Source organism: Triturus cristatus, chromosome 8, assembly GCF_964204655.1.
Source record: "Triturus cristatus chromosome 8, aTriCri1.1, whole genome shotgun sequence".
Taxonomy (NCBI): domain Eukaryota; kingdom Metazoa; phylum Chordata; class Amphibia; order Caudata; family Salamandridae; genus Triturus; species Triturus cristatus.
Genome location: NC_140591.1, coordinates 25,248,723 through 25,485,084, shown reverse-complemented (window position 1 = coordinate 25,485,084; position 236,362 = coordinate 25,248,723). Strand labels below are relative to the sequence as shown.

The window sequence follows — 236,362 nt, the reverse complement described above, 5'->3', positions numbered from 1 at the left end:
TTTGGGTGAGGCACTGTAAGCTAGCTAGGAATTCGGCCGACTGTCTCTGATGGTGTAGATGGACTCAGTCCCTACATTCTGAAGTTCTGTTGTCCTAATACACAGTCCTACCTTTTTTAGTGGGAACCGTATAACACAAGAAGGCATCGTCTGTATTTATTCTATGCTTCTCAGCTTAACTCCCAAACCTGCACTTTGCCCGACTCTCCTCAGAGGCCTCCAGGTTGAAGAAGAGAGCCTCCACCTGGCCCAAGTCTGATCATTCCTTCACGCGCTGTGTGCCTCACGAGGCTTCACTGTATCACGTCTTCACAAACATAAAAGGAGAAAAAAGATCTAAAACTACATTTGTGTCGCAGCATCAGCCAGGTCTGTCTCCTCCCTGTTCTAAGACTATATACTTCACTTCCCCTACATATTAAGACGTACACCACCTGCCGGTATTTATTTGTAGTAGTTTCTTGTTCACTTGTTACACTGCAGCTACAAAATGAACATTTCACCAGCAATGATAACCCCCAGGGTTTCTTAGGGTTCCAGACAATCCTCCCACACAATATAGTCTATGGATGGAATACAATTTCCTTCTGCGAGGACTAAAGCTTTATTGCTGAATGCTCTTAGTAAAGAGGGCAGCAAATCTTCAAGTATCTGCCACAAGCACTGGGTGATCAAGGCAAAGCAACTCCTGATATGTACAAAGAGGCCAAACTATGTTTACAAATGAGGTTCTTCAAATCATTACCTCAGCAATGTGCTGCCACACATGTTCTACCCAGCCCTGGAAACCTACAGAGACGATTGCTTAGTTTGTCGCTAGATTGTGCAAACCCGCTGCAAAGTGTCTATGTGGTCCCTTGACTGAGGAGCTCATGAAGGGCCAACTCCTTGTCCAGTGCTCCCACAAAATAAAATACAGGCTCGAATAAGGGCAGGCAGCCCCCCCTCTTTAAAGGAAGCAACCTTGAAAAGGAGTAGAGAAGTCAGAAATTCCATGAGAGAATTGCAAAGACTGGATATAGGGGAAACTACAGATTGGACAGAAGGTCTTGAAAACAACAATGAGCTCAATGTGGTTTCAAAGGGAAACTATGGCTCACATCCATACAGAAGCAATGGCGGAAGAGCGTGGGCAGCCAGTGGGGATTTTCAGCATGTGAGACCAAGAGCTTGTCCTAGATGTGGCCGCAACCAACAGACAGGAGTTCCAAAGAACTGGTATGCAGCAGGGAAGGAGTGTTACAGCTGTGGAAGGCAGGGATATGTTGTGAAGGTGTGTAAGGCTGGTGGCAGGGGAACGATTTCCATAGTGGAGGAGACCACAGAAGGGATGGCTCAAAAAGGGCTCAGTATAGAGAGCACGGAAGTGCACAGTGTAGATGTCACTGGAAACAATGACAGTCATAGAAGTGAAAACTCTGAAACCTGTGTGCCCAGGAAGAGCAGAAGGAAAGCAGTCTTTACAACCAATGACAAAGAGGTCCCATTGATGGTGGACTCGGGATCACTGTACACCATAATACAGAGAAATGTGTCTCTTAATGACTGGCCAGGAGGAACCCTGGAGCCAAAGGACGCGAATCCGAAGAGGAGTTGGTGAGATAACTTTGATGCAGTAGGTTTTATGTTGGCAGAAATTCAATTCTCAGAAAGGGAAGTAAGTAGTAAGGTTTACACAGTGAAATCAGGCCCACCCCTATGAGGCTGGACACACCCATCCAATCTGAATATTGTGCTTATTCCTAGAGCCTCGAGACAAGTGATGGTGATGAGTGAAGAGACTCCTGAGGGTGTTAATCATAATATTCCAGATTTGTAAAGCCCTACTTATCACCCCTAAGGGTATCCAGGCGCTGGAGGCTGTCAGGGAGATGAAGTGAGCTGTGCCCAGAGTCACACAATGCCGAGCTGCCGCCGGCGATGGAACCGCGAGCCCCACGCTCTGCAGGCAGCCACTCTGGCCACTGTGCCACACCTCTCCCTGAGAGCATGTTTGAAGACAGACCTGGAGAAGCCAGAGCATATGCACATAAAATAGTGTTAGGAACAGGGGCTGTGCCTGTGAGACATACTGTTCCGGAGTCCCAATGGCCACCTGGAATGAGGGAAAGGCTATGTTGAGGCAAATAATCACAGATGGAGTAATCGGGCCAGTGGAAGCCACAGAACGGGTCTCTTCCAGAGTTAGCAGAGTTTTACAAAGTGAAACAGAATACTTTGTGTCCTTGATTTCAGGTGAAAGAGTTCGGCCCAAATCCGACTCAGTGAGTGCCCCAGTAAATGCTGCAGTGCCAAACAACAGGGAGAAACTTAGGTCGTTCATGGGTCTGGTAGAATATTATTCTAAGTTAATGGAAGGTTTTGCACACAAAACAGACAACTTGAGAGTGTTATTAAAGAAAGGGAGAATGTTGAATGAGCTTAGGAGCAGCCGAAAGCATTTTTGGAGATTAAAGTTGGACATAGCTAATGCTAGGAGATAAAAGCGTCTCAACAGTAGATGTAAGTGCTGTGGTCATTGTAACAGTTCTCTCCCAGTTACAGGTAGAGTGGGAAAGCCTGTAGCTTCTGCTTTCCAGTTTCCGTCAAGTGCTGAGATTAATTACTCTGTAATAGAAGAGAGGTCCTGGCTGCGTCGTGGCCATCACTCATCTTCATACTTGTGTATGGGGCATTCCACTTCTACTGTGGACTGATATCAGGCCGCTGTGGAGGGTATCGTGACCTGGCGGAACTAGTCATTGCTCAGAGAGTTTTATTAGGTTAGCAGCCACATTCCAATAGTGTAGTTGTGTGGTAGAGTATGTTCGTGTTTCGAAGAATGAGCACGTGGACTGTGTCCAGGCAGCCTGATGTTTCTGTGGAGGAATGCAGCTTGGTGATGGAGGAGGCTGTGGCATGTGCTGGGGATGCCACGGAAGACTTTGAAAGCTCCACATCTAAGGATAGTTACATTCAGGCAGTGGACACAGATAGCACTCTGCAGGTGGTGAGTGTCTCGATGAAGAAAAGAACAAGCCGGGAGAGTACACTCCCTGAACGGGCTCCGCTGTATGATAAGATTGTGGTGAGTTGTCCATGTGTAAAGTTTCTGTGATGTATAGTGGTGACCGGCGTGTTCCTCCGTGTGGTATAGGGAACACCTCATAACCTTGGTCCATGAAGAACTCCTAGGCAGAACCATGACAATGAAACACAAGAAGGAGAGGTTTTGGTGGTTTGGGTTAGATCAGCAAGTTAAGAGATGGGTCATGAACTGTGAAGTGTATCAGGAGATAGAGAAGCAATTGTAGGTAGGGTTGGATGTTGTGAGTGACAACCAGAAATTATGTGACACGAAAATAGTGCGGGATAAACTGACCAGGAGAGGTATGCTGCAATAATAGTGAATTATATCTCTAAATGAGTTGAAGTTGTATTCATGAGGATTGTTTCCACTCAGTCTACGGTTAGTGCATTGAGAGAGATTTTTCAAAGAGAAGGCAGCCCTTCCTGCTTGAAAATGGACGATGGCACGCCATCGACATCCGTAGAGATGAAACAGTTTTTGATGGTTTTGGTATCACATATGTTCAAACATCTTTATACAGTTCACACGGTAATGTTCTTGTGGAAAGGATAGACAGGTTGGTGAAAGGAACCATGAAACTGGCTGTAAGTTCAAGATTGAACGTATAGGTAGCTGTAAGAGAAATGTTGTGGGCTCATTGCACCACAGTAATCAGATAACTGGAAAGTTACCCTTTGAGATGATGAGGGGGAAAATCCCTAGGAATCAGTTGATTCCAACATGGATGCGTGCAATTAAGTTGGAATGAGAGGACAGAAGTTCGTGTTACACAGTTTTAGGACATAGAATTTCAGTAGATTATTTGGTTATTGTTAAACCAGGCAAATTAGCCAAGGGTTATCCAAGTTCAAAGGACCATTCAAAGTGGCAACTATATGTGGTAAATGGGTGAAATCAGCCAATGGTCAGACATGGAATTTGAGATGGGTAGCTTTATTTTAATAAGGTGGAATGGAGGAAGATGAATGGTGTGGTGGACGGTCATTTATGGATGATTCAAACTTAAATGATTGCGTTGAGCAAAGGAGGAGAGTGAATTATGGAAATGGAGAGAGTGGGGTGATGTCTAGAAGAAGAGCTGCAGGTGATGGTGCCTCTGTTTTTTTTAAGTAATGGCACAGAGTCTTCATGAAGGAGACAATAACATGTCAGATCATGCAGACTACCAAGGTGGTTGGATAATTTTGTATGTAACTAACCTTTCTAGCTCACCACTGGCATTGTTACCTGCCTGTGGGTTATTCTCTAGTTTCTGCTGAACATCTATCTCTTTGCTATGATTTCTTTTGTGTACAACTATTTTTAGATTGTGTCCATTATTTGCCCTACTAAATTATACAAAACAGTGATGGATGGAATGCTTAAATTAGTCTCAGCCACTGGTAGTTACTCGGGGCCACATCCCAATCCAATGGTATTTTGCACACCTGCCACCTCAGTTTGGACCGGGCCATATGCAAATCAGTCTTGACCTTGCTGCAATGGGAATGTACTTCCAGCCCAGGTAGGCCCTGAACCAGAACACAAGCAACCCAGGACTAGGTTTGTAGTTAGGGCTCAACAGCCAGGTATAGCTTAGTTCCAGTGACACAGTGTGCAAGTTACCCATGTCTGCGCATACCCTTCCCACTTTGGGCAACACAGTAAAGTATTAAAGAAAAGTGATGAATAGAATTTTTGAATTAATTTCAGGCACTGGTAGTTACTCATGGCTGCACGCCAGTCCGTTGTTATTTTGCTCAGCATGCCACCTCAGTTTGGATCGAGCCATATGCAAATCAGTCTTTTTTTTTTTTTAATAAACTTTTTTATTAACATTAAACCGCAGCAGTTACAGCAGTCACGACCACAGTGCAGTCTGGAATTATACATGGTACATGTAAGGGCACCGGGCAAAATCAACATCTCCTCAAGGGCAAATTCGCACAGTGACTAGCCCACCTTAAAGCGCCATACAGACCACCCACCAACCCGCCCAACTCCCCGAGGGTCAAATCCACATAGTACATGATTAGGTATTACCCACGGCTCCGGGTTGTCCCTCCATTTCCAAGTTATCAAGCAGAGCCTGTCTCTCTCGCCGGAGTTCTATCGTGGGAGATACACAGATGCCCCCCCGATACTTATTCCACCGTCCCCATTTATGGTCCCATTTTTGGGGGCACCCTCTACCTTTATAGACCGTTTTCTCCGCCACCATCGTGAAATCCATATCTTTGGCCCAAGCGCTCAAGGACGGCAAAGCAGCCACCCCCCATTTCTGGGCAATGTTTATCTTAGCTAGGGCCCAACCCAGCGCCGCCCACTCCTGCTCCGCTTGGGTCAGGTCCGTGTCCTCCCACAAGTTCAGGAGACATAGCTGAAGGGAGGGGACCATCGACTTCCCGGTGGCCCGTGCCATCCAATAGTGTTGTATGGAGGGGCAGGCCCATAGAATATGTGTAAACGTGCCCACCTGAGAGCAGTTACGGATGCATAGCTCGTTAGGACGTCGACCTAGTTTGCACAAGAGGACCGCATCAAAATATACACGGTGCAGAACCTTGAGTTGGACCAGGCGGAGCCGCATCGACATCGCCACCTCCCGAGGGGAGGCTAGTGCATCTCGCCACGCCTCGTCAGACATCTCGCCCGCATCTACCTCCCACCTAGCCCGTAGTTTCTGCATCGGGTCGGCACGGTTATTAATTAACTTTTTATATGTTAGGGAGGTCGCCCTCCGGTCCATGGGGTCGAGCAACAATCTATCTTCCAGGGGCGAGGAAGCAGGAAGGGGAGTCCCGGCGGGCAGGACACCGTCAATTGCATGGCTTATTTGTAAGTAGCGGAACTGCTCTGAGGGAGCAAGTTGGTATTTGAGCTGTAGCTCAGTAAATGTCGCCTTCCTGCCCTTGGCCCACATGTCCCCCACTGTGGAGATGCCGATAAGGTCCCACTTATCGAAACCCGCATAGGTGCTCAGCCGTCTCAGACAGTCCGGTTCCCACAGTGGAGTGGCCTTAGTCAACCGCCCGTGCCACCCCATTCGCTTCTGGAGAAGATGCCAAATCTCCACCGTTCTGGCCGTGGGTCCAGTCAGATCTAAGTTCTTCGGATTCGAGTATAGTGCCCTGTTATAGCCACCCCTACCCATGAGCCAGCGATCGGTTCGGAAGCTAGGGTCCTCCTGCGCCCCGAACACCCACTGATTGATCGCGATCAATTGAGTGGCCTGGTAGTAGTGGCGGAGGTCCGGCAGGCCAATCCCACCATCGTACCAGCCCATTGTTAGCTTCTGCATTGCTATACGCGGCGTTCCGGTGTCCCACAGCAATCCCCGCAGCACTGCATCGATTTTTAGGAAATAGGCCTCCGGGATCGGGATGGGAGTATTCTGGAGGGCATAGAGGAAACGGGGGAGCGCTAACATTTTGAAGAGGGCTGCCCGGCCGAGGAGTGTAAGGGGCAACGTTTTCCAATGGACCACATCAGATTTGAACCGCTGTAAAGGGCCCTCTAAGTTACGCTCATAGAATACTGTGGCGTCTAAGGTTATGAAAACTCCTAGATATTGGAAGCCCTGTATCGCCACCGGTATGGTATACCCCCTGGGGCTAAGCGGTGGATCACCCCGGAGTGGGTACATCTGGGATTTGGACCAGTTGATCTGGTATCCCGAGTGGGCCCCAAATATATGAAAGATATGTAGTACCCTACGAAGCGAGCGCGCGGGGGAGGCCAAATATAGTAAGACATCGTCCGCGCACAGCGAAATGCGGTCTACATGATCAGCTGTCCATTTGAGGCCCAGGATTTCGGGGTCATTTCGGATCCAGACCGCGAGGGGCTCCAAACAGGAGCGGTGACAGGGGGCAGCCCTGCCGTGTCCCACGACCCAGGGGGAAGGCGGCCGAGCGGTGGTTATTGACCGATACACAGGCCGTAGGCCCGGGTTATAGTAGTCGGATCCATCGCATCAACCGAGGGCCCACCCCCACCCGGGCCAAAACAGCGAATAGGTATTCCCACGCCACTGTGTCAAACGCCATCTTGGCATCCAGTGCTAGTAGCGTCACATCTTCTTGAATTGTCGCCGCTCGACCCAGGGCGCCATGGACCCGGCGTAGATTGCGGGCGGTGTTGCGGCCCGGCATGAAGCCTGACTGGTCAGGATGGATCAAGGCCACGAGATAAGGAAGCAACCGGTTGGCCAGTACCTTAGCCAGAATTTTGGCCTCCACTGCGATCAAGGAAATGGGTCTGTATGATGTACATTTGTCCGCTGGTTTGCGGATTACCACTATCGTGGCCATACGGATTTCAGCCGGAAGAGTGCCAGCATCATAGCACTCCTTATATAGATTTAGCAGATGGGGAGCCACCGTCAGCGACATGCTTTTCATGAGTTCTATCGGGAGTCCATTGGGACCCATAGCCTTCCCGGAGCGCGTATCTCGGATGGCGACCAGGACTTCTTCTAGCGAGATGTCCGACTCTAGCGTCTCCCGGTCTTGCTGGGAGAGACACTGTAGCTCAATGGTGGCCAGGAGGTCTGGCGCCCAACCGGCCTGCGAGTCCTGCGGCGGGGTATAGATTTGTTTGTAGTACATAGCAAAGGTCTCGGCTATGTTCTGGGGGTCGGTGATCACCGTCGCGCCCGGCCCTTTGATCGCACCCACCCAACGCGTCGCCATGTCCTTCCGCTCCAACCATGCCAGCAATTTACCCGTGCGTTCTCCCATCTCATAAATTCTGTGTTGGGTGGCGAGGGATCGGCAACTGGCCTCTTCATAGAGCAGTTGTTTATAATCTCGTCTTTTCACTTCGAGTAAATGTGGGGCGGCATGGGCCGGGGTGTGTGTGTTTCCTTGTTCGAGCTGAAGTATCTCCGCCTCGAGCTCACTAACCCGGCGTCGCCGCTCATTTTTGTGTCCCACCATCAGCGACAGTGACCTCCCTTTGATAACTGCCCCATAGGCCCCCCACAGTGTCACCGCCGAAGCTACCGACCCCTCGTTTTCTTTAAAATAGCACTCCGAGTCGTGGCGCAGGGAGTCCCTAATGTGCGGGATTTTCAGCAACCATGGCTGAATCCGGATGGGGCCCGGTTGACGATCCAGGCTGGTCCCAAAAGAGGCTACGACCGGAGAATGATCGGTAATCCCCCGCGCCAGACCCGAGGAGTCAACAAAATTATGAATATCGTGTGCGAGCGTAAACAGGTAGTCCAACCGTGAGTGACTTCCGTGCACTCCGGAGTGAAAAGTGTAAAGCGTGTCTCGGGGGTGTGACCACCTCCAAACGTCCACCAAACCAAATGCATCCGCGAACTTGCTCAGTTGCGAGCCCCTCTGGTCCCCCGCCCTGGGTGGGGTACGGTCCACCGTATCGTCCATCGTCAGGTTAAAGTCGCCGCCCATTATCACCGCGCCCTCCGACAGGGTCAGCAGGATCTGACCAACGTCCGCCAAGGTCTGGCGCTGCAGACCCGGTGGTGCATAAACCGAGATCAGGTTGAGGACCCTCCCTTCCCAGCTTCCCGAACAGATTACAAATCTTCCCTGAGGCTCAGTGTAAGTGGTTCCTATCACAAATGGGCAGCCCTTTCTCAGGAGAATTCCCACCCCTCTAGAACCCGAGGTGAAGCCCGAGTGGGCAACCATACGATACCCTTTTCGGTCTAGGGCACGACAGGCGTTGCCTATAAGGTGTGTCTCTTGGAGCAACCCTACGTCAATACGATGGCGATGTATGTAGTGCTGCACTATGCTTCGCTTAATTTTATCGCCCAGTCCATTAACGTTCCAGGTCATGAGACTAAGTCTCTGAGCCATTGCTGGTTGACCTTAGTATCTTCAGTCCTGAGCGGCCGAAGTGAGCCCCGTATATGATTGCCATAGCGGTCACCCTCGGTGACCACCCTCGCGCAAATCAGTCTTGACTCCGCTCTAATAGATACAGCCCTGCCCAAAAAGTTAGTCTAGGTCGTCCCAGAAGCAGAGCACAAGTAATCCAGGGCCAAGCTCACCCTAGTTAGGCTCATGAGCAAGGTATAGCTTGCTTCCAGTGACCCAGTGTGCCCGGGACCCATGTCTGGGCATACCCTTCCAACTTGGGGCGACACACTAAAGTATACAAAAAAGTGATGGAGAGAATGCTTGAATGAATCGCATCCACTGGTAATCACTCAGGGCCGTATTCCTGCTCCAATGGAACATTCCAGCCTGAGCTGTCACTGGGATCACGCTGTTCCTGGATGATGAGCCCTAATAAGGGCAAAACCGGTCCTGGGCTGCTTGTGTTCCGGTTCAAGGAGGACTTGGCCTGTCAGTTTGGGATGGACTGTTCCCATTGGAGCAGGGTCAAGACTGATGAGGGTCTGTGGAGGCCTTTGGAAGTGTAAGTAAGAGATCCCCTAAACTATTAGTGATTGGTGGGAAAGGTTGAGTGTGGGATTGAAGTTGAATGTTAGTTATGATATCTTGTAGGATTTGAAATTTACGTTGTAATGAAGATGGGAAACCAAATCGGGTATGATCTTACATGAAATATCTATGGGAATTGTGAACTAAAATGTGTCTGACCCAAATTAAACGTTTTGTTCTCCAGGTTTTCTGGTAGATAGGTTTATTAATTAAATTGTTTAAATGTATTATAAAAAAATTGGTCGAGGTGAGAAATACGTGAAGATCTTTGGGGGTATATGAAAATATATAAATTCTAGTAATATACAAGAGTGCTTAAAAATGGGTGTGGAGAGGTTTTGTGTTTTGCAAGTAAATGTCAAATATTCATGAAAGGAGATGGAAGGTTTTTTTCCAAATCACCCCATAGTGGACACAAATTTGGGGAGTCTGAAACCCAATAAGCAGATTGCTTTAATAAAAAGGCCATGTGATAGGTAGAAAAATCAGGGAAGTTTCCACCACCTTCAGCCTTAGGGTGTTTTAGTTTTAATACGGACATACAAGGTTTCTAATTGCTCCAAAGAAATGCATAAAGAAGTGAGTTGATTTTGTAAAAACAATATGAGTAGTAGTTGTTAATGGGATATTAGAAATCTTGTGGAGAATAATAGATTCGAACATCATCTTGATATTATCAAGGCGTCCACACCAGGAAAGGTGTAACAGGTGCCCGTGACTAATTAATGAGGTTATCTTATGTATCCAGTCTTCTCTATTCAATGTGATGAAAGCTTACAGGACTGAGTGAACTGTAGGCCAGAATATTTAATTTGTTGTGAATTCCATATAAAATTAGAGATTAGAAATTCATGTTTGAAAGTAAATGCATTTAGGTGTAGTATCTTACACGTATCATTATTTAATTTATAACCAGATACTAGAGCGTAGGAAGCAACTTTGTTTAAAAAGGTTGGGAGAGACTATTGAGGTTGTGAAATAACAAGCAAAATATAATTAGCATATACTGGTAATTTAGTTTGTTGGTTATTATAAGTAAAACCATGAACACCATGGTTTTGTCTGAGCTGAGATAAAAAGGGTCCTAATGCTAAAATAAAAGAAGAGGTGAAAGGAGACAACCTTGTCGAGCTCCTCAAACTAGAGTAAAATGTGGCGAGGTGAGTCTGCTTGTAAAGATTGTGACAGGTAAAGAATGCCTACAAGGGATTTTATTTCAATAAAGATTGATGATTAGTTGCTCTAAAATTCCTTTGAGAGTGAGTCTAATTAGAACACACACCCAATTTGTCATCTGACAGCACCAATCAATGAGCATGAAAAGCACAAAAAACACGGGAATATCTTTTTGTTGAAAATACTAAATTATTTATATAGATAAATCGAGTTAAGGTTAAACAGAAGTCAACACAACCTCAGTTGGTGTGTGTGACTACCTTCGGGACGGCTACGAATGAGATTAAAAAAATAGTATTATTAATAATAGAACTGGTCGAGAAACCATTATTTTCCTTCAAAACGGGTACAAATTTAAAAGATCGGCTGGTCCATGCTTATAAAACATCTGAGAAGAATGTAGTGGACAATATGAGACAGCTCGTACCAGTGACTGGACACTATAAATGCAACAGTTGGTACTACAAACCTAAAATCTTTCGAACTTAATGGTGACAAGATCACGCTTAAGTCTTTTTCAAATTGTAACACCAATAATGTTGTCTATTGTATTCAATGCCCTTGTGGCTTGAAGTACATAGGCAAAACGACACAAACGATTAAGAAACGGATCCTGCAGCATCAATCTAGAATTCGATGCAAGGTTGAGAATGCACCACTCGTGGAACATTATGTTAGATTAAAACACACAGAGAAAGATATGTTGTGGTGGGTACTGGAAGTAGTAAAACCCACTATTAGACAATCGAATGTAGATCAGGTCCTCACGTTGAAAGAGAACCGATGGATATGTCGGGCTGACAGCATTAAACAGAGTTTGAATTCCGCCACTGAATGGCACACTCTAGCTTGTCTCTGCTGAAATTGCATCCTAGGCTCATGCAATGTGAGTAGGATCCCCATGAGAGATTGCCAATACTGACACATTTGACTGGAGTTGCTTGTGATTATACTAGAGTATCCAGATAATCCATCTACCGTTATATATCAGATGTAACTATTTATTGAACGTTGATTGTTACAGACAACCATATATTGAATGTCACTCATTAATATTGCCTTTCAGCGTTACATGTGTTTATTGTAATCTCTATCCTGTCAACGATTGGGATAATGTAAATATCGCATCAAGACTATATGGTGGAGCGATGTTGATATCACACTGTAATGCCTTAGCTGACATCAATCTACTTGTTGTTGATATAACACTGCGAGTCTTTTATATCATTAATTTAAGCATGTGGCATTTGTGACTGTTTGGTCCTATATGTTGATAAATATACACATCCAGTGTTATTTTTGCTTTTGACACATTTTGGGTGAAAATAACAACAATCTAAGCAGACATAGACTGACATATAATCATTGATTATATGTATAGAGTGCAATATAGGGCAGGTCAAAATGGCCGCCATTTTAGTCATCGTCTCTTCCTTGAGCCCGTGCACTTTTATGTTCCAGGTCATGAATGCGCCTATTTCCGGTGCTTGTAGCTAAAATAGACGTTCACGTAATAAGCACAGGTTCATCCCATTGTTTCAAGGACTGACGCTAGCTTTTCCTACAATGTTGCGCTCGAAGTAAGTAGTCAGACTAGCTGCACACTATTGCCGTATAATGCTAATGTTAACTTTCACTGCGTCTCGCCGACTTTACAATGTATGGAGGCTTTAATTTTAACATGGACGAGTCCATTTGATACAAATACTGCGGTACAATGTTATCTTGGTTAAACATTATTGAATTCAGCTGAATATTCAGTTTTATCTCAAACATACACGAGTCCTTTTGGTATGAGTATACCGGTATTACGTAACAAACCTTGATAGAATGCTCGATGTTTATGTGAGCTTATCATTCGATCTTATTAAAAAAAACGAAAAGGTGTACAATTCAATAACGTTTAGATTTAATGATCTATGTCCTTTCTATTATTACAAATTGTAGGTTCTTTTAATAGCCAACCCCTGATTTCTATGCACCGCCTATCAACTATAAGTTGCTAGATATACCTAGCTATACTGCTGAGTAAATCGCATTAGTTGCATGTCCTGAGTATATCAGGTATTTATATGCAGTTTGCCCCTAGAGGCTGACATTGATTTACATTTTTGATTTACGGTTTTGATCTGTTGCGAGTAACCACTACCATTCTGGGAGTTTACTTGTAAGATGTGACTAATATTCAAATCAATTGAATTAAAATAATATAAGTGAGTAAAATGTGACTTAATAAGGTCATATTTACTTTAAGGCACATTGCATACACCTTGATATGCCAGACTCTATAAATTATAACACAGGAGAATTGTGTTATTCATTTGAGTTGGTAGACATACAAATAAACACGATTTACTTAAGATGTTGTTTTATATTCTGTAGATACTATTGACAATTTGCCACTGGATGAATGTCTATCTTTTCCCAATACTGACGTGAGTGATTTGGACCGACTTTCAAATTATTGCCATCAATTTGACTTGACCTTGATCTATTGATCAGGTTTGTCTTGTCACAACTTATTGCTACAAGACTATCTATATTTGAAGTTAATATCTTTCAGTCTAACTACTTTTTATATGTTTTGATTCTACCGCGACAGCCCCACAATTTATATAAACGGCGCTAACTATATCTCCACGATCAAAATTAATTGTGTCGAACTTGATTATAAAAGTAAGCATAGCTACTTTATAGAGTAACATCTTTTTTAAGTTAAGGGGGTGATAGGCTTGAAGCATGCTATTTTCACCTGGAAAGTGTACAAACTATTAACACTGCACAAAAAGCTGGTACAATTAGGTTGTCACTACTGTTATATTTCTGCAGTATAAGTTTTCAGTGCAATGATGTTTACATTTTTGTGACTTATTGTATTATATTTGTATAGAGGTCTTTCATTATTTGCAATATCCATTGTCCTGAAGATGGTCTGATGGACTGACGCCTTTAAAGACCGAAACGTCGACTTTTCCATCTATTTCCGAAATATCCATTGCATTCAAGTGACCACAATTCTCATTAAGAGATATGTCATTGCTGATCTCATTGTCCTTTGTGTCTTCTGACATGTGAGGCCAGTGAAAGTGAGGAACAATTCTGTCCCACGTCTTGTTCTGGCCTAGGTGTCCTGCTAGTGGAATATCATGAGCTAGTGTCAATAGGAAACCCCTAAACTTCAGAGGTATAACCAACCTCCTGGATGCACCAGAATGGGGTCTCTACTCTCTGAGTAAAGGAGTCCATCATCCCAATAAACTTTATGGGTGCCACTAGCATTCCCAGCAGCCTCATCAGCAGCTTGCTGTCTGAGGGTTTCAAGAGAGGGGCAGGTTTTCTGCTCCTGGCTCAGATCAGACCTGGAAGGGCCCCCTGTCCCCAAGAACTCAACCTGGTCAGGTTCAAGCTCCTCTGGGACAGTTCCTTCTTCAGGCTCAAGATCATCTCCCTGAGGAGACTGATCAGCATTCTGAGTCAGGTGGGAAGGCTACGTCTTAACCTTACTGCTCCCCATCTTGTGAGGCACCTGGTCCATTATTCCAGAATCCAGGGTCTGTCCAGCTTTTGACATTTTTGCCTGTGACCTAGTCACAGCAGAAACATGAGCAGGGATCCCTAACATTTCTGCATGTTTCCTGAGCTCCACTTCAGCCCAAGCTGAAGTTTCCAGATCATTGTCAAGCAGCACTGTACGGGTAGGTATGCACTTACCACAACCTTCTTAAGGCCAGTTACCCCTCCCCAGGAGAAATTAACAACTGCCAGACAATGGTCTGTTCTGACATTGCTAGCATTGGTCACTTGGTACACTTCACCAAGTATAATCTGCCCAGGATCCACAAGATCTTTTGTCACCATTGTGACACTTGCTCCTGTGTCCCTGAATGCCCAAGCTTCAACTCCATTAATTAAAGGCTGCTGTCTGTATTTGCCCAGGTTACTTGGGCTCACAAAGGGGGACATATCCATGCCCCCATCACTGACAAGCACAGCCTGAGTTGGTAATCTGACTAGGCCAGAGTCCATCTCAGAAGCCAGGGTCAACCCTACTACACCCTTATTCTGTGTATTCCCACCACCAATTGTAACTGCACTAGGGGGAGCAGGTGCCTTAGGGGCCTTGGCGGGTGCTGGAGTATTCTCTTTGGCCTTGGTGCAGTCACTAGTCCAGTGAGTTTTCTGTTTACAGATTTTGCACCAAGGTTTCTTTTGGCCTTTCCCTATGTTAGCCTGTGAATCCCCACCTGAAGAAGATTTGTGGGGCCCTTGTGAAGACTTCTGGTCTTTACCCTTGTCCCCACCCTTATCAGAGTTTTTGGAATCTTGCTTCTTAGGGTCACCACCTTGGTTCTGTACTTTCTGCCTCACCCTGGTTCTGACCCATTTGTCTGCCTTCTTTCCCAATTAGGTCAGATCCGAGTCTACCAGGTACTGGTGCAACAGCTGATTTTGACAGTTATTAAGAATCTGCTCCCTCATTATCAGATTGTTACATCCTATGAAGTCACACACTTTACTGCCCAATAACCAACCTTCCAGAGCCTTAGCAGCACAGTCAACAAAGTCAACCCAGTCCTGATTTTGTGCTTTTTGGGTGTTTCTGAACTTTAACCTGTATTGTTCAGTGGTTAGGCCAAACCCATCTATTAGAGCACTTTTCAAGACTTTGTAGTCATCAGCATCCTCTTCTCTTACAGTGAGGAGCTTGTCTCTACCTTTGTCTGCAAAGGAAAGCCATAGGATTGCTGCCCACTGACCTTGAGGGACCTTCTGTACTTTACAGGCCCTCTCCAAGGCAGTTATCCATTTGTGGATGTCATCCCCACTCTGGTAGGGAGGGACAATCTTTCTTAGGTTTCTATGGTCATAAGACCTCTCCCTATCTCTAGGGAAATTGCTGCCACCAAGGGACTCTAGTCCCTCCTTTTTACTAGCTCTGTAGAGCTCCAGGGTTTACCTATCTAAGGCCATCTGCTGCTTTCTGAGGTTGAACTTGTCTTGCTCATACTTCAGCAGTCTCTCTCTCCTCTCCTGGGAGGTTTCCCTCCCTCTGTGAGAAGAGACAGAGGTCCCTATAGAGGAGTTAGACTGGACAGATCCCCTTGACAGAGATCTATCCCTTCTAGCCCTGTTGTCAGGTCTACCTGGAGGAATAAAGGAAGGAGCATTATTGTCATCCTCCTCATCTTCATCCAGGAGATCTGGGTTCACCAGAGTCTGGTCATGGTCGCCAGTCTGGTCAGCATCAGAGGTAGGGTCAGGGGAGTTTCCACCCCAGGCCCACCCTCAGGTGCTGCCCCACCCACACTCTCTACCCCATCAGGCCCACTAGGCCCTGAGATATCATCCATCTTAAGTATCTTTATGAGATACTGTGTGGATGGACTTTTACCTGTCTTCAGCTTCCTAATGGTACATGAGGCCCTAAGCTGAGCAAAGGAGAGATCCTCATATTGTTAGGGACCCACTGGTTCCTGGCTGGTTAGACATTGCTAATGTGGTGTGGTGTATTGCACTACCTACACTAGAGTGGCCTACTAAACTCTCTTGAGTTGTAGAAAGGGTGTGCTATCCCTTAACACACAACGTTAAGTTCAGTAGAACTTACTGTAGCTAAACTTGATATTATATGTACCTCAGGTACCTTTAGTGGTTTTCAGTTGATCAATTCAATGGAGATTATCTGGTAAAACAATAGCAAGCTGGAATCCCACACGCTGCACACCAATGTGAGAAGGTGGCCTGATATATGCTGTCCACTAGTTCTAGTGGGCACCTTGTATCAGTCCAAAAAAACCCTTATGGTGAATGGTTAAAGACAACCTTATATGAAAGCTATCCTAGTGGTAGCTATGGAGAGCAGCCTTCAGGCTAAGTCTTGAAGGAATGTAAAGCAGCTTGTTTTACCAGTCTATAATCTCTTGAATGATCAAATGAAAGGACAACCACACCAGGTATATAGTTAAAATATATGTATTTAGGTTAACACACACCCCTCTAGTCTCTTTATGAGACTGGAGTTCGAAGTACTTTGTTTAGAAGTGAGCAAGCATCAGTAAAAGCACACATACACGTTTGGGACCTAGGGGCGTACCAAACCATATACCAAAAAAGTGATATAAGAACCACGACTGGAACAGGCACTAGGTCTATTGCCTCTAGAATCGCTGGGACCCCAAGGAACCACCCAAGGTAGTGACACAGGGGACCCACGGGAGCTGTATGCACTGTGAAAACACAACCGCGGGTTCTTATTATCTTCTATGGGCAATGTCGTGGTTGGAAATTTAAAGATTAGGGACACTTCTAATCGAGTCTGGACCAACCCCTTTTGGACTTAAGAAGTTCTAGGGCTAGCACCCACGAGAGCACCGGGAAGCCGGGTGCATAAGTGTCTTTTGGTGTCGGGTCGCGTCGTCGATTTCAATGAAGCCTGCAAAGAACTGCTGCTGCCGGGAAGAGGAGAAGTGTCCGAAGAGATCCAAGCCTGGATCTAGGATGTAAGGAACCTGAAAGCAGAGGGCACAGAGTCTGGGTCACTAGCCAGTGACCAAGGGCAGGATGGACCAATGTCCACAGATGTCGGGTGCTTCAGGTGAGTTGATGGGTGTCTTGACTCTTCAGCCACGAGGTCCAGGAGGCGTTGACGAAGTCCACGAGCCGGATTCGAGCTGTCCCATGAAGTCTGTCGAGTGCTGCGGTGTCGGCGACCAGAATGGACCCAACAAGCCTTGGCAACGGCAAGTCACTGGAATTCAGAGAAAGGACTGCGGTGCAGACCAGCAAGGTCTGAGGGACTCACCCAGCGTCGGTAAGTCGGGGCACATCTGGAGAAACCAGGTAAGCCCAATCAGAAAAGGAGTCGCCTTCGTGGGGACCTGCTAGCCAATGGGCTAGTGATCGCGAAGGAGCCTCGAGTGGTCGCACTTAATGTTGGCCCACGGGTCACTCATGGAGTGGAGGCCAACAATCTTCGGTGCAAGAGGTGCTCAAGGCTGGGGCTACTCGGAGCCCAAAGCACAACTTCGTGGAGGACCAGGAAGATAGTGTTGCTGCAAACGTTCACGGTGTCCGGGGTCACGCTTCCACGTCACCCACGATAGCCACGGGCCTCAGCTTTGCTGTGGACTCAGGATAGCCTCAGCGAAGTCTGGAAATCCACCTCTGGGGATGCAGAGACTTCGGCGTCCGGTGGGAGCTCAAGAATTGCAGACCGGTCAGTTGCTTCTTTGGTGCCTGCCAAGCAGGGGAGTCACTCCTTGACCCCAAGGGAGATTTCTTCAGTCTTCTAGTCAGGATAGAACGTCGAAGGTTCAGGATGTACGTTGCAGAGTTTTGTCCAGGGTAATCTAAAGTCCTAGGGACTGGATTCCTATACTTATAGTAAGTTTAGGGGATGGACTAACTCTAAGGCCCCACCTATGGGTGGGCCAGGAAAGAGTGGTGGTTACACCCATTTCCTTTGTCCAGTTTCGCACCAGAGCAGGGGCAGGTAGCCCCTGCAACTGGTTTGAACTGGACTATGCACCAAGTGTGCCCCCAGTGCAGGACTTCAAAGCACCAGAGAGTGCTCCCGCCCAGCCCCAATACACATCAGCCTGTCTGGGGAGGTGGGGACACCTCCCCTCGACAGGAAACCTATTGTCCAGGCCTCCCCTGCCGGAGTTTCTGTCAGCCGCAGGAGGCCAGACCCGTGTCTGTGGCAGAGGCATCCATTTTGTGATGCCAGGGCTCAGGAAAGTCCTACCAGGTTTAGCCAGTGTGAACATGTCTCTCCCTTTAGAAGGGTGGAATGCTACCCCCGCCAGCAGAACTGGCGGGGGTGGTAGTATTCCAAAGCGTTTGACACCAAACATGACATGTTTTGATGCAGCCATCCCAAAGTTAGCATTTACCGCGAGGTTATAATGCACTTAAGAGTATATGGTATGGCTGTATCACAGAACAGCCATAAGGAAGTATTTCCGAAAGCTGCAGAGGGGCTCAGCTCATGCTTGGGCACCCTCTCCCACAAAACCAAGCACTCTGCCTTCAGGATTGTCAAGGCCTGCCATAGGAGTAGCTTATAGGTTTATATGTGTCTGTATAGGGTAGTGATATAGGTAGCCTATACCACTGTAAGGGGTGCAAGCACACCCTTACCCAGGCTGCAGTAGCAGACCTGTGGTGCCATTTTGGAGTGCTTCACAGGGGTGGCATAATACATGCTTCAGCCCCTGGTAGGCCTCTGAGGTACCTATGCCCTAGGTACATAGTATACCATATACTAGGGGCTTATAAGGCACTCCAGAATCCAATTAGATATGTACCTAATGTACATGGAAACTATTTTAGAGAGGAAGCAGCTAGGCTGTGGTCCTGATTAGCAGGGCCACAGCCAGACTAAGGTCGGAAAACAGTGAAACACCAGCAAAAAGTGGGGGCACCCATGTGAAGCAGATCCTACTCTCCTACACCAAACTTCCCAGTTTTCAGTAAAGCCATTATGGTGCTGTGGAGTTCTTAATGACAAACTCCCAGCACCATATACTCTTAATGGCATTACTGCACTTATGATGTCTAAGAATTGGTCTAGACACTGTGCTCATGCACCCGTACCCTCACCACTGATATAGTGCACCCAGATAGAGAGGTGGCTGACCTACACCAGAGCAGTGGGTTGTAGGCATGGCACACAGGGATGTGTGCCATGTCGACTCTTCACTTTTCTCTGCACCAAAGCACACAGCCTGCAATGACAGTGTGTGTGTAAAGGTACAGGGCCTCTAACGGAGGCACAATAAGTGCTGCAGCCCTTAGAGGCCTTCCCTGGCCACAGTGCCCTTGGTACTCATGGTACCTTTTACATGGGGCTGGCATGTGGCCAGAGAGGTGCCAATTGGGGGTACAAGGTACAGTTTTGGGAAAGAACACAGGCCCTGGGAACCTGATTGGTATGGACCCAGGGCATACCAAGTCAAAGTGCATCAGATATCTGGCAAAAAGTGAGGGGGGAGCGTTACTGCAACAGAAACCCAGCTTTCTAAAAGTATGTAGTACTGTCTGTGTAGTATTAGATTCGAACGGTGTGAGATCAATCTGAGTATCAAAAGATTTTTGAATAGTGGATTGATAATTTATCATTTCAGGATCAGATGGAGAGTGTTCTGGCATATATAACATTTTGTAAAAATTAGCAACGTCACTCAAAATCTCTTAATCTTTATGTTGTGGAGTCTGATGATGATCTATGATTGATTCAATCTGCAGTTTGTTACTTTTGATTTTGAGATAGTTTGCTAAACGAATTCCAGATTTATTTTTGCCACCATAAACTTTTGTGCTGGATTTGAGGAGATATGTTGATGCATTCTCAGTAGGTAATTTACTAAATTGGAGTTTTGCATAAATAGGATCTTGTAAACATTTGTTTGATCTATAAGTATAATATGTATGTTCTAATTTCTTAATTGTTTCTAAAACCTCATTAGTTTGAGCATGGGATCATTTTCTCTTTCTAGGAATATAATTGATTGTGAAGTCCCTGCTGAAGCTTTAATATCCATAAGAGTAAGATGGAAACATTCATGAAAAAATGAGGTAAAAGGCAGTGGCGGCTCCTCCGCTAAGGCAGAGGGGCTTCACCCCACTGCTCTTTGAGCAGTGCAAAAAGAAAATGATAATAACAAGACGTTATTATCACTTTATTTTTCTATGCGGGACTCTGAGCCAGGTCGGGGCGGGCTGAGTTTGCCAGAGCAGAGTGAGGAGTGGTTTGCACTCCCTGAGTGCGCATGACTGTTTGGCTTGCCCTTTTGGGCCGGCCAAACAGTAATGCGCACTTAGCATGTTCTCCACCTGGCTGTGTTGCACAGCCCAGTGGAGAACATGCCCAGGCTCCCAAGCACTGCCTGAGCGGCCAATCAGTCCGCTCAGACCAATCACAATGCTGCTCATGCAGTGTCGTGATTGGCTGGGAGGGTCCGTGAGCCTGGGGGCATCGGGTGCTGAGAGAATAGGATGGAGGAGAGGTGAGTGGCGTCAGCTGTGAGGAAGGTACGTTTATTTTACTTATTTTTTAATCCACCCCCCCGCCCCACCACCCCCATACAGAGGCAGCCTGCACTGGTAAAGGGTAAAGTGAAGGATGCATCTAATAAAAAGCAAATTATTAAATTTCCATTGTATTGGCGAATTGGATTTAGGAAGAATATCTATTTGTATAGACACGGGCGTGATCAGAAATTAAGATGCAACTTATGTAGAGATAAATCGTGTGAGATAAAGATATGATCAATTCTCGTTTGAATGTGAGACAGAACACGAGAGAAAAATGTGTATTCTCGCAACTTCGGACTACATAGTCTCCTTGTGTCAATTACATTTCTCTGTTTAAGGGCATGAAGAAATATTTTTCGTGATTTGTTTGGAGTAAGTGAGATGTGGAATTGCTATCAATAAATGGATCAACAATTTGATTACAATCACCAGCAAAAACAAAGTTATCATCCGAGCAGTGTATGCGTTTTTGAGCAACATTCAACCAAAACTGACAGTCCATAAACATTAAGCAGTTCAGAAACTGACAGTCCATAAACATAAAAGAGAGAAAATGGAACTTTATCAATCAATAATTTTCTGAGTAACCATCGTCCGTCACTGTCAGTTTTTAAGATATCAATGAAGTGAAAAGAGATTTGTGACATAATCAATCAATCAATCACTGCATTTGTAAAGCGCGCTACATACCCAAGGGGTTCTCAAGGTGCTGGGGGGGGGTGCTACTGGTCGAAGAGCCAGGTCTTGAGGAGTCTTCTGAAGGCCAGCAGGTCCTGGGTCTGTCGTAGGATGGTGGGGAGAGTGTTCCAGGTCTTTGCGGCGAGGTAGGAGAAGGATCTGCCGCCGGCGGTGGTTTTCCGGATGCGAGGGACTGTGGCTAGGGCGAGGTTGGCTGAGCGGAGGTTTCGGTTGGGGGTGTGGAAGCTGAGTCGATTGTTGAGGTAGGTGGGTCCGGTGTTGTGCAGTGCTTTGTGTGCGTGGATGAGGAGCTTGAAGGTGATCCTTTTTTTGACGGGGAGCAAGTGCAGGCCTCTCAGGTGGAGTGTGATGTGGCTGCGGTGGGGGACGTCGAGGATGAGTCGGGCCGAGGCGTTCTGGATGCGTTGGAGTCATCTCAGGAGCTTGTTTGTAGTTCCTGAGTAGAGGGCGTTCCCGTAGTAGAGTCTGTTGGTGATGAGGGCCTGGGTGACGGTTTTTCTCGTGTTGAGGGGGATCCATTTGAAGATCCTGTGGAGCATACAGAGGGTGTTGAAGCAGGACGCAGAGACGGCGTTGACTTGCCTGGTCATGGAGAGAGTGGAGTCGAGGATGACCCCCAGGTTGCGTGCGTGGTCCGTGGGTTCCGGGGCTGTGCCTAGCGATGTGGGCCACCAAGAGTCGTCCCAGGCTGATAGGGTGGGTCCGAGAATGAGGACCTCTGTCTTGTCTGAGTTATACTACAATTTATTGTACATTTCCCAGAGAAAACAAAACTTCCACAACCCAGCCTTTCTTCAATTTCAAAGTCTCATTGCCTGTAAGATGTGATTCTTGTTTGGGCACAATACCTGCACTGAGTGTTCATAAATGAGGTGATAAATGTGCCAAAACTTGTTGTCATTTAATTGGAGAATTTAGACCTCTGACATTCCAACACACACTTTTCAAGGACATAAAAAGAAGACAAGATAAAAAAGTATATGAGACATATAACATAGGAAACTTGACATGAACCGTGCAACAACAGATAGATTTGGTAATATGAACTAAAAATTGTGAAAAGATATATAAATAGGGCAAAGGAACAGTATAGTGAGAACATGGGATATAAGGAGGAGAAGAAAAAGAAAAAAGGAAGAGGGTAAGTTTTCTAAAAGCATAAAAGAATAAATAATATAGTAAGGAGAAAGAAAAAGAAAAACATACCTAAAGATATTTCGACAATGGATGGGGGGAGGTGAGACCACATGGAAAAGATGACACATCTAAACTCCGTATTAATGCCACAGGGAGTACTGCAAAACATGAAATGAGGAACGAGCACAGGCATAAACAAGAAGACAACATCTGCAAGAGAAAAAATAAGTTAGCTGAGAAAATTAATACGTGACAATGTAAAAAATCTAAAGCACAGTAATATTATATCAAAGTGATATCTCAACGTGCGTATTTAAATCAGCAAACTAAGCAGTTATTAAAGAGAACAGATACTTTAGAGTGAATAAGTCAGGATTTAGGATATTTTGAAGTATCCATGCTCTCATCCCTACAAGTCACAAGAAAAGTCTTCAAGTGAGTGGAATCCTCATAAATTGTTGTTTTATTCTTGTAAATCAGTTTGGCTAAGCAAGTATGAAATAATCTAAAATGAGCCCAAGAGAACAAAGCGCAGGTCTCATACCAAAAAAGTATTTGAGTCTGTCTGCAGTACTTTTGGCATAGTCTTGGGAAAAGTAAATTCTATTACCTAACCATGAAATTTGCTTCATCATTTTGGCTGTGGAGAGGACTTTGAGCAGATCTGTATATTCCAGGAAATAAAGGATAACTACCTGCAGGTTTTTTGGCGGTGGAAGCGATAATAGGCTGATGGCCTAATCTATATGCTTGTTAAATATTAAGTGAGAAAATCTCTGGCATATTCAATAACTTGGGAAGGAAGGATGTGAAGAATACGATAGGGTCAGAGCCCTCACTACCTTCAGGCAGACCATAAATATGCAGATTATATCTTTTGTTCCTATTTTCAAGGTCTTCAACTTGTTTATGCAGAACATAGACTTGTGCTTGAAGGGTATTTACCTTGAGAGTGGTGTATGTGAAGGTTGTGATATTTTGTTCAGCCATCGCTGAAATTTTGTAGTTTCGTGTTCATCTCCTCCATGTAAGGATCTCTTCCAACAGCAGATCCAGTGACACTGAGGGAAGAGACTTTGTGGGAGATAGTGGATCTTGTTTAAGTCTTTTAGTGGATATTTTCCCAGTAGCAGTTAATGAAGGAGAGGCAACAGAGGAGCAGCTTGATGAAGGCGTGGTGCCTCTAGGCAAAGGGGTCCACATATCTTCCTTATTGAGCTCTATCAGGTGGCAGAAGTGTTCTTAATGAGTCTACGAGAGGAGCATTTAGGTGATGTTTTAACGTTTTTCAGTCTGCCCATGAATAAAAGTAGGATAGATTGTAGCTATGGTGATCAGTTTCTGCAAGGACCAGCATGTAGAAAATAACCCCTATGCTGTATGAAAGAGAGGCAGTCTAATAATCACAACTAGTAATGTATAAAATTCTGACAGGGAAGCAATGAAAGTATCCTGGAATGTGCTTCCCTTCAAATATAAAGGGCAAAAGAAGAGCAATGAATTATGATGGAAGAACTGAGGCAATATTATGGAATAACCTCCATGTAAGGATAAATGTCCAATCTGCAATCTTAAATATTTGTTAAAAGGTTTTCATGAAGCCAAGCATTTGAAAATGAAATATTAAGTCAATATGTTGATGTACATCTGTTCAAAAACAACAAACCTGGTTTTCAGTGTAGGCAGAAAGAAAGCAGTGTAGAAGCCTCCTCATACACATGCACTATGCCGCCATTGTAAAACCTTATAAAATAGCGTCCGCTCTTAGAGGAAAAAATATGTCACTGTTGAAAAACACAGTATAAAACACAGTATACGTTTTTCCGATGATGGAATGCGAATATAATTGAGCTGAGTTGAAAAACGAGCTCTGTACTCCATTGCAGGCGAGCCATTAACTGAAAAAACTGCCATGAAACCACAATTCCATAATATTTTGAACAATTCTGACTTCACCATTGAATTGGATTTTTAACAACTATTTCAAATAGTTGTTTCATTATAATTTTAGCTAGTCCCATTCCTGAAATACTGGATCGGTATTTGATATTGCATCCCAGTGTTTTAACATGGAATAGCAATTGGAAACAATAGGGGTCTCTACTGGAGAAGAGCATCACAAAGTCCTGTGCAAAATATAAAGGTCCACACACCTTGGCCCAAAACCTTTGGAGTGGACAACACACAAAGAGTTGAACCCTACAGATGTGTGTACAGCTACCCCCCCACGGAGCACTGGAAAGCACTTTTAGTGGAATTAAAACATGCTCTAGGGGTGCGACCTGGAATCACTCAAGCCCACGTTACCCACACTTACCGTCCTTCTCTGCCAACCAAACCACGAGGACCTCAACAAACCAAACACAGCCTCTTAAAGGCCATGAAGGCCAGAAGAAAAGGAACCAAAGGTACTCAAACACAGCTAATAACAGTTCTTCGCGCTGAGCACAGAAAGAAAGTTTGGGAGACACGAGCTAAGAAAATTGAGGCAGAATGGGTGGAAATATTTACCCTCCTTAAAGAACGGGGTCACACCCAGCTCTGGAAGCACATTAATCAACTTAATAACACCGGACAGACAAAGGGGAACGGAGTGGCATCTACTGAGTGGGTCAAAACGCACAAAACAACTATACTTAACTCATCAGAACACGTCCCATACTTGTCTACAACAACCCTCTCCAGTATCAAGCAATGCTGACAAAACATCTAATATCACAGAGGCTGAGGTAACCATTCTGAGAAATAAAAATGAGGACAGCTGGAGCTCCTGGTCCTAATGGGGTCCCGCATCAGTGTTTAAAGCCTCTCATGCATTTTGGGCAGAACAGCTCACACTACTCTTTAAGTACGCTTTCGCCACATCCACCGTCTCATCGTCATGGAAAGGTTCTATACTTTCCCCCATCTACAAAAAAGGGGACAGTACGAAACAAGAAAACTATCGGCTTATTGCCCTATTAGACATCGAAGCGAAAGCAAGAATATTGCTGAAAGACCTAGAAGCATGGGCAAAACAAAATACCATCCTTTCTTTTTTTTCAATCCGGTTTTAGGCCTGAAAGTTTAATCACAGATAACATCATAGCACTGGGTCACCTGTTACATCGAGCAACCCAGCCATCACAATTACCCCTTTTTTGCTGTTTCGTGGAGCACAGTGCAGCTTTTAACCGGGTTGATCGAGGAAAATTGTGGGAAAAACTGGACTCCTGGGGAATAATTGCATTACACCAGGGTACTTGGGTCCGCATCAAGACCAGTCAAACGACCGTAATAGCTAAGGTACCAACCAATTGCGGCCTGAAACAAGAATGCGTCCTTGCCCCTTTACTTTTTAATCTCTATACAGCCGACCTGGGAAAAGCCGTGGAAGGGGCAAGTTTACTAACACCAAGGCTGGGGAAAGTACGGCTCCAAATTCTTCAGTACGCTGATGACATTGTAATAATGGATCATACGCGGACTGGCCTACAGAAAGCCCTAAACGCCTTATACAGGTATAATCAAAAAAACAACCTATTGGCGAACCAGGAGAAGACCAGGATACTAATTTGTGGGAAGTACCACCGAAAGAAAACAGCACAATGGCGCCTAGGTGAACTGCAACTCAAAACATGCACATGCTATAACTACTTGGGCATCAGGCTATCGGAAGGGGCAAAACCAACAGTCCAACTGAAACACCTAAGAAGTAAGGGGGCTGGCATTATTTACAGTCTGAGACGTCTAAACCAGCGTCTACACAGTCCGACAGCAGAACCTATTCTGAAAGTTCTAAGAGCTAAACTTATTCCATCTTTTAACTATGGTCACCTGGCTTTTCCCGGTGCCTACAATAAGCTCCTCATGAACCTCCAAATTTCCGCCTACAAGAAGGTTCTGGCTCTCCCACTGTGGAAATATGGATTTTTCTGGTCAGTTATGTCCCCTATCTTGGACCCCAACGGTTCTATGTGCATGATACAAGTACATGTATGTTCCCTCCAGTTCCAGTTATGAAGACGCAAATACATGTGCATCCACCGTCAACATGTCCTCTTTCAGATCCGCCATGAATGGGCTGGATATTCGATTCCTAAGTACGAAAGGCCACCGACTTTATATGGCTCAGTTACTCCATTTTGCAGTTCAGGCGAGTAGGCCCTGATTCTGCCATCAAGCCTTTCCCTGCTTTCTGCCTCTGACAGCTCCAGTCTGAGCTCACATCTGTATCCATGAACTTTGTCCTACTCCCTGTGCGGCTAACGGTGCCTGCCTCGGCCGGTCTGCCTGCCTGCCAAAAACTGTATTTCACCTTCAAGTTATCTGTTTCGCTCCTCAGCCGATGCATTCCTGGCTAGTAGTTTAAGTAAACATTTCCTTAAGCTACCGAGCAAAGGGCCTGGCTTCTCTGTCCTCATGCAAGTAATTCATAGCCCCGTTACCATGGAAGGTTTCTGCCCCTTGCATCTCATGTAGACACTTAGACGCTTGTGCACGCACACACAGTCAGTATAGAATAGATTTTGTCCAAAAGTCCTTCCTTTGTGGACAACATAGTTCTTTAAACATAGGATGTTAGATATGATTTGGGATTAGGTTGACTTGACCCCCCAGACTTCTTGTCTCCACATGTAGAGCTAAATGTCAAGTCCCCTTCACCCCCTAGTTGCACGTCAATCACACGTCATGCTGCTGCGCGCGCATCTCTGCCAAGTATTTCTGCTGACATTGCGAAATTATTTCATAGGTCCACCCATATGTGACATCACAACCAATGACGTTTCCTTGTTACTCCCAATTACGCCTCTTTCAGCTACGCATGTGAAATGTTATCTTTGCTATCAATTGTTACGCCTCTTGCATTTGTTTCATTGTAATGTCTGTTCTATAAAAATGATTACTTGACAATAAAGTATTGTACTCCACTTCCTGAACCCCCGTGGTGATGGAACTTGGAGGCCACGATTCGAATCGTCCATTGGAATAAAGCCCATTCTGAAACCTCTTATACCACGGATTCTGCCTCTTATTTTACTGAGCTAGTTTACTAAGATTCCGTATCAAATTCAGTTCCGGTAATGAAATTATTTAACACAGGAATGGCGCCCGAACAGGGACACTTTCTCATCTCACGCGCCGGTGGTGCGTTGCAGGCCCGGTCTCCTGCCACAGCCGGACGGACAACAACGCGTACCAGCAGGATTTCCTGTATCTCCCTCCGGTCAAGCGGGGGCGACTGAGGCTGCGATCAACACCCAGACGAGGCGGTGAGAAGTGCGAAGTATCCCAACCAGAGCCTAGCTGAGAGAGCAAGATCCGAGGTATACAGAGGCCCACCAAGTTCCGAAGTTTCCGATGATCCGAAGTGCCGAAGTTTTCGAGTCGAATCCAGTTCAAGTTCAGTTCCGTTCCGAGGCCTTCCGTTCCGAGCTACCCGGTGAGTACCATTGCTGGGGAGGCGTTCTGACGTGCACATAGGTTGTGCCGGTCAAGACGGATTTGGGTACACAAATCCGGTCTGCACTGTTTCAGCAGTGTATATGTACTGTTTAGCAGTATATCGAGTATGTCTAGTATATGAAGTCAGAATTATCTAGTTAGTATCGAGTATTATGCTTAGTGAACGGCCATCATTGTTGTTCATTAAATGTTAAATGTTAAATGTTTTAAAGACGTTCTGCATATTGTGGTATGAATGACTGTTCATTATTGTGCTTTTGTATTAAGTGTGTTTAAGAATAAGTATCAGATCAGTTGTCAGTATGCCGCTCTTTTCGAAATTAAGACAGATCACAACTAGAAAAGGGGTACTCGAAGAAGCTGTTCCTATTCCTCCTAGGGACACTCCAGGGCACTTTATGTATCACAAACATGGCTTAGACGCCATATTATTTCTTGATTTATGGGTGGACTACACCAAGGAATTACCAGAAAGTCACAGGTGGCCCGCAGCTGGGACCTGGGATGCAGAGTGCATCGTGAAAGTAGAGGAAGAGTTATGGAAAAAGAAAGCTAGACAGTCACAGAAAGACGCCGTTGAATTATGGCGTAAAGAATCGTATAGACGTACAGAAAAAGCACGTAGGCAGGAAGAGAAAAGTAAGGAAAATTCAAATAAAGTTCGAGAAAATCTGTTAATTGAAGAAGGTACACGAGTAAAATTAGAACAAGGAGATAGACAAAGAAATGCCCTTATGAATGGTATGTATCCCCTTCTGGCCGAAGGATTACCTAAGGCTACTCCGGAGATACCAAAAGACTTGCCACCCCCATTGTTTCCGATAAAAGCGCATCCAAAGGGGCATCCCAGAACCGCAGAAGATGTTTTTCTTTCCTCATATTTAGATGACGCAGCTCCCGAGTATGCTAACCCTGTACCACATAGACCGTCTGCTGGGGGGGTTCAACGTCAAGACCATGTGTCTGTACCTTTGCAACAACAAATTCCGACACAAGTTCCGGCAAGCACATCTGTTTCTACATCTGTTCCCACGGCCGTTTCTACAGCTGTGTCCACACCTATAGTTGCTGTATCACGATCAACGAATCCTTTCGCGCCCAGTACCCCAGATGGGGCTACCGGAGGTGCTACCAGCGTGTATTCTACGCCACCCAGAATAAATAAACTTACTTTTCAAGAATCAGCACATCCACGTACGCCCAAACTTATAAATACCCGCACACTTAAGGAACTTCTAGTAGATTGTAGATATGACCCTGTGCCCGGCAAAGAGGACGAAATGGTCCTGGCATCATTACGTATCAGACGAGCTGCGATGTTCTTAGGGAAGCTACCAGGAATGACTATGCATCTAGATAATATATATCATTTTGTCCAAACAGGGCGAGATTCTGAATGTATTAACAGAGCTATGGAATACCAGAAAGTGGAAATACAGGGGGAACTGTTACGTTTCCTCATAAATTGTGTGATCAGAAATCAAGACCGACCGGGGGTAAACCCGGAAGTAATGCAAATTCTTACGAGATGGAGCCAGAATATATCAGACGGGAAACATGATAAGCAAACATGTATAGTAGCTATGTGCCGAAAGATCAGAAAAGAAATAGAACGAATACATGAAGAGAGATTGGCAGTAGACGAGTTTGAACAAAACGAAGAGGGAGAATTAGAATTTCCCGCAAGACAGTCAGAAACTATAGCCTATGTAGGTAGAGGAAGATCTTGTAATAATACTAGATGTTTTACTGATCCGACACGTCCGATATGTCCAGATAATAATAGGACTTATCCAACACCTATAATAAATATAAGGTCTCCCGAACATTCGTTCCAAGCCGCTGACAACCTACTCCGAGAACGAAGGGGTTATCACCTACTCGATTCTATGGATGAACAAGAATTAGCCAGATCAGCCGTTCACTGGATTGACAGTCCCGGAAAATATGGTGATGAAACAGTAGCACACACGTTTTTGAACCTCAGCCCAGATGAACAGCGTTTAGCTGGGATTTATATGATTCAACAACTTCTTATCTTATACAAAAACCAACATTCCGATCCTGGTCCTTTACCTGAAATATTGACTGAATTACTCACGAATAGATGGAGAGGTTCAGGTACTAAGTTAATTAGAGAAATACTAGAATCCAGAAAGCAGTACATTCTTTTCGTATGCCCAGAACATGTCTCACTGCCCATCAAGGAAAGAACGCCGTATTACATAGATAGACAGAATCCCTTGCGAGAAGTGCACCCAATAAAAGGCGAAGACAATGAGTTTAAACGCGTATTTGTATATACGCCCATATCTAAAATAGAATTGTTAGAAATGAAGAAAGTAGTACCCAGTCATGACAAAGACCCAGCGGGTTTTCACCGAGAAATTAAAGACATGTTACTCATGGGAGAATATACCTATCCTGACATTATGACAATATTAAAGGTATTAATGCCTGCTGGCATTTATGAAAAACTTAAGGAAAAAGAGTGGGAAGTGGGAGACCAAAAGATAGACTGGACAGCATTAGAAGCAGAAGAAAAGGCCCGAACTGCAGGAGCAGGGCTCGGGGATAAAGTTAAAGCACTACCAGGTTTACTAGTACAGGTACTGCCACGTTTATTAACTACGAAAAAGGAAGACTGGGGTGCAATATCAGCCTGTAAGCAGAAACAAGATGAAGACACTAGTGATTTCTATGCCCGATTCGAGAAATGTTTTGGTATAAATAGTGGCATAAAAGCAAGTAGTGAGTCATATCCACATCTGTTTGTGACGAAATTAGTTGAAAATTCCTTGCCCCAAGTGAAGAATAGAGTATTGAAATTCGAAAGTACCTGGCAAGGTAACACCCCGTCACAAATGTTACAAATGTTACAGTATCATCACAATAGAATTAGAGAAGAACAAGAACATGAACAAAGACGTATGAAAGACACAAAAATGAAAATGTTAGTCTCCCAGACAGTTCCAACAGACGGTCACAAAAAGGGTGTGACACATTCTGGAGATTCCGCAGTTCCTGTAAAAGGGACATGCAATTATTGTAAACAGCCAGGTCATTATGTACACGATTGTCCAGTCCTGAAACGTAATATCGCCGTAGGTATTGCAAAGGAAAGGCCACGGCCACCCAGACAGGATCAGAATGAACAAGGAGCCCCGCAGCATGCACAGTCCATGCCAGCTCCGCAACAGTCCATGCCAGCTCCGCAACAGTCTATACAGTTTGTGCCAGCTGCACCAGCGCTGCCTGTTGCTGCCACACAAACCACGACACGACAAATGTATCAGGCCGCACAGTATGAATATCCTGAGTATCAACGATACGCATGAACTAGCCTAGAGAGGGAAGTTGACTTACCCCTTATCGAGGTCCCTGTAGATCAAGAAGGACCTTATGTGCACAGTGAATTATTGGGTCAAGATAGAAAATTTTTACTTGATACAGGGGCAAGTCGAACAACAATAAAACGTAGTGAAGTTCCGGAGGCACCCCTCTCAGGCTCACAGAATATTTCCCTTGGTTTTTCAGGAAAACCTATTGTTAATGAAGTATCACAGCCTCTTCCACTTACGATCGGACCCTTGACACGAACTACAGATTTATTGCTTACTAAATCATGTCCAGAAAACTTGTTAGGTATAAAAACATTGAAAGCTCTAGGAGCTATAATATGTTGTTCTCCGGAAGGAGTAAGATTGTTTTTGCGTGATTTCAAAGGTCACTATGTATCCCGAGACATGGATCACCGACTGCAGACTTTACCCACACATTTATGGGCACAAGGCCCTACTGATGTTGGTTGCATGAACATTACACCATATCGAGTCACACTAAAGGCAGGAGTGGTACTACCACGAATACGACAATACAAGCTACCACCAGATGCTGTAGTGGCTTTGCTGCAAATCATTGACGAGCTTATTGCCCAAGGAGTGGTTGTGGAAACCGACTCCAATGTATGTAATTCCCCGATAATTCCGATTCTTAAACGAACCGATCCAAAGGCCCCGCCAGTATATCGATTGGTTATTGATCTGCGCGAATTAAACAAATGCATTGTGCCACAATTCCCTGTGGTCCCCGATATCTCGTCATTACTGACAGCCATTGATTCGAACGCAACATTCTTTACTGTAATTGATCTCAAGAATGCTTTTTTCAGCGTCCCAATAGATCCGGAGAGCCAATACTTGTTCGGATTTAGTTCAAATGGACGAAGTTTTAAATTCACACGCGCACCTCAAGGATTTACAGAAAGCCCCAGCATCTATAGCCAAGCACTGAAACGAGAACTTGACAGTATACACATGCCAGTAAACACTGCACTGCTTCAATATGTCGATGATCTGCTGATCACCGCCCGAAGCGAACCGGAATGTGAAAAAGCATCTCTGATGGTTTTACAATTTCTAGCCGAAAAGGGGCACAAGGTGTCCCCTTCTAAGCTGCAATTCTGTGTCCAGCGAGTTGTTTATCTTGGTCACTCGCTGTCCAAGGAGGGAAGGCAGCTTACACCCGACCGCATTCAGTTAATTGCTAACATGCCAATACCCAAGACACAAAAGGAGGTGCGGGCTTTTATAGGCCTCACTTCATATTGTAGGCAGTGGATCCCTCAATATGCATTTTTAGCAAAACCGCACATTCAGTTGACAACACAGGAGGCGGCCACATCGACTGTCCTCCCTTGGACTCAGGAACACACACTAGCTTTTGAAAGCTTAAAGAAAGCTCTATGTCAAGCACCTGTTTTAGCAACACCATGTTACAGAAAACATTTTACACTCTTTGTTACAGAACGAGAAGGTACTGCCTTGTCCGTACTCACTCAGGAACAAGCAGGATCACGCAAACCATGTGCCTATTTCTCTAGTACATTAGATCCCGTAGCCCAGGCTTTGCCTGCGTGCCTGAAATCAGTGGCAGCAACAGCTTTAGCAAAAAGACAAAGCGATGCCATAGTGTTAGGACATTCATTGACAGTACAAGTACCGCATGCAGTAGAGGTTCTTGTGAACCGAACGCAAACACAACACTTGACCATAGCAAGACTTACAGGGTACGAACTAACATTGTTTCAGCCACACATAGAAATCAGACGCTGTAATACATTGAATCCTGCCACACTTTTACCTGTAATCGGAACAGACCCACTAGCTCATGATTGTATTGAAGTTATTACAATAACGATGAAACCCAGACAAGATTTGACAGATGTTCCATTGTTAGATCCAGACCTGACGTTGTATGTAGATGGTTCATGTATGAGAACAAGTACAGGAGATTTAGTGGCCGCATATGCAGTCACAACAGATACTGAAGTCATTGAAACAAACTGTATAAATACCTTGTCAGCTCAAGCAGCAGAGCTTATTGCTCTGACACAAGCCTGTATCCAAGCCACAAATAAGAAAGTCAACATATACACTGACTCACGTTATGCATTCGGAGTTGTACATGACTTCGGCGTGCTGTGGCGAGAGAGAGGTTATTTAACTTCTCACGGTACCCACATTCAGCACGGATCCCTCATTCATGCTCTGTTAGATGCAATACATTTACCCACTGCAATATCGATTATGAAATGCAAAGCTCATACGAAAGTTACTGATATCATTTCTCAAGGCAATGATTTAGCTGACAGAACAGCTAAACAGACTGCGCAAACTCGCACATCCGACATGACAAAGACAATAGTCCAGACACCAACACATTGTATGACGATTAAGGATCCCGCTCTTGATGTAATTGACATACAGACACATGCTACACCAGACGAAATAAAGAAATGGACGGAATTAGGAGGGATCCAAACGGACCAGGGATGGATGACGAAGGAGAAATCTGTATGGTTTCTTCCTGACTCTATGGTCCAAGCTATCATAAATACAATACACAGTCCAGCGCATCTAGGAGAAAAAGCCATGCTAGACAGCATTCAATATATTTGGTTCAACAAACATTTACGAGCAGCAGCGAAGCAAAAAGTCCGTACCTGTATGATATGTTGTCAGTTTAACCCAGGTAAAAGCATCCCCGTAGAGCAGGGTGGATTTCAGCCTCCTGATCACCCTTTTGAAGTCCTCCAGATGGATTATATCCAGATGGAACGATGTCGAGGATTCAAATATGTTCTCGTAGTTGTCTGCGCTCTTTCCCGTTGGACCGAAGCTTACCCAGTATCAGATTACACTGCCCCGACCACTGCCAAGCAGCTAGTTCGAGAATTCTTCCCACGGTACGGTTTACCACGTGTTGTCTATTCAGATAACGGCCAGCCGTTCTCATCCGAACTGATGAAACATGTTTCACTTCTGCTAGGATATCAGTGGAAGTTTCATTGTGTCCGACACCCCGAGGCAGCAGGTCTCGTGGAACGACATAATCAAACTTTGAAAATCAGATTGTCCAAAATATGTAGAGAGAAAGGTGTTGACTGGGTAGTAGCTTTACCAGTTGCACTCTTTTACATGAGAATGGTAGCACACTCTCGAACAGGGCTATCCCCTTATGAGGTGATCTTTGGAAGACCACCGAATATGTGGGGGACGCCTATACCCCGTAAAATAACTGATGTTGACTGTAATATGCTGACAGATTACTTGGCTTCCTTGATGTCTGCACTACAATCTTGTCGTTCACAGGTAGCTGCAGCCTTTCCTGACAACACTGAGGTGAAACCCCATGACGTAATTCCGGGGGATCTCGTTTTAGTGAGGAACTTTGATCGGAAGACTCAGCTGGATCCTAGGTGGAAGTCGCCGCAATTGGTCCTGCTCACCACAAGGACAGCCGTAAAGATCGAGGGCAGAAAAGGCTGGGTACATTCAAGTCATATCAAGAAATTTCATGGACTACCATCGGATGTAAATGCCACACCTCGTGTGTCTTCACCCATTGACTCAAAGCTTCCTTTGGTTGAACTTAGTAGCCCGGAACAATATAAATTAAAACTCCGGTCTAATAAGTCAGACAATTTGATTGTTTAAGTCCTCTCCAAGGTGAAGCGGTTGAATTTGTCTCTGACATGTATCCCTTAGACCTGAATAGAGGAAAAACCCGAAAAATGTTGAAACGACATGCGTACTGTAAATCACTGCGTAGTCATTGTATAGTGACGTTATTAATTTTGTTTTTCTTGAGTCTTATAATAATAACTGCAAGTATATTGTTGCACATATATTATCCTATTTCTAAACATGTCTATAATGTTACTGCTGAACATTCTTTTAGTGACCTACCCCCGCATGAATTGTCCTATAGATTTGCGCTGCGCAATAACACTTTCATTAGTATGTTACATCATTCCCATCAGACTAGTAATGCTACCAATTGTTGGATATGTGGTCGACTCCCTCCCTATCAGAATTATAAGGGAGTTCTGCCCCTCTTTCCATATCCGTTTACACACAATGGCTCCTGTGGAGCATGGTTTAGTTTAATCAATTCCATAGACTCAGACACGGCAGTTTACCAAGATCAGTGGGTATGGGGAAATCTGAACCTAGTTTTACTCAAGGTCTGCTACCCTGACAAGGAGGGTCGCCCCAAAAGAACAGGAACTGATCTAGAAAATGAAGTATATGGATTAGGTAATTTTACACTTAATCTCATGATCCTGAATGTCGAATCCGAAGTTGCACCAATTTTGCCTGCCATGTCAGTGTTCCCAGCTAAGGGTGAATTGTGTGTAAGAAAGAATGGTTCCATACATATGGGCCATAGTAGATGCACTACTGTAATAGAATTCAGTGATCAAGGCAAGTCTTCGTTTAGAGCTTCTCGCCATTCCTACTTTGTATGTGGTCAGACTGCATATATGCGTCTGCCTCTAGATTGGGATGGTACCTGTTACATTGCATTTCTTTTGCCACCTGTTTTCCTAGCTCCTCCTGATTATCACAGAAATATTCATTTAGTACACAATAGAGAACGGAGAGATCTCCCAATTGTCGATTACACTGAGACGGCATGGGAAAAGTATGTAGATTTTAATAAAGGGCTCTTTCCCTATATAGGTACAGTTACCAATAGTAAGCTAATACGTAGATTAACTAGGACTCTTGAAGCTGTAGTGAATGAAACTATTTCCGCCCTAGGCAATTTGACAGAGGAGCAGTCTGCGATGAGGATTGTTGTTCTTCAAAATCGTCTTGTCCTTGACGTCATCCTGGCCGATAGGGGCGGAGCTTGTAGGGTCATCGGATCAAGCTGCTGCGTATTCATACCAGAAAATTCGCCATCTGTATATAAAGCTATAACCCGCCTTCATAAGATTGTGAGCCAGATACACCAGAATCCAGGCACTTGGACTTGGTCCGGGTGGTTTTGGAGCGTGTTATCAGCCTGGGGATGGAGAGTTCTATCCTTCCTAGGTATTGGCCTTCTTATACTATTCAGTTGCTGCTTATGCCTGCAATGTGGACCAGCGATTTGTGGTCTGTGTGCCACTTCGTGTATTCCACATCAAGATTTTCATTCATCACGGAAGAAGAAAGAAGAACAAATGATGCTATATGAACAGATCGATGGATTAATGAAGATTGATATCTCTTGACGGGCAAGTAGGGGACAAGGAGGGAATGTGGAAATATGGATTTTTCTGGTCAGTTATGTCCCCTATCTTGGACCCCAACGGTTCTATGTGCATGATACAAGTACATGTATGTTCCCTCCAGTTCCAGTTATGAAGACGCAAATACATGTGCATCCACCGTCAACATGTCCTCTTTCAGATCCGCCATGAATGGGCTGGATATTCGATTCCTAAGTACGAAAGGCCACCGACTTTATATGGCTCAGTTACTCCATTTTGCAGTTCAGGCGAGTAGGCCCTGATTCTGCCATCAAGCCTTTCCCTGCTTTCTGCCTCTGACAGCTCCAGTCTGAGCTCACATCTGTATCCATGAACTTTGTCCTACTCCCTGTGCGGCTAACGGTGCCTGCCTCGGCCGGTCTGCCTGCCTGCCAAAAACTGTATTTCACCTTCAAGTTATCTGTTTCGCTCCTCAGCCGATGCATTCCTGGCTAGTAGTTTAAGTAAACATTTCCTTAAGCTACCGAGCAAAGGGCCTGGCTTCTCTGTCCTCATGCAAGTAATTCATAGCCCCGTTACCATGGAAGGTTTCTGCCCCTTGCATCTCATGTAGACACTTAGACGCTTGTGCACGCACACACAGTCAGTATAGAATAGATTTTGTCCAAAAGTCCTTCCTTTGTGGACAACATAGTTCTTTAAACATAGGATGTTAGATATGATTTGGGATTAGGTTGACTTGACCCCCCAGACTTCTTGTCTCCACATGTAGAGCTAAATGTCAAGTCCCCTTCACCCCCTAGTTGCACGTCAATCACACGTCATGCTGCTGCGCGCGCATCTCTGCCAAGTATTTCTGCTGACATTGCGAAATTATTTCATAGGTCCACCCATATGTGACATCACAACCAATGACGTTTCCTTGTTACTCCCAATTACGCCTCTTTCAGCTACGCATGTGAAATGTTATCTTTGCTATCAATTGTTACGCCTCTTGCATTTGTTTCATTGTAATGTCTGTTCTATAAAAATGATTACTTGACAATAAAGTATTGTACTCCACTTCCTGAACCCCCGTGGTGATGGAACTTGGAGGCCACGATTCGAATCGTCCATTGGAATAAAGCCCATTCTGAAACCTCTTATACCACGGATTCTGCCTCTTATTTTACTGAGCTAGTTTACTAAGATTCCGTATCAAATTCAGTTCCGGTAATGAAATTATTTAACACAGGAATGGCGCCCGAACAGGGACACTTTCTCATCTCACGCGCCGGTGGTGCGTTGCAGGCCCGGTCTCCTGCCACAGCCGGACGGACAACAACGCGTACCAGCAGGATTTCCTGTATCTCCCTCCGGTCAAGCGGGGGCGACTGAGGCTGCGATCAACACCCAGACGAGGCGGTGAGAAGTGCGAAGTATCCCAACCAGAGCCTAGCTGAGAGAGCAAGATCCGAGGTATACAGAGGCCCACCAAGTTCCGAAGTTTCCGATGATCCGAAGTGCCGAAGTTTTCGAGTCGAATCCAGTTCAAGTTCAGTTCCGTTCCGAGGCCTTCCGTTCCGAGCTACCCGGTGAGTACCATTGCTGGGGAGGCGTTCTGACGTGCACATAGGTTGTGCCGGTCAAGACGGATTTGGGTACACAAATCCGGTCTGCACTGTTTCAGCAGTGTATATGTACTGTTTAGCAGTATATCGAGTATGTCTAGTATATGAAGTCAGAATTATCTAGTTAGTATCGAGTATTATGCTTAGTGAACGGCCATCATTGTTGTTCATTAAATGTTAAATGTTAAATGTTTTAAAGACGTTCTGCATATTGTGGTATGAATGACTGTTCATTATTGTGCTTTTGTATTAAGTGTGTTTAAGAATAAGTATCAGATCAGTTGTCAGTATGCCGCTCTTTTCGAAATTAAGACAGATCACAACTAGAAAAGGGGTACTCGAAGAAGCTGTTCCTATTCCTCCTAGGGACACTCCAGGGCACTTTATGTATCACAAACATGGCTTAGACGCCATATTATTTCTTGATTTATGGGTGGACTACACCAAGGAATTACCAGAAAGTCACAGGTGGCCCGCAGCTGGGACCTGGGATGCAGAGTGCATCGTGAAAGTAGAGGAAGAGTTATGGAAAAAGAAAGCTAGACAGTCACAGAAAGACGCCGTTGAATTATGGCGTAAAGAATCGTATAGACGTACAGAAAAAGCACGTAGGCAGGAAGAGAAAAGTAAGGAAAATTCAAATAAAGTTCGAGAAAATCTGTTAATTGAAGAAGGTACACGAGTAAAATTAGAACAAGGAGATAGACAAAGAAATGCCCTTATGAATGGTATGTATCCCCTTCTGGCCGAAGGATTACCTAAGGCTACTCCGGAGATACCAAAAGACTTGCCACCCCCATTGTTTCCGATAAAAGCGCATCCAAAGGGGCATCCCAGAACCGCAGAAGATGTTTTTCTTTCCTCATATTTAGATGACGCAGCTCCCGAGTATGCTAACCCTGTACCACATAGACCGTCTGCTGGGGGGGTTCAACGTCAAGACCATGTGTCTGTACCTTTGCAACAACAAATTCCGACACAAGTTCCGGCAAGCACATCTGTTTCTACATCTGTTCCCACGGCCGTTTCTACAGCTGTGTCCACACCTATAGTTGCTGTATCACGATCAACGAATCCTTTCGCGCCCAGTACCCCAGATGGGGCTACCGGAGGTGCTACCAGCGTGTATTCTACGCCACCCAGAATAAATAAACTTACTTTTCAAGAATCAGCACATCCACGTACGCCCAAACTTATAAATACCCGCACACTTAAGGAACTTCTAGTAGATTGTAGATATGACCCTGTGCCCGGCAAAGAGGACGAAATGGTCCTGGCATCATTACGTATCAGACGAGCTGCGATGTTCTTAGGGAAGCTACCAGGAATGACTATGCATCTAGATAATATATATCATTTTGTCCAAACAGGGCGAGATTCTGAATGTATTAACAGAGCTATGGAATACCAGAAAGTGGAAATACAGGGGGAACTGTTACGTTTCCTCATAAATTGTGTGATCAGAAATCAAGACCGACCGGGGGTAAACCCGGAAGTAATGCAAATTCTTACGAGATGGAGCCAGAATATATCAGACGGGAAACATGATAAGCAAACATGTATAGTAGCTATGTGCCGAAAGATCAGAAAAGAAATAGAACGAATACATGAAGAGAGATTGGCAGTAGACGAGTTTGAACAAAACGAAGAGGGAGAATTAGAATTTCCCGCAAGACAGTCAGAAACTATAGCCTATGTAGGTAGAGGAAGATCTTGTAATAATACTAGATGTTTTACTGATCCGACACGTCCGATATGTCCAGATAATAATAGGACTTATCCAACACCTATAATAAATATAAGGTCTCCCGAACATTCGTTCCAAGCCGCTGACAACCTACTCCGAGAACGAAGGGGTTATCACCTACTCGATTCTATGGATGAACAAGAATTAGCCAGATCAGCCGTTCACTGGATTGACAGTCCCGGAAAATATGGTGATGAAACAGTAGCACACACGTTTTTGAACCTCAGCCCAGATGAACAGCGTTTAGCTGGGATTTATATGATTCAACAACTTCTTATCTTATACAAAAACCAACATTCCGATCCTGGTCCTTTACCTGAAATATTGACTGAATTACTCACGAATAGATGGAGAGGTTCAGGTACTAAGTTAATTAGAGAAATACTAGAATCCAGAAAGCAGTACATTCTTTTCGTATGCCCAGAACATGTCTCACTGCCCATCAAGGAAAGAACGCCGTATTACATAGATAGACAGAATCCCTTGCGAGAAGTGCACCCAATAAAAGGCGAAGACAATGAGTTTAAACGCGTATTTGTATATACGCCCATATCTAAAATAGAATTGTTAGAAATGAAGAAAGTAGTACCCAGTCATGACAAAGACCCAGCGGGTTTTCACCGAGAAATTAAAGACATGTTACTCATGGGAGAATATACCTATCCTGACATTATGACAATATTAAAGGTATTAATGCCTGCTGGCATTTATGAAAAACTTAAGGAAAAAGAGTGGGAAGTGGGAGACCAAAAGATAGACTGGACAGCATTAGAAGCAGAAGAAAAGGCCCGAACTGCAGGAGCAGGGCTCGGGGATAAAGTTAAAGCACTACCAGGTTTACTAGTACAGGTACTGCCACGTTTATTAACTACGAAAAAGGAAGACTGGGGTGCAATATCAGCCTGTAAGCAGAAACAAGATGAAGACACTAGTGATTTCTATGCCCGATTCGAGAAATGTTTTGGTATAAATAGTGGCATAAAAGCAAGTAGTGAGTCATATCCACATCTGTTTGTGACGAAATTAGTTGAAAATTCCTTGCCCCAAGTGAAGAATAGAGTATTGAAATTCGAAAGTACCTGGCAAGGTAACACCCCGTCACAAATGTTACAAATGTTACAGTATCATCACAATAGAATTAGAGAAGAACAAGAACATGAACAAAGACGTATGAAAGACACAAAAATGAAAATGTTAGTCTCCCAGACAGTTCCAACAGACGGTCACAAAAAGGGTGTGACACATTCTGGAGATTCCGCAGTTCCTGTAAAAGGGACATGCAATTATTGTAAACAGCCAGGTCATTATGTACACGATTGTCCAGTCCTGAAACGTAATATCGCCGTAGGTATTGCAAAGGAAAGGCCACGGCCACCCAGACAGGATCAGAATGAACAAGGAGCCCCGCAGCATGCACAGTCCATGCCAGCTCCGCAACAGTCCATGCCAGCTCCGCAACAGTCTATACAGTTTGTGCCAGCTGCACCAGCGCTGCCTGTTGCTGCCACACAAACCACGACACGACAAATGTATCAGGCCGCACAGTATGAATATCCTGAGTATCAACGATACGCATGAACTAGCCTAGAGAGGGAAGTTGACTTACCCCTTATCGAGGTCCCTGTAGATCAAGAAGGACCTTATGTGCACAGTGAATTATTGGGTCAAGATAGAAAATTTTTACTTGATACAGGGGCAAGTCGAACAACAATAAAACGTAGTGAAGTTCCGGAGGCACCCCTCTCAGGCTCACAGAATATTTCCCTTGGTTTTTCAGGAAAACCTATTGTTAATGAAGTATCACAGCCTCTTCCACTTACGATCGGACCCTTGACACGAACTACAGATTTATTGCTTACTAAATCATGTCCAGAAAACTTGTTAGGTATAAAAACATTGAAAGCTCTAGGAGCTATAATATGTTGTTCTCCGGAAGGAGTAAGATTGTTTTTGCGTGATTTCAAAGGTCACTATGTATCCCGAGACATGGATCACCGACTGCAGACTTTACCCACACATTTATGGGCACAAGGCCCTACTGATGTTGGTTGCATGAACATTACACCATATCGAGTCACACTAAAGGCAGGAGTGGTACTACCACGAATACGACAATACAAGCTACCACCAGATGCTGTAGTGGCTTTGCTGCAAATCATTGACGAGCTTATTGCCCAAGGAGTGGTTGTGGAAACCGACTCCAATGTATGTAATTCCCCGATAATTCCGATTCTTAAACGAACCGATCCAAAGGCCCCGCCAGTATATCGATTGGTTATTGATCTGCGCGAATTAAACAAATGCATTGTGCCACAATTCCCTGTGGTCCCCGATATCTCGTCATTACTGACAGCCATTGATTCGAACGCAACATTCTTTACTGTAATTGATCTCAAGAATGCTTTTTTCAGCGTCCCAATAGATCCGGAGAGCCAATACTTGTTCGGATTTAGTTCAAATGGACGAAGTTTTAAATTCACACGCGCACCTCAAGGATTTACAGAAAGCCCCAGCATCTATAGCCAAGCACTGAAACGAGAACTTGACAGTATACACATGCCAGTAAACACTGCACTGCTTCAATATGTCGATGATCTGCTGATCACCGCCCGAAGCGAACCGGAATGTGAAAAAGCATCTCTGATGGTTTTACAATTTCTAGCCGAAAAGGGGCACAAGGTGTCCCCTTCTAAGCTGCAATTCTGTGTCCAGCGAGTTGTTTATCTTGGTCACTCGCTGTCCAAGGAGGGAAGGCAGCTTACACCCGACCGCATTCAGTTAATTGCTAACATGCCAATACCCAAGACACAAAAGGAGGTGCGGGCTTTTATAGGCCTCACTTCATATTGTAGGCAGTGGATCCCTCAATATGCATTTTTAGCAAAACCGCACATTCAGTTGACAACACAGGAGGCGGCCACATCGACTGTCCTCCCTTGGACTCAGGAACACACACTAGCTTTTGAAAGCTTAAAGAAAGCTCTATGTCAAGCACCTGTTTTAGCAACACCATGTTACAGAAAACATTTTACACTCTTTGTTACAGAACGAGAAGGTACTGCCTTGTCCGTACTCACTCAGGAACAAGCAGGATCACGCAAACCATGTGCCTATTTCTCTAGTACATTAGATCCCGTAGCCCAGGCTTTGCCTGCGTGCCTGAAATCAGTGGCAGCAACAGCTTTAGCAAAAAGACAAAGCGATGCCATAGTGTTAGGACATTCATTGACAGTACAAGTACCGCATGCAGTAGAGGTTCTTGTGAACCGAACGCAAACACAACACTTGACCATAGCAAGACTTACAGGGTACGAACTAACATTGTTTCAGCCACACATAGAAATCAGACGCTGTAATACATTGAATCCTGCCACACTTTTACCTGTAATCGGAACAGACCCACTAGCTCATGATTGTATTGAAGTTATTACAATAACGATGAAACCCAGACAAGATTTGACAGATGTTCCATTGTTAGATCCAGACCTGACGTTGTATGTAGATGGTTCATGTATGAGAACAAGTACAGGAGATTTAGTGGCCGCATATGCAGTCACAACAGATACTGAAGTCATTGAAACAAACTGTATAAATACCTTGTCAGCTCAAGCAGCAGAGCTTATTGCTCTGACACAAGCCTGTATCCAAGCCACAAATAAGAAAGTCAACATATACACTGACTCACGTTATGCATTCGGAGTTGTACATGACTTCGGCGTGCTGTGGCGAGAGAGAGGTTATTTAACTTCTCACGGTACCCACATTCAGCACGGATCCCTCATTCATGCTCTGTTAGATGCAATACATTTACCCACTGCAATATCGATTATGAAATGCAAAGCTCATACGAAAGTTACTGATATCATTTCTCAAGGCAATGATTTAGCTGACAGAACAGCTAAACAGACTGCGCAAACTCGCACATCCGACATGACAAAGACAATAGTCCAGACACCAACACATTGTATGACGATTAAGGATCCCGCTCTTGATGTAATTGACATACAGACACATGCTACACCAGACGAAATAAAGAAATGGACGGAATTAGGAGGGATCCAAACGGACCAGGGATGGATGACGAAGGAGAAATCTGTATGGTTTCTTCCTGACTCTATGGTCCAAGCTATCATAAATACAATACACAGTCCAGCGCATCTAGGAGAAAAAGCCATGCTAGACAGCATTCAATATATTTGGTTCAACAAACATTTACGAGCAGCAGCGAAGCAAAAAGTCCGTACCTGTATGATATGTTGTCAGTTTAACCCAGGTAAAAGCATCCCCGTAGAGCAGGGTGGATTTCAGCCTCCTGATCACCCTTTTGAAGTCCTCCAGATGGATTATATCCAGATGGAACGATGTCGAGGATTCAAATATGTTCTCGTAGTTGTCTGCGCTCTTTCCCGTTGGACCGAAGCTTACCCAGTATCAGATTACACTGCCCCGACCACTGCCAAGCAGCTAGTTCGAGAATTCTTCCCACGGTACGGTTTACCACGTGTTGTCTATTCAGATAACGGCCAGCCGTTCTCATCCGAACTGATGAAACATGTTTCACTTCTGCTAGGATATCAGTGGAAGTTTCATTGTGTCCGACACCCCGAGGCAGCAGGTCTCGTGGAACGACATAATCAAACTTTGAAAATCAGATTGTCCAAAATATGTAGAGAGAAAGGTGTTGACTGGGTAGTAGCTTTACCAGTTGCACTCTTTTACATGAGAATGGTAGCACACTCTCGAACAGGGCTATCCCCTTATGAGGTGATCTTTGGAAGACCACCGAATATGTGGGGGACGCCTATACCCCGTAAAATAACTGATGTTGACTGTAATATGCTGACAGATTACTTGGCTTCCTTGATGTCTGCACTACAATCTTGTCGTTCACAGGTAGCTGCAGCCTTTCCTGACAACACTGAGGTGAAACCCCATGACGTAATTCCGGGGGATCTCGTTTTAGTGAGGAACTTTGATCGGAAGACTCAGCTGGATCCTAGGTGGAAGTCGCCGCAATTGGTCCTGCTCACCACAAGGACAGCCGTAAAGATCGAGGGCAGAAAAGGCTGGGTACATTCAAGTCATATCAAGAAATTTCATGGACTACCATCGGATGTAAATGCCACACCTCGTGTGTCTTCACCCATTGACTCAAAGCTTCCTTTGGTTGAACTTAGTAGCCCGGAACAATATAAATTAAAACTCCGGTCTAATAAGTCAGACAATTTGATTGTTTAAGTCCTCTCCAAGGTGAAGCGGTTGAATTTGTCTCTGACATGTATCCCTTAGACCTGAATAGAGGAAAAACCCGAAAAATGTTGAAACGACATGCGTACTGTAAATCACTGCGTAGTCATTGTATAGTGACGTTATTAATTTTGTTTTTCTTGAGTCTTATAATAATAACTGCAAGTATATTGTTGCACATATATTATCCTATTTCTAAACATGTCTATAATGTTACTGCTGAACATTCTTTTAGTGACCTACCCCCGCATGAATTGTCCTATAGATTTGCGCTGCGCAATAACACTTTCATTAGTATGTTACATCATTCCCATCAGACTAGTAATGCTACCAATTGTTGGATATGTGGTCGACTCCCTCCCTATCAGAATTATAAGGGAGTTCTGCCCCTCTTTCCATATCCGTTTACACACAATGGCTCCTGTGGAGCATGGTTTAGTTTAATCAATTCCATAGACTCAGACACGGCAGTTTACCAAGATCAGTGGGTATGGGGAAATCTGAACCTAGTTTTACTCAAGGTCTGCTACCCTGACAAGGAGGGTCGCCCCAAAAGAACAGGAACTGATCTAGAAAATGAAGTATATGGATTAGGTAATTTTACACTTAATCTCATGATCCTGAATGTCGAATCCGAAGTTGCACCAATTTTGCCTGCCATGTCAGTGTTCCCAGCTAAGGGTGAATTGTGTGTAAGAAAGAATGGTTCCATACATATGGGCCATAGTAGATGCACTACTGTAATAGAATTCAGTGATCAAGGCAAGTCTTCGTTTAGAGCTTCTCGCCATTCCTACTTTGTATGTGGTCAGACTGCATATATGCGTCTGCCTCTAGATTGGGATGGTACCTGTTACATTGCATTTCTTTTGCCACCTGTTTTCCTAGCTCCTCCTGATTATCACAGAAATATTCATTTAGTACACAATAGAGAACGGAGAGATCTCCCAATTGTCGATTACACTGAGACGGCATGGGAAAAGTATGTAGATTTTAATAAAGGGCTCTTTCCCTATATAGGTACAGTTACCAATAGTAAGCTAATACGTAGATTAACTAGGACTCTTGAAGCTGTAGTGAATGAAACTATTTCCGCCCTAGGCAATTTGACAGAGGAGCAGTCTGCGATGAGGATTGTTGTTCTTCAAAATCGTCTTGTCCTTGACGTCATCCTGGCCGATAGGGGCGGAGCTTGTAGGGTCATCGGATCAAGCTGCTGCGTATTCATACCAGAAAATTCGCCATCTGTATATAAAGCTATAACCCGCCTTCATAAGATTGTGAGCCAGATACACCAGAATCCAGGCACTTGGACTTGGTCCGGGTGGTTTTGGAGCGTGTTATCAGCCTGGGGATGGAGAGTTCTATCCTTCCTAGGTATTGGCCTTCTTATACTATTCAGTTGCTGCTTATGCCTGCAATGTGGACCAGCGATTTGTGGTCTGTGTGCCACTTCGTGTATTCCACATCAAGATTTTCATTCATCACGGAAGAAGAAAGAAGAACAAATGATGCTATATGAACAGATCGATGGATTAATGAAGATTGATATCTCTTGACGGGCAAGTAGGGGACAAGGAGGGAATGTGGAAATATGGATTTTTCTGGTCAGTTATGTCCCCTATCTTGGACCCCAACGGTTCTATGTGCATGATACAAGTACATGTATGTTCCCTCCAGTTCCAGTTATGAAGACGCAAATACATGTGCATCCACCGTCAACATGTCCTCTTTCAGATCCGCCATGAATGGGCTGGATATTCGATTCCTAAGTACGAAAGGCCACCGACTTTATATGGCTCAGTTACTCCATTTTGCAGTTCAGGCGAGTAGGCCCTGATTCTGCCATCAAGCCTTTCCCTGCTTTCTGCCTCTGACAGCTCCAGTCTGAGCTCACATCTGTATCCATGAACTTTGTCCTACTCCCTGTGCGGCTAACGGTGCCTGCCTCGGCCGGTCTGCCTGCCTGCCAAAAACTGTATTTCACCTTCAAGTTATCTGTTTCGCTCCTCAGCCGATGCATTCCTGGCTAGTAGTTTAAGTAAACATTTCCTTAAGCTACCGAGCAAAGGGCCTGGCTTCTCTGTCCTCATGCAAGTAATTCATAGCCCCGTTACCATGGAAGGTTTCTGCCCCTTGCATCTCATGTAGACACTTAGACGCTTGTGCACGCACACACAGTCAGTATAGAATAGATTTTGTCCAAAAGTCCTTCCTTTGTGGATAACATAGTTCTTTAAACATAGGATGTTAGATATGATTTGGGATTAGGTTGACTTGACCCCCCAGACTTCTTGTCTCCACATGTAGAGCTAAATGTCAAGTCTCCTTCACCCCCTAGTTGCACGTCAATCACACGTCATGCTGCTGCGCGCGCATCTCTGCCAAGTATTTCTGCTGACATTGCGAAATTATTTCATAGGTCCACCCATATGTGACATCACAACCAATGACGTTTCCTTGTTACTCCCAATTACGCCTCTTTCAGCTACGCATGTGAAATGTTATCTTTGCTATCAATTGTTACGCCTCTTGCATTTGTTTCATTGTAATGTCTGTTCTATAAAAATGATTACTTGACAATAAAGTATTGTACTCCACTTCCTGAACCCCCGTGGTGATGGAACTTGGAGGCCACGATTCGAATCGTCCATTGGAATAAAGCCCATTCTGAAACCTCTTATACCACGGATTCTGCCTCTTATTTTACTGAGCTATTTTACTAAGATTCCGTATCAAATTCAGTTCCGGTAATTAAATTATTTACCACACCACGACAAGCGAGGAGAACCAGAGTAAGGCTGGAGCTGGGACTCACTTGTACGGACATCACTGCCTCAGGGGACATATTAAATACTATTTTAGCACGTTGCGTGCTCCTCCGTCTTCACTGAAAGCGCAAATTAAAACAATCTTTGAAGAGGAAGGCTCTCCCTGGCAGGTCCAGTTGGCAGCAGCTATACGTTTACTCAAAATAGAAGTCCAAAATCTGCACAATCAGGATATCCCGGTTACAGCCTGGAAAAAGATGGTTAACGAACAGGTCAAGAGAATATCCTTTGAAAGGGATTTGGAAAACCTACACCATCAACCAAACCTTTTCACACTGGATACCTCTTACATCCCGGGAAAACCACAGCCCTACTTTGAGCAGGCTCTGTCAGCCCCGGCTTGTAAAAGAATCACTTATATGATACTTCTAGCACTGCCCCTTGTGGACTTTAATCCTTCTGGGCCCGGCAAGACAATTTAGTCACCTGTCGTCTCTGCAGTTACTATCGAGAATCGTGGCTCCATTTGTTGTGTTTCTGCCCGAAGTTAGCCAGTGAGCGGCACCGCCTGGTACTCTCAATTTGCAGGACCTACGGCCTTGGTCGATGCAGAAAAACTTCAGACTTGTGCTTCTCTGCAATCACAGTACAAACCATGGCCCGACTGGGGCAATTCATTGATGCACTTCAGGCCACACTGACTTAAAGACACAAGAAGTTCTCAGTCGGCCACCAAGCAAGAGTGCCTATGGTTAAACATCTTCCAAAAGTTCGACGCACCAGCACTTTAGTTTCAGTTTGGATAATAGTTTTTAAGGTTTTATCTTATGCTTAGCTTTTAAGCAAACCCTGTGAGTTTTAACCTTTTTACTTTTCTCACTTATACTAAACTGTAATGATAGCATATTGTAACGATTTTAATTAATAGAACAATAAAGTACGATATATACATGGAATAGTCACCCTGTGTCAGTGAAAATAGCTTTGAGAGCTATTTTACCGTTAGGTCATGTATACATTAAACTCTTACATGTCCTACTTTTAAATACAATGCACCCTGCTTTTCTAAGCAATAACGCTTACTTAGATGTGAACATTTTATAAGGAAGGTTCAGGTCTGTCAAAAGGGGTTATTTTGACCGGTTGAATTTGCAGTTAAAATCTGCAGAGCCAGGCTACTGGTGGCAGGCCTGCCATCATGTATATATTGACACTGTAGTGGATGGCACAGTGGGTGCCGCAGTCCACTTGTGACATTTAAGCTACAGGCCTGTCGTGTAGTTCCTATAAAAAGTATACAGGATCTCCACGTTTAGACAACATACACTGTAGGATTGGTGTCAGGCAAACTCTGTTGGCCTTTTATACCAAATAGCTCACAGTGCCACTAGAATCTCCTCTTACCAAGGAGAGAATAGTTCTTGGCAACCATCGAATATGACAACCCTGATCCCTCAGGACCATGGAAACAATATACTACTTTTCGCTCAGTCACTCGTGCTTATTTAGTCTGTCTCAGTGAGACACACAGAATAAACAGGCTGGCCATTTTCAATAAGAGTTTATTGAACAGTTGTTATTCTGCTGTAAAATAGATGAGCTGCAACAACCATTAGTCAGGATAAGATATAAATGATTAGCAGTACTATAAAGGTAAATGGATGGTATAGCTCCGCCATCTTACAATAATCATGAATACATACGAGTATATAAAACACATGATAAAAAATGCGTACTCCTACGATGCTTCCCTAACTAGATGTACCTAAGTGTACCTAGCATGTATGTAGAGGTTAAGCCAAGAATCCCTCTAGGATTTAGTCAACCCCATTACCTGAAGTGAGAGACTGTGGGACCCCGTCCTGGTCTCGAGTTGGACACCTCGCAAGGGATATTTTTAGACCACTGTGAGCTGGAGTGTCTGCATGCAGGAACCTCAACGTCTCTGGTCAGTGTGTTGGTCGGTAAGTCTCGGTCTCCTCTGTCTTATCTTTACAAGATGTGATGTATATATACCCATAGGTTTCCCCAGGGGTCCTACCTTGCTGTGTTACTGTGTTGGCATGAACTTTGTACATAGATTTTATACAGGAGATGGTAGTCCAGCTGTGCTTCCAAGAATCCTCATGCATAATGTATGCATAATGTATGAGATTTCGAACTAGGGATAACCCACGTTCTGAATGCAATGTAGTATCTAGGTAAAAGGTCAGTCCCTGTAAACCGTGACAAGTTTAATGTAGGGAAGAATATAGGTGAAGGGTAATGAAGTTGCTGAGGCCCATATTATGGAGCCTATATGGAATATAACACCCACTCCTCTTCCGAATGGACGACATAGTTTAATTTCTAAACGTACTTTTAGGCTGACTAGATATTGGTACGCAAAGCGCTAAAAGCATTAGTTTTTTGTTTTGCTAAAAAAACACAATTTTTTAAAAGTTAAAAGGTTTTTAAAAAATATTTTCTCAAAAGAAAAAATGGAAATTGACACTCAAGCCATAGCTCTAATATCTCCGCCCTGCAACACCTCGCATATTATGTCAATTGAGCACAGATGATCTTCCGTACTATCCACAGTCGGTGCTGGGGCAGCCTGTGCGCCATCCAAGGCCTGGGAGTCAGAGGAGGAGCCGGCGTCCATACCAACAGGAGCAGATACTACCTGTGGTGGCTCTAGGAATGCCACCATCAACATGGGAATTCGCTGGGGACACTGTAGAACATGGGCCGTTATCAGGTCCAGTAAAGCATCAACGTCCGGTTGCGCACATGATGGGAGTGTCAGGCAGAGATCCAACACGCATTCTTCTCTGCAAAACAAGCATCGGAGGACAGGTAAGATGCAGTCCATCCAGACTGGTCTAAATGACAAGAACCAAGAAGCACTTGGTTCCCTTAGGCGAGGTGTGCCTAGAAGTTGTACCATGCGATCACGGTATTTTGTCTCCAGGAGTACTGTTTCCATCTCCTTGGTGACTGGGACGTCCATTGCGTAGCGGAAAAATGACAATTAGGATACCTGCTATTGGAAGCAGGATCAGCGGCAGCCCTCCAAATATGCTTCCAAATACGAGTGCATAAAGTTTGGTATAACTCTGAGGACCGTCTGAAAGGTGGTTAATAGTCCAGAAACTAAGGTCTTAAATAGGTGGACAATGCCTGTCATATTAGACATGTTAAAGATAGGACTCACCATTTCTACGAAGTGGAAGGGGAAATTTGTATGTATAAGTGCCTATATCTCTGCCAAAGACCTTGCGACTTGATCAAAAGTCTCTCGAGCGGAGGTTAAGGGCATGGATTTCTGTATAAGCATGGCTTCATTCAGCTCAAAGCATCAAACCGTATTAATGAAACATTTAGTGAAGGCCATAACGGTGCCTCCCTGACTGTATGTGTTGGTGGAAACAATACTTGCATTCAGCATGTAACCCTGGAACTTATAGTTACCAGATATGCGATGCCCGGAAGCATCCCACAGCAATCTTGATCGTTCAGCATCAAGTAACTCTCATTAGAAAGTAGCCTGGACACTGGAGTGATCACGGCAGCTGGGGCACCCTTTAAATGACAAGATAAATTTGCTATCGAACCGTCACAGGCCCCATGAAGCATTATGTCCTGGCATATAAGTAAACCACTTGAAGTATTCTTGCAGTTTGTACCGCTCAGAAACACTTCTTTTCCCCCACTCCGGCATAGAAATCTGTACGGTAATTCCCAAGATTCCTTGATGAATTCCCTACCCATTTCTTCATATCTGCCTGCCTGCATTTGTTCAAGGCAATATTGGAATTGAAAAGTTGTGACCGGAAGAGTTATGTGGCCATGGATTAGCAATTCCGTGGACGGTGACTCTACCACTGTAAATGCTATCCAGTTTTTCAATATGCAGCATTGTATATTCCGCTCCCCTTTGTGCCGTTTCTATCTGTTTTTCTGTCAGATTGTACGAAGAAAACAGAGACGTACTGTTTATGAAACGCCAAGACACATAGCCAGCGCGCAAAGATTGCAGGGTCCAGGTTAATGACATAATAGAACGCAATTGTGATTGCTCTTGCCCTTGCCCTGAGCCACACGCTATTTAATATATATTTGAAACCTCTGGCAGAGATCGTCCATCCATTTGGCATAAAAATTGTCTCCTATGCAGATGATACCCAGGTCGTGGTGGCTCTCAACCACCCCAAAGGGTCATCTAGCACACTAGGCTGCTGCCTAGAGGAGGTTGCCAAGTGGATGGAACGCTCGTGCCTTAAACTTAATGGGGAAATGGGGATAAGACGGAGCTTATGCTCCTGGGCAACTCTTCTGTCTTCGATCTGGCCTTTCTCTGGCCAGACTGCCTAGGCCCGGCTCCGGCCTCTAAAGATCAAATCAAGAGCCTGGGCATCTGGATCGATCATTCCCTTACGTTCAGTTGCCAGGCAGCAAAACTCTCTGCAACCTGCTTCGGGCTACTAAGGATGCTGCATATGGTTCTTCCCCTTCTCCCTTTCCACGCTAGAAGGATCATGGTACAAGCCCTGATCCTCTCTCGCCTGGATTATGGAAATGCTTTATATCTGGGAGCCCCGCAGTATACCATTAATAAGCTCCAAGTTATTCAGAATTGTGCTGCCCGTAGACTTCTTCAGATTCTCCGTTGGCATTCTGCCAAACAGGCATTAAAGAGCTTGCACAGGCTGCCTATCAGAGAAAGGATCCAGTTTAGAGCTATGTGTTTGGTCCACAAAGCTTTCTGGAAGAATGGTCCTCCCATTCTGCAATCACTGATTACCCCTTATCATCCGAAGAGAGAACTTCGGTCATCTGGTTCTTTTCTTGCCCTTCAACCCAGAATAAGGTGGGCCAGATGTGGTGGCCGATCCTTTTAATATAATGGTGCCATTGATTGGAATGCTCTTCCGCTTCAACTACGGAAAGAATCTAACCGTCTATCTTTCCGCACGCTATTAAAAACTTGGCTGTTTTACTTTCCTTCTTTGTCTACTGTTCTTTGCCTGTCTGTCCACAGCGCTGGGAGGCCTACGGGTAGCCATCGCGCTCTATAAATGTCATTCCATTCCATTCCTTGTTGTAATATGGACATATCCTGTTCTAGGAAATCAATAGCAGAAGATACATTGTTGCCTAGAGAATATATTCTGGAGGTTAGTGTTGTTAACCCATTGTTGACCACTGCTAGAGCTTTCTCCAGGTTTATACGATCTATTTCTCATAATCTTTCCGTGGCCTCTTGCTGTGATATTTTCCAAATCTCATTGTAGACAGCATAATAGAAAGGTTTGTGACGTGGCTTCCTAGGGCCTAATAAAAAATCCTGTAGGTTCACATCCTCTGAAAGTAAAGATAAGTGTTGTTTCATGTGTGTCAGTGTTGAGGTCTTTAGCCAATCGAGGCAAAAGTTCCCAAAACTGTAAGATGTCACTACCCCTGGGAGTTGTCTCTGTACATAACGTGGATCTGGCCTATTAATACTAAATTATTTATTTTTACCGAAGAATCTTTCCTGACAGCTATTCCAATCGGGGTCTGATCTATTGTATTGCATGATGTCATCTAGTGTAACCTCTTCTTATGGAGTTATATTACTCTCAGTGTGTGATGGTGTGGACATCCGAGGTGTAGTCAAATCTTTATTCTTGGCTAATCCAAGACAAGTTGTTTGTTGCACCGTTTCATTCAAAACATTATTTGCTGAGGAATAAGGCATGCTCTAAATAGTGCCTCTGTTCCCTGGACCTGCCACTCTCTAGTCCCCAGACCGATTTTAAGTCTATGGTGTCTTTACCTAAGTCTAAACCCTGTTTAGACAATTGGGCAATAAAGGTAGCAGAATAAATCCGTTTGGTGTTAACATATTTTTCCGTGTTGGTGCAACCTTATAATAATATGAAGCTGGGTCTGATTTGTTAAACCCTGAAAAATACAGAAATTTCTGTGCAAATGTTTTTGAATTGCTTTTCAGTGGCTTTAGGCAATGTTCCCATTGGTGGTATGTGAAAACATTTCTGGGATTAGCAGATTTATGCTTCTTTCTCGTGGACCTACTTTTTACTTTCTTGGGGGTTATTTCTAGTAATGATGTTTTTACCTGGGGAGCATGGACTGGGTGTGATGTTTTCGTTTTTTTTTTTTTAAAAGGTGTTTTAAAGCTGTCCGTTTTTGAAATAGCAGGAATTACTAAATAATCTACTTTCCTTGGAAAATATTTGGAGTAGCTCCCCCTTTCCCCCAGATATCCCTGCTCCTTAGTGTATAGCTATTTAATCCATAAACAATCCCTTCTTGTTTTTTCCCTATTTCCTGCTCCGCAAATATCTTAATTTTAGGTTTTTCAGCCCCCTCTGTATTGGTTTTCTCTAACTTCGAGACCCGCTCCCTTCTCCTTACAGGGGTCATTAGGGGGTTTTGAATTTCATCTCTGCTTGCTGAAAAATGTGTCCAAACAGGTCCAAACACCCAAGACCTGACCTAGAAGCGAGTTACTGCCCGGAAAGCCGATCCTCGCTGCATCGCGTCGGCCCCAGCTGCGCTGCAGCCTCCCCCCACACTCCTCTTCCAGAACTCAGCTCCGTTGTATACCGCGACGAAAAGAACTTCGCCAGGAAAAGAGAGCCTGCCTCGGCAGTCGCAGCACTCTCCTCTCAATCGCTCCTCAATCGCCCCCCCGACTTCACCAAGACTTCGAGAGACCCTCCAAAGTAGGTTGAGCACAAATACGCGTTGCGGTGTCCGCAACCGGCACTAACTGACGACCGCCATGTCCCCCCTCGACAGTAGAGTTCAATTCTTGAGTGTGTTAATTCATTTGCTGACTATGTGTACACATCAAATGCTTAACACTGTCCTCTTATACTGCCTTACTGCTCGACCACTCTTCCACAAATAGAGAGTAAGGTTCTATCTAACTTTAACCTCTGCCTACCTCTGGGGTCACCTAGACTCTATACAAACTATACCTCATTTTGGTGTAGTATATATATATAGAGCCAGTTTCATACACCTGCTGAGTGTCTCGAAGACACTGTTTGTAGCTTGGACATTTGATGAGCCAATCGTCTAGGGGGATAGTATGTATTCGTTCACTTCGGAGATGAGCTGCCACTACTGCAAGGCATTTGGTCAGAACCCTTTGTGAGTAAGTGCCCTCTTTCTGCATGGTTGCCCCCACTTTTTGCTGAACTGCTGATCTGCTTTGACTGAGTGTGCCCTGGGCTCCTGCTAACGAAGTACCCTGCACCTATGTTCTTTCCCTAAAACTGCATTGAAACCCAAACCCAATTGGCATCTGTGGTCACAGGTCCGCCCCTGGTAAATGGTACCACAGGTACCCAGGGCCCTTTGACCAGGGAAGACCTCTAAGGGCTGCAGCACTTATTGTGCCACCCTTAGAGGCCCTGTACCTTTACACTCACACACTGCCTCTGCAGGCTGCGTGTCTTGGTGCAGGTTAAAGTGAAGAGTCGACATGGCACACATCCCTGTGTGCCATGCCTACAACTCACTGCCCTGGCATAGATCAGTTACCCCTCTAGCTGGGTGAACTTTACAAGTGGTGAGGGTACAGGTGCAATGAGCCCTGTACCCCTACAGTGTCTAAGTCCATTCTTAGACATTGTAAGTACAGTGCTGCCATTAAGAGTATATGGTGCTGGGAGTTTGTCATTACGAACTCCACAGCAGCATATTGGCTACACTGAAAACTGAGAAGTTTGGTATCAAACTTCTCGGCACATTAATGCCAGTGTGGGATTTAATGTAAAATGCACACAGAGGGTATTTCAGAAGATGCCCCCTGAAAACTAACCCACCACTAGTGTCCAGGCTGAGTGGCTGCTTTCAGCTGCCACCACCAGACCGGTTTCTGGACCCCTAGGTCGAGAGCCTGCTGCTCTCGGGGTCTGAAACAATGCACATCCTGGAATGAGGTACCAAGCTTCCTCCCCCAGGATGGGCAGGGTACACCAAGGGGAGGCTTAAAAGGCTTGCCGCCTTTGTGAGCTTCCCCAGGCTTTCAGCAACTGGTCCCCACTGGTTCTGACCTGGGAGAACCCGCGGGAAACACAAGTAAGGAATAGAGGTGTGCCCAACTCTGCCAACTCCACCCTTCAGGGAGGGGAGGGGAAGCACAACTCTCAGTCCACGCCATCTTGGGAATGGGTGGACCCAGCAAACCAGAGTGAGGCATATGCCCCTCTCCCACTGGAGGGCGGCATAATAGGGATGTACCCACCCCAAGGAAGGGACCCATTGGTCCCAACCGTTACTTACTTGTAACGCCCCTAAATCTAGCATTTAGGGGGCACCTGAACCTTGCTTCCACAAGAAACCAGAAGAAGGACTGAACAGCCATGCCAAAGCTCGTAAGCAGCCACCAACTGGAGGCCCCCTAACACTATTGGATAACATTGCACCTCAGCACTCTGCACCCAGCCGCCCTGGTGTAACAAGAGTGCATCCTTGACCTTGGGGGATCCCTGAGTCTACACTCAGAATACCAATACAAAGTATATGCACAGCATTTCAAAAGCATTGCATTACTAGCCGCTCTGCTGTAATCAAATCAAAGTGCATATACAATTACAATTCAAACTGTTTACAAACTGCATTACTACTGTAAAGTATTTATTGCTTACCTGTGCCAGGATTGCTTGGTTCTAGAAAGGATTATTCTACTTACCAGTATGCATCTGTTCTTGGCATGTAGAGCTGCAGATCTACACACTTGTGCATAGATCACCATCTGGTGTTGGGCCCGGATGTTTACAGTTTGTTTTTCCTCCTGGAAAGTCTTTGGAAGTCACGAGGTCGGCGACTCCTCCTTTGGATCGTATTGCGCATGGGCTTCGGCTCCATCCTCAGATTGTTTTTCGCCAGCAGGGAAAGATGGAGCGTAGTAATAACAGTGAAGATGCCCATGTGTGTGTTATCTACATAAGATAAACTGGAACAGATAACGGTAGCCAGGGAGGCGGGTGGGCGTGTGTAGATCTGCAGCTCTACATGCCAAGAACAGATGCATACTGGTAAGTAGCATATTCCGTTCGAGGCATATGAGCTGCAGATTACACACTTGTGCATAGATTATATAGCAGTACCCACCGTTAGCGGCGACCACCCGTACCTGTTGCAGTGGTTTGAAATAATGTTTTGAGTACAGCCTGGCCCACACTAGCTTGTTGCTTAGTTTGCACATCTACACAATAGTGTTTGGTGAAAGTGTGCGGTGCTGACCATGTAGCTGCTTTGCAGATATAATCTAATGGGATGTTTCCTAGAAAAGCCTTTGAAGCCCCTATTTTACGTGTAGAATGGGCTTTAGGGGGAACGGATAGCGTTAGTTTTGCTTTATGGTAGCAAATCTGAATACATTTGACAATCCACCTAGCTATCCCTGATTTGGAGATGGGGTTGCCCTTGTGTGGTGGAGAGAAAGAGACAAACAGTTGTTTGGTCTTACGGAAAGGTTGTGTTCTCTCGATGTAGTAGAGTAAGGCTCGTTTGTCATCTAGTGTGTGAAGAGCTCTTTCTGCAACAGTTTGTGGTTGCGAGAAGAATACTGGTAGTTCTACAGATTGGTTTAGGTGAAAAGGAGAAATGACTTGGGAGAGGAATTTTGGGTTGGTACGGAGAACAACCTTATTATGGTGCATTTGTAGACTATCAAGCACTTCTTGAATAGTAAGTGCTTGTTTCTCACTGACCCTTCTGAGGGAAGTGATGGCTACAAGAAAAGCGTTTTTCCATGTTAAGAATTGAAGTTCGCATTTGTGTAGTGGTTCAAAAGGGGGTCCCATTAGTCTGGTGAGAACAATATTTAGGTTCCACACAGGTGAGGGTGGCACTCGGGGGGGAATTATTCTTTTAAGGCCTTCCATGAAGGCTTTAATGGCAGGTACTCTAAAGAGTGAGAGATGTTGCCTGTTTTGTAGGTAAGCTGCTATGGCTGCGAGGTGTAGTCGATTCGACGTATAGGCTGGATTGCACCTTTGTAGGTGGAGTAAGTAGCCTATGATGTGTTGAATGGACACATCTAGGGGATCGATGGTGTTGTTATGACAATAGACAACAAAACGTTTCCTCTTGGTGGCATAGCACGCTCTAGTGGTAGGGCGCCTAGCTTCTTTGATGATGTTCATACAGCCAGGGGGAAGATTTAGGTACCCGAATTCTAGGATTTCAGGAGCCAGATCGCAAGGTTGAGCTGAGCTGGGTCCGGGTGTCTGATCTCTCCATGGTTCAGAGTTAAGAGAGGTGTAATTTTTGATGCGGTACTACCGATAGTTCCAGCAGTGTGGTGTACCACGGTTGTCTGGCCCAAGTTGGCGCTACTAATATTAGTATGAGGGAGTGCTGTTGTAGTTTGCGCACCACTAGTGGAATGAGTGGGAGAGGCGGAAAAGCGTACGCAAATCTGCCTGACTAGTTCATCCATATCGCATTGCCTTTGGACAATGGGTGTGGGTATCTGGCGGCGAAGCTTGGGCATTTTGTGTTTTCGTGGTTGGCGACGAGGTCTATCTGTGGATTGCCCCACATTTGAAAGTATGGGTGAAGAACTTGCGGCTGAAGTTCCCACTCGTGGAGTTGTTGTGTTTGTCTGCTGAGTAGATCTGCCATAGTGTTTTGTACTCCTGGGACATGTTGGGCTAGGAGAAAGATCTTCTGGGGTATGGCCCATCTCCATATGCTCTGTGCTAATTGAGAGAGCTGTGGAGAGAGTGTGCCGCCTTGTTTTTTATTATAATACATGGCTGTCATGTTGTCTGTGCGGATTAGGACTGCCTTGCCTGAAATCTGTGTTTGAAAGGATTTTAGGGTTAGGAAGATTGGCAGTAACTCCAGATGGTTGATATGGAGTAGCTTTTGTTGAGGTGTCCATTTGCCTTGCATGGTGAGATGTAATCGGTGAGCTCCCCAGCCGGAGAGCGATGCATCTGTTGTTAGAACTATCTGGGGAACCAGGTCAAGGAACGGTCGACCTTTGGAAAGGTTTGTGGTGGTCCACCACTGCAGAGAGCGATGGGTACGACCGTCTACCAACACCAGATCTGTTAATTGACCCTGGGCCTAGTTCCATTGGTGCACTAAAGCACTCTTGGAGAGGACGCATCTGGAGTCTTGCGTGAGGTACTATGAAGATGCAAGAGGCCATCATCCCTATTAGTTGCATGAACACCTGAGCTGGAAGGGAGTGTTGTGCTATGAATTTTGCGCGTAGGGCCTGAATGCTTGCAATCCTGGCAGGATTGGGGTAGGCGAGCGCTTTTGAGGTGTCTATAGTGGCACCTAGATATTGTTTTATGTGGGATGGTTGTAGATGGGATTTTTCGTGGTTTACCGTGAAACCCAGATGGTGAAGTAGCTGGATAGTGGTGTGTGTGTGTGTTATACACACCGATTGTATGAACTGACTTTTATCAACCAGTCGTCTAGGTATGGGAAGACATGAATGTGTTGTCTTCGCAGATGTGCTGCCACCACTGCTAGGCACTTGGTGAATACTCGCGGTGCGGTTGTGACTCCGAACGGGAGCACTTTGAATTGGTAGTGTTGGCCGTCCACTACAAATCTGAGGTACTTCCTGTGAGCGTTGGGCACTGGAATGTGGAAATAAGCGTCTTTTAGGTCCAAAGTGGTGAGGAAGTCGTTTTGGGAGAGTAGCAGAAGTACCCGCTGAAGCGTCACCATATCAGTGGTCTGAGTGTATGTATTTGTTTCGGGGTCGAAGGTCTAGGATGGGCCGTAGAGTCTCGTCCCTTTTTGGTATGAGAAAATATAGGGAGCAGACCCCCATATTTTGTTGGCTAGCAGGAACGTGTTCTATTGCCTTTTTGTCGAGGAGGGAGATTACCTCCTGCTTGAGTAGCAGCAGATGTTCTGGTGACATTGGGCATTGCCTGGGTGGAATGTTTGGGGGGGTAGATATTAATTCTAGGCAGTAGCCTGACCGAATTATTTGTGTTACCCATTTGTCTGAGGTGATGGTGGTCCAGACCGGAAGGAAATGTTGGAGTCTGCCCCCGACCACAGTGTGATGGTCTGGGGGAAGTGGAGGGAAGTCATTGGGTAGGCGCGGTGGCAGAGCGGGCAGTGTTTGTTTTGCCTCTGCCATTCTTGCCCCTGTAGCCGCCTCTTTGGTAACCCCTTGTAAAGGTGGACTGAGTAGGAGATTTGTATGAAGTGGAAGCGGTGTCTGAGGAGTAGCCTCTGGATGTGCTCCGAAAGGAAGAGCGGCGAAAGGAGCGTCTGGGAGGGTGAGATTGTAAGGCTCCCATGGATTTTGCCGTGTCAGTGTCCTTTTTCATTTTCTCTGGGGCGTCATCCACTTTGGGGGCAAGCAAATGTTCCTGGTCAAAGGGATGGTTGAGGATGGAGGCTTGTACCTCTGGTTTAAAACCTGATATCCTTAGCCGGGCAAGGCGACGGAGGAGGACACTAGTATTGATAGCCCTAGAGGCTGTGTCTGCTGCATCTAAGGCACAGCGTATGGAGGTATTGGTAATTGTTTTGCCCTCCTGAAATAGCTCATTGGCCCTTGCTTTGTATTTATCAGGGAGATGGTGCATTATGGCTTCTAGCTCATCGTAATGGGCCCGGTCATACCTCGCTAGTAGTGCTTGTGTATTGGCGCTACGCCATATATAGTCTGCTTGAGATGCAGCACGCTTGCCTGATGCGTCCAAGAGTTTAGACTCTTTGTCAGGTGGTGGCGCGTCACCGGACGCCTGGGAGTTGGCCCTTTTCTGTGCTGTGGATACTACCAAGGAATCTAGTGGTGCTGGCCCTCTGATGTAGGAGGGGTCTGTTGGGGCGGCTTTATATTTCTTCTCAATGGGCAGGTTAATGACCCTGGCCCTGACTGGGTCCTTAAAGACCTCTGGCGCATGTTTTATAACACCCTTAAGCATAGGCAATCTGGAGGTGGTCCTATGTGTGGTGTCAAATGTATCTAGGAGGAAATCCTCCTCCACTGGGTCGGTATGTAAATCTACCCCGTGGTAGTGTGCCGCCCTTTGCAGTAAATGGTTGAACCCCAAGGAGTCTTCTGGTGGAGAAGGGTAAAGATCGTCTTGTGGGACGTTAGGGATATCAGGGATATTATAATCATCCCATGGGTCTGGGGATCCTGTGGGAGTGGGGTCCCCTGTAGGTATATCTTGGGGCACATCCCCTATATCATCGTATGGATTCCCTTGATCATCATCATCATCTGGGGAGGGGGTCGGGGAATGATGAGGAGAAGGTGGAGGAGGGGAAGGTGGAGGAGGTGGTGGAGGTGGGGAAGGTAGTCTGAAAGGGGAGGTAGCAGAGTCCTTCCTTTTTGGAGGTGGAGCAGGTTTGTCTAACTGTCTCTTTTTGATAGAGCACATCAAATGTCCAGTTTTGGGATCCTTAGTTAATGTTTTTGTAAGGGATCCGGTGCGAATAGTTCCGGAGAGGTTGGTTGGTCCGTTGGCGCCGAAGGCGTCGGGGCCGTTGGTTTCTTAGGCTTGTCGGTGCTGGTTCGTTGTTTGGAACCATGCCTGGAAAGCTCCGATTGTTTAGTAGGTGCCGAGATGGGTTTCGGCTTCTAAGTGTCGGTGCCGGTGGTCTTGTGGGCTTTTGTCGGTACCGAAGATGGGGTCGGTGCCGAGAAGCTGGGTCTCGAGGTCGAGATGGAGGCCGGTTTCTTTTTCGGTGCCGAAGAGTGTTTATCGGCTGACGGTGGGCTGGCTCGAGCCCGAGCCGCCTGAAGACTTAATTGGCTTCTTTACCGGTCCCGAAGGTGCGGTGTGGGAAGCAGTGTCTTTGGTCTTGCTTAGGCCCGAAGGCGTGACCAGAAGCCTTTTCCGGTGCTGGTGAGGGTGTGGGGGGTAGAGTAGTACTCACGACCCTCTGTGCCGGAGTGATGTCCGCCACATCTGAATCGTTGGCTTCGGATGCGCTGACAAGTCCCTCGTCTGTGTGTTGTTCTTGAGCGTCGACGCCTTCCCCAAAGATGTCGCCCGGGATCGCCGAAGAGTGTACCATGGTTCTTCTGGCTCTTCGGTCCTGAATCGTTTTCTTGGACCGGAAGGATTTACACGCCGGAGAGTCTCGAGCCTCGTGTTCAGGGGAGAGGCAGAGGTTGGAGTCCTTTCCATTAGCCAGGACCGGAGCTTGGGTAGGCCCGAAGGCCGCCGTCGACGACTGGAACCGAAGGTCTTGCCGATGAGGCGCGTCAAGTGGGGAGATCGCGATCGAAACAATACCGCAAATTGGGGTGAGGATTGCGCGTCGATCGTCGAACTGGAAGCTGTTCGGAACCGGAGCACGAACATTACATACGAGCCCGATGGCGGAAAAAAAACAATCTGAGGATGGAGCCGAAGCCCATGCGCAATACGATCCAAAGGAGGAGTCAGCGACCTCGTGACTTCCAAAGACTTTCCAAGAGGAAAAACAAACTGCAAACATCCGGGCCCAACACCAGCTGGCTATCTATACACAAGTGTGTAATCTGCAGCTCATATGCCTCGAACATAAAATAACTAAAAGAATATTTGCATACAAAACCAATTGGTCTGAAGTTCCGTCTTTGAGTTGTGATATCATTTGCTGATTGAGTGTGTACAACAAATGCTTAACACGGTCCTCTGATACTGCCATACTACTTGACCACACTACCACAAATAGCACCTTACTCGATCTACTTTTACCTCTGCCTACCGTTGGAATTCTACTGGACTCTCTGCACACTATACCTCACTTTGGTAAAATATATACAGAGCCAGCTTCCTACTCCCTTGGAGCTGTAGTGGACCCCAAAGGGTCGCATCTTGAACTGATAGTGTTGCCCATTGACTTAAAAAAATAGATAATAGTGGAGTGCTGCATGTATGGCAATATGGAAGTATGCACGCTTGAGGTCCAATGCCTCCATGAAATCTCCTTACTGTAGCAGTATTACCTCTTGCATTGTGACCACGTGGAAGTGATCTGAGGAGATGTATCTGTAGAGTGGCCCGAGATCTAGGATAGGCCTGAAGGTTTTGTCCTTTTTGGGAATGAGAAAATAAAGGGAGTATACTCCAGGTCCCTAATGTTGTAAGGGTGCACTTCTTTTGCCCCTTTTTGAACGAGAAAAAACCCTCACTCTCTAAAAGTGCAAGACATTCTTCAGGCATAATTTGTGGTTTTGGTGGAATACTGGGTGGAGTTTGAGTTCTAATGAAGACATTTTTGATAATGGATAGCACCTACTGGTCAGTGGTGATGTTCTGCCAGTGTGGATAGAAATGTTTTGACCTTCACCCAACTGGCGTTACATGTGATTGGGGAGGTGTAGGTGGTCACTTTTGGAGGGGTGGGAGTTTTGGTAGTGGTTGCTACCTGAATATCTATAATTTGTTTTATAGAAAGATCCCATGGTAAATTTACTCCGATAATTTACTCTGATACCCTGTTTATAAACAGTACAGGAGTCAGTGAAGGAACCCCCTCTCGCTGCACCCCTGTACTGACCCCTACAAAAGGAACCACAGTGTTGATATGTTTGTAAGGCCCCCATTGCTTTAGCGGTTCCAGTGGGTTTTTTGGGCAACTTTTCTAGCAGTTCACCCACCTCTGTGTGCCAAATAGATTCTGTACATAAAATGGTAAACTGAGCAGGTGTTGTTGTACATGTGGTTTGAAGCCTGAGACTCTAAGCCATGCATGACGTCCGATGAAGATACTGGTGTTAACCTCTCGGGCGCTTGTGTCTGCCGAGTTGAGGGCACACTGTATAGGGGCTTCTTCCACCAATTGTGTACCACATTGATGGTATTGATCAGGGAGATGTTCGAGCAGTTCCTGCATTTCATCCCATGAGGCAAGATTCTATCTGGAGAGTAGTCCCACAGAATTTGTAATACGCATGTGGTTGGCTGCTTGTGCTGTAACGCGTTTACCTGCGGTATCATATGTCCTACTCTCTTGGCTGCTTAAATTTCTGTGTGGAATACAAAATACCTTTAAGCATAGGAAGCGATTGAGCTGTTTTTTTGATCTATTCAGTGTTTCAACCAGGAAATCATCCTTTTGTGGGATAGTGTGTAGGGTTACCTTGTGGTATGCACCAGCCCTCATGGTAAGATCATGGCACGATGTTGCATCATCTGGCGGTGACTGTTTGGACGGAAAGATGTTAGAATCTGTACCAACGGAGAGGAATGCCAAGCACGCCTCACAGGAAGGCTCTTCATGTTCCGGTGAGACACATACATTGCACACTTTGTGTTGGTCTTGCAGGGAGTCATTTGTGTGGCAACTAGGGCAAATGCTGAAGGGCGTGTTATCCATCCCTTGTGGATTTTGTCCTGTAGAATGGAAGTGTTGGAAGCCCGGGTCTGGGCAAGTGCCGTGAAATGACCAATAACACCAGCTGATGTCGCTCGGGTGGGAAATGTGTTGGATTACAGAGAAAAAACGAGCACCATCAAGGCCTCGGTGAGGAATTAAGCACCATTCCTGGAGCTCCGATATCTACTTCCAATCTCGATGATGGGAAAGGAATATGCTACTTACCAGTATGCATCTGTTCTTGGCATGTAGAGCTGCAGATCTATACACTGTGCATAGATCGCAATCTGGTGTTGGGCCCGGATGTTTGCAGTTTGTTATTCTTCTTGGACAGTCTTTGGAAGTCACGAGTTCGGTGACTCCTCCTTCGGTCCGTACTGCACATGGGCTTCGGCTCCATCCTCAGATTGTTTTTCGCCAGCAGGGAAAAGATGGAGCGTAGTGTTAATAGTAAGAAACCCATGTGTGTTGTATCTAAATAAGATAGACTGGAACGGATACAGGTAGCCGGGGAGGCGGGTGGGCGTGTATAGATCTGCAGCTCTACATGCCAAGAACAGATGCATACTGGTAAGTAGCATATTCCGTTCGAGGCATATGAGCTGCAGATTATACACTGTGCATAGATTATATAGCAGTACCCAACCCTAGCGGCGACCACCGCTATCCGTTGCAGTGGTTTGAAACAGTGTCTTTAGTACAGCCTGGCCCACACTAGCTTGTTGTTTGGAGTGCACGTCTACACAGTAATGTTTTGTGAAGGTGTGCGGTGTTGACCATGTGGCTGCTTTGCAGATGTCATCTAAGGGTATGTTCCCTAGAAAAGCCATAGACGCCCCTATCTTTCTGGTAGAGTGGGCTTTAGGTGGAACAGATAATGTTCTTTTCGCTTTGTGATAGCAAATTTGTATGCACTTTACAATCCACCTAGCTATCCCTGATTTTGAGATGGGGTTGCCTTTATGCGGTGGAGAGAAGGAGACAAACAACTGTTTAGTCTTCCTGAAAGGTTGCGTTCTTTGTATGTAGTACAGTAAAGCCCTTTTAACATCAAGTGTATGTAGAGCCCTTTACGCAACAGATTGATGTTGCGAGAAAAAAACCGGTGATTCCACCGATTGATTAAGATGGAAGGGGGAAATGACCTTGGGCAGAAATTTTGGATTTGTGCGAAGTATCACCTTGCTGTGATGTATCTGTAAAAAGGGTTCTTGTATAGTGAACGCTTTTATCTCACTAACCCTTCTAAGGGAAGTGATAGCTACGAGGAAAGCTGTTTTCCAAGTAAGGAACTGTAGCTCACATTTATGCATTGGTTCGAAAGGCGGACCCATTAGCCTTGTAAGAACTACGTTTAGATTCCACACAGGTGAGGGTGGTGCCCTGGGTGGAATTACTCTTTTAAGGCCTTCCATGAAGGCTTTAATAGCAGGTACTCTAAAAAGTGATAAATGCTGTCTGTTTTGCAGGTAAGCAGCAATTGCTGCTAGGTGTAGACGGATGGATGAGTACGCCAGGTTACACCTTTGAAGATGGAGCAGATAGTATATGATGTGCTGTATGGAGACATCTAAAGGGTTGATTGTATTGTTACGGCAGTAAACAACAAATCTCTTCCACTTTGCGGCATAGCATGCTCAAGTGGTAGGACGTCTGGCTTCCTAGATAATGATCATGCAATCAGGGGGAAGATTAAGGTATCCAAATTCTAAGATTTCAGGAGCTAGATCGCAAGGTTGAGCTGAGCTGGGTCCGGGTGCCTGATTTCTCCATGGTTCTGGGTTAAGAGGCATGGGGACAGGTGCAGTTTTTGATGTGGTACCACCGAGAGCTGTAGTAGTGTGGTGTACCACGGCTGCCTGGCCCTTGTTGGGGCTACCAGAATGAGTGTGAAGGAGTGCTGTTGTAGCTTCCTTACCACTAATGGAATTAGCGGGAGAGGTGGAAAGGCGTATGCAAATTTGCCTGACCAGTTCATCCATATCGCATTGCCTTTGGACAATGGGTGTGGGTATCTGGCGGCGAAGCTTGGGCATTTTTTGTTTTCGTGGGTGGCGAAGAGGTCTATCTGAGGATGCCCCCACTTGTGAAAGAATGGGTGAAGAACTTGTGGATGCAGTTCCCATTCGTGCATTTGCTGCGTTTGGGACGTGTTGCGCCAGGAGAAAGATTTTTTGTGGGATTGCCCATCTCCATATGCTCTGTGCTAAGCGAGAGAGCTGGGGAGAGTGTCCCCCCCCCTCCCCCCGTTTTTTAATATAATACATGCAGTCATATTGTCTGTGCGAATGAGGACTGCCTTGGCTGAGATTTGATTCTGAAACGATTTCAGGGCTAGAAAGATCGCCAATAACTCCAGATGATTGATGTGGAGTAACCTCTGTTGTGGCCTCCATACACCTTGCACTGTGAGGTGTAGTCGGTGCGCTCCCCAGCCGGAGAGCGATGCGTCTGTTAGAATCACCTGAGGAACCGGGTCCAGGAACGGTCGCCCTTTGGAAAGGTTTGTGGTGTTCCACCACTGCAGAGAGCGATGGGTGCGACCGTCCACTAACACCAGATCCGTCAGCTGTCCCTGGGCCTGGTTCCACTGGCGTGCTAGGCACTCTTGGAGTGGACGCATGTGAAGTCTTGCATGAGGCACTATGAAGATGCAAGATGCCATCATCCCTATTAGTTTTATGAACACTCTTGCTGGGAGAGAGTGCTAAAGAAGGAATCGTTGGCGCAAGGATTGTATGCTTGCGATTCTGGCTGAGTTGGGATAGGCTATAACTCTTGAGGTGTCTATAGTGGCACCGAGGTATTGTTTTGTGTGAGACGGTATCAAGTGGGACTTTTGGTGGTTCACCGTGAAGCCTAGCTGGTGGAGTAGTTGAATGGTAGTGTTTGTATGCTGCACACACTGGTGGTAGGACGCGGCTTTTATGAGCCAGTCGTCCAGATAGGGGAAGACGTGAATGTTCTGTCTTCTGAGGTGTGCCGCCACTACTGCCAGGCATTTGGTAAACACCCGTGGTGCGGTTGTGACCCCGAAGGGGAGAACCTTGAACTGATAATGTTGGCCGTCCCCCACAAATCGGAGGTACTTTCTGTGAGCAGGGTGTATTGGAAAATTAAAGTATGCGTCTTTCAAGTCCAGTGTAGTGAGAAAGTCCCCCTGACAGAGGAGTGGGAGGACTTGTTGGAGAGTTACCATGTGAAAATGGTCTGAATGGATATATGCATTTAGAGACCGGAGGTCTAGAATGGGCCGTAGGGTCTCGTCTTTCTTTGGTATTAGAAAGTACAGAGAGTAGACCCCTAAATTTTGCTGATTAACGGGGACCTGCTCTATAGCTTGTTTTTGCAGGAGGGAGAGTACCTCTTGTTTCTGAAGTGTGGTATGTTCTTGTGACATCGCACGGTGTCTGGGTGGAATATTTGGGGGGGTAGAGGTTAGTTCGAGACAGTACCCTGACCGAATAATTTGGGTCACCCATTTGTCTGATGTTATGGTCTCCCAGGTTTGAAGGAAGTGTTGTAGTCTGCCCCCGACCGGAGTGGAATGGTCTGGGGGGAGCGGGGGAAAAGTCATTGTGCGGGCGGTGTGGCAGAACGGGCGGTGTTGGTTTTGCCCCTGCCTTTATTATTGTTTCCTAGATATCCACCTCTTTGATAGCCCTTTGTGAAGGTATTTTGAGGAGGGGACTTATAGGATGTGGAGGAGTTATCGGAAGAGTAGCCTCTGCCAGAGCCTCGAAAGGAGGAACGGCGAAAAAGGAGAGTCTAGGGGTGTGTGACTGTAGTGCTCCCATAGACTTCGCCGTATCCGTCTTCATTTTTTCCAAGGCTTCGTCTACTTTTGGGCCAAATAAGTGTTGTTGGTCAAAAGGGTGGTTTAGTATAGATGCTTGGACCTCCAGCTTAGAGCCTGAGATTCTGAGCCAGGCGTGGCGGCGAAGCAGAACACTGGTGTTTATAGCCCTGGAAGCTGTGTCTGCTGCGTCAAGGGCACATTTAAAAGAGGTGTTGGTAATAATCTTTCCCTCTTGTATTAATTCATTAGCCTTATTTTTATATTTCTCCGGGAGGTGTTGCATAAGAGCCTCCAGCTCATCATAGTGTGCTCTGTCGTACCGCGCCAGCAACGCTTGCGTGTTGGCGATGCGCCACATATTGGCAGCTTGCGAGGCAGTGCGTTTGCCTGACGCGTCTAGGAGCTTGGACTCCTTATCGGGTGGTGGAGCCTCACCCGATGACTGAGAATTGGACCGCTTCCTAGCTGTGGATACCACTAATGAGTCTAGGGGTGCAGGCCCTTTAATATAGGCAGGATCTGTGGGGGCTTTCTTGTATTTCTTTTCTATTCTGGGGTTTAAGACCCTAGCTCTGACGGGGTCTTTGAAAACCTCTGTGGCATGCTTGGTCACCCCTTTAAGCATGGGTAATATTGCGGTGGATTTATCTGCTATGTCAAACGTGTCAAGTAGGAAGTCTTCCTCAACTGGATCACTGTGTAACTCCACCCCATGATAATGTGCCGCCCGTTGTAAGAGGTGGTGGAACCCCAGGGAGTCCTCCGGTGGAGATGGCCTGGATGGATAAAGATCATCCTGAGGCACATCTGGGACATCTGGATTGTGATAATCCTCCCATGGGTCAGGTGTTCCCGGAGGAGTGGGGTCCTGCGGGGCATCTGTTGGATCATAAAAAGGATCCCCTTGGTCATCAGGGTCTGGAGACGGGGTTGGAGAGCGATGAGGCAAGGGTGGCAAAGGTGGGGGCGGAGATGGAGGGAGTGGAGGAGGTGGAGGCGGTGGGGAGGGTACTCTGAATGGGGATGTGGCAGAGTCCTTCCGTTTTGGCGGTGGAGGAGGAGCTGGCTTATCTAAATGTCTTTTCTTGGAAGACAAAGTTAAATGTCCAGTCTTTGGATCCTTCGTTAAAGTCTTTTGAAGAGGATCTGGCGTGAAAAGCTCCTCCGGCACCGATTCCTCTATCGGTGCCGATGTTTTTGGAACCGACGGCTTAGTTGGTTTATCCGTGCCATGCTTTCTCGGGGCCTCCGTTTTTTTGTTCGGCGCCGAGGCAGGTTTCGACACCGAAGCGTCGGTGCCGAGGGACTTATGTTTGGTCGGAACCGAGAGGCCAGGTTTCGACACCGATGGCTTCGGAACGGAGCTGGTTTTCTTCGGTACCGAAGGGTGTTTTTCGGCACCGCTAGGAGGCTGGCTCGAGCCCAAGCCGCCAGGAGACTTGTGATGCTTTTTCACCGGGCCCGAAGGTGGGGTGATGGAAGCGGTATGCTTGGTTTTCCCTAGGCCCGGAGGCGAAGGGGTAACCGGAGTCTCTTTCGGTATGGGCACGGGAGCGGGAGGGGGTAGAGTACTCACGACCCTCTGCGCCGGTGTGATCTCCTCCACGTCGGAGTCATCGGCTTCGGAAGCGCTGACGTCGTCCTCCTGTTCGGTGTGCTGCTGACCCGAAGCCTCTGTGTCTTCTCCGAAGATGTCAGGTGGAGCCGAGGTCGATGAGTGCGCCATGGTGCGTCGAGCTCGTCGATCCCGAATAGTCTTGTTCGATCGAAAAGACTTGCAGGCGGGGCAGTCTCGGGCCTCGTGTTCAGGAGAGAGGCAGAGGTTGCACACCTGATGGAGATCGACGTGGGGAAATTTAGACCCACATTTTGGGCACTTCTTGAAGGGAGTCCTTTCCATCGGCCGAGACCGGAGTCGAGGTAGGCCCAAAGGCCGCTGCCTGGAATCGAGCAAGTGCCGAAGAGAGAGATGAAGAAGCCGATTTTCGTCTGAAGAATCTCGATGGTCGAGGATTTTTCGTCGAAGGTCGAACTGGAAAGGTTCGAAGCCGGAGCACGAAGTATAACATCCGAGCCCGATGGCGGAAAAAAACAATCTGAGGATGGTGCCGAAGCCCATGCGCAGTGCGGACCAAAGGAGGAGTCACCGAACTCGTGACTTCCAAAGACTGTCCAAGAAGAAAAACAAACTGCAAACATCCGGGCCCAACACCAGATGGCGATCTATGCACAGTGTATAATCTGCAGCTCATATGCCTCGAAGAAACTATTTAACAAAAGAGCCAAGCAACATGCGCAATGCAGACCGGAGGAGGAGTGACTCAAAGAATTCCTCGAAGAAAAACAACTTGTAATTGTCCGAGCCCAACACTAGATGGCAGGATAATGTTAAGGATGTGTATCTACAACCAACAAATGCTATGAGTAAACAAGCATTGGCATAGCCAATAGGTCTCGCCTTTGGGACCTTATGAGTGTTTAGCCATGCAACAGTTGCATAACTAAATACTTCTAAGGTCCCAAAAGTGAAACCTATTGGCTCCGCAAAGCGGTCATGCGGCCGTGAAAGTAATCGCTGTAAAGCGTGGCGCGCGCGCCCGCGCACATGCACTGTAGCTCTAGGCTGGCCTGGTAGCACTTTTTGGAGCCCTCTCAATAAGTCTCGCCAGACCAGCGCATGCGCTGGGTCAGGCTAGACCTAAAAAGTATGAGTCTTCTAACAACAGAGTCACGATCACAGCTCTAGATGTGCAATGGAAGATATGCAAAGAAAATAACTAACACAGGTGTGCAGGAGGGGCTCTTATATATGGCTGTGCTCTGTCATTTTCAAAGAAGCATGGAGTACGGCCAGAACTGCAGCATCTCATCTAGCGGCACACAGGAGAACTGCTACAAACTTTTCAGTATCTAGTCTAGCACCTGGAGGATATCCTAAGGTGAGGACTGCATGTGTGGTTAGACGTATCATACTTAGCCCTCCTTTGGATATTAGAAGATGCAATAACCCAGCAAGGAAATTCAAACTTAGGTACTCAGATTATAAGAAATACAAGTAGATTGGTTTACAATACATTTTTTCTTATAAGAATAGTTAACAGAAAAATGACATAACTCCACAAAACTTGATACTTTTTGCACCATGTAAAATTGATATACACCCAGCTGGCATAATTAGGTTTTTACAAAGCCCATCACATAGGAAACATTAGCGTCAGAGGACCTTGAGCCACCGCCACTATTCTATGGTCACAATGGATCAATCTCAGGACAGTATTTCAGAACGAAGAGTAATTCATGCTCTTCTCATTCTAAAGCAGGGAGTAGGAAGGCCAGGGTCTGGGAGAAAAATGGCAGGACTAAAGGGAGAGAAGCAGCCTAGGGTTGTGGGAACGGCGGCTGCTAAGCTGACACGGGGAAAGAGGGCCCCATGAAGAAAACCAGCTTGGCAGCGATGTCCGACAATATCAATTTCTGGTTTCTTAAATTAAAACACTATCCAGTCCTGACATAGCAGGACAGTCCATGGCCGCTAAAGCCCAGGGAGCAATTTATCAGCATTTGACTCACATTGGTGGTACCACTTTCATCCTTACTACATTGATTATGAAAACACCGGCTACCACCACAATTCATAGAGATCCTTTCTCAGGCAGCAGTGTCCACTATTACTCTTGCAAAACAGGTTTCGACCAGTCTGTAAAAAAATAACCCTCGTGAATAGGTCGAGGCATCTTCGCTCTAGAAGTAATCGGAGGCCTTGGCTCGCTTTTGGGTAGGCGTGGACCCATCAGCAAAGGACTTGGGGGTTAGTATGGGGAAGGCTGATGCTGGCTTCAAATGCTTCTGGGGGGGTGTGGAGAAGGCAGAATTTTTCTTCCGAGTGGGTGTCGAAAATGTTGAACCTTTCTTCTGGATGGGTGAGAAGGCAACTCCCTGCTTCTGGAAAGGTGTGGAGAAAGATGGAGTTTTCTTCTTGGCGGGTGTAGAGAAAGTTGTGGGTTTCTTTTGAGTGGATGTGGAGAAAGCCGTTCCTTGCTTCTGCGTGGGCGTGCACAAGAACGAGTTACGCTTTTTTACTTTCTTCTTACTCGAACTCCCCGGTGTACTGCCGAGAGGTGGCGTCTTTAACACTCCATGCAGAGGCTTCTGCTCGGGATTGAAGGCGATTCGTGGAGCAACACCTGGGCTCACAAGAATACTCTTGTCTGTTTTCTTGAATTCTGTGAGGAAACAAATGAGAGCATTGAGATCGCAGGGTAGTAGCCCTCAAATACTAATCATTAAAACGGAAATCAGACCACAATAACGATCCTACTCCTCGAGACTGGCAAACACCCCCCCCCGTGCAGTATAGCAGACGTGTTAACCCTTTTACTGTCACAATGTTTGCACAACCCGGTGCCAGAGGATTAAAAAAAAAAATCTAAATCTGCATTAGTTTGTTAAAACATATGTACCTCTTTAGTCTTGTTGTGCGCATATGTATTAGAGTAACCCCTGCATCAATATCTCATTGCAAGCTAATAATATAATGAATAACGTGGAAATTATCATTATTTATCTCTACAAATTTGCTCAATATATTCTTACATTTGTCAAACAGACTAAAGTAAATCGAGGAATGCTAACCAAGGATATATTGACCAGAGTCTGGTTATACCAAATATATGTGAACTCCCCTGGGGGATATAGCGTGCACAATCAGTTATGTAATATTTGCGCATACAACTACGTTGTGGCACAATCCCTGTATGGTGTGCCTCTAATAAATATAGGGAAGGTCTAGCAACAATATATTTACTAGTTCTGTACAACCTAAGGGATCTGGTGGTGCAAACTTGGCCTCCCTCACAGATGGCTGCCTGGGAGAAGACACTGAACATGAAGTTTGTTGGATTTTCAACAAATGTTTCCTCAAATGTTCCCATCAGGCCCCCTCGAGCAGAAACATATTCCTGGCAAGGCTTGACCCACACCTATTTTCCTTTGGGTCCCAGACATGTGTGGGTTGTCAATGGGTTCGGAGTGGCCACAGGCGATAAACTGAGTGCAGTGCTTTTGAGAGATTTAGAAAGAAACGGAAAGGGAAATGCTGATTTGGGTCCTCATCCTCACATGAAAGTTTGATGGACTGCCTCTTGACATCCACAGCCCCACAAAGGGGTCCAGACCTCCCCAGCGCAGATACGAAGCTTTCCATCTGCTGTTTCTTGTATGGTGTTAGCCAGTTATTTATTATTTGCATATAGTGCAGCCATACCAAAAAGTGCTGCATTTTTAGTTTTAAAAAAACAGCGTGGCAGTGAACAGCACTAATGGGCATCAGTAACGCCTTTAGTCACCCATGTCGTGGCTAGGTGTCAAAGTGTTTAGGGATGAGATTCAAAGCAACCCTCATTGTCCTTCCCACCATTTCTCCTAAAGTCTCACACCGTGGATATAATTACACTTTTAGGGAGACCCAGGAGTCGAGAGAATTCCGGCATTCATGTAGGACTATTTTAAGTGTTTAAAAACATTCTAATGGGCATTTAATTCAAACAGTCAATGAACACTGAATGTAATGGATCCACAGAGAAAAATAAATTACCTCCAGCCCCCAGAATCCAAACTCTTCCCTCCCCACCTCCCATGGCCACCCCCATCACTGCAAATTGCTATTTGGTTCCCCGTAGTCTGTTACTCTTCTTCAAGCAATATCGGTTTCGGGCTGGAGTATCTGAGAATAGAGTGATTAGGAATTCTTAGGACATGAAAGCTCTTTATATTCTTTGCAGAAGGAGTCAATTTTCGTGGTGGCCCCTTTGTTCGTGAAGTCCGTTTCCTCGCCTTTGGACAAAGTATTTCCTTCCCCAAGAGCCAACACTGCTTCTCAGTCAACTTGAGCTCTGTAGGAAGCAGAAGCTGCCTCCAAAGCGAGGGGATTTTTTTCTTTGGGGCCAACAGAAGGTATTAGGCGTAATACTTCCTAAAATGTGTAACTCGCATGGGCATCAGCTCCATTGTTAATTGTTTTCCGTGCGGCGACTGAACATGGAGCGTAGAAAAGGAAAGAAGAGATGATCATGCAAAAGAACTTCTGCAACAATCAGAGTTTTCCAGAGAGGAGGGTGAGTGCATGTGAATCTACAGCATTACTTGCGACTTACAAGTAAATATTCCTTTTGTGGCATGTGTAGCAGAAGATACACATGCTCTGCAGGGATACGGTCTAGAGCTCGCTGCATCCCCACCAAGCAGACATACCCTCGCCAGATCAGTGCCTCACTCAAGAGAAAGGTTGAGCCTCGATTCCTCTCCCTAAGAATATCCTTACAGGCGTCTGAGCGGCGAAGAACATTTATCCCCAGCATTACCTCACCACTACCGACAGGAGGCACCAAGCATCTTCAACTGCGACTCCACCCCCAGGAAACGACAACATTAGAGTATACACGGCACCAACCAGCACGTTGGCATCTATTCCTTGTACCTTTTCCACACCTAAATCAGGCGTGCGGAGAGAGAACGAAAAAATATCAATGACAGTGGCACTTCTGGCACTAAACATACCTGCATACCTTGGGACAATATTATTCACAGCGCTAACTCCGTAGAGGAGAGAGGACGGTGAGCAATGCGCCGAGAGGTCCGCATGGGCTGAAGAGACTGACACCAACAATCCTGTCTTTAAAGGGATAAGTGGAACAAGACACCTGTGCATCCGCTCAAATGCAGATGCCATTAAGAAAGTAAGCAAAGATTCAAATGGCACTGAGGAACAATGATGGAGTGGAACAAAACAAGTGAAGCAAGCATTTTAGATTATGCGCCACCACTAGAAGTGATCTAAACAGGGAAGATACAGGAAGGCAGACAGGGCAGCCAAAAAGCCTTTAACTGTAGCTACAAGGCAAGGGACAATGTGAATTGGAAAGGTGAAATTTAAAAGGGTCCAGGTCTTTCGACTCAACATTGAACACATGTGTTCCAGTGACCCATTATAGATGGATTATGTAGTGGATCTCCGGACCTCCAAAATGACATCTGCATCTTCATCAGATAGGCAGAAGGATTCAGCGGACGATACCCACCCTTCAAGCATGCAGCAGCGCTTGTTGATCGGGGTGGAGGACCCGGCCATCGCGCTGCAAAAAGCAAGTTCCCTCTGTACAGGAGAGAGACACGTGGACAAATGTGGAGTGCAAACAGCCAGGAGTACTAGATCCTACAATCTGGCGCAATCAGGATCAGCTCAGCTCGATCCTCCTGCCCCTTCCACTAGACTTGTCAGGAGTGGAGCAGGTGGAAACACGCATAGCTGGCCGAGACAGGCTGATCCTGAAGACATTTGCCATGGAATAATTGAAAGGGAAATGTATGGCAGAAAAATGAGGAGTGTTCTTACAGGCCAGTGCAAAATATTTATGGAAATCCCAATCTGGAGAAGATGGCCTCTGTCAATCTACAGTCTAGTTCTAACACATGGTCCTCCAGCAGAAGGCACCTGAGAGCATTCGATCTCGCGCTGCAAAGCGAACCACTCCCAGGATAGTTCCCTGACCATGCATCTACTGCCAGTGAAGAATTTCTTCCAAACATAAGGTCCGCAACCACACACAGCCCTGTCTGTTGATGAAATGGATGGTGAGGGAGTTGTCCAACAGAATAAGAATGTTGTTCCCTGAGATGGAAGGAAGGGCCTTCTTTGCAAGATAGACCACCCGCAACACAAGAACAGTTATGTGTAGGTGCTACTCCACTGTTGACCAAAGGTCTTACAGTGCCATGTTGCCCAGGGGGCACCTTAGCCCAGCAAGGAGGAGTCTATGACTTTGGTAGCCAGAGCCTCCAGAGGGCTGAAGGGACAACCCACAGCAAGCTCGGAAGAGTTCATCCATCATGCCGACCCGGATAAACAGATTGGAATATCTGCACCTGCTAAATGAGACTCTCCTGATGATTGCGTAACTGTCGCCTCAGGCACAACTAAAGGGCCCTCATTCGCCATTTAGATGTGGATCCAACAGGATGCATGAGGCAAAGAGGCCAAGTGGAGGAGTGTGGCTCAATGGTTAGAGCGGCAGACCCTGAAGCAGAGTTCTGGCCAGGAACCAGGGTTCGATTCCCGCCTCGGCGGGGCTCGGGCTCAATTTCCTCGGACCTGTCTATTCATGGGCCCCACGCTGCAACTCTGGGCAATAGCTTGCTTAGCCTCCACACCGGCCCCAACAGCGCTAAGGTTGCCTGGCTTTACCCTGGGGTGCCCAGGAGTGGACACTTCACAGGGAAAGCCAGGAGGGGTTCCACAGCGGTATGAGTATCAGCGCCAGGAAACCGCAAAGGCGACACCGCAAGGTGGCCGTCTGGTGACAGTGTGCTCTATAAGTACCTTGACATTTACATTTAAGTAGATGTAAGACCTACAGAACGGGGACCCATGTCGGAGTTAGAAACCTTAGACTCCTGTAACAAATGACAACCCTTTAGGAGGAGGAGGAAAAAGCCTTACTGCAGGATCTGTCCAGCCACTACGTAGGTTAACTGAAGTATTAGAGCGAGGTGAAACTTTGTGGGCCATGAGGGTAAAGCCTAAGTTGTGGAGGAGTCATTGTTGGCTGAAGATGTTCCTTGACCAGCGCAGGGACCCCTACTGTTGGAAGCCAGTTGCCCAAGTATGGAAACATAGGATCACTTGACCATCGCAGTGAAGCCACCATAAAGATCAGCAACGTTTATAACAAGCATTGAAAATGCAATAGGTCTCGCCTTTGATTAAGTTAAAGCCATTTGCTTTGCTAATGGTATTGTATAGCAAAGCAAATGGCTTTACCTTAATGAAAGGCGAGACCTATTGCATTTTTAATGCTTGTTATTTATTTATTTATTTAATGCCATTTTATCTAGAGCCAACTTTACCCAAAGGTGTCAGAGCGCTTTACAAAAGAACCAATTAAATTACATAGGGGCTTCAGAGGACATGTGTTACATAAAAGTTAGAAACAGAAAAACTCTAAAGTCACATAAGAATGGTAGTAAGTACACACGTCTACTACAGATACTAGTGGTTAGAGTTACATATGTACGCATTGCAAGTTCACTCAAGATTACATTATAAAAAGCGATTAGGGTTGTACAATTATATATTACATATTTACAGAGCATGACATTGTTGCTGTCGTTCAACAAGAGTTTATTTGGTTTGTTTTTTGCAGTTTATATAGCGCGAACTCGACCGGAAGGTATTGGAGCGCTTTACATGAGCTTTGGTTACCTTACACAAGGACACATTCATTTTCTGTGATTTGTTTTTGGTAGGAACAGGGAGATTAAATGATTTGCCCAGAATCACAGGATGAAGAGTCGACCCAGAGGCTCGAACCTTGGTTTCACCAGCTCCAAGGTCGGCAGCTCTGGTCGTCAGACCACATCCTCACCGTGTTACACTCACAGGCGGTGGACTTGGGCCTGTAAGGATCCCCGAGGCGGTGGTGGAGATGGCCGTAGGGGTAGAATGGCTGCCTTCCAGGAGTTCTGTGCGCAGCTCGTGCCCCAGCCTTTCTTGGACCAAATCAGTACATTCTAGAAGTTGTAGTGCAGCGCAAGGGCGCACTCGCCCTTTTGTGCTCTCTGCCCTCCAGGTGGATAGTGTGAAGTCACCTTGACACTATGTCACAGCCCCATGCTTTAATGTACTCGACCAGTGCGTTCTGGGAGATGTAGTCCTATGTAGAGGTTCGGTGTCCCTCTTCGGGATGAAGGGTGAAGCAGGGGGCGCTCCTTCTGACCTGCCCCCCCACCCCCAGCCACCCACAGAGAGGACTTGTAATATGCTGCAGCCTGTCCCCTGACCCAGTCATGATGTTACAGCAGCGCCCTTGTTTGTATAGCGCACATTTCCCCCTGGCGCCGCCTCAAAGCGATTCCTGCTCTCCACAGACCTTCTACGGGTCCCGGGGCGGACATGGGTAGCAGCGAAAGTCTGCCCCATCACGGAGCTGTGCCGTGTGACCTGGGGGGGGGGGTGAAGCTCAAGGGGCAGCCTAGGACCCTGGGGGCCCGGGTCATGCAGGGACTGGCTCCCTCCCTCCCCACTTTAATGAAGGGAAAACTCCTGTGTCAGTCTGGGAAATAAGGCTCTGCTGTTTCACAGCATGAATGGCTGCCAGGCCACAAAGCACCTTAATTCGGACAAGAGGTCACAAGCACCCTCGGTCGCGAAAGGAAATAAAACTTGGAATTCTGAAGGGATTGGTGGCCCAATTTACAGTAATGTATCTTCTGAGTGCGTTCGTTATGCCATATTGAAAAAAATACTTGCTTTTTATTTATGGTTGTGCTATGGTATTTTAAGCGCGTTTTTACAGCGCCTGCTACCATGTGTATGGTCACGCAGAGTTTTTGTAATCTGTGTTGGTTTGTAAATGAATTATAATCACGAACTGTAAACATGAAATTCTATATATGGAGTGTGTGTATTTATAAATCTCCAACATAAACAAGCAAATGTACATTTGTGCGAGCGCGTGTGTATGTTTGTATAATCATCTGCCAGCTGATGACGGGGGCCATGGAGGCAGGAGGGCACGTGAAGAGATCGACACGGACACACCTCACACCATCCTCCCCCACAGTCTATAGTGTAAAGGCCTTCACCAGTATCACCAACCCCACAAAAAGCACACAGAGCAGAGCACATGCCAAGCGGTGCAAGCGTCCCAGACACACTGAGCAGGCATAGTACAGGCAGCAGCAGGGGCGCAAGCATTCCAGACACACAGACGAGAGGTGCAAACGTCCCACATGTACACAGAACTGGCATGGTACAGGCAGAAGCAGTCACAGACACTCCCACGCCATTTCCCTCCGCAACTTCAAACACCAGCGAAACAAGCGGTCGCCATTAAACCCACAATGTTAAAACAAAAGCGGGCTTGTAGTTCTCCAAATTTATATAGCGAGACCTCGACCCGAAGGTATTGGAGCGCTTTACATGAGCTCCGGTTACGTTACACAAGGACAAATTCATTATTTTTTATTTTTTTTGGTAGGTACAGGGAGATTAAGTGATTTGCCCAGAATCACAGGATGAAGAGTCGACCCCGAGGCTCGAACCTTGGTTTCACCAGCTCCAAGGTCGGCAGCTCTGGTCGTCAGACCACATCCTCTCTGTGTTCCACTCACAGGCGGTGGACTTGGGCCTGTAAGGATCCCCGAGGCGGTGGTGGTGATGGCCGTAGGGGTAGAATGGCTGCCTTCCAGGAGTTCTGTGCGCAGCTCGTGCCCCAGCCTTTCATGGAACAAACCAGTGCATTCTGAAAGTTGTAGTGCAGCGCAGGGGCGCACTCGCCCTTTTGTGCTCTGCCCTCCAGTTGGATAGTGTGAAGTCCCCTTGACACTATGTCGCCGCTCCATACTTTAATGTACTCAACCAGTGCGTTCTGGGAAATGTAGTCCTATGTAGAGGTTCGGTGTCCCTCCTCGGGATGGAGGGTGCAGCAGGTTGCGCTCCTTCTGTGCTGCCCCCCCAGCCCCCCCGAGAGGACGTGTAATATGCTGCAGCCTGTCCCCTGACCCCATCATGATGTCACAGCAGCGCCCTTGTTTGTATAGCGCACATTCCCCCTTGCGCCGCCTAGAAGCGCTACCAGCTCTCCACAGACCTTCTACGGGTCCCGGGGCGAACAAGGGTGGCATGGGGGGGGGGGGGTTGAGGGGGGGGGGGAAGCTCAAGGTGCAGCCTCTGACCCTGGGGGCACGGGTCATGCAGGGACTGGCCCCCTCCCTCCCTCCCCACTTTAATGAAGGGAAAACTGCAGTGTCAGCCTGGGAAATAAGGCTCTGCTGTTTCGAAGCATGAATTTGGACAAGAGGTACCAAGCACCCTCGGTCGGGAAGGAACACAGGCCCTGGGCACCTGATTGGCTGGAGTCCAGGGCACACTCAGTCAAAGTACATTCCGCAATTCAGCAAAAAGTGGGGGCATACCATGCAAGAAAGATGGCACTTTCTCACACAACCCCCCCCCCCCCCCCCCCCCCCCCCCCCAAACGAAAGGTGATGAGACTAACCTTGCCCTATGGAGTCTTCATTGTCTAAGTGGAAGAACCTGGAAAGTCCATCTGCATTGGCATGGGCAGTCCCTGGTCTGTGTTCCACTTCAAAGTCCATTCCCTGTAGGGAGATGGACCACCTTAGTAGTTTTGGATTTTCCCCTTTCATCTGCATTAGCCATCTGAGAGGTCTGTGGCCAGTTTGAACCAGGAAGTGAGTACCAAACAAGTATGGCCTCAGCTTCTTCAGGGACCAAACCACAGCAAAGGCCTCCCTCTCAATGGCACTCCAACGCTGCTCTCTGGGGAGTAGCCTCCTGCTTGTAAAAGCAACAGGTTGGTCTTGGCCTTCATCATTGGTCTGGGATAGGACCGCTCCTATCCCTAGCTCAGAGGCATCAGTCTGCACTATGAACTGCTTGGCATAATCTGGAGCTTTTAGAATTGGGGCTGAGCACATTGCTTCTTTCAGGGTGTCAAAAGCGTTTTGGCAATTAACTGTCCAGTTAATCTTCTTGGAGGTGAGTTCTGTGAGGGGGGTCACAATGGACCCATATCACTTCACAAACCTCCTGTAGTACCCAGTCAAGCAAAGGAATGCCCTGACTTGGGTCTGGGTTGTTGGAGCTACCCAGTCCAGGATGGCCTGGATCTTGGGTTGTAAGGGTTGTACCTGGCCTCCACCTACAAGGTGGCCCAAGTACACCACAGTGCCCTGCCCTATCTGGCATTTGGATGCCTTGATAGTGAGACCTGCATCTTGCAGAGCCTCTAAAACCCTCCCAAGGTGGATCAGGTGATCGTGCCAGGTGGAGCTAAAGACAGCAATATCATCAAGATAAGCTGCACTAAAGGATTCCCGCCCAGCCAGGACATGGTTTGCCAACCTCTGGAAGGTGGCAGGGGCATTCTTTAGCCCAAAGGGCATTACAGTAAACTGATAATGCCCATCAGGGGTGGAGAATGCCGTCTTTTCTTTTGCTCCTGGGGCCATGCCAATCTGCCAGTACCCTGCAGTTAAGTCAAAGGTACTGAGGAATTGGGCTGCCCCTAATGTATCTATCAGCTCATCTGCTCTTGGAATAGGGTGAGCATCTGTCTTGGTGACAGAGTTGAGCCCTCTATAATCCACACAGAACCTCATCTCTCTCTTATCACCTTGTTGATGAGGTTTGGGGACCAGAACCACTGAGCTAGCCCAGGGGCTCTCAGAGGGTTCAATGACCCTAAACTCCAGCATCTTGCTGACCTCCGCTTTGATGCTTTCCTTGACTTGGTCTGACTGTCGATAGATTTTGTTCTTGACAGGGGCACTGTCACCAGTGTCCACATAATGGGTACACCAGTTTGTCAGACCAGGGGTCAGGGAAAAGAGGCTAGCATACTGTTGCAAGACTTGCTTGCAGTCAGTCTGCTGTTGGGCAGAGAGGGTGTCTGAAAAGATCACACCATCTACTGACCCATCTTGTGGGCTGTAGGAGAGGAGGTCAGGGAGAGGTTCACTCACTGATTCCTGTTCCTCATCCGTCACCATCAGCATGGTGATGTCAGCCCTGTCATTGTAGAGCGTAAGGCGGTTCACATGGATAACCCTTTTGGGTGTCCTGCTAGTGACCAGGTCAACTAAATAGGTGACCTCACTCTTTCTTTCTAGGATAGGGTAAGGGCCACTCCATTTATCTTGGAGGGCCCTTGGTGCCACTGGCTCCAAAACCCACACCTGTTGCCCAGGTTGAAATTCAACCAGTGCAGCTTTTTGGTCATACCAGTGCTTCTGGAGCTCCTGGCTGGCCTCAAGGTTCTTGGATGCTTTCTCCATGTACTCAGCCATTCTGGACCTTAGGCCAAGCACATAGTCCACTATGTCTTGTTTGGGCTCTTGAAGAGGCCTCTCCCAGCCCTCTTTTACAAGACAAAGTGGTCCCCTCACAGGATGACCAAACAGAATTTCATAGGGTGAGAAACCTACTTCCTTCTGTGGTACTTCCCTGTAAGCAAAAAGCAGTCATGGTAACAGGACATCCCATTTCCTTTTGAGTTTTTCAGGGAGACCCATGATCATACCTTTCAATGTCTTGTTGAATCTCTCAACAAGGCCACTGGTTTGAGGGTGGTAGGGTGTAGTAAACTTGTACTGCACTCCACACTCCTTCCACATGTATGTCAGGTAAGCAGACATGAAGTTGGAACCTCTGTCTGAAACCACCTCCTTAGGAAACCCTACCCTGGTGAAGACACCAGGAGGGCCTTGGCTACTGCAGAAGCTGTAGTAGTTCTAAGTGGAATTGCTTCGGGGTACCTAGTAGCATGATCCACTACTACTAGAATAAATTGGTTCCCTGAGGCTGTGGGAGGTTCAAGCGGACCCACAATGTCCACTCCTACTCTTTCAAAGGGTACCCCCACCACTGGTAGTGGGATGAGGGGGGCCTTTGGATGGCCACCCGTCTTGCCACTGGCTTGACAGGTAACACAGGAGCTGACAAACTCCTTCACCTTTTGGTGCATCTGGGGGCCAGTAAAAGTGACTCACTAGCCTTTCCCAAGTTTTGGATTGCCCCAGATGTCCAGCTAGGGGGATGTCATGAGCCAAAGTTAGGAGGGACTCCCTGTATTTCTATGGCACTGTCACCCTCCTGGTGGCTCCAGAAGTGGGGTTTCTTGCCTCAGCATACAGTAATCCCTCTTCCCAATAAGCTCTGTGGGTACCACTGACATCTCCCCTGGCTTCTGAAACAGCTTGCTGCCTCAGGCTTTCAAGCGTGGGACAGTCTCGCCTACCCTGGCACAGCTCTTCCCTAGAGGGTCCCCCTGGGCCCAAGAGTTTAACCTGGTAAGGGTCAAGCTCCATGGGCTCAGTTCCCTCAGGGTATCCAAATCCTCTCCCTGTGGAGAGGGGTCCTGAATGGTTTGCTGTGTAGAAGCTGGTTCCCCAGTCTTCTTACCTTTTCTCTTGGTTGGTTGGGCCATTATTTCAGGCTCCAGACCTACTTTTTCACCCTTCCTCTTGCTCTGTGGTCTGGTTTGCACACGCACCAATTCAGGGATGCCCAGCATGGCCCAGGCTGAGGTTTCCAGATCATTTCCAAGCAGACATGCAGCTGGCAACTTTGGAGAGACCACTACCTGTTTCAGGCCAGCAACCTCCTCCCCCCCCCACCCCCCCACCCCGCCTAATGTCACCATGGCCATGGGATGACTAGTGGTGACACTGTCAGCGTTGGTGACTGGGTAAGACTTCCCAATCAAATATTGCTCAAGGGAAACCAGTGTGTCTTTCACCATAGTGACACTGGCACCTGTATCCCTCGTTCCATTCTCCCAGGGGTACTGTAAATATTTCTTTAAGTTGGGTGGCCACACAGCTACAGTGGCAAACTCCACTTCTCCCAGTGAGACTAGGCTTGCTTCAGTGTGTTCCCAGATTTGCTCAGGGTACACTTCTGATCCCATCTGTATACTTGCTGCTCCAGGAGTAGCTGTACTGGGTGCCTTAGGGGCTTTGTTGTGGGGGCAAGATTTATCTACAATTAGGTGTCCTGACCTCTTACAGTTATTACACCAGGCCTTTAAGGGATCAAAGTTCTTCCCCCTATAGGGTTGAAGCACATAGGGAGTAGTTTGGGTCCCACCCACCTGAACAGGTTTTTGGGGCCCTTTGGAAGACTCAGACTTTTTATCGTGGGGATTCTCACCACCTTTCCCCTGGGGAGGCTTTGTGACCACCTTCTTCTGGTCACCCCCAGTGGCTGTCCTTGTCACCCTAGTCTTGACCCAGTGGTCTGCCTTCTTTCCCAATTCTTGGGGAGAAATTAGACCTAGGTCTACCAAATGCTGATGCAACTTTTCATTTGTGCAGTTACTTAATATATGTTCCTTCATGAATAAATTGTACAATCCAGTAAAATCCTGCACACCATGTCCAGCTAACCAACCATCCAGTGTCTTTACTGAGAAGTCTACAAAGTCAATCCAGGACTGGGTCTGGGTTTTGTGAGCCCCCCTGAATCTAATTCTATACTCCTCAGTAGTGAATCCAAATCCCTCAATCAGAGCTTTCTTCATGAGGTGATAGGATCCTGCTTCTGGCCCAGAGAGGGTCAGAAGCCGGTCTCTGCAGTTACCAGAGAACAGTTCCCACAGGAGTGCCCCCCAGAGAGGTTTCTTTACTCTTCTTATTTCACAAGCTCTCTCAAAGGCTGTGAACCATTTGGTGATGTCATCACATTCCTCAAATTTAGGGACAATCCCTTTGGGGATTTTAAGGTCAGAAGTTTCCTCCCTATCCTTTTTTTTATTATTGCTGCCACCATTGATGGGTGCTAAACCCATCTCTCTTTCTTTTTCTAGAGCCAGGAGCCTGGACTCAAGCTCTAATCTTTTGGCCAGCCTTACAAGGCTGTCCTCTTCACTGGTGGGTCCCCCAGTGATCTCTCTGGTACCAGAGTCACCTGTGTGATCTCTAGGTCCCCAGATGCTAATTCTTGGATTGAAGGGTATGGGTGCCTCTCCTCCCTAGGGGATAGTATGGTTGGTGGTGGGGGGGGGGGGGTTATTGTCAACCTCCTCTGCTTCCCCTTCCTCATCTGACTGGCCATCACCATGTTCAGATGGGTAGTCCTTAGCATACTCAGCCAAGAGCTCCTGGAGCCCGCCCTAGTTTGATTGGGTGCAGGCCCATTGGTATATTTTTAAGTTTGCATAGGGACCTCACTTCCTTGAAAGACAAGTGTAAGTAAGGTGTGAGGTCGAGCTCCTCCACCAGGTCCATGTTATTATTTTCACTAATAGCTGGGTTTGTTTGAGTCATTCTAACCTGACAGTTCTAATCCTCTACCCTGACTATAGTGACTTATTTTTCTAAAATTATAATGGGACTTAAGCAAGGCCCTAGCAAGACTTTTAGTATTTTTGGAAAAGACCAATACAGAATTCTAAAGGCAATTTTAAGAGTTCTGTCGTGTGATCAGATGGTAACCAAGTAGTCCAACAAATGCAAGTTTGTATCCCACCACTAATCCACCAATGTGAGAAAGTGGCTCTGTATATACTGTTCCCAAATAGTTACAGGGTGTATCGAGTCCACAGTCCCCAGAGGTTTGGCAGAGGCTAAAGTTAGATATAACCTTACTCTCTAAAGTGGTAGCTTGGTCTAGCAGTAAGGCAGTATCAGAGGACAGTGTAAAGCATTTGTTGCACACACTCAGCCAGCAAATGGTCTCACACACTCAATAACTGAACTCTAGGCCAATGGTTTATATAAAAAAAATATATGCTTGTTTTATTTTAGAACCAACAATAAGTATTAAAATATACTTTCTCAGAATGAGATGCTTTATATAAATACTTTTTGCAATATGCAATTGACTTTTGTAGAAAGTTACAAGTGGTTGCAATAGGCAACACAATTTTAAACAATAATGCATTGAGTTCAATGGAAGTTTCAAGCTATTTGCAACAATTACTTTTAGGATTACTTTTGGAATTCCAGGACTGCATCCTAGATTTAACCCTGGGTCAGTATTTGGAATCAAGTGATTAAAGTTGACTTAATTACTGTGATGATTTTTAGACAATATTTTGCTATTTTAAAAGATGACACTTAGAAAATATTTCATAGAAAACAGTCAATGATTCCCTATGGCAGAAAATTCAAATTGCAGGTATGGTATGTTCTCGTTACTTCTGTAATCCAGTACTGGGTACCTAGACTCAGTACTGAGACCTTTATCCAAAACAGGTAAGTAATTACGTTTTCAGAAATTATACGATTTTTAAAGAATATTTAAAGTTTGCAGAAATTGACACTTACAAGAAATTTCACAGAAAAACAGTCAATGATTTCCTATGGGAGAAAATTGGGTTACTGGTAAGTACAGTTGTAAGTATTTTTCAGAGTCAGTGCTGGGCACCAAGATCCAGCACTGGGAGCTCACCTAAGAGCAGGTGAGTATTTTCGTTTTCGTTACTCGGCTGATTTTTGGTGAATATTTTAAGTTTTGAAAAGTTCACACTTAGAAGAAATTTCAGGAAAAGCCAGTCAATGTTACCCTATGGAGAAAATTGAGTTATCGGTTTAAAGGTAAGTACTCGACTGGCAGAGTTGAGGTTCTGGGCATAGACTCGGGGGTTTCCCAGGGTCAGGTAGGTACAGTTGTTCCACCCTCAGCGGCACAAGGGCGGCCGGGTGCAGAGAGAGTGAGGCCCAATATTATCCTATGAGAGGTAGGGGGGCCTTGGTTGGTGGCTGCTGACTACCAGGCCACGCGGCTGTGGGAGCTGGGCTCCTGGTCACTTACTCAGGGCAAGTGGGGAAGTAGATAGGTGTAGAGGTTGCACTGCCAGGGCCACTCGGGCGGCTGGGTGCAGGGTGCTTTTGAGCCTTCGGGCGCTCAATTGATTTCAATGGGAAATCTCCGGTTTAGAAAAAGACTGCAAGCTCGGGGACGAAGATTCTTCAGGTGCCACCACCACTTCGAGAGGTAAGTTGGGTAGTTGGAGGATAGGTAGGTACCCCGGGATTGGGCACAGGGGGGCGCGGGGTGCCTTTTGGTGTCGGGAAATCTTACCCTCTGTTGATCGCGGTTGGGGGGGCACCTGGTTCTGAGGCTGCAGGCTTCTTCAGGAGTGTCGAGGGAGGTCCTTGGGTGCCGGACTCGGGGTCACAGTCGCCGTGGGGTCGTCCTCGTGGTCTTTGTTCACTCCGGCACAGGCCAGGCTTGGCGGGTGCAGAGTGTGTAGGGTTCGCGGTTCCGGGCTGCTGCCAGGGATTAGAAGTAGATTTTGAGTAGAGCCTCTACTCATGGGAGTCCCGGGGGTTTAGAGTCAAAAGGTAGTCAGGTCCTCCGGGGTTTGTGAGGTTGCTGGCCACAAGAGATGCCGGGTTGGAGCAGGGGCAGGTTCGAGGGTCGACAGGCCTGGGGCCAAAGCAGTTGGTGTCTTACTCTTCTTAGCAGCTGCAGGGCAGGTCTTCTTTCTTCTAGTTATTCTTCGGATTTCAGAATCTTGGGAAGGAAGGTTCAGGGTGCCCCTAAATACTAGATTTAGGGACATTACAGGTAGGTGAAGGGCAGGGACCAATGGGTCCCTGTCCTGGGGTGGGTACACCCCCCTATCCTGCCTCTCTCCTGTGGGAGGGGGGCAGTAGCCTAGTCCTGATTGGGCAGGGCTTCCCATCTTCAAGATGGCGAGAGCCCGGAGTTGTGCTTCACCTCGCCTCCCCCACCTGAGCGGTGGGGTTGGCAGGCTGGCACATCCTCTGTCCTTATTTAGGGTTTCCGGCCAAGCTTCCTGCCAGAGTGGGAGGTTGCAGTGGCCTGGGGAAGCTCACAGAGGCGGCATGCCTTTGAAGCTTCCCCCTGCCCATCCTGGGGGAGGAGATTTAGCACCTTGCCCAGGATGTGCATTGTTGCAGACCCAGGAGAGCAGGGGCTCTCCTACCCAGGGGTCTAGCAACATGTCTGCTGTGTGGCAGCCTAGGCAGCCTCAGAACAGACGTGGATTGTAGGTTAGGTTTTAGGGGGCATCTCTAAGATGCCCTCTGGGGTGCTTGGTACATTAAATCCCACACTGGCATCAGTGTGGGTTTAATGTGCTGAGAAGTTTGATACCAAACTTCTTAGTCTTCAGTGTCGCCATTATGGTGCTGTGGAGTTTGTGTTTGACGAGCTCCCAGCACCATATACTCTTAAATGGCAGCACTGCACTTACAGTGCTCAGGAATGGACCTGGGTACTGTAGGGGCACAGGGCTCCTGCTCCTGTGCCCACACCATTGGCATAGGGCCCCCAGCTAGAGGGGTGGCTGATGTATGCCATGGCAGTGTAGGTGGTGGGCATGGCACACAGGGATGTGTGCCATGTCGACTTTGTTTGGTCTTGTACCCAGACACTCAGCCTGCAAGGGCAGTGTGTGTGTGTAAGGGTACATGGCCTCTAAGGGTGGCACAATGAGTGCTGCAGCCCTTAGAGGCCTTCCCTGGTCACAAGGCCCTGGGAACTTAGGGTACCATTTACCAGGGTATGACATGTGGCCAGGGTTTGCCAATTTGGGGTTTGTGTTTTAGGGAAGGAACATAGGCCCTGGGCACCTGATTGGCAGGAAGCCAGGGCACACTAAGTCAAAGTACATTCAGCAATTCAGCAAAAAGTGAGGGCATACCATGGAAGAAAGATGGCATTTTCTCACACATTCATTTTTATTTTTGGCAGGCACAGTGAGATTAAATGATTTGCCCCCACGTACCTTTCAGATCCGCCGGCATGGTCCCCCGCGCCGCTGCATGCTCTGCAGTTTCTGCGATTGTCTCTGCAAGACCTCGGCTTGTGTCCCCTGCCTCCCCCACCACCCTGTCTCCATCGCACATGGAGCGGAGTCTCAACCATGGGTGGGGGCAGACACAGGCACACACAACTTAAAACAAGGATGAGCCAAGTGTGAATGCTGAAGTCAGCGTATATTCATGATAAGTATAGGTGGTGTGAACGGAGGGGAACAAGCAGTCGTACTCAGGTATTGAAGGATGTGGGAGGAAAGAAAGTTGATTATCGGCTGCTTAGGAATGGTGTCTATGCCGTTGCTGACAGGCGGGTGAAGAAGATGGAAGGATTGGAATTTGACCCACTTGTGGGACACCCCCGCGCCGCACGGCCACCAGCTGCTGCGTGTGCCCCTCAGCCTTGTCCCTGCCGCGCTGCCTGCCTCGCCGCCGGCTGACTCCTTTGCCGTTTGTTTTGCCTTTGTTTCTCTCGCCATTTGTGCTTGTCATCTGTATTCCCTGCCCGTGTTTGAGTTTCTTTTTCCCTTGTTTTGTTCGCCATTTGTGCTTAATAAAGTATATTTGCCTGTTTATCTGTCCAGCTTGTGTCCTTCCTGTTAGCCCGCCTACATCGCCGCCTTCCCTCCCCGCTCCCCGCCACCACCGCAAGCCCCGCCCCTTTTTTCATTCTGTTCCCGCCCCGCTCCCGCCTCCCAGCTGCTCCGCCCACCCGCGCACTTGGCCTTTATATGGCGACCGTGCGACACAGGTAAGTGTGACCCACTTGTGGGACACCCCCGCGCCGCACGGCACCCAGCTGCTGCGTGTGCCCCTCAGCCTTGTCCCTGCCGCGCTGCCTGCCTCGCCGCCGGCTGACTCCTTTGCCGTTTGTTTTGCCTTTGTTTCTCTCGCCATTTGTGCTTGTCATCTGTATTCCCTGCCCGTGTTTGAGTTTCTTTTTCCCTTGTTTTGTTCGCCATTTGTGCTTAATAAAGTATATTTGCCTGTTTATCTGTCCAGCTTGTGTCCTTCCTGTTAGCCCGCCTACATCGCCGCCTTCCCTCCCCGCTTCCCGCCACCACCGCAAGCCCCGCCCCTTTTTTCATTCTGTTCCCGCACCGCTCCCGCCTCCCAGCTGCTCCGCCCACCCGCGCACTTCGCCTTTATATGGCGACCGTGCGAACGCGCAGCGGTCACGCGCAGCGGGCGCGCCGATTGTGCGCCGAAGGCGCGCCAAAGGTAAGCCCGTCTGCGCCTGTCCGTGACCGGATCGCGACCAGCGCCAGGACCCCTGGCCCCCGATGCCGCCGACCGACCCGCCTGACGTACTCCGCCGCCACCCTCATCGCACTCAACTCTGGCCGACTCCCAGAATGCCATCAAGCCACACCACGACGCACCCACGGACCTTTCAGCTGCCACGCCTGCAAATTCACCTGCATCCGGACCTGCCGCACACCAGCCCCCGCCAAGTCGAACAGCAGCAGCACCCACCTCAAGTGCATCCTGCTCAACACCCGCTCCGTCCACAGACACGCCATCGAACTCTGGAACCTCCTAGACGCCACAGCCCCTGACGTTGCCTTCCTCACAGAGACCTGGATGAACGCCTCTTCAGCTCCCGACATCGCCATCGCTATCCCAGAGGGCTACAAGATCGTCCGGAGGGACCGCAACGCCAACCAGATGGGAGGAGGCATCGCCATCATCCACAAGAACACCATCCGTCTCACGACCAGCACCGAGAACACCCTGACCACTGCCGAACACCTGCATTTCCAGATCCACACCAACCCGAACACCACCCTCAGAGGCACCCTGATCTACCGACCCCCTGGACCACGCACGCAATTCAGCGAGGACATCGCCGACTTCATCAGCCCGCATGCCCTCCCCTCCGCTGACTACATCCTCCTGGGGGACCTCAACTTCCACCTGGAGAACAACAACGACCGCAACACCAGCACCCTGCTGGACAACCTCGCCAACCTGGGACTCAAGCAACTGGTGTCCACCCCCACCCACCTCGCCGGACACACACTCGACGCAGTCTTCTCTTCCAGCACAGACATCGACTTCAGCCACGCCACAGAGCTCCAATGGACGGACCACAGCTGCATCCACTTCACCTTCAAGAGAACGACGACCCACCACCACCAGCAACAGGCCGCCCGCAGAAGCTGGAACAAGATCACAGCAGACCAGCTCGCCACCTCCCTGAGCCAGCACCCTCCTGCCAGCTCAGCGAACCCCAGCCAGGCCGCCGTCAACCTCACGAAGTGGATCAGCATCTGCGCGGACGAGCTCGCCCCGCTGAGGACCCCGCCCAGCAGACCCGGAAGCAAGAAAGCCCCATGGTTCACCGACGAACTCAAGAGCTCCAAGAAGAACTGCCGAGCCCTCGAGAAAGTCTGGAGAAGGGAACCTACACCGGACAACAGGACCTCCTTCAAGCTTGCCACCCGGAAGCACCACCAGCTTATCCGCGCAGCCAAGAAAACAGCATTCAAGGAACGGTTGGACAACAACGCACACAACTGCAAGGAACTCTTCAACATCGTGAAAGAGCTCTCCAACCCCAGCGCAGGAAACAACGACATCACCCCATCACAAGACCTCTGCAACTCCCTCGCTTCATACTTCCACAACAAGATCACGGACATACACAACAGCTTCAACAACCAACCAACGCACACCATGACCGAACAATCACCCCCCACCACCACCCTCCACGCCTGGACCCCGATCAGCACCGAAGACACCATCCGCACGATGAACTCCATCCACTCCGGATCACCGACCGACCCCTGCCCTCACCACGTTTTCAACAAGGCCGACGCTGTCATCGCACCCCACCTGCGAGACATCATCAACACATCATTCAACACCGCCACCTTCCCTGAGAGCTGGAAACACGCCGAACTCAGCGCCTTACTCAAGAAACCAACAGCGGACCCCACCGAACTCAAGAACTACCGCCCCATCTCGCTCCTCCCGTTTCCAGCCAAAGTCATCGAGAAGACCGTCAACAAGCAGATGGCCGCCTTCCTCGAGACGAACGGATCCCTCGACCCCTCACAGTCCGGCTTCCGAGCCAATCACAGCACCGAGACCGCCCTCATCGCCGCCACCGATGACATCCGAGCCCTGATGGACAATGGAGAAACAGCGGCCCTCATCCTCCTAGACCTCTCCGCGGCATTCGACACGGTCTGCCACCGCACCCTAGTACAGCGCCTCAGTAACATCGGAATCCAGGACAAGGCGCTGGAATGGATCATCTCCTTCCTCGACGGAAGGACACAGAGAGTCCGCCTACCACCATACAAATCAGAAGCCTCCGAAGTCATCTGCGGCGTCCCTCAAGGATCATCTCTGAGCCCCACCCTCTTCAACGTCTACATGAGCCCCCTCGCGGCCATCGTACGCAAACACAACCTCAGCATTATCTCCTACGCCGACGACACCCAGCTGATCCTCTCCCTGACCAACGACCCCGCCTCCGCCAGAGCCAACCTGCACGAAGGGATGAAAGAGGTAGCCGAGTGGATGACGACCAGCCGCCTGAAACTGAACTCTGACAAGACGGAGGTCCTCATCCTGGGCTCTTCCCCCTCCGCCTGGGACGACTCCTGGTGGCCTCCAGCCCTGGGCACCGCACCCAAACCAACAGACCATGCACGCAACCTGGGCTTCATCCTGGACTCCTCCCTCTCCATGACCAGGCAAGTCAACAACGTCTCCTCGGCGTGCTTCAACATCCTACGCATGCTACGGAAGATCTTCCGGTGGATCCCCACCGAGACCAGGAAGACCGTCACCCAGGCCCTCGTCACCAGCCGACTGGACTACGGCAACGCCCTCTACGCCGGTACCACCGCCAAGCTCCAGAAGAGACTCCAGCGGATCCAGAACGCCTCGGCCAGACTCATCCTCGACATCCCACGAACCAGCCACATCACCGGACACCTGAGAGACCTTCACTGGCTCCCCGTCAACAAAAGAATCACCTTCCGCCTCCTCACCCACGCACACAAAGCCCTACACGACCAAGGCCCGAGCTACCTCAACAGCCGGATCAACTTCTACGCTCCCAAACGCCACCTCCGATCAGCCAACCACGCCCTCGCCGCCGTTCCCGCATCCGAAGAGCGACTACAGGAGGAAGGTCCTTCTCCTACCTGGCCGCCAAGACCTGGAACTCCCTCCCGACCGACCTGCGCCTGACCCAAGACCACCTCTCCTTCAGGAAGAAGCTGAAGACCTGGCTGTTCGAGCAGTAGCGGCACCCCCCCCCCCCCCAGCGCCTTGAGACCCTACGGGTATGTAGCGCGCTCTATAAGTGTCACTGATTGATTGATTGATTGGAAGTTGGTGTCTTGGGAGATCCATGGACACCAAAAAATCCCCTCCATTCACAGCCAGTAGAACCGGCCTCAGGAACGACATCTTTATCTTGTCTTGCTGAATTAACTTGCTTAGAAGGCGAAGGATCCAGCATGGACCTCAAACATCCTACCTAGATAACCGAGACCGCATTCTAGTGTAAGTTATGACTGCACGACCTCAGTATTTGGTTATCTACTTGTAGCATACAGATACATGCTGCCCTGCTGCAGTGCGAAATAACAGTACCCACCATGAAACAGCACCCAGGAACCAGTGGTCCAAAGAGATGGGCCAAAACAGGTTGGTTTTTACAGCAGGGATAGAGGGGCATTTACCTTCGCTGTGTATCCCAATGTTGATTATTAACCCTGCCACGGGGGAACCGGCATAAAAGTTACTGTTTTTTTTTTTTTTGTTTTTTGTTTTTTTGAAACCGTTTATTGCAATCTCAAATAGTTACAGGTATGGGCCTACAACCGTCTGGCCGGCCGCTAGAGTGGCAGAAGCATATGACATATATACAGAAAAATCTCTTGGCGGTGCAAAAAGGTAAATCAGGAGATATCAGTAGTGCAGGCCACATAACTCCAAACCCACAATACGGTTTCCTTTTGTCGAAACACAACAACACAAAAAACCACACCCGCAAGGCAACCCGCAATCTCAAGGGACAGCACGCGCTCCTTAAGTGGGGGACCCCAACCAATCGCCAAACTTTAAAGAGGGGAATGAGAACAGATCAGGGACTGGGGAACCACGTGCCCATGGCTGGGGGAGGGGGTCGGCTAGGGGGACGGAGCTGGTGAGGCAGCCGGCAGCAGTGGCGGTTCGCAAATACCCCCGCGATAGGCGTTCCAGGGGCCCCAGATTTTCACCCACGCCCCAGGCTTACCCCTCGCAACATACACCACCTTTTCACGAAACATACACCAATCCATGTGTTCTTTCCAGGCCGACACCGCCGGGGGCCTCTGGGATCCCCACAATTGAGCAATGTCACGCTTAGCTATCATGTATCCCAGAGTCACCCACCGCGTCTGCGGAACCGAGTAGTCAGTTGGCTCCCACACATTCAGCAAGCATCTCCTCGCTTCAGGCAACAGCGCGACACGCGTAACCACTCGCAGGACCTCGTGCACACCACGCCAGAATCGCTCCACCTTTGGGCATTCCCACAGAATATGCAAGAAAGTTGCCAAAGCACCACATCCACGCTTACACAGTCCATCCCCAGCAAAGCCCATACGTAGAAGCCTTGGCCCCGTCACGTAAACCCGGTGGAGGATCTTAAGCTGGACGAAGCGAAGGCGAGCCGGGATGGCCACCTCCTTCGGAGAGGCCACCGCGGAAATCCAGTCCTCGTCGTCCAACTCCAGCCCATCGGCAACCCAGGCCTCGCGGAGGCCAGTCAGCAGGCCCGATCGGTCGTTGATCAATTTTTTATATATAAGGGAGATCGTGCTGTCTGGGACATGGCCATCCAGCACTCTGTCCTCCAGGGGGGGAAGACTCCGGAATGGACGCGACATCCGGGAAGACGGAGCCCAGCGCGTGGCGGACTTGTAAGTACCGAAAGTACTCACTGCCTTGCAACTGAAACTCCGTCTGCAGCGTCTCGAAAGTTTTGAATCCCCCCCTCGTCCAGAGATCTCCCACTGTGCTGATGCCGATCGTGTCCCACTTCTCGAAGCCCTTCGAGGTCCACAGGGAGCCCAACCTCGCAGACGCATATAGCGGTGACGCCCGGGTCAAACGGTCCTTCCACCCCATAGCTGCGTTAGCCGCGTGCCATACACGCACCATGACACGCGTCGGTCCCGTCAGGCGAGGGTCCGGCGCGCCAGAGTAGAGCGCTCGATTGTAGTCGCCACCGGGCAGGAGCATCTTGTCCATTTCAAATGCCGGGTTCAGGGCGGGCCCGTAAAGGCCATGATTAATCGCAGCTAGCTGGGAGGCCCAGTAATACCGTTTAATAATAAAAGTTACTGTTAGTATCTCCTTAGACAGTTGTATTCTCACTTGTCTGCACTTTAAGATCCCTTCTTGAAGGAACTTTTTTCCTTTAGATTTATCTTCACTTCCTGTTTACTTTTCTGCCTCACCACTTTACTTCTCCTAAAAAATATCTTGTGCTCCGTCCAAGGTGTTGGTCTGCACCTGGACATTTGATGCGGCCCTATGATGAAGCACGACACTGCATAGTGTGTGAGGGCAGTATTAAGAAAATCTAAAAAATGTCCCCCCGGTTTGGGCTCTTGTTGCACTAATCAGGCATTAATTATATAGGGGGCTTGATCAGACCCTCCAAACCAGCTCATAGTCTTTTAACGTATTTTTAGATAGTCCTTCTCTCTGGAGTGAGTTACACGTCCAAACAAATGTCTCAGACGCCAAGAGAGGTGCTGTACAAAGAGAAAAATTATCCCAGGATTGGACTGAGGTTTGAAGGGCATGGGCAAGTGTAGGCAAGCAGGAGTGCATGAACACAAAGAAACAGAGGAGGCACAGTTAAAGGGGCAGGACGAAATCCAGTCCAAAGTTGAGGAGATAACTCAGACGGTACCTAGAGTTGTAATCGCAGGTAGGTGGTTGAATAAATCAAACAAAGAATAGGTCCAACAAAAGCAAAGACATCAGACAGCTATGGGGTGTAGAAGTGATAGAGCACAAGACATTATGAAGTTCAGCGTTTGTGAAGAGACATACTTAAAATCTATGATACGAATGTGTGTTTAGAGGTAGTCTATTAGAGTGAAGAGTAAAAAGTTTAATAACTTAAAGAGCTGGAGAAGCTAGCACACATATCCAGGGACCTCCCTCAGCCCAGCCTGACTGAATGTAGGCATGAAGAAGCTAATTTCGAACACAGGTTTTGGCAATGCCCAGGAGTAAAGAATTATTGAGCCAAAGTAGTAGACAATATGGAGTACATCAGAGGGAGAAAAGACATGGAGAGACTAGAGAATAGCCTACTGGCGATGCACAAGAACCAAAGAAAACCAAAATGGTCTTGAAATTAGCAGACCTAGTGTATTTGTTGGCCAAAAGGGCTATCCACAATGAAATGGAATGCAATTATACCTCCCACGTTAGACAACTGGAAGCAGGAGGCAATACACTGCCCACATTTTACAATTGGAAGTGGGAGGTAATATACCACCCACGTTGGAAGCGGGAGGTACCATATTGGGCAGTCACAGAAAGCAGAACACTCAGAAGACAAAAAGTAGAAGACTGTATAAAAAAAATGAAAGATAATGATTGGAGGACTCTAGGAAGAAATAATCCAAGTGTGCAAAGGGAGGAGGGGCAACAACGACACCGTCTTAAACAGTCAACCATCGGGGAAGCATCACACCGCCCAGGAAGTACATAACTAGAGAGGAACTGCTCCAATGGGGATACACATGCACACAACATAATTCTACTATCAGAATGACCCGCACTATAATGATAGCTAAACCCCATGGCAGAGGAACCAGAGAATCTAGTCTGGAGTAAAGGACGAAACTACCCACCATAGTAGGACTAAAGCGAAGAGCCATAACCTGCACCTACATGGATTTATTTTATTACATCGGTACAAATGCAATACTACTCTCCACGAGGGAAAGAGGGTGGGGGAGGGAAAGGAAGCTTTTACACTTGATAAAACTGTTTAATTACCTGGTGCTTGCATTGTAACAAGTGTACTACAGAGTGTACATTGCCACCATTTGCATGTGTTCTAACAAAGAGATGTGATTGTAAATATATGACATTATGAACAAAAGAATTTTACAACTCAAAAGTACTTACTAAATGGTTGTCAAAACGAATTTTAAAAAACATTGAGAGTTGGAAGGCTGGGAAGCAGAGGGGTCGGCTATCGTTTTTTTCTTTTTAGCAACTGCAAGACACCAGCTGATATGTAATATTGTAAGAGCCACCTTTGAGAACAGTGATGGCAGCAAAGTGATGTCAGAAACGACAATATTTTGCCAACAAGCGCTACAGACTTAAAGGGTTAAGCGTCATGTGGGACTAAAGGCGTTAAAGGGAAGGGATTAAAGGCTAGTGCTAGTTATTCCAGGTGTGTAAATATTCCGCTTGTGAGGCCATTACTTTGTGATCATCTTTGTGAACTGCTACTGCACCCTGGTAAAACTTTGCCAGACAGACCAGGTCAAACTGCCAACATCAGAAGTAATTCAGACACCATCAGAGACACAAACCCTATACAGGCAGGGGCCAGGCCCTAGCAACCCACATGCCCCTACAAAGACTGCCTTAATTTCCAACACCAAGGTCGCGACTGCTAGGAAACTCCAACACCAGGGCGAAATTTCAGGTCATTTTATTACATCAAGAGTTTCTCCATGAAAATACGTCACGATTAGAAGAATATTTTTTCTGACAACTGCACTCGCCCTTGGGATATATCAGAACGATGCTAAGATCCGCAACATAATCTTCCCATATCTGTCCAAAGGCCAAGGGAACCCAGATCAGTGTGCAAACCCATCCTGAGCAAGAAGGCCTGGATTCTGAACCTAACAGCGTGTAAACGCAAGTTCTGTACCTTTATTCTATAACTTGGGTGCATATGACAAATTAGATTGTTTCTAGACCCCATATATGCTATAAGATGGCAGAACAAAAAAATAATGGTAACAAGTTTTTTGTCTGCGAAATCATCAAATTCAGACTGGCACAGGGACCCCATGACACACATTAACAAAACAAAACCACAGGCAAAAGAGAGCTCCATCAACACCGGTGCAAACCAGAATAATGTGGCTGCGGATCCGGTCTTCCAGAGGCTGAAGATAAACATCAAAATACACAAACGGAAGGACCCTGATGAGAAGGTAAATTCTTTTACTATGTATAGTAAGTTTTAATAGGGCCCGGGGTCTGCCATGGTACATATACCACAGACTTAACTCTTGCCAGTAAACAGATGACCTCCCTAAAAGGCAGTGTGGGGAATAGCCATAACCATCTGTCATTTTGCAGTCATTGAGTGCAGTGGCCATTGCAGCCTCAGCCCAATGGGAATGACATGTAACCATTGTTTAACAACCCGTAAAAATAAGGAAAACGTTACTTACCTTTAACAGCTTGTAGTGTTGTAGATTCACATGCTGTGCATACCACAGACATCTAGACTTGGGTCGGATGTTGCAAGTTGTTTTTGTTCAAAAACGAGTTTCGGTTTAGGGGTGGTGTGTGATACCTTCCCTAAAATCCGCACTTCACCACAAAGACGGCTTACAAGTTTTTGCCTTACAAGTTAATGTAGAGACGCGAATGATTAGGAAATTTGCAAACTGAAGAAAGGACATACTTAATAAGCATGCTTGTCTGACCAGAGGAAAGGATTACTGGAAGTAGGGAAGAATTTAAATGGTAGAGTCTTCAAACCCACTCAAACAAGGTGGTACTGTTCCTGTAGAAGAAAAGGAAAAAGACTAGGTTGAAGAATTCCCGGCGATCCTAGTGATTATTTCTTAGCACCCTTGCACATCCAAATGGATGTCATCCCTCATCATAGGCACGCTCCTCTGGTGCTGCAAAGCCCTACGGCGCTCCAATAGAGGGCTGTTTCTCCTCTTTGGGCTGGCGCTGCAATGCCCTACGGCGCTCCACGAGAGGGCTGTTTATCAAAGAGCTTTTTAGATTTAGCCATAATGATGCAGGTAAGTGCAAGGACGTGAAATGTGCAAGGTGGAGCGGGTGCAAAATGAGGTATAAGATGAATTAAAACGGTCTAAGAGTTACCCAACTTTTAATGTGATGGTTGCCTTGCCAGAGTTAAAAACAATGAGAAGGGTCTATCATAAGGGCTCAATGGACCAAGATAGCCTTAAAGTGTATGTGGGGTCAGGTCGACATGTTGTGCGCCCATCGGTCTAATCAGATCCTTGACAATTCTTCAGGATCTAGAAGATCCCTACCCCACACCTAGGATGTGACTTTAGTGCCTGGCACTCCCCAAAAGGAACATACCTTGTTGTATGATTGTCCAACGCTTCTGGATTAATCTGTAAGGCCCCTTCGGTCAAAAGCAGGACGTAGCGCACTGCAGCTAAACGAGCGGTCCAGCGCGGAGCGCGTCAGCGACCTATCCCACCTATGCTCGCCTGGAACGGGCATTCTTTGAACCCTCACTCAAATGAGCTGTTCTTATGCTACCTGGCCCCAGGCTTGTCAAATGACTCAGTTCTAAAGTAGTTGACAGTTGAGATAAGTACTCAGTGTTTTGAAGGATTACTGCCCAGTGCCTCATTTGTCGAGATCAAACCTTCTGTGCACAGTGGTAACAGAGCACTCATGAGAATCCAATGTCGGGCAAACACAATCTAAGGTGGAGTCCAACACTAGATCGCAGCAGCGTGCAGAGAATGTGATCTAAAGTGGAAGCCACCTCACAGACCGAGCACAAGTAAGAATAAGGAGATAAAGGAGACGCAGGCATGGAAACGGGGATTGATCAACTGCCGCTCTCTCCCTAAACATAAAACGGAAATTCGTATACTATTGGAGGCGACTAACTTAGACGCCCTGTTTATCACAGAGACCTGGCTCAAAGACTGTTCATCCCCTGACATAGTAATGGCCTTACCGCCAGGTTATAAAACCCTCAGACTGGACAGGACCGGGAGGGGGGGCTGGCCATCCTAGTAAAGAACGAGCACAAATGTGACATCAAGCCTCTTCCTATTAAAGGGTGCAAATGCCTCCTCATCTCAATTGCATTAGCACCTCCATATACTTTATCTGGGTGGCTAATCGACAGAGCCCCAGGCCCTCACGGTGACTTTTTATATGATCTGTACGAAACACTAGCCATCACGCTGCGAAAGAAATCATGTATCACCATACTAGGAGACAAACTTACATATGGATGATCAAACCCTTCCCAGCGTCAAAAGACTCCTATACGACATAGAAAGCTTGCAACTTGCCCAACTGGTAACGACCGCCACACATGAGAAGGGCCACATTTTAGACGTAGTGACTTCCAACGACCCAAATATTAAGATGACACCTCCAGTACCGGTACCCTGGTCAGACCACCATATTATTCCTTTTAACTCAGAAAAGACAGGAACAGAGCATGGGAAGGATCCTGCCAAAGCAGCAACAAAGATAAGGCAATGGACCAAGCTCAATTCAGAGGCTTGGGGGAACATCCTAACAGGCACAGCCTCACCTAATAACGAACCAGCAAGGGTGGAATAAGCTTATTCCAGATGGGAAGAATGAGTTTCCCAGTATCGGGATGTAGCTGCCCCCAAAGTTCTCACCAAATCAAAACCCAGGTTTGAGGAGGTTGGATGGTATAACCTCCAACTGCTTGAGCTAAAGAAAAATTGAAAAAAGATCTAAAGGGATCGGAGGAAAAACTATGATCCTCACCTGAAAATCAAATATAAAACTGCCATAAGAAACTACCACAACAATATAAAAATTACTCAGGCTAAGTTCTTTGAGGAAAAAATCAGCCTGGCTCAGAACTCCTCAAAGGAATTGTTGGGGGGTAGTTAAGGCACTCACCGATCCCAACCAGGACCCCCATCCCTTAGAGACATCAGAGGAGAGGTGTAATGACTTCACCTCCTTCTTCCTCTCAAAAGTAACTGACATTTACGGCTCCCTTGGAGCAAGTAGGGATACAACCTCAAGTGGGGAGGAGGATCAGGAAGAAACCCCTCCGCAAAAACCTTCACCATTCTCCCGCTAATGGAAGCAAAGGAAGCAGAATCCCTAATGGATAAAGTGAAGTCTGGTTCACCTTCAGATCCGGCTTTGCCCCACATCCTGAAAAAAAGTCACATCTGGCATCCTTCCATCCCTGATTAATGTCATGAACCAGTCTCTGGAGACGGGCATTGTCCCAGCTGCATGGAAACATGCCATTATTAAACCACTGTTAAAAAAAGCTAACGCAGACCCATCACAACTAGCCAATCACCGCCCCATTTCCCTGCTGCCTTTTGTGGGTAAGCTGGTGGAAAAGCATGCTAATAGATTAGTGGAATTTCTAGAAACGAACCAATGCCTCCACCCAACCCACATGGGATTCCGGGCACAACACAGCACGGAACCAGACCTGGTGGTGGTAGTGGAGGAACTTAGGGCATCATTAGATCAGGGGAAATCAGCGTTCTTACTCCTCTTGGACCTGAGCGCTGCCTTCGATATGGTAGACCACCACATCTTACGAAGGACACTCTCGACCATCGGGATGCAGTGAACTGCGCTCAAGTGGTTAGCATCGTTCCTGGAGGGACGAACATTTCAAGTTTTAGAGAACACTACCTTCTCTAAGACAATGTCATTGAGTTGTGGGGTACCACAGGGCTCCTCACTAAGCCAGACACTGTTAAATGTGTCTATGGAGCCACTAGCGGAGATTGTCCAAGAATGAGACATCTTCATGACGTCTTATGCGAATGACACTCAACAGGTGATCTCCCTGGACCCAAAACACAGTAGGGACTCCCAGAGATTAGCACCTTGTATGGAAAGAGTCAAGGAGTGGATGACGAAAAGCTGCTTAAAGCTAAACGGAGACAAAACTGAGCTAATGGTCCTTGGGAACAAGGAAATCCCTGGGCCTCCCATAAGTTGTCCGTATAGTCTAGATAGCCCCCCTGTACCTAAAGAAACTATCAAAAATCTGGGTTTCTGGTTATACAAGGATCATTCTATGGCAACACAAGCCAAGAAAGTTGCAGCAACTTGCTTTGGACTTCTAAGAAGTCTCCGAAAGATCCTGGATCAAATCCCTATGCAGCATAGGAAGACAGTAGTCCACTCTCTGGTCACTTCGTGGCTGGATTATGGAAACGCACTATTCCTGGGGGCACCGAAATAGGTGATCCACAGACTGCAGGTGGTCCAGAATGTGTCAGCAAGACTACTGTGCAATGTCCCCGCTCGGGAGTTGGTGAAAACACACCTAAAAAGGACTACGCTGGCTCCCGTGGAGGCTGGAGTCAAATTTAAGGTGCTGAACATGACTCACAAAGCTCTACACAACAGAGGCCTGAGGAAATGAAAGAATCTATTATCACCTTACACTCCTAATAAGTACTTGAGATTCAGTTCAGAAGGATTCCTAAAACCTACTAGGGCCACTAGGGAAAGGTGGGGAGGAAGATCTTTTCCCACCAAGTCCTCGAACTCTGGAACACCCTGCCACGCGATTAAAACATGGCTGTTTAAACAATATCTATAAGACCTTCCAGTCCCACCCAACTAGAGGTCTCTTAGCACTGGGATGCTTTAGGGCAGCCATGCACTCTACAAATCCATGATGATAATCTTCTGCAGCACACACTCCAATCACACTGCTTAGGGCCACTGCTTGGGAATAAGGGCTTCTAAAAGTGGCGTTTCAAGAGCCATCGCAGCTTACCTGTGTGTGGGCGAAGAAAATCGACTGTAGCTGATTAACCAATATCTAACCACTTCCTTTCAAGGCCCTGAATTAATTGTTCCATCAGTACCATCAGCCACCCCTTCCACAAAAAAGCTCCTATGTAGAACACACCTGCTGTCATGTTCTTGCTCAGTCCAAAGGTGACCTTTTTGTTTCCGCTGTCCGTCAGCCGGCTCATCTGCAGGAAGAGAGACACATGAAATAGGGACTTTGTAGAGAATGGCACGGGAAGCGCAGACAGGCTCGTAGGAGCACTGAATGGATAGTGTGTGCTGCATATACATGTATATAACCAAACAAGCTGTGCACATGTGGCTGTGATTGTGCAGAACTACAGATGGATACACGGGCACAGCAGAAAGAACGCTATAAATGTACAAAGGGATGTGACAGGGAGGTCCAGGAGCTCTGCACACGTGGGCATGGAACAGGAAACAACTTTAAACCCTTAGAACATGTGACAAGTAACAATACAGCTGCACAGACAGCATGGGAAAAGCACCACATTACACAAGAGTTAGGGCTGGACAAAAACTCTGCATATGGGAATGAAGGCCCCAGTTGAGCTCTGTATGTGGTGATGGGTTGCGCAGAACTGTAAACACAGGTTATCCATATGCGGAGTTAATGCTAGACAGCTGCCTGATGGGGGCATGAACGCAGTACATCGGGTGACCTCTAAAAGCAGCAAAGCGAGAACAGGGAAGAGGGGCATTTAGAAGCCTCAGCTACGAGTTGGGCAGCGCCATGGTGTGGATGGTGAGGATCTGTAGTGCTGTAGCAACAAACAAAATCAACTTTACCTGTTTCTGGCCAGCGACACCAGACAGACTGCCCTTATTCTTCCTGACGAAGGCGGGTTTTGGAGGCGTGACCTTCTCAAACTTCACAAAGTCGGTTTCAACTTGTGGGGCCTTCTTAAGTGGCTTTGTCACAAGTGGGACAAAAGTGTCATCGTCCAGCACCTACAACGAAACAATATCTCAGCTGAGTAACTCGCCACAGCAGACAACAATGTTCTATCAAAACAAAGTGCATGGACTCTAGTCACAAGAAAGTACACAAGGGCAATCATCGCTGCAAACCAAGATGTGCCATCATAAATGGACTGCCTGAGCTCTCGCCATAACAAACAAGTGCACCATCATACGGTGAAGAGTGCGCAGGGGCCCTTGATAGTGCAAACACGTCTATACCATCACACGGTGAAGAGTACACATGGGCCCTTGATGGTGGAAACACACACATACCATTGTATCATAAGAAAGGCTCCCAGACTAACCCAATCAGGCACAGGCATATGGGAGCAGAATGCCTAGGAACATTTTACATCTACATTTAGTGACGAGCTTAAAAAAACGCCTTTGAAAGGACTGAGCGGCTTGAATTGCAACAAAGGGCCTCATTACGACGTCAGTTTGAAAGCATCCCGACAGACTCAGTTTTGGAATGGTTTCTGACCGAATTGGATTAAGGGAGTCTGACTGACCGTTCGGTCGGACTCCCACGGACTGCAATGGGAGCCTGTGTTCCGACTGACTACACAGGCTCCCATTGAAACAAGCATCTGCAATGCAATAGGTCTCACATTTGCAAGAGTTTGAGCTACTGCCTTTGTTAAGAACAAGACCTTTTATTTATGCATTATTTTACTTTCCACCGGTGTTAAAAGGTCACGGTGTAGGTTGCAACCTCAGAAAAGGGAGGACACAGAGTGACTTCATGAAAAGTTAAGATTGGAGAAAGAGGTTTAAAAACCAAGAACAAATAGGGACCCAACTAATGCAAGCACTGGCCTAGGCCAGGCATCAATGAGAGGCAGGGGCTGAAAGCAGACGGTGGTGACTCAGTTTACATCACTGAGAACAGGAAAAGGCCAAGGAGAACCATCTTTAAAAGCAGTCCACCCTCAACCGCCAGTGACCGCATCAATCACAGTAAACACACTGAAGATGCAAACATCAGGACTTTCTTCCGAGGCAAGCGCGTGGGCATCCGCAATGATATGAAGGGCAACGCAGTGTACCGGCCCACCCTGGCACAAGTCATGTGAAAATCTAAAACTGAAGCGCCCAGAAGCGAGGTAACCATAGCTCGTTAACAAATCACTCACGCGAAAACACTTTAAAAAACACAAGGGAGACACCAGTAGTGGGGCTGACAGTAAGCGAAGATCTATGGTTGTAGACCAAAGGAACATTACATTCACAAAAGTACCCGAGGACATTAAACTTGAGAATGCTACAAGATGGTGTCGCTTTGTCCTGATTTGGCAACTGAAATTCAAGTTGATAAAAAAAACACACATTCCTAAATGGTTTGAAAAAAATTAGTGCGTTTCTATTGGCTGTAATAAGACCATGCTGCTAATCTCTTAGGACGCATGACCTCGATGTGGAAAGCCTCCGCCTGTAAAACTGCGACCCTCCACTCTCCGATTATTTATCAGTCCCTCTCCTTAGGGTAACAAAGCAAACACCGAGCTTGGCTTTATAGTGTTGGCACGCAGTTTTACCGAAATAGATTCTACCAGCATGGACCAAATATTTTCACAAATCATCACGCCCTCTCAAATCTCTTCACGTAACGATTCATCCTAATCTCACATTTCCGCACCCCTCACAATTCCATGGGCCTTTCTATCGAACCGGTTATATTTTACCAAGTTGCTAAATTTGGTTTTAACCTTTAAGAATGCGTGAAAGGCACGTGCGGAAGCCAATTATAAAGAAAGGAAAAAAACTCCTAAATAAAGATTACTGAAAAAATTAGCAATGACGAAAATATGAGGTAAAAACGTTACTTTTTAATAATTGTATTTAAGTAACAGTTACTTTTACAATTTCCTTATGTATGTTAACAGGTAGCAGCAGTGCGCCATATTCCAGCTTTGCTAGCAAAACACCGTTATCCAGATCACTCACACACACATCCCCCCCCTCTCTCTCTCAAGAATGGTAACTTTAACTCCAATGCAGACAAAACTGTGCCACAAGAGGTGGCTCAAACAGGCCCGGACTGGCCGTAGCGGGCACCGGGCAATCCCCTGGTGCGCCGCACGGGTGGGGGCCGGTTTTGGGCCCCTGGGAGCTGTTTTTGTTACAGGGCCGTTTTTGCAGCATAGCTGTCGGCCCTGTAACAAAATTGGCTGAAAACCGGTCCTGGCAAAGAGCTCGGCGGCACCCCCAAGCCTCGGGGGGCCGGCTGAGCACTTTGCCAGGGCCGATTTTGGTTCCCAGTCCGGCCCTGGGCTCAAAGCAAGTAAACATTATGTTGTCTCGTTTAGGCAGTAATTTTCAATTAGATGTTTCAGGTTGGATAGACGTAATATCTGGGACACGGCAATAACCCAAAAGTCAGAAGAGAGGCCGGTGACCAGAAGACATGAGCAAAGGCCAAGACCACGAGCCCCATTTAAAAGGCTCTGGGTCAAGGGGGGGCCCGCTACGGGCCCCCAAAGTTAGATCCCGACAGCCGATCAGTGTCAGAACAACCAATTCAGAAAGGCTGTCTGAATCCAACATCGTAATATGTCTGTCAAAAAAACGGTCCGTAGACCTGCAAGAGTCGGCTCAAAACGACTTGGTTACTTCAAATGCCATTCGGAACAGAGTTGGAAAGTCTGAACAGTTTCTGACTATCGTAATCGGGCGATCAGAAGCCTTTCCGATTCGGTCAAAAAGAAGGGTTCCGAATCGAATTCAGACGAGAAGAATGCCATTTGGAGGCTTTCCGACCAACATCGTAATTGGCCCCCAAGTTGGTGGAAAGCAAGGTTAGTGGTGCATATTCCATAAGAGCCCAGAGAGGGAAGGTCACACCTGATACTACTCTTATCCCTAGAGCAGCCTGTGCGCAAGTCATGTTAGCCTTCCTTCTTATTCTAACCCCATTTAATAGACACTCAATGACCGGCCTTTATTTAAGGATGGGTGGGTTCCCGATTGTCTTAGTATGTACTTTCATTCACATATTAGGATTTGCCTTGCTGGGAAATGATGTTCGGCTCAGTGCTGGTCATTCCATGGACTACCTTCCCATGTATTTTAAGAATAGGCTTGAGCTTGGCAAAACAAAAACACCGTGAGCATCCGGGGCCTGGGACTCCATGGTTTCCCTTTCCACTTACTGGCTCTTGAGCAACCGCAGGCTCAGTGTAATCCCTTCACATGATGTCACTGTGTAAGCGAGAAAACCAGAGCAAACGTTACGCTAGGATGCAGAGCTGCATTAGATCTTTTTGGAAGGGGGCTCTAAAGATCCTTTTCTCCTATGACCCTGAAAATGAAACAAAAACTTGGAAAAAATTCTGAGATTTGATCATGAAATGTAATCAGAAACCTTGCCTAGCCTGTTGGATAGACACTTATGGTGAGTAGTTAATTATGTACACTCAGGCACTGTAATGAAACCACATGCTCACGGTAACAAACATTTAATGTGCCCATTTTCTGGTTGCCCTCCCTAAATGTAAGTCATGGATGGTTCCGGAGTGGGTGAGTGGGGAGGATTTGCTGAAGGGAGACCAGTGTAAGGATGCGCCATCAGGAGTAAACAAGACCATCTGGACGAGGCTTACATTCTGATCAAAGTGTCTAATTTAAATTATTTACATGAAACAGAAGACAAGTTGGCATTCAGTTTCGCATACCATGGTAGAGTTTTGAATTGGAATAATGTAACTTGCTTGAGTTTGTGGGTATCAAGAGTTGAGGCTTGATGGACATGAGGTGTTACTGTAACTCATCTCTCTCCCTAGGTTCAGATTACGAGCGGCCTGCGGGCCTTGATTTGCATCACTCTTTCAACAGGGGCCTCTTCCAGAATCAACCTGCTCTCTGCGTTTACGGGGGGCCACATGCACAGTTTCGGGTCCTTGAAATCACCGCTGCAGCGCTTCTCAAGTGGTAAGCAGGAGTCAGAGCTTTAAGAGAAGCAGCATTTTATTTCGGGCACAAAATCTAGCATTCTGAATAAAAGTGAAACCTTTTCAATCTCGCCTGGTTGCACAATGCCTGTAATTATTTCGAGACCTTGTGGGTTTGCTTGTGAGCTGCTGTTCACGCCTACGACGCAGGCCCCGGTGTGGCCCCGCTGGCTCCGCTGCATGCTAATGGGGGCCCATTGTGGGGGACTCTGAGGTTAGAATGTGGAGGCAGATTTCTAGGAATGCTTCCAATTTTCTACGTCCATCAAGAGTTTTAAAATATGATAATATTTCTGCCAGCATTTTAGGGAGTCTCGAGTGTGGGTGTGTAAGAACATCTCCAGCCCTCCGAGCAGGCACAGAGCTGGTGTATATTTAGTAAAAATCACAGCGGAGAGTGGGGTTCTAGGCGCTCCTCATCTCGCGATGGCCGGCTGCCCTACGCGGCCCTCAGCTGGACTGCTCGCCTTTCTCCAGGCTTCCTTTTCATAGGTAGATTTTATTATAGAGGACTAGTGAACACAAAGGTACAAACAACAGCCATAACGAAGTACCAACATTCACTTACCACAGGTAACTTTGCTAAGGCATTGGTTTGAATGACAGCCATGCAAATATCCCATCTAGGTTACAGTCCTAGATGACCTTAAGATGACTGAGTACAGGTCGCGAGACGCTGAACCGAAGCGCATAAACTTCTGGAAAAATAAACCGGACCAAACAAGTCAAAAGTTATGCAAAGTAAATTAATCGTACAGGCCAATTTGGCACTTTCGGAGTATGCAGGGGCCGCCTCCGCATGTCTTAGCCTGGGCGCCGCTTCTTCGAGAGAAGCGCGATGCGTCATCCATCCAGTCTAATACGAAGCTCACACTTGTTTACACGTACAGATGACCAATAACCAGGACTAACAATGTGCGCGTGCATCAGAAGCTGCGATATTGAAAGATGCACTTGGATGCTGAACAGCCTTTTCCACTTGGCCCATAAAGCGCAACAAATCGTTTCTCAGCTACCAAAGCTAGAGGATTAGATCCGGGTTCTCCAAAGTCGTTCCTGGAAGACCAGATCTAGGCCAGAATTTTAAGATAACTCCATTTATCTAAATGGGGATATGCTAAACATTTGGCATGGATCCAGCCATGCAGAACAGACTTTGGAGAACCCTGGATTAGACTATGAGCTGGTAAACTGGAGAAACAGGCGTTCCATACAGCGAACACACATGTCTGCTCATAACTATTATTTAACATATTTGTTAAGTCACCTCAGTGACCTCGTATAGATTGCCTAGAGTTTAAAAGGAATGTACGCATAGGACAGCTGATGGTTACTGAGCTCCCCTTGGCACGGTAATTGGCATTAACCTGCATCCATGGTGTCATTAAGTGAACCCTGCTGTTTGCCCACTCAGTGGAACGGAGACTCTGGCCCATCGAGATACGGCTTTATGAGTCCTGCACACAATCCTTTGCTGTATTCTTGCCTCATAAGGGAGCCAGTTCAAGGATTTTAGAACCAGGGAGATGTGACTATTTCTTCACATTCCGGTGACAAGTTTGGTTTTTATTAACTGTACAATAAAGCTATTGTATAGCAGTACCCATCGTTAGCGGCGACCACCAGTACCTGTTGCAGTAGTTTGAAATAGTGTTTTGAGTATAGCCTGGCCCACACTAGCTTGTTGTTTTGTTTGCACATCCCAAGAAGAATGTTTTGTGAAAGCGTGTGGTGTAGACCATGTAGCTGCTTTGCAGATGTCATCTAAGGGAATGTTCCCTAAAAATGCCATTGAAGCCCCTATCTTTCGTGTGGAGTGGGCTTTAGGAGGAACAGATAAAGTACGTTTTGCTTTGTGATAGCAAATTTGTATGCATTTAACAATCCATCTAGCTATCCCAGACTTGGAAATGGGGTTGACTGTGTGGTGGTGAAAATGACACAAAAAGTTGTTTGTTCTTACGAAAAGGTTGTGTTCTTTCAATGTAATAGAGCAATGTTCTTTTGACATCTAGGGTATGAAGAGCTCTTTCCGCGACTGTCTGTGGCTGTGAGAAGAACACTGGCAGCTCTACAGACTGATTGAGGTGGAAAGGAGAAATGACTTTAGGGAGGAATTTTGGATTGGTTCTGAGAACAACCTTATTGTGATGGATTTGTAGGAAAGGTTCCTGAATAGTTAACGCTTGCAGTTCACTAACTCTTCTAAGAGAAGTGATAGCTACTAGGAAAGCAACTTTCCATGTTAGAAATTGGAGCTCACATTTATGCAGAGGTTCAAAGGGAGGACCCATTAGTCTTGTGAGAACGATGTTTAAATTCCACACAGGGGAGGGTGGTACTCTAGGTGGAATTATCCTTTTGAGGCCTTCCATAAAGGCTTTGATGGCAGGCACTGTGAAAAGTGACAGGTGTTGTCTATTTTGAAAATAGGCTGCTATGGCAGCGAGGTGTAGCCTAATAGATGTGTAGGCTAAATTGCACCTTTGGAGATGTAGTAGGTAACCTATGATGTGTTGGACAGACACGTCTAGGGGATTCATGTTGTTGGTATGACGGTATATTACAAATCTCTTTCACTTGACTGCATAGCAGGCTCTAGTGGTGGGGCGTCTAGCTTCCTTAATGACGTTCATGCATTCAGGGGGTAGATTAAGGTAACCGAATTCTAAGACCGCAAGAGCCAGGACGCAAGGTTGAGCTGAGCTGGGTCCGGGTGTCTGATCTCTCCACGGTTCCGGGTTAGGAGGCGTGGGGAGAGGTATAGTCTTTGGTGCGGAACAACAGACAGTTCCAGTAGTGTGGTGTACCACGGCTGTCTGGCTCAAGTTGGAGCAACTAGGATGAGAGTCAGTGCATGTTGCTGTAGTTTGCGCACCACCATTGGAATGAGTGGGAGAGGTGGAAAGGCGTACGCAAATCTGCCTGACCAATTCATCCATATCGCATTGCCTTTGGACAATGGGTGTGGATACCTGGCGGCGAGGCTTGGGCATTTGGCTTTTTCGTGGGTGGCGAAGAGGTCTATCTCTGGTTGCCCCCACATTTGAAAGAATGGCTGAAGCACTTGTGGATGAAGTTCCCACTCGTGAATCTGTTGCGTTTGACGGTTTAACCCCTTCGATGCTCATGACGAGCTGGACTCATCATGGCACACAGTGGTCGTGTGCTCATGACGAGTCCAGCTAGTCATGAAACATCGCCCTTGAAATCCACGTCGCGCTGACGTCATTTCAGTGAAACCGAAACTGAAATGAGCCAAGAGGCTCATTTCAGTTTCAGTTTCTACATGCTCAGGGGGCTATCTCAGCCCCCTGAGCACGAAGAAACTCAGGAGAGGTGTCGTTGGAAAAGGAAGAATCTCCCCTTTCCAATGGTACCCCTCCCTAATGGATTCCTGCTTGGGGATCGCCCCGAAACGGGCACGCCAATGCCCCCACCCCCATTACAGCCTTTCTGCCCCCCCTGGGGGGCAGTAGCCCCCAATCTGCCCCCCCCCAGAGAGGGGGTAAAAAGCCCACTAGACGCCAGGGTTAGTTTGGGGCAAATTTGAATTGGGGTGGGGACTGCACAAAATGGGCATGCCCATGCCCCCGCCCCTGCAAAAGTCACAGCCTTCCTGTCCCCCTGTGGGGCAAAAAGCCCACTAGTCACCAGGGATTATTTTGGGAAAATTTGTATTAGGGTGGGGGCATTGGCATGCCTGTTTTTGGCAACCCCACCCCAATTAAAATTTGCCCCAAAAAATCCCTGGCGTCTAGTAGGCTTTCTGCTCCCCTGGTGGGCAGATGGGGGCATTATCCCCCAATCTGCACCGCAGGGGGGGTGGGGGGGGGGGGGGGGGAGGGGAGGCAAAAACCCCAGCAGACGCCAGGGGGCAAAAACCCCAGCAGACGCCAGGGATTTTTTGGGCAAATTTTAATTAGGGTGGGGGCATTGGCATGCCCATTTTTGGCAAGCCCCACACTAATTAAAACTTCCTAAAAAAATCCCTGGCGTCTAGTAGGCTTTCTGCCCCCACTGGGTAGCAGATGGGGGCATTAGCCCCCAATCTGCACCACCGGGGTGGCGAACAGCCCACTAGTCGCCAGAGTTTTCTTTTTAGGACGAATTTGAATTAGAGTGGGGCAGCCCAAAACGGGTATGCCCATGCCCCCACCCCCGCAAAAATTACAGCCTTCCTGCCCCCTGCAAAAGGACACTCGTGTTTACTGCTCTGGAGGCGGTGTCTGCCACGTCAAGAGCGCAACGGATGGAGGTGTTGGTAATAAGCTTACCCTCCTGTAGGAGTTCATTGGCCCTGTTTCTGTATTTATCTGGGAGGTGCTGCATTATGGACTCTAGTTCATCATAATGTGCCTATCATACCTGGCTAACAGCACCGGAGTGTTGGCGATGCGCCATATGTTAGCCGCTTGTGAGGCTGTTCTCTTGTCAGAGGCGTCCAAGAGTTTAGACTCCTTGTCGGGTGGTGGAGCGTCACCAGATGTCTGGGAATTGGCCCTTTTCCTAGCATTAGAAACTACCAGGGAGCCTAAGGGTACTGGGCCTTTAATGTAAGCTGGGTCATCAGGTGCAGCTTTGTATTTTTTGTCGATCCTGGGGTTAATAACTCGAGCCCTAACAGGATATTTAAAGACTTCAGGTGCATGCTTAATAACGCCTTTAAGCATAGGTAGTGTTGAGGTGGATCTTTAAGTGGTGTCAAATGTATCCATTAGGAAGTCCTGCTCCATGGGGTCTGTATGCAAGGCAACCCCGTGGTATTGGGCAGCTCTGTGGACCAGCTGATTAAAGCCCATGGTGTCCTCTGGAGGGGGAAGGCCTGGAGGGGTAGATGTAATCCTGTGGAACATTAGGGACATCTGGCATTTTATAGTCATCCCAGGGGTCTGGGGAAGAAGGTGGACTAGGATCCCCTAGTGACACATCGTTCGGACCCTCCCCCATGTCATCCAAGGTGTCATAATAGTCTACTGGTGTAGGAGATGGTGTAGGGGGAACGGTGTGGTCGGGGAGGTGGAGGAGGAGGTGGAGAAGGGAGTCTTAGAGGAGATGTAGCAATGTCTCTCTTTTTAGGTGGTGGAGCCGGTGCAGGTGCCTCTAGTGGTCGTTTCCTAGAACTCAGTCAATTGACCAGTTTTAGGATCCCTTATGAGAGTCTTTTGAGCAGCGTCTGGTGTGAACAGCTCTTCTGCTGTAGGTTGGTCTTTCGGTTCCATAGGCTTCTTCGACACGGACTCTGTAGCGGTTCTGTGTTGTTTTGGTTTGGAACCGTGCATCTTTACAGTCTCTGTGGCCTGTGGAACTTGTTGTTTTCTCGGTTCCGAGGCTTTCCTTGGTTCCGAATCAGAGCCCTTCGGGAGTGTTTTTTTGTTCAGCTCCGAATGTTTTTCGGTGTCGACGAGTCGGTGCTTGTGGGTTTTGGTGCCGTGTGCTTGGATATGAACGCAGCGGTCGGCACGGAGGAGGAGGAGGGCGGTTTCTTTTTCGGTGCCAGTGATTGTGTTTCGGTACCGACGGCAGGCTGACTCGAGCCCGAGCTGCCTGAAGGCTTAGTAGGCTTCTTTGCCGGGCCTGAGGGCGGGGCATGGGAAGCAGTCTCTTGGTGTGTACCTGGGACAGAAGGTGAAGGTGTGACCGAAGCCTTTTTCGAGGGTGCAGGGAGGGGGTCGGGGTCGACGTTCTTACTTAAGACCCGCTGCGCCGGAGTGATCTCTTCGACGTTAAAGTCGTCTGCTTCTGAGGCGCTGACAAGGCCTTCTTCGCTCTGGCACGTCGACGCCCTCTTGGAAAATGTCGTCGGGGATGGATGTCGACGAGCGAGCTATGGTTCTTCGCGCGCGTCGGTCCCCAATGGTCTTCTTTGAGCAAAAAGAGGCACAAGCTGGACAGTCTCTGGTCTTGTGCTCTGGTGAAAGGCACAGGTTGCACACCTCATGCAGATTGGGGTGGGGAAACTTCGACCCACATTGAGGACACTTCTTGAATGGCATCCTTTCCATGAGCCAGAAGCCAAGGCCCAGGTAGGCCGAAGGCCTTCGTCGATGATCGAAATCGAGGACTTCGATTTGGAGAGATGCGCGATGATTAGGGTTCGCGATCGAGAAAATACAGTCGAAAGGGTGAAGGATTGCGCGTCAAAAGTGGTAACGGTTCCGAACTGGAGTGCGACAAACGCATCCGAGTCCGATGGCGGAAAAAAACAATCTGAGGGGAGCCGATGCCCAGGCGCACTATAGTCCATAGGAGGAGTCACCTGTCCCGTGACTTCCAAAGACTTTTCCAAGACAAAAACAAGTGCAAACATCCGGGCCCAACACCAGATGGCAATCTATGCTAAGTGTGTGATCTGCAGCTCATATGCCTCGAACATTAATTTACAGTTATGTAGTTACAATTAGGCTGTAAGAGGACCAGAAGGTGCAAACAGCTCCTGAAGCAGCTCATGACCCAAGTCTATGCTTTTCTACTGAATCTAAGGTCAATGAATCAACACTGGGACCATCAAACTGGTCAAGTCTGTCTGCTGTAAGAACTTGATTCTGCACGGCTTTGGGCTTATGCTCATATCACCAGAGATCTTCAAAGATTTCAAAACAGATTCCTGTTAGGACTATCGATACGGGATTCAGATTTGTGCCGGTGATGTAGATATGGCACTTCTGGACATAGTCTATTTATTGGTTCACCGCTGAGGGGTAGACTGCATTTAAAAAGCAAACTAAAGTTGAAGAAAGCCCTACGAAAACCCTCCACCCAAACAACAGGAACACCAGCCCAATGAAGTCAATGGTTCGCTTGATGAGCCAGTATTAAAGACACTGGTCGGGGTGTGAGTGGAGGGGGGTGGGAGTGGCTCAGTCACCAGTGTCTGGTTAAGACATAGGGGCCAGATACCAGCCTAGGACCCAACTGGTTCCCGTCATTCAATGAGACAGATGTAGCAGTGGGCGAACACCCACTATAGAGATCAGAGGATTATGTACATTTCAGAGGGTTGAATACTGAAATCAGCCAGTCCTGTTCAACATTTTTCATAAGAAGGGGCATGGATTGACTTTTGGTACACCCCGAAACCAATGGCATCAGGGCAGACCCATTCGGAGAACCACAGGGTATACAGGGGCGACCCGGCCTCAAAAGTGGTGGCTGAGGTAAAAGTGGTGGTTGAGGTCGTTTGACGCCCAGGGGGCGATGTACCATGGATATGCAAACTGAACCAAGTACCGCCCTTTCCACACTAGACTCAAGAAAGTGAGGGCGAGCAGTCCCAAGCTTCTTAGGGAGGTAGTGTGGGGAGGAAACAGCTAAGAACTCAGACACAGCAATGTCCAGCTCTGTGTTCATCTTTTATGTAACAAGAAGTAATTTAATCATGTTGCACACTACTAAATACTACACAATTAATGGAAGTGCGTTTCTTTAGGCCGCGAGGCATTACATTCCCACCTCCCACTAAGGGTGAGGTCCTGTACTTAAGTTCCAACAGATTAGGTGCGGGGGGCTGGGATACCTTTTTTCTCTCACAGGTGGACAGCACCACTTGAGGTTAATGTGTCAAACAGTTTGAAAGCCTTAGCAAGTCATGAAGACTACTCTGTATGCGTTTATTCTCCATTAAAGCATTTGTGGGTCTGCTTAGCAACTAGATATCAGCTTGCTTAGAGACAGGAGAGTGCCATACCTTGCAGGAGAGGACGAGGAGAAGCCCAGTTGTATTTTGGAGGCTTAGAACACTCAGAAGTAGAAGACTTGTGTTTGGAATTATGCCCAGTGCCATCCCAAGATGAGAAGAGTCACTTAAGCGCTTTAAATAGTGTAGCATCTCATCACGGTGTGAAGGAACACAACTTCAAGTACCAGCGTGCAGTACAGCATCCGCGCTGTGACTGGGCGGGTCTACCCGCTACTGCTGACAAGTTGTAAACCAGACATCACTGCCGCTGTACCCAGATGACGCCCTGGTGGTCAGAAGGCCATAACGACCAAAGTTGCCGATCCAGGCCTCTGTCATATCTGCAGTCGCTACCATGACCCTGATTCATAGCCCTGAACTGTGCTCTGCATGGACCTGTAAAACACAAGGTTCTTGTTCAGAGACTGAGTTTAGCACTACAGTTTGCAAGCACAATCCTCTTATTGGGCCACCCACCACAATGGGCCATCCTTGGACAGTGCCCCTCCCCAAAAGACCTCTGGGGACCATGGAAACAACAACTTTTTCCTTGTGCCCTTCACTGTGGGAAATTTTCAGTGTCATACCACACTCCTAGGTTTGCCACTACTTGTGGGTACTGCCCCGCCACACTCTACCAGTGGTTTTTGGCCTGTGCTAATGGCAGGAAAATCTCCGCAAAAAGAAGGACTCCATGTTAGCTCCCTTGCAGAAAATCTGCCTTGCCCATGACAAGTCTGAAAATTTACTGGAGCCTCCAAACATCTCCTGCAACCCAAGAAGCAGGGCCCACCTCTTCGAGATTTATGGTATAGGTATTAGTCACAGTATCTTAACCTATAGAGAAACCCTCCTGATTCTGGCAAAATGTGCGTAGTGTTGGAGTTCAAAGGACAGAATGGCCTGGAAACACTCCTGTGAAAGCCTATTCTGTGATCACATAAAACCATAAATTGTCTTCACATATATACGTGTGTGTGTGTGTGGGGGTGTGGTGGGTGTGTGTGAGTGTGTGTGTGTGTATAAGCTTTCCTTTCCCGCATCTTGAGTTCACATAACTAAACCTTTAAACTGCTCAATGCCTTGCGCTTCGATATTTGTGCATTAATGCATAAGTAATGTGCGGCAACACGGAACTTATCAAATGCTATCGGTGCATACCGTAAATAGATACTATTGATCCCAGCACTGGCAACCAATGTAAGAAATGGGGTTATTATTTGTGACGGGTATGAGCCCTGCACAAGTAATAAGTCAGAATTTGCCTTTTTATTTTTGAAATTAGGAGCCAAATACCCCCATTTTAACACTCGACTCTCATGGCATCATAGGAGATTAGTCCACCTCAAGGGAGGTGGTGCGAGTTAGCAATCCCAATTCACTGGCCTGAAACACTCAAAGTTTGTGAAATTAGTGCTTTTTCTTAAAAAAAAGAAAAAGTAATTTGATTACACACACGCTTCTAAATACTACTCATTTTTTACAAATATAGACATCAGGTAGAAGGGAACGCCTTTGGTGAAGCAGTTTATCACATTACACCCCTAGTGGCTCCTGTACCTATATTCACGACATCCGCCCCCCCCCGCCCCTATACAAGATTTAACATCACAATACAAGACCGCGTCATTTCTCAAGCAGGCCTACAGGCTTCTTTAAGGTATCACCACATTAAAAGAATCAGCCATATGTCCTGTTTCAACTTCAAAACATCATTTGAACCACTGGAACCAATACCAACAGTCAGACATTCACTACAATGTCAAACGTTCATTGCTCAATATCCATGATGTCAATAAAGCCATTCCATTCAAGAGCCTCAGCCTTGGAGTCTCTCTAACTTGCTACAGGCCATGTACTGCAGCCACAGCATCAACTACTAGGGGTTCCTGCACTCCAAAGCCCACGGCATGCTTTGATAAATGGTAAACCTGTCCTTGGGAGGGGGTTTATACCTTTCAATGCCCCACTCCTTGCAGCCTCCAACAATACTCAAATCACTTGTCGGTGGTGCCCCTGCCATTGTGGGGCCACCACAAGCATCAAATATGTAAAATAGCTCACGTGTGGCAATATGGGTTGTTCCAAGCCAGATCGCTGCATGCCTGATTAGCGGCTTTGCTTTGGGGCTTTCGGTGATCTCATGCCGAAGTACTGTTTTTATTTTTGGGTGCTCCGGCCCCACCCAGATCAGCTACAGCCTGTTTTTTTGGTATACATGGGCAGTGCAGGGGACCCACTCCTGTGCGGCTGAACCAGCATGTTGCTTCTCCAGCTAGTCCTGGTGGGTAGATTCATGCTGGAATAAGCTGCCCCCCGACACAGGCACATGGAACAGGAGGTGCAGCTGCTGTAATGAAATACAGTTGTGTTCCACATGTGGATCTCCTGGCTACTTCAGTCAGCCTCAGTGGAGTAGGGTCCCAAGAGGCATTCTGATTGCGATTGGCCTGGTTGGTGTTCAGTTCCAAGGACTGGGGGACCCTGGGAACCAGTGTCATTTTGGGGGAAGAGCGGGGTGTCTAGGCCATCCCACAACTGGTCCGCAGAGCATACATGGCCTTGGAGAGACCATACTAGTCCTGGGGTTAGCTTGTGACATAATTCTTAGTCTATCTCTGCAGGGTACCAGGTGGCATCTCTTTCTAGCTGGATATCCTTCTCCCCGTAATTCTCTCCCTGGTCCAGAGATTTCTGAACAGTCTTTCTTGTACAGGTTTCTTTAAGTGGGGATGGAAAGTTCTAGATGCCAGGTATCCCTGGCCAATCCTAGGATGCCACATCATCCCTCCACCATTGTCCCAAACCTCCTGCATAGCATTTTGGAACAACCCATCACGGCGACGTCAAGTTTTCTCTGGAAAAGAGTTCCTCTGAGGGCCTCAGGTTCTTGCCTAGCTGACATCAGTGCCTCATCCCTTCCCAATAAAACTTCAAAGGTGAGCCCCTCCTGTGATGGTGCCAGATCTCTGACTATTGTCTTGGTGGGTCTGGGTTGTCTCAGTCCAGGTGAACGGTGACAGCTAAATATTAGATTTCCTCCCCACCCCTTCCTCTCGCAGAAGCAGAGTCACTTACTGATCAATTCCTCCTTCTGTGTAGGGAAGCCTTTGTTCCCTCAGCTTGGGAGAAGAACAATTAACTTGGCCCGGCTTGTAATCGGATTATGAGCGGAACCAGAGAAACAGGACAATGAAAACCTAAACTCAGCATGCATATTTTACCCGAGTTGGACACCTTCCTGGACTGTGTACCTACAGAGTGGCTTTCGCCTGTATGTATAATACAGTGAAAGCACTACAGATTTTCCAGTAAGCGCTACAGATATACTATGAATGCCTACCAATAGTAGAAAGCCTACCCCAAATCAGCATCAATCCTTGCAAAGTCCCTTCTGAGACAGGCTGCCTGTGAGCAATTGCCATGCTGAGCACAACAGTAGTCTCCCACGTACAGCCTGCATATGCATGTGTTGACTGGTAACTAGCCCAGTTCCTCGTACCCTAGAGTGGTCTCATCTTAAAAGGCAGACACTGGTGAGTACCACGTTCATTCCAATTATTTTGAATTTACAGTGAGTGAGACTGTAAAAAGTTAAAAAAACAGGTATCCGTAAGGGAATAATCCTAGGACTAAATGGGTGGATTCCATTTGCTAAAGCCCCATTTACCCACGCAACGTCCATTCATTGTAGTGAGGACGTACAGGCTTGGTCTGTAAAGAGGCACGAGCAGGACACCTCTGAGACCACAAAGGACTAACTGACCATACAAGAGTGGAACAAGGACTGGGAGCTTGCGTAGGTGGGAAGGAAACGTCTACATCATCACTGAAGAAACCAGTTCTAATCAGCTGATGCTAGCTCAGAACATTAGATTGTGGAGGGAAAAGCTTGCCAATGTACACAGAACACACTGTACACACCATGCTACAGGCAATGTGCGCTTAAGTCACAGTGCATATTTACTAGGCACACCAAGGCATTTTCAAGTTGATTTAAGGAAGCTGATTGTGCAATCCTGTCTTGTATACAAAGAACATATTTGTCGTGGACCGTTTGGAATATACTGGAAAAGGGAACAAAAGCCACCACGGGCTGGTGCCACAGTGGTCTCCCTTTCGTATTTGGCAGAAGACACTTTGCAGACGGGCTACCATTAAGGTTTAAGTAGGCGAGTGAGTTACACAAATGGATGAAAAGTACCAGCCTGTGATAGGTGAGGGGCATGGGGACTTCGAAGGCTTTGCACACAGCGTGCACAATGGGGCAACGATAAGCTGCTCCTATATATGCTTGCTGCTTTTGCTTCCAGGGTCCTTGACCGATAAAGGCTCCCTTGTGATTATTCTCTCTGCTCTCAAAGAGCTAGTCTCATGGAGTATGTAGGACTAGAGTGATGAACAGTGCCTGCCTACTACTAACCAAGCTATTTTCTCAGATAGGAGGCATGCTAGCCAGCACAATGATTACAGTACCAGACAAACACAGGGGTCTCTCTGGCCGCTCCCACCAACAGAGCAGCAGACTCCCAGCTTGGCATCCATGCTGCTGCCACACTTGAACAACCTGAAAGAAGATTTCAGCATTCACAGAGCCTTTATCCACAGGAGTTTAAGTGGTGCTTGATTGTGCCTCAGGCCGAGCATGCAGTGGCTGGGTCCTACAGACACGGAAGTCATGTTCAAACTCTCTCAATTCGATCAATTCTGCTCTTAGAACCATCCCACTGCCACAGACACTCACACCGAGGCTGTGAACATTTACTACAGAGGGTACAGTGACCGTCTCTCCGCTACATTCACAGCACAAGACATGGGGATGGAATCCAAGACCATTTCTGACTTTTTAGCCACTTAAAAGGGGAAAGTCTGGGCCCCCAGGCAACATTTAATACAATGGAAAAACAGGATTAACACACCGGGCCCACCTACCCATCCCGTCGAGAAGACACCACTAAAGCCTGCACTCTAAAGTGAGTACATAATGCAAGCTGCTAACTGGAAATGTTGCCCTCGCAGTCCGCCATTCCTGCTAAGCTTGCAACGGCTGGGACGGGCCATCTCCCACTGTCGAATAGCCGGTGTGTGCGCACAACAGATAATAGGGAGGGTTAACTAACAGTGATCATGCATATCTCTGCCGGCCCAGCAGGTTTATGAAATATCGCTATTCTTTGACACTGTTCAGCACTCTGCTGCCTTTTGGCTAGGCTTACGCTCTAGAAATAATCATAAATCCATACATTACAGGACACCAGCGCACAACAGAGCCAATGGTCTATCTGTGCTCGAAGAGGATCAGAAGTCCAGCTGCACAATTACGCACTAGCTAAATTCTCATCACAATTACAAATCAAAGCCCCTCAAATTACATTTATAATGTACATCATATAAAGACAGGTAGCCTCCAGGCACTGATCATCTCAGGGATAAAGAGGAAAAGCAGACAGAACAACAAATGTATAAAGGAGGAAAAAATGCTACAGGTCTTCGTTCTCTCCTGAGAAAGCAAGAGGAGTGCACTAAAGGGGCCTGGTCTGCTATGAACCAGCAAGAGACCTGCAAAGATCCCTGGACTTCACTCATCGCGCTGCACTGAAGGGGCCTGGTCTGCTATGAACCAGCAAGAGACCTGCAAAGATCCCTTGCCTTCACTCATCGCGCTGCACTAAAGGGGCCTGGTCTGCTATGAACCAGCAAGAGACCTGCAAAGATCCCTTGACTTCACTCATCGCGCTGCACTGAAGGGGCCTGGTCTGCTATGAACCAGCAAGAGACCTGCAAAGATCCCTTGCCTTCACTCATCGCGCTGCACTGAAGGGGCCTGGTCTGCTATGAACCAGCAAGAGACCTGCAAAGATCCCTTGACTTCACTCATCGCGCTGCACTAAAGGGGCCTGGTCTGCTATGAACCAGCAAGAGACCTGCAAAGATCCCTGGACTTCCCTCATCGCGCTGCACTGAAGGGGCCTGGTCTGCTATGAACCAGCAAGAGACCTGCAAAGATCCCTGGACTTCCCTCATCGCGCTGCACTGAAGGGGCCTGGTCTGCTATGAACCAGCAAGAGACCTGCAAAGATCCCTGGACTTCACTCATCGCGCAGCACTAAAGGGGCCTGGTCTGCTATGAACCAGCAAGAGACCTGCAAAGATCCCTGGACTTCCCTTATCGCACAGCAGTACAAACAGGGGTCAAGTCCATGAAAACACGAAGTACAAAAAACAAGTGGAAAACAAACTAATTCCTATTAATCCTACTTAGCAAAAGTTCCCAAGATAGATTCCAACTGCGCTGGTGCAGAATCCCCAAAATGGGATCAGCAGAAAAAGGCCCGGATAGAATCAGACATTTAATATCCCATGAATAAAAGCACTCACTGAGAGCTGGCACCTGGTGGGAAAGAGGAGGAGGGTGCAGCAGGAGTGCAGGGTGTGAAAGAAACAAAAGATGTGAGCAGGGTGCCAAGGATAAGGAGGCGGGGACAGAAAGTTCATGCATGGCATCACTGAATGCCCTGCCAACCATCATGGGGTCGGCCAACTTCATCAGTGAGTCAATTAGGTCACATCCATGAAGTGCTATTTGGGGGTCCATGTTCAGGCACAAGTCCAAATATTCTGAGAGAAGGTATGTTTTCCAAGGTAACCTGAATTTGAAGACTGCGCTATACAGTAGAGGAATGTTCAATATCTTGGGGTCCAAAGTCACAAATGTTGGGTGTAGTCTACTGAGGGGTATTTGTAAAGGGTGTGATTGCCAAAGTTCGTTGCCGCCGATTCACTGGAACTGCTGAACAGAGTCAAGTGGAAACCAGCGGTGAACGTGGAGTAGACATGTTTTCAGTGCTTTCTAAACTAAAGTTGAGTCCCGAAAGAAGGCTTAGCGGCGGGCAGCTCAACTGAAAATGCTCTGTTCAGGTGGGTGGTCATCCCGGCTCTGGGGTGGGCAAGTAGAAACTGTTTGGCAGAATGGAGCGCTCGATTAGAGGTATACGCTCCAAACTGCTTTTCTAGAAATATAGGGGTTGCTATGCGTCATGGTCAGAAGACTAGCGTTCGATGAGGTCTGATAATGTCCCATCAAGGTCCCTACCCACTTATATTCTCATGCCCTCCCTTCCAACATCGACCTTTCGGCTCCCTATCACAGCATCCCCAGTTCTGCACAGTGATCTGTCGCACTGTATTCAGGTTCGATCTGCACAAGTCCACGTACAGGGTAGGTGTTCAATCGCACTCCTTACTTGACCAGTATGAGATAGGATTTAAAGTATGCAGGTAGTTACTAATAAGGGCTCAGTACTTAATGTGGGCTTCGGTTTAAGCAGAGGAAAGCTTCAGTCAGCCCAGTATCACAAGGCCTCTGCCTTGCAGACAAGGCAAAAGAGGACTGCTTTATTCAGCAGCCCCCTCAGCAGCCAAGGGGATTTCTTTATCACTGGTGAAGGATTGCAAAGTTGAATTACAATCCACAATCTGATCTAATTAAGTTTTTGCATTGAATTGACATAGCAAGAGCGGGGCGATTACATCAGGCATAGTTCGATGATGGAGCTCCTTTAGAAGAATATTGCATTTAAATGGTCAATGAGCAGTCAGTATTTGAACATTTTCAATTTAAACTACGCAGTGACGCTGTTATAAATGTTTGATTGACTTTGCCATAGCAAAGATATCTGGAAGCCCTAAAATCCACCTTGGAAGGGCGTCTGAGGCCCACAATGAGTCACAATGCCTTCAGGAGCAGTCTGGTTTCTTCTTGCATAACTGAAGCAGAGGTTGCGGAGTCGGAACAAACAGTTTGGGCAGGCGAGTGTTTCGGAGAGGCTTCGAATACCAACACTGTTGGATACCGTATGGCTTAGAGTCAACATTAGGTTATCCCTTATTAAGGGCGCATTTAGCTTAAATAAGTTGACAATCTTATCATTTATGTCCGGGGGGGAATGTCACCACCGCAGCTGGGGGAATGTTACGGTCAACGTACTGGTGGTTAAAAAGCCAGGACCGGTTAAAGGTAGCAGGACACAGCCATTTGGCACAGTTGACCACCACGTCTGTCCCCTTTTTAACATAATTTCCTTCTGCAGCAACCAACGTTTTAAAATTGTAGCAGTGTTAGAAAAATCAACTGAAATTGTGAATGCAAGCACTTTGCCAAGTGGACTTCCAATGTTTTGAAGGAAGTAAACACTCCTCGTATGAACAGCAGCACGTACATGCTGTGCAGGGCCACATCATATGCTTAATGACAGTGATGTACAGTGAAGCACCAAAATGCCCTTTTAAATAGCCGAGATTTTGTATATTTTCTGCAACACAATCATGTGTACATTGTTTTGTTGCACAAAGATTTGAGTTTTATTAATTACTTTGAAAAAACAAAACTCTTGAAACAATTCGGAATGTAGTCATTTCTTTTATATGATTTAGATATCCTTACATAAAACTTGTATAAAAACGATTTTTACAACCAGCGGGGTATTATGCATGAGGGACTGAACAGAGCTTGCAGGAGAAACTGTATAGACCTTCAAAGACATGGTGAACAGTCAAACACTTATCATCAAACTGTTGGCTAGAAATCACCAACAGAAAACACTACGACAGTCTAAAAGAAACAGCTGGGAGTTACTATAGTGAAGCCCAGTTTCAAAATAGCTCTAACGTGGAACCAGAGAGACTTACAAAGCTCAGACGATCTTTAAAAATGAGCACATTTTGTATACGGGTGGTTGATCTATCCCACTCCGCAGGTGGAATTTGGCCACTTCATGTTACTCTTGTAACGCAGAGTTCTGACCAAAATCCACCAACAGTCACATGGCAGAGTTTTTTCTCACATGCGGCTCGAAAACGCAAAGTTGGCGAGCGAGATTTGGCACACTTTAGAGCGATTTTGGAGGGCACCCAGCAAGATTCCTCCAATGTGGGCAGTCGCGATCGTTCGCGGTTAAAAAGCTGGTGCTCAAGTAGAAAATCTACTCGAGTGGCAGCTAAATCAACGTGAGAAGCAGCCCTCTGGTGTGCCATATGGTGCTGTGCGTGCTGACTTAGCAGTGTGGAACGATCTCCCAGCGCTAAATCCCAGAAGCGTGACATGCCACCTGTTTGAGGAAGTCGACAGAATCTTGCCGAGTTATTTTGTAACTACGTTGAATTCCGCAGAGTGAAACTCTGCGAATTCCACCCAGGCCTAATTTTGATGCAGGAATGGCGAACTTAGACAAACCATATTCACATTCAAACGAGTGAGAAGCGCACGGCACCACTTGGTCCACACCAGACCTATGCGGCAGAACATAATGAATATCCAGACTACATTATGGTCCCTACCGAGGGCTTTAGGACATCATCTCTGCGGCAATTGTGGTGTACAAAGATCCTTGCTAGCATTTAAATCTTGTCCTACCGAGATCATGGCATCGCTTGATACACACTAACATCAACAGTTTGTGGTATATTTACTCCTACGTCTGACACTGCCTATGATCAGTGGGTATAAGAACACAAAAGGTATTTACCAGAATCAAGTAACATCCCAGCAACATTTACCCGAGCAAGCTAACTGCAAAAGTGTTAACTCGTATGTTGAACAATACTGACATGTGGATAATCCTAGAAAACCTCAGTACTAGAGAAAAGAATAGCCACATTATCCCTTCCAAGAGATTAATTTTCAAATTCTTGACGCACATCATTGGTCTGAACAATGGGATAGGTTGGGGTAAAATATTTAAACCAAGTACAAGGAAATCATTTGTCTGTTTTTGGCTTTGAACACTGGCATACCCATTTTTAGGTAGAAGCCTACCAGAAAATGCTGGCATAATTTGCTTTAGACTGTCCAGCTTGCGTTTGTCCCTCCCATTGCCCAGACCGTATTTACTATATTCTTCCACAAACTCGCTTTTAGTAAGCAGGCCTTTAAATTTTGTTCTGATGTTATCATATTTACTGTGCATTCAAAGACAGAGGTTAAATGTCAAGCTCTCTCTTCCGAGGGAGCTTGGTGCTTACTTTTCTTTTTCTGACTTCAAAGTGACAGAATTTATGTGACAATCCTGCTGAGTATCCATATAAGAGATGAGTAGGATTTGTTTTTTGTCCTAGCACACAACAAACAAAATGTACTGGCGGATGATTTAGAATATATCAGAATTAGTACAAAGCACTTTTTTTGGGAATTCTGAAGTGTGGTGGAAACAAATATTAGAATAAGATCAACACATCAATACACTAGGTGATGGCATTTGTACACATTGTATGCAGTAAAACCCTATTTCGGTGCATATGTAATAATTAATTTAAAACGAAAATGTGTTGTCTGTAATAACAGTGCGCTACCACAGCTTGCATACTCCACACTATGCTACTGCACCCCACGCAAATAATGAATGACAAGCAGACATTTCCTTGTTTCACCACAGACACACTACCGCACGGCCTAACACAACCTCTCCCTTGTAGGACTTTAGACTTTAAAGAGCTTCTTTTATACTCAATGAGCCAACAATATGTTGTGTTACAAAACTCACTGACAAATTATGCCACTACAGACATCACGGGATTGTGTACACATACAAAAGTAGCCTGCGTAACCCCATCTCCACAGAAGAGAATCTAGCGCCTTGACATCATGATAATGCCCCACTAGTGCATCGTAGGCGGAAAGCACAGACTGAAAAGACTACCGAACCCTTTGGTTACTTCCAATAGACATACTCAGGGTGAGCTCAGTAGGGTTTGATGAGGCTATAATATCCTCTGTGCCTCAAATAAGAGTGACTGACTATATGACTTCTTATTTGAAATTATGACCCCCCCCCCCCCCTACCTGTCCACTACAGCGCAGCAAGAGTTAAAATTCAGTTAAGTGGTCAACCTTCACTTTATGGCTGATAAGACCTGAGCAGATTTTCCTGACACTATTTCCAGCAACACAAAGTGTGGGGTGTGTAGTGATGGGACACCCTTGTGTTTGTGAAGAAATTATGTACCACTTTTAAAAGTAAGTGAGCTTGGTCGCCTCACTCAACTGACAGATCCTATTTACTACAGGTTACTAAACGGTATGCTGCCAACACCGCGCTCGTGCTACTGTACTCCTGGTGAAAGCAAAAACAAGGTGTTGAATGGAATGCTTGAATTAATCTCAGCCACTGGCAATCGCTGCGGCCGCATCCCAATCCATTGCTTTTTCCCCACCAGGCCACCTGAGTTTGGACCCAGTCAAAGTCAAATCAATCTTGACCCAGTTACTCATGGGAACAGTCCAGCCCCAACTGCCAGGCCAGGTCCTCTCTGAACCAGAACACAGGCAACCCCGGACCAGTTTCTCACTGGTTATGTACTTTGCAAGTGGGTCTACTCTGCAAGTGTGAACATGCATCTTCACCAAACTCTTCGCCCGCAAAGAGACACCAAAAAAGCCCACGACTCAATGAAATAAATGGTGGTAGCAAGGAGGTATCGATGATTAAGCATGCCACTGGTAGTGGGTGAGAGGGACAGTCCCCTTTTAAAAAATCTCCATTGAGGAGACGGGAGGATTGGTTCTCAGTTTTTTCATTGCCTTAAAATAGGGTATCCCATGCCTGAACCATCAAATGGGCACACATACTCTTTTTTTCATTTTTATCTGCATGAGGACAGACAAGTAAAAGACAGAAAGAGAGGGAAGGATCAGTCCACTCGTTTGGGCATAGATTGGCTTATTTATAAAGGCAGTATCTGTCAGAAGCAATGCGCTTTTCTTTTTTACGGAAAGCATATCCAGCTTTGCTCACCTCATTTGCCTAGGACGTATTTTGTTCCATTTTGTCACACATCTTTGTAATGACATAACAGTTCACGGAACTAGTGGCAGAAAAGAGACTAAGTTAAACAACAAAAGCTGAGTACATTGCTTCGCCAGCCTGGTCCTCTGTCCCACAGATAAGACCACTTACTGACAGTAGTGGTACTGGAGCCTAGGGTGTTGTACTGGTGGCCTCAGTAGCACTAGGCAGTACAAGCAGTGGCTTTCGCTAGCGATCGCCTAAGAAAACAGACACAGTTTGGTTTCTTTTGGTCTACCGAAGAGAAGATGGGCATTGAGGAGTGCAGCCCTGTGTCGACAAGTGCAACCAGAGCTCAATGTCAAGGACAGCAGATTCTGCCCAAACCGGAGCCTAGTGCTGAGGAGTGCAAATCAAAGCCCTCAAGCAGGAGCTCCAAATCCCAGATCCCATATCAACGAGCATAATGGATATCGATAGCCAGTAATATAACTCATTTAACAATGTGAAGTCAGAACCAAAATAAAGGTCAGACGGGAACAAAATGAGATAAAAATAACTTTAATCTAAGTGCTATACACAGTATACACTAACACAACTAGAAAACATCTGAAGCAAAGTGCTTCCTGCTAGACTATATCGTTACACAAATTGCACTCATGGATTGGGAAAGCAACAGCTCTTGCAACTATATAGAGATGGAGACCCGCTGTCTCAAGAAGCAACTAGCGAACATTACAGCATGGTACAGAGTGATGCAGGAGAACTAGGCCAGGGATAACAGCGATGGAGACCGCAAACACTCATACTGCTGCATATGGTCATTCATTAGGCTTGCATCAACCGGAACGGTGCGGTCACTTCGAAGTTTCACAAAGCACTCTTCAACTATACATGAGTATGCCCCCCCCCCCCAGCCCTTGAGAAACCCCAAATTAAGCCCTCTTCTTATTAGTAATAAGGCAATTGCTTACACTCCTTTTGCTTTTCTTGCTGGAGCAGACAGGGCTTCCATTGACTTCTGCCACGCTTACAGACTCCTTGAGCTTTCGTTTTTTCTTTCTTAGTGAAGATATTGCCAACAATGCCTCTGTGCGCTTCAGCAGCTTTTGTTTCGTTTTCAGCTTACATTTTTTGGGCACTGGGTGCCTTGAGTCTGGATCCTCACCTGCAGCGTCCATCGCACCTTCTTCTGAAGCTGGTGAAAGCATAGTGTTCCCATTGAGCATAGGGCATTTCACCTTCTTTGGCTTAGCAGTTGTGCACGTGACCTCTCCCTCGGCTTGTGCTGAACTACCTTCTGCCAGTGTAGAACCTGTGGTGACCTGTAAGTGTTTAACTTTCTTCCTAGGCTTCCTGGGTGCACTCGTCTCACTCTCTGCTTGCGTAGCCTGTACAACGCTCTGTCCAGCCTGTTGAAGGAGTGTGCTTTTCTTTTTCTTCTTTGGCTCACTGCTTGTACTCGTTATTCCTACCTCAGGTGCATCATTTGTTACAAGTCCATTCAGCAATTGTGTTTCATCAGGCTCTGGTGAAGAGATGACCTTTTTCTTCTTATGGAGAGTCTTCTGAGAGTCACTAACAAGTTCGACAATTGCGCTGCAGTTGTTATTGTTTTCACAAGTGGGCAAGTCTCCTACGGTGCTTGTTGTTATCTTGCCTTCGGAAGCTCCTGGCTCGTTATCAGGAGGGGCTTCATCAGGTTTGCCAGCAGCACTTGTTCCCTCTTCAGATGTCAGGCTGGCAAAAAGATCAGGATCCTGTGCCTTTCGCTTCTTTCTTTTCTTTTTTTTCTTTGGTGGTACCACAGATGCACCATCCTCCTCAGCAATCCTCTTTGGTGCGGAGTCTTTTTCTTTTGCTGCATTAGAAACAAGTATACATATCAGAAAACAGAGACCAGAAAAACCTTAAAGAGAACGATTGTGAAGAATAAAACCAAGAAGGTAAAAGTGGGAATGGGAAACCAGCAAGACATCTAAGACAATAAGGTAGGAAATGGGGATAAAGTGAGGGCGTTCAGAACAAGAAAAACGTGTAAAGCAGTGGTGAGACACCCACAAGAAATGAGAAACATCCATCAGAGAAGTATACAGGAGAGACAGTGACTAACAAGAGAAGAAAAGATATAAAAAAAAAAAACCTACATGAGGAGAAAGGAGGTGAAATACGAATGAGACAAAGCAAGAAAGTGGCTCAGAATGAAAGAATCCACACAAAAAGGAGTCATAAAAGAAACAATCATTGACAAAGACAATATGTCTGGGTTTTATTTGCCAACGCGTTCAGTAATGTATCATTATAGAAAGCCAAACTAGCGAAAGTCAGCAGAGAGGACAGCGTGCTCCAACCATAAAGTAGTTTCTCAGGCTGTTCAATCCAAGCACTCTTGTAGAGGTGGAAGGATACACCTAACAGCATTACATGAGAGATAAATACTCTGCTGGGCTTAGCCAAGACTCAGTCTCAAGCCAATGGCCAAAAGAGACTGCTGAAGAAAGTCAAACTTGTTGAAAGGGGCTGATCCAAAGCACTATATGTACTTTTCTAGGATTAGGTCAGTTTGACAGCTGTACTCTCAAAACCCAGGCCGAGAACGTTACTTACCTGTAACAATCTGCTTGAAGCGTAGTGATGTAGATTCTCAAGCTTTGAGAGGTCCTATCGTTTAGCATTTGACTTGTGAACATTACAATTTGTTTTTCTTAGAAGGCTTTTCTGTTTCAAGGCAACTTGCGGTACCTTCCCCGACACCCACAATGCAAGTGTACACAGACTCCAACTCAGTCTGCCCATGTCCCCCCAAACATCTCAACACTTATCGCAGCATGAAGTGGGTTACATCCATTTCCGCAAACATTTCCTATACGAGGTGGGGAACGGCACATGTGAATCTTCAGCCTTACAAGCTATATAATGTTACAGGTAAGTGACCGTTCCCACACTTTGTAACATGCATAGTTGTGGAGCACATTCATAGCAAAGACTGAAAAGCAGCAGTCATCCTTCTAATGTGGTGGCTTAGGGTCAAGCGTGGAAGACATGTTCAATAATGTCTTAAGTTCTCTTGTGAAAATGAATGCCTCTCGTCGGGCGTGAATATACACACATTAGTGTTTAATGAACATGTGGGCAGAGGTCGATAAGACAGCCATACAGATATTTGTCAGGGTTGGGGGTTTGGCAAAGTAGGTCTTTAATGCCAATCCAAATTTTCTCCCTTATTATAGTTTTGAAATTGAATACACGGGTATACTCAGAACGGAAGGGCGAGGGTAGGGTGGAAAACAAAAGATCCGGACTGGACTCTTATAAAGCTGGAGTAGTAGTGGATAGCTTCAGTTTGCCTTCAGTCTTTCTGCTTGTGACATGACTGCTCTTCCAAGCATTGCCGCCGAATTCTGAGGTGCAGTTACGCTTGAGGGCCTACGACAGCACAGGATGCTATGAACTCAAATGGACTGGGTCTGGCAGTAGATCAGCGACTATTTACTGACCTGGTACTGCCGATCAATAGGCAAGAACATCTCTTATTAAGGAAGCACTTTTGCAATCCTTGCATCCAAGAGAGCGAAATTTCATTTCATGCTTCCACCAGAAGAGAAGCGGATCGTTGTGTTTTCTCTGGAGCCACAGTTTGAGGAGACTTCACATTCGGAAATAGCGCAGAACTCTCAAATATGACCTCCCCTTGAAAAGAACAGCCAGAGGTCCATGTCGCTCTGGTGCCACAGGCTGCGTGGATTTATAACTGGCTTGTGTAGCTGAATGGAAGGGCTTCGATCTGCCTTTCGGCTGCCCACCTCAAGCCTATGGAAGTTCCAATGCTTCCTAGACTTGGGATGTGGAAATATACACCCTGAAATTCTATGCAGCTTATCCTGTTCACCTTTGATCAGTTGCAGGAAAACGTGGTGATCAGCAAACTAGCAAAACCTTTCTATTTTCAATCTTTTATTTAATCTTCAGATCAAGAAATGGTTTGAGAGCCTTTTTTTTTTCTTTGTGCCAAGAAGCGGGAGGACTACAATGTTTGGTCTTTCTGCGACTTGAAAAGTCTTTTAATTAACGTTTTACATGGCGGAGTTATAACTTTAGAGCTAGTTTTATCAGATGGGTAGGACTGAAAAATTTCTGAAGTAGAATGTTATCTGGTGCACCTTAAACACAAGGTTGTAACCACTCGCCAGACTATTGAGCACCCATTAGTATGTCTCACCAATGTGACATCTGAGTGATAACGAGTGGCGCAAAGGGAGAGGCATTCGTTTCAACTTATGGCGGTTTTACAGCGATTGTCGACGCCTGGGATCCTCCTCATCTAGTCTTACATTACCTTTGCATTTGAAAGAAAGACTATTGTCCTGTAGGTAATGGTTGTTGCAAAAAGACTTTGAAACTGTAGCTCGGAATATATACTAAAGAAGGTTCTCCAATTATGTTGAAGGAACACTCTTGGGCATTAGTGCCTTTGATTTGCCCTAGTGGCTGAACAGACCGTGCAGGATATGAATAGAGCAGTGCTTGAAAAAGGAAAACCCAGGAACCAGAGTTCAGCATTCAAAGTCAGGCAAAAGCGATGCAACCATTAAGACTTTTGAATGGAAATACTATGGCAGTGTGCATTAGTGGTTATGTCCATCAAATTTCACCGGACTGATCATGCCCAACAGTGCCCGTGGCACCAGCTGCTTTTACAGATGTGGCAGAAGAGCCACACGTTTCCTACAGCATGCCTCTGACAACCATTTGTCTGTAAAAACAATTGTTCCCCAGAGGAGACTAAGTCAAGAGAAAAATTGTAGCCTTGGAGGGGCTTAAACCTTCAAAGTGACACCAAGAAAATGCTTTACAATTATGTCCTACACTGCAGCCATAAAGCATTTCTGATTCCAATGCACTCTTCTCAAAACACACAGTAGGACACACAAACACCACAAGAAGTGAAGAGGAAAGTCACAAACATAGTGGAACAAAGAATATAGCCTAGCTAGAGGTAATGGAAGACAGACAGAAGAGGTCAGAGAAGAGAGCGAGAACCACACAAGAAGATAGACGAGACAACAGCACTAGCAAGGGGGGTTAATAGAGGCTACTACAAAGGAGGAACAGTCCATGCGGTCTAATGCTGGTCTTTCAAGCTTGTGAAGTGACCCAACTAAAGATTATTGTAAACCTAAAATATGAACACTAACAAGCATCTCAGGAGCTTGCCACTTCAGCCTTTAACCTTCAAAGGAGTGCTATTTATAACCGAAATGCACTCCTTTAATCAACATCTGAAGGCCCTGCTGGGAACCTGCTACCTACATCTGAACAGCAGGAAAATAAAGCCCTCGATGTCAAAGTGCACTACTCTCAGGTTCGACCAGACCAGCCTTAACCCATTTTACCGAAGCCTATGGGGTTAGAAAGCAAACCCAAAACTGTTGGCATCTATTATCGGCTCATGAAATCAGAATACCAAACTGTGACATGTCTCAGATCGTAGATTGGCACTAGTGCAGGACATCCCTGCGCCTAAAGCAAGACCTTGCAAGAACTCACCTTTTTCTGACTCTGCTTTATTTTTTAATGTCCTGAAATGTTTCCTCCTGGACCACTTCTGGCTGAAGTCATCATCATCTTCATCTGTAGAAACATCCTCAGGAAAGTCGTCTTGAGGGAAGATGCCTAAAACGTAGGAAGAGCAGCATGAATCTCAGAGAACATTCTCTAACATAAAAGAGTGCTCTTGTGAGAGCTTTATAGTAAAACTTTCCCCTTCCTCTAGTCTGTGCACCAGTACACAAAGTACATTCTCTAACATACAGAGGACCTGTGAGCTTTATAATACAACTCCCTGCCCCCATGACAGTCTGCGCACCAGCACACAAAGTACATTCTCTAACATACAGAGGACCTGTGAGAGCTTTATAATACAACTCCCTGCCCCCATGACAGTCTGCGCACCAGCACACAAAGTACATTCTCTAACGTACAGAGGACCTGTGAGAGCTTTATAATACAACTCCCTGCCCCCATGACAGTCTGCGCACCAGCACACAAAGTACATTCTCTAACATACAGAGGACCTGTGAGAGCTTTATAATACAACTCCCTGCCCCCATGACAGTCTGCACACCAGCACACAAAGTACATTCTCTAACGTACAGAGGACCTGTGAGAGCTTTATAATACAACTCCCTGCCCCCATGACAGTCTGCGCACCAGCACACAAAGTACATTCTCTAACATACAGAGGACCTGTGAGAGCTTTATAATACAACTCCCTGCCCCCATGACAGTCTGCGCACCAGCACACAAAGTACATTCTCTAACGTACAGAGGACCTGTGAGAGCTTTATAATACAACTCCCTGCCCCCATGACAGTCTGCGCACCAGCACACAAAGTACATTCTCTAACATACAGAGGACCTGTGAGAGCTTTATAATACAACTCCCTGCCCCCATGACAGTCTGCGCACCAGCACACAAAGTACATTCTCTAACATAGAGTGCCCATGAGAGCTTTAGAACACAACCCCCATTCCTCTAGTCTGTGCACCAGTACCAGATGAGTGACTGAACAAGAACTTTGAGTTTACGAACAAAATCGAACAGAGTTGCAGCACTCTTCTTTCAACTAACTAGCCAGTGACACCTATCTCAATAGACACAGCATGAAAACACTCCAAATACTTATGGGATGATATAAATAGCATCAAAGACAGATAAAGCCTCACCTTCAGCCAGATCTCTGAACCTAGGAAAAAAATGAAAAACACACATCAGCTAGGGAGACAGAAAACTCTTTCAGTTGTTACCATATCTAACTTAGTTTGGAACGGACAAGCCCAGATGCTTTGTAGCCCTGGCACAAGAAGTGCACCCCATTGGAGAGGAAGGCAATACAGTCTCCCTAACTGGGGCTGTGTGTTCTAATTCCGCACTAGTCTCCAGACAAAGAAGGAGTGGGGGGGATGAGCCGATCAGCAAGACAGCACACCTGGGTGGGGAAGTGCAGAACCCTAGCATTCTCAAGACATAAGAGGGAAAAAAACAAGCAAAAAAGCAAGTTGGAGCTAATGTTTCCACCCCATTGGATTTACTATATGTAGCATGCCATTGTGCATTCAGGGCTCCTCCTTGTGGGACTTCTGAACTCTCCAGAGACTGGAAGAGAACTACCTCAAATTCAGAAGCTTCTTCAACTCTCCCCTGGTCACCATTACATTTCGATAATCAATCTACACAACACTACACATACATCCTATGTTCCTCCCTGGTCAGGCTCATCAGACCAGCTCCACTCTTCACTAAGCCTCTCAGCACTCGGTCGAATATCTCCAGGTACAATATCTCCCTATGGGATGATTGACTGGTACCGCCGTCGTCAGTTCTACAAATACTACTGCAGTGCTACTTGTCTCTCCATTATAAGTACACATACATCAAAGTGCTATGAAGCCCCCACAATGTGGTTAGTAGCGCTTTACAAAATTTCCAAATGAAATAAACATTAAAAAAATGTACACACACTATCAACAGCCCTGAACAGAGGCTTTAGAATTTTGGTAAACCCCAGTGCTTTCTCCCCTTTCATTTCTGTTGCTCTTTGAAGAATTTAAACATGCCCAAAACACAAAGCATTTTCCTGGACCTCACAATATACATTTTTTTTGTAGGTTCTCTCTATTGGAGTTTCAAAGTGACATATGCAGCATCTCTGCCATGCAAGGCAGCTTCAAACAGTAAACAAACATCAGGACATCTTGCGATTGACCACTCTCTCAGTACATCTAGTCACGAGCATCTGGCAATATACATTGATAAGATCTGCTAAGAAAAGGATACATGCACGCATTAACACCACTACATCTGAATTTGATCCACATTGGGCCTAGTAGCGAAGATACTGACGCAGTCGTTGCCAAATGTCCTTGGGCTTAGAAGACAATGGAAGTTCTTCTGCATACAATATGAGGTTCTCTTTACAGTATACTGTAAGAAACTGGCTCTATATATACTGCACTAAAGTGAGGTACAGTGTATATAGACTCCAAGATTCTCCAGAGGTAGGCAGAGGTTAAAGTTAGATAGAACCTTACTCTCTAAAGTGGTAGCTTGGTCGAGCAGTAAGGCAGTAAAAGATGACAGTGTTAAGCATTTGAAGTACACACTCAGTCAGCAAATGAATTCACACACTCAAGGAGTGAACTCTAGGCCAATTGTTTTTGTATAAAAAATATACTGTTTATTTTTAGAACCAAGCAAGCCGGGAACAGGTAAGCATTAAATACTTTTCAGTAATAAGTTACTGGATATAGAACTGTTTGAAAATGCAATAGGAATGATACTTTGCTTGATTTACAGGGGAGCAGCAGTATGCAACACTTAGCAAATACAGTACATTGGAATAAATGGGCTTTTTCAATAAATTGCAGGTAAGTTACTTTTCGGATTACTTTTTCTAATAGTGCTGGATCCTAGATTCAGCACTGGGACATTTCCTGAAAACGGTTGAGAAAATGCGTTTTAGATAGATGTACGATTTTTAAAGAATATTCTTGTATTTCAAAAGTTGACACAAACTTTTTCAGAGAACCACCACTATTATCCTATGGAAGGAAATTCAATTCACAGGTAAGCTACTTTTACGTTACTTTTCCAACTCAGTGCTGGATACCTAGATTCAGCACTGGGACATTTCCTTAAAACAGTTGAGAAAATGCGTTTTGGTTATTTGTGTGATTTTTAAAGAATATTCTTAGTTTTCAAAAGTCGACACTTCGAAACTTTTTGGGAGAAAAGGTGTCAATGTTTGTGAGAAAGTGGCTCTGTATATACTGTTCCCAAACAGGTACAGGATTGACAGAGGCCACAGTCCCCAGAGGTTTGGCAGAGGCTAAAGTTAGATATAACCTTACTCTCTAAAGTGGTAGCTTGGTCGAGCAGTAAGGCAGTATCAGAGGACAGTGTAAAGTATTTGTTGCACACACTCAGCCAGCAAATGGTCTCACACACTCAACTGAACTCTAGGCCAATGGTTTATATATAAAAAATATATGCTCGTTTTATTTTAGAACCAACAATAGGTATTAAAATATACTTTCTCAGAATGAGATGCTTTATATAAATACTTTTGCAATATGCAATTGACTTTTGTAGAAAGTTACAAGTGGTTGCAATAGGCAACACAATTCTAAACACAATAATGCATTGAGTTCAATGGAAGTTTTAAGTTATTTGCCACAGATTACTTTTAGGATTACTTTTGGAATTCCAGGACTGGATCCTAGATTCAGTCCTGGGTCAGTACTTGCAATCAAGTGATAGAAGTAGACTTAATTAATGTGATGATTTTTAGACAATATTTTGCTATTTTAAAAGTTGACACTTAGAAAATATTTCATAGAAAACAGTCAATGATTCCCTATAGAAGAAAATTCAAGTTGCAGGTATAGTATGTTCTCGTTACTTTTGTAATCCAGTACTGGGTGCCTAGACTCAGTACTGGGACCTTTATCCAAAACAGGTAAGTAATTAAGTTTTCACAATTTATAAGATTTTTAAAGAATATTTAAAGTTTGCAGAAATCGACACTTAAAAGAAATTTCACAGAAAAACAGTCAATGGTTTCCTATGGAAGAAACTTGGGTTACTGGTAAGTACGGTTGTGAATATTTTTCAGGGTCAGTGCTGGGCACCAAGATCCAGCACTGGGAGCTCACCTAATAGCAGGTGAGTATTTTCGTTTTAGTTACTCGGCTGATTTTTGGTGAATATTTTAAGTTTTGAAAATTCCACACTTAGAAGAAATTTCAGGAAAAGTCAGTCAATGTTACCCTATGGAGAAAATTGAGTTATCGGTTTAAAGGTAAGTACTCGACTGGCAGAGTTAAAGTTCTGGGGAGAGACTCGGGGGGTCTCCCAGGGTCAGGTAGGTACAGTTGGTTCACCCTCAGCGGCATAAGGGCGGCCGGGTGCAGAGAGAGTTAGGCCCAATGTTATCCTATGAGAGGTAGGGGTGGCCTTGGTTGGTGGCTGCTGACTAGCAGGCCACGCGGCTGTGGGAGCTGGGCTCCTGGTCACTTACTCAGGGCAAGTGGGGAAGTAGATCGGTGTAGAGGTTGCACTGCCAGGGCCACACGGGCAGCTGGGTGCGGGGTGATTTTGAGCCTTCGGGCGCTCAATTGATTTCAATGGGAAATCTCGGTTTAGAAAAAGACTGCAAGCTCGGTACGAGGATTCTTCAGGTGCCACCACCACTTCGAGAGGTAAGTTGGGTAGTTGGAGGATAGGTAGGTACCCCGGGATTGGGCACAGGGGGCCGCGGGGCGCCGGGTGCAGGGGTGCCTTTTGGTGTCGGGAAATCTTACCATCTGTTGATCGCGTTTGGGGGAAGGAAGCTTCAGGGTGCCCCTAAATACTAGATTTAGGGGCGTTACAGGTAGGTGAAGGGCAGGGACCAATGGGTCCCTGTCCTGGGGTGGGTACACCCCCTATCCTGCCTCTCTCCTGTGGGAGGGGGGCAGTAGCCTAGTCCTGATTGGGCAGGGCTTCCCATCTTCAAGATGGCGAGAGCCCGGAGATGTGCTTCACCTCGCCTCCCCCACCTGAGGGGTGGGGTTGGCAGGCTGGCACATCTCCTGTCCTTATTTGGGGTTTTCGGCCAAGCTTCCCGCCAGAGTGGGGGTTTGCAGTGGCCTGGGGAAGCTCACAGAGGCGGCATGCCTTTGAAGCTTCCCCCTGTCCATCCTGGGGGAGGAGATTTAGCACCTCGCCCAGGATGTGCATTGTTGCAGACCGAGGAGAGCAGGGGGCTCTCCTACCCAGGGGTCCAGCAACATGTCTGCTGTGTGGCAGCCTAGGCAGCCTCAGCACAGACGTGGATTGTAGGTTAGGTTTCTGGGGGCATCTCTAAGATGCCCTCTGGGGTGCTTGGTACATTAAATCCCACACTGGCATCAGTGTGGGTTTAATGTGCTGAGAAGTTTGATACCAAACTTCTCAGTCTTCAGTGTTGCCATTATGGTGCTGTGGAATTTGTGTTTGACGAACTCCCAGCACCATATACTCTTAAATGGCAGCACTGCACTAACAGTACCCAGGAATGGACCTGGGCACTGTAGGGGCACAGGGCTCCTGTGCCCACACCATTGGCATAGGACACCCAGCTAGAGGGGTGGCTGATGTATGCCATGGCAGTGTAGGTGGCAGGCATGGCACACAGGGATGTGTGCCATGTCAACTCTGTTTTGTCTTGTACCCAGACACTCAGCCTGCAAGGGCAGTGTGTGTGTGTGTGTGTGTGTAAGGGTACAGGGCCTCTAAGGGTGGCACAATGAGTGCTGCAGCCCTTAGAGGCCTTCCCTGGTCACAAGGCCCTGGGTATCTAGGGTACCATTTACCAGGGGCTGACATGTGGCCAGGGTTTGCCAATTTGTGTTTTAGGGAAGGAACTTAGGCCCTGGGCACTCAGTCAAAGTACATTCAGCAATTCAGCAAAACGTGGGGGCATACCATGCAAGAAAGATGGCACTTTCTCACAATGTTATCCTATGAGGAAAAGCAGGTTATCGGTTTCGAGGCAAGTACTCGGTCTTTGGAGTTGGGGTTCTGGGGCTAGACTCCGGGGTCTCCCAGAACCAGCGATGCACTGTTGTTGTACCCTCAGCAGCACTAGGGCGGCCGGGTGCAGAGTGTTGAGGCCCAATGTTATCATATGGAGGATAGGGGGGATCTGGTTGGTGGCTGCTGGCTAGCAGGCCACGGGGTTGTGGGAGCAAAGCTCCTAGGGTTTAGCTCAGGGCAAGTTGGGGACCAAAGTAGCACCAAAGGTGCACCCTCAGCAGCACTAGGGCAGCCGGGTGCAGGGTGCTGTTTCGAGGTCGGGTGCCCTGTTTATTTAAATGGAAACACTGCAGGCTCGGGGATGAGAATCTTCCAGGAGCGACCACCACTTCGAGGGGTAAGTTGGGATGTTGAGGGTTAGGTTGGTTAGGCACCGTTGGTTTGGGCAACGTCCAAACCAACCAACCAAACCAACAAGGCCGTGGGGCGTCGGGTGCAGGGGTGTCTTGGGACGTCGGATTTTCTTACCCGCTCTGGTTGCGGTGGGGGGGGGGTCCTACGGATTGAGGCTGCAGGCTGAGGAGGCTTGAGGCAGTGCAGGGGTTGCCGGATGTCGGGTCAGGATCGCCAGGGGGACCTCCTCGTGGTGTTTTTCCACTCAAGCTCGGGCTGGGTTCGTAAGGTGCAGAATGGGCTGGATTCACGGTTCCTGGCTGGCACCAGGAGCAGCAGTTCAAACACGTCCGGTGATCACGGGACAAACAGTCTGGAAAGTGAAGGCAGGCAGGTCCTCCGGGGTTTGTCGGATTGCTGGCTGCTGGACATGCCAGGATTTCACAGGAGCAGGTTTGAGGGGAGACAGGCCTGTAGGGTTGGGGGTCAAGTCAGTGGGTGTCGCCCTCTTGTTAGCTCTGCACGGCGCTTAGTCCTTATCTTTTCTTGTTGCTGCGGGATCTGAGGAAGGAAGGTTCAGGGTGCCCCTAAATACTAAATTTAGGGGTGTTACAGGTAGGTAAAGGGCAGGGACTAATGGGTCCCTTCCCTGGGGTGGATACACCCCTTATTCTGCCACTCTCCAGTGGGAGGGGGGCAGGAGCATGTCCCTGGTTGGCTGGGTCCCCCTATCCTCACCTCGCCTCCCCCACCTTAAGGGTGGAGATGGCAGAGGTGGGCACACCTCTCTTCCTCACTTGTTTTTTGCGCCGGTTCTTCCGCCCAAAGTGGAGGGTAGAACCAGTTGCTGAAAGCAGCAAATGGTCTGGAGAGGCTCACAAAGGCGGCAGGCCTTTGAAGTCCGTCCTTCGTGAACCCTGCCCATCCTGGGGGAGGAGGCTTTGCACCTCGTCCCAGGAGGTGCATTGTTTCAGGCCCCCGAGAGCAGCAAGCTCTCGACCCAGGGGTCCACAAACATGTCTGGTGGTGGCAGCCTAAGCAGCCACTTAGTCAGATCACTAGGAGTTGGTCGAATTTCAGGGGGAATCACTAAGATGCCCTCTGTTGTGCATTTCACAATAAATCCCACACTGGCATCAATGTGGGTTTAATGTGCTGAGAAGTTTGATACCAAACTTCCCCGTCTTCAGTGTTGCCATTATGGTGCTGTGAAGTTCGTAATGACAGACTCCAAGCACCATATACTCTTTAATGGCAGCACTGCACTTACAGTGCCCAGGAATGGATTTATGCAAAAACAACAATTGATGGACAGAATGCAGAACAATGTCATACATTCACCCCAGTACAGAGATCTGGGCCTAAATCCATCGTTTTTTTGCTCACCATGCCATTCCAGTTTGAACCCAGCCTTATGCAAATCAGTCTTGACCCTGTGCCTCATGGGAACAGTCCAGCCCGAACTGCCAAGCCAGGTCCTCCCTGGACTGGAAACAAGCATCCTAGGACCGGTTTCGGGGTTTCACCCCTCTTCAGCCAGGATAGCTTGATTCCAGCGGCATGGAGAGCACGGGACTCACGTCTGAGTATACCCGTCCCACTCGGTGTGACAAATGCAAAAACAACAATTGATGGACAGAATGCAGAACAATGTCATACATTCAGAATGTATGCAGTCAGCATTCCGTCCATCATTTGTTTGTTGTAACGCTTTTCGCCCTAAGTGGGATGGGTATTCCCAGACGTGGGACCCGTGCTCACTACGCCACTGGAGTCAAGCTATCCTGGCTGATGACGGCTGATAGCCAGAAACCGGTCCTAGGATGCTTGATTCTGGTCCAGGGAAGACATGGCTTGGCAGTTCGGGCTGGACTGTTCCCATGAGGCACAGGGTCAAGACTGATTTGCATATGGCCATGTCTGAACTGGGGTGGTGTAGTGGGCAAAAGAACGATGGATTTAACCCAGATCTCTTGACTGGGGGAGAATGTATGCATTGTCAGCATTCCGTCCATCATTTGTTTGTTGTAACAGGAATGGATTTAGGCACTGTAGGGGTACAGGGCTCGTGCACCTTCACCCTCACCACTGGCATAAGGTACCCAGCTAGAGGGGTGAGTGATGTATGCCAGGGCAGCGGTTTGTGGGCATGGCACAACAGGGATATGTGCCATGTCGACTCACTTTGTTCTGCACCAAGACACTCAGCCTGTAAAGGCAGTGTGTGTGTGTCAGGGTACAGGGCCTCTCAGGGTGGCAAAATAAGTGCTGCAGCCCTTAGAGGCCTTCTCTGGTCACAGGGCCCTGGCTACCATTTACCAGGGGCTGACATGTGGCCAGAGATGCCAATTGGGTTTTAGGGAAGGAACATAGGCCCTGGGTACCTGAATAGCAGGAGCCCAGGGCACACTCAGTCAAAGAACATCGGCAATTCAGCAAAATGTGGGGGCATACCATGCAAGAAAGAGGGCACCTTCTCACATATACCATATCTTTAATCCAATGGTAGGCTCGGGGGGCCAGGGTACTCTCCCAAGTCAGCGCCACCTGGCGTTTAGCCAGCAGTAATGCAATTCTCACAAATCTGCCTATGGTCCCCTTCAGCTGGGGTACATAGCATACAGACATATTAATGGTGTGCATTGTAATAGGGCCCCAGACATAGATTGTATGCTCTTCACTTCCTCTTCCCAGAACAGAAACACCAGCTTACAGTCCCATGCTAGGTGCCAGAAGTCTGCGTCTAGCTGGCTGCAACGTTTACAGTTGCTCCTATCTCAGAGGCTGCACCTAAGTAGTATAAAAGGTGTGTGGTATACTTGATGAATATACTTAAAATGGATGATCCGCAAATTGCCATTAGGTGTGTGTGTGTGAGAAAGTGCCATCTTTCTTGCATGGTATGCCCCCACTTTTTGCTGAATTGCTGACTGTGATTTGACTGAGTGTGCCCTGGGCTCCTGCCAATCAGGTGCCCAGGGCCGATGTTCCATCCCTAAAACCTAATACCCAAATTGGCAAACCTTGGTCACATGTCAGCCCCTGGTAAATGGTACCCTAGATACCCAGGGCCTTGTTACCAGGGAAGGCATCCAAGGGCTGCAGCACTTATTGTGCCACCCTTAGAGGCCCTGTACCCTAACAAACACACTGCCCTTGCAGGCTGAGTGTCCGGGTACAAGAAAACACACAAAGTCGACATGGCACACATCCATGTGTGCCATGCCCGCAACCCCGCAACCTACACTGCCCTGGCATACATCAGCCACCCCTCTATCTGGGTGCCCTATGCCAGTGGTGTGGGCACCGGAGCATGAGCCCTGTGCCCCTACAGTACCCAGGTCCATTCCTGGGCACTAAGTGCAGTGCTGCCATTTAAGAGTATATGGTGCTGGGAGCTCGTCAAACACGAACTCCACAGCACCATAATGGCAACACTGAAGACTAAGAAGTTTGATATCAAACGTCTCAGCGCATTAAACCCGCACTCATGCCAGTGTGGGATTTAATGTACAAAGCACTACAGAGGGCATCTTAAAGATGCCCCCTGAAACCTAACCTACACTCCACGTCTGGTCTGGGAGGCTGCCCAGACAGGTTGCTGGACCCCTGGGTGGAGAGCCCCCGCTCTCCTGGGCCTGCAACAATGCACATTCTGGGCGAGGTGCTAGGTCTCCTCCCCCAGGATGGGCAGGGGGAAGCTTCAAAGGCATGCTGCCTCTGTGAGCTTCTCCAGGCCACTTGCTGTACCCAGCAAACTGGCCCCCACCGGTTCTGCCCCCACTCTGGCGGGAAGACTGGCCGGAAACCCAAAATAAGGACAGGGGATGTGCCAGCCTGCCAACCCCACCCCTCAGGTGGGGGAGGTGAGGTGAAGCACATCTCCGGGCGCTCGCCATCTTGAAGATGGAAGGCTCTGCCCAATCAGGAATAGGCTACTGCCCCCCTCCCACAGGAGTGTGGCAGGATAGGGGGTGTACCCACCCCAGGGCAGGGACCCATTGGACCCTGCCCTTAACCTACCTGTAACACCCCTAAATCTAGTATTCAGAGGCACCCTGAACCTTCCTTCTCCAGATTCCGAACAAGCAAAGAAGAACAAGAAGAAAGAAGACCTGCCGTGCAGCTGCTAAGAAGAGGAAGACACCAACTGCTTTGGCCCCAGCCCTACCGGCCTGTCGACCCCCGAACCTGCTCCTGCTAAATCTGGGCACCTCCTGTGGCCAGCAACCTCACAAATCCCGGAGGACCTGGCTACCTTGGGGCTCTGAGCATCTGGGACTCCCACGAGCAGTGGCTCCGCTCAAAGCAAGTATATAACTCCTGGCATCAGCCCGGAACAGTGAACCCTGCATCCGCCAAGCCTGGCCTGTGCTGGAGTGGACAAAGACCCCGAGGATGTCCCACCGGCGATTGTGACCCCGAATCCGGCACCCAAGTACCCCCCTCAACGCTCCTGACACCTGCCTCCTCCGAACCAGGGACCCCCCCCAACCACGATCAACAGAGGGTAAGATTTCCCGACATCAAAAGGCACCCCTGCACCCTGCGGCCCCCTGTGCCCGACTCCTGGGTACCTACCTATCCTCCAACTAACCAACTTACCTCTCGAAGTGGTGGTGGCACCTGAAGAATCTTCGTCCCCGAGCTTGCAGCCTTTGTTCGTCCTTGAGCTTTCCCATGGAAATCCATTGAGCGCCCGAAGGCTCAAAAGCACCCTGCACCCAGCTGCTCGAGTGGCCCTGGCAGTGCAACTTCTACTCCTACTTACTTCCCCATTTGCCCTGAGCAAGTGACCAGGAGCCCAGCTCCCACAGCTGCGTGGCCTGCTAGTCAGCAGCCACCAACCAAGGACCCCCTGCCTCCCATAGGATAACATTGGGCCTAACTCACTCTGCACCCAGCTGCCCCTGTGCCGCTGAGAGTGTAACCACTGTACTTACCTGATCCTGGGAGACCCCTGAGTCTGTGCCCAGAACCTTAACTCTGCCAGTCGAGTAATTACCCAAAAGCCGATAACTCACTTTTCTTCCATTGGATAACATTGACTGGTTTTCTCTGAAATTTCTTCTAAGTGTGGAGTTTCTAAACTTTAAAATATTCACCTAAAATCAACCGAGTAACGAAAACACTCACCTGCTATTAGGAGAGATACCAGTGCTGGATATTGGTGCCCAGCACTGACCCTGCAAAGTACTCACAACCATACTTACCTCTAACTCAATTTTCTCCCATAGGAAATCATTGACTGTTTTTCTGTGAAATTTCTTCTAAGTGTCGATTTTTGCAAACTACAAATATTCTTTAAAAATCGTACCAACTGTCTAACTCCATGCTAGTTCCGGCGAAGCTGCGGGTGGTTGCGGATGGTAAGACATGGTTTTTCGACACATCGGAGGAGGCCCACGACTGGCTCGAGGGATGGCGACGAGTGAAGGGGTCCAAACGGTCAGAGAGACGCCAACAGCAGCGAAGGGAGGAAGCTGACTCCGGAGACCGAAGAAACGAGCAGGAGGAAGACAATGCGCAACGATCAGAGGTTGAGGAATGCTGACCAGTGATAGTACACAATTGAGACTCACCAAAACCAGGTGATGATTACGCAACTTGGGCATACATGTGAAGAGGACTTCATCACAGAAGGGGCTTGGAAAACCTGATATTCTCCCCCCCCCCTGCCGGGGGAGGAACCACAGACCACGGCAGTGGAATTGCCGAAAAGCTGCAATAGAACTTTGTTGAAAGATCGTCTTTGGGGTGGGGATAGACTACAGCATCCTGCGGACTTCTCCCTCCTCCCCCCCCCCCCCCCCATACGCAAGTACTGTTCATGGTATTGGGTATTAAGCACTGCAAAGTTGGGCTGGAGGGTAGTTTTGATTCCGTCTAGCATGGAGGCAGGAAGGGGGTTGGAAGGACTGGGATTGTTTATGTGGTTCTGTTTTTTCTTTATCTTAGTTTCTAGAAAGGCACACATGTATGGGACATTCTTAGACACTGGTCGGCAATTACATTACGCAACTGAATCCGGAACACTACTTCTACACTATGCCAGCTATGACGGCATTGGGCCCACTAGACATTGATCCAAGGTCGTTTCCCATGACCCAAGTAGCTCCCTTGTCCTTAATTATGTGGAACGTACACGGCCTGGGGGACAAAATTAAGAGAGGCTTAGTTTTGCAATGTTTAAAATGGTACTCCCCGACGGTGGCCCTGTTGGAAGAGACGCACCTCACCGGTACCACGTGTAAGGCGTTAGACAGGTGGGGGTTTAAAATGATTGCACACTCGAAGTTCTCTTCTGGCTCAATGGGTGTGGGTATCCTAGTCAGAAAACAGTCACCATTAATAATACATAAAACAAAGACAGACGCATAAGGTCGCTTCGCGGCCATTGCAGGTCAATGGGAGGGGCGAGCTATTAATACAGTGTCAGTTTATAGTCCCCCAGCCCTGCATGCTGTAACACTCCCGGCTCCGAGTGTCATTTTACTTGACCTTCCGGAGGGGGAACTGTTGATTGGGGGAGACTTTAATGCTATTATAGATGGGACCCTAGACCGGTACCCCGCAAGGATGCACACGACTGGCATCTCTCGCCTGGAGAGCTTTCTAGAAGCACTGGGGCTCACTGACATATGGAGAAGCTGCCACCCCACAGCACGACAATTCACGTTCCACTATGGGGTTCATAATAGTTTATCCAGAATAGATTACTTTCTCGCTTCTGCAGATAGTTTGAGAAATGTTGAAAATATAGAGATTAGGCCCAGAGGTATCTCGGACCACTCTCCAGTGCTGCTAACATACACATAACTCCATAGAATGCGGCAGCAGGTTTCTCCCATACACCCTGGTTATCTGCAGGTCCACAAGATCAAGAAAGCTATCACTACGGCGACACAACACTACTTTCAAGGGAATGTTCTATCGGTCCGCTCCCCAACTACCCTGTGGGTGGCTTACAAAACTGTTCTCAGAGGGCAGGCCATCGCTTCTATTACAGGTCATAAACGGGCAAAACAACAGGACCTGTACGATATAGAGTTAGAACTACATAACGCTGATGCTCAACACACCAACAACCCAACACCGGCTACATCCCAACATTTGCGTTTTGTACAACAGCATACGGAGTATCTTAGGGAAAAAAACAAGCAGCGACTGACGGCCGCACAACATAGGATATACGACACAGGCCACAAGGCCGGAAAACTTCTGGCATTGCATGATAAAAGGGAGCAAGGGAAAAAATAGATGGGACGAATTCGGACAAGGGAAGGTCAGGAGACGACTGACCCCCGGACAATAGTACACACACTAGCGCAACACTTTCAGCAGGTATATACGTCACTATTCGCTATGACTGTGGATGAGGCACTGACTTGCATAAACAATATTAATATGCCCAAACTCACACCGGAGGCGGCCCTTGCGCTCGAGGCTGATCAAGGTCGAAGAGCTGCAAGTGGCGATCGGCTCACTGCAATCTGGGAAGGCTGATGGACCTAATGGGGTACCGATTGAACTCTATAGAAAGACAGCTGGGATCATTGCCCCACATTTGTTAAATATGTATTCTGATAGTCTACAGACGGGTGAACTCTCACTAGATCAACGATTAGCCACCATAGTGGCGATCCCAAAACCTGGAAAGCCCCCTGAAGAATGCACTCCGTATCGCCCAATATCTTTAATCAATGCAGATCACAGAAGACGCGTTTAAATATTTAGGTATATACATAACACCCAACCCAGATAACTTCTTCAAAAGAAATCTCGTGCCCTCATTGGAACGTTTAAAAAGGGATGCGATATATTGGGGAACATCACCACTGACACTGCTGGGAAAAGCAGCACTTTTTAAAATGATGGCGCTCCCTTGATTCCGGATTCCTGTACGCACTGGAAAATACACCATTCCCGGTGCCACCAAGTTACTTCAACCTGATAGCAGCTCAGGTCTCTTGTCTATTGTGGGTGAACAAACCAGCACGCATAGCGCAGGACAAGCTGGTTAAGGGATGGTATGACGGAGGTATAGCACTCCCAAACATACAATTATACTATTGGGCAGCTCAGTTAAAAGTTGTTAATCAATGGATACATGCCCCACAAGCGGACCCTGCAATCAAAGCAGACAGATCAGGACTAGGAGCAGAAGGTATGCTGTCAGCCCTATATAATAAGAAGCAAGCCACCTCGTTAATAGGGCCCACAAAACATACAGCTAACATGTGGCATACAGCACATACTAAATTGGGCTGGCATGGGGTTATAACCCAACTCACTCCTCTTTGGGATACGCAATGATTGAGAAGGCTTAGGAATTGTAAGGGGTTCGCTCAATGGGACGCAATTGGCATATCTACAGTGGGAGACGTGGCGCAAAGGAAAAGTAATCACATTCGAACGTCTTCAACAACAGTATGAGCTGGCACCCTACGAAATGTTTCGATATATGCAGGTAAAACACGCACTGCAAGCGGTCTTAACACCCGATACCGAGATCCGGGAAGCAACTCCCCTAGAAGACAGGCTACTGACAGACTGCATGCATAAACGGGCTACCTCTCTCACCTACCGAAAACTAATTAACAACTTGCCTGATCCTAATGTGACACTCAGGGAAAAATGGTCCCGTGATGTGGGGGAACTTGACGACACCAATTGGCAGGAGGCATTTGTGAGAAAGTGCCATCTTTCTTGCATGGTATGCCCCCACTTTGTGTTGAATTGCTGAATGTACTTTTACTGAGTGTGCCCTGGACTCCTGCCAATCAGGTGCCCAGGGCCTATATTCCTTCCCTAAAAACCTAAAACCCAAATTGGCAAATCCTGGCCACATGTCAGCCCCTGGTAAATGGTACCCTAGGTACCCAGGGCCTTGTGACCAGGCCCTGCAGCTGCTAAGAAGAGGAAAACACCAACTGCTTTGGCCCCAGCCCTACTTGCCTGTCGACCCTCGAACCTGCTCCAACCCGGCAACTCGTGGCCAGCAACCTCACAAACCCTGGTGGACCTGGCTACCTTTTGGCTCTAAGCACCTGGGATTCCCATGTGTAGAGGCTCTACTCAAAATCAGCATCTAATCCCTGGCATCAGCGCGAACCCTACACACACTGCACCGCCAAGCCAGGCCTGTGCCGGATTGAACAAAGACCACGAGGACGACCCCACGGCAACTGTGACCCCGAGTCCGGCACCCAAGGACTTCCCTCGACGCTCCTGACACAAACCCCCCCCCCCTCCCCACCGCGATCAACAGAGGGTAAGATTTCCCGACACCAAAAGGCACCCCTGCACCCGGTGCCCCGCGGCCCCGTGCCCAATCCCGGGGTACCTACCTATCCTCCAACTACCCAACTTACCTCTCAAAGTGGTGGTGGTGGTGGCACCACCTGAAGAATCTTCGTCCCCGCGCTTGCAGTCTTTTTCTAAACCGGAGCTTTCCCATTGAAATCAATTGAGCGCCCTAAGGCTCTAAAGCACCCTGCACCCAGCCGCCCGAGTGGCCCTGGCAGTGTAACCTTTGCACCTATCTACTTCCCCATTTGCCCTGACCAAGTGACCAGGAGCCCAGCTTCCACAGCCGCTGGGCCTACTAGTCAGCAGCCACCAACCAAGGACCCCTGCCTCCCATAGGATAACATTGGGCCTAACTCACTCTGCACCCGGCTGCCCCTGTGCCACTGAGGGTGTAACAACTGTACCTACCTGACCCCGGGAGACCCCGGAGTCTGTGCCCAGAACCTTAACTTTGTCAGTCGAGTACTTACCTGAAAGCCGATAACTCAATTTTCTCCATAGGGTAACATTGACTGGTTTTTCCTGAAATTTCTTCTAAGTGTGGACTTTTCAAAACTTAAAATATTCACCAAAAATCAGCCGAGTAACGAAAATACTCACCTGCTATTAGGTGAGATACCAGTGCATTTTTTAAGTGTCAACTTTTAAAATAGCAAAATATTGTCTAAAAATCATCAAAGTAATTAAGTCGACTTTTAACACTTGTTTCTAAGTACTGACCCAGGACTGACTCTAGGATCTAGTCCTGGAATCCCAAAAGTAATCCTAAAAGTAATCTATTGCAAATAACTTGAAACTTCCATTGAACTCAATGCATTATTGTGTTTAAAATTGTATTGCCTATAGCAACCACTTGTAAGCCAGTTGCATATTGCAAAAGTATTTATATAAAGCATCTCATTTTGAGAAAGTATATTTTAATACCTATTGTTGGTTATAAAATAATACAAGCATATATTTTTTATATATAAACCATTGGCCTAGAGTTCAGTTATTGACTGTGTGAGACCATTTGCTGACTGAGTGTGTGCAACAAATGCTTTACACTGTCCTCTGATACTGCCTTACTGCTCGACCAAGCTACCACTTTAGAGAGTAAGGTTACATCTAACTTTAGCCCTGTCAAACCTCTAGGGACTGTGGACTCTGTACACCCTGTACCTATTTGGGAACAGTATATACAGAGCCCTTTTCTCACAGCACTAGCTTCCCCGCAGGAGGTGGGAATACCTTCAAAACTTAGGTTGGTGCAGCTCAAAATACTGCACCGTACCTACTACACTAGGCGCACCATTTACAGGATAGGTACAACATCACACCCGTATTGCCTAAGACGATGTGGGGAGGAGGGTACATTTTACCATACCCTGGGGCAATGCCCAAAGGTCATAGAGTACTGGATAAAGGTGACGAGAACAATATCACAGGCAGAGGAAGTGTCACTGCTGCCTGAACCCAGGAGAGGTTTGCTAAATGTTTGGGAACCGAATGACCTTACTCGTACAGCGCAGAATTGGGACACGTTGGGGATAACGCTCGCAAAACGTAATACCGCACAAAAATGGGGCTCAGCAGAATTGCCAACACTCGCCGCATGGTGCAAGGATATGGACACAGCCATGGTGGCCGAAAGAGCAGTGCACATCAGTCGTGGTTGTCCTCGAAAGTGGAGCAGGGTGTGGGGGAACTGGAATAAATTCAGGGGATACATATGTGAGCCACCAGGGGTGCAGGCGGAAGAAAGCACTGATGATGAAAATGAGGTTGGGGCAGGGGAGTAAAATAGAGGCGCTGAAAATAACTATACTGGGATGAATGTCTATGAGCCAGTGTTAAGGGAATGTTCAATGCTGAAATGTAACGTAAATGTACGATATTTGAACGATTTGTGCCTGGTTTTTAATGAATATAATAAAAAGAATTACCAAAAAAAAAAAAAAAAAAAAAAAAAAAAAAAAAAAAAAAAAAATCGAACCAACTGTGAACAAATAAATGCTTACCTCTTTTAGATAGAGGTCCCAGTACTGAGCCTAGGAGCCCAGTACTGGATTACAAACGTAACGAGAACGTACTTTACCCGTAACTTGAATTTTCTTCCATAGGGAACCATTGACTGTTTTTCTATGAAATTTCTTCAAAGTGTCGATTTTGCAAATTTATAAATATTCCTTAAAAATCGCCTGTATAACTTAAACGCAATTTCTCAACTGCTTACAGGTGGTACACTAGTGCTGGATCCAGGATCCAACACTGACCTAGCAAAAGTACCCACAACCCCACTTACCTGCTAAGTGAATTTCCTTCCATAGGATAACATTGGTAATATGATCAGAAAAAGTTTCTGAGTGTCAACTTTTGAAATAGCAAAATATTGTTTAAAAATCACAACTGTAACAACCGAATTTACTCACTTGTTTCCAAGAACTGTCCCAGGACTGACTCTAGGATCCAGTCCTGGAGTTAGAAAAGTTATCAAGTGCACATAACTTAAAATTCCCATTGAGCTCAATGTACTATTGTGTTTGAAATTGTGTTGCCTATTGCAACAACCTGTAATTACTACCTACAAAAGTCAATTGCATATTGCAAAAGTATTTAACTAAAGCATCTCATTCTGAGAAAGTATATTTTGGTACCTATTGCTGGTTCTAAAATAAAACAACCATATATTTTTAGGTCTCGCTGAGCCCAGCGCATGCGCTGGCTCGAGAGAGACATTTTGTATGCGAGTTTTTTTAAGTGCCGCTGGCTGGCCTAGCGCTTGTGTGCACGTGAGCGTGCACGCGCGCAGCCGCCATGCACAAGGCCAGCCAGCAGCACTCATGAATGCCTTTGTGCTGGACCCACAACACAATTCGATTTTCCTGTGCGTGCCACACATACCCGCTGCCGCTCTCTCATAGTGGAATGTGCGTGCGTGCTACAATTACAACTCTTGACTAAGTGATAAAAGGCTGAGCTCCCTCATTAGTGCATTTCACTACCGTGCCCCTACGCCTCTTGTTTACGCGCTCGTAGTTTTCCAGAAAACAGAATTGCTTTGCAAACTCGGCAAAACGAAGCGGTGCTCGGCTCTGAGCCACTTTAAGTCTCCCATTCAAACAAATTGTGGTAGTGTAAACACTGCTCGTGCGCCCTCTGCGTCAGCATAACGTACTTTTGCAATAATCATTTAAAGATGTCCTGGTCGTGGCTAGCCCCTTAAGAGTAGAAATTATTATAAAGTTTTACACAGGCTCGCCCCTTCTGGGCAGGTGTTATTATAATGTTTTACACAATTCAGTGACTGAAAGTCTTTCGTTTCTCCTGCACCACAGCCTTCAATTGCTAAAACGTTACCTTTGTAATAGTTTGTTCATTTCTTTCTAATGTTCTCAGAAAGTCGCTCAACTCCCTAAAAAAATTACGACCACTCCCTCTGAGCGGGTCCTCCGTGTGCACACAGTATAAGACTGTCAGGGAGCTTAGAGCGGATGAAGCTCTCATGGCAGCCTGCCAGGGCCCAGCGTCACTGGCTGCAAGGAGAGTCATGATTACTTGAGCCGGCGCCTCGTATCACCTATTGTTGCATTGCGCACTGAGAGCCTTGCACCTTTCCTTCAGGACGCAAGCCTCCCCAGGATACCGGGCCCTGCCTTTCATGCGCCGCTTACAGGACACCCCACGAGGATACTTACAGCATTTTGTGCTTCAAATTATAGACTCCCTCTGTGCATAAATGTAAAAGCTACTCCATGGGGGGCAAAGATAAGGGGAAAGAACACTGTGGGGGACACCACACTGCCAGAAAGGCGTAGGCTTGAGCATGAACCATGACATCAACACCTGCAAAAACGGCTGTACCCACAACTAAAGCGCAAAGGTGGAAAGTCCACACTGGGCCCACTTTTCTAGTTTGGACTGCAGCCGTAGCCTTCTCTCACAACACTTCCAAAGCAACATGAAACGTCAACAAACACCAATTTTTAGTATTTGTTTGGCATTTCACTGCCCAGTTTAATTAACCAATGAATGAATACACTTGATTATTTAAGGTTATAATGAGTTATTGACATTAAAACACATTCACAAAGTGGGATAATCACAGAATGTCCCAAATATGATAAAATGTGGAAGCACAAGCCATTTGTCGCAGAGCCATGGAGTTTGTCATCAGCACTTCTCCCGTTTTCCACAACAGCAGTTCAAACATGAATGGCAAAATATCCTAGTTTGCAAAATGTTTTCTATATAATTATGCCTCTGCCATATTTGCCTCCTAATGCAAGATCTTCTGCATGATCTGACCATTTCAACTAATAAACGGTTTATAGCTCAAACGTATCAAAAGTTAACGAAAAATGTGACTTGTTTTGCTGCGGAGTAGATGGCGATTGCAAAGGTTGACTGATCACCTTTCTCACTGCTGCATTTGTATGTTACACTGGTACTAATGAGGCAAACTCTTTCCAAAGACTGTTAGCATGTGTACACATGCCAAATAATAAAATACTGTATTACGCTGCAGCCTTTTTTTTAATGCATAATTAAGTCAACACTGCGGCATAATTTTGCCCTCCTTTGCTGCATAATTAATTCCAGTGGCCCCACAGCAGGCAGCACATGTTAAAAGTGCTTGTGAATGAAGCAGAAAGACTGACATTTGTGAACTTAGTTTGGTGTGCGTGCAAATTCTGCATTGTCAATCCCTGGTGAGTTGCAGCTGCTACTTCTGAAATAAGGCCAATGGGGGTACCTATGGGTGAGGCAGACTGGCCTCAAGGGCAGGGCCGGCCTTAGCACTGGTGGTGCCTTGTGCATTAATGTTTGTTATTGCCCCCCAATGACCACCTCTGCCATGGATTCCCTCACTACCACCCTTTAACAGTGCCCCTCAAGTCTCCATAACCACACTCTCTCTGATGCATTTAATTTGATTTACAGCGCCACTCATACCAGTGTAGGGTGTTAGAGCACATTACATCACATACATTACAATCAATATGTGTGTAAATCACTGTATAGAAAATGTTACATAAGACTAAGGACTACAAGGTGTAGAAGTCACATGACAACCATACTACTAGACCGTATAGTTTAATAGTGATTGGTCTGGAGAAACAAACTTAGAATTTAAAATGTAATACCATGGTTGGGGATTCTCTTCAATAATCAGAATTGATTTCTGACCAAAATAACACTTTTTGCAACATTAGGCTAATCAAAGACTGGGAGAAAAAACATAATGCTCTAATTTATACCTTGCTGTTTGTATGCAGCTCTTAGATGAAAGTTAATAGCTCACTGTTCTAGGTTAGGAGTTTAACTTCTAAACTGCAAGTAACAAAAGGACCTCTCTGACAAAAGCAGTAGCCCACTGACCTATTTACATTATGTGCACTTTGTGATCTGCATGGTACATGTTCTTTGCAGCCGGCACATTAACCCTCTGAGCTACCTTTCCATGAATCAAAACTTCCACTAAACAAAATTCTAGGAAGAACATTAATCACTAGAGTCATCATGACATTTTTATTGTTGCCGAAAATTGCAGAAGGCCAGGAAGGAGGCAGCAAGCGCTTTAAAAACCTTAATATACTTGCAAACACAATGCCTCCACCCAAAGTCAGCACCCGGTGCGGTCACACCAGTTGCACTGCCCTAGATCTGGCCCTTCAAGGGTCCTGTGACCACAGTGACAGAGTCACTGTTCTTCTAGGCTGTGTTGCTTCATAGGCCTGCCCGCAAGACTGGAGGTTAACTTCAAAATGGATTGTGGTGGACAAACCTTGAAGGTTAACCCACACTTGCCACTGCTAGGGTCCACCTGCTGGTGCTAAGACACCAGGGCTTCTAAGGTCTTGCGCAGCCTTCTAAGGTCTAGCATGGGATTGTGGTCTCTCAAGAGTGGTCTGGTGGACTGGTTATTCAGGCAGAACCTGGTTCCCCAGTTCCAAATTCAGCAGGTTAGGCTATAGTGCCACATCCTCTTCCCCACTGAACACCATACTGCCCCACTGAGAAAAACTCACACTGGTTTCAACTACAACCCAATTGCTGCTGGCTATAAACACCTGGATGCTGCTCAATTTAAATGACGCAGAAGACAAGAGCAATATGTGGCGTACAAAAATAAGTAACAACATCCTGGAAAAAGCAAACACTCATAGGGAATGCAAAATTTTGCAAACCATGTGAAATGTAAGCAGGAACAACATGGTTACCTTAACGCTTTTACACTCACTGTTCAGAAATCAGTGAGTGCTTTTGCCTGAAAAGTTAAGGACATGACTACAGGGCCCTGAATAACCCATTTCAATGTCCATTGGTTATATCCTTACAACACGTAAGCAGTATGGTAAAAAGACCACATCCCTGGACGCAGAGCCGCAGTACACATTTTGTTTTCCAATCCACACTTTGCAGTACCTCCAGGATTGGTGCACCAGTTGCAAGCCCAGGGAAAACAAAGACAAGAAAACAAAAATAGCGCTTCACTGGCAAACTCTGTAAAAGTGGCGCTAATGTGTTTGGGTGTGAATAGAATCAATCTGACCAGTTTGCTACCACTCGGTCTTACTTTATTTAGTTATTTTTCATATTTGTAACCTTTTAATCCAGATGCTGCACTTTGGAATTAAAACACGACATTTCCAGCAAACATGTTTTTCTTTTTTGGATCCATTTCACAGGGGAGCAAATAATCTTGAAGTCACTGTTATCAGTAAGAGAAGAACTGCTAGACAGAAAGAGGGAAGAAGGAAAGAGTAGGGAGGGTGCAGCAGAAGCGGCAGAGCAGAAGTGGACACTTTATTTTACTTCTCAGAGCAAGAAGGAAAAGACAGAGTCCTGTTACTTCTCTGCCGCCCGTCCTCGAACGCCAGGAACGCCGAGCTTTATTTATAAGCGATGGTGATTTCTTGCATTCTGGGAGGTATTTTCAAAATAAATAAGCATTGGCATAGCCAATAGGTCTTGCTTTTGGGACCTTATAAGTGTTTAGCCATGCAACAGTTGCATAACTAAATACTTATAAGGTCTCAAAAGCGAGACCTATTGGCAATGCCAATGCTTGTTTTATATAAACCATTGGCCTAGAGTTCAGTTATTGAGTGTGGGAGACCATTTGCTGACTGAGTGTGTACAAGAAATGCTTTACACTGTCCTCTGATACGGACTTACTGCTCGACCAAGCTTTAGAGAGTAAGGTTATATCTAACTTTAGCCTCTGCCAAACCTCTGGGGACTGTGGACTCTGTACACACTGTACCTATTTGGGAACAGTATATACAGAGCCACTTTCTCAGTGTGAAGGTGCTGGTAAGGTTGCATATGTGCTCCCACTCTGATAGGATCAAGGGAGGAGTGAGCCTGTCGTTCCAGCGGGCAAGGCTTCTATCTATACCAATGACCTTCTCATCTCGCACTGCCCTTTATAATTTAGTGACTAACTGATGTTGTGTGGGTGCGACCAACAGCAATTGAAGACTGCGCAAGGAAGGTGGTTCAACAGGATACGTAGTGTAACGTGTTTTAATAGCTAGCTTTAGCCTGTGCACAGTGAACTGGACCTCACAATATACATGCGAGAAAAAAAAAAAAGGTTCTGTTGCAGGGAAGCCATAGTGAGCACATGGGCTAAAAACTAGACAACTCAGGTTGCCCAGCACCATGATGGCTTCACTGAACACAGGAGTGTTTGGTACCAAACTCTTCCGCTCAATAAACCCACCCTGATGTGCACCCGTGGAATATCGCAGCTTACCCCCAAGTGATGTGTAGTTTGCACCACCTATTTGCATGCCCCTCAGTCGGGTGGTCTCTCAGGCGCCGCCCCCCCATCAGACTGCCGCAACTCATGCAAAAAGGCGTCCCAGTGTGCTGCTATGGGGTCCTGACGCAGTCCCAATGTTTCCTCGCGTCTGATGGCAATGCTTTCTGCTTTGGCCCATGCTAGCAATGAATGACGCCACGCCTGCGCGTGTGGTGGATCCGCCGCTTTCCACCTTTTAGTGAGCAATCTTTTGGCAACCACCATCCCTAAATCTAGGAACCTAGATGCTACCTTAGTGGCCGACGTCCTCTTAAATTTGTGTAGTAAATATACTGGCCATTCAAAAGGTAGCTCGCGGCCTGTGCAGGTATGCAACATTCTAGCTACTGCACACCTATCCGGGGGCAGCTCCATAACATAGGAATTAGTTCTGCCCCAAGCTCAGCACATCTCGGGCACGCTGCGCCTGCACGATTGAAATATCGATTGACCATGGCAGGCGTGAGGTTGGCCCTGTGGATTATGTACAGTTGAATTTGCCTGAACTGCATGTTTCTGGGTATGCGTATCGGACTCTCCAGTATCTGAGTCCATTCCTCGTCTACTAGTTGCCACCCCAGGTCCAGCTCCACTTGCGGTGGAGGGGGTCAATGCTTAGCGCCGCACGAGTCCTAAGCGAGGCGGCAAACCAGCGTATAAGATGTCGGCTACACCCCATGACATGCAAGTACTGTATGGTAAGGTGCGGACTCAGCTCTGTAGTCATGTTCCTCCATCTGGCCGTTAATGTGGTCATCCATGAGTGATGCGTAAGAAATTGCCCCGGCGGAAACCCCTCGTAGTCCACCAGAGTCATATATGGTATGAGCGTTCCATCACGGTACAAGTCCCCGAGAGTCTGAATACCTCTCTCCTGCCACTCCTCAATCGATTGTGCCGTGAGCACCACAAGGCCACTGGGAGATCCCTCCAGCGGTATCGCCGACGCATAAGGAGTGACATCTCTGGTCATGTACAGGCACCAGCGGAAGCATTTGTACGCCACTGCAATAATGGCTTTGGTGTCCTCGATTTAGTGGCAGGGTGGAAGATCCTAATAACTTGCTCCAGTGAGTGGGGTGGCTGCGCAGTGGCCGTATCTGTGCGATTCCTATCCACTAGCAGGGTGCTGCTAGGCCGCCTTGGTCTTAATGCAAGTACAGTTTTGCTAGCGTCATTCTGTGTCTTGCATTTCCCCACAGAAAGTCTCTGACACGTTTTGTTAGTGTAGAAAAAAGGACGCAGGGATGTATAGAGGCAGATTTGCAAAGTAATATAAGAGCCGAGGGAGGATTACCATCTTGGCTAGTGCCACCCTGCCTGTTACTGCAAGTGGAAGTGCGCCCCAAAATCGTATTTGCGACCGGATTGCCGTCAGAGGTAACCACAGGTTCCCATCAAACAGATCTCTTGGCTGGCGATACATCCGGATACCCAGGTAGCGGAAAGTGTCCTCTCTCCACTGCACCTTTTTACCACTGATGGTGAAGTCTGGGGAGTGACCCGTCCCCCCTCGCTGAATGCATGTATGCAGGATTTTTAAACATTTACCTGCAAAGTTCTGCAGTAGAAGCGCCCTAATAAACCCACACTGATGTCAGTGTGGGATTTACTGGACGATGTACTCAGAGGGGACCTCAGAGGAGCCCCCTGAAAACCTACCAACCCTGGTGTGATCTCGGACAAGCTGTAGGCTGCCAGCTACCACAGGACATGTTTCTGGACCCTGGGTCGAGAGCCTCTGCTCTCTGGGACCAGTAACCATGCACATCTTCCCACAGGATGGGCACAGTGCTCGGGAGGGAAGCTTCAAAGGCTTGTCACCTTTGTAATGCGACCCCCAGCCTCTGCTGCTAGCAGCAGATGGCAGCCCACGGCTTACCCCCTCACTTTGGGCAGAAAAACCATCAATAAAACTTAGGAGGTGTACCCACCTCAGCCAACTCCACTCCTACGGTGGGGGAGGTGAGGTGAAGCACATCTTTCAGTCTCTGCCATCTCGAAAATGAGGAGACCCCTCTAATCCGGGATAGGACTATGCCCCGTCCCACAGGAGTATTTAGGTGGCTCCCCAGACCTGGAAACGAATTCCTGCCAACCTAAGAAGGATGAAGATGCTGTGCAGCCACGCCTGAAGAAGACTTCTGACTTGACTCAAGCCCTCCGGCCTGTCTCCAGCTTCCAAGACCCTGCAAAAGAAGATGACACCTGTCCTGCAGACAGTGACTTCCAGAACCAGAGGAAGACAGCCTGCTCTTCGACAGACCAGAGACTCCAGAGGACAGCAGATGTGTCCCCAAGAAACCTACACAAAGGACTCCAGTGCCCTCCAGATCCGCGAGTCCTGCTCAATCTGCACAGGACGCCTCTGACCCGTGTCCATGTGGCCCATCGATCAACAACAGGTTTCCCAACGATCCGGAAATCAAGTCCAGCATTGGCTGACCCCTCCTGGAGTTCATGATGATGCCTGCAGCCTTAAACCAGAGGCCTCCCCCCAACCACGACCCGCTTCGCTAAGTAGAATCAGATGTTAAAGGACACCCCTGCACCCAAAGCCCCTGGGCCTTGGTGAGTGGAACCGATGGTGTCCCTACGACACAACATCCCAACTTACCTCTGCTGTTGCTGTTCTCCCTCCTGCAGCCTCCGGTTTGACCCCTGCAGCGTGTTTGTCCGAAGCAAGTTATTCATTGGAAAGCATTGGGTGCCCGACGCCGTACTTGCACCCAGCCGCCCCTGTGCCGTTTGCGGGTAAGTTTGGTGCTTTGTGACCGACCACTCCCCCGCCCCTGTGCTTGCTCTAACCCCCAAAGCTTAGCCCCTGCAACCGATTAACATACCTGCAAGCAGTGTGGCTTTGAGCACCCCCAGTCCTCATTGAAATGCATTGGGTATAACTCCGATTTTTAAATCTGGACGCAGTTGCCCCTGTGTCGCTGGTGGTGCAGTTTTGGTACTCACCAGACCCTCGCCTCTTGCGGACCTTTGGTCCCGAAGACTGGAACTGTACGTCGTGTACTTACCTGTATAACCACATTATTGTTTTCCTCCATAGGATTTCATTGCATTCTTTGAAAACTGCACGAAGTGTTGACTTGTGAAAGTTAAGTATTTTACCTGCTCGTTCACACTACCCCTAATAGAGCAATTTTGGTTTACTTTGAGCCCTGTGCACGGTACATTCACCTATTGGCATACCATATACAGAGCCAGCTTCCACCAATAGATAAACTAAAATGTTTTACACATTTATTCTTTGATCAATGAAGGCTTGAATCTCCTGCATTCACCCTCTTTACAGAGCTCAGTGTCACAATTAGCAGTAACCACCCTCCTTTAAGCCTTAGATTCTGCTTTCTGCCAACCATGCAAGGGATAGATAATTAATGTTAGAAGTCTGAGATGGGCCATAACCATTTCCAAATTCTCCCACTGAAAAAATAACTAGAAGTTACCCTTCGTAGTCAATCTGACTCTTCTCTGCCCCCTTTATCCCTTGCAAGAAAAGTGGCTATTCACACTCCCAGTCTAATGTCCACTCAGCTTCCAGTACCTCAATTTCTTGTCTCAGTTTAGCCAGGTGGCATGCCTATGTATATGTAAATTCAGGCTTGTGGGTGTTCTTCATTAAGAAAAGGGGTGCAGTGAGCAAAAAAATCTAATTACTTACCTCTTACAGCAAGATGTAGGTAACAAGAACATATGTATTCATAAGTAACCAATCGCTTCCAGCTTGTTGCAGACCATATGCTTTGCAGTATCCTGCCATTTACTATTGTGTTTGGAATATTACAAATTATTTGTTCAAAGACTGCGGTTCGTGTTTGGAGAAGGACTCGGGGGTCACGTAACCAACACCTATAATTCAAGAGCTAGCACACTCGACCATTCAATACTGCCCCCCCCCCTTCACCACATGGAGTAGGTGTGTCTGCTTGTGCGTTTGTAGTAAAAATATTAAACTACTGAGTTAAGCAAACCCCATACTTTAAACACAGGAGAGGTGGGTGGTGTAATGAAACTAAAAAACAAGCGGTAAACATCTGGTTAGTGGTAACATTTTCCATTTGCAGCATATTGATGAAGGTCACATGTTTTGCACAGACCCAATAGCAGTGCCTCATCCCCCCTAAGGCGGAGGTGGATGGAAAGTAGAGGCAGTTAAAATAAGGAATATGGTACTTAAACTGTACTTACCCTGTAAGCATTTGTTTGTAGCGTGTAAAGCTGTAGAGTTACATGCTCTGCATACTCCTGCCATCTAGTGTTGGGCTCGGAGGTTTGCAAGTTGCTTTTCTTCAAAGAAGTCTTTTGAGTCATGATGAGTCAGCCTGCATTCAGTACTGCGCATAGGCACCAGCTGCATTGCTAGATTGTTTTTTCAACCAGCATGTGAGATAGTATGGAGGGGTCAGAAGGAATAGTGTGGTGACCATACATGCAGTTTTGAAAAAAAGAGGTAAAGACCTCTGCAGCAATCACTGACGTCCGGGGATGTGGTTGGGAGCATGTGAATCCACTGCACACTGTTAGCAGAGCATGTAACATTCCGTTCTGATCCTGTTTGACCATAGATACACATGCTCTGCATAGAGTGCAAAGCAGGACTTACCTGTGCAGTATTAGTCAGTGGATGGTGCAAATATTTAAAACAAAGTCATTAAGACCTTACACTGCTGTCGGGCTAGGATATCCTAAAAATAGTACTTTGGTAAAGCTATGTAGAGCGGACTACGCAGCTGCTTTGCAAATGTCAGCCATGGGGATATTTCCCAAAAAAGCCACGGCAGCCCCTGCTCCCTTTACAGGTGGAGTGGGATGAGGACAAAGTTTACCGGGGTCTCTTCTCTTTAAGGTAGCAGGTTTGGATGCATTTAACAAACCACCTGCCTACGCCTACTTTTTAATGGGGTGATCTACATGAAGTAGTGGAAAAGCAGACAATAACTGTTTAGACTTAGTGCTGTCAATGGAGGACAGGATGACCCACTTTACATTTAGTGTCTGGCTGGGGGAAATAAAAAAAAAAGACTGGGAGCTCTCTTGGGGTTACATCTTTGGGGAGGACCTTCTGTTTAGTCCTAAGGATTAGCCGGTCGTTGTGGACCTCAAAGAACGGCTTCATATTTGAGAGCCTGCAATTCTCTGATGCACCTGAGATATGTAATAGTAGGAGAAAGGCAACCTTCCAAAATAAGAACTGTAAAAGCGGACAAGTGAATTTGTTTAAAAGGATGGCCAATAAGTCATGCAAGGACAATATTGAGGTACAGAGTGAGGCAGGTGAAACCGTGGGCGGGATGACTCAGGACCTTTCATAAAAGCCTTAGCAAAGTGTGCCGTGCAATGGTAGCATGGAATGGTAGCTAGATACAGGTGTATATACGTGTAGGCTAAACCGGATTTCTGCAGGGGAAGAATCTAGCCCAGCAGGTTTGAGGGGGTCCAGTTATTTTGCAATGCAGTAGTGAACAAATCTTTTCCACATTGCGGCGTATTAGGCCTGTGTAGTTGGCCTAGGGTCTTCTTTGAGGAGGTCTATGCACTCCTGTCGTAGGCTCATGTAACTAAACTCTAGGACGTCAGGAGTCAGTCTGTTAAATTGAAGTCCTTGGGGTCCGAGTGTCTGATTCTGTCCTGGCTCTGTGTGAGAAGGTCTGGCCTGTTAGGGAGCTTCTCTTGGGAAGTGACAAACGTCACTAGGAGAGTTGGGAACCAAGGCTAATTGCAACAGGTGGGAGCTGCTAAGATGAGCATGCTGCAGGAGGGAGTGGGCGAGGAAAAGCATAGGCAAATACTCCCAGCTAGTTGATCCATAGGGCATTGGTCCATGGACCATGGTTGCAAAACATGGAGGTGAAGCTATGGCATTTTGTGTTTCCACTGGCGGCAAACAGGTCTACGAATGGAACCCTCAAACGGCAGAAGTAGATGGATTTCCCTCTCGTGAATATTTTGATGCATCTTGCTGAGCAGATCTGCAAGACTGTAGCCCACACCTTGGAGGTACTCTGCTAGGAGATGTATTCAATGATGTATCCCTCAAAGCCAAATTCACTGAGCTAGTGCAGAGTTTGTGCATTGCCATTTGTTGAGATAGTACATTTGCTCACTAGAGCTACCTTGCCCTGAATGTCCTGGAAAAAGGTGTTGAGGGCTAGCTGAACGGCTAAAACTTCCAGCTTGTTGATGTGGAGATCTTATTGGTAGGATGACCACAACTCTGAACTGTCATGTTGGAGATGTGCACCCCCAGACACAGAAGGATGCACAGGAGGCGATGGTCACTTGCGGAATGGGGTCCATGAAGGGTCAGTCCTGCAACAGGTTGTTGCACTTCCACCATTGTAAACAGGGTTGAGTGCGGACCCCTATAATCACTAGGTCCTCACAGAGACCTCCGCCTGGGAGAGGCATTGTTGCAGTGGACGCATGTGATCCCCGGTACTGGGAACTATGGCTACACAAGAGGCCATCATCTCCAGAAGGCCCATCACTGTCCCGACAGTGAGGGGATGACATGGCTTATCCACATGGCGTGGATAAAAATGAGTTTTTCCTCATCCTGTTCTTCGTGTAGTCTTCTGAGGATAGGCCTTTGAGTCCTCAGAGCCACCCACCAAAGATGGTCTTGGTGCCGAAGCTGGCTTGTGCGTTGAAAAAGGAGCAGGCGCCGACAGTCTCATCTGCTTATGGAGATATTTTGTCCATTGGTTTGGCCACCCTTCCTGAAGAGGAAGGGAACGGCTAGACCGAGGGCCTTAGTGGAGGCCACCCCCAGGGAGAGGTAATGGAGCAAGTCAAAAGAATAGATGGAATGCACTTGATTTCACTAGTAGGACTCGTGGGCCGGCCCAGTCATAAATTTAGATAATAACTTGGGCTTCTTGGGGCAGGGAGGATATTTATCCCCTGGATACAGGCAAGAGCACAGACTTTCTCTGGGTATTCAGCACTGCATCAGGTAACAGTCAGAATCGATGGGGTACTGGCAGTCTACTGCAAGGGTTTTGAATATGCTACTTACCAGTATGCATCTGTTAGGGCTGCTGACATTCATATCTGTGCATAGATCGCCGCCTAGTGTTGGGTCCGGATGTTTGCACGTTGTTGTCCTGGAAGAGTCTACGAAGTATCCTGGGATAGGTGACTCCTCCCCTGGACCACAGTGCGCATGGGCATCCTCTCCATCCTCAGATTGTTTTTCGCCATTGTGGCAGTGATGGAGTAGATACAGAAAGTGATGACCATGCTTACAGTAATTCTGAGAGGTGCAGCTGCTACAGGCGCCGGGGAGGAGGGTGGGCGATATGAATGTCAGCAGCCCCACATGCCAAGAACAGATGCATACTGGTAAGTAGCATATTCAGTTCGAGGCATGTGGGCTGCTGAATTCATATCTGTGCATAGAATACATAGCAGTACCCTCTATTAGCGGCGGCCACCAGTGCCAGCTGCAGCGGTCTGAAAAAGAGTTTTGAGAACAGCCTGTCCTACAGCTGCCTGCTGTTTTGATTGCACATCTACACAATAGTGTTTGGTAAATGTATGTGTAGTGGACCAGGTGGCTGCTCTACATATATCATGCAAAGGAATGTTTCCCAGGAAAGCCATGGAGGCCCCTAACTTACGTGTTGAGTGGGCTCGTGGGGGAATCGTTAATGTGCGTTTAGCTTTTTGATAGCAAATTTGAATACATTTAACGATCCATCTGGCTATACCTGCTTTGGAGATGGCGTTACCTTTGTGGTGTGGGGCAAAGGCAACGAAAAGTTGTTTTGTTTTCCTGAAGACTTTAGTCCTGTCTATATAGTACATGAGGGCTCTCTTTACATCCAGTGTATGGAGTGCTCTTTCTGCGACAGTTTGTGGGTTTTGAAAGAAAACAGGCAGTTCAATAGTTTGATTCATGTGGAACTGCGATATCACTTTGGGCATGAATTTTGGGTTGGTACGTAGTACGACCCTGTTTGCGTGAACCTGTATGAATGGCTCTTGAATGGTTAGTGCCTGGAGTTCACTAACTCTCCTCAAAGAAGTGATCGCTACTAGGAAAGCTACTTTCCAGGTGAGGAATTGAATCTCGCGTGAGTGTAGAGGTTCGAAGGGTGGACCCATCAGGCGTGTGAGGACCAAGTTGAGGTTCCACATTGGAGCTGGTGGGTGGCTTGGAGGAATTACTCGTTTGAGTCCTTCCAAGAATGCTTTGATGGCAGGCACTCTGAATAAAGAGAGGTGCTGCCTGTTCTGGAGATAGGCTGATATTGCGGTCAAATGGACACGTATTGAGGTGTATGCCAGATTGCATCGGTATAGGTGTAAGAGGTAACAAATTATGTTTTGGATGGATGCGATTAGCGGGTTATTGTTATTGCAATAAATTACGAACCTTTTCCATTTGGCTGCATAGCAAGCTCTGGTAGTGGGTCTTCTAGCTTCCTTAATGATGTCCATACAGTCAGGTGGCAGATTCAGGTAGCCAAACTCTAGGACTTCAGGAGCCAGATTGCCAGGTTCAGCTGTTGCGGATCTGGGTGCTGAATCTCTCCATGGTTCTGCGTCAAATGCGCGGGTTTGATCCGCAGCCTTTGATGCGGCACCACGGAAAGTTCGAGAAAGGTGGTGTACCATGGTTGGCGTGCCCATGTTGGAGCAACCAGGACGAGTGTCAGTGAGTGTTGTCTGAGTTTGCGCGCAACCAGCGGTATCAATGGTGCTGGGGGAAAAGCGTACGCAAATCTGCCGGACCAGTTCATCCATATCGCATTGCCCTGCGACTGCGGATGTGGGAACCTGGCGGCAAAGCTTTGGCATTTTGCGTTTTCGCTTGTGGCGAATAGGTCTATGTCTGGATGACCCCACTGCTGGAAGTACGGTTGGAATACTGATGGGTGTAACTCCCACTCGTGCATCTGGTGGCTGTGTCTGCTGAGCAGATCTGCCATCTGGTTGTCCTTGCCGGGGAGGTGTTCCGCCATGAGGAACATGTTCCTCTGAATGGCCCACTTCCATATGCTCTGAGCCAGATGAGACAACTGTGGAGAGTGTGTTCCTCCCTGCTTTTGTATGTAGTACATGGCGGTCATGTTGTCCGTCCGGATCAACACGACTTTGTTGCACAAGTGTACTTTGAATGCTTTCATTGCTAGGAAGATTGCCATCAGTTCCAGAAGGTTGATGTGCATCTTCTTTTGTTGTGTTGTCCATAGTCCCTGCACTGTGTAGTGGAGTACATGAGCTCCCCATCCCTGGAGAGACGCGTCCGCTGTCAGTATTATTTGTGGAACAGGCTCTTGGAAAGGTCGGCCCTTGCAAAGGTTTTGTGGGTTCCACCAATGCAGAGAGTTGTATGCCCGACCGCTCACCAACACTAGGTCTTTTAGTTGCCCGTGAGCCTGATTCCATGGACGTGCTAAGCACTCCTGAAGCGGGTGCATATGTAGTCTCGCGTGTGGGACTATGAAGATGCAGGAGGCCATCATGCCTATCAACTGCATGAACACTCGCGCAGGAAGGGAGTGATGTGGTTTGAACTTGGAAATCAGCATTTGCATGCTGTTGATCCTCACTAAATTTGGCTGAGCTGTGGCTGCCAGAGTGTCTATGGTCGCACCTAGGTACTGTTGTACGTGTGCGGGTTGGAGATGTGATTTTGGGTAATTTAGTGAGAACCCCAGACTGTGAAGAAGGTGAATGGTGTGGGACATGTGGCTGGCACATTGCTGGGCTGACTTTGCCTGAACAAGCCAGTCGTCCAGGTAGGGGTAGACATGAATGTGTTGCCTCCGTAAATGTGCAGCCACAGTAGCTAGGCACTTGGTGAAAACTCTGGGTGCTGTTGTCACGCCGAAGGGGAGAACCTTGAATTGGTAGTGCTGCCCTTGAATAGTGAACCTGAGATATTTTCTGTGTGAGGGGTGAATGGGTATGTGGAAATACGCGTCTTTGAGATCTAGCGGGGCCAGGAAGTCTCCCTGTTTGAGCAGCGGGAGGACTTGTTGTAGGGTGAGCATGTGGAAATGCTCTGAGAGAATGTAGCGGTTGAGGGGTCTCAGGTCTAGTATAGGTCTGAGTGACCCGTCCTTTTTTGGTATTAAGAAGTACAGGGAGTATATCCCCGTGCCTTGCTCGTGGACGGGTACGACCTCTATTGCGCCTTTTTCCAGCATACTTAGCACTTCCTGCTGTAAGAGCGCTAAGTGCTCTGAGGACATAGGACGGTGTTTTGGCGGTATTGTGGGTGGAGTGGAGGTTAATTCTAGGCAGTAACCGTGTTTGATAATATCTTTGACCCACCTGTCCGTGGTGATGGTGTTCCACGTGGACAGGAACCTTTGTAGCCTTCCCCCGACAGGTGTTATGTGGTCGGGAGGAAGGGAGAGGGCGTCACTGTTTGTTCTTGGGGGAGGACCTGGTATTGCCGTATCCGCGTCCTCTGCCCTTTGTGCTGGAGCCACGATACCCACCCCGGGTGTTTTTATCGTAGGTACTTTGTGTGTTGCCCTTGTTGTAGGTTTGCTGTGACCCCTGTCCTCTGCCTGCTCCTCTATTCCCGGGGCGACGAAAGGAGCCACTCCGAAAGGTCTGTGTTTGGAGAGCCCCCATGGACTTTGCAGTGTCGGTGTCCTTTTTTATTTTCTCTAGGGTGGCGTCAACTTCTGGCCCGAATAAGTAGTCTGGGTTGACCGGCTGATTGAGGATGTTATTTTGAACCTCAGGTTTGAATCCGGAGATTCGTAACCAGGCGTGTCGTCGTAGCATGACACTGGTGTTTATTGCTCTGGCAGCTGTATCTGCGGCATCCAGTGCACACTTAATGGATGAGTTTGTGAGGAGTTGTCCCTCCCTGATGAGGATCTCTGCTCCCTCTTTGTATTGGTCAGGGAGATGTTGGAGTAGGGTTTCTAATGTGTCATAGTGTGCGCGATCGTAGCGAGCTAGGAGCGCCTGTGTATTGGCAATACGCCATATGTTAGCTGCCTGGGCTGCAACCCGTTTGCCGGAGGTCTCTAGCACCTTGGACTCTTTGTCCGGGGGAGGAGCATCCCCAGTTGTTTGCGAGTGCGCCCGTTTGCGAGCATTTGCGACTACGATGGAATCCAGAGGCAACTGGCCTCTAATGTACGTAGGGTCCCCAGGCGCCGACCTATATTTTTTGTCGATCCTGGGGTTTATCACTCTTGCCCTGGTGGGTTCTTTGAAAATGTCCTTTGCTGGTTTGAGGACACCTTTCAACATGGGTAGAGTTTTGATATTCCTTTCTGAGGATGCGAAAGTATCCATTAGAAAATCGTCCTCGATTGTGTCAGAGTGGAGTTGCACACCATGATTTTCCGCAGCACGTTCAATTAGGGCGTTGAATGCGGCAGTGTCCTCTGTGGGAGACGTTTTTGCGCCATAGAGCTGCGTGTCCTGTGTATCCATAGGTGCACCTGTGTCTACAGGGTCATCCCAAGCCTGGTCAGGGTCCTGTTGGCCCTCAGGGTCCATCTCTCTTGGGTAGGGGACGTCGTCATCCATATAGTCCTCCAAAACGTCGGTTTCGGAGTGTGTCGGAGAGAAGGACTGTGGATCTGGGTAGGAGGTATGGAGACGTTCGTAAAGAACTGGTTCCGAATCTGCTGGCAGCTTTTTCTTTAGCGGGATCCGGTAGGAGTCCAAAGCGTGTTCGGAAGATATTCGCCGCTTGTGGAGCATAATTCTGCTGGTGTCGGCATCGATGATGTGGGATGGTGATGTCTCCGTAGGAGAGCGTTCGGCAGGTGTGATCCTAGTTTGGGTGACACAAGTTCTTATTTCAAACATTTTTGGCGCCGTGGATGGTGGCAGGCCAAAAGTGATATGGGGTGTTGCTGGAGAAGCTTTTTGAGCTTTTTTCGGCTCTGGGCCCGACGTGTCCTGGAGGGCTGCCTTTTCTTTGATGCGTTGCAAGGACTCTGCAACTTGTCGCACCTGGAGCGCCGACGGTTGTTTGGCGCCGAGCGGTTCTGTAGAGGCAGGCGTGGGCTTCTTCGGGGCCACGGGGTCATCGAGTCGAGGAGAGGCTGTAGCGACGTCTGCTGCTGCGAGTTCGGCACCGAAGTCCCGTTTGGTGCGGTCGGTGCCGACGGGTTTTGCTGGCGTCGAAGGTGTAGTGGGCTTCGATCCGACCAGTACCACTTTCAGTTTCGGTTTCTGTGGAACCGACACGACTTTTGGTTTCGAGGAAGGGAAACCAGCCGTTTTGGGTCCTAATGGCTGTCGCTGAATGTCCGAGGGCGGGGCCGAAGAACTGCGGGATAGGTCTTGGGTAAGGCCTGAAGGCGATCCCTCGACCGGAGCCATAGACTGACGCACTGGGATATCCTCCGTCTGTACGGGTAGGCCTTGCTCGTCACCGGAGCCACTTTCTTCAGCCCCTAAGGCCTCATCGTAGTCTCCTACCTCGGTGTCGTCTTCATCTCTGTGAAAGAGTTGTTCTTCGATGTCTTCCGATCCGGAATCGTGTTCGGAAGCGGGGCTGGAGGGTAGGTTCTCCACGCCTTCCACATCTTCGTCCTCGGCGCTGAAGATGTTGGTTGGGGCCGGTGCCGCTTGCTGCGCTTCAAGTCTCGCTGCTCGTCGATTCCGAAGAGTCTTCTTGGATCGGAATCGGGCACAGGCCATACATGTGGATTCGTCGTGATCCGGTGAAAGGCATTTGTTGCACACCGGGTGGACGTCGATATGGGGATATTTCGCATTGCAAACAGGACACCGCTTGAATGGTGTCCTCGATTCCATCGTCGATGGTGTCGATGGTCGATGCGAAAAAGTTGTTTCAGAAGTTAATAAACTAACAAGTAACTGTCGATACCGATCGGGAACAGTACCGACGAAACCTAAAGGCCTTTTGGCCTGAAAACTAAATGTTCCTAACTTGAGTCAAGATAAGCACATCCGAACCCAATGGCGGAAAAAAACAATCTGAGGATGCCCATGCGCACTGTGGTCCAGGGGAGGAGTCACCTATCTCAGGATACTTCGAAGACTCTTCCAGGACAACAACGTGCAAACATCCGGACCCAACACTAGGCGGCGATCTATGCACAGATATGAATTCAGCAGCCCACATGCCTCGAACACTGTATTAAACCGGAATTAAACTCTAGCCTGTGGCCCAGAAGATTTAGGTACATACGTTGACTATGAAGTCTTGGTGCATGAAGATTTCCTCGGACTTTACGGCCAGCGACAGTCCGAGCTCTTGGCTGGATCCCTGTTTGTCTCAGATGCATTGCCTAGGTGATGACCGGAGTACCAAGGCAGCAGTGGTCCTGCACGCTTAATTATTTAGCGCATGGGCTGGATGCCAGATTCCCTTGGGAGCCATGCTCTGGCTTGACACAGCCTCTTGTGAAGTTTAAGGTTTATCTTAAAGTCAGCACATACGCAGAGCTCTCAGAGGCATATTCGTACCAGGGATTCATCCATCTCTTCTCCTGGTTCAGAGGAGTCAGAGACAACAAACTCTGGGTTGCGCTAGTGGGCATGGTTGCCAGATGACTCTGGGTCCTCTTCTTTCTCTGCGCCGAGGAGGTCTATTTTGCCAAAGATGTCCGGCATGGCTTCTGCTGATCGCCGTTGAATTCTGATGTGCGCCCAACGTTAGTTTCTCCGGTAACAAAGAGCTTTTTTTGCACTGAAAGGACAAGCAGAATGCGCACTCTATACTGTTGTGGCTCAAGGAGAGACAGATTACAGACCTTGTGGAGGTCAGCCTAGGGATACTAGAAGTGGCAATGGGGGCATTTCCCTGAAGGGCATCGGGCCATCACCAGCTACACATCTTCATTCACTGGAGTCACTGCGTGGAGTCTCGTAGAGGTAGGGCAGCCCGAGATTTGGGGGCCTTATCTTCAGCAATGGCCTCTGAAACGCATAGAGGGAGCAGTGAAAGAACGACCGTCAATGAAGGAAGTATTTCTCAATGACATGACTGTAAAGTTAACCGCACAGACCCGAAAACAAACATGAAACATGTCAAGACCAGGAGTTCCACTGGTACGACTCTAAACCCAACCACGGGAGAGAGAAAGAAAAACTTAAAAAAAAAAAAAAAAAAAAAAATCGAACAATGGAGACTATGTCTATGCACAGTACTGAATACAGGAGGAGTCACAGCATACCTCGTGACTCAGAAGACTACTTCGAATAAAAATAACATGCAAACATCCGAGCCCAACATTAGATGGCAGGAGTATGCCGAATTTCGGTATCTACAACCATACAGGCTATGAACTAAGTGTTTTTAGAACAGTCTGCCCCACATTTGCTTCTCCTCTTGCAAGATTATGAATACAGTATAGTTTTCTGAATGTGCGCACAGGTGACCATTTTGCTGCCTCACAGCTATCCACTAGTAGTATGTTGTCAAGGAAGATCGTGGTGGTATTTTTTTGTGTATAAGGGTTGGATTCCAGCGTAGAAACTCATAACTGCATGTTCAACAGAGTCGGCGGTGCTCTTTCTCCCCTCCTTGAGGGATTCTGAAACAATGTTAGAAGTCAGTTGTTTGATTAAGGTGAGAAGGTGAGACTTCCTTTAGGATAAAGCATGGACGAGTACGTAAGGACTGGATGAAAGATTAATCTACTGATAACGCTTATGTGTAAGGAACGACTGCACCCGGAAGGGCAACTTTCCAAACTAAAGACTGCAATGTGCTTTACCGTAGGGGCTCAACTGTGAACTATTAATCTGAAAGCAATATTAACATCCCAATTGGAAATATTTAGGGGCGAGGCAGATGGATGGAAATACTGGTGTGAGTGGAGATATGGAATTCTATTCAAAGTAATGGACACTCAGCGGCACAGATGCCACAGCAGTTGGGCAACAACGGCGCTACACGGACGATAAATTAAGGAAAAAGAGTTCAATGACTTCAGGAGCCTCATAGGTGGATGAATGATTATAGCTGTGCATACCTTCACCTTGCAAGAAGGTATACTGAAACTACCATACTGATCTGTCGCATGTCCGGAGTTCCTCATCTACTCCTGACATTTTCCATACCACTGCGTGTAGCAAGAAGCGGAAAAGCATTAACTAATATCACTGATCAGCTTATCCACAGAATATGTCCCTGGGACTGGGGTTCTCAAAGCCAGGATGAAAAGCTTGACCGTTTTTGGGTTTGGTAGTGTAGCAAACAGATCTAGGTCTATGCATTACTTGAAAATTCTGGGGTTTTGATTATGCCTGTACAGCAGGTTTGCAAAGTTGGGTGTCTGTGGTGAGAGTTAACAGCTAACTTTAGATCTTCTGGTGAATCCAGTGTGATGGAGTTGGGAAACTTTTCTGTTTATTAAACAGCAATGCTGAAAGAACTGTCTTCACTTTTACTAGTCGATTGTTAACATAAGGCTAAAAAAAAAAAAAAAGGTTTTATGGTGCGGAGGTCTTCACTACAGCAAAGAATTTGCCCAATACTTGCAGATTTTACAATAAAAGTAAAAATTGCGAACAGATCATAGTTTGCACCCACTGCAAATCTAAACTGGTTGCACAGAGTTAGTCGAATCAGGATATTGAAAATGACATCTTGCCAGTCAGTAACGTTCTTGTAAGAATGGGATCACCTCCTGCAAAATGGTGATTTTGAAGTGTATGGTCTGCAGGAAGGAGTTTAACAGCCGTCCTCTTTCAATATAAGGAAATACTTTAAAGCAATTCAGTCCTTGATGTAATGCTATCTTCTCTATTGATCCTTTGCTTCACGATTAGTGAATCTCTTCTAGTAACAGTCATGTTGTGTCTGTTGAGCCTGTGCTTCTGCAGAAGAATTTTTGGGGTAGGTACGTAAACTCATCGGAGTATCCACCAGTTATCTTCCTCCACTTGTTAGGGTAATTTATCAGCCGTTCCCAGTCAGATGATTGTGGGGGAATGAACGAAGTCACTGTTCGATAGCGGCAGAGACTCTTCTGGAATTGGAGTCTGTGTCACGAGCCTCAATGCCACCATAAAATCAGCCGTGGTGAAAAGGCTGGCGGAGGAGATCCCAGGGATGCTGGCTTTATTGGAGAAAAGGATGTGCTGGCTGGTAACGTAATTAATATTATAATGACCTCATCTACACAATTTAGGCCCAGATCTCTGTACTGGGGTGAATGTATGACATTGTTCAGCATTCCGTCCATCAATTGTTGTTTAGCACTCATCTACACAAGGGCCTTTCAGAATTATGTTGTTTCTGTTTTTCTAGCTATTTTTTTTAAGGAATCAAAATTCTTCATTTCCTGCAATTAGAAGTGATAACTAAAAAGCAGTGCCTGTGAGTTCACAATGCACCTTGAAGTAACCGTGTCCACGACCACCTGCATTTACTTCATTATGTGAGTGGGTCATCTGTGGTCTCTTGGTTAGCAGATTTTTTGCAATCAGCATAAGATAACCTGGAGGAACATGGCCCCAAATGTACAGCAGATCTTGGGGCTGCTTTGTCTTTTTAATCCAACTAGACGCTGTCTTTACAGCTTTTTTCCCCCAGCTGTTCTCAAAACAGTCATTAGCATGTGAAGGCACTAGAAGGTGCTGATTTCCTGGCCATGAAGCAGTTTCAAAGACAGAGCAGCAAACTTTAGCTCCTTGCTCGATGGCAGAAAAAAAATAATCAAAAGGTGGATTTTGCATGCTGTGGTGATCACGAGTCATTCTCAATCTACTGAAATAAAAACTTTGTATGTTCTAAACCCAAGACTAGATGCTAGATATCTGCAAATCACGCGATCTACAACCTATCTACATGTATTTTCTACATTCTGCTGCACCATACAGTGGATGCACACAACTAGATGTAGTTAAAAAACAAAAGTGAATGGCGACCAACAATATGTAATCTTAACAAGCTCCTGTGCCATGAACAGATCTCTTTTTAGATCAACTTAAATAATGTTGTTGTATGTGGCCTTTGATTTACATAACTATAATTTCAATGCTTCTTGAAGAAAGTGAAAAGTCAATCTATAACATATCAGGCTTTAGAGCTACTTTTCTTTACATTTATTTTAACAACAGTAAAGAACGACAACTAAATGTGTTCACTCACTTTTTCACAAGTCTGTAGAGCCGTTTCCGATTTTGAGGAGGAGTAAATTTCTTACTAGAAAGTTGAAAGAGTCTGTCTGCTATCGCGCTGTAATCAAACTGGACACAGAGAAAACAATATCAGCAGCGAATGAGAAAAGGTCACTGCGATTCTGGATGTACATTGTGGATATCTTCTCTGAAGTTATGAACTTAGAATAGTTCTCGCCAGAGTGCTGGAGGGGCCGAACACTGCTGCCATAGCACTTCGTAGAACACGAACACACGAGAACACACACACGAGAACACACACACTTTCCAATGGAGGTGGGCATTAACAAAAGATCAATAAGCATACCACAAACACATACGTATTTTTAAATAACCTAGATTGCAGCATTTACCTGGAAAAGTCAGTCTCAAACTATGGAGCCTTAATCTTCTTCACAGGAATATAAAAACTTAAAGTAAAAGTTGTCTAAATGGTTAAGAGTGAATCAGGAAAATAAAATAAAAAAGGCATACAGCTTTCGACTCCCTGCACGTCTTCCACTGAGGGATTGCCTCACAGCTTCAGTTTGTTTGAAAGGTTTAGCATCAAGCAGAAAATATATCTTTACTAGAGAACATATGTAACATTCAGGTAGTAGAGAGGGTTATTTAGGAATTGGGTCAGGAATCCTGAGATGAAGAACTAGGAATACAACAACATTTTCTTCTACATCGTAGGATCCTCACAGTTAGTCCTAAACGTAGAAACGATTAGCAAGATTATCCCTTGAAGCGAATGTCAATAACATCTAACAGATCTATAGAATATAATTTTAATAATCAGACACAGAGGCAAGCAAATAGGTCTTAAAAATACTGCTTGCCCCATTATGACAGTCCTTGTATTTTCATCCAAACAATGTTTAGTGAACATGTGGATTGATTTTCATGTGGCTGCAAGTATCTAGCAAAGGGACATTTCTCAACCAAGAAGCAGTGGCTGCTTTCCTCTCTTGGAATGAGCACTTGAATTACCCAGAATAGGTTTGTTGATAACGCATACAGGAAACTAGCCATAGAACATTGGAAACTAGCCACCTAACATTGGAAACTAGCCACCTAACATTGGAAACTAGCCACCTAACATTGGAAACTAGCCACCTAACATTGGAAACTAGCCACCTAACATTGGTTTGTTTTGTAGATGCCATGCCAGTACGGACGGCTTCATAATTAACACAAAGTTGATTAGTGTTTCTCTTATCCTTTACTTCTATCTAAACAGAATTTTAGGACTCCTAACAACGAAAGAGTGGAGTGAACTCTATGCAGGAGAAGGATTAAAGAAGAAAATCAAAGAAAGACTGATTAATATGGAAATCTAAAACTACATGTGGTAGGAAATGTTGTTCTTAATACAGCTCCATTATGATAACGGCATACTGTTTAAGCAAAGATAAGGCTCGATGGTCAGCGACCATTCTAGCAGATGTAATTGCTATTTAAGAAAGCCACTTTACAAGTCAGATGCGCAACATGGCTTTATGGATAGGATCAAAGTAAAGAGCCATTAATTTATAAATAGCAAGATTCAATTTCCACACAGGAGAAGTCTACAGCCTTGAAGAAAAACTTTTCTTTATGGTTTCAAATCACTAGTATTGAGAAGCAGGACTTTCATTTGGGCCTTTTCTGAGGGTTGAAATTCCTGCCACAAACTTTAATCTTAGAGAACTGTTGCTTTGAATTTGCCAAGTGTAGCAAATAAGTTACGATCCCATCCGAACAACGAATTGGACTGTATGGTTTTTGCGAGCACCCATTTGAAATTCTAAGATGCTCTTAAGGAGGAAGTCTGGCTTTTTAAAGTATATGCATACATTCTAAAGGTAAGTTTAGGTGACCATATTGTATGACCTCAGGAGCCATGAAGCTAAATTCAAAGATTGGACATTGGAAAGAAACTTTTTTCTGGCAAAATAGAGGATTAGGTCTGCGAGGCAGTTTCTTGTATGGCTTTTAACAATAGATAAAGGGGTTCTGGAAGCCACCACTTGAACGGCCATTTTTGCACTGCAGTGTTTTAGCTTCATAAATATTGTTGGAATCAAGGGCAGAAATCCAAATAGAAATTTGCTGGACCCATTTATCAAAAAGACCTTGCCCAATGATTCTAGTTCCCATACGCTCGATGCAAAGTTCATGCATCCTGCATTTAGTTTGGTTGCATAAAGATGTCTTTGAAGAAAGCCCCATCCTCAGAAAATATTGTGTAAATACATTGTTGTTTAGCTCCCACTTGCGGTTTTAGCTGTAATACCTGTTGAAGAAGATCTGCTTGGCAATTCTGAAGATCTGGGATGTGTACTGCCTGAATAGACAACTGCCTTTAAGAAGCCAATGCCACATTGCTTGAGCTTCCAGAGAAAATCCTGAACCTGGTTCCAACCTTGCACGTTTAATTAAAACACTGGTTGTGTTGTTCATTTGAAACAACAACTGGATTGTAGTTATGATTGAAATTAAAGCTTTTAATATTCGATGCACAGATTTTAGTTTTAGGACATTTATACAATAGAGCTGCTTTCCCTCCAACCAGAATCACTGTATTGACAAGTCTTGTAGATGGGCTATCAGACTTCTCAGACACGCTTTGGTCTTTGAGGTCTGAGAAGGAAGATTATGGTGAAAAGGTGTACCTTTTAAGAGATTCTTTGTTCGACACCAGCACTTGAGCGACACTCTCTGGCTTGAATAGTGCGGTTCAACTGGTCTTCTAAAACTGTCCGTACGTTGGGTCCATTGATCTTCCTTATGCTGTTAAAGAGGTCTTATGTACAGACATCCATTTGGAACTAGAAAAACAAAATAAGCCATCGCGTCCAGCATGGAGATAGCTTGCCTTGCCATATCGGAGTGAATGTGTAGGAGTTGATGACACTTCTGCATAATGGGAGACAGTTTATTTTGTGTTTAAAGTTCCAGCTAGATATCCGAGATTCTGACACGTAGTCCAAGAAAGTGAAGTAAATGGGTGAAGTTGTAATCTTGATTGTCTTATAGAAGCAAGTTCACCGGAGAGGCCATCGTCAAGATATGGCTACATTTACATCGTTCTCTTGCATTGGAAAGCGGCCACTACAGTCGAGGATTTGAAGGAAGTTCCTGCTGCAGATTTTAGACTGAAGCAAAGAACTCTGTACAGGTAAGAACTTTACGTGTTGTTGTTGGCCTCTTCCTCTAGAGGCACATTTTTGAAAAGGTGTTTGAAGTTGCTGCTGTCCAAGGATTGTTTATCTTGTGGACCCATTGAGGGTATGAACCTTTATTCGTTCCTGGTACCTATAGTTCCGACATCCATCTTGGGAGCTCTAATTTCTCTTTAGTTCCGCCAGGCTTTCTGGTCTCAGCTTCTTTCTTCATTCATTCCATTTGCTCATTGGAATGGGTGCCAAAAAGAACAGATCCAGAAAGGGAAGATTTCGAATTTTCAGCTGCACATCCGACTGGAGATAGATTTAAGGAAACAAGTTGTAGTGAAATCCCTTTGCAATACTGAGTGGCTGTTTTATCCGCTGAATCAATACCGCACTGACATATGATTCAATACTATTTGGCGCTCTTCAATGACTTCTAAAAAGTCTTGCCTGTGTTCTCTTGGTACATCTTCTGTGAAAGGGGATAGTGTCTCTGAAAGTCAACTGTGGTACCTTCCAAGCAAAGCGTTATTGCTGGCTGTTTGAAGTGAAACCACAGCAGACACACACTCGGAAGCATCAATAATTGTACTCCCTCAGTCAGGAGGCATTGAGGTTTCTGGCGCAGATGCAGGTCTTTTTCTAAACGCTAACATGATGACGGAGTCTGGCTAGGTTATTGCTGAAGAAACATAGGGTTCTGGTATTAGTGTTTGTACTTCTTTAAAGTCATCATTTTGGTGGCTGCTGGTAAGAGAAATTTTCTTACACCAGTTCCGTGAAACTGAATGTCAGAAGTAATGTTGGGCTTGGAGTGGCTCTGGAGAGTAACGGTTCCATGATGGCAGAAATGGTGGTATGAGGAACTTCCATGCATAATGTAAATACTTTCCCACACGCTTCATGACTTCCGCTGTAACAGGCTGATCTGAGGATGAGCAGGTGAGCACATTCTATTTGCAAACCTGCTCGAGTGCAGATGTTAAACATACGCAGCGCACTGAAGGTTTAGTAAGCCAGACTGAGGCATGAAACAATTGTGCGGCATTCTTTACCAACCTCACCACATAACACTGGCTGCTAGTGCATCAGGCTGGTGGCGGTCAGCCACTCCCACAGCACCGTGAATCGCCTCACCGTGAATCGCTGACCTGACTGGGGTGTTTGTCAGTTCTCAAGGCACTGAGTTTTGCTGCTGTCAGAGTGCCAAGCTGAGCAGGTTTGTAATCTCACTTTTGCACCAGCCCCATAGATTCTAAAAAGTGTAAGCGGTGGGAAGCAGGATAGCAAGTGCTCGTAAACAAAGGGACAGTGGTGGCGAAAGTAACCGGATACTGGAATGCAGCCTGCCGTGCAGCTGGCACACAGCGCGCCCCTAATTACAACGCTCGCTCCAGAGACCCATAGGCTATGGGAGGGAACATTTAGAGATAAGGCGGGACATACCCGAGCCTTTGGCCATTTGCGTGCTTTCTTTTGAGAAAGCCTTACGCAAATGGCCAATCAAATGCGTAGACGGGAAAAAAAAGACGGGAAAAAAATCATGAGGAATAGATGGGTTGGCTCAGACGAGACCTAAAAAGGGGAAGTCTGGCTTGCTACCAGCGTCCCACTGGTGGTTTAAGATCACAGGAAGCAAATCATACAAATGGGAGGTCTGTGAGGTCAAAGGCGGTAGACTACAGCTACTTTTTATAAACTCTCCCTACACGTACTGATTAAGTTATCCTGTTTTTGGGTCCTGGGCCAACAGTCACTAAACTGGTAGTGACGGGTATAATCATTTACCAGTGGTGTCCATCCAAGCACATTTGGTACTATTAAGTTACTGTTGCATCTGATTTAGTACGTTCCTAATTTGTTTTCAAATTGGTTCTCCAGATATTTTAATTTCTTAACATAACGTGCATTTGTAAAGCGCATGTTCACCCAATGGTATCTTGGCACTGAATAACAGATGTTTATTGTTACCGGACTCAATGGTACTCATTGTATCAACCTCAGAAGGATGAAAGGCTGAGAGGACCTGCCAGGATTTGAACCTGTGACCATGAGAATGAACACAGGCCCTACAGTGGATGCATTAATCCAGTAAGCCACCTGACCCAGCCTCTGTGGTGAGGTAAGTTAACCAAGACTCAGTCACGTGTGCGCTCTTTAAACATTGTGTATGGTAAAGCTTGCTGTGATATTTTGTCCACACAACTCATACACTAAAAGGGGCACAACTATTATGGACTTGTCCACTGTAAACCAATAATCATACAGAGGTCTGTGGTCTGAAATAAAGAGCTTGCAGCTTAGCAATGACAACCAGCGTTTCATGATGGACGGTCATTAGCCTAAAGTACAAATTTACAGTACAATTGAAAGTAGAAATGAAAATACAAAACGTATTGTTACTGTGGATAAATAGCTGTGTACAGGGCATGTTTAAGCTTCTTATTCACACACCTGAAGGACAGGTCCAATGTCTCCTATTTGATCTTCTTCCTTCTCAAAATCATCCTCTTCAGCCAATAAGTTTTCTTCCTTTACTGTGGTAAAAATAAAATGTACTTTAATCAGCTAATATGCCACATGCACTGTAGAAACGGGAGTCAAATGGGCCAGTACTGTATGCACGTAAAGAGAAAGACAAACACGGATGTCCCTGCATTCTTAACACAAACATCTTCTAGGGTGAGCACTCTACACAACACCAAGCACACACAAGGCAAACAGACAGTAATAGTGTGGTATATCCAACATCCAGCAGAGAACGAGCACTAATGAGGAGGTCAGAGCCCACATCAGAGAAGATACAGAATGCACAAAATGCTGAAAAGAGGGGGCAGAAGGGAACGGTCAGACGCATCTGTTTCACAATACCATGAAGAGAGGAGGCAGGAGCTGAGAATAAGAGCTCTTGCTAGGGAGGTTATCAAATATACAATATAAAAAAAAAAAAAGAAAACAGGGGAACCCTCATGGAGGAAAAAAGGAGGAAAACGGGGGAGCCCTCATTGAGGAACAGCACTGTATGCGAGGAAGGGCACAAGTAGGTAGTAAGACTCATGTGGTCCACAACACCATGCAGAAATGAGGTAGGAGCGGAGACTAGCAGCTCTTACTAGGAATGGAGCAGAATATTCGAGGAGAGGTGAGACTGTGGTCAAGCCCTTCTGGGGAAGAAAATAAACGACTTGCCTGTAACTGCAGTTATCCAGTATTGTTACCTTTCATAGATTCACATGCTTAAATCATTCCCCTTCGTCGAAGTGGGAGTCCAACGGCACCATTGTGAAGCAGTATGTAAAACTATCATAGGTTATAATGGCACCAGGCCAACAGTTTAAAAATCCCAAGCATATTCTTCCTTAGCTCCCATCTCTGGCCAAGTCAGGCCTGGTTTATGCATCTGTCAAGGTTTGCTTTGGGGCAATCTCAAGGTAGAGATGCTCTCAACGCAGAATCGGTCTCTGTTCAACACGACCCATAAAACAATCTATGAAGGGGCTCTTCAGAGCCTTCCCACCAATGCGAATGCCTCCTCCGGAATGGCATCTGTGAGAAACTGCCATCTTTCTTGCATGGTATGCCCCCACTTTTTGTTGAATTGCTGAATGTACTTTGAGTGTGCCCTGGGCTCCTGCCAATCAGGTGCCCAGGGCCTATGTTCCTTCCCTAAAAACTGTGCTGAAACCTAAAACCCACATTGCCAAACACTGGCCACATGTCAGCCTATGGTAAATGGTACACTAGGTACCCAGGGCCTTGTGACCAGGGAAGGCCTCTAAGGGCTGCAGCACTTATTGTGCCACCCTTAGAGGCCCTGTACCCTGACACAAACACACTGCCATTGCAGGCTAAGTGACTGGGTATAGGACAAAACAGAGTCGACATGGCACACATCCCTGTGTGCCATGCCCACAACATACACTGCCCTGGCATACATTAGCCACCCCTCTAGCCTGTTGCCCTATGCCAGTGGTGTGGGTACAGGAGCGTGAGCCCTGTGTCCCTACAGTACCCAGGTCCATTCCTGGGCACTGTAAGTGCAGTGCTGCCATTTAAGAGTATATGGTGCTGGGAGATCATCAAACACGAACTCCACAGCACCATGATGGCTCCACTGAAGACTGAGAAGTTTGGTATCAAACTTCTCAGCACATTAAACCCGCACTGATGCCAGTGCAGGATTTAATGTACAATGCATGATAGAGGGCATCCTAGAGATGCCCCCTGAACCTAACCTACAATCCACGTCTGGTCTGCAGGGCTTCCTCGGCTTCCACACAGCAGACATGTTGCTGGACCCCTGGGTAGAGAGCCATCTGCTCTCCTGGGCCTGCAACAATGCACATCCTGGGCGAGGTGCTAGGTCTCCTCCCCAGGATGGGCAGGGGAAGCTTCAAAGGCTTGCCGCCTCTGTGAGCTTCCCCAGGCCACTTGCTGTACTCAGCAACTGGCCCCTACTGGTTCTAAACCCCCACTCTGGCAGGAAGACTAGCCGGAAACCACAGGAACGGAGCTGCTACTAGGGTATCTCTATTTTGCCAGCATGTTCCTGGAGTGTGACTTTGGTGTCCACAGTGAATCCAAGTGATTTGGCATTCGGTGCAAGTTGAGGTTTAAAGCCTTCAAGGTCCATGTCATTGACACACATCTGTACTGCTCCTTGTTCTTGGCAAATAAGAGGAATTCTCTCTTGGTTGGCTTAAGCTTCATGTAGGTGCTGGGCATCCCGATCTGGATGACGTGTGAGCAACCTACCATGCTTTGGATGACTGAAGCAGAGGAGATTTTGAAAGTAGAGTTGTGGATCACTGGCATATTGGTGAAACTGGATACGGTTATATGCGAGTAAAGCAGACAGAGGCCTCATGTAATGGTTAATGATGGAAGACACCATGGATCCCTGAGGGACTCTACAGGGGATGGGGATCTTTTGTGAGCTTCGAGATGCCCAAATAAAACTGGTGCTGGATCGAAAGGTAGGAGCTTAAGCCAGTGAAGGAAATTGCTGGTGAATCCTATTTGAGACTCCACGGTGAGTCCATTGTGTCATAAGCAGCTGAGAGGCTCAGCAATAAAGAGGCAAGGGTCATCTTAATCTATCGTCGGAAGGGCCTTGTGTATGATGTGCAAGGTAGTAGTCTCAGTGCTGCAGCGTGATCTGTGCAATAGTATCAACACGCACCGTGTAAATGCATGTTATGCAAATACACATATTCGTATGAAAGCGTTTCCCATTATTCTGAGGGATGATTGTTGTTCTGTAGTAAGACTGTTTCAAAGGTATCAATGTTATTCCGTGTCAGTGTCTGGCGGACAGAAAGGTGTTTGAAGCATAGAGGGAAAATAGTGCCAACTGGTGTATTTGAACTGAGGCTGATGCAATTAGATACAGGAGACAGCTGCATCTATCTTGATTTATTTAGGGATAAACCTGGAGATATTTCGGATAACATCTGACTCCATAAGTTTGGGTTTCCTACACAGGCTGTAACGAGTGAAATGCACCCAGCATAGGCAGTGCAGGGAGGGAGTGTATCAGGAAGGATGCCTTACAAAATAAGCAATGGGATGGGAGGTTATGGTTGGAGCTGCCCCCGACTTACCAAATTTTCGTTTGCGAGATTTGTTCTTGATCTGCGCTGCCTCCTCTTCTTCACTCTCTTCCTCTGTCTCGTCATCCTCACTGGTGTTCCTGGTCTGCTTCAACTCTTTCATCAGTTCCTCAATGGCAAACGGAGCCTGGTCCACAATGGTCTCAAAGATGCCCCGAGCGATGGCCTGCATGAGATGGTGGCTAAAAAGATACCACAGGATTATTTAAATAAGAAGCGACACCCTCTCACACAAGCCCTCTACACACACGAAGCGTTAAACAAAGGACACGATACACATTACCCAAGACTTACAACCTACCAAGCTTTCTCCAGCAGCAGCGTGCAATGGAGGAATGAAGAGGAGCACCATTAGTCTATGAGCTCCACTGTATGTGTAAAATACTGTTCTGCTATTTTTAATTGTGCCGTTTTTGACCTCTATGATTTTAAAAGCACTCACTCTGTTTTTCACTCTGTTGTCCACTGATTAACTCACTGCTGAACATCCGATAGACTGCTTTGCTTGTGTGAGGGTGTGGGCAGGAAGGAGCAGTTGGCTTTGGGGAAGTGCAGGGACGAAGGTGCGACCGCCATCTTGGGGGAAATTTTGCATCAGCGCTCTAGTGCGCCTGGAGGGAATGCTACATCAGGGGCCACTGACGCGACCGCGCAGCATCAGAGACTCTTGAGGCGTGAGCCGGGAGTCAGGTTAGCGAGCTCCACTGTATGTGTAAAATACTGTTCTGCTATTTTTAATTGTGCCGTTTTTGACCTCTATGATTTTAAAAGCACTCACTCTGTTTTTCACTCTGTTGTCCACTGATTAACTCACTGCTGAACATCCGATAGACTGCTTTGCTTGTGTGAGGGTGTGGGCAGGAAGGAGCAGTTGGCTTTGGGGAAGTGCAGGGACGAAGGTGCGACCGCCATCTTGGGGGAAATTTTGCATCAGCGCTCTAGTGCGCCTGGAGGGAATGCTACATCAGGGGGCACTGACGCGACCGCGCAGTGGACGCGCGCAGCGGGCGCGCCGGCGGCGCGCCGAAGGCGCGCCAAAGGCAAGCCCGTCTGCGCCCGTCCGCGCCGGGTCGCCGCCAGGCGCCAGCCCCCCTGTCCTGTCTCCCTCTATACGCCAAAACTACTCACGGGATGAGCTGTTGGGGCTGCAATCCAACTGCCTGCCATTCGCCTGGCACCCTCTAGTCGGCCCTATCAAATGCAAAAGGTGCGCGTTTCAACTCAGTGGGATACTGCCGGAGACCTGCCCTTCTGGCCATACAGACTTTAAGTTCATGAATCTGAACTGCCGTTCACTGCCGAAACATCACGCTGAGGTGTTTGATCTCTTAGAAGACGAATCCCCCGATGCCCTCTTTCTAACTGAAACTTGGCTAACCCAGGATTCTACCACCGAATCCTGGCTAGCTCTTCCCCCAGGCTTCAGTATGAAGAATTTAAACAGACCTGGGAAACGAGGGGGGGGCATTGCAATCATCACTAAGAACTTCTATGCGTGCAGTCTCAGCAGAGAGAATGTGTTGGGCTGTGAAAGTGCCTTATTCAAAATTAAGTTGAATCCCAACCTTACCATCTCTGGCTTCCTCATCTATCGCCCGCCTGGGCCCTCAGGTGCTTTCAGAGAGGATCTGATAAATAAGACTGCGCTGCATGCCAGTCAAGCGGCCAACTTCAGCATCATAGGAGACTTGAATCTCCACTGTGATAACACAGAGAAGGCTGAAATTGCTAGCTTTTTGGCCGATCTTGAAGCGCTCCAAATGGTCCAGTGGGTGCAGGAACAGACACATGTAGCTGGGCATGTACTAGACCCTTTATTCTCCAATCTCATCGGGCTAACGATGGGGTCCCCAGCCCCACAGTGTTGGACAGATCATTTTCTAGTGATTTTTACACTACGATGGTGGGGCCAGCCGAGGGAGCACCGTCCGATCTCTGCTCTAAAGCGACCTTGGCATAAGCTAGATAGCAGCAGACTGGCCACCTATTGGTCTAACCATAGGCCGCAACTATCGCAGGATATTGAGACTGCGGATATGCTAGTACAAGACTGGGTAACATCTGGTCTGGATAGCTGTATTCCATCAAAGCTGACCAGGATAAGTCGGGATCAATCCAAACCTTGGTTTAATGAGTCGCTCTCTAAAGCTAAAAAGCACTGCAAACAACTAGAACGCGTGTAGAGACGCTCGTACAATGCAGATTGTAAACTAAATTATAGAGCGGCCATTAACCAATACCACAAGCTAATCCGCAGAGCTAGGGCTGAGTATGTGGGCAATAAAATTCTAGCGAGCTCCAATCCGGCGAAAACTATATTTTCACTACTTAAGACTATGAAGAATGGTGATGTTTCTAGGACTTCACCCATCTCCTCGAATAGTCAATGCAATGAGTTGGCCAACTATTTCATTAATAAAGTGGAGAAAATATATCAAAACCTCCCCCCAAGGGTTAATTCTGATGGGAAGATCGGGTCTGCTGTCCCGCTTCCCCAAGGACTCAACAGCTTGCTATCATTTCCAGAAATGTCCTTAGCAGGGTTGGAGATCATATGTAGGAAAATCAAATCAGGATCACCCATAGACCCACTGGCTCCTAAGCTCTTTTGCCAAGTCATGCCAACGCTCCTGCCAGTATACCTGGAATTGGTGAATCTCTCTTTGTCCTCCGCCATAATACCTGCTGCGTGGAAACACGCCAAAGTGATCCCACTGTTGAAAAAACCGTCTTTGGATCCAGCCGAGCCGGGCAATTATCGCCCCATCTCGCAGCTCCCTTTTCTGTCGAAAATGTTGGAATTACACGTTCATACTACTCTGACGGAGTTCATCGAACAGAATGTAATCTTGGACCCGTCCCAGAATGGCTTTAGAGCCCGTCATGGCACGGAATCTGCCTTGCTGGCAGTAACGGAGGAAATTAGAGGGATCCTGGATGTTGGGGATTCGGCGGCCTTAGTTCTTCTCGATCTAAGTGCCGCCTTCGATACGGTCTCCCATGAAATCCTGCTGAAACGTTTGCATGACATCGGGGTGAGGGATCTTGCGTTAGATTGGTGCCGAGCTTTTCTTACAGGAAGAACCTTCCAGATCTGGATGCCACCTTTTCAATCCCAGAGGTATGCTTTACAACAGGGAGTACCCCAGGGTTCTATTTTGAGCCCCCTCCTGTTCAATATATATATGCAACCTCTGGCTCAGGTGGCGCGTAGCAGGGGATTGTCAATGGTGTCATACGCTGATGACACCCAATTGGTGATCGCCTACTCTAAGAAGAACAATGCCAATCTAGGCAGGTTCAAGAATGATCTGCTAGAGGTAGCAGACTGGATGGCCAAAAACTACCTGCAATTAAACTCCAGTAAGTCGGAGGTGTTGCTGCTGGGAAAAGACCGGGACATGTGGGACAACCAATGCTGGCCAGACAATCTCAAGCCTGCCCCGGTACCCAAAGAGGCAGTTAAAAATCTGGGGTTCTGGATTGATAGTAGGCTGACGTTTGATACCCAAGCTAAAGTTGTGGCCGGGACCTGTTTTGGTTTATTGCGCGGCCTGAAGCCGATATTAGGCTTCTTTCCCCCCAAAGTTCGTCAGACCATCATCCAAGCAACAATACTATCCAGATTAGACTATGGAAACTCTTTGTATCTTGGGGCGAATAAATCTTGCATCCGGCGCCTGCAGCGGACTCAGAATGCCGCAGCTCGGCTCCTGGTTGCACTCCCGAGATCGGCATCAGTTGCCCATATTCTACCAAAACTACATTGGTTGCCGGTTGAGCGACAAATTCAATTTAAAACCCTCTGTGTCGCTCATAAAATTCTTACCCAACAGGCCCCTCTGGGCTTGGCCAAGCTGCTGCAACCGTATCTGCCTCAGCGACTTCTTAGATCGGCCAATCAGATGCTGGCAATTGTCCCGCGGGTTGCAAGAGCAAAAGCCGGGGGGCGATCATTCCGCTGCCTTGCGGCGACCCTCTGGAACCAACTCCCGCTGTCAATTCGAGAAATCCAGACTCATCTGACCTTTCGTAAAGCAATTAAGACCTGGCTCTACCCCCAAATGGCATAATGCCTACCTGCCTAGCTTCTCTCTTGCGTCTCTGATCGCGCTGGGACGCCCCATTGCTGGGGCAGCTATGCGCGTTATAAGACTACTAAATAAAATAAATAAATAAATAAATGAGGGCGGCATCCTCATTAGCAGACTCATTTACTGAGAAACCATCCCAAGTGCATCGAGGTTTCACAAACGCTGATGTTCAAAGTCACAATTTGAGAATGCATCCTATCCAGAACCTGTGACTCTGCCAAACACTGACACAAAATAGCACTCGAGTCTTAGAAACGATGTACTATGAAACAGCCAACCCTCCGAAAGAACAGGGAGTGCTTAGGAACATCTATTTGATTAGCGCATGGTCACTCCTGGGGGGGGGGGGTCTGATTCTATAGCAGGGTTTTAATAGTTACTCAACGGAACTCATTTTTCGACCTCAGGACACCTGCAAGGGCTGGCGATTGGAAACTAATAATTGATGGCAACACAAAGAGTGCCAGCCCTCTTATGTCCAACCAGACAGTTCTTGGAGGGTTTTTACCGCTGACCACCAGTAGCTTTACCACTGACCACCAGTAGTTTTAAGACTTTGGCTGGAGTTAGGGCCAACTATTGTGTTGGAAAGAGACAGAAGGCCCGCAGAATGAAGACATGAAATGCCACTTTCCATGTTGTCCTTTCCACTAGATAACCAAGTGGAGAGTGCAGTTTGTTTTGGGGAATGGAGAGGTGCCTTAGGTACTGCTTTCAACACGGACCGCAATTGGTTTCCTGCCAGTATCCTGTTTCTGGTATGCCCGGAGTGGCACCACATTATTTGTTAATCTTAATAAAAAGAGAATTTTCATAGTATGGAGGTTCCCTCTAATGGAGAGATGTTAAACTAATTTTTCATCCTGTTCCTAGAACGAGCAAAATAACGCTTGCTGAAATCATTGTGCACTATATCCCAAAGAGTGGTGGGGTGGTTCACATGTGGACAGATTTCAGGTATGTAAAGCAGTTATTGTAAAAAGGAAGCTCACTCACAGCACCATGCTGTCAAGAGTCAGTCATCGGGGAAACAGCAGTGCAGAACCATTGGTAAAAACTCCGATCCGACAAAGGATTCAAGGAGCTCGATCAGATTAAAGGTATTCTTCAAAATGATTACAGAACTCAAGAAGTAGACAGAGATCATAGTCTCCCCAAAGCGTTGAGACTCACAATCTTTTAACTTCCTGGACAACAGCTGGGAACTTGAGAAACTATTAGGATCAAGATCGCAAATTCACCTCTCCAAGAGAGCTCTTGGGTTTACTCCATGTTTGGGCCAGACCACCTGGAGCTTCAGGCATTCTAAAGGAATTTACAATCACCAAGCAACCCTTGCCTAGCGATGTTTAAGGAGATCTTTAATCTAAGTTGGCTTATACTCCTACCAGAACTAATCTCAATGAAGTGTTCAAACTGTACTTTCCCAGGTATCCCATTGCTTTATTAAAAAAAAAAACTTTAAAAAATGTTGAGGGCACTACATAACAATAGTTAAAAATAAATTCTTGCCAAACTAAATTTGAGTGAATCTCAATAACCGAGCGCGTCACTCTCAAATTACCACAATGGATTAATTCTGCAACATTACCGTTCGACCAACCTAAAGGCAAGCAGAGAGAATAATGGAACAGCACCTACTGCAACTCTCTGCGACTTTTGATGCGATACATCACACCACGCACCAGAACGCTGGGTTTTAATGGCAACCAAGAAAAACTAGATTGAATACTTGGACTCAGGGAGAACTCCGTCCCCCATCATCTTGACACCCCTGATCGACCTAGATTTACATTTTACCTCAGTGAGGTAAAATGGCACATTACTGTGAAGTGTACTATCATCATTGGCTGACCAAATGAGCTCTTACCCTCACAAGTTGCAATTGAGCTGATGACACCAAAATCCTTCTGCATCTTTAATAATGGCCACCAGCACGCACTTGAAGCTACACTTTGGGACTATGCCTTGTGGGAACAGATTAAATGGGTGAACCAAACACACTCCAAATCTACTATTTGAAAGACAGAAACCCGGACATCATTCACTTGTCCCAGGAACTAGGCAACTCATCTAGATCACCTAGCGATGTGAAGCATCTGGAAACCAACTTCAGATATTCATCGAATCCAAGAGGAATGTCAATCAAAGAGGCTTTCAACTCCCCGGACCTCAGCCAACTAGTCACCACAACAATTGTGTACACTTTGCATACTAGCAGAGCCATGTGGTGCTTGGGCCCCGACCATGTTAGAACTAGCAAATCTTTGACAACGTCAGTCGTAAAATCCTGCATAGTAGGCTGCTTGTGGGTAGAGAACGTCATTTGTGGTGGTTTTCAATCAAGAAGAACACAATCTGCAAGTTTGACAAGTTACCCCTCTAAGTGGACCCATGTGACACGGGGCTTCTTTCAAGGGACAGCTTTATCATAAGTGATCTTTAGTATCCATGTTTGCCCTCTGGTTAAACGTTTCAAGTCTTAGAACATCCTATTCTACAACTATACTAAAGACTTGCAGACCCCCATTACAGTTTCTCCTCTCCCTTTAAAGAAAAGTGCAGGTTTGGAGTTCTTTTACTAGAAATGGATTGTTGAAGCACTTAAACCATATTTACTTAAAGCCGACAAAGATGAAATCATGCTTGTGACAATTATGCCTAAAGAAATGGGGCCTGTTAAATGAAGCCCTAGACCAACCAGCACTACTACGGGTCTCTCGATACCAATGAATCAGGAGTTCACGGTCTGATTTCTACCTTCTGCGACCCATACAAGAGATCTTTGGCATTTAAACGTAGTTATTTCAGTAATTGGAACTTCTCGCTCAGACTTTGTACGTTTGGAGGTAAATGCTAGATGGCCGACCTAGGTCGTCAGCAAAACGTTCCTGTCACAGCTGATGTTCTAGTCTAACTTCACCCTTACTGCTGATGGCATGTCAGAAGCATGTCACATTTGATACCAGCTTGAGGCAGAGTAAAATATTCAATGTAAATCTCTTTGCATGGCGGATAATGCTTTTCCAGTAAGGGTGCAAACCTCTTTAACAATGCTTCAAGAAACAAACATCTGCCTACAACACAACTGAGATATGACACTACGGTTTTGCTTTGTATCCCACATTTCAGACTGACCAAAAGGGGTGGAGGGCGCTCAGTCAGTGCACTCAGACTGTAGAACACAATCCACAGACACCTAAACAAATAATCAAAAGCCTGAGAGTATTAACGGTACTCTCAAAACCTACCTATTTAAACAGACCTTTTTACTGTTCCCTCCATCATTATTTTATTCTCCTCAAAGCCACCAGTTGTTTCCCATCAAACTGAAGTTTCTAACAAGCCCCATCATGTCCTGCAACCAAACAAACAAACACTAGAGGGCAAACATGGATACAATAATGCATCACAACAAATACACCCCCACGTATATCTGAAGACAACCAGCTCTTCGCTGCCATCACATGAGGTATAGCTCAACGCAGCAGAACTTACTCTTTAGTTTTAGCAGCGGTTTTGCAGAAAGGCTCAATGAACTTCAGATTTTGTTCGGCCTGGAGCTGAAATTGAAAAGCAACAAAAAGGGTGTCAAACAGTACTAAATGAGTCAAGCATCAAGCCAATGACCAATAAGAGCTACTCAGATGCAGTGGTCCAAAACTAATAGGACGCTTGGAATCAAGCCTAAAGCCAAAGGTAGAAAGCTACCCTGAAAGAACTGACAGCCACAGAGATACTGAGCTAGAAAATAGATAAACAACCTAAGGAAGGAACAGCCAGCAAACCGGAGGGAGCAAGCCTGAATCAATAACCACTCCAAGCCTACTGCAGACAGAGTATGATGGGGCAGAGCACTGGCAGCTCAGAAGCTACAGAATACTAGGAGCCACTCGAAGGCAGCAACCCTGAATGTACAAAGTACAGAGTGCTAATCACAGACTGTAAGCCAGAAGGTTGGAGGTCACCAGTAACCTACTGGAGGCAATAGGCACATGAAGCTAGAAGGAACTGTGAGCCACTTAGAGGTGGTGAGCAGGTGTGCACATGGCAGGGTGACCAGGCCCTTTCCATCAAATATTTCTGCTCGACTACGAAGAACATGTGTCACTGGGAGCACTGTCCAACAGCTTGCTTCACAACAGCCACACAAAAGATAGGAGAGAGGATTTCGCGCCCACGCTGAGAAAAGAGGGATATGGGTTTCCATGGATACGCTAATTCTTCCTGATACTTGGGCAATCAAAGGTACGGACCAACTTCAGGGAAAGAAAGGCTGCGACTCGGACATCTCCCACAACTAACCTGGAAACAATGTATTGTCCAATCAGATATTGCAGAGACTGCATGGAATATTATATATACACACACACACTTTGTAGGCTTGTATAACAGCAACTGCATCTTCTATGAAAGAGAACAGACTTAAACTGACTAGTGACAAGACCGAAGTTCTCATGTTTGACGGGCAATGCTCCTCCGAGTTAGCCATTAGCCTCACCTTATCTACCCTGGTAAGAATCTGGGAATATACTCTGCATGCGACCTAACTCAACTGCACTTTTCAAACTTATTTTGCATTGCTGAAAAAGTTCAGGGTGGTTGTCATTTTGCTGCCAGACCGAACCTGTGAAGCTCTTATACAGTCACTCTTTACCACCCTCAGACTATGTGAACCCCCATACCTGCGCCTCCCTGACAGTATTGCCTGCCCCCCATACCTGCGCCTCCCTGATAGTATTGCCTGCCCCCCATACCTGCGCCTCCCTGATAGTATTGCCTGCCCCCCATACCTGCATCTCCCTGAAAGTATTGCCGGCCGCTCCAAATTGTTATAAATGCTGCAGCTCAAATAATGGAAAGCTACCCCAGTCAGTTTGTTTATTCCCGGTTCAAAGAGCTGCATTTGGGTTTGCATCTGAAAGCAAGCAGTGTTTAAAGCACTTTGCTTAACACACAGCATTTCATAACTTTGGACCACACCATCTCAGACGCAGCGGTGCTCCATTCCACCCTTCTACAGTTCTTCTTTTGCCTGACCTTATGCCCATACCTATCAAGAGAAGTTGGATGGAAGGTCTATCTTGTTCTTTCCTTTCTGCTAAAGGATGGAATTCCTTACCCCCTACAGTCAGATTACTTTAACCTTTTTTCCAGAAAAAGATGTGTCTGTTACCTGACAATCCTGTACATCAGTAGTAAGTATATCCCTTAGCACCAGCATGCCCTTTCCTGGGCATCGGATCTTTACAAATTTTCATAATAATAACAATATGAACTCTTTGGAAACATTGAGCCTAAGAAGCAAGTATACTTTGTGAGGAAGAAAAAAGATACAAAATCCAAGAGATGCGGCTGCCAGCACTTCTAAGACTCACTATTAGTGCATAATCTGGTGCACTGGTAGTCATCTCACTTTAAGTGTGTGTGCACGTGTGTTTAAGTGTTAGTGTCTCATGAACAGCATGTTAAAGCATTTAATACTGGAACTGGGGGAGAGGTAAGAAACTATGCGACTCTTTGAGGATATGTAGAAACAGGAAGCTTTGTGAAAGACAGAACATGGCTATAGAAAAACGGCACAAGAAGTGTTGCTCTCACCTCCTCCGACCCCACTTTTGCAAGCTCCTCAAGGTAGATGTCAAAGAGATGATACCGTACCCCATTGGGCGACTGGCTCTCACTGTGCAGTAACTCCTTTGTCAGCAGCTCAAGGAACGGCTCAACCAGGCTGGAAAAAAGTGAGAAGGAATTTTCCAAAAGTCACTGAACACCCGTTTATCTTTAGGGCAAGCGAAAACAGCACAAAAGAGGGCAAAGACAAGCAGGACAAAATAAAAATATCCTTGGGCATATCCGTCCTTCCATTTTTGGTGCTGCAAGCCTTTGCATATGTGGACGTGTAGGTGTGTTACAAGTGTACACCAAGGGATGATAGTGCCTGAATGACAAAGCTGCTATGAATGTTCTCGTACATTTCCTGGCCTGATGATTATAGATCATGATTAAGTATTATTACCACTGAACTGAGTAATGGTAACTTCAGTTAGCACTTACAACAGAATGGCATTAAGTGCTCTAGAAAAACAAGTTATTTTGTACCCAACTAGTAACAGAAGCACATTACGCAGGCAACACTCACAACCAGACAATACTACAGGGGTAAGAGAGCAGAAGCAGTCTACTATTCCTTCTTTTTCAGCCTTTCTTCCGCTCCCACTCTCCCAAGGACATTCCAGCCGATATAGCTGCCTCTCCATCTCTATACAACTGGAAAAAAGGTCTCCTTCTGGAAGACTAATCTGTTATGTTTTTATATAGGTACCCTAATATAGGCCCGGGTTTCATCATACACCTTCACCTACATTACCTGCCTCATACTACACAGTAACGAGCCTTTAGGATTGAACCTTTACCTAGTTCTAGTCCTGGGTGCAGAAGGAGGGTTTCTCCTGAACAAAAGCATCCTATGACTACCAATGGACTCATACAGTATGAATGAATATTCATGGGGGTTCTTGGAAACCAGGCAGGGGCTACACCACCTACTAAGCTTTGTCAAAGGTGGACAGACCCAATGTAGTGTGGTACGGTCAAAATGAAGCAATGTTTGGGAACCCACGAAGTGGGTTAAGGCCCCTCACACACCAACCTGGTTGGTGTCATGCTTCATCATTGGGGCCCCAACCGGGTGGCCGAATGCCCCCCGGTTGTGCTGCGGCGCCTGACTACAGCGGAGCTGGTGTGGTGCAAAAATGTGATGTGGTGATAATTAAAAACAAATATCGCTGAGAATCCTTGCCATTAGAAGATTTATTATTGGCGGCTCAGGATATAGACTAAAAAGATATGTGATGCAACTAATGGAGAAATAATGATCTGCTAGTTGACTGTGTAGTGGGTCTACATGTTTCAGCTCACGTATAAAAATAGTAAGGAGCTTTCGTCAGGACCAGTGTATAGTGAGTGGCAAAAGGTGATGTGCCACGTGGTGAAAAAATATTGAAAATATTAGTTACCTACACACTCGGTAAGGTGTGTGGACACAGTGTCAACACAATAGCGGACACTGCGGCGCAAACCTGTGGAAGAAAAGAAGACAGCACACAAGACACATAAGAGAGTTACATTGGTGCCCTGGATTGCAGGCAACATTCAAATAGATTTTAAGTGCTGTGAATAATCAAACCGGTCTTCAGAGAACGTACCGTAGGTGACACACATACATTTGAGGTGTATCATGCTGCTAAGCGAAAAGGCGGAGGCAAGACCATTAGAAATGCTAGGTAAGACGCAAAGCGCTATGTGAACTAGGGGTGCCAAGTGGTAAATAATACGGCACTACAATGAGCAAATGGTGAACTCCACACGAATAGCGCCAGGTGATTATACCGGCAATGGTCGTGAAACCTCTACATGAGGTGTGTATATGGTGAGAGGCCCACTGTGCGCTAGTGGGAAGAGGCTGAATATAGCCCTTAAGCGCTAGAGGTATGAGGTGGGCACAGTCTCAAGGAAAGGAACACAATGCGCAAAACAGCAAGGGGAAGGGAAAAAGGATAATTACACTATGGCTGAGTGAAAGCGCTATGCAGGAAGCGGGAGGGGGGCGCTCCTTACAACAATTCTGTGGGCAAAAGAAATAAGATTAGAATGCGAGGTAGGCAGGGAAGTAACGGTATCCAGGGTGAGCGAGTGGGAGACACCTTACTTGGTTGTGAAGCTACCATCGCCTGGCACCTACTGTGGCCTACCGAAGTCCCGGATGCTGACGGACCCAGGGGAAACGGAGAATAAATAGGAAGGAGCTCCATTGTGTACGTGCGTGAGTGCTGGTAAACTCGGGCGTGGCCGAGTGGACCACGCATGCGTGTTAGTGTAGCGCGAGGCTAGCGCGCATGCGCGGTAGATGTCCAGGGGTTAGGAGCGAGAGCGCCTGCTCAGGGGAGCAATGGGAGTCCTGCGCGCATGCGTGGAGGATGAGAAAAGCCGCGGTGGGTGTTTATTGAACCCAGGACTACGCGGAGGCTAGAGATGATGCGAACACATGATAGGGCGGGAAGTTAAGCATAAACCATATGCCCACTCGGTAGTAAAGGCCTGATTTTAATAAAGACAGGACAATTCATAATAATGCACGAGGATGGTGTTGCGGGAGAGCCACAGGAGTGGACATGAGCATCTGAGGCCAGCTGAGTAGTAGGAGCCAGGGCCTGTGGGAAAGTCGAGATGTCAGATGGCAAGATAAGCCGGAACTGGAACGGAAGATGGGAGGAGTACCTATGTAGTGAGTAAAGGCTATTGGTTAGGCGTAACCATGTGGTTCCAGGTTGTCAGGACTTTCTCAGGCAGTTCCAGGGGATATTATCGTTCAAACCAGTGATGTGGCTCGAAAGGCGATATATCCATCTTTGTTCCTGTTCCAGGAGGCGTGTCTGGATGTTGGGAAGGTTGTTGTCCAGGGCTTCGAGTATGACCCATCTCATATCGTTGGTCGTATGGCCTTTTTCCAAGAAATGATTGGTCATTTGTGTGGTATTTTTCTTGCAGCGTATAGTGCTGCGATGCTCACAGATTCGGGTTTTGACTTTGCGGGTGGTCATACCAATGTAGGTCAGATTGCACGGACATATGATCCGGTATACAACATTCCCTGTGTTGCAATTGGTATGTTTGCGTAACTCCCATGTCCTTCCAGGTTCCAAGTTCAGGTATTTGGTTGTCTCTGTGATATGGCATACGCTGCAGTTACCGCAAGGGTAGTGCCCCTTGATGTTGGGGAGGCCCCAGGCGTTGAGCACCGTGTTGGAAGGTCTGGCAGGGACCCCCGGTCTAGTAGATACTATGGTGTCCTTGATGGATCTAGCTCTTTTAGTTGAGAGAAGGGGAGGTTCCCATTTCAGGTGGCCTGTGTTGAGGATCTTCCAGTTCTTTTTAATGATCTGGGAAACTTTGTTGGTCACCGTGTTGTAAGTGGTGACACATGTGAGTGGAGGGGGGGTAGGTTCTTTGGGGTACGTTGTCAGTAGACCTTCTCGGTTTTGATTTCTGGCCCTCTTACTTGCGGTCTTAGTTATGTGTTTCGGGTAGCCGCGTTGGTGCAATTTATGGCAAAGGTCTTGGGCTTGTATTTTGTAGTCTCTGGGGTCACTGCAGTTTCTGCGAAGTCGCAGAAATTGACCATACGAAAGGTTTTCACGGAGGGCTCGAGGGTGGAAACTAGAAAAGTGAAGGAGGGAGTTACGTGCAGTGGGTTTGAAATGTGTTTTACTCATGAGTCCTCCTGCAACTGCATGGATGTCGAGATCTAGAAAGGTGGTCTGGTGTCTGTCAGAACTGTGTGTGAAACGTAGGTTTGGGTCACACGTGTTTAGCCAGTCACAGAAGGTGGTGAGTGATTCGCTCGATCCTTCCCAGATGAGGAGGATATCATCAATGTAGCGCTTGTAGAACTTAATTTGTGGGATACGTGGCTGGTGGTTACTGAGCAGATGTTTGGTCTCGAAGTTGAAGACATACAGGCCCGCTATGCTGGGAGCGAAAACGCTCCCCATTGATGTACCATACTTCTGTAGGTAAAGCTTGCCCTCATATTCGAAGTAATTCTCTTTGAGTGCGAGGGTAGCGCACTTCAGTACGAATGAGGGAGGCGTGTGGTATTGCCAATCAGTCTCATTGAGGGCTTCTTCTAGTACGCGTAGGGTGTCATCTTGGGGGAGGCTGGTGTACAGACTTTCCACATCCAGTGACACCAGAAAAGAGCTGTTAGGGTCATAGTGTATGTTAGCTAAGAGTCCTAGTAGATCTTTAGTATCTTTGAGATACGTGCTGGTGGACTGGACCAGGGGTTGTAAGAAGTGGTCGCAGAAACGTGAAAGGGGTTCCAAAAGGGACCCGATGCCTGAAACGATCGGGCGACCTGGGGGAGGGATCCTATTCTTATGAATTTTGGGAACAGTATAAAAGTATGGTATTTTCCCTTTGGTAGTGGTGAGGAATTTGGCCTCACTTTTTGAAATGTGCCCACTCTGTTCTGCTTCTCCTACTAGGGTTTGAATGTTCGTTTTGAGTGAGATGCTGGGATCATGAGTGAGCAGTTCATAGTTCTTAGTGTCATTGAGTAGGCGCTGACATTCTTGGTGGTAGTCCTCTTTGTTGAGGATTACCGTGCCTCCCCCTTTATCGGCTGGTTTGAGGATTATATCAGGGTTGTTCTTCAATGATTGTAGGGCAAGCCGTTCTGGTCTACTAGTGTTTTGGAATGTGTGGGGTTCTTTGAGGGCTTCGATTTCCTTGAACACTGCTTGTTCATAGACCAAGATTTCTGGTGAGATTGAGCTGGGAGGGGGCATGAAGGTAGATTTTACCCGGAGGGTGGTGTCCCCCTGGTTGCTAGGGTCAGGGAGGATCGGAGTGTTCTCGAAGAATGCCTTAAGTTTTAGTTTGCGAAAGAATTCAGCTAGTTCGCAATGTAGTTTGAATTTATCCAACTTGGTCGTGGGGGCATAGCCGAGGCCTTTTTCAAGGATGGCTTCCTCTGTGGGTGTTAAAATGTATTGGGAGAGGTTGGTGATGAGACTTAGCGTGTGCTCGGGCCTGGTTGTTGGTCTCTGGTTTGGCTCCTCGTCTGTGCTCCCTGTGGAGGGTCGTCTTGCCAGTGTACTGTGTTCCCTCTGCGTCTCCTTCCGCGACCTCTCCGGCCTCTTCCTAAAAAAGACTGTGGTTGGTTTTGGTTCATGTATGGTGGTGGTGGACCAAAAGGTGGGTTCCAGCCATACCCGAATTGTGGGTGTATTGGGGGATACATGGGTGGGTATAGTACGTTGGGTCCCCGGGGTCCATGGTTGTTGCCATCCTATGGAGCCCCCTCTGCCTTGCTGGCGTCGGCGGTAGCTGCTATTGCTGGAGCCGCTGCTTCCGGATGAGTCTTCATCTGATGATGTCCCTGACATGTCCGCCCGATTAGGTGGTTGGTAGTCCGCTGCGGCGTAGGTCTTTGTGTAGGAGAATCTTTTGAGATCCTTTTGAAATTTGGTGATTTTGCTTTGGGTGAGGCCTTCTTTGTATTAGTTTATTTCTTTGTTGGTTTCCTCTAGTTTCTTCTTGAAGGAGGAGAGAGTGGCTTTGAAATGCGTTTCCGTGGTTTGTATTTCGATAAGGAATGCATCAGAGAGGCGTTTGGATGTTTGGATGATTAGAATCATCCAATCACGAGTGCATCTCCACGCTATTTGGGCCCAATCTTTCCGAAAGATGGGATCTTCTAGAAAGATGCGAGGGGCATTCGTGACTATCAGGCCTCTTGGCGCGGTGTTATTCCTCAGATATTCAGTGAGAATTACCCCGTGGAGTATGGTTCTTATCCGGTTGCGCTTTTTCTCATTCAGGTTGTCCCAATCACCTGTTTGTGCGATCGATGTTGCCAAATTGAAGTCAGCCAGTAATGGGGGGTTGTCAAGAATACTGTTGACATCATCCAGGGTGAACCCTAAGCCAGGGTTCTCAGCCATAGTGAAAAAAAGGGAGGGTTGGTGTTTGCGCAAGGTAAGGAAAAAACTGCTCTCACAGCTGTGCGCTGCGAATAACTGTAAAGAACAATGGGAGAGCTAGGGAAAAAAAGGGGGGTTGTGTCCGTATCCCCTGGATGTAAATAAGCTTTGTCAAAGGTGGACAGACCCAATGTAGTGTGGTACGGTCAAAATGAAGCAATGCTTAACTTCCCGCCCTATCATGTGTTCGCATCATCTCTAGCCTCCGCGTAGTCCTGGGTTCAATAAACACCCACCGCGGCTTTTCTCATCCTCCACGCATGCGCGCAGGACTCCCATTGCTCCCCTGAGCAGGCGCTCTCGCTCCTAACCCCTGGACATCTACCGCGCATGCGCGCTAGCCTCGCGCTACACTAACACGCATGCGTGGTCCACTCGGCCACGCCCGAGTTTACCAGCACTCACGCACGTACACAATGGAGCTCCTACCTATTTATTCTCCGTTTCCCCTAGGTCCGTCAGCATCCGGGACTTCGGGAGGCCACAGTAGGTGCCAGGCGATGGTAGCTTCACAACCAAGTAAGGTGTCTCCCACTCGCTCACCCTGGATACCGTTACTTCCCTGCCTACCTCGCATTCTAATCTTGTTATTTCTTTTGCCCACAGAATTGTTGTAAGGAGCGCCCCCCTCCCGCTTCCTGCATAGCGCTTTCACTCAGCCATAGTGTAATTATCCTTTTTCCCTTTTTCCCTTCCCCTTGCTGTTTTGCGCATTGTGTTCCTTTCCTTGAGACTGTGCCCACCTCATACCTCTAGCGCTTAAGGGCTATATTCGGCCTCTTCCCACTAGCGCACAGTGGGCCTCTCACCATATACACACCTCATGTAGAGGTTTCACGACCATTGCCGGTATAATCACCTGGCGCTATTCGTGTGGAGTTCACCATTTGCTCATTGTAGTGCCGTATTATTTACCACTTGGCACCCCTAGTTGACATAGCGCTTTGCGTCTTACCTAGCATTTCTAATGGTCTTGCCTCCGCCTTTTCGCTTAGCAGCATGATACACCTCAAATGTATGTGTACGTTCTCTGAAGACAGGTTTGATTATTCACAGCACTTAAAATCTATTTGAATGTTGCCTGCAATCCAGGGCACCAATGTAACTCTCTTATGTGTCTTGTGTGCGGTCTTGTTTTCTCCCACATGTTTGCGCCGCAGTGTCCGCTATTGTGTTGACACTGTGTCCACACACCTTAGCGAGTGTGTAGGTAACTAATATTTTCAATATTTTTTCACCACGTGGCACATCACCTTTTGCCACTCACTATACACTGGTCCTGACGAAAGCTCCTTACTATTTTTATACGTGAGCTGAAACATGTAGACCCACTACACAGTCAACTAGCAGATAATTATTTCTCCATTAGTTGCATCACATATCTTTTTAGTCTATATCCTGAGCCGCCAATAATAAATCTTCTAATGGCAAGGATTCTCAGCGATATTTGTTTTTAATCATCACCACATCACATTTTTGCACCACACCAGCTCCGCTGTAGTCAGGCGTCGCAGCACAACCGGGGGGCATTCGGCCACCCGGTTGGGGCCCCAATGATGAAGCATGACACCAACCAGGTTGGTGTGTGAGGGGCCTTTTAACCCACTTCGTGGGTTCCCAAACATTGCTTCATTTTGACCGTACCACACTACATTGGGTCTGTCCACCTTTGACAAAGCTTATTTACATCCAGGGGATACGGACACAACCCCCCTTTTTTTCCCTAGCTCTCCCATTGTTCTTTACAGCTACACCACCTACCCCACCATATCTACGTACAAGGTTCCTCCCATACGTCATTCACACAGCCAATAACGGCTAACACATGAGACAAGGAACACAGAAACCATAGATACTCTTTGTATAAATACAGCACATCTTGCTAGGGTTGGTAGAGGGAACCGAGACTTCCAGGCCGACACACTGACCAGTGACGCTGAGGCTCCTGCATGCAGACGCTCCAGCTGACGGTGGTCTAACACATCCCTTGCGGGTTGTCCAACTAGAGACCAGAACGGGCTCCTACATTCTCACACTTCAGGTAATGGAGTTAGACTAAATCCTAGAGGGATTCTTGGCTTCACACATCCTCACATGCTAGGTACACTTAGGTACATCTAGACAGGCATCGTGGGAGTACGCGCACTTTTATCCTTCATTTTATATCCATGTATTTATTCATGCTTATTGCAAGGTGGTAGAACTGTACTATCCTTTCATATTCACTGTACTGCTAATCATATATCTCTGCTACTATCTAATGGTTGTTGCAGCACATATATTCTACACGAGAATAACAGCCTTGTCCAGCTGGTCACAGGTTTATCCTGGTTCTGGTGGATCATGCCACACGGTACCCAGAGGCAATACCTCTGAGGACCATAACAGCACCTGTTGTGGCTAGGGCCCTGATGGGAATCTTTACCCGAGTGGGTTTTCCCAAGGAAGTTGTGTCCGACAGGGGGACCAACTTCATGTCAGCGTACATGCGGGCAATGTGGAAGGAGTGTGGAGTGACCTACCGGTTCACCACTCCTTACCACCCCCAGACCAATGGTCTGGTGGAGAGGTTTAACAAAACCTTGAAGGGCATGATCAGAAGTCTGCCTGAAAGCCTGCGGAGGAAATGGGACGTCCTCCTACCCTGTTTACTTTTTTCCTACAGGGAAGTGCCACAGAAGGGAGTGGGCTTCAGCCCCTTCGAGCTTCTGTATGGGCACCCTGTACGTGGACCTCTCAACCTGGTGAGAGACGGATGGGAAAGAACTCCCAGAAAGCTTCCCCAGGATGTGGTGAGCTACATGCTGGCCTTCCGGAGCCAAATGGCTAAGTTGCGGAAGCAAGCTTCTGACAACTTGGAAGCCAGCCAAGCAGTGATGAAGGCGTGGTATGACCACAATGCTCACCCGGTGGAGTTGGAGCCTGGCCAGAAGGTGTGGGTGATCGAACCGGGAGAGCTTAGTGCCCTCCAGGATCGCTGGTCAGGACCCTTTGAGGTGTTGGAGAAGAAGGGTAAGGCTACCTACTTGGTGGACCTGAAGACCCCTCGTCAGCCCCTGCGGGTGCTGCATGCCAACCGCCTCAAACCCCACCACGAGAGGCCCGAAGTCATCTTGATGATGGTGACTGACGGAGGAGAGGACGTGGAAAGCGAGCCTCTCCCCGATCTGTTTGCGTCTCAAGAGAAGGATGGGTCGGTGGAGGGAGTGATTCTCTCCCCATCTCTAACTCCTGAACAGCAGGAGGACTGTCGCCAGGTCCTGGGGCAGTACTCTTCGTTGTTCTCCCTTGTCCCGGGTAGGACTCACCTGTGCGTCCATGACGTGGACACAGGAGACAGCCCACCTGTGAAGTCCAAGATCTACCGGATGTCAGACAAGGTGAAGGCCAGCATTCATAGTGAAGTCACTAAGATGCTGGAGCTAGGAGTGATCGAACCTTCTAGCAGCCCCTGGTCCAGTCCGGTGGTGTTAGTACCAAAAGCTGCACCACCGGGTGCCCAACCAGAACTGAGGTTCTGTGTGGACTACCGGGGACTGAATTCAGTGACCAAAACTGATGCTCATCCGATCCCTAGGGCGGATGAATTGATTGACCGGCTGGGAGCTGCCCAATATCTAAGTACCTTTGACCTTACTTCTGGGTACTGGCAGATCTCTTTGACTGATGGAGCAAGGGAAAGGTCAGCCTTCTCCACGCCCAATGGCCACTACCAGTTCTGTGTGATGCCCTTTGGGCTCAAGAACGCACCTGCCACGTTTCAGCGCCTGGTAAACCAGATCCTCACCGGAATGGAGAGTTTCTCTGCTGCTTATCTGGATGACATAGCCGTCTTCAGTAACAGCTGGGAGGATCACTTGCGTCACCTGCAAGCTGTTCTCCAGGCCCTGAGACAAGCTGGATTGACGATCAAGGCCAGCAAGTGCCAGATCGGGCAGGGGTCGGTAGTGTACCTTGGACACTTGGTGGGTAGGGGAGCGGTGCAACCCCTCCAGGCGAAGATCGAGGCCATCATGGCCTGGGAACCCCCCAAGACACAGACTGAGGTCCGAGCATTTTTGGGCCTCACGGGATACTACCGCCGCTTCGTGAAGGGGTACGGTACCATCGTAGCCCCCCTCACGGAGCTCACGTCCAAGAAACAACCTCGACGGGTAGTCTGGACGGAGGCTTGTCAGCAAGCCTTTGAGAAATTGAAGAAAGCCATGTGCGAGGCCCCGGTCTTAAGGGCCCCAGACTTTTCCAAGGAGTTCATTGTCCAGACAGATGCATCAGAACATGGCATTGGGGCAGTGTTATCGCAACTCAACGAAGAGGGTCTGGATCAACCCGTGGTCTTCCTATCCCGGAGACTACTTCCCAGGGAACAGAAGTGGAGTGCAATAGAGCGTGAAGCCTTTGCAGTGGTATGGGCTCTGAAGAAGTTGCGGCCATACCTGTTTGGCTCGCACTTCCTGGTTCAGACCGACCACAGACCCCTTCGTTGGCTGATGCAAATGAAGGGGGAGAATCCCAAGTTGTTGAGGTGGTCTATTTCCCTACAGGGAATGGACTTTCAGGTGGAACATCGGCCTGGAGTGGACCACGCCAATGCAGACGGTCTCTCAAGGTATTTCCGCCTTAGTGATGAGAACTCCCAAGGGGTTGGGTAGCTCTCCCCACTTTCAGCTGGGGGGGGGACGCGTGTTAGACGTGTCAGCCCTTTGGGTGGTCCCTCCTCATCATTATTTATTTTGTCCCACTTTTGCCTCAAACCCTGTTTGAATTTTTCCTTTTTGGGAACCATCAGACTTTTTCGTGTTGCTGCAGATTCAGGGAGCCATTTTACCTACCCCTGAAACTTCTGTCTGAGGGCCTGGAGCACAAAATGGTGGCCACCTGTGACATCACCAGCATCCACTGGAACCTACCAGCACCTTCCAGAACATTCCAGAACCCTGTGACAGTTGGAGGCGGTTTAGAATGTTGGGAAGCTAAGACAGAGAGTTGGCAGTTGGAGCTGGCAGTTGGCACCTGACTGGTGAAGAGTGAGCAGCAGAAACCTGAAGGAGGAAGGAGTGAGGCAGCAGGGGTGGAAACTTGTGCCTGGAGTGGGGTCCATAAACCCACCCTTGGACAGCAGGAACAGGCCTTAGAAACAGAGAACAGCAAGATCCTGACCTGGAAACTGGTTTTCCTGGAGTCCGACGTCGAGTAGCCTGAGACCGGGAGCCCGAGGTGGAGAAGCGGCGCCGACTGGAAGGCGGACGTCGTACCCGGAGCCGCCAGAGGTCGAGAGAGGGCGCCGTCAGAGGTCGTGAGGAATACCAGAGGTCGAGGAGGAAGTCACCCGAGGTCGAGTGAGCGGCGTCATCGGAGGAGTGAAGTCCGCCCTCCGGAGTCGTCGGAGACCGAGGTGAGGAGCACCGGAGGTCGGGAGTGAGGATCGCACTCCGGAGCCGCCTGAAGTCGACATCGAGTCAAGGCCGGCCGACATACCATAGTCATACTGGCTCCTGTGTCTCTCAGAGCCTCCCCTCTTTGGCCGTTGATGGTGACCCACTGCCCATACTTTACGGTATTTGCGGGCACCTGGATCTTAGGCACCATCTCCCGTTCTCCCAGGGACACTAAAGTGACACCCGCCCACTCCCTTCCCTTAGTTAAGGGCATCTCCTCCCCGAGCACTACACTAGCTACTCCGGGGGTCTTTCCTCCAGTGGGAGGGGGTGGTCGTTTCAAGCACTTCGGATCTCCTTTATAGTGTCCAACGCCACCGCACTCATAGCAATGGACAACCCTTGGCTGCTGACTCTGGCCAGGATTAGGGTTTCTGGGTGGGTTAGCCCTAGGGGTGAATCCTGTTCCCTTCCCTTGGAAGTTATTTTGGGGGCCTTTGGAGAACTCTTTTCTTTTCCCCTCCCTCTTTCTTCTGGGGGGCGCCCTGTCCGGCCTTTTGAGTATCCCCTCCAGTCCCCCTTGTGGACACCCGGGTACTAGCCCAAATGTCCGCCTCCTCAGCAAGCTTCCGGGGACTGGTCAGCTTGCTATCCACCAGGTGTTGCCGCAGTTCAGGGAAACATTTCTCGAGCAGGTGTTCCTTCAGTACTAGGTCAAACAACCCCTCGTAGTTCCTCACTTCACTGCCCTGAATCCAACCCTCAAGTGCCTTCTTTGCATAGTCCAGGAAGTCCACCCAATTCTGTGTGCCCAGTTTGTGACTACCCCTGAACTTCTGTCTGTACTTTTCGGGTGTTAGTCCAAACTTCCTTATGAGCGCCAGTTTCATGGTGGGGTAGTGGGTCCGCTCATCCTCTTCGAGGGCCAATAAAGCATCCCTACCAGCTGGAGGCATGTACTTGTACAATCCCCCTCCCCAGTACTTCTCTGGAACCCCATGGGCCCTCAACGAGACCTCATAGGCCGCTAGCCACTTGGCGATATCATCACCCACCCCATAGCTAGCTACTATGTCCTTTGGCAGGTAGGGTTTAGGTTCCCTGGTGATCTCTTGGGTTTGGCTGCCACCATTAGGAACAGGTTGTGCCCCGATTCTCAGGATCTGAAGATCTATTTCTTTCAGTCGTAATTCATGGGCCATCCTCTGCTCCTCCTTCTCCTTCTCCAGCCTTGCTAAGTCCCATGTGAGCTGTCTTTTCTCCCTCCGGTCTGTTAACTCCACTTCAGACAAGCCACCGCTAGAGGCACTGCTGCCCTTCCTGGAAAGTGTCCTGGGCCCCGCTGACAGGTTCCCCACCTCAGGTTGGTACATCTCAGCCCCCTCGGCGTCAGGCTCTCCATCCCGGTCTTCCTCCTCAGCCTTGCTTTCCCGTCGTGCCTCCCCCCAAGCCCTTAAGCTGGTTTGGAGTGCACCCTTCTTTGCTCCTGGGGGACAGTACACCCCCTCCCGCTGGCAAAACTCCCTGAGTTGGGCCACAGTGTACGTTTCTAGATTTTCTAGTACAAACTCCATCTCGCCCACTCAGGTTAGAGGACAGGTTTTGTGCAGTAACTATGCAGGGGGGTACCTTTAATAATACCTCCTCCCACCACCAGAGTAAATTTGGAAAAAACAAAAACCCACAATTAGAAAGGCCGCTTTGAGAAAACTCCCGGTGTAGGCCTATGGACTACCCACAGTTATTGTTGAGTATACGTAGGCACAGCTCTATCCCACCACTGAACACCAATTATGTTGGAAATACACACTCCCACTCTGGAAGGGTGGTGGTGTACTTCCAGGACACACTGTGGTAGCTTGGCTCGAGTGGTCAGGAATCAGGCTCCGTGCTAAGCATACGACATACCCAAACAATAACCATGCGTGCATCCGTTCCAAAAACGACTCTACACCGTAAAAATTATGAAAATAGCTTTCTTTATCTTCTTTTTCTCTTAGTTGCTGATTGGATAAATAAATAACAATCACAATATACAAACTTTTTAAATAGTACAGGTCAAATAAATACTGGCTTAATGATTCAATAAATAGGGGTGATCATAAATAATGAAGGCATAAATATGAGTGCAATACATACAGGCAATTAAATATTCTGAGGCAATAAATACTGTGAACCAATAAATATTGTGCATCAATAAATACTGTGGACCAATAAATACAGTGAAGCAATAAATAGGTTAAATACAATAAATACAGTGCCCCTAATAAATACTTAAAAGCTGACCGTGACACTCATAGAATCAGATCACATTTGAATTCCTAAGGGCTGATTTGGCCCAGGCACAGCTTGTGGGGATGTGGAAGGCTTGAGGGTGTCTACTCCCTGGCTTGGACAAGGCTGAGGCCTAAACTGAGGTAGATCAAGGGGGGAATACCAGAGACCTGGCTCTCTCCCTCCACACAACCTCTCTAGATTAGTCCCAGCTCACCCCTGGCACAGTCAGGTTGGTTCCAGCACCTCCCTAGCCCCTTAGAGCAGTCTCTCAGGTCTCCACAGGGCCTTAGGCGCCCTCTACTCCACTTACTGCCCTTTTTCTGATGCTCCGACGCCGCTGGAGTCGTGTCGACGCCGTGAGGCGGTTCCGATTCAATGTCGGCGGCCTCGGCACAATGTCAGTTCCTGACGACGCCGGTAGGCGGTTCCGGATCGATGTCGGCGGCCTCGGCTCGATCTCGACCTCCGATTCGATGGCGTCGGGCAGTCTTTACTCGATGTCGACTTCGGGCGGCTCCGGTCCGATGGCGACCTCGGATTCGATGACGTCGGCCGGCCTGGACTCGATGTCGACTTCCGGCGGCTCCGGAGTGCAATCCTCACTCCCGACCTCCGGTGCTCCTCTCCTTAGGTTTCCGGCGACTCCGGAGTGCGATCCTCACTCCCGACCTCCGGTACACCTCACCTCGGTCTCCGACGACTCCGGAGGGCGGACTTCACTCCTCCGATGACGCCGCTCACTCGACCTCGGGTGACTTCCTCCTCGACCTCTGGTATTCCTCACGACCTCTGACGGCGCCCTCTCTCGACCTCTGGCGGCTCCGGGTACGACGTCCGCCTTCCAGTCGGCGCCGCTTCTCCACCTCGGGCTCCCGGTCTTAGGCTACTCGACGTCGGACTCCAGGAAAACCAGTTTCCAGGTCAGGATCTTGCTGTTCTCTGTTTCTAAGGCCTGTTCCTGCTGTCCAGGTCCTTAGGATGGTTTTTCTTGCTTCTTCCCACACAGGGCTCCAGGCTGGGCTCAGTCAGTAGGGACTAGTATCAAGGGTGGGTTTATGGACCCCACTCCAGGCACAAGTTTCCACCCCTGCTGCCTCACTCCTTCCTCCTTCAGGTTTCTGCTGCTCACTCTTCACCAGTCAGGTGCCAACTGCCAGCTCCAACTGCCAACTCTCTGTCTTAGCTTCCCAACATTCTAAACCGCCTCCAACTGTCACAGGGTTCTGGAATGTTCTGGAAGGTGCTGGTAGGTTCCAGTGGATGCTGGTGATGTCACAGGTGGCCACCATTTTGTGCTCCAGGCCCTCAGACAGAAGTTTCAGGGGTAGGTAAAATGGCTCCCTGAATCTGCAGCAACACGAAAAAGTCTGATGGTTCCCAAAAAGGAAAAATTCAAACAGGGTTTGAGGCAAAAGTGGGACAAAATAAATGATGAGGAGGGACCACCCAAAGGGCTGACAGGTCTAACAATATCCATGTATTTATTCATGCTTATTGCAAGGTGGTAGAACTGTACTATCCTTTCATATTCACTGTACTGCTAATCATATATCTCTGCTACTATCTAATGGTTGTTGTAGCACATATATTCTACACGAGAATAACAACTGTTCAATAAATCCTTATTGAAACGCCCAGACTGTTTATTCTGCGTATCTCTGAGACAAACTAAGTGAGCACGAGTGACTGAGCGAAAAGTAGTACATGGTTTCCACGATCCGGAGGAATCCAGGTTGTCATGTTCTAAGGTTGCTAGAAATGATTCTCTCCCCGATAAGAGGAGACACTAGTGGCACTGTGAGCTAACTAATGCAAACAGGCTAACATTCTTGGTGGGGGACCACGGAATCAGTCTGCCACCAATCCCACAGTTTATTAATCCAAAAGCGCAGGTCCTGCATCAGTACTATAGGAACTACAAGACAAGTCAGGGTCGCCATACAAAAAAACCCAGAAAATATTGGTCCCCTTTAGAGAGATGCCAAGCCTTTCAGCACAAAATTCGCACTTGTGCTATGGTATTTTGAGTTGGTGTCAAAAGAGGGATAGACTGGATTTGCACATTCTTGCTCAGAGGCACGTCTATCTACATCAGTTGCTCGCATGAGGCAATGATCAGAGGCACCAGTCAGTAGAAATTTCCCAGTGGTGGGAGCCCTACCAACCACCACCAGGCATTGCATAGTGGGTGGTTTGTAATACCTACCAATAGCAAAACGTGCTGTTGAGTGGAACGGTCAACCCATTTATTGAAGGTTTACATGCACACAACAACAAACCAACCACCCATGTGTGACGTGGACAAACAAGGCAAGGTCGATAAACTGTATCAAGAGGAACATTAAACAAGCGGGTCCTTCCAACGGTCCTGTGGACGGACGCAGCTGGGATGTGGTTGTGCAGATCCTTGCAATTGGGAAAATCACGCACTGTGGCCAAACTTACAACTGAACCGTTGAGTATATATATTTTTCACTAGAGGGCAAAAGTACTAATGCATCTTTTATGAAATAAGAGAGACCATCACCCGAAAATGAACATATTATTTGCGCCTTGAATAAAGGTTAGGTCTAAGCAAGTCTTTTCCATCACATCCTTGCTGATGACCCCTTCAGACTTTACGAGCCTTTACAGACTGGAATGAGAGTCTTGGAATCAACCCTTGATGGCCCTTGAAAGAGGACTATAAAGACTGGGTTAGGTCTAAGCAAGTCTTTTCCATCACATCCTTGCTGATGACCCCTTCAGACTTCACTAGCCTTTACAGACAGGAATGAGAAAGTCTTGGAATCAACCCTTTCTGGCCCTTGAAAGAGGACTATAAAGACTGGGTTAGGTCTAAGCAAGTCTTTTCCATCACATCCTTGCTGGTGACCCCTCCAGACTTCAAAGCCTTTACAGACAGGAATGAGAGTCTTGGAATCAACCCTTTATGGCCCTTGGAAGAGGACTATAAAGACTGGGCAGAACTTAACATTTAAAAATGCAGAATTTTCAAGAGGGTCTTATTTAGGGGCAGTTATTTTTACCTGACATTTGACAGCAAGCATTAGTAAAAAAACAGAGAGCAAAATTGAATTTTTTTCTACACAAACAGATTGCAGTTAGACTGTTCTACAAGTATACTTTTATATGAATGAATTTTAAATATATATATATATATATATATATATATATATATATATAGGAATCTCACTGCAAAAGAGCGTAGCACACTGAGGCAGAAGGATGCACTAACTAGGAAAGGAGACTATTCAAGATCTTGCCCATAAGTTCTGTAACAAGAGCTGATGCTTGACTGCATTAAAGTAAGAGGATGCTTTTATTTTCCTTCAAAAGGTGTAAGGTCTCTATGTGGCCCAAGCCTCACTGTCGAGGGTTATCCGCTACGAAGGAAGCAAAGCAACTGCACAAGGGTTTCTAACTCAGATCCTTCAGTAGTACCAGATTTAGACAGCAGGAACTGACCTGTCCTCCCACTTGTTCTTTTTCAGCACTTGGAAGGCTTCCCGCAATAAGAGACGGCATAGCTAGAGAAAAATAAAAAGAACATGTTAACCTTGAGGTGGAGAAGTCGATTCATTCAAAGACAAAAGGGCAACTAGACCATTCCTAGTTACTACCAATTGAGAAACCTAGCCTCCTAGCCAGACAGGAGACCTCAAAGGCAGAAAGCAGACCCCAGTGGTGCACCATTAACACCCATCAGATTGTCTTTCATTTGTGCTCTCTGGTCACCTATATGAAAAGTGGGGCTCGTAAAAGCATCCCTTGGTCCCATGTCTGTAATTGAGTGAACCCAAGAATGCAGAATATGCCTGAAAGCTCTATCCCCGATTGTTTGCACCCAGGTCTTTACACCAGTAACGTCTGTCAAATGGCTTTCCTGTGCATTTTCAAGTCTGCTGATATGGATGGTAAGCTTGAGTATCCAAAGGTAAGTTTGTGGAACCAAACAGCTCTGCCCCCAAACTAGGCAGGCCGAAGGGTGAGCCAGAATACATATAGGCTACTTGACACATATAGTATTCCAAACTGGTGGTTCATGCATTTAGGAATAGGAATGCTTCTTACCATATAAAACTTATCCAGCCGCAGCCTGTCTATTCCATTCCACTCCCGGTTCATTGTCTGCCAGAAGGTCTTGAGGAATAGAAGTTCTACAAGTCAGAAAAAAGAAAATTAGCAATTCGGTCAAAGGTGGGAATCATGTAGTTAGAAAGTCTAGATGCTTGAAATTAGTAGTTTTAAAAACATTGGTTGGAATACAAAATTGTGAGTGAAAGTCTCAAGATTAAAAAACAAAATATGGTTTATGGTTAGTTGTAAGGCACAAGTGGGTGTTATGGAACAGGTCTTGGTCTAAGGAGTAAGAGAAAGTGACGGTTAGACAACGGGCCCAATTCACATAGGTAACTTACAATTTTTCGGTATTCACACTCAGGGTAAATTTACTACAAATGTTTATGTTACAGGTCTCCTCCCTCTGACATAGATAGCAATTGGCTTACTCTTGAGTGGGTGGATGACAACCAGACCTAAACCCCTCCCTGACCCCTATTACTACTTCCTAATTACATCCCCTTTTACAGTAAATCTGCCTCTTTAAGCCACTACGCTGTGTTCTTCCCACATTTACTACTAAAACGTAATCGCATGTGGAGACTCCGCAGTCGGGGCAGAGAACTCGACACATACAAAATTTGTGAATAGCGCTTTGCAGTGAGTTTTGTAGCACTACAAATAGCAGTTTATGAATCAGGCCCTGGGTGCTTGAAAACAGGGATGGAATATGACAATAATAAGGCAAGCACTTACTTTAGTGTTAGGGGCAAGTTTTCGCTATAATGGTCTTTAAAGCATGGCCGAATCCATGCAACAGCTTTTATTATTTGGAGGGGGGAAAAAAACCTCGAAATTAAATTTTCTTTTTGACTTTTAAACTAGTGGCCAAACTCACAGACAGCAAGCGTTTTAAAACTATGCATCTTGCTTTGCCTTTTGAACTATTGTAATTTTAACTTGTAATTTCTAGCTTCCATCCTAGAGTTAATATCATCACCCATGCAACCTAAGTCTCAAAACTAAGATTATCAACACTGTATTTTCTACACTCACAGCTGCCTTTGTTTTGTGGGTAACCCACTGCAGAGGATACTAGTGTCACTCTGGTTTACACAGGGTAGCCATAATAAAAATGAAAGCACGCTCAGTAGTAGTCAACTTCCACAGCCCCATGTCCACAGGTTTGCACTGCTCAGCTGAAAGCGTTCACCCTTTCTAAATGCTCCCATTAAGCCTTCAGCAGCATACTGCAGTAAGCGGCTTCACGGTCACGCGAGCAATGTTCTGTTACATACACAATTGTGTTCAATCCAATAGAGGCACAATGGCTCCTCTCCTACACAGGTGGATAATAGTACTTGACCAGCAGTCCCAACCCTGGGCATCGGATGGCTGCACAGGAGGAGTACTTTGTTAGCTCTACAGAGGGGATGTCACTTCAGCAGCACATTCAGTAGCGCCGGCTTCAAGAGTTGTGTTTGGCACTCATTCTTATGGGCATTTACCTCATGCACAGTACCATCAGTGGACAGCAGATTTCTATGCAGCATACGTTTTGCTCTCCCTTCATGGAAGGTTTGCTCAAGACTAAAAAGGGACACCTCAGTCGCAAGGGCTTGTGTTTTAGGTCTCTCAGGGGTGTTTTCTTTGCTACCAGTGCAAATGGTAGATAAAACCAGTACTTTAAGCGCCCCAGTTTCTCACGGACGGCGTTATGCCAGCAGCCCTACTGCCCATCGATAGGATGTACGGAGGGAGCCAGGAGGAGAAAACATGAAAAACAGATGTGGCAACAATTCCACTTGATCGGTCACAACTTACGCGCATCGGTGTTCATCAAAGCATGCATGAGCTGGGAAATGGTATTTGCCAGGTCCTCCTGTCAGGGTCAGAAGCAACAACATTAACATGGACATAAAATCAGAGGCTATAAGCATAACTAACTTTTAATAGCTCCAGTCCACGCTCAGGCACCAGGTACAGGATTACAAGAACGTGCCATTTTTCATTAAACTCACCTGAAGCAGCGGCTTATCCTGCATCCACATACAATAGAAGAGTCCTTTCCATATTTTGGTTAATTCATCTTCACTGAATCCAACTGACAATAAACAAAAGCCTAATATTAGAACAAGTGTTAGTTTTTATTTAGCGAATGGTATATTATATGGGCTTGAACTCTGAGGAAGAAGCATTAGCAACAAATAAAATGTAAACTAAAAAAATCTGGAAGTATGGCTGCCACAAGATTTCTTTGAGGATTCATTGCATGTCGATTACAAAAGAACAAAGGGAACTTCAAGCAAAAACACAGCAAAAAAACATAACACCCAATGAAAGCAATCCCAAGGGCCACGATGTATTTGATGGTCAAGGTAATGGGGGAACAGTTGAAGTATAAGCAGTGCTAACAACATAGTATTATCAAAATGCGGTTTCTTTTTATCCCATGGGTAAGCAGACAGCAGTGTCAAAAGCAGAATACCATACCAAATACATACAATGATATCCTTTTCAGATAACACCTCGAGGCCTGTGTGCCACCCCAAATCGAGGACTGGTATTGGCAGTTGGAAATGGGGATAATGCAGCGTGCTTTCCTACCCTGAATGTTCATACTGACAAGTGCCCACCTCTATGCAAACGTAAAGTGTGGAAAGAGTTTATTCTGCTCCTGCACTGCTAAGACGAGAAAGATGGTGCTTACGCTCAGCTAACGGAGATCAGACAGGGGCATAATGGTCCACGCGAAGATGCATGTCCATGGCCAAGGAAAGATGCACACATGCCAATCTTAGAAGGTGAAGTTGCGGCGATTACAGAAGAGACAATTAGCAGAAGATCGCTCTGATCTAGTGCAGCTTTTCCTACAGGAGCTCAACCTCCCCATCAGTCACCTAATCTTTGGCTGATGTAATGTAAACGTGCCTGATGTGCCAGCCTGAAATGTGGGTTGGGGTGAGGCACTGAAGGGCTAAGAGCTCGATGGAGGACTGGTGCCTGCTGCCAGAGGAGAAAGCACAGTCATGGATAAGGCTGCCAGAGGAGAAAGCACAGTCATGGATAAGGCAAAGGTTCAGTATCGTGGCAGCCACCTTGAAAAGCAGCTAAAAGGTCACGCTGAGAAGCCAAGCAGATATGAAGCCGGATCCAAGAGTTGAAGGGCAAGCGATGGTCATTTAAAAAAAGGAATAAAAGAACGACCATTTGGAACTTTAAAAAAAAAAAAAAACAAGGGAGTGGCCAGCGAGGTGACAATGAGGGAGAACGAGGCCATTTTCACACCAAGATAATTTACGAGAAACCAAGAGAATTGCAGAGCTCTCCTGCTACACCCATTGACTGTACACAATCACAATGGCATCCGTTAAAAGCTTTGGGATGGATTGTAGCATCCACTATGAAAACGTAAAACAAATGGGTTAAATAAATGAGTGTTCAACCAGGAAGCAGCGCCAGAGATCTGGAAGTGAATAGTCACACATCATATCAAAGAAGCAGCACTATCAAAGTTGGCAGGAGTTGGGGAAACTTCGAGAACTAGACATGATGAATTAAAGACAAAACTTCTGGATTACAAATAAGTGAGAAGGAAAGGAGAGGACCATAGAGGGTTATTTCCACTGGGTCACAGGCAAGTGCACTTTAGTGCGATAACCTACCACAAAGGTGGGGGGATGAGCGTTAGCCCCACGCTAAGAGTTCAATCTAAGAAACAACTGCTGGTGCCTGACAACTTGCACAAGATTCACATCTTCTTGCACTAGGTGTGGGAGACAGCATAGAAGAGAGCTTAATTGTATGAATAGCAACAAGTGGTCCTAGGAACACAAAGTTTCCCCAAAGACAGTGAGAGGTCAGAAGAACAATGAGGCGAGCAGACCGAGTGGAGGATTTAGTAGATCCTACAAGGACAGGCCTGCTGACGAAGTCAGGCAAGGCAAGTTTGTTGAGCGTGCAAACCTGTCTCAAAAGCAGTCACCTGTGGCACATTAAAAGTGAGTGGTAGTGGCTTCTACCTCAAGACTCAGATTCCGGGGCAGACTGAGGGACATACGGGGAAACATGCATAGGAGCAAAATGAAAGGGGATCCCGGGACCAGAGTAAGGCAAAGTAAATGACTGGCAAAAAAAAGAGAGCAGGGAGACTGGACAACACACACACACACACAAAGCCACCTAGAAACAGTTGGAGGCGAAATAGCGCGACTGGAATGAACACTGCAATAACACAAAGTGAGGGTCTGGGGCAGAGGTTCCTCGCATAGACGCGAGTAAAAATACCCCAGGACCCTGCCTGAATAACAACCACTGTTAAACTACACAGACACTGGGCCAGAAACACACAGTGCTCACATTCTTAGCCGTGAGAAAGGCAGATATAGGCTTGCAATGGCTTCCTGGAAAAGCAAAGTACCCACAGCCAAGGCCTCAATGAGGATAATAACAAGAAATGTGTCAAATAACTATTTCCAAGCCTATGATTCTCAAAGTAAAGACGCATCAGACAGCAAATCGGCAGATGATTTGCCTTGTTAACAACGCATGGAGGAGACAGCGTTGCAAGCAATTACAAGGCACTTCCTAGAGGATATTTTTCATGGCCTTCACATTGATTGCTCCTTGTTTTGGGGGGTGAAATGGACTTCAACAAGAATTTCAGGAGGTTTGGATTAGAGGATGTTCCCCATGGAACAGGCTGTCAAAACAAAAGAGCTGGAAATCCGAAGACAAAATTGTTGACTTCGTTAAACAAAATTACAGCTCAAGAACCATTTGAGGACACTGAAAACGGTTCTATCAAATAATCAGGGGTTTGTATAGGGCGGCTACTCACCCGTGAGGGTCTCAAAAGCGCTGGAGGTGTGGGGTGGAGGATCTGCCGATCCGTCTGGGTGCTGGGATTCAGTCGAAGAGCCAGGTTTTGAGATACTTGCAGAAATGGGTCAGCGACGGGGATTGCCCGAGGTGTTCCAGGCCCTGGCAGAGGTAGGAAAAGGATCTTCCTCCAGTACTGTTCTTGTGGATCCATGGGAAGGTGGCGATGGCCAGATTGGGTGAGGTGTATTTTAGGTAAATGGAATTAAACACAGTCAATCAGATATGCTGGCCCTGCATCGTGGAGGGCTTAGTAGGAGTGTGTGAGAAGCCTGAAAGTCATTCTTTTGTTGACTGGGAGCCAGTGGACTTCTCGATGGTGTTCGGTGATGTGACTATGGCGGGGGATGTTGAGGACCAGTCTGGTTGTGGCATTTTGAACGTATTGTAGTTTTCTGAGGGTTCTGTGGGGATCCATCTGAATGTCTTCCTAAGCAGGCGAAGCGTGTGGAAGTATGATGAGGACTCGGTGCGGATTTGGTGGTTCATTATGAGCAAGGAGTCCAGTATGATGCCGAGGTTTCATGCGTGGTCTGTGGGGTGAGGGGATTCCCAATGCGGCGGGCCAGCAGGATTTGTCCCAAGCTGAGGGGGTAAGTCGCAGGATGAGGACTTCAGTCTTGTCAGAGTTGAGTTTGAGGCAACTGTCTTTCACCAGGTGGCATCGAGCCTTAACCCCGCCGTGGAAGTTGTTTCTGGCGACCGAGTTCGTTGGTGAGGTAAAGGATCAGCTGGGAGTTGTCGGTGTAGGAGACACATTGAGTCCATAGTTCCGGACGATGGCAGCGAGTGGGGCCATGTAGACTTTGAAGAGGGTGGGGCTTAAGGAGGAGCCCTGGGGCATTCCGCAGCTGATCTCTGTGGGTTCTGAGAGAAATGGAGGTAGTCTGACTTGCTGTGTTCGACCGGTGAGGAAGGAGCGGATCCAATCCAAAGCCTTGTCACAGATGCCAGCTCTGTGGAGTATCGTGATAACGGTACAGTGGGAGACTGTGTTGAAGGTGCCCAGAGACGGCGTGAGGGCTGCGGTTTCGCCTTGGCCGAGAAGGGAGCGGATGTCGTCGGAGTCGGCGGTGCTGTGGTTGCTTCGGGAACCGGATTGGGAGGTGTCCAGGGCATGGTTTGCTTAGATGAACTCAGAGTTGGACGTTGATGGCCTTCTGGCTGGGAAGAGGAGCGCGGAGATGGGTCAGAAATTCTTACGGTCTGTCGGATTAGCGGATGTCTACAGCAGGGGGTTGATCTAGGCGTGTTTCCAGTCGTCAGGGAAGGTGGTGATCTCAATGGAGCATTTGATTGTGCAGCCAAGCTCGGAACGATGGAGGAGGCTGCTCTATGGAAGATGTGGTGCAGGCATGGGTTGAGGGGGCTACAGAGTGGGTGCTCTTCATGGTCTTGAGTGTATCCTCTGTGGTGAGCGGGGTCCAGTTGAGCAGATCTGTTGGGGTGTGCCGTGGTTGGGTGCGGTGGTGTCGGGCATGGTAGGAGGGTATTGGGTGTTGAAGCTGTCGCAAATCTGCCTGATCTTGTGGTGGAAGAAAGTGACAGGTTTGTTGCAGAGGTCTTGGAAGGGTGGGACGTCTGTGGTCTCACTGTTGGGCCTGGCAAACTACTTGACGATGGCGAAGAGTTCTTGCCTGCTGTGTGTGTTGGTTTTGATTCTGTCTTGAAGGCCAGAGACATTAGAAATAATGTAAAGATTATGGGGGGTGCCCGGTGGAGAAGAAAGGGGGGGGGCTATAGAGGGCTTTATGGGGTACCTCTTAAGGTCCTCCTAGGAGTAAATGACAGGGAGCTTATCATAATACACAGAACACACAAAGAGGCACTCCATATGCAACAGAGGAATAGACCATCTGACTTTGCTGACGGGGGAGGTCACCATTTTGAACAGAAGGAGCCAGCAATGGAAGTGGCACTGGAAGAGGAGGGGGGCTTCTGCTTTGAAGGATGCAGAATACCCATGTTCCAAGACATGTCTGTGGATGCACTCATGAAACAAAAAGAGTTTTGTCAAAATTAAGGACTTCATGAGAGAACACCTTTTTGTGGCTCCACATCTTTAGATTCAAATTTGTGGCGCAAAAAAGCAGTACACCCCATATTGTCTGACAGCAACAAGGACCATTTTGAGTGATGGACATCACGCGGTTGACAGACCAGATGAACAGATGGGCCCGAGAACAGATACAATACAACCTATGCAACAGAAGTGGAGGAAAGCACACCTCTAAACTGAACACTGAGGCCTTAACGGTAAGGAGGAAAGCAGTGTTAGAGGAGATATGGATCGCCTGAAATTCTAAAGACAAGGATGAGGGCACACTCAAGCTAACATACACGTACAAGGAGGGGGAACTGCTAGCTGCTAAAGAGACAAGCACAGTCTCAGATGCTGGCTATAGAGGGTGTGGGGGAGGTAGAGCAATACCCATTGGCAAAAGAAGTAAGCTTTCTTTAGCTTTACCCACACCCAGTATTCAGAAGACACTGTGAGGGAATGATGCAGTACTTGGAAGGACAAGGTTGGGCACCATACATAGATCCTAAAAGACGGAAACTGGGTATCACACATAAAACAAGAACCAGTGGAAACCTGCTTCTAGTGGTCAAATTGCAACATGTGTATTTCAGGAACAAATATACTGCTAATATGCAAAGGAGAATTTGTTTCTATCAAGGTTTTGTCTTAAGGAAACTCAATTGCTTCCAGAACTCTTCTGAAAGTATAAATGACTTGGTGTTACTTGATAATGCCGTCAACTCACCATTTCAAATAACCAGTATGGAGTCACAGGACAGATCAACTAAGGTTTTATAAGGCCTACTTTTAGCTGCCCGGGTGTTAAAACAGGGAATCCTACTTAATAACTCCCTCCGTTCTTTCCTAGACTTAAATGCCAAATGGGAGCAGCGGGGGGGGGGGCACTGGTCTGAAGGATGCATGCATATCCCCTAGAGCATTGGTGACCCCTCCAGGCACTGGCTCATTGTGAGAAAGTGGGTTTCTGTTGCAGTAACCCCCCCCTTTTTTGCCTAATAGCTGATGCACTTTTCCTTGTTGTGCCCTGGGCTCCTGCCAATCAGGTGCCCAGGGCCTGTGTTCCTTCCCTAAAATACAAACTCCCAATTGGCAAACCCTGGCCACATGTCAGCCCCTAGTAAATGGTACCCTAGGTACCCAGGGCCTTGTGACCAGGGAAGGCCTCTAAGGGCTGCAGCACTCATTGTGCCACCCTTAGAGGCCCTGTACCCTTACACACACACACTGCCTTTGCAGGCTGAGTGTCTGGGCGCAGGACAAAACAAAGAGTCGACATGGCACACATCTCTGTGTGCCATGCCCATCACCTACACTGCCAAGGCATATGTCAGCCACCCCTCTGGCTGGGTGCCTTACGCCTATGGTGTGGGCGCAGGAGCCCTGTGCCCCTACAGTACCCAGGTCCATTCCTGGGCACTGTAAGTACAGTGCTGCCATTTACAAGTACATGGTGCTGAGAGCCGGTCAAACACGAGCTCCACAGCACCATAATGGCAACACTGAAGACTGGGAAGTTTGGTATCAAACTTCTCAGCACATTAAACCCACACTGATGCCAGTGTGGGATTTAATGTACTAAGCACCCCAGAGGGCATCTTAGAGATGCCCCCTTACAGCTAACCTACAATCCACGTCTGCTCTGAGGCTGCCCAGGCTGCCACACAGCAGACACGTTGCTGGACCCCTGGGTGGGAGAGCCCCTGCTCTCCCGGGCCTGCAACAATGCACTTCCTGGGTGAGGTGAGAAATCTCCTCCCCCAGGATGAGCAAAGTGAAGCTTCAAAGGCATGCCGCCAGTTGGAGTTTCTCCAGGCCACTGCAACCCCCCACTCTGGCGGAAAGCTTGGCCGGAAACCCTATACAAGGATAGGGGATGTGCCAGACTGCCAATCTCACCCCTCAGGTGGGGGAGGCGAGGTGAAGCACATCTCCGGGCTCTCGCCATCTTGAAGATGGGAGGCCCTACCCTATCAGGATTAGGCTACTGCCCCCCTCCCACAGGAGAGAGGCAGGATAGGGGGTGTACCCACCCCAGGACAAGGACCCATTGGTCCCTGGCCTTCACCTACCTGTAACGCCCCTAAATCTAGTATTTAGGGGCACCCTGAACCTTCCTTCCTTAGATTCCAGATAGAAAATTACAAGAAGAGCAAGAAGAACAAAGACCTGCCCTGCAGCTGCTAAAAAGAGAAGAAGACACCAACTGCTTAGGCCCCAGCCCTACCGGCCTGTCGACTCTCGAACCTGCACCAGCGCGGCATCTCTCGTGGCCAGCAACCTCACCAACCCCGGAGGACCTGGCTACCTTTTGGCTCTAAGCCCCTGGGACTCCCATGAGTAGAGGCTCTACTCAAGAAACCTACTTTTAACCCCTGGCAGCAGCCCGGAACCGCGGACCCAACACACTCTGCACCAGCCAAGCCTGGCCAGTGCTGGAGTGGACAAAGACCCTGAGGACGACCCCACGGCGACTGTGACCCCGAGTCCGGCACCCAAGGACCCCCCTCGACATTCCAGAAGAAGCCTGCAGCCTCAGAACAGAGTGCCACCCCAACCGCGATCAACAAGAGGGTAAGATTTCCGACATCAAAAGGCACCCCTGCACCCGGCGGCCCCCTGTGCCCAATCCCGGGGTACCCACCTAACCTACAACTACCCAACTTACCTCTCGAAGTGGTGGTGGCACCTGAAGCATCCTCGTCCCCGAGCTTGCAGCCTTTTTCCAAACCGGAACATTCCCATTGATTTCCATTGAGCGCCCGACGGCTCAAAAGCACCCTGCACCCAGCCGCCCGAGTGGCCCTGGCAGTGCACTCTCTACACTAACTTACTTCCCCACTTGCCCTGAGTAAGTGACCAGGAGCCCAGCTCCCACAGCCGCGTGGCTTGCCAGACAGCAGCCACCAACCAAGGCCCCACTATCCCTCATAGGATAACATTGGGCCTAACTCTCTCTGCACCCGGCCGTCCTGAAACCGCTGAGGGTGAACCAACTGTACCTACCTGACACTGGGGGGCCCCTGAGTCTATGCCCGGAATTTCAACTCTGCCAGTCGAGTACTTACCCTTAAACCGCTAACTTCATTTTCCTCATAGGGTAACATTGACTGGCTTTTTCTTCAAAAATCTTCTAAGTGTGAACTTTTCAAAACTGCAAATATTCATCAAAAATCAGCCAAGTGACAAAAACGAATTTACTCACCTGCTCCTAGGTGAGCTCCCAGTGCTGGATCTTGGTGCCCAGCCCTGACTTTGAAAAGTGTCCACAACTATACTTACCTCTAACTCATTTTTCTCCCATAGGAAACCATTGCCTGCTTTTCTGTGAAATTTCTTCTAAGTGTCTATTTTTACAAATTTGAAATATTCTTTTAAAATCATACCATTTCTGCAAACGAAATTACTTACCTGTTTTTGATAAGGACCCCAGTCCTGGGCCTAGGTACCCAGTCCTGGATTACTAAAGTAACGACAAAGTACTCTACCTGCAATTTGAATTTCTTGCCATAGAGATCCATTGAATGTTTTCTTTGAAATATTTTCTAAGTGCTAACTTTTGAAATAGCTAAATATTATTTAAAAATCATTACAGTTATTAAGTCGACTTTCATCACTTGATTCAGAATACTGACCCAAGGCTGGATCTAGGAGCCAGACCTGGAATTCCAAAAGTAATCTGAAAAGTAATTAATTACAAATAACCTGAATTTACCATTGAGCTCAATGCATTGTTATGTTTAGGAAATAGGATTGTTTATTGCAACCAACTGTGACTGTTTATATAAATTTATTGCTTAAGACAAAAGTATTTATATGCAACCTCTCATTCTGAGAAAGTATATTTTTATCCCCTTTGTGGTTCTAAAAATAAAACAAGCATATATTTTATATATATAAAACCATTGGCCTAGAGTTCAGCTATTGAGTGTGTGAAACCATTTGCTGACTGAGTGTGTACAATAAATGCTTTACACTGTCCTCTGGTACTGCCTTACTGCTCGACCAAGCTACCACTTTTGAGAGTAAGGTCATACCTAACTTTGACCTCTATCAGCCTCTGGGGGACTGTGGACTCTGTACACCCTGTACCTATTAGGGAACAGTATATACAGAGCCACTTTCTCACACTCATTCAATTATCTACACATTACTTCTCACACCTATGCACTTATGTCGAGCTAGCAGACTGGCTAGGACATGGGAATGTCCAGACATCAAGAAATATTGGAGGCGGGTGTTTATGGATTTTTTCTGGGGTACTAGGAGAAGCCATTTTGTAAAATGCCCTGTTTAAAAATTGTGCTCTCGAAGGCATGTGAAATGAAAGGCGGTCGGTTTTTTCTCAAACACACATTTTAATAGCTTCTAAATGTACTGTACAAACATTTCAAAATATATTCCAGTTATCATCAAACACATTTTTGTAACTGTGTGATAAAATCTTTTTAAACTAGGATGAAAACAAAATCAGAACACTAACTTGGTGATGCACAAATGCTAAATATTTTTGCTGAAACCAGATTCACAGATTGGCTATACACTATTTTAGTATATCAATAGAACTGCATGCAAAATGTGCTGTTAGTAAACGACAGTGCGCTTTCACATTATACTTTAGAAATATATATATTACAAGTGAGTTTATGGGTCAAGTAAATCACAGTTAGGTCGAGTAGATTATTCAAGTCACTAGACCTGCAGGTCTAGTAACATTTTTATGATTTTTCGAGCCCCGTCAATGTCTATTTCACATTTCCTTTGTTTTAGCTGTAAGCCATGATCTGCTCCTTTAAGTAAAACCAGTCTTCAGTTAAAAGACTCACACCTTTTCATTTTATAGGATTTTTCTGTTTTAGTAGGGCCTGTTAATCTAAAACTGTGCTCTATTGACGAAAGTCTGAAACAACAAATACACGGTAAAGGAGAATAGCTTTATTCCAACCGTTAGCCACCACAGTTGGCAGCAACTGTTGGTCGAAGAACCCCGCATCCCCAATGTTGCATGCAAGGAACCAACGCCATCCAACATTACCCCCACACACTATACAGCCTCCTTCCTTCACAAAAACACAAATAAGAACATATTGTCGAACACTATGGAAGTACACAAACTATAACATAAAATAAAAATAACTACAATTACACCTTAAGGAATAAGGCTTCCAAAAGTGGCATGAGGAACACTGAAGAGACGTGCTTGCAAAATAGACTCAGCTAGATCAGCATAACCATCAACTCAATGTTAACAGGGACATCACAAAACAAAGTGAGAACCAAATAAAAGGTGTATGCTAGTAGGTAGGAACAATACACACTTATTTCATAATAAATTCCTTAAACTTCACAGGACAGGTTCTAATTTTCTGTGGAACCCTTAGCTTGTACTGGTCACACTCCGCTTGAACACACACTTCTGTTCCCACACCCATCTTCTCACACACATACGCGGTCTTGGAGTCGGGCACCAATGAAACGAAGCTTTTGTTCCACACCCTTCCATCCTTGAGGACAATCACATGTTCCTTCATGTCCTATACTTGAACAGGCCCAGAGAAACGGGAGAATCCTTTCTGAACACAACCGGGTTTCTTGATTCCAGCCCATCCGTCTTAACAAGCAATCTGCTGCAACTTTTGCCAAAAGTAGTACATTTCCTTTGCACTTCACGTTGCACATCCACAACAATGCAAATCTTTACAACAGCAACACTTTTCCAATATATCCTACTTTGTTCATTTTCGTCCCAGCAACCCTGCCCCTTGGCTAAAACCATATCCTTCATTCCAAACCACTCAGCAATGCAAACTGCAGCTGATCTTTAGTAATAGTATTAATCCTTTCCATCAACTCATTGCTACGGGGATGATATAAAGATGTTCTGATGGGTTTAATGTCGGCAAGTTCTAAATATTCTTTAATTTCCCTTAACACCAACTGGGTGCCTTTGTCAGTCACCAATTCCTCAGCATACCCTTCCCTCAGAAACACCTCTTTGAAGAATTTTTTTTTTCAATGAGAACACACGAATTCACACTGTCCACAAATCTGATCTCAGGCCACTTAGCAGTCAATACACAAGCACATTTAGGTGTGCTACCCAAACACACTATACGGTCCGGATAGGTCAAAAGAAAGGGTATGCCATGGCGAATTCACTGTGGTTACGAGACAAGGATAAGTGACTTGGGTCTTGTCACTCATGACGCACACACAACACTCAACAAAAATGTTCCACTGCCATGTCAACCTCTGGCCACAAAAAACACTCACGTATTCTACGCTTTATGGCTCGATTATCAATATGACACTCATGAATTAAAGCTAGAACGCAAAATTGATGTAACTACCAACAGTCCACACCTGTGCAAAACACCATTAACCACTGTCAATCAATCAGTAACATGCAAAAATGGAATTAAGTTTCCCTGAAAATCTTTAGTAGGAGGCCAACGACTGGCAACAAATTCCATTACACCTTGAACCTCACCGTCACCTGCCAATGCTTCCATCCACTACATTTTAGAGGGCACCATTCACAGCAACACTGATGGAACTCACCACACACACCATGTCCAAGTCAGTCAGTCAAATCACTTTATTCGATCCTTGTTCATAAAGATCATAAAAGTCCAAATATACAAACAGAAAACTTTCAGCATTATACAAAATATGATATTAAAATATCCTATTAAAAACCATTAAATAGGTCTACCAATGGTTTATGGTCCATTCTTAAAACTGTTGCCCCGCACAAGTTTTTTTAAATACTGCACACCCCACCACAAACCAAGTGCCTGTTTCTCTATCATAGAATATGTGGTCTCCTCTCAAAGCACTTGAGCAAACCAATGATTTCCTCACAGCCATTGCTCCGCTTCTGCAAAAGTACTGCCCCACGGCCCCGATTGCTGGCATCAGAGGAAATTATTATTTACACAAAAGAGGAGGGGTGAGGGTAACGGTCCACCCTACTCCGGACCCCCAACAAACACTAATACACCAAAAGGAGTAGGGAGTGGTAAAATATCTATATATCGTGGCACGTGCTGTGTGTCCTAACCTCAACAAATACTTTACCAACAAAGTCAACTACCCTAGACTTCAATAACCTAGATGACTCCCCTCTCACATGCCCATCAATGATAAGTGGTTATCTGACTGTTTAAGCCACCTGCGGTCTTCTCCCTCCCCTGTACTCTATGCCTAATGATTATGTTTTTGCTTTATCTTTTTGCCTCCTTATGTCCTGCTGTGCAATGCAATTTATCCTTTGTATATGTAAAGCACTCCGATACCCACGGGTCAAACTAGCGCAATATAAAACTTTTAAAATAACGCCTGGGGTGGAGGGGTAGGGGAAGACAGAACACAACACATAAGAGAAACAATTAGCATTAGCACTCTCCCAATCGCCACCATCCTTCACGTTTTTAATCCTGGCCCGAGGGTCCAGAAATAAATTGTATGCACAGCGACACCTCCGAGCTAGTTTTAATTTACACTGCACTTTCACTTCCAGTGATCCCAGTCACTTTATACATTAATTGTTTCTCTTATGTGTTGTGTTTTGTCTTCCCCTACCCTATTGCTCCACCCCAAGCGTTGGGTGCGTGGGGGTGTTTTGAAGCAGCCCTATGATGAAGCATGTCACACAACTGTGTGAGTGAGGACAGTATTAGGACACACAGCACGTGCCACCACATATAGAGATATTTTAACACTCCCTACTCCTTTTGGTGTATTAAAAGATCAGAGGAAATGATACAGCTGTTTTAAGTATCAAACAAAATAAGAGGGAGTGCCACTACAAAGTTATGTTTAATTGACTCAAACACCCTGTCACATCATTCCAAACATATTTTTCATTCTTCTAAAGCAGGTCCCTAAAGCATGCTGTATTACTTGCAAAGTTTCCCACAAATGTGCCATAATCTGTCAAGTCAAAAAAGATCTAAAGTGATTTCTGTTGACAGGGTTAGTAACATTATCAACTGCTTCCAGGATTTTTACTGAGTTTTACACCATCTTTTGACAAATTATGTCCTAAAATATCTACCCCGTCCAGAGAAAACTGGCATTTGTCCTCCTTTAATATCTACCAACTTGATCTTAATATGTCAAGAAAGCACCTTCACCTTTGGTCATGCTCACGTTTATCTTTACATATATACCAAGATATAATCTTGAAAATAGGTAACTCCAGGTGTATCTTTAAACAATTTGCCCAGCAACCTCTAAAAAACAGCTAAAGCAGATGCCCAGCAACCTCTAAAAAACAGCTAAAGCAGATGCTAATCCAAATTAAATCCTAACACAGCGATACGCACCTTCTGGTGTGAGAAAAGACGTGAGATGCCTAGATTCTTGACACATCTCAACCTAGTTGTAAGCAGCGGACATATCCAATAATGTAAAAAAATACCGCCCCTTTCCAGGCTGTCAACCTTTTGTTAATATTGGGCAATGGTTGGCTATCAACCCAAATATTACCTTTCACATTCCCTAGATGAACACACAACCTCAAGGACTTGTGTGCGAAGGCCACAGGAACAAGACACTGAACCTTCAATAGGTCCAATGAAACCGAGATCACACAACTTCTCATGTTCAGATTTCAGTTCATCATGCAACACCAAGGGTCCCCTACGCACTTTGTGCGCAAGCGCTAGAGCATTGTATTTCAAGATAATGCAGTGTTGGAAACCTTTCAATTTACCTAAATATCCGTTGAATACATCAGGATACTCCTTTACCCACTCAGACTCTCCAACTTGACCTATAAAGGCACTAATTGAATTGCACAGTCTGTTCCTTGAAATAACCATATCAGGATGATTTTGATCCAATACCGTGTCCAAGTCACCCTGTACTTTACACCCTAGGAGATTTGATCCCTCTTTCACAACATACACTAGTCCCTTGGTGAAATTGCCGTCAAATTCCAATGTGGCATCAAATGTACCCTCTACTTCTACCCCCAAGCCCCTAGTATTGAAATATTTTATTGTGTAAAGCCTTGAAACCCTTCAAAATCCTTCACATCTGTACGTGTGAAAGGAGACCAAGAATCCGATTAATGACTTTTCCATTTACAACAATTTCACACTCAAGAGGTTTCTTTCGGAGACACTCAATTTTAATAGCTATTTATTATATAAATGTCATCTTGCTTTGGAGAAGTTAGCATTAATATACAATTGCCATCATCCTCAGACAAGCCATCCTCCAATGACTGTACCTTCACTGATCTGCACAATTTCTGCCCTAATTTTGATTTACACACACATGCAAAACGTCCTCTCTTTCTGCACATAAAACAAGTCTGGTTGACAGCACTACAACATTTTGCATTGGTCAAGTGAGACTTGCTGCCACATCGGAAACTCACTACATCAGTCTTATCCCAGGAAGACTTGGTAATGAGCACTTTCAGCAAAGCCTTTCCTCTTTCTATTCTAGATCATTGATTTAAGAAAGTGGCTCTGTACCAAAGTACGGTACAGTGTGCACAGAGTCCACAGTCCCCAGTGGTTTGGCAGAGGCTAAAGTTAGATATAACCTTACTCTCTAAAGTGGTAGCTTGGTCGAGAAGCAAGGCAGTATCAGAGGGCAGTGTAAAGCATTTGTTGTACACACTTAGTCAGCAAATGGTCTCACACACTCGAGAACTGAACTCTAGGCCAAATGTTTTATATCAAAAGATAGTTGTTTTATTTAAGAACGAACAAGGTATCAAAATATACTTTCACAGAATGAATTACTTTAGTTAAATACTTTTCAGATAGGCAATAGACTTTTTGATTACAATAGCTACAGTTGTTGCAATAGGCAACACAATTTCAAACACAATGCAACACTGAGCTCAATGGAAATTTCTAGTTAAATGCAATTAATTACTTTGTGGATTACTTTTCTAACCACAGGACTGGATCCTAGATTCAGTCCTCGGACATGCACTGTAAACAGTTAAGTAAAAGCGTTTTGGTTACAGTAGTGATTTTTAAGGAATATTATTGTATTTTAAAAGTTGACACTTAGAAACTTTTCTAGGTAAAATTACCAATGTTATCATATGGAAGGAAATTTCAGTTTGCAGGTAAAATATATTTGAGTTACTTTTGTAATCCAGTGCTGGACTCCTAGGTTCAGCACTGGGACATCTATCTAAAAGAGGCAAGTAATTACGTTTTTATTGTTGGCACGATTTTGAGAGAATATTTGTAAGTTTCAAAAATCGACACTTGGTAACTTTTTCAGCAAAAAGCAGGCAATGATATCCTATGGAAGGAAATTCAAGTTTACTGGTAAGTACGGTTAAAATTACTTTTCAGGGTCAGTACTGGGCTAAAAGATGCAGCACTGAGCTCTCTCCTGATAACAGGTGAGTACGTCGGAATTCGTTGTTCGGCTGATTTTAGACGAATATTTTAAAGTTCCAAAACCCCACACTTGAAAGTATTTCCAAGTGAAACCACTCAATGTTAGCCTACGGAAGAAAAGTGAGTTATCGGCTTTTAGGTAAGTACTCGACTGGCAGAGTTAAGGTTCTGGGCATAGACTCAGGGATCTCCCATGATCAGGTAGGTGCAGTTGGTACACCCTCAGCAGCACAGGGGGAGCCGGGTACAGAGTGAGTTAGGCCTAATGTTATCCAATGAGAGGCAGGGGGCCTTCGGTTGGTGGCTGCTGGTAAGCAGGCCACGCGGCTGTGGGAACTGGGCTCCTGGTCACTTGCTCAGGGCAAATGGGGAAGTAGTTTAAGACAAAGGTTGCACTGCCAGGGGCACTCAGGCAGCTGGATGCAGGGTGCTTTTGAGCCGTCAGGCGCTCAATGTTATTCAATGGAGCTCTTGGAAAGTGAACAAAGGCTGCAGGCTCGGGGACGGAGAATCTTTTGGCGCGACCAATACTTTGAGGGGTAAGTTGGGATCTTGGAGGATAGGTAGGCACCCAGGAGTTGGGCACAGGGGGCCGTGGGGCGCCGGATGCAGGGGTGTCTTTTGAGGTCGGGAAATCTTACCCCCTGCTGGTCGCAGTTGGAGGGGTCCCATGTCCTGAGGTTGCAGGCGTCGTCGAGGAGGGTCCTTGGGCACTGGATTCCAGGTCAGAATCGCCGGGGAGATGTCCTCAGGGTCTTCGTTCACTCACGACACAGGCCGGGCTCGGCGGGTGCAGAGTGGGCTGGATTCGCGGTTCCTGGCTGGCACCAGGGGTATTGTTGTTTGAGCAGAACCACTGCTCGTGGGAGTCCCAGTCTTGGTAGAGTCACAAGGCAGTCAGGTCCTCCGGGGTTTTTGAGGTTGCTGACCACAGAAGGAGCCGGGGTTTTGCAGGAGCAGGTTCGAGGGTTGACAGGCCTATAGGGCTGGGGCCAAGTCAGTTGGTGTCACCCTCTTCTTAGCAGCTGCACAGCAGGTCTCGTTTCTTGATCTTCTTGCTTGTTTCGGTATCGGGAACTGAGGATGGAAGGTTCAGGGTGCCCCTAAATACTAAATTTAGGGGAATAACAGATCGGGGAAGGGCAGGGACCAATAGGTCCCTATCCTGTGGTGAGTACACCCCCTATCCTGCTCCTCTCCTGTGGGGGTGGGGGGGGGGAGGAGCCTATCTCTGATTGGGCAGGGATCCCCATCCTTAAGATGGCCAGAGCCCGGAGTTGTGTTTCACCTCGCCTCTCCCACCTGAGGGGTGGAGTTGGCACAGGCTGGCACACCCCCTTTCCTCACGTAGGGTTTCCCGCCAGAGTGGGGGTCAGAACCGGTGGGGGCCAGTGGCTGAGTACAGCCAGTGGCCTGGAGAAGCTCACAAGGCTGCATGCCTTTGAAGCTTCCCCCTGCCCATCCTGGGGGAGGAGACCTAGCACCTTGCCCAGGATGTGCATTGTTGCAGGCCCAGGAGAGCGGGGGCTCTCCACCCAGGGGTCCAGCAACATGTCTGCTGTGTGGCAGCCTAGGCAGCCTCTCAGACAAGACGTGGATTGTAGGTTAGGTTTCAGGAGGCATCTCTAAGATGCCCTCTATAGTGCATTTTACATTAAATCCCCCACTGGCATCAGTGTGGGTTTAATGTGCTGAGAAGTTCGATATCAAACTTGTCAGTCTTCAGTGTAGCCGTTATGGTGCTGTGGAGTTCGTAATGAGAACCTCCCAGCACCATATACTATTAATGGCATCACTGCACTTAGTGCCCAAGAATGGCACCGGGTACTGTAGGGGCACAGGGCTCATGCACCTGTGCCCACACCACTGGCACAGGGTACCCAGCTAGAGGGGTGGCTGATGTATGACAGGGCAGTGGGTTTGTGGGCATGTCACACAGGGATGTGTGCCATGTTGACTGTTTAGATCTGCACCAGGACACTCAGCCTGCAAAGGCAGTGTGTGTGTGTCAGGGTACAGGGCCCCTAATGGTGGCACAATAAGTGCTGCAGCCCGTAGGGGTCTTCTCTGGTCACAATGCCCTGGGTACCTAGGGTACCCTTTACCAGTGGCTGACATGTGGCCAGAGATGCCAATTGGGTTTAGGCTTTAGTACAGTTTTTAGGGAAGGAACACAGGCCCTCGATACCTGATTGGCAGGGACCCAGGGCACACCAAGGAAAAGTGCATCAGGTATCAGGCAAAACGTGGGAGGGTTACTGCAACAGAAACCCACTTCCTTACAATTGTTTATCTGATTTTTTTAGAGATTAGTTGAATCTCACTGGGTTTTAAACTATTGTTCATTTCTTTCGTGCAATGCACCAAGTGTTTAATACTTCTTGCTTTCGTCAATGCTGTTTCCAAAATCGGGATCTTCAGTGGCTATAATTCTCTCCTGGATTTTCCTAATTGTTAGTCTGTTCAAATAGCTGGTTACAACTAATTTCATCCTTGAAGTCCTGATAATTACATGTGGATGCAAGTGCTCTCATAGTAGCTACAAAGTCATCAATATACTCCCCAGGAAATGATCAAAGCAGAAGAAGTTTATGACGTTACAGAACAGTCTTCCTTTTCGGATTGAATCTCTTATCAAGAGACTTGACGATAGACACATACTCGTTCATGCCAACAAAAGCGTCACCGCTCTTTTCAGATTCTGAAGAAACAGACTACTTCCAAAAGGTAGTGTTTTTTTTTTTTTTTTAATGCCCCTGACTTCAGGACCCGGCCATTAGTACCAAAGTTATGAAAGAGTTATATAAAGTAATCACAGTAATTAGGAGTGCCGATCACAGTAAACACAGGCTTGTCTCCACTGTCCAGTAAACAAATGTATGCTCAACATAAAATGTTAATTTACAGGATGATCCAAAAAAACAGGTATGTGTCACTGTAAATGTAGGCTCCATGACAGAAAATATGAGCAACTTCCCCAACAAAGCCTTGAAGGTGTTTCTAAAGACTGTTGAGGCCTCAAGTAAGGCCTGACTGGGTATTTCAAGTATCTGTTCATGGGAACTGCACCCTAATCCGGGAGGTCTGAAGGGTGGACAGCAATCTTAGAACATCAAGGTAAATGAAGACTCTCTTCCCCTGTGCATGATCATGCGCTCCACCTCAGACAGATAACATTGGTCCCCATCTTCGCAAGAAACCTCAAAACCTGGCTCTTCGACAGACCCCCCTCCTTGATGGACTGGAACCTGCAACCCCACACCCCCCAGCACCTTGAGACCCTTACGGGTGAGTAGTCACGCTTAAACACCTGATTTGATTAGATCCAGCCTCACATCCTTGTGAGATGGCATTAGAAAAATCTCAACAAACATTACACTAGCGCAGTGGTTCTTATCCTTTTGACATCTGTGGACCCCTACTTACTCATTACTGGAATTTGTGGACCCTCACTGAGTCATTATTGGAATCCAGGGAACTCAACATAAGCAATTTCATTGATTTGAACCACAAAAATATAACACAAAATTACAAATATAAGCATTCAAATAAACAAATTATTAAATATTGCATTTTAATTCACAAATATAAAAAATGGGAAGGTTGGAGCTTTTCTAAATTCGATTGACCACCATAATCATACTATATCCAGTTAGATGCATTTGTTCTACTCCCACAAATGAATCTGTAGCTACAGACCTAATTTTTAACCTCCATTTTTAAACTCCTTCACATTTACAGAACGTTTTAATATGTTCGTTTTTCCATTTTCGATCTTTATTAATATACACTTAAGTAATCGGTTAGTAAAATGCAAGTTTTTTTTAGCAGTCGCAGACCTCCTGAAGAAGTGTCCCAGACCACAGTTTAAGAACCACTGCTCTAGGGAAAGTCAGAGCTCTTTGTATTACATTGTCAGGGTAAGAGCCATCTACGCATTCATGAGCCTGCACAATCCTCAGTGTAGCTCTATACAGGATGCTGGGGCCTCACCCACGCTGGGGTATTTGAGCTACATAGTTGAACCTGCTTCTCAGGTGGGCTCACCTAGCAGTTAGTGAGTTTTTAAGATGAAGCCGTTTGAGGGTGCCATTTTCAGTTCAGTGGCAAGGATCCTACATCAGCTTAAATAGTAGTTAGGTAATCCCCCCACCGCCCCCCAAAAAATAGGAGTAAACTAAATTAAGCCTTTACTTCAGTGCCTTGCACATAACTTTAATACAACTAAAGAATGCACTCTGCCCTTGAATGTGGTGTAAATGTTTCAGACTCTCCTTTACGCCTATAAAAGGTCTAAAGCTTTTTCTCGGGACCTTAATACATAAAAGTACTGTCTATTTAGGCGTACGTGGCTAATTATGGTTTATTAAGGTAAGTAACGCGAGTAGATGGGGAAAAGGAGCGAGTACGACCTACCTGCTGCACCAGGATCAACAAATTATGTCTGCTACATGTTGTTTTTATTTCTGCATCAGAAATCCGATGCATTTTTTTGTAATATTTGAGCTAGAATGTGTTTTGGGATGGGGGAAAAAAAAAACCATCAGCAAATTATGTAAAATGCCATGGCCGCAAAAATTGCATTCATCCCCAATTACCACGTGTATTTCTGTTGCCTTATGAGGCAAATGCAAAAACAATAGTTGATGGACAGAATGCAGAACAATGTCATACATTCACCCCAGTACAGAGATCTGGGCCTAAATCCCTCGTTTTTTGCTCATCATGCCCTTCCAGTTTGAACCCAGCCATATGCAAATCAGTCTTGACCCTGTGCATCCTGGGTACAGTCCAGCCCGAACTGCCAAGCCAGGTCCTCCCTGGACTGGAAACAAGCATCCTAGGACCGGTTTGGGGGTTTCACCCCTCTTCAGCCAGGATAACAGAATGATGGATTTAACCCAGATCTCTTGACTGGGGTGAATGTTTTGATTTGTTCTGCATTCCGTCCAGCAATTGTGTGTCTTTTGCCTTATGAGGCAAATCCTATGCTCCGACAACCTGCGTTTCCACTCATACAACGGACCCTTTGTCAGAGGCCAACACATCACATCCAGACCAGAGATCTTAGCTCTCCATCAGCCCATCGGATCAAACTTCAAAAGAGTGAAACACTTTGGCAGATTGTTGTGTGCTACAAGGACGACGAGCCTGGAATGCCCTAGAGGCGAACTGTAACCACATAAGGTTCTGGGGAATCTTTAAAACTTTACTTCTCGGGCATGCCTTCAACTGGGAATGTCCCGATCAGGGATCGTACTAAGGAAAATTGGAAATGGTTATCACCTCGCCCTACTGCATGCTAACCTCCCGTTCTTATAATCAAATCAAGTACTCCTATGTAACTGAAAGGCTACACACACTGCTACACAAAACTTCACAATAATCCTGTTCATCTCTAGGTACAGAGAAATCAGTATAGTTTAGTCCGGCATTAACAAGTTATCCCACCAGTAGCAGTGTTAGAGCACAGGTTACATAAATATATATCTGTTTCTCTTACTGAGACGATGACAAAAATCACGCCAGCGCTTTGATTGCCTGCTGGAGCACAGAAAGATGCTTGCCCATATTCATCCATTAATTTTTCACTTTTTCGGTAGTTGAGGTTGTTTTGTGGTTAAACAAGACAAAGACAACAGAGCACAGCTTGCAATGTCCGAGATCTGCAGTTGTTTTTGACAGCAAGTCACTGCACGCCTTAAAATCTTCAATGAAAGGATAGGTTCGAGCAGAATTGTCCTTAATGGTTTGCAGTATCTCCTGAGCGCCGATATCAGTGCATGAAAGAGCTTCCTCCCTCTCAAACCCTAGTCTATAACAACAAGATGCTCATCGGAGCCCCGTCGTCACTCTCACGCTCTTTAACCCGTACATGGAACTGCTTCCCCCCTTCAACTCTCCAAAGTCCGTTCCACTACCACAAACAGCAGCCCCCATGCGCTGCCGGGGCCCCCTCTGGGGTGTCACTCCCCTCTCACCAGCTGTCAGGCTACCCCTCAGGCTTCCACCCCACACTCGCCTGTCAGTGGCTGCCGGGGCCCCCCCTGTGGTGTCACTCCCCTCTCACCAGCTATCAGGCTATCCCCCAGGCTTCCTCCCCACACTCGCCTGTCAGTGGCTGCCGGGGCCCCCTCTGGGGTGTCACTCCCCTCTCACCAGCTGTCAGGCTACCCCTCAGGCTTCCACCCCACACTCGCCTGTCAGTGGCTGCCGGGGCCCCCCCTGTGGTGTCACTCCCCTCTCACCAGCTATCAGGCTACCCCCCAGGCTTCCTCCCCACACTCGCCTGTCAGTGGCTGCCGGGGCCCCCTCTGGGGTGTCACTCCCCTCTCACCAGCTGTCACGATGCCTCCCCTCTGTCTTCCTCCCCACGCTTACCTGCCCGCCGGGACCCCACACTCTGTCAGAGCCCCCTCTGGTGAGTGTCACTCCCCTCTCACCAGCTGTCCGGCTCCCTGCTCACCCACAAGCTTATGCCCCCACTCACCATCTTCCCTGGACCTCCTCTGCCCCCCACAAAGACTCACCTGCCTGCTCCCCCACCATCCCTCCTCTCCCCTCCTGCACTCACCCGCCTGCCCCCGGCTCCGCGCCCGCAGGTACTTCCTCAGCCTCCGCACTGCCTGCTGCCGGCCCCTGGGCTCGTTGTCCGCCAGCTTCTGGGCCAGAATCAACGGGGCGGAGAGCGCTGGCGCCGCCATCGCTGCTCTGGGGTCTGCCTCGGTTCAGTGCCCTGGCCTCCAGAACCCCACGCGCTCACCACTTCCGGCGCACGTGGGGCGCACACACGTGACGTCACCGGGCAGAGCCAATGACCTGTGCGGCATGGAAACAGAGAGGGGACAATGCGGCGTGGAAAGAGAGAAGGGACTGAGAGCCACGTCTGACAGAAGCCCGTACACAGAACAGACATTGTCAAAGACAATAGGTCTCGTCTCGTCTGTGGGACCAAGAGGCTGCGCCAATAGTCGAATATGTTACTGTATGTGCATTGCATATTTTATGTAAATAAATACTTTAAATTCGTTAACAGTTGTAAACTTTCTTTGCTTTAGTGCACTTTTATATTGCAACTGGAACTCGCCAGTACTTTAAATGGAAACACAAAAGTGCTGGTAATCGCTAGCCACAGTACCTGTTTGCATCTGAGAAGTAAACGCATTGCAGCAGCAGTGCTGAGAAATGCAGGTACTCTCACGTTCAAATTAAACAAGCATTTACAATGCAACGGTCTCGGCATTGCTAAAGTTAGAGCTCTTGGCGTTGCTCATGACAATGCCGTTTCTTTAAATGTTTTAAAAACAAAAACATAAATAAAAATAATGTCATGAGCAATGCCAATAGCTCTAACTTTACCAATGCCGAGACCATTGCATTGTAAATGCTTGTTGTCCTTCCATGGATGCTGATGCCGCGCGCGCCACAACAGAGCTCGTGCCTGCCTGGGCCGAAGGAGAAATGTCATCCGATCCCCCTGTCGTGTTTCGCTGCAGCCCCCCCAATGACGACAGACACCGTACTTTCCTTGTCAACTCTTTATTGCTGCCGTCTTACTCGCCGTCCCTACTCTAACTAACTTTCCCTTTCCTCGCGCCTCCTCTTCCCCTTGCTCCTCCCATGCTCCGCCCCTTCCACTACTAGACCGCACAACGGTACAACTCCCCCTTTGTTAACAAAACAACTCACAAAATATTTACATCTCCTCAATTAGCCGTTGTGGCTGGCGAATTGTTTGTCGTGGTCTGAGAGACCGGCCTTCTGCTACCGCGGTGGGGTTGTCTCCACTTCCCTCCTCCGGGTCAGTGGTAGTTTCACGTCGCTTCTCAGTCTGGTCAGTTCTTGGTGACGCTAGCCGCGACTCAAGCGCTTCCTGCAGAGCAGAGCTGCATCTTTGAAAGTGAGACACATTTCGAGTGATGCGCCTATTGTCTGATTCTGCCGTCAGCATAGTTCCCTTCTGTCGAGTGACTGTCAGGGGCTCCGCTCTAAACCTACTATCCGTTTTCTTGCATTGTTCCTGCTTAACCACCACACAGTCTCCTTCTCGGAAAGAGAGCGACCGAGCTCGTCTCCGGCCGTCAGCATATGTTTTCATGCCTTCTTTGCGGGCCCTATCGGTAACCACCATTTCTCGATGGATGCGACTTGGGGATACCGGTCGTAGGGCTCCTTCCCAGGTGGGTATCCGTGTCCGAACGGGGCGCCCCAGCATGAGTGTTGCTGGACATTTGCCTGTGGTGGCATGAGGCGTCGTTCGGTATGAGCGGAGCACGTCATTGAGGGCCGCTTGTAAATCTCTTCTGTCAAGCACTGCTTGCTGAAATGTTTTCTTGAGAGTGGCCATGAACCTCTCGACAGTGCCGTTGGCCTGTGGCCATAACGGTGTTATCCGCCGGTGTCGAACATCCATTAGTTTCATGAAGTCACTGAACTCCTGCCCATTGAACGGAGGACCATTGTCCGTTTTCAACACCTTGGGTACTCCCCAGGCTGCGAACACTTCGTCTAGGACGGTGAGCGTGGCAGCTGCTCCGGTGGAAGGGACAAATCGGGCAATGGGGAATCTCGAATATTCGTCAACTATCACCAGCACGTACTTGCCCGACTGCATGGGACCGTAGAAATCCATGGCTAGTTCCTGCCACACTCCCGATGGTAGTGGTGTCATTTGAAGCGGGGCCGGGGGATCACCATGCCCTACTACTTGGCACTGCGGACAGTCTTTAAGGGTAAGTTCTACAATTTTGTCAAGAAACGGGAACCAGACACGCTCGCGAAGGGCCCTCTTGGTCGCAACCACGCCTCGATGACTCTCATGAGCCAGATTAATGACTCCCTGACGCAGTTGTTGTGGGATGACGATCCGGTGGTCTCTCAGGAGCAGGCCCTCCGCTGTGATGGATAGTTCCTCGCTCACGTTCCTGAACGCCAGCAGCTCTTGACGCCTTATCGGATCACTCTCTTCAGGTGTATCGTCATGTCGCCACCGATGTGTTTGTACCCTATGGATCACCCTTTGTGAATATACTCTTCAGCTACGGATGGTGTGGGGCGTTGGGGGGCTTAGGGGTGTCGTGACATATAGTCGGCTGGATTGGCTGACTTCCCTGGTTTGTGGACAATGGTGAATGTGTGTTCTTGCAGACGTAGTCCCCAGCGTTCGATGCGAGGTGGCATTTTGGAGCGCGGGTTCCCAAAGATGGTGACGAGCGCTTGGTGATCCGTCACCATGGTGAAATGTTTTCCATATATGAACACGTGAAAGTGCTCACAGGCCCACACTACCGCGAGACTCTCCTTTTCGGGTTGGGAGTAGGCCTTCTCTGTGTCGGAAAGGCTTCGGCTGGCATGGGCCACTATGTGACGCTGGTCAGTGTCCTTATCGTATTGAGCTAGGATGGCACCTAGACCGACGGGGCTTGCGTCCACTGTGATTTCGGTCTTGCGGTCCGGGCTGAAGTATGCCAAACTTTCAGCTTTTCCTACGGCTTGTTTAATGTCCTGAAAGGCTCGCTCACACTCTGAAGTCCACTCAAATGTCTGTCCTTGTTTGGTCAACCTTCGGAGGGGGTGACTGAGAGTGGCGTAGTCCTCAATGTACCATGAGCAGTAGCTCGCCATGCCCAGGAAGGATCGCACATCGCTGACATCTCGTGGGCTCTTGGTGTCGTTCAACGTGCTCACTTTGTCTGGGTCAGGCATCATCCCTGCCCCGGAAAAGATGTGCCCGAAGAACTTCAGCTTTGCTTGATGGAACTCGCATTTCTCTTTGTTGAGTGTTAAATTTGCTTCCAACAGGGCATGGCAGACTCGGACTAGGGCTGTGTCATGAGTTTGGATGTTTGCCCCATACACTAGGATGTCGTCACTGTAGTTCAGTGTGTTGGGGATATGATGAATAGTTTGCCGGATGGCTTCTTGGAATATCTCGGCAGCTGATGATATGCCGAAGTTTAACCTTTTGTATCTGAACAGCCCCAGGTGCGTTGCAAACGTTGTAATATACCGAGAGCCTTCGTGGAGTTTCAGTTGATGGTACCCTTTGTTAAGGTCTAGTTTGGAAAACACTCGCGCACCATTGAGTGCGGCTATCATGTCACTCAAGTGGGGCCCTGGGTGGCGCTCTCTCTCGATGGCTGTGTTGGGCATGCGCATGTCCACACATAGTCGGACTTTCCCCGGAGTTCCTTTCTTTGGGACAATCACCACTGGTGACACCCACGGCGTGGGGCATTCTGTACGCTCAATGATGTCGGCTTTCAGCAGGTCTTGCAGTTCGTCTTCC

The 236,362-nt window shown here is 47.0% G+C and overlaps 1 protein-coding gene across 2 annotated transcripts; it reads right to left on the bottom strand.

Annotated features, from left to right (window-relative positions):
* Positions 1–71,065: 71,065 nt before the first annotated feature.
* RRP1B (ribosomal RNA processing 1B) lies at positions 71,066–232,865 on the bottom strand. 2 transcript variants are annotated; one of them, XM_085620779.1, is made up of 16 exons: positions 232,649–232,865; positions 210,792–210,874; positions 210,595–210,652; positions 208,783–208,868; positions 208,177–208,238; positions 191,166–191,235; positions 189,003–189,067; positions 181,402–181,592; positions 178,253–178,335; positions 172,633–172,730; positions 133,231–133,250; positions 132,052–132,177; positions 127,479–128,365; positions 102,923–103,084; positions 102,231–102,297; positions 71,066–72,228 (listed from the first exon to the last, which is right to left on the bottom strand). In XM_085620779.1, exons 1-16 carry the CDS (start codon positions 232,776–232,778, stop codon positions 71,747–71,749), a joined length of 2,670 nt encoding a protein of 889 aa, XP_085476905.1. In that variant the 5' UTR covers positions 232,779–232,865; the 3' UTR covers positions 71,066–71,746. The 2 variants fall into 2 exon arrangements, with proteins under 2 accessions (XP_085476905.1, XP_085476904.1); XM_085620778.1 differs by having other exon boundaries at positions 191,106–191,235; positions 232,649–232,864.
* Positions 232,866–236,362: the final 3,497 nt, after the last annotated feature.

What these genes read in the sequence shown, in the direction of transcription:
- RRP1B (XM_085620778.1), bottom strand. Translation starts at nt 232,778, where the DNA reads ATGGCGGCGCCAGCGCTCTCCGCCCCGTTGATTCTGGCCCAGAAGCTG. An exon ending in ATCTCGCAAACGAAAATTTG is followed by an intron (nt 178,336 to 181,401) that starts GTAAGTCGGGGG and finishes TTTTTACCACAG; the next exon opens with TAAAGGAAGAAAACTTATTG. An exon ending in TAAAGCAGAGTCAGAAAAAG is followed by an intron (nt 128,366 to 132,051) that starts GTGAGTTCTTGC and finishes TTTCTAATGCAG; the next exon opens with CAAAAGAAAAAGACTCCGCA.